The sequence below is a fragment of the Capra hircus genome, chromosome 15 (genome assembly GCF_001704415.2).
Source record: "Capra hircus breed San Clemente chromosome 15, ASM170441v1, whole genome shotgun sequence".
NCBI lineage: Eukaryota > Metazoa > Chordata > Mammalia > Artiodactyla > Bovidae > Capra > Capra hircus.
Window position 1 is genome coordinate 37,821,879 of NC_030822.1, and position 287,204 is coordinate 38,109,082.

At 47.3% G+C, this 287,204-nt stretch overlaps 6 protein-coding genes across 14 annotated transcripts; 2 read left to right on the top strand and 4 right to left on the bottom strand.

The window, feature by feature from the left end:
• Nucleotides 401-1,318, bottom strand: LOC102185197 (olfactory receptor 10A3-like). The gene has a single exon (XM_013969591.2). It carries the CDS (start codon nucleotides 1,316-1,318, stop codon nucleotides 401-403), a length of 918 nt encoding a protein of 305 aa, XP_013825045.2.
• NLRP10 (NLR family pyrin domain containing 10) lies at nucleotides 12,727-15,724 on the bottom strand. Its single transcript, XM_018058919.1, is given in 5 exon segments — nucleotides 12,727-12,820; nucleotides 12,822-13,123; nucleotides 13,125-13,264; nucleotides 13,295-13,608; nucleotides 15,633-15,724. Coding segments are annotated over 5 exon segments (942 nt in total).
• On the top strand, nucleotides 26,024-34,876 carry EIF3F (eukaryotic translation initiation factor 3 subunit F). The gene is made up of 8 exons (XM_018059490.1): nucleotides 26,024-26,529; nucleotides 30,317-30,387; nucleotides 30,625-30,704; nucleotides 31,129-31,266; nucleotides 32,585-32,676; nucleotides 33,055-33,191; nucleotides 33,311-33,424; nucleotides 33,804-34,876. Exons 1-8 carry the CDS (start codon nucleotides 26,067-26,069, stop codon nucleotides 33,879-33,881), a joined length of 1,173 nt encoding a protein of 390 aa, XP_017914979.1. The 5' UTR covers nucleotides 26,024-26,066; the 3' UTR covers nucleotides 33,882-34,876.
• Nucleotides 44,453-136,059, top strand: TUB (tubby bipartite transcription factor). 6 transcript variants are annotated; one of them, XM_018059491.1, is made up of 13 exons: nucleotides 68,525-68,925; nucleotides 69,448-69,495; nucleotides 119,998-120,049; nucleotides 120,505-120,661; nucleotides 123,627-123,770; nucleotides 124,952-125,119; nucleotides 126,309-126,430; nucleotides 126,864-127,061; nucleotides 127,348-127,460; nucleotides 128,303-128,420; nucleotides 130,613-130,711; nucleotides 130,927-131,098; nucleotides 131,553-136,059. In XM_018059491.1, exons 1-13 carry the CDS (start codon nucleotides 68,858-68,860, stop codon nucleotides 131,684-131,686), a joined length of 1,593 nt encoding a protein of 530 aa, XP_017914980.1. In that variant the 5' UTR covers nucleotides 68,525-68,857; the 3' UTR covers nucleotides 131,687-136,059. The 6 variants fall into 6 exon arrangements, with proteins under 6 accessions (XP_017914981.1, XP_017914983.1, XP_017914985.1 ...); XM_018059492.1 differs by lacking the exons at nucleotides 68,525-68,925; nucleotides 69,448-69,495 and adding an exon at nucleotides 44,453-44,587 and having other exon boundaries at nucleotides 124,895-125,119; XM_018059494.1 differs by lacking the exons at nucleotides 68,525-68,925; nucleotides 69,448-69,495 and adding an exon at nucleotides 44,454-44,587.
• RIC3 (RIC3 acetylcholine receptor chaperone) lies at nucleotides 137,006-195,756 on the bottom strand. Of its 3 annotated transcripts, XR_001919233.1 has the most exons (7): nucleotides 195,606-195,756; nucleotides 164,870-165,096; nucleotides 163,617-163,692; nucleotides 161,312-161,405; nucleotides 153,563-153,708; nucleotides 140,431-141,310; nucleotides 137,006-137,433 (listed from the first exon to the last, which is right to left on the bottom strand). XR_001919233.1 is itself a non-coding variant. In XM_018059498.1 (6 exons), the coding sequence occupies exons 1-6, from the start codon at nucleotides 195,727-195,729 to the stop codon at nucleotides 140,874-140,876; spliced, it is 1,065 nt and encodes a 354-aa protein (XP_017914987.1). In that variant the 5' UTR covers nucleotides 195,730-195,756; the 3' UTR covers nucleotides 139,025-140,873. The 3 variants fall into 3 exon arrangements, 2 of the variants coding, with proteins under 2 accessions (XP_017914987.1, XP_017914986.1); XM_018059498.1 differs by lacking the exon at nucleotides 137,006-137,433 and having other exon boundaries at nucleotides 139,025-141,271; XM_018059497.1 differs by lacking the exon at nucleotides 137,006-137,433 and having other exon boundaries at nucleotides 139,025-141,310.
• LMO1 (LIM domain only 1) lies at nucleotides 241,471-283,021 on the bottom strand. 2 transcript variants are annotated; one of them, XM_018059499.1, is made up of 4 exons: nucleotides 277,857-278,483; nucleotides 245,871-246,084; nucleotides 243,263-243,388; nucleotides 241,471-241,854 (listed from the first exon to the last, which is right to left on the bottom strand). In XM_018059499.1, exons 1-4 carry the CDS (start codon nucleotides 277,879-277,881, stop codon nucleotides 241,749-241,751), a joined length of 471 nt encoding a protein of 156 aa, XP_017914988.1. In that variant the 5' UTR covers nucleotides 277,882-278,483; the 3' UTR covers nucleotides 241,471-241,748. The 2 variants fall into 2 exon arrangements, with proteins under 2 accessions (XP_017914988.1, XP_017914989.1); XM_018059500.1 differs by lacking the exon at nucleotides 277,857-278,483 and adding an exon at nucleotides 282,841-283,021 and having other exon boundaries at nucleotides 241,478-241,854.

Genomic DNA, 287,204 nt, shown 5'->3' on the forward strand with positions numbered 1-287,204 from the left:
TTCAGTTCAATTCAGTCGCTCAGTCGTGTCCGACTCTTTGCGACCCCAAGAATCGCAGCATGCCAGGCATCCCTGTCCATCACCATCTCCCGGAGTTCACTCAAACTCACATCTATCGTGTCGGTGATGCCATCCAGCCATCTCATCCTCTGTCATCCCCTTTTCCTCCTGCCCCATGTTATCAAAACATATTATCAATGAAAACTGAATGACAACAATCAAAAGAGAGAAATTCCTAATGTATTGTCAAACTTGAAAAACTAAGCAAATTATATATGTTCATGCTGAGAAATGCAGAATGTTTGGTCAGTTGTTAAATTTAAGTAGAGTTCCGTTGAGCAGTGACCAAATACCCCATGCCTTCTCAGCACAGTCAGAAGGTATGTAAGTCCAATTTTCTTCACCATAATTTCATCAAAGCTCTTTTCATCTCACTGTTTCGCAAGCTATAGATCAGTGGATTCAGCAGAGGTGTGAGCAACGTGTAAGCCAAGGACGTCAGCTTCTTGGTTTCTGGGGAGTAGCCAGATTTGGGTTGTAAGTAAGTCATACTGGCTGTGCCATAGAAGAGGGTTACAGATGTGAGATGGGAGGCACAGGTGGAAAAGGCCTTTTGCCTCCCAGTGGTTGATGGCATCTTCAGGATGGCAAAGAGAATTCGAACGTAGGACAAGAGTATCAACATGAAAGGAACCATAACAATCAAAATGGTGCCAGTGAATGCGTAGATCTCAAACAAATAGGTGTCTGCACATGCAAGCTCTAACACTGGGGGAGTTTCACATGAAAGATGATTAATTTCACTGGGGCCACAAAAGGGAAAACTAAAAACCCATGAGGTCTGCACAGTAGCCACCATGATCCCTGAGACCCATGAGAACATTACTAAGTTCAAGAAAACCCTTTTGTTCATAGTCACTGGGTAGCTCAGAGGATGGCAGATTGCAGCAAATCGGTCACAAGCCATTGCCCCCAGGAGAAAACATTCAGTCCTCCCAAAAAGAAGAATGAAATACATCTGTGAAAAACAGCCTGCGAAAGTGACCGTAGTTTTTTCATTGGCGAGGACTACCTGCATTTCAGGCATGATGACTGCACTGAAACCCACTTCCACCAAAGACAAGTTCAGGAGAAACAAGTACATGGGAACGTGGAAGCTCTGTTTCAGGGAGATGACGACTATAATGATGGCATTTCCCAGCAGAGTCACCAGATAATCAACCAGGAACACTCCAAAGAGCTGCCCTTGGAGTTGAGGAAAATTAGGAAAGCCCAAGAAGATGACGTCAACTACAGAGCTTTGGTTTTCACTTTTCATTTCAGTAGTGAAGCGTAGATTGTTTTTATGGACCATGTATGTAAATTATAAAGTAAAAATCCAATAGATGAGAGTTTGAGTATGATATTCTTGACAGACAATACAATGATAAGTTCATTCTGAAGAATCAAGTTGGCACTTTTGAGAATGGCTAATACACTGGAATAGAGACTCTTCCAAGCACAAATAAAGAAGCGAAGCATTTTGGCTCAGAAATCTTGTTTCAAAAGTACAAAATAATAGCAGATGTTCACCAGTACTTTTTTGCTAGGTGGAAAATTAATCTTTTCCTTTAAATATACACAGACATTATATTATTTAGGATCTATTGTCTATTATAATACACTGATGTATGCATCTCTGTTCTTTCAATTTCATGTTTATATATGAACTTTCAAATTAAGTATTTCAAATAAACAAATAGCAAATAGCAAAAAAAAATCTGGAAAAAATTATAATTAGTAATTCAAAATTAAAACAAAATTTTGGTGAATATTTACTATAAATGCCAAAATTCATTTATAATAACTTTGTTTAAAATAAAATATATGAATAATATATCCCAACAAATACAGAAACATTTAAAAGAGGTTGAATTTAAATGCACTTATCTCAGATAAACCTAAGTAAATTGTACAAGCACTCCAGTTTCTAGTCAGAGTAGACCTGACTAATTATACTGAAATTTGCCTGAATGAGAAACTTTAGAGGTCAGTTTTCCATGGCCTATCCTTGTGACCATTAAAGTGACTTTCAAGGATATAAAAAAAATACCACTTTTGTCATTCTGATCCTGTGGTTTACACAACCATTCTCTCTTTCAATCTCTCTCTCTCTCCCTCACTCTCCCACTACTCTCTACCCCATCATTCACTGACTCCCATCACCCTGATTTCTTTTTTGCTGTAACACTCATCACCAACTGAAATACCACATATTTATTAGAGTTTTATGCTTATTATTTAACTCCCCCTTCTGGAATATAAGCTCCAGGAGCACAGGAACTTTGTTCTGTTATTCACTGTATTCTCAGTGCCTGGAATAGATACTAAATGATATAATAGATAACAAACCAATATTTGCTGAATAGATGGAATAATAAATATTAAAATTAGGAAAGCCCAGGGAATGGGTTTTCTGCCCTTAAGGAATGTAATGTTTAAATCAAATTCAAAATGAGAGCCCAGAATAAATCCATGGCTTTTGTAGAAGTTTGAGGCTTCTTGTGCTGCTGCTAAGTCACTTCAGTCGTGTCCGACTCTGTACGACCCCATAGACGGCAGCCCACCAGGCTCCCCTGTCCCTGGGATTCTCCAGGCAAGAACACTGGAGTGGGTTGCCATTTCCTTCTCCAATGCATCAAAGTGAAAACTCAAAGTGAAGTCACTCAGTCGTGTCCAACTCTTAGTGACCCCATGGACTGCAGCCTACTAGGCTCCTCCATCCACGGGATTTTTCAGGCAAGAGTGCTGGAGTGGGGTGCCATTGCCTTCTCCAGAGGCTTATTGTAGGATTGGAAATACTACTAGATTGGAGGAATGAGTTCTGCCACTACCTCCAAGATGAGTCCTTGCTTCTCCCTGCACTCAGGTTCCCCTGTATGGTTGGGAGCAGACAAATAACCCAAGACATCTCTTCTGGTTCTGACATGAGTGTTTCTCTGATTTGTTCTTGGAAAACTGCAGCCTGCAAAGCTTCCCCTCCATTCAGATGACACACAAGCTGAAGAAAGACTGGAATGGTGGTGGCTGAGCATGTAGGATGCACACGTGCTGTCGGAGTCCTATGGGCTAGCCAGCCCCAGGCAGAGCTGATCATCTTCCCCCCAATCTTCCTGAGCCCCTCTCTGGGCAGAGCACCTCACTTCTCCCCTGATCTCCCCTCCAGTCATCCAGACCAACTCTCCCCTGCCTCTAACATCCTCCTCACTTTTGGACGCTTTGATCTTTAAAATCTGGAGTCCCTCTGGGCTCAGCAAGCTCATCCCTACTTTCACTGCTCCAGCTCACTGCCTCTTTTCCTCTCCTTTCAACCTCCCTCCCATCGTTAAATGGTTTCCAAACTGGCTTCTCCAGGTTTTGTAACTTCTCCTCCAATCTATCCCTCACACCCTGGCCAAAATAATACCCTCACTCCCCAAACCTTCAGAGTCTCCTTCTGTCAGTAAAATAAAATGCCTTTTCTCAGCTTGTCATTTAAGGGAAACCAGAGTCAGGACAAATACTCTAGAAATTTAAAGAGGGAAATATTACTTCGGAATGGAAAAGGAGAGTGAATAACCATAAGCACAGGATGTCCTGGTAGAAGGGTCATGAAGTGGAAGCAGGAAGGCTGGCTCGCTGAAATCAAAGGTATTTATTCAATGACATCTTAGTACGAGAATTGGCCTTTGGAGGGCGCTTTGAAAACCAGCAGAATTTCACTGTAGGACATGAGGAAGCCAGGACAGAAAGACAAGCAGTCTAAAGACATGTAATGTTGTCTTGAGCTCAGATCATTAGGACAATAGCAGAGAATAAAAGGCAAGGTGATTTACTGAATTTGGCCATAGTGATAAATTAAAATCAAATGTTTGTATCAACTTTAATAATTATATTTTAGATATCAAAAAATTTTCCAAATTAGTAAACTCTACTGGAAAAATAAACTTTTTAAGTACCATTTCTAGTACGCAAAAGTATATATTAAACTCCAGGTGGGTAAAACCAAATTAGTTTTAAAAATAAGAAAATTTAGAGTATATTAAAAATATACAAATTCCTGGGGCTGATAAAGTTAGAAACAAATTTAAACATGCTGCCTTCATTAAAAAAAAAAAAAAAACCAAACTAAACCCAAATGGTCCATCTTTTCCTTTTAATATAAACTAAAGTGCTGGCCTAATTCACTGACATGTTCTTCTGACTCTAATGTTAACTTTCTGTAAATGACCTTGGGCAAATCACTTCCTCCTCTGGATTTCATCTTTCTCCATGACTAGCCTTATTTATGACCATCTGCCACTCCAGCTACAAATCGCTATGAACCGATAATTAGTGCAAGCAAACTACTTAGAGCTCTAATTATTGCCCAAACTTATGCTTGAATATGAAAGATGGTGTAGTAGGCATTCTTACCTGAGCACTGATAGGCATCTCCAATTATCATCGAGAAAAACTGTAAATAGTAAACCCACTGACAGGTACATTAATGACTCTTCAATTCCTAACCTAATGATTGCCTCTGATTTTCATCTCATTTAAACATATATTTCACTTCTTTACTTGAGAAATACTCCCATAAAAACAACTCCGTGATTCAATGCACTGATTTTATAATATTATACAGCATTGAATTGTTTGATGTAGGAGAATCTTTCTCTAAAGAATTTACTCCCAATTTATATAGATTTGCACATAAGAATCGGAGAAGGCAATGGCACCCCACTCCAGTACTATTGCCTGGAAAATCCCATGGATGGAGGAGCCTGGTAGGCTGCAGTCCATAAGGTCGCTAAGAGTCGGACACAACTGAGCGACTTCACTTTCACTTTTCATTTTCATGCATTGGAGAAGGAAATGGCAACCCACTCCAGTGTTCTTGCCTGGAGAGTCCCAGGGACGGGGGAGCCTGGCGGGCTGCCATCTATGGTGTTGCACAGAGTCGGACACGACTGAAGCAACTTAGCAGCAGCAGCAGCCCATAAGAATATCCCATATGGACCTAAGAAAATTCAATTGCACAAACTTGGAGCAACAGTCTCAGTTTCTACAGGGAATAAACACCTCTTCACTCAAGAGGCTCAATTCCACCATGACCTCCCCGATTAAGAAATTCCGTAGTAATAGGAAATACATTAAGTTGATTGAAGTTACTTTGTAGAAAGCCTGGATGTTCTTACCAATATGTTTGATATTTTCTAGTAGAAATACGGTAATACTGAAATTTTAATGGAGAAAAAAATCAATCAGATGATTTTATAATTGGGGCTTTTTAGCTTCAAGTCAAAATATCTGGACTAGTTTCATGACTGAGCAAATATGTAACTTCTCTGCCTCTATTACGTTTCTGCTAAAATAATGTTACTAATTTCACAAGGTATGTGTTAGAACCAGTGTTCAGTCTATGCTGACATGAACAGCCAAATGTCAAATGTATTTCAACAAAAAAAAACAAACTTCTCAGTTAAAAAATAAATAAAATAAAATTGTCATCATTACTGCTGCTATAAATTGAAAATTGTCATTACATTTAAATCTTATTTATATTTTATACAATATTTATGTATATTATATGTACAATATATTAACAATTAATATACATTGTACTATTTTCAATATATACTATATTTTATAAATATGTCTATTTTATATTAAATATACTCTAATATTTATTTATCTATATTTATATAATAAACATATTATTATATTTGTATGTATATGGTAGTAGCAGTCCCAAGTCTTATCATCTCTCTAAAGCGCTATTATTTTTTGTTTTTTTTGTTGTTTTTTTTAATTTTTTATTTTTACTTTATTTTACTTTACAATACTGTATTGATTTTGCCATACATTGACATGAATCCACCACGGGTGTACATGCGTTCCCAAACATTAACCGCCCTCCCACCTCCCTCCCCATAACATCTCTCTGGGTCATCCCCATGCACCAGCCCCAAGCATGCTGTATCCTGCATCAGACATAGAATGGCGATTCGATTCTTACATGATAGTATACATGTTTCAATGCCATTCTCCCAAATCATCCCACCCTCTCCCTCTCCCTCTGAGTCCAAAAGTCCTTCAGCAGATGAATGGATAAGAAAGCTGTAGTACATATACACAATGGAGTATTACTCAGCTGTTAAAAAGAATACATTTGAATCAGTTCTGATGAGATGGATGAAACTGGAGCCGATTATACAGAGTGAAGTAAGCCAGAAAGAAAAACACCAATACAGTATACTAACACATATATGGAATTTAGAAAGATGGCAATGATGACCCTGTATGCAAGACAGCAAAAAATAAAGTATTATTATTATAAGGTTTTAATTTTACAATTTTTATGAACTTATAATTATTTTATAATATCATATTTTAAAAACTGATGCTCAGAAAGGATAAGAAACTTAACAAAAACATAAAAACATACATACATCTAGAATGTGGCAGATCTAACATTTGGAACTTAGTCTCTTTTGCCTTTACTGAGTGTCCAGTAAATCACTTTGATTTTCACATCAGTGATAGTTTACCTATATTCAACTAGCAACAATGAGAACAAGTAATTTACATTTATCATCTCTAGGCCATCAAAAATGTTCTACTATATCTGGTATGGTTTTGACATGCTTATAACACCAATATAAATTATTTTGTACATTTGATTTTGTCGCAGGTGAAATTAATGCTGAGGCATTATTTCCACCTGGGGGAGTCCTGATATATATCTGTTTTATTGCATCTGTCCACATACTGCTGTGAAAAAGACACACTAAAAGCAGGAAGAGCTGGGTAATCTTTCTAAGCACCCAGCCACCTCAGATATATCTGACTTAATGTGTTCTCTGCCAGTCACTTCCTACATGGTAACCATGTCCCAGATGTCACTGGACAGTGCAGGCTATCATCAAGTGTAGCACGCCAACCCAATCTCAAAGCTGTGTGGATTTACTTACATAAATTCAGTCTCTTCCTGGCGGTTCAGTTCAGTTCAGTCCAGTTGCTCAGTCGTGTCCGACTCTGCGACCCCATGACTGCGGCATGCCAGGCCTCCCTGTCTATCACCAACTCTCAGAGTTTACCCAAACTCACGTCCATTGACTTGGTGATGCCATCCAAACATCTCATTCTCTGTCGTCCCCTTCTCCTCCTACCTTTACTTTCCCAGCATCAGGGTCTTTTGAAACGAGTCAGTTCTTCCCATCAGGTACCAAAGTATTGGAGTTTCAGCTTCAACATCAGTCCTTCCAATGAACACTCAGGACTGATCTCCTTTAGGATGGACTGGTTGGATCTCTTTGAAGTCTAAGGGACTTTCAAAAGTCTTCTCCAACACCACAGTTCAAAAGCAACAATTCTGGTGGAGTGAGTGGCAGGACTGGAGTTAGGGGACGGGGTCGTTTGCTTGGGAGGCCGGACCAAGCATACTAATTGAAAAAAAAAAAAAAGGCATCAATTCTTCAGTGCTCAGCTTTCTTTATAGTCCAACTCTCACATTCATACATGACTACTAGAAAAACCATTGCTTTGACTAGAGGGACCTTTGTTGGCAAAGTAATGTCTCTACTTTTTAATTTGCTGTCTAGGTGGGTCATAACTTTCCTTCCAAGGAGTGAGCCTCTTTTAATTTCTTGGCTGTAGTCACCATCTGCAGTGATTTTGGAGCCCCCCAAAAATAAAGTCTGACACTGTTTCCACTGTTTCCCCACCTATTTGCCATGAAGTGATGGGACCAGATGCCATGATCTTCGTTTTCTGAATGTTGAGATTTAAGCCAACTTTTTCACTCTCCTCTTTCACTTTCATCAAGAGGCTCTTTAGTTCTTCTTCACTTTCTGCCATAAGGACTGTGTCATCTGAATATCTGACATTCTTGATATTTCTCCCAGCAATCTTGATTCCAGTTTGTGCTTCATCCAGCCCAGTATTTCTCATGATATACTCTGCATAGAAGTTAAATAAGCACAGTGACAATATACAGCCTTGACATATTCCCTTTTGTATTTGGAACCAGTCTGTTGTTCCACGTCCAGTTCTAACTGTTGCTTCCTGACCTGCATACAGATTTCTCAAGAGGCAGGTCAGGTGGTCTGGTATTCTCATCTCTTGAAGAATTTTCCAGTTTTTTGTGATCCACACAAAGGCTTTGGAATAGTCAATAAAGCAGAAATAGATATTTTTCTGGGACTCTCTTGCATTTTTGATGATCCAGTGGATGCTGACAATTTGATCTCTGGTTCCTCTGCCTTTTCTAAATCCAGCTTGAACCTCTGAAAGTTCACAGTTCACATACTGTTGAAGCCTGGCTTGGAGAATTTTGAGCATTATTGGGAACTTTGGCACCTGATGGGAAGACAAGGAGAGGTGGCGGTGGATTTCAGCGGTAATTAGAGCTACAGCAGCTGGTACCTTACTCCACCTGGCTCACAGCTACTGCCTGTTCTACCACAACCCTCCTCCGAATGGGGTGGTCAGATTGAGCAAATAATAGCACAGGGTGCCCAGTCTGAATCTGAGGTTCAGATAGATGACAAATAATCTTTCAATGTAAGTATATCCCATGTAAAAAATATATATTCATTGTCGATCTGAAATTCAAAGTTAACTAGACATCTTATATTTTGTCTGATTCATCTTCCACCTGCCACTCTCAAACCCCACTCTTTCAGAAAGGACCCGAGAGCTGTTTCCTAGTTCTTTCCTTTTGACCATAGCTTTTTCTTTCTCATGGCTCACACCTCCCACCCAGCAAAGGGAAGCTAAGAAAGGAGATGAGGAGAGCAGCCAAGAGGCTAGAGAGAGACCCAGAGCTTCCTTTTGAGAGACCCACTTCCTTTTAAGAGCACATTAAAATCAGATTTCTCTGGTAGCTCAGTGGTAGAGAATGTGCTTGACAATGCAGGGGACACAGGTTCGATCCCTGGTCTGAGAGAATCCCACATACTATGAAACGACTAAACCAGTGCAGCACAGCCACTGAGCCTGTGGTCCAGAGCCCGGGAGCCACAACTACAGAAGCCTGAGCACTCTGGAGCCTGTGCTCAGCAACAAGAGAAACCACCATAATGAGAAGCCCGCGCACCACGGCTAGAGAGTAGCGCCTGCTTGCCGCACCTAGAGAAAAGCCCAGGCAGCAACAAAGACCCAGCATCGCCAAAAATAAATGAATAAATAAAAGGCTTGTTTAATATTCATTTTTAAAAAAAGAGCCCACCAAAATCACAACTATCTGCAGAATAACATCAGTGAAAAAGACTGGGACCTACCAGAAAAGATCTTCTACAGCTACCAGCATAAGGAAGAAATGAGACCAAGACCACGGCGGGAGGGACCACCCCCAGGTGGGAAACCCGCAAACTGGTGAATAATTGTATCCCAGAGGCCTTCCCACAGGAGCAAAAGTTCTGAGCCCCGACATCAGGTTCCCCAATCTAGAAGGTCCAGCACCAGGAAGATTAGCCCTTGGGGTATTTGTGAAGGCCAGCAGGGCTAAATTGCAGGAGCCCCTCAGGACTAGGGGAAATAGAGACTCCACTCCACAAATTTCACACACTCTGGGACCCAGGGCAAGAGCAGTAATTGATAAGAGCCTGGGCCAGACCTACTTGCAGGTCTTGGAGAGTCTCCTGGATAGGCACCTGCAGCTCACCCTGGGGACGTAGACACCAGCAGCACCCATATTTAGGAGCTCATTCTACCCTGAAGGAGGAGCTGACAGGCTGACACCATTGTGTGGGCTCCTTCCTCCAGCATTTAGGGCCAAGACCTGGCCCCGCCTAATAGTCTGGAGGCACCAGTGTTGGATGCCTCAGGCCAAACACCTAACTGGGCAGGGACACAGCCCCAGCCTTCTGCAGACAGGGGCCTAAAGACCTCCTAAGCCCACTGCCACCTTGCCCACCAGAGGGCCAAGAACTAATTCCACCCACCAGTAGACAGGAACAGGCCCCTCCCACCAGGAAGCCTGCGCAGACCTCTAGACGGGCCTCATCCACCAGAGGGCAGACACCAGAATGTAGGCCAGACCCTCCCCACTAGCAGGGCAACGCAACCTTCAGGACACTCCAGATCCCATCAAAAGAATCCATCCTAAAGGAAATCAACCCTGAATAGTCATTGGAAGGACTGATCCTGAAGCTCCAATATTTTGGCCACCTGACACAAAGAGCTGAATCATTGGAAAAAACCGTGATGCTGGGGAAAACAGAAGGCAAAAGGAGAAGGGGGTGGCAGAGGATGAGATGGTTAGATAGCATCATTGACTCAGTGGACATGAATCTGAGGAAACTCCGGAAGAAAGTGGAGGACAGAGGAGCCTGGCATGCTGCAGTCCATGGGGTTGCAAAGAGATGGACATGACTTAGCAACTGAACAACAGCTGTGTTCAGTTGACTCCATACACAACTGTGTCAGGAGCCACCTCCCCATCTCCCACATACAGTCTGAAATGGGCCTTCAGATCCCTATGCCCTGCTGCCAGACTCCAGGAACCAGCTCTTCCTGCCAGTAGTCTGGCACTAACCCCAGGCCCTGGTTTCACCTGCCAGTGGGTGGGCAGCAGCCCCAGAGTCTTCAAGACCTTGACTCTGCCCACCAATGAGCCAGCACTAGGCCAGGGGCCTCTTAGAGTTCCACAACCTGACACCTCGTTATCAGGCCCTGCTTAATAGCAGCCAGCAGCATTCCCACGAGGCAGAGTCTGACAGCCAAGCAGACCAGAGGCCAGCCAAGCCTTTATCTGTGTTCAGGATGTATACGCTGTATAGGTGTACAGTATGATATACTGTCACTCAGAATCCTTTCCTTAGGGGATCCACTTTTCCATGCCCTTTGTTTCAGGAGGTGCTGGTCCTTTCTTACTCAGCCCTTTGAATGTAACCTAGGCTGTGAGAGTCACTCAAGCCAGAGTTCATTGTCCAGACCAAAGAGATTGTTCAAGGCTTGACATCTGCTCAGGGTCAGGTCAGAATCCTTCTCCAACTTCCCTGCAGGAGCTATTCATAAAGACTATCCCTCCCTATGGAATTATTGGCTGTAAGAATGGTTTAGGTCGATGCCCCTTGTGGCCATCTTCTCTGACATATAACAGCAAAAGGCAACTATAGAAAGAGCAACAGAGGGGAAGAGGGTGGAAGCCCAGACAACATTGTTAGAAAAAGCCAGACAGATCTAACTAGAAATCAGCTTTAAAATAGAAAAGAAAGAAAATAGTGGGTCATTTAATTTTTGCTTAATCTAGTTTGATTTGAATGTGAATCCTATGTAAAATAGCATGTCTAAACTTCAGTTGGGTATTACATTCATTTTTTGAAAAACAGGTCTCCTTGTTCCCATGAAAAACCAGCAACCTGACTGGGGCACCTGTTTTGTTGTTCCCCAAATATCTACGACTCCCAGGAGTTGATCTGCTGAGAACATTCAAACTCTTTAGGGGCCAACACAGACTAGCTAAGTGGGTTCCACTGGCCTCCTCAGTAATCCAGTACAAACTGCACTTTAATTAAGTACATGTGCACACTTTCGGGCTTCCCAGGTGGTGCTAGTGATAGAGAACCCACCTGCCAATGCAGGAGACATAAGAGATGCGGGATCAGTCCCGCATCTGGGTCAGGAAGATCCCCTGGAGGAGGGCATGGCAACCCACTCCAGTACTCTTGCCTGGAGAATCCCACGGACAGAGGAGACTGGCGGGCTACAGTCCGTAGCGTCACAAAGAGTTGGACACGACTAAGGCAACTGAGCAAGCACACACACACACGTGCAGTTTCTTACACAGATTCTATATATACACACAGTCTATGTGTTCAGCAGGTACATATATAATTATCAAATGTGGATCCACCAAACTTTCCATGTAAAGAAGAGCTCATAATAATTAGTGTCATGGGGTCCCACATTGATCACTCAAGGCTGAGTTAACTTGGATTCATATATCTGACCATGTCCAGCAGCTTTCTGGAACTAGTCCATGTGAACTCAACTTGTGAGGAGTCATAACAGCAATAACACTGTGCGAAAGGCAAAAAGAGGGGTGTCTGAGGTTCTGAGGCAGTGTTAAAACTCTCAGCTTCACCGGAGCTCTCGGCGACTGCTGAATGGGGTGAGGTTTGCAGCACCTGGACAGTCTTTGTAGACCTCTGCTCTACACCATGGGCTGAGGTATGGGAGACTAGAGAGCTGCCTGAGAAACCCCAGAACCTGATGGAGCCCCTGACTGAACTTCAATTTCCTCATCTGTAAAATGAGAGCTGACTGGCTTACCTGGTGGTCCAGGGTTAAGACTGCATTTCCAATTCAGGGAGCATGGATTCAATCCATGGTTGGAGAACTAAGGTCCCACATGCCAGGTAGTATGGCTGATAAATAAATAAATAAATAAATAAATAAAAATGAGAGCTGGGAACTGACCACATCTACATTTAGAATTCCTTTTTTCTTCTTTTCTCTACAAAGGGAACCAAAGCAAAAAAAAAGAGAGAGAGAGATTATGAGTTAGCCCTTAGAACTGACTGATATTTCCAGAAAGAAAAGTCAGTTAAAGGCACCTCTGGGGATAGTCATGATATGTTATTACCATGGAACTAAATCAAGTCACAGTACAGGTTCCAAAACTAAAGGTCTGTGACAAACCTTGGCTCATTTCCAACATGGAAATTTGAAAAGTTTCCTGAATTTTGTGAAGCCACTATTTATATAAGCTGCAATTGATCACATTACACCACAGTACGGACTGGGCACTGTGCTGGGCACTTCTGAGACCTCTCTGCCTCTCTCTACCTGTCCTTCAGCCAAAAGCAGACAACCAGCAAATTCCTAGAACCTGACATGCTTTGTAGAGAACATCATTTGCTTGCACAATGTCAAGGGCATTTCTAACTTGCTTCTCATCTGTGAAATATGAGCTTAAATAACTCCTCTTCTTGTCCTCAGAGAAAGCTTTGAGGATGTGGTCAGAGTGTGGTTGTCTCAGCAAGGGCTCTGGATTCCACGAAGCCAGGGTCTGGGTGGTGATGAGAAGGGAGGACCTCGGCAGTACTGTCCTCCTGATTCAAGGGTGCAGCACATCCTCCATGAGACTGGACCTCAGCCTCTTCAACCTCTCGGCACAAGGGCCCCTGCAGATCATCATAGCCATCTAGGATGAACTGGAGCCATTCCAGCTGCCTCAGAAGCTCTGTGACAGCTGCTTCATTGTCCCTACAACATCAGAGGAGGAGCTGGTCCAGTTTGCCCTCTGCCAGCAGGGCCACATATAAGGACCCACTCTACAGCTCACATATGACATCATCAAACCAGCCTGGGAACAGGGTGCCAGTGGTCTAGTCCACCATTTTTCTGGCCAGGGTTATCTTTCTTATGCCAGCTGACCCCTGTAGCGCCACTCTGGGTGGGACCTGGAAGGGCTCTTCTTATGGATCAAATAGAGCCTCCACTGTGACAGAGTCCAGCTCCAGCTCCCAGCTTGGGCAGGGAGATGAGTCTGGGCTCCCTGAGCTGGGCATGGCCACTGGAAGAAGCTGGTCATGGTTGCCATTGTCGCCCCCTTCTTGACTCTCCTGTAGGTGGCGCACATGCTCTCCTGTCCATAATCTGTGCTAGACAAGTGGAGTGTTAGGTAGTGAGAAGGGAATAAACAGAGAGTAACGCTGGCCTCTGTCCTTTATTCTTATTTTCTGTGTTCCACTCTGAAGATTATACTTCTAGCAACATGGAGAGGGCCCACTTCAAGTATGTACATGTGAGTGTGTGTATGTATGTGTGCCTGTGCATATATGCATGTGTGGTGTGCTTGTGCCCAGCTATATGAGTGTGCAAGGCTGTGTTCTGTGTGTGAGAGGGTGTTCATGCAGTGTGAGTGAATCCTTATTTCCCCACATGTTCATGAAAGTGTGCTATGAAAGTTTGTGTATTTTTGCACACACTGCATCAGCGTGTATCTTTGTAAAAATATGTGTATATGCAAAAGTCACTGTGTGTGTGAATGTCTGAGTGTTCACGTGAAATGTCCCCACGTGAATTGGTGAGGTCAGAAAGAGGAGAAAGGGAAACTGGAGAATGGCGACTTCATAGGAGCCCATTCCTGGTAAAGGTAAGCCAAGTGCTAAAGATAAACCGTCTTCTGAGCAGGAGCCCCCCAACTCCTGGTCTACAGAACCCTCCTGTCTCTGTGTCAGAGGAGCTCTCAGGCATGAAAGGAGCCTGTGGAGGAAGCCCTGGTTCCACAGACCCTCCGTTCTCAACCAGCACCCTAGAAGGGATGGGGGCTGTTTAGGCGACATGACTGCCCCGCCCTCTAGGGGGCATCAGTCCACTGGTTCCTTGTGAGAAGCAGCCTGAGCTGCCTGTATGAGAGAAGCTGGAGAAAGGTTTGAGCCCACTGCTTGAGGCTGCTTCTTCTAGTTAGCAGAAATACCTTCACCAACACCACCCCCAACTTCTAAGCTCCTCATACTTTCTCCTCCTCTACTATGACAACTGGAGACCAGGAGGGCATTATAACCATAAGATACACTAGTCTTTCTATTGATAAATACCTACCCTCCACCCGGCAGTGATCATGAAGCAGAAGATAGATGGGCCCCAGGCTGAGGACCTGAAGTCTGTTCCCTGTGGACAGATGTGTGCGTATATGCTCCGTTGCTCAGATGAGTTCAACTCTTGAAATATAGCAACTTCATGGACTATAGCCCACCAGGCTCCTCTGGCCATGGAAGTTTTCAGGCAACAGTACTAGAGTGCGTTGCCATTTCCTACTCCAGGGGATCTTCCCGAACCAGGAATTGAAGCCACATCCCTCCCATCTCCTGTATTGGCAGGCAGATTCTTTGCCACTGAGCATCCTGGGAATCCCCTGTGGGCAGATACTCCAAGAGAAACAAAATGGCAGGGGCAGAGAGGAGCCAAGTCCTGCCCAGATAAAAGATAAAGAAAATACATATTTCTCAATTATTGAGGTCAAGGAGACTTTCCCAACCACCCATGCACAGAAAAGGTCTTGGGAGGCTAAAAAGGGAGAGGGTGTCACCCCATAATAGATGGTGTCAAGCTTCCCACAGGCCTCTGCACTGGAATCCACCTTGGCTAAGAGTGGAGGACCCTGAGGTATACCAAATACAGACTCAGAGCCAGGCAGAATAAGATGATTGGCCAGAGGAAACCCAGAAGAAATGCCCCATATAAGATACACAGAAGCACAACTCCCCCTGACCCCATCCATGTGTGCCTATTCACACATACTTGTTTTACTTCCTAATAAACACTTGTTTCACTATTTTCCATCTCTTTGTTGAAATTCATTTCTACAAAGCAGACAAGCCAGGGCCTTGCCAGTAGCCACTGGCCCTCATGGTCTAGTGGCTGGAATTCAGAGCTCTCATTACCATGGCCTGGCTTCAATCTCTGGTCAGGGAACTGAGATCCTGCTTCCTGTTACTGCTAACAAAGTCAGAGCCTTCAGCTCAAGGCCACTAGGACCCTCAGGCACTGGGGCTCCCAGGCAAGGGCAGAGGGCAAGAGTGAGAGAAAGTAGGAATTATAGGCTGAGGGGAGGGTAGTCTCTGGAAATACCATGAACCAAGGAAGAGTCCCAAGGCCTCCTCTGTCCCCTGCTGCACTCGCCATCCAGACAAACGTGGCTGAGCTCCAACAGGTTCACAACCATCGAGACCCTGAGCACAACTTTCACAGCCTCCTGAGCGCCATACATTACTTTAGAGTCAATGCAAATCCAATCTAAATTCATCTTTATGAACTTAATACAAAACCCAGACCCATCACACTCATAAATTTAAATACAAAAATCCTAAACAAAATATTAGCAATCTGAACCCAATATTATGTGGAAGAAGTAATATGTAATAAACAAACTGGGTTTAGCTCAAGAATGGGAGACTGTTTTAATTTTTTTTAATCTACAAATATTAATCTCATTAAAAATTAATGAAATAAAATGTATAATCATAATTGAGCAAAAAACTATAAAATTGAAAACTATTCATAAGTATTTTTAAGAAACTTTCTTAGTGAACTATTGTAGAGAATTCCTTAAACTCATTAGGAATTGTAGAAATTACTTAACCTTATTAAAGGAACCTACAAAAATAACCCCAGGAAACACTATTCAAATGGGTGAAGATTAGAAAAACTATTATTCCCTTTAAAATCAGGACCAGAACAGGCACAGTTGCGATTAGCACTTTAATTCTTTTGTTCTGGAGTCTGTAGCCAGCACAATAAAAAAAGTGGGGGGAGGGGGAAGACAAAGGTATAATGATTAGGAATGAAAAAATGAAAGCTATTTTGTGCAAAGAATGATCATCTGCATAGAAAACAAAAAAAATTAATAGATAAATTATTAAAAATGACAGGTGAATAGAGCTGACAGATGATTAACTGTTGCAGTTTTATGAATTAGCAATAAAAAATTAGAAAATATGGTTACAAATGCAATATCTACAAAAGTAACAAAAATATAAACAAAATATGTGTACACTGTACACAAAAAAATTATAAAATCTTACAGAACTACATCAAATAGGGCCTAAATAAATTACATATCATATTCACAAATAGGTCAACTTAATATCACAAAGTTGTCAGTTCAGCTCTAATCTTTAGAGTCAATGCAATCTAAATCCATCAAATTTTACAAATTTATAAAAACAAAAGTAAACAAGTGGGACCTGATTAAACTTAAAAGCTTTGGCACAGCAAAGGAAACTATAAGCAAGGTGAAAAGACAACCCTCAGAATGGGAGAAAATAATAGCAAATGAAACAACTGACAGAGGATTAATTTCCAAAATATACAAGCAGCTCATACAACTCAATACCAGAAAAACAAAGAACCCGATCAAAAAGTGGGGAAAAGACCTAAACAGACATTTCTCCAAAGAAAACATACAGATGGCTAACAAACACATGGAGGATCCTCAACATCATTTATTATTCAGTTCAGTTCAGTCACTCAGTTGTGTCCGACTCTTTGCGTCCCCATGAATTGCAGCACGCCAGGCCTCTCTGTCCATCACCAACTCCCAGAGTTCACTCAAACTCACGTTCATCGAGTCAGTGATGCCATCCAACCATCTCATCCTCCGTTGTCCCCTTCTCCTCCTGCCCCCAACCCCTCCCAGCATCAGAGTCTTTTCCAATGAGTCAACTCTTCATATGAGGTGGCCAAAGTATTGGAGTTTCAGCTTTAGCATCAGTCCTTCCAATGAACACCCAGGACTGATTGGATCTCTTTGCAGTCCAAGGGACTCTCAAGAGTCTTCTCCAACATCACAGTTCAAAAGCATCAATTCTTCGGTGCTCAGCTTTCTTCACAGTCCAACTCTCAAATCCATACATGACCACTGGAAAAACCATAGCCTTGACTAGACGGACCTTTGTTGGCAAAGTAATGTCTCTGCTCTTGAATATGCTATCTAGGTTGGTCATAACTTTTCTTCAAAGGAGTAAGCGTCTTTTAATTTCATGGCTGCAATCACCATCTGCAGTGATTTTGGAGCCCCCCAAAATAAAGTCTGACACTGTTTCCACTGTTTCCCCATCATTATTAGAGAAATGCAAATCAGAACTACAATGAGATATTACCTCACACCAGTCAGAATGGCCATCATCAAGAAGTCTGCAAAGGGTAAGTGCTGGAGATGGTGTGGAGAAAAGAGAATGCTCTTGCACTGTTGGTGGGAATGTAAATTGATACAGCCACTATGGAAGATGGTATGGAGATTCCTTTAATTAAAAAAAAAAACTAGGAATAAAACCACCATATGACCCTGCAATCCCACTCTTAGGCATATACCCTGAGAAACCAAAATTGAAAAATTCATATGTATCCCATTGTTCATTGCAGCACTATTTACAATAGCTAGAACATAGAAGCAACCTAAATGTCCATCAACAAATGAATGGATAAAGAAGTTGTGGTACATATACACAATGGAATATTACTCAGCCATAAAAAGGAATGCATTTGAGTCAGTTCTAATCAAATGGATGAACCTAGAACCTATTATACAGAGAGAAGTGAGTCCAAAAGAGGAAGATAAATATCATATTCTAATGCATATATACAGAATCTAGAAAAATGGTACTGAAGAATTTATTTACAGGGCAGCAATGGAGAAACAGACATACAGAATAGACTTATGGACACGGGGAGAGGGGGGGAGAGGGGAGGAGAGCGTGAGATGTATGAAAAGAGTAACATGGGAACTTACATTACCATATGTAAAATAGATAGCCAAAGAGAATTTGCTGTATGGCTCAGGGAACTCAAACAGGGGCACTGTATCAACCTAGAGGGATGGGATGGAGAGAGGATGGGAGGGAGGTTCAAAAAGGAGGGGATACATGTGTACCTATGGCTGATTCATGTTGAGGTCTGACAGAAAACAACAAAATTCTATAAAGCAAGTATCCTTCAATAAAAAAAATTAATTAAAAAATTTTTTACAAATTTACCCTAAAACATATAGGAAAGAACAAAAGGCCAAGAATAGCCAAAACACTTTTAAAGAAAAAGATGGCAGAAGGGAGGAAGAACCTGCCCTACCAAACACTGAGACATATTCCAAAACTATAGCAATTAAAATAACATAATATCAGGGCTGCTCTACTAGATTTAAACACTTTTTTATTTTTTTTGGCTATATTGTGCAGCTGGCAGGACCTTAGTTCTCTGACCAGGAATCGAACCTGGGCCCCCAGCAGTGAAAGCCCAAAATCCTAACCACTGGACCACCAGGGAATTCCAAAGACTTATTCTAAAACCAGAGATATAGTCATCAATAAATCATTATATTTGTGCAGAATAGACAAAATGGAAAAGAAAAAAAAAAGAGCCGGAATTAATACCTGACTTTTGAAACTTTGATATATAAGTATCATGGCAGATCAATGAGGAAAGAAATAACAATTCAAAAGGCAAAATTTTTAAATTCCAGATAAATTAAGGGGTTAGAACAAAATTTTAAAAAAACATTAAAATATAAAGAAAATACATGCCTATCTTTATGCTGTCCAAATAGAAAGGATGTCTTAAACCAGACCCAAAAAGCTCTAACCATAAAGAAAGTATTGACAATCTTTACTACACTACAACCAAGATTGGTTCTTCAAAAAGTACCTCATGGGAAGTGAAAGGAAAATCTATAAACTTGCAGAATGTATTTGAAATATTTATAACTGATAAGAGATGGGTATAAAGGTATGTAAAGAAATCCCTTTTAAAAATAAAATAAATAAGTAAATAAATAAGCAACCTAATAGAAAACAGAGCAAATGACATGAAAAGATTCTTCATGGAAGTCAAAATACGCATGGCCACTGACATATAAAGAGATACTCAACCTCATTAGTAACCTGGAAAATGCATATTAAGCCCACAAGTAGATACCATTAAATATTCATTCAATTGGGAAAAATTAAGATGTGGCAGAGTTCATTCATCAGTGAGTACTTTTACATATTGCTAACAGGAGTGTAAATTGGTAAAACCCCTAGGAAAACAAGTTGCTTTGGAGGCTGGAAGTCTGGGATCAGAATGCCAGCAAGGTCAGTTTCTTTTGGGCGCTCTCTTCCGGGCTTACAGACAGTTATCTTCTCACTATATCCTCACAGTGTGGACTTCTTATAAGACCACAATCCTACTAAATTAAAGTCCCAACCTCATAACCTTATTCAACTTTAATTACCTCTTAAAGACCCTATCTTGAGATAAAGCCACATAACCATTGGGGTTTCAGGTGAATTTTGGGAGGCCACAACTGGACAAGTAACACCAGTTACCAGGTGCTCAAGGCCACATATACAGAAGGATTTTAAAGCAGTAGTGTTCACAATATCAAGAAGTGCAAGCAACCCCATGCCCTTTCAATAAATTGGAAAATAAAATTTGATATATTTAAACAATAAAATATTATACAGCAAGGGAAACGAATGAACTATAGTTAAATGCAATACCACGAATACATCCTAGTGAACTGAGATTGGGAAGAAAAGACTTTCCAAAAGTTTACTACTTTCAGTATCATACTCTTGTAGAGTTCAAAAGCTAGCAAAATTAAAGAATAAATTATTTAGTCATATATATAATTTAAATAAAACCATGATTTTAAGTAAATGATGATAGACCCAAAATTCAGGTTAAGTGTCATTTCTCTCTCTCTCTTTTGAGGATTTATTGATCAGCTGCTCTGAGTCTTAGCTGCAGCACACAGATCTTCGATCTTCATTGCAGCATGCGGGGTCCTTAATTGTGATATGTGGGACCTTGTTTTTTTCTTAGTTGTGGCATGTGGAATCTCCTATTGATAGTTATGGTATATGGGATTGAGTTCTCCAGCTAGGGACTGAACTCAACCCTCTTAGCCACTGGACCACCAGGGAAGGCCCTAAATAAATAGTCATTTCTAAGATTGGGTAGTGAGGCAATGAAATATTGAAAAAGAAGACATAGTATGTATGAAACAGAGATGCTAAAGCCAGCTCACCCTGTCTCACAAAAGCCGACTGTTAAATTTTCCAGTATTTTGAGAGCCGGTTGTTAGACTGCTCATAGTTTGCAATCAACTATGTATATACACCCTGTGTCTACATATACCATGGAAATAAGTAAACACCAAAACCAGGGCCACATTTTTTTTTTTTTTCAGGTAGCTGGTTGTTAAACACTTGGTAGCATACCACTGTCTGCACCTTGGCATGAAGTCAAGGGGGTTGGTGAGGCTCACTGCTGCTAGAATCTAAGTGTCCTGGAGAGGCAGGAGTCAGGGATGGTTAAGGTTAACAAGCCAGAGAAAGAAGCTACACTGACCCAAAACCAGGGGGAGGGAGGGAAGACCGGAGGCAAGTATAGATACTAAGTTATGAATATCAGGAAACCAGAGAATCGAGCGAAGGGAGTGCCAAGCCAAGAAGACAAGAAGGAGGCTGGTCTTGGAGAGCCCCGGCAACAGGCAAGTGCTATAAGCCATGGGTCGCCTGGTCAGGGTGGCTTTTGACAGGGTGACCAATCAGCTGATGGGGTTTGGTTGCTGTAGAACATGCCCCCTGCAGGAAGCAGGTCTGCAGCAGCCACTGAAATTGCCTCTAGCCAGAGGGCTTTAATGTCACTGAACTTCAGTGTGACAGGAATGTCTCAGGCTAGTAGAGACTGGCTGAGGAGCATGGCTTCTTGAAAACACCTGTAGTGGTCAGGGACCAACTAGGGGTCGGAGGCCACCCACCAGCCTGCCTGTGCTAGTCCAAGTCTGCAGAAGGATGAGACGACTGTCCACTAAGGAGTGGCTCCTCTGGTCTCTGCCCCACAAGGGCAGCCAGAAAGTGGCAAGTGTTAGTCACTCAGTCGTGTCTGGTTCTTTGTGACCCCACGGACTATACACAGCTCACCAGTTTCCTCTGTCCATGGGATTTTCCGGGCAAGAATACTGGAGTGGGTTGCCACTTCCTTCTCCAGTGGATCTTCCTGACCCTGGGATTGAAACTGGGACTCTTGCATTGTGGTGCTGTCTTTACTGCCCAAGCCACTGTATGAGGGAGTGGTTCCTGTAGGCTCTGTCCCACGGGGCAGCTCAAGTAAGTCCCAGTTGCAGAGTTGAGAGAGCCTGGGTTTCCCCCTTGAGGTTCTCTCATGTTGCTGTTTTTGTTCAGTCGCTTCAGTTTTGTCTGACTCTTTGCAGCCCCATAGACTGCCACATGCCAAGCTTCCCTGTCCTTCACTATTTCCCAGAATTTGCTCAAACTCATGTCCGTTGAGTCAATGTTGCCATCCAACCATCTCATCCTCTGTCTCCCACTTCTCCTCTTGCCTTCAATCTTTCCCAGCATCAGGGTCTTTCCCAATGAGTCAGTTCTTCACATCAGGTGGCCAAAATATTGGAGCTTCAGCTTCAGCATCAGTCCTTCCAATGAATATTCAGGGTTGATTTCCTTTAGGATTGACTGGTTTGATCTCTTTACTGTCCAAGGGACTCTCAAGAATCTTTTTAAAGCATCACAGTTCAAAAGCATCAGTTCTTTGGTTCTCAGCCTTCTTTACAGTTCAACTCTCACATCCATACATGACTACAGGAAAAACCATAGCTTTGACTATAGGGACTTTGTCGGCAAAGTGATGTCTCTGCTTTTTAATACATTGTCTCAGCTTGTTATGGCTTTTCTTCCAAGGAGGAAGCGACTTTTAATTTCATGGCTGCAGTCACCATCCACAGTGATCTTGGAGCCCAAGAAAATAAAGTCTGTCACTGTTTCCATTATTTCCCCTTCTATTTGCCATGAAGTGATGGGTTGTCACTGAAGTTGGGGCTCCCTCCTCTCCAGCCATTACTGGGGTCGGGGGGGTGTGGATTGGTGCACCAAGCTATAGGTCCACCTTTAACATGAGCCTGCAGCTATGACCCTGGGCTTGTCAGGCAGGACTGGCAAGCATGTTCCTCAGGACAGCCAGGAACCCACGTGTGATGGAGAATCTTATGTGTCAAATTTACTGGGGCACAGGATCCCCAAATACTCAATCAAATATTTTTTCTGGGTGTGTTTGTGAGTGCTCTTGAATGAAATGAACATTTAAATTGCTAGACTGAGTAGAGCAGATTGCCTTCTGTAACACCAAATGCTTGAATAGAACAAAAAGGTTGACCCTCTCTCAAATTAAGTGAACTCTCCCTGCCTAAATGTTGAGTAAGTCCATGCTCATGCTCAATCGTGTCTAACTCTTTGTGATCCCATGGACTGTAACCTGTTAGGTTCCTCTGTCCATGGGATTTTCCAGGCAAGAATACTGGAGTGGGTTGCCATTTCCTCCTATGTCTCCTGCCTTGCAGGTGGATCCTTTACCCACTAAGCCAGCGGGGAAGCCCTTGTTGAGTAAGGACACTGGTCTTTCCCAGCCTTCAGACTCAAATTGAAACATAGGCTCTTCTAGGGTCCGGAGTCTGCCAGCTTTGGGGCTAGAAGTACGCATTGGCTCTCCTTGGCTCCAGCTCATCCACCAAAGATCTTAGGAATTGTCAGTCTCCTTAATTACCTGAGCCAGCTCCTTGTCATAAATATATATTTCCTGCTGGTTCCTCTGAAGAGCCCTAAGACTCCATTCACTGTGTACACAACACATTTCCCATATGTAAAGGGACGGTCCATTTTCTCTCTCCCCATGCCTTCTGCCCTTTGCTAATAAACCTGGACCCAGAGTTTCTTTTTATATGGTTCAGCCTGCCTAGATCCCTCAATCAGCCACTAAAAAGCCAGCATTTGGATGTATGCATGCCCTTGTTCCAGCCAGTTAGCATCCCTGGAAAGACCACACCAATGATCGCTCTCCTCCTGCCCCTGAGCAGAGGAAAATCACAAAGATTGATTTTCAAAGGGATCCTTGAGATCTCTGGGCTAAGCTGGGTCCTCAGATAACGGTTCAATGCTGCTGAGGGCTCACTCTCCATCTCTCTTCCTAACACTGTCCATCCCCCAAGGCTGAACTCCCCCTTTGCCGGGCCATTCTCAGCAGATGGTCTTGCCTCCACTTTCTTGAGAAAAACATTTGACAGGAATTCCTGCAATGTCCCTTCTCTCCCCCATTCAAATGTCTCTGAATCTCGATTCATCCTTCTCTCTGTCCCTCCAAAACAAAAAAGGTCCTTAATCTCCTGATATAAAGGCAAATTTCTTGAGGTTGCAGTGTCCACAGCCAACTCAAATCCACACACGGAGATGAGGTCCCAAGGTTCTGCATGGTCATTTGGGAGCAGCAACACTTCACTGGAGCGGTTCTTGCCTCTGGACTTTTTCCCATGGGATGATCTCAGGGGACCAGCCCTGGCTAAGGAAGATGCCCCCTCCACCGCCCCCAGGCATCCAGAAGGCAGGCAAGAGCCCAGGGCAGCCTCTCGAGCAGGTCCCTCAGGCCATGCAAGACCATCCCTCTAAACTAGGCTTTTCCCATCCAGTCCTCCTTCCTCCCTTGGAGACAATTCACCTTGTTCGCACTTGTATATTCAATCTTTCTTTCTCCTCTAAATCCTTACCCTTGGTTAATTGTCCCCATCTTAATCCTGCTGTTCCCTCTGTTACTGCTTTAAGTGTCTCCTTTCCTCCCCCAGGCAGTTCCTTTGAGAGAGTAGCCAGCACCCATACCATGAGTCAACCTGATCCTTCCCTCACTGTTGAATTCTGGCTTCTATATCCAACCCAACCTCAAGTCCACCAGCCCTGCTCTACAGGGACTGCTAAACATCTAAGTCATCAAATGCAAGGATCACATCAATCCTCCTGGGGTTGGCTCTTTACCTGTGTTTAGGGTGTTAGCTTAAAAAATATTCACAACCTACAAGTTAAAAGTTATGTTTTATTCAATGGGAATTTTTAGGACTTCAAGCCCAGGAGGCAACATCTCAAGTAACCCTGATATAGCTGCTCCAAGGAGGCCAGGCAGGGGGCCAGGTTACACAGTTTTGTAACAAAGGGCTGGTAAGTCTGAATGTCAAAAGATTATTGTTAATTAAAGAAAACCAGCTATCTCAAGGAATTTAGCACTTTTATTTGTATGGGAAGATGCAAGAGTCTAGGCTCACTGAAATCGTTCCTTTGATATGCATCCACCTCTCTGGGGCCAATATTCTGCGCTTTCACATCCTGAATTTCCTCTGGGCTCACAATGGGGCGTGGCTATAGTCTTAGGCTGCTAAATGGCAGGTATTCTTTCCTTCCTAAATTCCCTCAAGCTCATCAGCTCACCATCTGTGGTGGCTAATCGCTAATGGGTGACTTCCTTTGTTTAGCGATATGTCAGGAAATACTCCATTTCTCAAGGGGAAAGAAACAATGTACCCAGAATACCAACAGAGGAGCAGGATCGTGGGAATTCTAATCAAAAAAGGTAGATCCAAGGAGAAAGTAGTTCTTGGGCGAGAGTCCGGGCTAAAAAGTCCAACCTCACCCACTCACCTTGCCAGCTGGAACCTGGCACATCCAACCAAAGGAATTGACAAGTTTCCTCATAGGCAGATGTTATCATACCCCTCACGCAATAAAGGAAACTGAGGCTCAGGAAGTTAAAATAAAAACCCTCTAGATTGCCCAAAGTTAAGCAAGGAGTGAGGATCAGAGCTCCTTCCACACGTAGTGTTGCAGAAACCAGTAATGGAGAAACCAAACACCATACTCGGAGAGTTGGAGAACTCACGTTTGTTAAGCCAGCAGGCCCAGAGGAGTTAACACTCCAAGCTCTGAGCCCCGAACAAAGGAGTTACAGAGTTTTTATAGAGAGACTATAGTGGACAGCACTAGCTGCCAACAGGCTGATTTGAACTAAGGCGTTTCACAGGCACAGGAACAGGGGTCAAAACGGGGAGATGAATGGCTGACCTTTACTTGGACACGCGTGATTAAGCAGGATTGCAGGGGCTGGGCAATCGCAAAGAGCAGGACAAGGGTGCGTGAGATAAGCTCCAGTTCCTAGTATTCTAAGTCCTCACTTTCTGAGGCTACATGACCTACATGATCCAGACTTTGCAAGGAGCAAACTGAGTTACAGAGGCAGAACGAGCAGGAGTTTATGCAAAATTTTAACTTTTCCTCTTCACTAACACATTTGCTGCTGCTGCTGCTAAGTCGCTTCAGTCGTGTAAAAGTACTTATTTGTCTCTCTCTACTAGAACGTAAAGTTTTCAAGGACAATGGTCTTTGTTTTGCTCTCTGATAGCTCCTAAAAGTGTCTGGCACATATTCAAATTGTTTAATGAGTGACACACTGTATGGACACCTTCGGATGCAGTCAAGAACAAAGCTCTTTCCTAGATGCCAATTATCCCATTGAAGTGCCAGCTGCGGCCTTTGCACCGCTCTATGGCTCCATCTGGTGGCAGTGTCTCTCTCCTCCCAGGGCCGTCGCAAGTTTACTCGGAACTACTTAGCTTGATTCTCACTGAGTGCGCATCGGACCAAAATCAAAGAGCACAAACTCAGAGCCGGAAATTGTAGCTCTGAGAAGCATCATCAGTAGCCAGTAAGCAGAAGCACCTAGTTCACGTGGTGCAGGTTCAGCCTATGGTGCTCCTACTGTTCTCCCACTCGCTGCCTTCCGCTCCTCGCTCCTTCTCTCTCGACAAGATGGCCACACCGGCAGTACCGGCGAGCGCGCCTCCCGCCACCCCATCCGAAGCCCCAGCTGCGGCCTCATCTCCGGCCTCGGCCTCGGCCCCGGCCCCAGCCCCAGCCTCAGCCTCGGCCCCGGCTCCATCGCCGGCTCCGGCTCCAGCTTCATCGCCGGCTCCCGCGTCATCCTCAGACCCGGCAGCAGCAGCGGCTACGACCGCGGCCCCGGGCCAGACCCCGGCCTCAGCGCCAGCCCCAGCGCAGACCCCCGCACAGTCTCTCTCTGGCCCTGCTCTCCCAGGCCCCTTCCCCGGCGGCCGCGTGGTCCGGCTGCACCCGGTCATTTTGGCCTCCATCGTGGACAGCTACGAGCGACGCAACGAGGGAGCTGCCCGAGTTATCGGGACCCTGCTGGGTGAGTGGTCAGGGGAAACTGACGTTCTTCTCTACTGCCCACCTTGTTTTATCTTGTTCCCCTTTCTTCTCACTCCCTTGTCGTTATTTGTTGAATAAGTATCGTGTGCCAAGTGACTCACATTTTATTTTTAATCTTCGCAGTAGCATTTCACTTCAACGGTTATTAGTCCCAGTCGACGAAAAATGTGTTCACAACCTTACTGGGACGTCAAAAACCTTTTGACTCCTTAAACCCAGTGACCAAGTTTTGCCCCCTTACCTACTACTGGTCTTTATTTTCCGAGTGTTAACCGAGAAGTTTTTTCTAACTAGTTGGCAATGGAGTGGGGACATCTGTAGAAAGATATCCCTCGCAGCAAGTAAACCAGTTTGGCAGGAACCCATTTGAATTTCAATATTCTGCTTTCTTAAACGTCTAAGCCTGATACGCCTTTCCTCGCTCTCTGTAATACTAGTCACCAGTGAAATATAGACTCCCGTTCCCCCACTGTAGACTCTGATTCTTCGTTTGGACACAATTAATACAATACAAATCTATTCTTTGTATTAAGGATCACATGGAGAAATAACGTTTTTCCCTGACGTGTTCCAAATTTGAGAAATGGGTACTTTATGTTAGAGTAAAACCGAGAAGCCCTAAAAAGGGATTTCTGATGATGTATTCTTTTCTCTGGGGACGTCCGGTCCTATCAGATTAATTTTCACTCCATCTTGATCACAGATACGGGGCACTTTTGTGACTCCACTTTAGTCCCATTTATGATTTCTCTTTCTTAACCCTTGAACTTGTAATAGTTTCCATTGTTGAAGACAGTTGGTGTATTGAGAAGAGGACAGTAGTTGTAGCCAGACTGCTGCAAAAGTTAGGGAAGTCTCTTTCCTACAGGGACTTGCTGAAGACATCTAACTGTGCTGACACAGACTAGGTATGAAGCAGCTGTCGGTTGCTGTCGTCCACCGCATCATGCACACTCCTGACACACACATTCTCTCTCTTATCTTTGAGAGTGTAGCATTTCACGGAAACTTCAGTTGATCCATTATCTTACAAACATTGCCATAGCTATCTCAAACCAAGCCTTGTATTCTCTTTACTTGTTCTCCCTTATTTTTTCCTTGAAGCTCCACTCATTTTCCAGGTTCCCAGGAAAAGTTTTCACTCTGTCCTTCATCCCATACCCCCACCCTCACCTCTACTCATAATCTCCCAAAGTGTGAAAGTGTTAGTCACTCAGTCCTGTCGGACTCTTTGCAACCCCATGGACTATATGGTAAGAAACAATTCTCAGTTCTCCACCCTAGGTTTGTGTTCAGTTCAGTTCAGTCGTGTCCGACTCTTTGCGACCCCATGAATCGCAGCACGCCAGGCCTCCCTGTCCATCACCAAATCCCGGAGTTTACTCAGTCTCATGCCCATCAAGTCGGTGATGCCATCCAGCCATCTCTTCCTCGTTTGTCCCCTTCTCCTCCTGCCCCCAATCCCTCCCAGCATCAGGGTCTTTTCCAATGAGTCAACTCTTCACATGAGGTGGCCAAAGTACTGGAGTTCAGCTTTAGCATCAGTTCTTCCAATGAACACCCAGGACTGATCTCCTTCAGAATGGACTGGTTGGATCTCCTTGCAGTCCAAGGGACCCTCAAGAGTCTTCTCCAACACCACAATTCAAAAGCATCAATTCTTTGGCGCTCAGACTTCTTCACAGTCCAACTCTCACATCCGTACATAACCACTGGAAAAATCATAGCCTTGACTAGATGGACCTTAGTCGGCAAAGTAATGTCTCTCCTTTTGAATATACTATCTAGGTTGGTCATAACTTTTCTTCCAAGGAGTAAGCATCTTTCAATTTCATGGCTGCAGTCACCATCTACAGTGATTTTGGAGCCCCCCAAAATAAAGTCTGACACTGTTTCCACTGTTTTCCCATCTATTTCCCATGAAGTGATGGGACCGGATGCCATGATCTTCGTTTTCTGAATGGTGAGCTTTAAGCCAACTTTTTCACTCTGCTCCTTCACTTTCATCAAGAGGCTTTTTAGTTCCTCTTCACTTTCTGCCATGAGGGTGGTGTCATCTGCATATCTGAGGTTATTGATATTTCTCCCGGCAATCTTGATTCCAGCTTGTGCTTCTTCCAGCCCAGCGTTTCTCATGATTTACTCTGCATAGAAGTTAAATAAGCAGGGTGACAATATACAGCCTTGACGTACTCCTTTTCCTATTTGGAAAAGGCTGTTGTTCCATGTCCAGTTCGAACTGTTGCTTCCTGAGCTGCATGTAGGTTTCTCAAGAGGCAGGTCAGGAGGTCTGGTATTCTCATCTCTTTCAGAATTTTCCACAGTTTATTGTGATCCACACAGTCAAAGGTTTTGGCATAGTCAGTAAAGCAGAAATAGGTTTGTATTAGGTGCCCCCAAATATTACAGTGACTGGAGTTAGACCAGCTGTCATCTAGGGTTTCAGCTCTTCTTCCAGAATGGAACCGTGGTACAATGCTAGATGTTACAGAGGCAGTGCTTACTGAAGAGTGACGCACAGATTCCACTTGCTGAGAACTTAGAAATTTTAAGTTAGAAAGCGATTCATGAGACATATTCCATTTGGTTAAATTAAATCACTAGTACCTTTTATGTGCCATAAAACTATTAGATACTTAGAATTCAAAAGCTGATAAAACGAATGCTACTCTTAACCTTAGATTCAAGATGAGATGTACTCTTACATGCAAGTCACTGGAGTATAATGTGATAAATGCTCTAATAGAAGGGTGCCATAATGGCATGCAAGTATAGAAGACTTGACTATTTCAGAAGTTCGAGTGGTCAAGTCTGTTGACAAGAGGTCAAATAAGATACAGAGTATGCATACTGCTAAACGTAAAATAAACAACAAGGACTTACTGTATAGCATAGGGAACTATACTTAGTATTAATGGAAAAGAATCCGAAAAAGAATATGTGTGTATATACAGGTATAACTGAATCACTTTTCTGTACACTTGTAACATTGCAAATCAACTGTACTTCAATTAAAAAGAAAAAGTATCATTGGGTTTGGGGATGTAGTTTCAGCCAAGAGGGCAGAAACCACAGTGAAGTGGGATTAAACGACCCTGATGGGTCAGGAGCAACATTGTAGTTTGTTGGAGAAGAAAGCACTGGAAGCCTAGCAGGAGGGGCTAGTAGGTTAGGGTAAGGAGCAATCAAGGGATTGAGAGTCTTAGTGAGGTCAAGAAACAATGTAGCAGGAATAAAAATATCAGAACTAGGAAAAGTTTGTGGTGTGATGTTTAGTGTTCACAGGTAGAAGTTTTCTGGATGATGGTAGGGTTAAGGTTATGACTGGGACCATATGGCTGCAGGGAGGTACAGGGGAAGCTCCCTAAAAGTATGCTCTGAGGATGGGCTACTGCATGAATGGTCTACATAGACACAGTTAGAATCCTCCAGGCAGCTGTGCAGGTGAATTATATTAAGAAGAAAGTCCAGAGGCTGAAAGACGAAGATCTTAGAGTGAAGATCTGGAGCAGGACGGGTAGCAGGAAGTGAGGCAAAAGGAGGCCCTGGGAAGGAAGAACAGACCCTGTTAAGAGAGTTGGAGATAACTGTGGAGTTTCATTTCTCTGGAAAATCCAGCTTCCATTGGTGCACATGGCTGAAACTTGGGAGCTTATGAGCCCAGTTTGGATTTTTGTTGTTCCTTTACTTTGAGGAGACCTCTTGAAAGCATTTGGGGCAGTTGGAAGCCCAAGATTTTATAACACTTGGACTATTCTCTCTCACAGGAACCGTTGACAAGCACTCAGTGGAAGTCACCAATTGCTTTTCAGTGCCACACAATGAGTCAGAAGATGAGGTGAGTGGGGATTTGAGGCCCCCATATGGACTATGACTGTTCATTTGCCAGGCTCTCTGTGAGGCCCTCCTACACCAAGTGTGCCATGCTCATAATTAGAACTGCAGTTCAAAGAGCTTTGTTCCATTTGGACATACTTTCCGGGCCTCTCCTCTTTGTTGGGAGTGGCCTCTTGTCCTGTTCACCCATTTTGCTGTGGACTTGTGGCTTAGCCTTCTTTTCTGCCCTTCTTCTTAGGTGGCTGTTGACATGGAATTTGCTAAGAACATGTATGAGTTGCACAAGAAAGTCTCTCCAAACGAGCTCATCCTGGGCTGGTGAGTTGGGACGGGGGTGGAACGTCTCTGGTTGATTGCCAGCGCCTTTTGCCACCTGACTAGGTATCGTACTTCCTCTTTTGGAGACAGGGTATTGAATGTGTATTATCTCAAAGGGCTAGGAGTTCTGTGTGTTTTGCTGGCAGTTCTGATCCTGTGAGGCCAAGAATACTCATTTTGAGCTGCAGCTTCTGAGCAAGTTGTTTTTGCCTCGCTGGTGACTTAGTTTTTCATGAGCTTTTAAGTCAGCCTTGTTTTAATTGATTTAATAAAATTATCAGTGTGTTTTTTTTTTTTTCTCAATGTTGTCCCTGGGGGTATAACTACTGCAAGGATGTCAGGTACCCAGAGACACCCATGTCACCATCCTGTTTAGTATTGATGTCACATGTAGACATGAGTCCACAACTCTTCCATTTTCCAGGTACGCTACAGGCCATGACATCACGGAGCACTCAGTGCTGATCCATGAGTACTACAGCCGAGAAGCCCCCAACCCCATTCACCTCACAGTGGACACCAGCCTCCAGAATGGCCGCATGAGCATCAAGGCCTACGTCAGGTGACCGGGGGCTTGGGCCGCAAGGGCATAAAGGCTCCTTCCTTCCTGCTAAGCCTGGGTGACACCTGCCTCCACCCCATGCCAGTGTCATCCTGCAGTGTGCAACCTGCTGCCTCCTAAGGAAGCCCCTGCCTCACTCTCGGCAGTTATCACTGGAGAGGTTTTACTCAGAAAGAGACTGTCCCTGAAGTTACCACTCGCTGACCCTGGCCTGCCCAGACTTCTGCTCATTGCTCATAGCCAGTTTCCAAGGGCAGCCCTTTAGGTATTTGAGCAAGCTTGTTTTTCCTGTCATCTTTTCCAGAAGTTAACTCATACACAGCTCCTACCGCCGATCCCCACATGGCATGCTGGCCGGGATTCTTCTCCATGTTCATTGATTTTTTGAATTGCCCTTAAAGTTTGTCATTATCCCTAAAACTGTGCATAGAACACAGGGCAGTACAGATTGAAGAATGGCTGTCCTTATCTTACACATGTTTATTAATCCTGGATATAGTACAGTTCGAATGATAGTAACATTGCTCTTTTGGCACATTGAGCTTGCAAGCAACTGGAATGCTGGGTGATGGGGGATGTTGCGAAAGGCTATAGTGGCATGCCAGAAAAGCGGCGGCTGTAGGAGTTGAAAGGATTATATTTTCTCCTTGGAATGATGCCCTTTGTTAGTGTGTTTCTTACGACACTTAACTTTGTGCTGTTTCTATCTCCAATGCTGAAGTGACCCGTTAACCATTATGCGGTGGGACAGAGGTGGTGCATGTCAGTTCTTACAGGCCAGTTATTGTACCACTAAACTCTATTTGTTGCCTGATTTCTTAGCCTTTCCAAATATTTCAGACTCCTGCAGATCCAACGAAAGTGTATAGTTGACTAAGTAAAGGCAATCACCTTTACTGAGATTAATTATTGCACCCAGTCTAATCTTGATGGACCAGAATAGATTTTTTTTTCAGTGCTAATGAGTGCTTTTTGGTCCCAGAAGAGACCTGTCCTGTCACTTCTTTCTGTGGGGAAGGATGTCTAGGCACCCAGTTCCACAGGGATATTCAGTGTCCTGTCCTCTTCACTGAGATTTCAGTGTGTGCAGTAATCCTCTGTAAAGGGTCCAGGCCCCATCCAAATGCTGAGTCCATTCTCTCAGGCCAAGAGTTTGGTGTGGCTTGTTCTCTTTAGACCTCTGGGCTTCATCTGGTCCAACCTTCTCATCTCAGAACCTTGGAAGCCATATTCTTGATATGCCTGCTTTCCCAGCCAGGACCAAACATGGAAACTGTCCCCCAAAGCCATCTGTTAACCTTGACTTCTGTCTCCGCAGCACTTTAATGGGTGTTCCTGGGAGGACCATGGGGGTGATGTTCACCCCTCTAACAGTGAAATACACATACTACGACACTGAACGCATAGGAGGTTAGTGACCTCCCCATTTCTAGGTCCTGGACATTTTTCGAGGGAGGAGATCTCTATATAACAAGGATGGAGGACCTTGGGTGGGTTAAGAGCAACCATTGATCTAAGGTTTGTATGGGACTCAAGGAATTATTTGAGAAGTTGTTAGAGGTGGGAAATCATCAGCCCCAGAGGCTACGTGGCCAGTCATATAAGACCAAAACCAGTGATTAGCATCCTAGGTGCAGGAGTTGAACTCTCTCAGAGGAAGAAAAGCTAGTAAGGGCAGGGGAGGGGAGTTCGGGGAAGCTGACTGAGTCCAGAAGGAGGTAGTTAGAGCTCGCGTTTCTGGTGGGATGGCTGAATTCTCTGTCTCTTGCACCCCGCCCACTCCCACAGTTGACCTGATCATGAAGACCTGTTTCAGCCCCAACCGGGTGATCGGCCTCTCCAGTGACTTGCAGCAAGTGGGCGGGGCTTCCGCTCGCATCCAGGACGCCCTCAGCACAGTGTTGCAGTATGCGGAGGACGTGCTGGTGAGGACGGGAGGAGGAGGGCGTGGGTCTCCGCTGCGAGGCGGCAGGGGCTGCACTGGCGAAGCCGCGGTCTCAGGGGCAAGAATTAACCATGCTACATTGACTCTTTTGGTGCTCAGTCTGGGAAGGTGTCAGCCGACAATACCGTGGGCCGCTTCTTGATGAGTCTGGTTAACCAAGTACCCAAAATAGTTCCTGAGGATTTCGAGACCATGCTCAACAGCAATATCAACGTGAGTGCCCTCCCTGGGCTCCTGGGAGCCTGCGCCTCAGCACGTACACGTGTGAAGGGGGTGGGGGAGGTGGCCTGGAGAGGACAGAGGAGGCGGGGCAGCACCTTTGGCCCCCTTGCAGTCCAGGCTGTGAGGAAGAGAGCACAGGTGCTCAGAGATTCTCCTCCTGCCTTTTCTTTGCTTCCCATAGCTCGGATGTATCAGAGATGGGACGGTGTTCTCAGGCGTTTCCTTTCTGTCTTCCTCCTACTCTCAGTCAGCCTCTCCCACCTTTCATTTGCACAGGACTGCCTTACCCTCAGTGTCCATCATACAGCTGGCCAGGCTTTCTGCTTACTCTACCCAGCCCCGCACTCATCCTGGATTCCTTCTCTTCTAGGACCTGTTGATGGTGACATATCTGGCCAACCTCACACAGTCACAAATTGCCCTCAATGAGAAGCTTGTGAACCTGTGAAGGGGCCGCGGGCAGCCCTCCTGCCACACTGGGCCCCAGCCAAGCCCAGGACCCAGAATGGAGTGAAGGAGAAATGGTGTCTTTGTGGTCTGAGTCACATTGAGTCAATCAACTGCTTGTGACTCTAAATAAACATAAGAGTACCTTTCGTAAGTGAATTCCATCTAATGTGAGTTTCCCTCTGGGTGGAAGGGAAAAGGCAGTTCTGGAGCTCACCCAGGAACTAGGAAGTGAGTACTTTGGTGGAAGCTGGTCGTGTGTGTGTGGTCTGAATCCAGGGCTGGATTTTTTTCTTGTGCCACTGTCTGCTTCATAGTTTAGTTGCCCAGTGAAATAACTGCTCTCATAAAGCAAAAATACAACATAATGGGAACATAAGAGCTGACCAGAGTCTGTCAGAGTCTATGTAAGACATGATATCTGAGCTGATGTTTTTTTCTTAAAACCAGGAAATCTGGAAAGGGTGATTGGGACAAAGGAAGTACATGGAAAATTGCTTAACCTGTTTAGAATCTAAGAAGGCAGGAGCCAGACCAGAAGGGCCCACAACCTGTGGAGTTTGGATTTTTATCCTGGAAATTGTGGGAAGGCATTGGATAATTAGATTTGGATTTCAGGAAGATTACTGGGTACTGGTGTAGAGGAAGGAGGGAAAGGGAGAAAAACAGAAGGCAGAGAGCTAGGCAGAGGGTCACTGTGATTGTCAAGAGAGGACGAGAGCCCAGATTCAGGCTGGGCCTTGGGGATGGTGACAGAGACTTGGGTTCAAGAGGCAGACCCAAGGAGGACCTGGAGTCTGGTTGACACTTGGATGGTGAGAGATGGGAGCAGTCTGGGATGTTGCCTGGTCTCTGATAAAGGTGATAGAAGGCCTGGTAATATATGAAAACCTTGGCTCCTGGAGAGTGGTGGAAGCTGAGGATGCAGAGGTAGGGTTACAGGGTAGTTTACCAAATGGTGAAGTCCTAAATGCAAGTATTGACTTATTTTGTAAACTGGGGCCACACCAGATGTTTTGAGAAAAGGCTGAAGAATTCAGATTATGTGTTGGCTCGTGTAATACTTATCAAATGCTGACCAGTGCACTAAGCAAGAGGTCCTGGTGCCTGCTTAGAACCTGCAGGGGGGACAAAGAGACTCACTTTGGGAATCATGAGATGTTACAGGTCATGGAAGACTTCCAGTTAGGAAATGAAATCTAAGCTGGACTTGAAGAGTGAGAAAGAGGCAGATTGAAAAAGAAGAGAGGAAAATAGGGCATTCTAGACAAAAAACAGGATGTGCAAAGGCTTGGAGGAAGACTGTCACCGAACGTTGCTCCGTTGTTGCCCACCCTGGCCACAGAGTTGTTTATAAGACAAGAACACTCTCTGTGCCGACAAGGATGCTTGATTTTTTTTTTTCCCTCAGGCTTTGCCTGTATGTGCACAGGTTTGTTTTTTCTATGAAATGTGTTTTCACACATTCTTTTTGTATGTGGTTGTGCCTTTGCTGAAAACACTGCAGTGTCTGGGTGTGACATCATCTGTTACTTGAGCCCTGTGATACCACACTTTGCTGATTTTCTCCCAACACCCTTAACAAATTGGTCCTTCCTCCTCTGACACCCCTCTGTCCCATCCCACCCCCAACAAGTTCCATTCCCCAGGGTTCCATCTTGGGCCCTCTGCCTGGAAGAGCTGAGAGAAGCTTGGGGCTGATTACTCTCTCTGTGTTAATGATGCCTAGGCTCCAACTCTGGCTGAAATTCAGAACTGGTTTCCTGATTCCAGAAATACCACATCTCTCACCTGGATGTCTCAGAAGCATCTTAAATTCAGCATATTTCATATTCAGTTGACTGTCGCTTCCTCCCCAACAAATCACTTCTTCAGGGAATAATACAACCATGTACGTAGTTGTCAAAGCCCAGAAACCTTGGGTGAATCCTTAATTCCCCCACCCACCATCATGCCTCAAACAGTTCATCACAACTCAGCTATCCCTCTTGCCCTCTGTGATACTGTGATACAATAAGAAATAAATTTTTTCATTCACGTTCCTAGATTCCTGGCATTCAGTTCTTAAACCCTTTGGAATTGCCTAAGTAATAAGACCATTAACGATAGAGAATCTTATCCCTAACCAACTTCTTTCAACTGCACCTGAGTTTATGCTAATGGAATGATGTTTGTATAGCAGCTGGATCACCTCAGGATGGGGGCTGGTTGCCAGGTAAATCAACCATGTTATTGGAGCTTAGAACATTCAGCTCAGGGAAGGGAGAGGGGCTGACGTTTGGAGCAGTCAGTCAATGACCACTGACTTAATCACTTGTGCCTATGTGATGAGGCCTCCATTGAAAGCCCAAAGTTCGGAGAACTGGATTGGTGAACAGGCATGTGTCCAGCAGCAAGACACATACCAGGAAGCCAGGGCACATAAACTTCACAGGGACAGGGACCTCTGCTCGAGACCCTCCAGACTTCACCCTGTGCCTCTTCATCTGCCATTGAGTCACATCCTTTAATGACTTGTAACAAAGCAGTAACGGTAGGTAGACTTTTCCTGGGTTCTGTGAACTGCTCCAGCAAGTCGACTGAATCTGAGGAGGCAGTTGTGGGAACCTCCAGTTCATAGCCAGTGGACGAGAAGCTCTGGTGTCAACCTGGACTTGAGATTGGTATCTGAAATGGAGGTGGGAGGCGGATATGGAGGGGAAGCAGTCTTGTGGGACTGAGACTTTAGCCTTAGGTTCTGGTGCTGACTCCAGGCAGATGATGTCAGAATTGAGTTAGGTTGGAGAACACTCAGCTGGTGTCTGGGCATCGCTTGGCGTGAGGAAATCAATCGCACTTCCGGTCATAGAAGTGTTTGATGTGGTAGTGTGGAGTAGAATGGGACAGCTGCCCGGTTCCCCCTCTTCCATCCGTTCTCATATCAGCCACACTGCTCTTATAAATGCAACCAGGAAGTTCATAGGTGTCTACTGCCAGGGTGAAGTCACACTTCTGCCACAGTCTGTAGGCTCAGCATGGCCTTGCCTGGCTCTTCAGCTTTGTCCATAAACTCACAGGCTGGACTCCCTTTGCTCTGCCCTCTGCCTGGAATACAGCACTTCTAGCTGGCTTAGTACTCCTGCTCTAGGTTAGTCTAGATGCTGCCTCCTCTTGGAAAGTGCTCCCATGGCACGATCCCACAACTGTCTCGTTCTTAGCATCTATCTCACCATTTTGGACTTGTCTCTTTACCCTCTGTTAGAACGTAAGCTCTGTGAGGGCCAAGATTGTCTCTTCTGTTGGCTGTTAGATACCAGAACAATCCAAACAGATTCAGTTTGCAGTAAATGTGTGTGACGTGAATAAATAAATCGATGGCTTTAAGATAATTACCTTGAGACACACTGGACATAGGAAGTTCATCAGGGGCTTTGGGATCCTTTGGAGAAGGGCCAGAGGGAGGGAGCATACCAGACATTTAACGCATCCTACAAGTATCAGTATTTAGTGATGTTTATGTGTGCCAGACCTAGTATCAGAAGCTGGGGATACATAAGTAGGTGAACCATGTTCTCTACCCCTTGGCCCGAGTTTCAGTCTTAAAGTGGAGAGACAAAAATAAATAGGACAAAATGGATTAATTGTTATGAAAAGATAGGAATAAGTCTGGGGAAGACACAGTAGAGGGCAGGCTTAAATCTGCCTGAAAGCTAGAGAGGGACTTCAGTCTTGAAAAACACTGGGAATTGACTGGGCACAGAAGAGGAAGTGCTTTGAAGAAAGTGGGATAAAGATCAAAATATTACGCAGTTTTATAATGGTCCGTGTATAGGGAGTTGTGTTTCCAAGGATGTAGCGGCCTAGAGGTAAAAATAGAGTTGCCATAACAGCCGCAACAGTTTCTGTTACCTGTCCTCTCGGGACACCTGCTTCCTCAGATCCTCCCAGAATCTCAAGTTCTTTGAATCAGGAGTCGATTTTTTGAAATTTCAACTTAAATTTTATGAAATGTGGACAGACTAAATTTTTTAATGTTGGACATGTGGGTTATTTCCAATCTTGTGCTAACATTCCTTGGTGAACAACTGTGTGCAGATACGAATATCTGGCTTTACGTTTTTTGGGGGTAATCTGTGTCCCCTACTCTGTGACACACGTTGTCACCGAGGAAGTCCACACAGTACCGCCCAGCCTCTGCAAGGGGAAGAGACCTTTGTGAGAATAAATCTCAGCTTCCACTTGCCCTCTCTCCACTGTGGAGGGAGAGATTGAGAAGCTGAGGGGACCGGAGACCGTATGACCCCAGCCTCTGCCCTCTATGGGTCTGTAATCACCATAAACCTCTTATCCGTCAGCCCGAACCAGAGTCCTTGTGAAAAAAATGTAGCTTTGGAGAGCATGGCGGGGACATGGGAATCAGCGCACGGTTCCCTGTTCTGACTCCAGCCTGCCTCCTCAGTTGAGCCTGTGGGCTGCTTGGTATAGCCAAGCAAGGCCTTGGGCTCCACTGGAGTCCCTAGAGAGGGAATGACTTCAGAGCTTTGTCCCTGGGAAAAGCTGGGCCAGGGAAGTTCTGGGAGGCCTTTACAAAGAGGTCTCTGGCAAGGACCAGAAAGTTCTGGATCCTGTGAAGAACATGGCCCATAATCACTGGTGGACCTATGAGGGAAGCAGGCATAAGCGTCTTGCTCTGGCCAAGAAGGATTGAACAGATAGTCTGAGTCCCCCCACCTCCTAAGGCGGGGAGTCAAAGGCAAGGCTTCAGCAGGGGGTGGCATTTTGTTTGGCTCTGCTCAGCCCATTCTAGGCAGAGAGACCATTTCACCTTCCAGCACCCACAGAACTTCTAGCAATGGCTAGGCTGTGCTCCAGCAAGCCCTGCTGTGGCTGCAACATCAGTCTTATCTGATGAAATCAGCATTTCTCCCACATACTAGCCATGGTCAGCATTGCCAGGAATGTTCAAACAGGGCCCAGCTGCTGGAACTGAGTTGCTTTTACACTCACTAATGTCTAGGAATCCATTCAAGCTCTTAGAGGGCTAATAAAAATCCTGCTTTGTCCGCCTTTTCCCCAATGATGTCTCGCAGAAGGGAAAACAGTTGCATTTGCTGCTGATCTAGACTGTGATTAGGCCAGTTTGCTCCATGATGGTCTGTCTGGTCCCTCTTGATCTATCTTCTGCCTCATTCAGGCTGCTAGTCCTGTGTTGATGTTTCTGTCTCATAATGATGACCGTCAGTTTTGTAACAGTCTCTGTGTCCATGATAACGGACCACTTAGTCCCCTGAGGGACACTGCTGTAAGGCTGAGGCTTTCTGAGGCATGGCCACCAGAGGGTGCCCTGGTACCAACTGAAGTCTTTTGGTTGCCAGTTTAGTTTGAGTAGGCTTTCCAAGGGCATGGTATAGAAAAGGCACCTTCTACTTTGGAGAGGCTAGCTTGGTACAAAATAGGTAAACAAAGCTCCTGGAGATACTTCTCTTCATAAATCTCCTAGGGCCCACTTTCATTCCCATCATATTGTAATCTACAAGACCCTCTATACAAAAATCTTAGAGCTTCCACTTTTCAGGAGGAACTCTCGTCCAGGCCCCAACTATCAAAATGAGGTTTCTAGGGCTTTCCATCTGGGGTAAAGAGTGGTACGAAAGCTCATGAGTAGTCCTGGGCATCCTATGAAAGAGCCCAGCCTGTCAGTATGTTACTAGAGTTTGGGGCAGGTGAGGGAGGGGCCCTCTCCAAACTCTGGAGGTTGGAAGAAGATGGTACAAGGCAGGATCACATCCAAACAGTCCCAGGTAAGACTACCCAGCTGATGGGGGTGTGAGAGATGGATCAAGGTAAAGGGTAGCTGAGAAACCCCAAATTTTGACCTAAAATGCAGCTGGAGAAGGGGCCTACTTAGTTTGAGTCCTCTGAAAGTAAAATGTGTGGCAAGGACTTGGGAGGAAGGTAGCTGAAGGGGAAGGCAATCTGTTTTAGAGTCCTAAGAGTTGTCATTTAAAAAGTACCACAAACTTGCTGTCTTTCTTACTCTCGCAGTTCTGGAGGCTGGAAGTCTGAAGTCAAGGGGATTTATAGGGTTATGCTCCCTCTGCAGCCTCTGGAAGAGGTTCCTTCCTCGCCTTTTCCAGCTTCTGGAAGGCCCAGCTGTCCCTTGGTTTGCAGCTGCAGCACTTACAGTCTCTGCCTCTGTTGTCATATGGCATTCTCCTTGTGGTCTGTGTGCATATATCCCTCTTGTAAGGACACCAGTCTTACTGGATTAGGTCTCACCCTGCTGACCTCATCTTAATTTGATGACATCTTCAAAGGTTCTGTTGCCAAATAAGGTCACATTTGCATATACCAGGCCTTAGGACCTCAACATATCTTTGGGGAAGAGGAGGGCACAATCAACCAATAATATCCTCCAAGAAACAAGTGAATGGAGACAAGGAGGGGAAGAAATACAGTCTATGGTATTAAGCTGGTCATTTCCATCTCACTGAGAATTATCCTGCAGAAAGACTTGAAGGCTGGGACATTTAACCAGTTCTCCCATTGGTTGAAGAATTTCTTAGGAGATTAACTTCCTCATACTTGCAGGGTACTTGCACAGGTGGACTGAGCATACTTTTCCAGCTAATTAGGGGAGCTTGAAGTGGGATGCAAGCACTGTGCAAAGAGCTGTCTATCACAGCTGTGCTGAAGTCAGGGAGATTATGGGCTATGGCACAGGGAACCAAAAGAGTCTGCAAAGATAGACCCTTTCATTGCTCAGATCTGCTCATGACCCACAAGAAGTCAGTCCACTCTGTCACTGACTTTTTTCTTTTTCTTTTTTTTTCTTTTGGCTGTGGTACACAGCACATGGGATCTTAGTTCCCTGACCAGGGATCAAACCCACTCCCCCTATATTGGAAGCACGGAGTCTTAACCACTGATCTGCCAGGGACTGTTAAAGGCAGTGGTCAGCTGCAAGCTCTACGTTTAAAAAGAAAAACTTTCAGCAGGAGAGTCAGTAGAATAAAGTAAGTGTAGTTCCCCTGCTGTGGTTGCTCCTAAGCCACTATTAATATTTACCACCTCTTTCCCCAACAACCCAGCTGCCAAAGTGGTCTGACTACTTGTCCTGAGGATGTGAGCCTTTGGCTTTGCCATCATCAGGTGGTGCTGGCTGTGGTTGCCTAGTCGCTGCCATCACCAGGCCTCAAAGCATCAAGAGCCCCTCCAGCACCCAGGTGTCAGATGACCCCTCCTTACCTGATGGTCCACTGGCACGGAGAGCCCAAAATGGAGAACTTTCCATGTTAACCAGTGGAAGACGTCCCCTCAAAGACCAGAACCAGTCACAGAAATGGGGAACATAGTTCCTGCAAGGAAGTCCCCAGGGTGATGATGAAAGGGGTCAATTCTACTTCACCCCTTGACTGCTTGGCCCTGTGTGTTCTAACTACCAGAGACATAGCACTGTTTATCAGCCAATAGCTTAATACATGTACTACATCCTGGAAAGACAGTGACCTGACCCAAGGTTGTCATCCCAAAGCTGAGGTGAAGTCTTTGAAAGGGCATTCCTACTTTCCACACTTGGCTTCCAGGTAATGAAGAATATGGTAAGACCCATTGTTGTACAGAACCATTGTCATAATCCTTCACCATAAAACATACCCATCAACAGATTTCACTCTACAGGATCCTGGGTTGATAGTAAGACGTTGTATAAATCTTTTCTCCCTGCTGGAGAAAAGACTACAGCAGGGAAGATGAGTCCATATTCAGAAAAGCTTTCAGTTCCAGTAAGGAGCAGGGTGGAGGGAGTCTGATGCAATCAGCTTCCCCGGTGTTGGGGCAGTCTCAAGGAATGACAGCATAATGAGGAGCCAGCCTCTGCAATGAGCATTCAGCAGTAGCAGTACGCAAATCTGCCTCAGTGAGAGGAAGCCCTGTTTCTGGGTCTATGCCGAGCTTCCATCTCTGTCACCTTCCCACTCCGTTCGTGGGCCCAAACTCTTAGTCGAGGATAGAAACTGATATCCACCAGACACATCATTCTGAGCACCTGGTTGTTGAGGGCCCCTCCTCTGCAACAGACGCTCTCTGATGAGCACTGAGATTCAAAACTCTGCCCAGTCTGAAGCTGCTCCTGTTAGTCCATCCACACCCCTTTCCCCCAGACTTCCTTCTCCAGTATTCCAGTCTTGCTTCATCCAGGCCTCTGACCACCCAGTTCAGTTACTCCCCACTGCCCAGAAGTCCATGTGTATTCTCCCCTCAGTCCGTGCCTCCCTACCTGCAAAGCCGATGGCCAAGTGTACTGCCCATGAGAAGGATTTCCCTCACCACTCACATTTAGCACTCCTCCTGAGTGGGTGTGTGATGTTGCAATTCATTTTTGTTTTGCACATGGTGTGAAGCCAACCCATCCATAGGCTGGGGCTCAAATTTTTGTCCTCCTATAGCTATGGCAGTCAGAAACACCCCCACAGGTGTGAATGTGAGCTGAGAGAGCAGGTTGGTGCAATAGGGGGATGACATGGAGTCCAAACCACCTTTTCTTTCCATGCAACGTCCTTGCACTCTCTGAACCTGACCCCAAAGTACCACTGTCATCATACAATGAATCGTCCATTTAAGACTAGTGAACATAATCACCTCGCTAACGACTGGGCCAACTTAACGACTGCTAACCCAGTCTACGATGGGCATTTCTGATCATGGTGTCTTGATATCCCATTTTCAACTCTTTACAGGCTACCTGGGCCCTGTAGCACATCATGAGCTGCTCTTTCAAATGAGTAATTCTGTGTTGCCGAAGGCATGGCTTAGCTCTCAGACCGAAAAGATCTCCTGTTGGAACTTTCCACAGACTCCATTCAGTGTCCTCATCTAACAAAGAGGCCTCTGGCACTATTGGACTTTTGGGTCATTGAACCCAAGACTCAGGGCAGCTGGAACCTCAGCTTAAACCTGCTAAAGAAGCTTTCTTGCTTTAGTCCACATTTAGAGTTAGAAGAGTGAGTGCATTCTCTGGTCTCATATAATAAATCCTACCTCCCAAAGGCCCTGTCACTCAATAAACTGCCAACATAGTGCCTTTCTAAGGCTGGGTTCTCCAGAACCAGACCCTGAAGCACAAGTGATTAATTAAGGAAGTGCCCCCAGTGATGTGATGGTCAACACCTGACTCTTCGGAATGAAAATAAAACCTTGATATATGTGTACTAAGGCGTTTCAGTCGTGTCTGACTCTTTGTGACCCTGTGGACTGTAGCCCACCAGGCTCCTCTGTCCTTGGGATTCTCCAGGCAAGAATACTGGAGTGGGTTGCCATTTCCTTGTCCAGTGTTGTCTGCTTAGTTACTGAAAAAAAAAAAAAAGAAAAGAAAAACCTGCTCAGGATAAATGAAAATACGTTTGTGACCTGGATGCAACAGGTGAGCTGCTAGTGGCAAGCCCTGTGATCCAGGAGGTTAACAGGCAAGGCTAGTTAAGGGAGTTGACCCCGATCCTTGGATTAGTGTAGGTTGGGCCCTACGGCGGCGCACTCCACCTCTAGGGAACCTTGACACCTCCACCCGGACCCTGCCTCAGCCTGTCAGCGCAGCTTCCCCACAGCTGAGGCACTGGAAGGGCCTTCTTAGGCTTCCACGACCTCTGCAAGAAGATTATACCTGTAAATCCCCAAGCCAGGAGCCCGGGGTGGGGGAAGGGAGCGGAAGAAGGGGCGGGGCAGAACCACTGCGCGGTCTGCTCTGTCCACCCAGCCCGCCCCACCCAACGGGCTCCTCTCCCGTAGACACTCGTCCTTGGGCCACCCTCAGCCAGGTGTAGACGAAGTTATGCCAATATACCTGGGGGTTTTTCCCAAAGGATTTTGAGTGGTAATGGAGGGAACGCATAAAGGAAAATAAACAGAAAGCGATGGCCCTGAAGTAGGAGTGTTTACAGAACTTGGTCTTCAGAACCCAAAGGGGACACAATATGGCAAGGGAATCTGGCTGGGTTAGAGGGAGGAAGAAGTGGGTTTTCTCTCGGGTAAGGAGGACGCAGAGTTGCGACAGTTTTAGGAGAGGGGGCACTCCAGTGATTGAAGGCTTTCCCTGCTGAAGGCATGGGAGCGGGGACACGGCGGCAATCTTTAAAATTCCGAGATAGGTATTCTCTTTCCTGTGAAGGGAGGCAATAGACCGTGACAGGTTTAATGGATAAAGATCCCACGAAGAAAGACCGCGATGGGGGCGATATCTGTCTAGGTGGTCTGTGTTATCGGGTGTTCATCCCGGCCTCCTACCCCGGCAGAAGAAAGGAAAACCTCTAAGTAGTCCCTGTCCCGGGAAGGTTTGAAAACAGCGGTGCCCTTGTGACTCCGGAAAAGATGGAACGGTTGCTATGGCGACGTACAGCACACATCGGAAATAAATAAATAAGCAGTTCTGGCTGCAGCAGCCGCGCCCCCGCGGGACTCGAGCGCGGGGGAGGGGGCCCCTGCGGGCCCGGGTCCCCGCAGCCCGCGGGTCCCCGCCATTGGCAGAGCCGGAGGCGGGGGGGGGGTCACCCCCCGGAGGGGGGGCGAATGGTACAGTCCTCCGCCCGCGCCCTGGCCGGGCCCGCTGCAAGCAGGCGAGCTCCGATCCCCGCGCCGCCGCCGCCGCCAGCGTAGTCCGAAACAGAGTCGGGAGGCGGAGATGGAGGGTGTCAGCAGCCACCGGACCCTGTCCTACAGCCGCTGGAGCTACGACAGGTAGGGCGGGTGCCTGGAGGATGGGCATCGCAAGGACCCTCCCGGCCGCCCTGAGTGGGCGCTCTAAGAAGCTCGCACTTTTGCGAGAGAAGCCGGCCCTCGCGGGGTGAGAGCGGGTGTGATCGTCTAGACCACCCCCACCCCCACTCCTGCAATCAGGGTGCACTCGGATCCTTGAGTATCCGGGACGGTTGAGCGGAGAGCCTCGGATATCCGAACCCGGAGCCGAGCGAGAGTGTCCTCACACCTGCGGGGCAGAACTGTCAGAGGAGGAGGACACCGGGGCACTGGGACCAGCGAGTTGGCACTCACCTCCCACCCCTCCCCCACCACACCCCAGCTGCCCCGCGGGGGGCGATCCGCGCTGAAACAGCGCGAAAGAGCTTCCAGGGACTGCGGGGCGAGGCGGGCCCGCGGTGTGTGGGGCGAGAAGAGGCGCCCCTCGAGTACGGGCCGCGCCCCCCTTGGCACTGCAGTCGCCGTCTGGGTCTGCGCCCCGCAGGGCCTCGGCGGGGACAGGGCTAGCCCAGGGCGGAGTGCCCTGGGTCGCTGTCGGGGACCCGCTAGTCGCTGCCTGCTGGGCGGATAGAGGTGGCGGCCCGAGGCCGGCTGTTGGGGCCCCAGGAGAGGCACCCGCGCCCGCCGGGTTGCCAGGCTCAATATTCTCCCCGCGGGGATGCAAAGCGGCTGCCGGCGTGGGCGGTCTGGAGCCGCGCTCCCCACGCACTCGTGCGGGAGGAAGGGATCAGCCATCCTTCTGATGAAATGAGAAAAATAAGCAAAGGAATGAGTCGGTCATAAAGCAGAGTAGATTTATTCTGAGATTTGGTTCTTTCTACCTTTTCTGGTGTGTTAAATATCACCCCTCTTTTTAAAATGAAGTCATGATAGTAAATGGATTTTTTATGTTGCTTTTGTTAAAGTTCATAACCCGTTGTCAGTCTCCAGAAAGCTGAAGTTAATTGCTCTGATCCGTGGCCCTTATGGTGAGGGCTGGAAGAGAAACTTCGGTAGCCGGGCTGCTCTCATCTCCCTGAAGTCTTGCTTCCTGCCTTCCTCCTCTCTCCTCTGCTTAAAACCCTCCCGCATCTCTGACAGCCCTCGTGTTCAAAGACTCAGAGGAACAGGTGTCCCTCCTGCCTCAGGCTAATTACCCTGGGACCCCCTCTTTCCCTCCCTCCTGGGTCTCACCGTCCCGCTGACCCCACCCATCTTCATCTTTCGCTCTTCACTGGTCGCCTCCCTTCAGCCTGTAAACCTCTTCAAATCTGTTTTGTCTCCCTCCGCAGGACAGGTGCACCTGGGTCGCCTCTTTCTTGGCTTTCCTTGCCTTCTTTAAGGAAAAAGATCAGTTTGATGCAGTTTCCTCATCCACCCTTCATTGTACAGCCCTAGCAATCAGCCTGCAGTCTGCCTCACAATTCCAGTGAACTTGCTCTTTTAAAAGCAGTGCTGTCTATGGAGAGGAACTCTAAAATGATTGAAATATTAACCTTAAAATAACAAAACTTTCAGATCCCAAACCACACATTCATTCACTTAATCAACAAACATGTATTGAGTGCAAACTAAGGGCCGTGGAGATAAGGATATAAAAAAGTACATTACTTCCTTTCCTGACTTAACCTCACAGTCTGGATTCTCAGAGAAATACATGGTAGCACATGCAGCAAATGCGTCTTGGGACAAAAAAGCATGATCCATCACCCTTTGCTTGGATTCTGTCACTTGGATTCTCTTTTGTCCCTTTTCCTTTCCATTTGGCCTGAACTTCTTTCCCCAGCCAAATATCCCCTCGTGCCAAGTGATTGTACCATAGTCTTCTGGAAAGCAGACTCAAACTCCAGCTATATAATCTGTAACATTAGCATGAGATTATTTGTAGCTTAATCTTCCTTGGCCCACTACCACCACAGTAGTAGGTTTTAGGTGGTGTTGTAGTGCCTATTAATTAATTCAACTGTTTAATTATTGTCTTTCTTCCTCGGATCTATTTGGCCTCTCAAATGACCTGAGATTTCTGTTAAAAAAAAAGTTGATGTTACTGTCTGTTGTATAAGAAATTAATAAAATTATGTTTGATTTGGGGTAAAAAAAAGAAGGAAATACATAGTAGCATTATACGAAAGGTCTAACACATATATGGGAGGAAATATTTAAATTAATTCTATATAGTAACTAAACTTTTTTTCCCCCTGCATAAACAAACAAAAGCAGCAAGTCTCTAGAATTACACAGCCTGAATTCAAATTCTGACTCCACCTAGCTAAGCTTAAACACATTATTTTTCCTCTCTGAACTTGTTCCTTCATCTGTAAAATGGAGAAATATCATTAACTAGATGGATTAATAAATATAAAGGCCTTAGCATTCTGCCTGGGACATAGTACTAAGTGGTACCTATTGCTGGGAACCCCCTGTAGCTCAAATGGTTAAGAATCTGCCTGCAATATAGGAGACCCGGATTTGATCTGTGGGTCAGGAAGATCCCCTGGAGAAGGAAATGGCAATCCACTCTGATATTCTTGCCTGGAGAATCCCATGGACAGAGGAGCCTGGAGGGCTACACCCCATGGAGTTGCCAAGAGTCCCACACGACTAAGCAACTTTCATTGCTGTTTTATTAACAAGTATTGTAAACATCTCCTGTGGGCTTCCCAGGTGGCGCTAGTGGTAAAAAACGCGCCTGCAAGTGCAGGAGACAGATGCAGGTTCAATCCCTGGTCGCAAAGAGTTGGACATGAATGAAGCAACTGAGCACGCATGTACTGTAAATGTCTCTTGGGAGCCCTGGTTCTCCAAAGAAACTCAGTTTGAAAATCATCATTCTCCTTTATAGGCCCTCCACATTAAGATATTTCCGGGGATTCTGTCCTCAGAACTCTTTTCTTCTCATTCTGACAACCTTGACACCTGGGGAGCTGTGTGAAGAAAAACAGGTTCCCTGGCCCTTGTCCAAAGAAACTGAATCTGAACGTCCAAGTATGGGCCCTTGGAATCAATACTTGGGTAAACCTTCTCAGATGATTCTGGTGCAGCTGAAACCACTGATATATACCACCCATTTCCATTTTCTGGTTACTAGTTTTCAAAACATAAGAACTGAATTATTCAAAAAAGTTTTGCAATCCTCAAAAAAGCTGTTAAAAAGATTACATAATCAACAAATGCAGATAGTGCATAGATATTAAAAGTGAAGTTCAGTGATTCTGTAGCCCCTCACCCCCAACTCCTAGGAGAAAACCACTCCTAACAGTTAACCCTCACTTTCCAACCCTGTTCTAGCCTCTCTCCCCACCACATCTTTGAACCTGGAAAGGTACTCTCTGTCACATTCCCATTGAATTTGACCTCTGTGCTGTGTGTAACCTATTCATATAAGCTGTTTTCCCCTTTGCTTCTTTTTTGTTTGTTTGGTTTTGTTTTTTAGTGTTTTTTTTTTTTTTTTTTTTTTTTTTTTTTTTTTACCGTGTCCATGCAATTTGCTGTATCTTAGTTCCCTGACCAGGGATTGAACCTGGGCCCACAACTGGGGAAGTGCTGAGCCCTAACCACTAGACAACCAGGGAATTCCCTCCCCTTGGCTTCTGAGGGCATCATTTATGTATCAGTTATCCATTGCTGTGTAACAAATCACTCCTAAACTTAATGGCTTAGGATAATAACTGAGTTAGCTCAAGATTTTGTGAATCAGCAGTTTGGGCTGGCAGTTGGGTAGTTTTTGTGGTCTGGGCCAAACTCAGCTTTTTTTGGCTACACTGGCTCACATGTTTGGTGCCTCAGCTGTGAAGGCTAGTCCATCTGGGGCCTCTCTCCTTCAAGCAGGCTAACTCAGGTTTCCTTACATACTCCTAGAAGGGTTCCCAGTGAGAAAAAAGAAGCTGTAAGGTCTCTTGGGCCTAGGTTTAGAACTTGTACAGCATTACTTTGCCACACTGTTACTGGCCAAAATAAGTCAAAGGGTAGAGAAATAAGCCTCACCTCTTGAAGGGAGGAGCTGCAAAGAATTCATGGCCATTTGTTACAATATGCTGCCTACATTTTAAAACTGGTTGCCTCCTCTTGTTTCCCACCTTCTAAATGTGAGCACACTCCAAAGCTGTCTCTCCCCTTTTCCATTCTGTTCCATTCCATTCTATTCTCAGTTATCAACTCAATGCTTTTAACATAGAAATCCATATCTTCAACCCCAATTTTTTAGAATTTTTAAAAGATTAATTTTTTTGTTGCACCAGGTCTTTCGTTGCTGTGTGAGGGCTTTCTCTAGTTGCTGCAAGTGGGGATTACTCACTAGTTGAGGTGCATCGGCTTCTCAATGCAGTGGCTTCTCTTGATGCAGAGCACAGATTCTAGGGTATACAGTAGTTGCAGGTTGTGGGCTCTAGAGCTCAGGTTTAGTAGCTGTGGCATACAGGCTCTGTTGCCTCACAGCAATGTGGAATCTTCACAGACCAGGGATCAAATCTGTGTTTCCTGCATTGGCAGGTTCTTAATCTCTGGACCACCCAGGAATTCCTCATCCCCAGTCTTTTTGTTGAGCCTAGCCCTACATCTCTACATCTCACAACTTAAGATGTTCAAAGTCAGATCCTTCCCTGATAAATCTATATTCTCTATTTAGATTCCCTGATAGTCAAATGAACACCTCAAGACTTTGACACTGACCTTGAACTTTCCAAGTCTAGTCATTTCATCTGTCTGTCTTTACCTCTACAACTGATTATTAGGAAGATAAAATGCGATGATATATCCAAAATAACTGGCACAAAGTATCATTAACTCCATGTGGTCTCAACAACTTGGCACTTGGCTAACTACCTTGTATCTATTGAGGCTCCAGTCATTATCCCTAGAGCTTTTGATGCCCATGTAATGACTAAATTAGTGCTCCTTCCAATTTCCAGACCTTCCTATTCTAGAGGCTTCTCTTCAGTTATTTACAGGATACATGCCTAGATGTTGAGACCTGGAATTGCTTGACTTCTGCTGTCATACACATGATCATCCCATCCTCTAGGATGATACTATAGTGTCCTTTAGTGCCTCATGTCTGCATATTCTCTGCAGCCCTTTCCTGGCCTTTCTTCTTAGCTTCCCAGCCAGGACCACATGGGAGATCATTTGAATCACTCACTCCCATCACTTGGTATTTCCTTACACATGCTCACCACCACCCTAGCCCTGTCTGGATCTCTACCCACCTTTCTTATGTTGGCGCCAGAACCCTATCACATAAACCACACAGCTGTGCGGGTTGTCCTCACTTTCATGGTGTTCATCGCAGCTTGGCTATCTCCATCCCTCTCAATCTCTTCATTTCTCCTGGGTTACCTTCACTCTCATTTCCCACAACAGCTTTTCCAAAGCATCGTACTCAAGACTCATCTCACTAGACCCTTTCCCCATGTCCCCAGACTCTAAGCAAATGATACTGCCTTTGAGAAAAATCAGTCACATGCAGCTTGACTTTCTGTAGCTTCCGGCCTCCACATCACTTCTCCTGCACTTCAGTCACTCCCTTGTGGGGACTTTTTCATTGTTTCCACATCTTTCTGTTAGAAGCCATTCCATGATAAACATCCTTAAGACAACACTTTTTTAAACTTTATTTTTATTTTATATCTTTAAAAATATTCATTCATTTATCTATTTGGCTGTGCCCAGTCTTACTTGCAGTACGCGGGGTCTTCGATCTTCCTCATGGCATGTGGGATCTTCAGTTGCAATGTGCAAACTCTTAGTTGTGGCATATGGGATCTAATTCCCTGACCAGGGATTGAACCCAGGCGCCTTGCACTGGAAATGTGGAGTGTTAGCCACTGGACCACCAGGAAAGTCCCAGATAACATTCTTTTTCTCATGATTGATTATTTGATTAGAAGAGGGGTTCTTAGTTTCAGATTTGGGGATTGTTGACAGATTTTTCTCCAAAAGGAGTAAATTGATTTGTATTCTCACGTTTAGTCACTTTGCCGACCTGGTTGTATGATTATCTATTTGTGAGTGTGACCTCCCAGCCTCTGAGACTATGTAGTATAATTGTTCAGAACTTGGATTTTGGAGCCAAAGTGACCTGATCTAGAAGCCCAGCTCCCTCAGTTGCTGATTATGTAACTGTAGAGTAGTGACAACTTCTAGCTACAAAAAAGATAATGATAATTGCACCTGCCTCTTGAGTAGGTTCATTCATTTAATATGTATTTATTGAGCATCTTCTAAACGCCAGACAATGTTTTAGGCATGGGAGACAGAGCAGTGAATAGAACAAAGTACTTGGTCCCAGAGTTCTTACACTCTAGTTGGGGGAGATAAACATAGACCAAACTATTATATATATATGTAAATATATATGTAATAATTGTAATCATATATATATAATATCTTGGTCTATTTTTTTATATATACATACATATATTTATGTATGTATCAGTGCTAAGTGAAACATGATCTAGTTAGTGTACAGAAGAAAAATAAAGCAGTATAAGGACAGAGTCTGACTACATGGGGGTTGGGGTGGTCGTGAGTATGCTGTACTATATAGTGTGGTCAGGGCAACTCTTTCTGATAAGGTGATGTTTCAGCAGAGACCTGAGGAGAGCCAGAGAGTGAATCGTGTGGCTAATGGGAAGACTGTTCCATGGAAGAGGAATAGCGAGTAAAAAGGTCCTGCAGTTAAGAATGAGCCCAGTGTCTATTTGGGAACAGCACAGAGGCAAGCGTTTCCTTGTGCCTCTTAATAATGTGCTGTGCTCAGTCACTTCAGTCATGTTTGACTCTTTGCAGCCCCATGGACTACAGTCCACCAGACTCCTCTGTCCATGGGGTTCTCCAGGCAAGAGTACTGGAGTGCGTTGCCGTGCCCTCCCCCCGGGGATCTTCTCTACCCAGGGATCAAACCTGCATCACTTACATCTCCTGCATTGACAAGCAGGTTCTTAACCACTAGCACCACCTGGGAAGCCCACCTGGGAATACTTACTCCCAACTCCCCCTCCCCCACCAAGTCCTACTCTCCCCATCCTCAGGGAACTACTGGTCTGATTTCTTTGCATTTCCTAGAATTGTGTAGAATGGGACTCATTCAGTATGTATTCTTTTTTGGTCTGGTTTCTTTCATGCAGCATAGTCACTCTGATATTCGTCCATGTTTTTACATGGATCTGCAGTTCATTTCTTTTTTTGTTGAGTAATATCCCATTATATTTAGATGTCATAGTTTGTTAGTCCATTATCTGATGGTAAACACTTGGGTGATTTCCACTTTTTGGCTATTACAACTAAAGCTTTGTGACTGTATAAGTGTTTATGTGGACATGTGTTTTTATTTCTCAGCGGTAAACACACTTAGAAGCAGACTGGTTGGATCATACGGTAGGTGTACGTTTAACTTTTTTAAGAAACTGTGCAGTTTACATTCTTGCAAGCAGAGCCCCAATTCTTCCATATCCTTTCACAAACTTTATAGGGTCAGTCTCTTTCATTTTAGCCATTCTAGTAGGTATGTAGTAGTATCTCATTGTGATTTTTAAATTGCATTTATTTACTGAGCACCTTTTCATGTGCTTATTTGCCATCTATATGTCTCCTTTGGGGTCCCATTTTTAAATTGGGTTCTTCCTTATTGTTGAATTTTGGGAGTTCTTTGCATATCCTGGATACATTCCTTTATCAGATATGTGACTTGCATATATTTTCTCCAAGTCTGTGGCTTTTTTTTTTTCATTCTCTTATGTATTTTGAAGAGCAGAAGTTTTCACTTTCAATGCAGTCCAATTTATCACTTTCTGCTGTTATGGATTTTACTTCTGGAGTCATATCTAAAAAATCATTGCCTAACTCAAGGTGACAAAGGTTCTCTCCTAAGAGTTTTCTGGTTTTAGGTTTAACATTTTGCGTCTGTGCTCCATTTTGAGTTAACTTTTGTATATGGTATGACGTTCATTTTTTAAAATGAATATTCAATTGTTCCAGCACCATTTGTTGGAAGGACTACTTTTTGCTCCTTTATCATGTGTCTGTGTGTTTATTTCTGTATTCTCTGTTCTGTTGATCTTGTCTGTCTTTTGAACAAATTATTTTTTTAGTGAGTTATTTTTTTTGGCTGTCCTGGGTCTTTGTTGCTGCATGGGCTTTCCTTCACTCGCGGTGAGTGGGGGCTGCTCTCTAGTTGCAGGGTGTCGGCTTCTCATTGCGGCGGCTTCTCTTGTGGGGCACAGACTGTAGGACCTGCAGGCTTCAGTAGCTGCAGTGCATGGGCTCGGGAGTCGTAACTCCAAGATTCTACAGCACAGGCTCAATAGTCGCGGCACATGGACCTAGCTGCTCGGCAGCATGTGGGACCTTCCCTGAGCAGGGGTCGAACACGTGTCTCCTGCATCGCCAGGTGGATTCCCTACCACTGAGCCACCAGGGAAGCCTGATCTTGTATTTATTGACACCAATGCCACACTGTCCTAACTACTATAGCTTTATGAGTCTTGAAATCAGGTAGTTTAGGACCTTCAACTTGGTTCTTTTTTTTTTTTTTCTTTTTCAAACCACAGTACTCATCTATTACTCCACAACTGTGAAGATTTCTTTCCACTTATTATAGTGTTTGTGGTCCTGCCTCGGGCCCATCTCCAACCCAGAATCAAGCTACACGGCAGGTAAAATCCGGTGGTTTCTTGGAGAGTGTGGGGTCAGAACCATGTGAGAAGGATGATTTGGAGAGGGCCTCTCATCCAAGCCCTGGACATACCAGGATGTTCATTTTCAAGGTTTTGTCTATTCTGGGTCCTTTTCTAAAATTTCACATTAATTTTACAATGAGATATTCAAGTTCTACAAAAGCAAAACAAAAGCCTACTGGGATTTTGTTTAGGACTGTAGATCACTTTGAGCGTCCCGGGCGGCGCTAGAACCTGCTTGCCAGTGCAGGAGACATAATAGATGAGGTTTTAAACCCTGGGTCGGGAAGATCCCCTCGAGGAGGGCCTGGCAACCCACTCCAGTGTTCTTGCCTGGAGAACCCCCTGGACAGAGGAACCTGGAGGGCTACAGTCCATAGGGTCGCAGAGTTGGACACCACTGAAGCGACTGAGCACACACACAAAATATATGTAACATAAAATTAGCCATTTTGGTGATTCCTAAGTGTATAATTCAATAGCATCAATTACAGTCACAGTTTTGTGCAACCATTACCACTGCAGATTTCTGAAACTGTTCATCACCCCCAAACAAAAACTGTGTGCTCGTTAACAAATAACTCCTCATTACCCTCTCCTCCCAGCACCTCTAACCTCCCAACACTTACTTTCTGTCTCTATCAATTTGTCTATTGTAGATATTGTATATAAGAGGAATCATACAATATTTTTTCTTTTGTGTCTGGCTTAGTTCACTTAGGATAGTGTTTTCAAGGTTCATCTATGTTGTAGCATGTATGAGATTTCATTTCTTTTTTTTTTTAAACAAATTTTTAAAAAAAATTATTTATTTGGCTGTGCCTGGTCTCAGTTGCAGTATGCAGGATCTTTAGTTGCAACATGTGGGATCTAGCTCCCTGACTGGGTATTGAACCCAGACCCCCCGCATTGAGAGTGTGGAGTCTTAACCACAGAACCGCCAGGGAAATCCCTTCATTCCTTTTGTGGTGAAACAACATTCCATTATATGGATATACTGCTTTTTATTTATCCGTTAATCTGTTGATGAACACTTGGGCTGTTTCCACCTTTTGGTTACTGTGAAAATGCTGCTGTGCAACGTTTTGTTCTAGTCCCTGTTTTCAGTTCCTTTGAATATATACCTATGAGTGGGGGATTCCCAGGCGGCGCTAGTGGTAAAGAACCCACCTGCCAATGCAGGAGACATAAGAGATGCAGGTTCCATCCCAGGGTCAGGAAGATCCCCTCGAGGAGGGCATGGTAACCCACTCCAGTATTCTTGCCTGGAGAATCCCATGGACAGAAGAGCCTAGTGGACTATAGTCCATAGGGTTGCAACGAGTCAGAGGCACCTGAGCAGCTAAGCACAGCACAAGGTGTACAACATGATGTTTGATATACATTTATACTGTGAAATGATGACCACAATCAAGCTAATTAACATTACCTATCACCATGCACCTCGCATAGTTACCATTTTCTCTCCTTTTTCTTTTTTTGTGGTGAGAGCACTTAAGATATAGTCTTTTAGCAAATTCAAGAATTCAATACAGAGTTGATAAGTGTAGTCCCCATGCTGTACATTAGATCTTCAGGATTCGTTCTTGCATATCTGAAACTTTGTACCTTTTAACCAACAGCTCTCATTTTCCCCATTCCCCAGCCCCTGCCAATCACCATTCTCCTCTCTGCTTCAATGGCTTTGACTGTGTTAGAGTAATATATAAGTGATACAATAGAGTATTTTTCTTTCTCTGCTGGCTTATTTCAGTTAGCATAATGTCTTCCAGATTTATCCATGTTGTCCCAAATGGCAGAATTTCCTTCTTTTTAAAGACTGAATGTTATTCCCTTATAGCTATAGATAGAGATATAAAATTTCTCATTGTTAGCCATGTATTGGTCCACAGACACTTAGATTGTTTCCATATCTTGGCTGTTGTGAATGATGCTGCAGTGAACATGAGGGTGGAGATATCCCTTTGAGATCCAGATTCCATTTTTTTTCTGGGTATACTCTAAAGTTGGATTGCTACATCATATGATAGTTCTATTTCAAATTTTTTGATGAATTTCCATTCTGTTTCCCACAATGGCTGTACTAATTTATATTAGTACCATCAACAGTATACAAATGTTCACTTTTTTGATAATATTCTTTGAAGCACAACAGGTTTTAACTTGGACAAAGTTAAATTTATCCCTTTTTCTTTTGTTTATGCTTTAAGTGTCTTATTTATAAATCCATTGCCAAATCCAATGTCATGAAGATTTGCCACTGATTCCTTCTAACTGTTTTGTGGCTTTAGACCTTATACGTAGGTCATGGATTTATTTTGAGTTACTTGTTGTATATGATGTGAGGTGGGAGTGCAACCTCATTTCTTTTGGAGATCCAATTGTTCTAGCACATCTGTTAAAAAGACTGTTCTTTCCCCCATTAAATGGACTTAGCACTCTTATGAAAAATCAGTTGACCATATCTCAATTTAATCGATTGACCATAGATATATGGATGTATTTCTGGACGTTCAGTTCTATTCCATTGGTCTATATGTCTATCCTTATGCCTGTATGTCACTGTTTTGATTACTGCAACTTTGTTATAAGTTTTGAATGGGAGACAAGGAAAGGGAAGCAAGAAACGACCTGTACTAAACATGTTAGGAAGAGCTGTGACTCCCAAGGGACTGGCTCACTGAGATGATACAAAAGGGGCAGAACTTGAGCTTTGGTATTAGACAGACCTGGTTCAAGTCGCAGCTCCACCTCTTACTAGCTGTGCAAATGGAGCACAGTAAGGGAAAATCCTTCTTGTTTTGGTTGATTATAAAAAATCATACTGCCACTTGTGAAAATAAAAGAAACAAAGGTTGAACAGTTTAGAAGTGTATCAAGTAGATATTTAGTCTTCTTTAGTCTTAGTTTGGGAGAAGGCCATGGCAACCCACTTTTCCCATTCTTGCCTGGGAAATCCCTTGGACAGAGGAGCCTGGTAGGCCACAGTCCATGGGGTCAAGAAGAGTCGGACGCGACTGAGCAGCTTCACTTTCACTTTCCTACACTGGAGAAGGAAATGGCAATGCATTCCAGTATTCTTGCTTGGAGAATCCCAGGGACGGGGGAGCCTGGTGGGCTGCCGTCTATGGGGCCGCACAGAGTCGGACACGACTGACATGACTTAGCAGCAGCAGCAGTCTTAGTTTCCCCATCTGTAAAATGGGGTGATGATTTTCTTATAGTGAAGGGTCTTTTGAAAATTGGCTGAGATAACGCTTGTGTACCCTTTCAGGTGGGCTGTGGATTCGCAGAAATAGACCACACACATATCCACTATAGGATTAGATAGAATGAATTTCCTAACTTAATTGGCCTGGAGATTGTTGGTGACAAGGGGCCACACTGGCTGGGGCCTTCATAGCATATTTTGCTCTTTGGTTGCCACACAGGGCATGAAGCTTCTGGCAGTACTCTGCCCAGGTAGGTTTCTGTCAACTTGAGAAAGCAGCCAAATTCTTGTAAAAATAGCCTTTTTGTATTTAAGGCTTACTTTACCATGCAGAGAGAACGTGACACTCACAAAAAATGTACTTCTGTTTCCAAAAAGTAGGCCCTCCTGTCGCAGGGAGCAAAATTAGTCTCCCCCTGTTCTTGAACGTAGCTCGATGTCAGCAAAACCACATCCTTTTGGTGGGGAGGGGGTGGGAACAGCAGGTGGGGGGCAGCCAGAGCCACGTCTAGATGTTCCTGAACTTTGGCTTTTTCCTCACGGTGTTCAGATCACTTGCACAGTACCTGTGGGATCTTGGAAAAGCTCCTTAACTGTTGTGAGCCTCCATTTCCTTATCTTTAAGATGGACATAGTAGTACTCATCTCATAGCATTGTTGTGAGGGTTAAAAGAATTAATATATGGAGGCTTAATAAATGCTGAGTGCTTGGGACAGTGCTTGGCACATAGCAAGTGCTATTTAAGTGTTAGCTGTTGTCATTATGAACTGGCATGTGGCAGGGCTCTCTACTAATATCAGGAGTATTCTCTCCAAGGGAATCTGAAAGTTGGACCATTCCTAGGCACAGGGACAGGTGTGGTGACCCAGGCAGGAGAAGCTCTGTGAGGAGAGTGGGCAGGAAACGGAGGAGGCAGAGATGGGTCAGGAGTACATGGAGGGAGGTAGTCCAGGGGTTACAGAGGCTAATGAAGACCCAGTAGGCACCAGTTGAGACCAAGTGGATGAGAGGGCACAGCTGTAGGAACTCTGAGCCAGGGGCAGATGGACTTGAGAGCCAAGAACCTTATCCAGTGCCTGAGGTGTGGGTGACAAGGTTCAGCTTCCCCAAGAAGGACTGGGGCTAGTCCTCACCACTGGGCTTCAGTGGAGAATCCACAAGTACATCAGGACCCCTTTTTGAGGACTTGGACCCATGCCATCACTGTTGAGAGACCACAGCAGAGCAATCTGTAAGGATGAGTCAGTTAATCCCAGTCCCCAGTGCTGGTGGGCCAGAATCAGCAGAGAAGCTGGAGCAGGGCAGACCAGGCCTGGGGGCTGATCACTGTAGCTTGTGAGTTCACAAGCAGCTTATTCCAAAATAAGGATGGGATCCTTCTGCTGTCTATACATGGTTTTATGATGTGTTGCACAGAGCACTGTTAAGGGAGTCAGGAGTCTAGGATTTGAGTCCACCCCATTCATTCCCATTCTGTTTCTGGGCTAGTCCCTTGGTTCTCTGGGCCTATTTCCCCTGTAGTAGAAGAAAGTGGACTGGGTACTGAAGCACTCTTATAGTTCTGGTGTTCTGTGAGTACATGGCCTGTGGTCTCAGTGTGTGCTCTGTGATTGGGAAGGCTGGGGTGGAGAGAGGAGGCGGAGGGGGGGCTGGGATTGTGACCCTGGCCATGGCAGCTCCAGCTTAGGGGTTGCTGGGCAGGGGAGGCTGCAGTGGCCGCCAAAGATAGGTGATTGAAGACCTGCTTTGTTCCAGAGCTTTTAGCATATAGTTGCTGCTGATTCTTCTGTTTTTAAGATGAATTTGTAGCTGTACAGATCTAGAGAGCTGGACTGTGTGGGTCAAAGGTGAGAGATGGTCCAGGGGTCAGTGGAGGAGAGCTCTGGAGGAGGGTGGTGAGTATGGAATGGTCTGTCTCCCACGGAGCTGGAATGATTGAGGCTCAGGGTGATTAGGGGGCGGGGAGAAAAGTCAGTCATGGCTGTGGACAAGGACTTCTTGAGGAAGTTAGGACTTACTCCCACTCAGGTTTGAAGTCATCAGTCACTGGGGTTTCCCAGGTAGGGTTACTGGATGTATTTCTATTTAGTATGTGGTCAGTCGCTTTGCAGCCCCAAGGACTACAGCCTTCCAGGCTCCTCTCTCCATGAAATTTCCTTGGCAAGAATACTAGAGTGGGTTGCCAATTTCCTCCTCCGAGGGATCTTCCTGACCCAGGGATCAAACCCGGGTCTCCTGCATCAGCAGGCGGATATTTTACCGCTGAGCTACCTTGGAAGCCCTAATATCATTGGATGCATTTAAGCAAAAGCAGAAAGACCCTGAGACAGAGACATATCTGTGACCAGAGGAGGAAGGAAGGGCCTGCTGTGCCCACAGCTTGGAGGACAATTGCCAAGCTGGGGCCCCTGGGATAATTCCTTTATCCTGCCAAAATTGGTGGTTTTTCAATAGATAAATGTCAGCTGAGCCTGGGTCCCCTCTGGGAGATTCTGCTCCAGCATGTGCCTGGGTGAGATGCACATCTGTGCCCTCCATCCTGCGCCAGGGAAGACCGGTTCCATTGCCCTTTGTCTTGGCCCAAGACTAAGCATGGTTGGGCCAGGAGCCTGCTCTGACACCACCTTGCCTGGGCACTATCTGCGGAGCTGGTGGGCTGTAGAAGCACCCGCCTGACCCACTGAGCCACTACCCTCCCTGACTCCCCGCCCCAGATGCCCGCTTAGATCAAGGTGCAGGTGTGACCGTGGGCTGGGCGGTGAGGAGGGGGCGGACCCACCACCCCACCCCCGCCCATCCCAAAGGAGCAGGAGCCGGGACCCTGCATCCTCCACACCTCGAGGGGCTCTGGGCAGTCCGTGGCCGCATCAATGTTGGATGAGCCAGCGCTGCCTCCGAGAGGCCTTGATACCATCTTGCTGGGTCTCACTTTTAGTGTAACTGGAGCGCCCAGGGCCCTGCCCGAGCCGGTGACTCGCAAACTTCTGGAGACGCCACCTGCGGAGATACAGGGGCCGGGGTAGGGAGGCTGGCGCAGACTCTGGTGCTGTGTCCCAGGACGGGGACCGGGTGGGGTTCCGCCCGGCCCGCGCTCGCGGAGCTGGGGTCGGTTCCAGCCTGCCCGCTCCTAGGCCCGTGGGGCCCGGTGCTGGGTTACCCGTCTTCCCCGCTCAGGCCACCTGGCCTTCCCTGGGGTGTCATCTGTCCGACGGCGACTGCGTGTCCTTGGGCCAGTTCAGTCCCCTCCCCGCTCCTGGCTTTGGGGGTTTCCTGCTCTGGAAGGGGCTGGAGGGGCATCAGCTAGAGGGAGAGAGATCCCCCTGGGGAAGGTGGGGGAGCAGCTGCCGCTTCGGAGAGCCTCTCGCTTCAGGTGAGTGTTGAGTGTTTGGGTGGAGGGGAGAGGAGGGCAGGACTGAGATCTGGGGGACCCAATTGGCCAAGCGTCTCACCACTCTGACCTTCCCTACTCCAGCCCCTGCATCTTAACCCTGTGACACCACCCCGGCCTCCCCCTGGGTGGCAGGGGAGCAGTGGACTGGTAGTCCATTGAGCATCTGTACTTGCTGGCAGCCTTGGGGATGAGATTATTCCTGGGCCAAGTCCTGGGTGGTGGAGAGTGGACCGCCTCTCTGGTGCGCAGCAAGTTTTGACTGGTGTGCAAACTATGGCCAGCGGGCTGGCAGCCTGTTTTTGTAAATAGTATGACAGAGCCCAGGGATGCCTGTTTGTTTACATATTAGCTGTGGCTGCTTTCAGTTACAACCTCAGAGTTGCACACAGTTCCGCTTGCAAACCTAAAGTACGTACTGTCTGGCCCTTTAAGAAAAGCTTTACCCCAGGGAAGGCTCCCCTTCACTCTCCACAGCTGTCTTCCTCTCCCCCCACATTTGCATAGACACACACCTGGCTCACCCTTGGCTGAGTGCTCTGCACACCTGGGAACTTTACTCTGGGGACCATTCACCTCTTGTCTCCTCACTACTTCTTTCTCTGACAAGAGAGGAAAATGATGAGGGGCAACAGGCATTTCGGAGTCAATAGGATATTTAAGAGCTGAGGGCTGAGTGCCTGCAGCACCTGTGTCTGACCCCAAGCAGAAAGTGAGCCCTTCCTAGGCCCCAGGAACGAGGCAAGTTAGGTGATGGTAGCACAGCTTCTCCGGGACCCCCACATCTATCACGGCAGGGGTGGGGGCTTCCTGTCACCTCTCCCTGTGGGCCAGACTAGGAGCGCTAGAGGTCCCAGCGGTGCAGTGGGGAGACACTACTGAGTGAGCAGGTAATTAGAGGGCACAAGTAAGCCCTGGAAGGAGTCAGGGAGCTCCAGAGAAAAGGCTCCTCCCCTGCCTGCTACGCTATGGCAGACCTGGGGCCCCTGTGCCCTCTTTTCTGTAAGCCTTGAGTCTTCGAAAACAAAACTAAGCCTTTTTCCTTGGTTCTCCTTTGCACAGTTGAGTTCAGGGGTCTGTTTTAGAGAAAGGACAGGAGCAGAGAGAAAACGGCAGGGCCTGAAAACAGAGCTGCAGTCCTGCTGCACTGCCACTAGGTGGCACCCTTGAGGTACTGGCTCCCTCTGGGGAGGGCCCTGTGTGTTCTGCCACTTGCCCTCTGTTCACGCTCCAGTTCCGGCCTCAAAGACTGTGACTGTTCAGACTATCACACATACTCTGAATCCCACTAGGCCTGACAAGCTTTATCTGCCCCCTGAGGCAGCGTACCGACACCTCCAGACTTTGTTCAGTTCTGTTCAGCTGCTCAGTCCTGTCTGATTCTTTGCGACCCCATGGACTGCAGCACACCAGGCCTCCCTGTCCATCACCAACTCCCGGAGTCCACCCAAACCCATGTCCATCGAGTTGGTGATGCCATCCCACCATCTCATCCTCTGTCGTCCCCTTCTTCTCCTGCCCTCAGTCTTTCCCAGCATCAGGGTCTTTCCCAGTGAGTCAGCTCTTCGCATAGGTGGCCAAAGTATTGGAGTTTCAGCTTCAACATCAATCCTTCCAAAGAACACCCATGACTGATCTCCTTTAGGATGGACTGGTAGTTCAGGGCATTTTACTTGGGCTGTGGGGAGAGGCCATCAGGGACAACATGCAGTTGTGATGATCTGACATCACCTGCCTACTTCTCCTCCTCCCCAGCAGGGCAGCTTGAGGGCGGTTGATTTTTTCTCCTCTGGGCTACAGGGCCTGGCACAGCAGAGGGGCAGAAGGGGTTTGGTGGGAGATGACATGCAAATAAGAGACAATCTTGCCATAACTGTTTACCACTGTGGTGTGTCTGGTGTTTCTTTAGTATCCAGCTAGCCTGCTGGGAAGGAAAGGTGCGGGGATTCAAGGGATGGGGGAATGGAGTGGGGTGGAAGGGGAGGGAGAAGGACCTGGACACGAGTGGGCCCTGGGAAGGGAGCTGGTCCCACTCTGTCCTGTGCTAGGTGGGGCCAACATTCTAGGGGTTCTCTAGATGGGATGAGGGGTGCTGAGGAGACACAGGCGAGGGCCAGAGAGTTCTGCTTGTATCCAGGGAGAACCAGCTTCCTGGCTCTTGCCTGGTACCGGGAGCAAGAATGAGCTTATGAGGGATGGCACAGGCTGGGGTGGGCTCTAGCGCCTGTGGCCGCCTCATCCCTCTCTCCTGGTCCTGGCTCAGCCCATTCCAAGAGCCATGCAGTCTAACAGGGAACAACTGTGTGGCCCCCCAGGGGTCCCAGACAGAGGCTTAGAGGGCTACATTGGTGTTGGGGATGACCTCCATCCACCATGCAGCTGCTTCTGATGGCTCAGGAAGATGTCAGCAAGGACCCAATCCAACCCAGAGGGGATGGACAGTGCCAGTGAGGTCTGAGGTCTGATTTTGTTTAGAAGCTGTGCATCGGGTGGACGTTTCTTGGAAGAAGAACGGGTATTTCTATTGACTGTGTCCCGCAGGATCAGTGGAGGCCAGGCCAGCACAAGGCTTGTTCTCTTGGGAAAGGGCTTCTTGCAGAATACCCTAGCTAAAGGGCTGACACTGACATGCAGGTGCCGTTTCCCTGCCTAGAACAGGCTCCAGCGTGAGACTGGCATCGCTCACCGGGGTAATTACTGGTTTGGGTTCGATTTCCATTCAAAACAGTAATCCCAGCCTGAGCTGGTGTCAGATCTGAAGGTTGATTATTAGTAACATTTATCAACAGCTTCTCAGCTTCAGGCAATTACAGCTAATCTGCCATTCCTGCTCCAGCCTTGCAAAACTGCCAGCCTCTTCCCCGCCCGCCCCCTCCGCTCCCCTCCACTCCACTCCCCTTAGCAGCCAGCCTGAGAGAGGCCAAGAGATGGGGGCCACCTCCAAGCCACTGTCACCCCCAAATGTAGGAGGCCCATGTATGTGCCTGGCATCTGTGCTCCCCAAGAGCAATCCGCATGCTGCAGACTCTTGTAAAAGCTGAATCTGGCTCTATCAGAGCTGAGAGGAATCCCTGCAGTTTAGCGAACCTGTGTCTCCTAGTGACTTGTCACGTGATGATGTTTTCACTAGGACCCCTCCTCCCTTCCAGGCCCCAGACTAGGGTGAGGCAGTGAGGCCTTTACCACAGATAATATCTTAACACAGTGATTTTTAAAAATCAAAAGGAATGCAAAAACATCCATAGTGAACAAAATAAAAATTTTAGTAAAGACAGAATCCAGTGACTTTCCTGGCATTCCAGTGATTGGGATCCCAAGCTTCCACTGCATGGGGCCTGGGTTTGATCCCTGGTTGCAGAACTAAGACTCCATAGGCTGAACAGCCAAAAAAAAAAAAAAAAAAAAGGCAGGATCTAACTGTGGATAGCAGGACTTGGCCTCACTTGCCTCACTCTAATTCCAGCTTTATAGGACCTTATCTTTGTTTACTTTGTGTTTTAGTTGTGATATTTTACCCAGGGTACTTGTGGAAGTGAGAAATAGATTTAAGGGCCTAGATGTAATAGATAGAGTGCTTGATGAACTATGGAATGAGGTTCGTGACATTGTACAGGAGACAGGGATCAAGACCATCCCCATGGAAAAGAAATGCAAAAAATAAAAATGGCTGTCTGGGAAAGCCTTACAAATAGCTGTGAAAAGAAGAGAAGCGAAAAGCCAAGGAGAAAAGGAAAGATACAAGCATCTGAATGCAGAGTTCCAAAGAATAGCAAGAAGAGATGAGAAAGCCTTCTTCAGCGATCAATGCAAAGAAATAGAGGAAAACAACAGAATGGGAAAGACTAGAGATCTCTTCAAGAAAATTAGAGATACCAAGGGAACATTTCATGCAAAGATGGGCTTGATAAAGGACAGAAATGGTATGGACCTAACAGAAGCAGAAGATATTAAGAAGAGATGGCAAGAATACACAGAAGAACTGTACAAAAAGGATCTTCACGACCTGGATAATCACGATGATGTGATCACTCATCTAGAGCCAGACATCTTGGAATGTGAGGTCAAGTGGGCCTTAGAAAGCATCACTACAAACAAAGCTAGTGGAGGTGATGGAATTCCAGTTGAGCTATTTCAAATCCTGAAAGATGATGCTGTGAAAGTGCTGCACTCAATATGCCAGCAAATTTGGAAAACTCAGCAGTGGCCACAGGACTGGAAAAGGTCCGTTTTCATTCCAATCCCAAAGAAAGGCAATGCCAAAGAATGCTCAAACTACCACACAATTGCACTCATCTCACACACTAGTAAAGTAATGCTCAAAATTCTCCAAGCCAGGCTTCAGCAATACATGAACCGTGAACTTCCAGATGTTCAAGCTGGTTTTAGAAAAGGCAGAGGAACCAGAGATCAAATTGCCAACATCCACTGGATCATGGAAAAAGCAAGAGAGTTCCAGAAAAACATCCATTTCTGCTTTATTGACTATGCCAAAGCCTTTGACTGTGTGGATCACAATAAACTGTGGAAAATTCTGAAAGAGATGGGAATACCAGACAACCTGATCTGCCTCTTGAGAAATCTGTATGCAGGCCAGGAAGCAACAGTTAGAACTGGACATGGAACAACAGACTGGTTCCAAATAGGAAAAGGAGTATGTCAAGGCTGTATATTGTCACCCTGCTTGTTTAACTTGAAGAAACACAAGCTGGAATCAAGATTGCCGGGAAAAATATCAATAACCTCAGATATGCAGATGACACCACCCTTATGGCAGAAAGTGAAGAGGAACTAAAAAGCCTCTTGATGAAAGTGAAAGAGGAAAGTGAAAAAGTTGGCTTAAAGCTCAACATTCAGAAAACGAAGATCACAGCATCCAGTCCTATCACTCCATGGGAAATAGATGGAGAAACAGTGGAAACAGTGTCAGACTTTATTTTTTGAGGCTCCAAAACCACTGCAGATGGTGATTGCAGCCATGAAATTAAAAGGTACTTACTCCTTGGAAGAAAAGTTATGACCAACCTAGATAGCATATTCAAAAGCAGAGACATTACTTTGCCGGCTAAGGTCCATCTAGTCAAGGCTATGGTTTTTCCAGTGGTCACGTATGGATGTGAGAGTTGGACTGTGAAGAAGGCTGAGCGCCGAAGAATTGATGCTTTTGAACTGTGGTGTTGGAGAAGACTCTTGAGAGTCCCTTGGACTGCAAGGAGATCCAACCAGTCCGTTCTGAAGGAGATCAACCCTGGGATTTCTTTGGAAGGAATGGTGCTAAAGCTGAAACTCCAGTATTTTGGCCACCTCATGTGAAGAGTTGACTCATTGGAAAAGACTTTGATGCTGGGAGGGATTGGGGGCAGGAGAAGAAGGGGACGACCGAGGATGAGATGGCTGGATGGCATCACGGACTCGATGAACGCCGAGTCTGAGTGAACTCTGGGAGATAGTGATGGACAGGGAGGCCTGGCATGCTGCGATTCATGTGGTCGCAAAGAGTCGGACACAGCTGAGCGACTGAACTGAACTTATCTTGATCACTGGGTTTGGGGGCACCTTCTTAAACTTTGGACCCCAGGTGAGTGCCTCCTTCAGCTCACCCCAGTCCTGGCCCTGCTCTCCCACTTCCTGTTGGGCCTGCTCCTTTCAGTTCTCACTGTCCACTGCTTCAGGTAGGAGAGGTTTCAGCACATCTCTGAATTGGAGCCCCTACTTTGGACCATTCTTCCCGGTGCCCTGCCTCCACTCCATCCCTCTGGACCCTGCTTCCAGCCTTCAGGCATCTCAAAGAGTGCCTCGAGGTTGCATGGTAGCCGCTGTGGTAGCTGCAGGACAGGACACTGCTGGTCTTGTCCCACTCCTAAAATCCCGTCCAGGCAGGGACAGGTAAGTGCAGGCGTGCCTGACAATGTCCCTGATGCATCAGTCTTAGAGAAGTTAAAACATTGCTGGAGGTGTCTGGAGAGAATAACTCCTCCCCGGGCAGGAGTGGGTTAAGAAGGGCATGTGGCTAAAGGAAGACTGTGATGACCTGTTTGTGACAGGAAAACATGGATGCTGGCCAGCCAGCCTTCTGCAGGGGGTAGATCGAATTCACTGAAGGGCTTTTGTTTTGCTAAACAGGGCCTCTGAGCCCAGGGACACTTGTCCCCACTGCCCAGCCCTCCAGCTATGCACAGGTTGTCTAAGCGCTAAATAACTGTTTCAGAAAGATCAATGTTGAAGGGCTGGCCAGGACGCCAAATTCTATCTGGAGTCGAGGCACTGTCATGCCATGGTCCAGGCCTGTGCTGTCCCAGTGGGAGGCCCCAGATGAAATGCACGGGAGGCGCTTCCGCCCGTGCCGCTCTGCTGCAGCGGTCCCTGCTGAGGCTCCATAGCCCTGCTGAGCTGCACGCCGTCCGGTCCCCCAGCCTGGCAGTTGGTCACCCCATGCCTGCTCTGCCACTTACTGGGCAAGTCACTCCCGCTCTGAGCCTCAGTTTCCTCTCCTGGGAAGGAATCAAGAACAGCACCCTCCTTTCAGGGTTGTGCTCACCAGTAAAAGAGCTAATGTATATAAAAGAGGTCAGAAATGGCCAAGTCCTGAGATGGATGTTCTGTGGGGCCCTGCTGGACAGGAGAATCACAGGGAAGTGTGTCTGGGCTTGAAGGGAAGAAGAAATTGCTGACTGCAGGTGGAGGGACTGCTCTGGGAAGAATGAGCACCCTGGTGCTGGAAGCACACATGGAGGTTTTATAGCCCCGTGTTGATCAGCTTAGCTTCCAAAGGAGGTGTGACCCTGAGGGATGCAGTCTATCCAGCCCCGAGGTTCCATGACTCCTTTTATCCGTCCTTCCCCAGTCCTCTCCTGGGGGGTAGTGCCGCTCGGTCCCACGGCCAGCCATAAAGTGAGAATGGCCTCCTTAGGGAAAGCTGGCTTCACTTACAGTTGATAAGGTTTTTCCTGGTCCACATTCCTATGGACCAATATATAAACCTGAGAGCTTGGGCAGAAAGGGGACCACCAGGGATGCTGTGCTTGAGAAAGTGCAGCAAAGTGCAGCAAAGCCTGAGCCTCAGCTTTGAGATGCCCTTTGACTCTGGCTGCAAAGTTCCATTCTGCCCGAATCAGGACAGAAGACATCTGAAAGAAGGTCCTGAGATGTGGAGGGATGTAGTTTCTGGTTCCAGGTGGCCTCACACATATACTCACCCTCCTGAAAGTTGCTACGTGCAGCATGTCTGCACTCTACACTGGTGCCGCCTTCCTGCACTGGCTTTGGAGCTTTGAGGCACGTGTCAAAGTGGAGAGAACAGCATACCGAGAGCTGGGGAGCCGAGCTCTGACGCCTCCTCCCACTGAGCCGTCAGTGACACAAAGGGCAGGGATGAGATGCCTTCCCAGTTGACAATCTGTGTTCTATTCTCTGGGGGCCATTAGAGTTGATAGAATGGGCTCATCTTTGCACTTTCCTCCCGGGCCACTCACAGTCTCCCCACAAGTCTTTCTCTGTCTGTTTGGCAGACCTAGGGGCCCAGGGCTCTGGGGTCCCATCAGGGTAGGGTCAGAAGTGCCTGGTTTTGCAACTAGGCATCATTTCCTGCTCAGGAATTTGAAATTGAAGCCCCACTATTCCTAATTACTATTCTAAGCTCTCATTGAAAATCTGAGTATAATTTTTACAAGAGTGTGGCTGAGGATGGATAAGAAAGGGAACAGCTCGAGCTGAAGGTGACATGAGCAGGAGGCAAAGAGAAGCCTGGGAGCAGAGGACGTTAGAGGGGCTGGCAGGACTCCGGCAGAGGAAATCAGCTTAGATTCTGCCTTGAGGCAGAACAGGGTGCTTCTGAGGGGTTTAAGCAGGGTCAGGAGGCATGATCAGATTTGCATTTAGAATGCTCACTCTGGTGCCATTTGGAGGGTGGATTTGAGAGAAGTAAGTTGGAAGCAGACAGCATCCTGATGCTGAGATCTGGGCAACAGACAAGGAGGCCCTTCAGAGGATAGGGGTCCAGGCGAGGGGGAATGGGGAGCTGAGTGATGCTGGGTCAGCAACCTCAGAAGGGCTTGATGGTTGTCTGCACTGGTCGAGGAATGTGGACAGGGAAAGAGGAAGCGACAACAGCACCGGGGGGGCGGGATGTGTCACTCACAGAGATAGAATATATAGAACAAGTGCTCAGAGTCACAGGAAGTCCCAAGCTGCGTACCTCAGTGTGAGGTTTTGCAGGACAGCCAGGGGGATGTGTCCAGAGAGCAAGTAGATGAAAGGGTCTGGAGCTTAGGAGGAGGTGAACCCATGATGCAGGCATGGATGTTCTCTATGGCAGGGCTGTGGGACTTGAAGCCCTGTGAGGGGATAAGATCACTCTGTACACTCTAGGTGGAGTGAGAGGACAAGAGGCTGAGGACGCAGACTAGGAAACCTAGATCCCCCATCAGTTCCTCAAAGGCACGCTGTGTGTGTCCCATAGCACAGGGCCTGCCACTGACCCCTAGGCCAGGACTGACCACAGAGAGGACATCAGTGAATGTGTCTGACTGTGGTTCCCCCAGATGAGGTCTTTGTCCTTAATGTACCTGGATCTGCCAGGGTTGCCATAGTAACCACAAATGTAGGGATACATGGTCTCTGTTGTCATGGAAACAAACACTTGCATGTCCCTCAGTGGCACGGCTACAGAGAACTTGAGGATTCAGTCTGCTCTGAAGGGTTTGGGAGGGAGACTGTGACCAGCAGAGAGGGTTTCCATATCATAATGAATCAGTGATGGCAGCTGTTAGCTTGACTGTTGCCACGGTGATGGAGAAAGACACTGAGGTGACTGGTGCTAGCTTCAGTACTGAGCTGGTGAGATAAAGCGCTGCAACCGGCTTTGTGTACAGCCTGGACAGGACCAGACCTCAAACTCACCCCATCCTCTGGCAGCCATGGGGACAAGGACCTCTTTGCTTGCTCTTTGGGTTTGCACCCTTTTGCCAAGACAGGGATTTTGTTCCCAGGAGGCACTCCCCGGCCCATGGGATCTCAGCATTCAAAGCAACACAGGAAACCTGGGCCCCTGAAACGGGGCCACCGAAGAGATCGGTAAGCACTCAACACCCTCTCCTTTAGCCCATGGACCCCAGCCCTGTGTCCACTGTACCCGCCATGACCTCCTCCCTTTGCAGTCCCAAGGCCATCCCTTCCCCCACCACATGGGGTCCCATGGCTCTTCCCTCCCAACATCTCAGGCTCTGGACAGGTCAGTGGGGCCCTTTGCGCCTCTGCTCACCCGAATCTCAGGGGAATCCTCCACCACAGGAGTGAGGCCCCTGTTCCTGGCTGCTCCACGCTCCTGCCCTCTGCCTCCACCCCGCCCCCGTCTCCATTCCCCTGGCTTTGGTCATTATCGCCCTCCTCCTGAGCTGCTTGCCTGCTGTCCCGGGTCCCACAGAGCCAGCACCTGCCGGAAGTCCCTCCATCTGATCCCACTTAACTCCCACCGGAAGCAGCTAGGGCTGAGGCCCTGGAGGAGGCCTTGATGAGCGCACGGTCTGGCCAGGCCAGGGTCAGGAATGACGAGGTGAAGTACAAGGCTGTGGAGTCACCCCTGCTTTTTGTCCTCAGGAGAACAACCAGGAGGAAGTACTGGAAGGAAGGAAGGGAGATCGCTCGGTGAGCTGGCAGGGGAGGAGGGAGCACTGGCTGGGGAAAGGCCCCTGACAGAAGCCTGTGTGGGGAGGGTGTGGGCAGGGGAGGGCACCTCTGCGGCCATGGACCCCCTCTGTGCTGGGCTACGTGCGTGGGAAATGCAGTCCGGAGGAAGGCGTGACCTGAAGTGAAGTGTGCCCTCTCTGTGGCTGTGGCCTTGGTTTGCTCCTCCTGGCCCCTCCAGGGGCTCTTTTTCCCAACTTCAGCCTGGCGATGCTGCCGAGAGGGCGCAGAGTTCTGGGCTCCGCTCCCCGGCCTGTCCTGGGTCACTTGGCCAGGCATCCCCAGACCCACACTCTCCCTGCCCCAGGCTGGCATCCCCAGGGCCTGTCTTCATAGTCCGGAGATGGATCTTTGCTAGAACTCCTGACCAGAGCCTCCTCTGTGCCTTACTGATGGCAGGGTCCCTGGAATATATTTCCTGGCCCAGAGGACAGGCAGGAACAGCTGCGTATGGAGGAGGGAGCTTGCCTCATAGGTGAGGCCAGATGTGGGATCCGATCCCCTTCCCAGGTGCGATGTGGCTGCCAAGGGTTCCCAGAACCTGCGGAACACATCTGGTCTTCCAGGAACCAGTCCAGAGACATGGCGGGGGGGCATTTGGGGCTCTGGTTTGCCCCTCTGGGATGTTGGTCCTGGGTTTCTGATGAGGTCTCTGGTGAGCTGTCCTCAAAGAGGAGCTCTATGGAAAACCATGTGTCTGTGGCCCTCTGTTCTTTTCTGCACATGGCCTAAAACCAGGTTGGCTTTTTAAGCCTAAAGAAAATCTCATGAAGAGAAAGATGGGAGGCAGGGGTAGTCCTTGAGCCTACTTCAGAGGCTTCTTGGGAGGAGGCGGAGGAGGAGGGGTGTAAGGATTGAACCCCAGGGGGCACACTCTGCTGTATGACACAAATGAGGCTCGAGGACTTCAGCTCATTTGTCTTCTGCAGCTGGTGCAATTTGAGTGATGGGAGCTGATGAGGCCCCCTCTGGCACCCACCACCCATACACTGTCAAGGCCACAAGAACCTCTGAGATCACCCTTTGATTAACAGCAAAACGAAGGCCTCAGGGAAGGGTCACCCTGCAAGTTGACAGCAGAGTCAGAACTTGAACCCAGGCGCCCTGCTCATGGCTCTTTCTCTGCAGTGCAGGCCTGGGAGCCACCTCACTGTGTAGGAGTCAAGGGGCCTGATAGGAGTGAGTGGTCCTTTGGTTTCCTCCTGTGAATGGAGGCCCTGAGCTTACTGTGGGCTGTATATCCACAGCTGATGCCTGGCTGTCGAGGACTCCTGGCCATACCAGGTTTCTGGGATGACTTTTTCTGGGATTAGGTGCCTAACTACTTTACCCAGGACCTCCTCACACCACTGCTACTCTGGCTCTTCTGTGTTGAAAGGCTCTGCCAGTATCCCTTTAAAGCTGTGTTATTCAAGATGGTGCCAACAAGCGTGACATTTTGCTCCCAACAGCCAGTCCTGTATGGGCTCACGGGGTGGTGAGTAGATGGACAAGGGAGCCAGGCAGCCTCAGTGTTAAGGCTGAGTTCTGGGGACGTATCTCTGCAAGTTGGCAATAGTCATAATTGATGATGAAGTTTGATGGTCTAGCCATGGAAGGACATAGCCAGAATAAAGGAATCTTGTCACAGCGTTTTTACTGCAGGTTCTCCCAGTCATCCGGGGAGCTTCCACATCCCTGAGGACGTTCCTCCGTACCCTGCCCTCGGAGTTTTTTGTTTTCCTCAACTCGTTGACTGTCACCTTTACTTATAGTCACCCATTACTGGGATCTTACCATCACGTGAAACTGTCCCACCTCCAAAGTCTTAATCTCTGTACCTCCAAGGCATTGTCTCCCTTTGATGCTCTGTATCAGTTCACAGTGACCTTCAGGCTCCTGCCTCCTAGTGCTTTTCCTGGCCCTAAATCAACCCTGTTCCTCCAGTCTGGACCCTATGACCTTGCTTCAGCTGTTTACCAGTCACCACCTGGCCCCTTAGTCTCCCACACCACCCCTAGAACATGGTAACTGACTGCCTTCTTTAGCCCTGACTTACAAGGAAGAGGGGCGGGTGGGAATCCCTTCATGAATGAACACTAGTCCAAATTCACGGTCCATAGCCTCACCTGAGCCCCCAGCAGTCCTCCGGCCTGGGCCACTGCAGTGCCCCCTCAGCTGTTTCTAGGCTCTCACATAATCCCTCTGTACCACAATTTCCCTTCTCATTCCTAGCAGTCAACCTGGGCTCTCTCTTTATAAAGAAAATCTGCTAGGAAGACATTTCATTTCTTTTTTTAAACGTTTTATTTCATGTTGGTATATAGCTGATTAACAATGTTGTGATCATTTCAGGTAAACACAAAGGGACTCAGTCATACATATACCTGGATCCATTCTGCCTGCCCCCCACCCCAGGAAGAAATTTGTTTAACCCCTGCTCTGGGCAGCATTCCTGCATCCATGCCTATCCATGCCTCTGGCCCCCATCACACTGAGAGATGGGTGTTCCTCTTCCAGTTAGCCTCTCCACAAGAGATCTCGGACCCTCCGCCTTGCCTCTCTATCCAAGTTCCCCACTCTGTTGCTTATTCCTTCTCTCCTCTGCATCTTCATTGGCCCAGCTTCTCTCCTGGCTCCTTCATTTGTAACTCAGTTAAGAAATGAAACAAGTACTTTGACTTTATAGCCTCTTCTCTCTCCTGCCGTCTCAGCCAAGCCTATTAAAATCAAAGTCAGTGTTTATTATCTCCACTTCCCCACCTGCTGCTGATTAATCCTCTGCAACCTGGCTTCTGCCCCCATTTCACCACCTGAGCTTCTCATCCTGTCTCCAGTGGGTCTTGCTGTAAATCCCCCTGAAGCCTTTCCGTGCCTAGTTGACCTCTCAGCTGCATTTGATAGAAGGGAGTGCTCTCTGCCTTTAGAAGCTCTCTTCCTTGCATTCCATGACCACACACTCTCCTTTTCCACCTGCAGTTTTCTTCATGAGATTTTCTTCTGTTCATCCTGGAAATGCTGATGTGGTCCGAGTCTGTCCTGGGCTCTTTTCTCCCATAAACTTGTTCCTGGTGGTCTCATGGATTACCCTGGCTTCAATGTCATCTCTCACTGATGACTAGAACTGCTCCTCACACCTTTCTCCTTAATTTTACTTTTTCTGTTTAGTTCTATAAGTTTTTGCTTCATATGTATTGAAGCTTTCTTTATAGGTACATAAACATTTAAGATTGCTATGTCCTCTCAAGAACTTAACCCCTTCATCAGTAAGAAATGTCCTTCTTTATCTATGGCGGTACTTCTTGTTCGGAAGTTCCGTTGGTCTGATGTTAATCTAGTCACTCCAGCTTTCTGTTGATTAGTGTTTGCATGGTGTATCATTTTCCATCCTTTTAACCTCTCTGACTTTAAAGTGGGTTTCTTTTAGGAATTATATCATTGTGTCATTTTTATCCAATCTGACGAATTTGACTTTTTAATTGGAATATTTACATTTACTGTTACCATGATATGGTTGAATTTAAATCTACCATCTTGCTATCAGTGTTCTGTTTGTCACACCCGTTCTTTTCTCTTCTTTTCCTACTTTCTTTGAGATTGGATGTCTCTCATGATTCAATTTTATCTCTATTCTTAGCTTATTAGTTGTAACACATTTTTGTTTGTTTTTCTTAGTGGTTGCTCTGTTGTTCAGTCGCTCAGTCATGTCTGACTCTGCGACCCCATGGACTGCAGCACGCCAGACCTCCCTGTCCTTCTCTGTCTCCCGGAGTTTCTCACACTCATGTTCATTGTGTCCGTGATGCCATCCAACCATCTCATCCTCTGTCTCCCGCTTCTCCTCCTGACTTCAGACTTTGCCAGCATCAGGGGCTTTTCCAGTGAGTTGGCTCTTTGCATCAGGTGGCCAAAGTATTGGAGTTTCAGCTTCAGCACCAATGAATTCCAGTGAGTATTCAGGGTTGATCTCCTTTAGGATTGACTGGTTTGATCTCCTTGCTGTCCAAGAGACTCTCAGGAGTCTTCTCCAGCACCACAATTTGAAAGTATCAGTTCTTCAGCACTCAGCCTTCCTTATGGTCCAACTCTCACATCCCTAAGTGGCTACTGGAAAAAACATAACTTTGATTAAACTGACCTTTGTAGGCAAAGTGATATCTCGCTTTTTAATATCCTGTCTAGGTTTGTCATAGCTTTCCTTCAAAGGAGAAAGCTTGCTCTAGGGTTTTACAGTGTACACTTTATACTTGCCATAAGTGAAGTGAAGTCTCTCAGTCGTATCCAACTCTTTGTGACCCCATGGACTGTAGCCTACTTTCCAAGCAAGGGTGCTAGAGTGGGTTGCCATTTCCTTCTCTTGCCATCAGTTCAGTTCAGTCACTCAGTCGTGTCCAACTCTTTGCGACCCCATGAATCGCAGCATGCCAGGCCTCCCTGTCCATCACCATCTCCTGGAGTTCACTCAGACTCACGTCCATCGAGTCCGTGATGCCATCCAGCCATCGCATCTTTGGTCGTCCCCTTCTCCTCCTGCCCCCAGTCCCTCCCAGCATCACAGTCTTTTCCAATGAGTCAACTCTTCGCATGAAGTGGCCAAAGTACTGGAGCTTTAGCTTTAGCATCATTCCTTCCAAAGAAATCCCAGGGTTGATCTCCTTCAGAATGGACTGGTTGGATCTCCTTGCAGTCCAAGGGACCCTCAAGAGTCTTCTCCAACACCACAGTTCAAAAGCATCAATTCTTCGGCGCTCAGCCTTCTTCACAGTCCAACTCTCACATCCATACATGACCACTGGAAAAACCATAGCCTTGACTAGATGGACCTTAGTCGACAAAGTAATGTCTCTGCTTTTGAATATGCTATCTAGGTTGGTCATAACTTTTCTTCCAAGGAGTAAGCGTCTTTTAATATCATGGCTGCAATCACCATCTGCAGTGATTTTGGAGCCCAAAAAAATAAAGTCTGACACTGTTTCCACTGTTTCCCCATCTATTTCCCATGAAGTGATGGGACTAGATGCCATGATCTTCGTTTTCTGAATGTTGAGCTTTAAGCCAACTTTTTCGCTCTCCTCTTTCACTTTCATCAAGAGGCTCTTTAGTTCTTCTTCACTTTCTGCCATAAGGGTGGTGTCATCTGCATATCTGAGGTTATTGATATAACTCTTGCCATAGTCTACCTTAAAATGTTACAGTACTTCATGAATATCTTAAGAAACTTGCTACAGTATACTTCAGTTCCCCCTTGTCTTTTGAGCTGTTGTTGTCATGCATTTTGCTTTTACTTATAAACCCAACTATCAGTTTATTATTTTTGCTTTAAACAGTGAATTATCTTTAAAAAACAACTTCTGAGGGATATAACTTATATACCATATAATTCACCTGTTTATAGTGTACAATTCAATGTGTTTTAAGTTGTACAGCCAACACTACAATCAATTTGAGAACATTTCCGTTTACCCCATCTCCCCAGAAAACTCATGCCCGTTAGTAGTCATTCCTCTTTCCTCTAGCCACACACAACTAGCCTTACACAACTAGCCTTTCCCCTAGCCTTGCACAACTGCTGATTTACCCTCTGTCTCTGTAGATTTGCCTATTGTGGATATTTCATATAATGGAATCCTAAGTGGCCTTCTGTGACTGGCTTCTTTCAAACATATCACAGTGTGTTGAGGGTTCATCCATGTTGTGTCATGTCTCAATACTGCATTCCGTTTCATTGCCAAATGATATTCGATTATCTGGATTTACCACATTTGTTTATCCATTCATTGGTTGATGGACATACACATTTTCCCACTTTTTAGCTATTATCAATGATGTTGCTGTGAATATTTGCAGACATGCTTCATTTCTCTTGGGTACATGCCTAGTAGTAGAACTTTTGGAAGACTGTATGTTCCACCTTTTGAGCAACTGCCAGGCTATTTTCCAAAGTGGCTGGACCAATTCACATTCCCACCAGCAGTGTATGTATAAGAGATCTAGTTTCTCCACTTTCCTGCCAATACATGTTTTAGCTGTGGTATTGACTAAATAATCATCCTAGTGAGTCTAAAGTGGTATCTCATTGTGGTTTTGACTTCTCTCTCCCTAATGACTAATCATGAGTGATAATGTGCCCATAGGCCATTTGTGTGTCTTCCTTGGAAAAATGTCTGTTCAAATCCTTTGCTCATTTTTAAATGGACTATTTGTCTTGTTACTGAGTTGTAAACATTCTTTTTGTATTTTAGATGAAAATCCTTAATCAGATAATGATTTGCAAATATTTTATGTCATTCTTCGGATTGCTTTTCACTTTATTAATGGTGTCCTTTACAACACAAAAGTTTTGAATTTTGATGAAGTCGAATTTATCTGTTTTGTTGTTGTTGTTGCTTGTGCTTTTGGCGTTGTGTCTGATTGCTTAATATAAGGTCACAAAGATTTATGTTTTCCTCTGAGAACTTTATAGTTTTAGCTCTTACACTAAGGTCTTTCATTAATTTTGAGTTAGTTTTTGTATATAGTATGCGGTAGAGGGATCCCAGGCTTTTCTCATTTTGGATATTTAGTTTTTCCCGGTATCATGTGCTGAAAAAAACTAATTTTTCTCCTATTGAGCAGTCTTGGCATCCTTGCCAAAAATCAACTGACTGTAAATGTGAGTTTATTTCTGAACTCTCAGTTCTACTGTGTTGATTTATGAGTCTGACCTTATACAGTCTTGATTACTGTGGTTTCATAGTAAGTTTTGAAATTAGGAAGTATGAGCTCTCCAAATTTGTCTTTTTTCAAAATTGTTTTGGCTGTGTGCTAGGTCCCTTGAATTTCTGTATGAACTTTAGGACCAGCTTGTTAATTTCTGCAAAGAAACCAGCTGGTATTTTGATTGGAGATTGTGTTGAATCTGTAGGTCAATTTGAGGAATATTGCTGTCTTAACAACATTGAATCTTCTGATCCATAAACACAGGATATCTTTTAATTTATTTAGGTCTTCTTTAATTTCTTTGAAAGAAGTTTGTGGTTTTCAATGAACAATCTATACTTGTTTTAAAAAAATTTATTCTTAAGTATTTTTTGATGCTTTTGTAAGTTGAGTTATTCTTTCATGTTTTGGATTGTTCACTGTAAGTGTATAGAAATGTTACAAATTTTGTATATTGGTCTTATATCCTGCAAGCTTGCCAAACTTGTTTATTAGTTCTAATGGGTTTTAGTAGATCCCTTAGATTTTCTTTATACAAAGTCATGTCATCTATAAATAGAGATAATTTTACTTCTTCCTTTCTAACCTGGAGCCTTTATTTCATTTTCTTGCCTATTCATCTTGGCTAGAACCTCCAGTACAGCGTTGAATAGATTTGTTTTGATCCTGTTGGGAATGCATTCAGCCTTTTACTTTGTGTATGATGTTAGTTTTGGTTTTTCATAAGATGCTCCTTGTCAGATTCAGGAAATCCTCTGCCATTTTTTTCTTTGTTTCTGTTTGCAGTATCTGCCACTCCATCCATTGTTCTGGCTGCTTTTATGATTTTCTTTTGATCCTTGGCTTTCAACAGTTTGATTATGAAGTATCTTGGTACAGTCTTTTTCATGTTCTGCTTGAGGTCTTACGACCATGCCGTGTAACTCTGCTAAGAATGATCCTATTCTCTCATCCATTTTAAAAATGATTTATATACTTTACTGTTGTTTGATTACAAGCTCCATGAAGGCAGGGGCTATGTCTGTTTTTTTTCACTCTCTGTCCTCAGCCTGTAGTGCATGTACACAGTAAGCACTCAATAAACGTTGACTGGACAATAATAACCAAAATTTCCTGAGGATTTACAGTATGCTAAGCCTTTTACATATATTAACTCATAAAAAGTTGCAACTGCCCTGTGAGGTAGGTACTGTTGTCATTCACAATATGAGGTGAAGAAACTGGGACACAGAGTGGTTAAGTAAATTGGTCTAGGTCACATCGTTATATAAGTAGTGAGGCAAGCTTTCAAAGGGGTGTACCCTTAATCATTATTGAATGAACGAATGAATATTTTGATATATAGTGTCTACAAAAGGGGACCACAATAGGTAAAAGTATAGTTCCTAAAACAATCATCAGAACATCAGACTTTCTATAATTTTGAGTATCCATACACAATGTTAATTAATCTCTCTATATTATATAAGTATAATATTAAATATAATATGCAATTAAATGTAATAATTCTGTAAGTATTAAGTGTTAAGTAATGCTCACATATAGTATATATCATCACTATTAACATCATGATCTTACTGCCTGCCAGGCTTTGTGTCAAGTGTTTTATATAAATTGCTTTATTTAATATTCATAATTCAGTGAAATTGGTGTTAGAATCCCTGTGATATAACTAAGGCTCAGAAAGGTCAAGCCCAGGGTCACAGAGCTTATCACAAAGCCGGATTTGAGCCCCTGTCTATTTGACGCCATATCTGTGCTCTTAAGGCCTTTGCTGTACTCCCCTCTCCAGCCTGGCTGAAGCAGGGGCTGCCTTGGGCTTTCCAAGCTCTCGCTCTTCCAGGAAACTCCCAAATCCTACGGCCTGGTCCCCACTTCACAGCACTATCCAAGGGGACCACCTGTGCCCCAGGCAGTTTCTCCAGCCCCTGTCCAGGAGGGAGAGATGACACTTTATCAGTTCAGACACTGTGATGCGTCATCCTAGTCCCTTAGAACCTGAGGGGTGCCATATTGGAACCCATCCTAGACCAACTAAATCAGAACGTCAGGGAGGAGGCACAGGAATCTGAATTTTTAAACAGCTCCCCAGGTGACTCTGATGTCTAGACTGATTTGGGAACCACTGACCCAGGCTCAGGAAAGAGGAAATGGATACTCCTTAGGAAAAGAAGTGGGGGCTCTTTCCCAGACCAACTTTACACTACCTTTTAGAAACACACTGGCCTCATGTGGTGTGAACATATATTGGAAAATAATATTAGAAAACCTTGTAGTAAATTTGGAATACATAAAACAATATAAAGAAGAAACATAAGATTATCTATAATCCTAACACCTAGAGGCAACTCCTGTTAACATTTTGATTCATTTCTCTTTTTAAACTCTTTTTTGAAGTGTATATTTGTACACATAAGAATGAACAACTATTAGGGACACAGCTTATAATGAATTTTCACAGCTGAATACAGTTATGTTAACAAAACCCAGACCAAGGAACAAAACGTCAAGAGCACTCAGGAAACTCCCTTTGAACTCTTTCTGGTAACCTCTCCCTCCAAAGCGAATAACAGTGAAAGTCACTCAGTCGTGTCTGACTCTTTGCGACCCCATGGACTATACAGTTCATGGAATTCTCCAAGCCAGAATACTGAAGTGGGTAGCCTTTCCCTTCTCCAGGGGATCTTCCCAACCCAGGGATCGAACCTAGGTCTCCTGCATTGCAGGTGGGTTCTTTACCAGCTGAGCCACCAGGGAAGCCCAAAGCAGTTAAACCGACTTCTAACATTACTAGTTAATTTTGCCTATTGTTCAGTCATCAAGTTCTGTCTGACTCCTTGCGACCTCACGGACTGTAGCACACCAGGCCTCCCTGTCCCTCACCATCTCCCAAAGTTTGCTCAAACTCATGTCCATTGGATCAGTGATGCAATCCAATAATCTCATCCTCTGTTGCTCTCTTCTCCTTCTGCCTTCAGTTTTCCCCAGCATCTGTATTCTTGCCGTGAGAACCCCATGAACTGTATAATTTTGCCTATGATCAATATTTAAATAAATGGATAATTTCTTATCTCCTCTTTGAGTCTGGCTTGTTTTGCTGATATTATACTTGTGGGCTTCATCTGTGTTGACTGTATTTATTTGTTTAAGACTGTGTTCATTTTTGCTTCTGTATAGTATTTGTGTGACTGTAGCGCGGTTTATGTGCCCATTTTAGTGTCGATGGCATTTAGGGAGCTGGAAGTGTTTGGCAACTGTGACTAGTGCTGCTATGAACCTTCTTGTGCCTTTCTCTTGCTGCTCGTGTGTTTGCATGTCTGTGAGGTATGCACCTAGGAGTGGAGTTGCTGAGTTTTACATTCAGCTCTAGCAGATACTGCCCAGGTTTTTCAAAATGGCCCTACAAATGCACCTTTGCCAGCAGTATATGAGTTCTGCTTGTGCACATCCTCACCAAAACTGTCTTATTTTAGCCATCCCGGTGAGTGCATAGTGTGTGATATTGTGGTTTTCCTTTGCATTTCCTTGGTGAATACTGAAATTGAGCATCTTTTCCTTCATGGTTTTTGGTTTTTTGGGTTGCAACTTGCGGCTTATGGGATCTTAGTTCCCTGACCGGGGATTGGATCTGGGCCCATAGCAATGAAAGCACCGAGTTCTAACCACTGGACCATCAGGAAATTCCCATCCTTCATGTATTTCTTTTTAATCTTTTACTCTGTGTTCACCTCTGGCAACCCTTAGTTCATTTAAAAAGAAAAACAGAAAAAGATAGACACCTCCAAACCATAAAACAAAAGAAAAATCTGATAAAGTAAAATAAAAACCAGAGTAAAATACTATGTTGTTGTTCCCTTCAGTGAAGTCTGTCAATTAAAAATCAACGCTGTCTGACTTTCAGACCTTAAAGAAAATATATGCTTTGCTGTTGTTCCATCTCTTAGCTCTTGTTTCCTGTGCTTCTCTCAACCACTTAATTTTCACTTGCTTTACTGACAGCATTTGTATCTTTGGGAGTGGGGGATGCAATTTTATAAACTTTGCACTAATATTCTTCAAAGAAAAGCTATTGTGACAAAGGAGAAACTTAAATTCAGGCTGAGAGAGGGAAGCCTTGGGTAGCCAATGCCCGGAACAAGTTACTGTCATTCCCTCGGAAACAGTAGAAGCTTTGTAGAGTGAAGCAGAAGTCAAATTGTGGACCCAGCAGAGCGAATTCTAGAAATAAGGTTGTTTTGTTTTGTGCTGCTATGCAGAAATTGTTTGTTAATTGAAAAATGGATTTAAATTTTCTTTAGATGCTTTAGGAAAAAAATCTTCCTGGGCATTATCTGAAAAAATATACAGATTGAATTTATCCACAAGACAATTATATATGTTCACGTGTACAGATATCCTTTTCACAGAGTTGTGCAGACTGACATCTAAAGTTTTCTTGTAGCATGTCTTCCCATATCATTTAACACTTAAAACTTTTAGTGTCTCTAGAATAGCTTTTTTAATGGACTTACTGAAACTTATTTAATCACTCTCCTGTTTTGGTTATTTCAATAGTTTCTAAATTCTCAATGATGAACGTCCTTATTTTAAATTTCCATGCTCACTTAGATTACTTTCTTAGAATAGCTTCAGAGAAGTGAAATTAATGGCTCAGAAGAATGAATGTCTTTAACGGTCTCTGATACATCAGTGTGAGCCATTTCTTCTGGAAAGAGCATCATTCAGCAATATATGACGATAGATGACACGCCACCCCCTTGGATGTCCACCAACTTTGCTCTCGCTTCAGTGTCTCTTGCCATATGAGAAGGCTGCTGTTTCGAACCTTATAAAATCTGTTTGGCTTCTGGATTTAGGGACTTGCTTAGAGCAGCTCCTCTACTCTCTACACATGATTGGAACACTACTATCTAATATCTTTTCCTTGTAGAAATGTTTTCCTTTTTGCATAAACTTTAATCCATCTGTTATTTGTTTTTGTGTCTGATATGAAGTAGGGATACACTGTTTTCCCCCAGATAGCAAGTTGATCTCTAAAGCATTTGGCAAATAGTGCAACATTTCTTCAGTCTTTTGAAAGGCCGTCTTTATCATAAACTGATTTCCTCTGCAGACATGGGTCTCTTTCCACACTGCCTTAGTCTGTCTGGTCATTCTCGAGCCAGTACCATTATTTTGGTTATTTCAGAGTTTTAGTACAGTTTGAGAACTGGTATGACAAGTGCCTTCATATTCTTGTTCTTTTATAAAGTTTTCTTGGATGTCTTGGGGAAATTGGCTTATTTTTTCCAGGTGAATTTTGGGATATATTTGTTCAATTAAAAAAATTCTACTGCATTTGTGATTAGAATGGCATCAAACCTATAAATTCATTTGTAGACATGAATACCAAAAGTATAATACCGGACAGGAACAGAGGATTCATCTCCTTAAATCAGGAGTGTTTGTATAGGTAAGATTTCTTGTCTTTTTTTTTTTAGAATTTTAGTATGTTTTGATGTATATGTGAAACATTTCTTGTGAAGTTTTTCTGGATATGTGAATAGGCTAGAATCTCTTGTTTTATATTTATAACTAGATGTTTCTGATATGTAAGATAATTATGTAAGTCAGTGTGTCGAAACTGGAGTAGGTGTGTCAGAACTGAAGGATCAGGGTGTAGCCTCATCCTCACTGAGCCCAGGGGACCCTGAGGCCTGAGGAGTAGGGTCTTGCCTCGGTCACAAGGTGAATCTGGAGCCCAGGAGTAGATTCCCAGCCTGTGTACCCTAGAAACCTCCTAAGTTAGATGGAGAGAAGGGCTCATTGTAACTCAGTAATCAGGGAGCCAACTGCTGTTGCCATGGAAACCTAGTGGCTTCATCTTGTGGGAGGACCAGAATGTGGAGTCTAGAGAGAACAGACTGCATTAGGATGGGACCAGTCTAGGGTGTGTGTGTGCGTGTGTGTGTGTATGTATGTATGTATGAGGCGGGGGGTAGAGAAAGGGAAGGGAAACACTTTCTGAAGAGAGAGGTACCCACCTCATCATTGCCTACTAAGGTCTGGTGCCGTACTCTAGATTGACACTGGGTGGTGCTGTAAGAAGGGGTGTCCAAGGCTGCTCTTAGAGTGAGCTGGAAGCACTCTAGGCAGAAGTGCTAGCATCTGCCTATCATAGGACCCAGAGTCCAGCTGGCATCTGCTGGACACTGGTTCTTCCTCCCTCGAGGCCCAAAGGGAGGCCCCCACCCAGGCCACACAGACCCTGAGATGATGGCAGAAGAGCCTGACCTCTCACCCCAAGACTCATCTCCACTGACAATGGGCCAGGGGGCAAGGACAGTGCAGGAGTCCACAGGGTGATGGTCAGGAGGGGTGGACAGGGCCTGACCTGCAGATGGTGCTCAGGGTTGGGACAGCCAAGGCCAGCACGTGATTCTTTCACAGCCTCAGTCTGGCAAGACTCAGGCAGGGGAGGCCCGTGGGTCCTGGGAGCATCTGTGGAGTTTGTAGCTGGGAGTCCTTACTTCCCTGCTCGCCTTGCCCCCTGCTCCTGCCCCCCTGGGTCCTGAGCCTCCCCGCCAGCCCAGGAGAGCCTGAGCCCAGAACTAACTGCCCCTGAGCAAGGGCCGCAGGACCCAGGGAGGCTCTCCCTGGGCAGGCATGGGATGAGCTTCTGGAAGCAGGCGGGGTGCTTCATTTGGGAGGTAGGGTGCTGGGGACAGAGGAAGGAGGTGGGCTGCACCCGTGGTGCCCGGGGCTGGGTCTGAAGGACCCAGAAGTGTTGAGCGAGCAGCGCTTGTCCATCCCTTCCCTGTCCCCCCTCATCCCTGTGCCCCAAGGAGGCCTGACCTCTGGGAATGGAGCTGTGACCCCAGGGAGGCTCCCTCCAGCTTTCCCACCCCTTGCTGTCAGGGTCACCCTCATGATTGATCCAGGAGGTGGGCTTAGAGTTCTGGCAGGGGTTGGGGGGAGTCTCCTGCCTTGGAATGTGGGAGTGATACGAGGATGCCTGAAGTATGAGCTCTGTGTGTGGGGTGGCCAGTCTAAGTGCCTGTGCAAAGTGATCATGGAAAGAGATGAGGCAGGTGATGGTGTACACGTGTGCATGGTGTGTGTGTGTGTGCACGGTGGGGAAAGAAGTGTGTGTGGTGTGTCTGGAATGGTGGAGGTATGTGATGGGCTGGTATAGTATCCACTGATGTGTGAAATGCCTCGAGTAGGAGGCTGACAGGTCTTTGTTGGAGGGTATGCACGTATGAAGTACATGAAGGAATTTCAAGTACATATGTGTGTGTGGGTATTGTGTGTGACAGTTGGGTGCAGGGATAGTGGGTGTGTGTGAGATAGAGCTGGAGGCAAAATATGTTTGTGGAGTGTCCAAGGTGGCATGTGGGAGGCAGCTGTACACATGTGAGCCTGACTATGCTGGAAGAGCTGGCATGTTAGTATATGTGGCTTGGCGGGGGGAGGGCTATATGTGGCTCCAAATTGCGTGCATGGTGTGTCCCAGTTAGTGTGTGCTGGAGGAGTAATGAAAACGAACTAGCATGTGAGAATGCGGAGTGTGTGTGAAGAAGGGACAGGCCTTGGTGGCCGTGGTCTTCTTTCTCCAAGCTGAGGAACCTGAAGCTCACGTAGGGAAATAAGCATGGCCCTATGCCTAGCAGCTCACAACCCAGACTCGTGAGGGTTGAGGGGAGACTGGCCCCTCTGGTGGCCTGGTGCTGGTGGGTTATGGCCGGTCATGTTCAGTCCCTTAGGGTTATTGTCCTGGAGCTGGCTCCCACAGCCCATGAGGACCAATTGTGCAATAAAGAAAAAATGTTGTAAGCCAGCTGCTAAATATAGCTGTTATTGACACTTAAATAATATAAACGTAAAATTAAATTATGTTTTTAAAAAAGGTATCAATACTCAAAACTCCCCACTCTGTAAGTTTTTTCCTACGCTGGACTGCATCCCCAGTGCAGCCACTCTTGTGGCTGGTCTTGTTGCGAGGCACTGCCCTGCATCTGTTCCTGACTCCACATTCAGTCATGTCTCGGAATGCAAGTATTCCTTCCCCAGAAGTCAACAGATGCTATAAGTTAAGACTTGATTTATTCTTTTGTTGATGGTCTAGACTTCAGAAAGGGACGGAAAACAGTTTTATGAGTGCGGATCAGATTTTCAAATTTGAAATGTGTGTGGCTGCTTCGTTGTTCAATAGTTAGTGCTGTTGACAATTTTTTTTAAGTATTCAAAAACTGTTTACCAATTCAGCAAAGAAGCCGCTCACATCACTGGTGAATGGCTGATGTTTTGACATGTCTTCATTTTTTCACCTTCATCTTACTTTTTAAACAAAATTATCAACCAACATGCGCATCAGAACTATACCATCTATCACTGCAGTCATAGGTTGGCTTCAGCTAAAGAGGAAAGCAGAAATCAATGAATGTATTGATTTGGGGGACAGTCAACTGGCTATATGGAATTTTTATTTGTAAATTATGTGCTGTACCTCCTTTATATCAGCAAAATTTATGATAAGCTTATGTATGTAGGCATGCAGATGTTTTCTGGAGAGCCGGGTATTAAGCGTCACTAGAGCTCTCAGTAGGTCCTACCCCCTCTACACATGTCTCCCTTACTGTACACGGGGTGAGGGGAACGGTGCAGGTGCAACCTCAGAGACACTGGGAGCCGCTTCTCAGATTCCCAGACGAGCTGCAGCAGCTCACCGGCTCAGCTGTGACCTCCTCCTGCTCCTGGGCTTTGGGGCTCACCTGGTGGCCCCATTTATTCAGCAGTAGCTACCTAAGCCCCTTCTCTGCCAGGTGCTGGGCATTCCCAAGGAAGAGAAGGACATGGTCCCTGCCTACATGGAACTTACAGCCCAGAGGAGGAGACACCCAGTCCCAGCCAGCCACTCCCTTGAGAGCATGGGGCAGAAAGCAGACCCCTCACCCAGCTGGGGAAGGAGGGAAGCCAGGACATGAGCAGCTGGCCTGATACAGACGCTTCTCAGTACTAGGTACACAGTACCCATGGGCTCTCTGTTAAACAGGCAGACTCTTTCAGTAGGTCTGGGCAATCTGGTGCCCAGGAGTCTGCAGTGTGCTTGGGTGTGGCTGGGCAGTGGCCCTCAGGCTGCACTTGGAGAAGTCTTGATCTGGGGAGAGAAGAGGGTGTGTGCAGAGGCAGAGTGATGGGAAAGATGAAGTCATGCTGGGAAATCTGAAATGAGGCTTGATGGGGGCAGAGGAGGGGAGAGGGGGCTGGAGCAAAGTGGAGGTGGGCCAGCCTGGAGGGGGAGGGTGGGGAGAAGCAGGAGGCGGAGGGAGCCGCTCACATAGCCTCACAAGGGGTTTGGATTCTGTTCTGTGGAATGAGGGGCTGTTGAAAGATCCTGGTTAGCAGAGAGGCGACGTGCTCAGGTTGACTTTGGAAAAGTATGGTGCCCTTAGAGCTGGCAGGACTGGAGGTCAGGATTCTGGAAGGAGGCTGGAGTCACGTGAGGCCTAAACTCAGAGAGAAGCATGGGGGACAGAGGAGAGGGACCTATAGGAGGGCCTTGAAGGTTGAACTCGCAGGGCTAGGTGAAGGACAGATGAGTTAGGGTGGGATCTGAGTGTTTGGGGGTGAATGGGTAGATGGCAGGGCCATTCATGGTGCCAGAAAACACAGGAGGAGGAGCAGGTCTGGAGTGAGATGAGTTCAGTTTTGGACCTGGAGAGCTGGGGTGCTTTTGGAGGAACCTCAAGATACTTGGAGCTCAGGGAAACCTGAAGGAGGTAGATTGGGAGCCCCAGAAGGTAGGTGGGGGCCTGGGGTGGGATTGGAGAGATTCCCTGGGAGAACACACAGTGAGAAGAGCCTCAGAACAGGTGTCTGGATCCAGTCCTGAAGGGCCAGGAGCTCAGATGCCTGACCTGGCCTTATTTCTGGAAGAGGTGGCCCAGACACCGGTCCCTCCATTCAAGAGAGCCAGAGAGGGGACTGGAGGAGGCTGGAGTAGTTCAGAACCGTGGGCAGGCAGCTGCCTTCCACGAGAGCTGGAGGTCACAGCACTTAGGAGTCTCAGGGTCTCAGTTCTAGCTCCAGTCCTGGTTCTGCTGCCAACTTGCTGTGTGACCTTTGACAAATCACCTCCCGCTCTGGGCCTCAGCTTCTTTATTTGAAAGTGGGAAGGTTGGACCCGACCAGTGGTTTTCACATGACATTTGAAGCCCCAGAGTCACCCAGAACTAACTCTAGGGCATCCTTGGAGGAGGAGGGAGAGGCTGAGGGTGAGGCACCCCAGTCCCTGGCCTCCCCCAGCTTCGTCCAGAGCCACCAGAGCTTTTGTGGTCTCTGTGTTGGTTTCCACTAGAACCACTGGGTCAGAGAATCCAAGTCTGTGAAGCCTTATCCACATAGACACTGTGGAGACTGAAGGGTAATAACACGATGAGAAAATGAAGTAGCCTCACTCAGATACTGTGTGAGCCTTGATGCCCGTTTTCCCATGTAGTGCAGTCGTGGTCATGCCCATGCTTACCCAAGACTCTGCGTGGCTGTGGGCAATTTCAGCAGCTCAACTTGCTCCCTCTTCCTGGCTGGTGGGTCACAAGCCTCGACCATCAGAGCCGCCCCCTCCATGGGGGTCTGTGTGACACCAGCCCTTCCCCACAGCTTCTGGGGACAACACAGTGTGAGGTTGGTCATGAAGCAGCAAAGGGCCTCCCTGTCCCTGATGTCGTCTGTCCACTGCCGCTATAAAGACAGAATAAAGATTCTCTGAACAGCATGGAAAACACTTGGGTTCTTCCTAAAGTCTGATCTCCATGATGATGCCCACTGAGTGCTGGAGACCTCCACTGGTTAAGACTTGCCCACCTCACCCAACTGTCCCCCAATGCCCCTCAAAGCTAGGCACTGTCAGCAAACTGGAGGGAGGCTGGGCCTAGACCTGTGTGCAGGAGGGAGATGAGCAGGGGTCGGAGATGGGAGCAGAAACGGCCTTAACAGTGCCCCCTAGGGAAAACCCAGACCCTTCAAACCTGTGTGCGCTCACAGTCCCAAGAAGCCCATGCCTGGCTTCCCTCTCTCCAGGCAGGGCCCCTGAGCTGTGGAAGGCCCCTGCCCACAGCCTGGCTCTGGCATCCTGCCACGAGGTGGTCATCTGGGGGGGCCAGCATTCATGCCTATTTGCCCCTTGCTGCTTCAGCCCGAGCTCATGGCCCAGCATGCACCACCCTCCCATTGCTGGGAAGGTGGCACTGCCCCTGCCCCTGCCTCCTAAGGCATCCAGATGGCCCAGACCAGGCCACACTGGGCCCCAGGATCCCAGGCTTGAAGGCTGTGCCTTTGGGGAGCTCCAGGGTCCCCAGGTCTCTTGCTACCTTGGGAACAGTTTGGAGGGAGAGCTCAGCAGAGTGGCCTCCTCCCTGTCACCTCCTCAGTGTCCTAGCTAGGGCTCAGAAGCTTGCTCTAGGACCCCTGGGATGAGCCCCTCACGCCCTCCTTATCCCTCCCCTGCTTTCTCGGTTCCTAGGACCATGGAGGCCACCTCAGCAGTTGTCATTTGGCAGGGTGGTTGGGTGGGGGTGGGGTGACAACTCTTGGTGTTTCTGACAACAGGCCGGGGGACTCAAGCACCAATGTGAAGCTGAAGAGAGTCGTGGAGACGGGGGGCAGTGAGACCGAGTCTGCCCAGGCCACGCCCGTGGCCGGGGTGTGGCCCTGGCCCTGGGGAGGGTCACTGTTTGAGAGGAGGACGCAGCTTTATAAAATGACTCCGTAAGTATGGACTGGGTGGATGGGGCCGTAGGCCCCTCTGCCCCACCCTGGGATGTAGGAGTGGACCAGGAGCAGCTGCAGCTGCTCTGGGGCAAGCTGGATAGCTGGGGGGCACGTCAGGGACGTGCAATGCTGGGGCCAAGGCAGGGGGTGGGGAACTAGCCTGTGGACAGCTAAGGAGCCTAGTTCCCATTTCAGGGGCCTGTGGAGGACCCTCTGAGATGTCCTAGGTTACTGCGCTAGGGCTTTCCCTTGAGGGTCTTGTGGAGGTGGGGACGCTATGGTCTCTGCCATGACTGCTGACTGCAAGCTACCTTTGGTCCAGATGAGAGCCACGAGAACCCAGGAGCCCAGGAAGACAGGCCCGTGACTTCTTTCTTAGGCACGAGAGGCGCTGGGACAGTGATTTGCCTCATACAGGCCTTTGGAGAGTTTATACATGTTCCCAGGCCCTACTCTCACAGAGTGTTGGTTGGGGCCCAGGAGTCTAGTTTTGAAAGCCCATCAGGTGATTCTGATGGAGCACTGTGGCTGGGTGAGGACTCACACCCCAGCCCAGTCCTCCCATAGGCAGGCCCCTGCCCACAGTGCCACCAGTAGATACTCAGGCTTTGGCTCTTAGAGACGTTCTGGTCACCCAGAATCTCACGTGAAGCGTGGAAGACCTCTTCAGGAACCTCTTCCTGAGGCTCAGAGGAGAAAGGATCGTGCCTATGGTGGGCCCTTGAGGAGAAAAGACTGAGGAAGAGAAGGATGAAGCCTGAAGGAATGGGGTTCCTGCACCTGAGTGTCCGGGCCTCACGCCCAGGCTTGTGGTCCTCGTAGCCTGCTCAGGGCCCAGGGCACCCAGGTCCACACCAGCCCCCGCACTGCTCCCATCCCCAGCCTGACGCCCCCGCCCCATCGGTCCCGAGAGTGAGCCTGACTCCTTCAGCAGAGAAATTGGAGAGGTTGTCTTGGAAGGCAAGCACGCCCAAGGATCATTATGGAATTTTGTCAGTAGAGTTCATTTTTCAGTATTTTTAATGTCTTTTGAAAAATGACCTTTAAAAGCTCTCCTGATTAACGTGAAGGTTACTGACTTTACTGAATCAACGTGAAAGTAACAGAAGTAACTGAATGTTTGCATAGTGGAGCTGGAGTCTGAGGTGCTGTGAGCTAGGTCACCGCCCATCTGGCCTGCCTGGGGCTGCACGTTCATCTCCCTGACCCCAGGCACGTCCACACCTCCTGGATGCGGAGCCTCTGAGCTGCTCACTCGACCCAGTTTGCTGAGTCACTTCCCAAGGGCTGAACCTTTGGGCCCTTTCCAATTTCTTGCTATTATAAATATCACTGCTATGAATATCTCTGTACAAATTACTTTCTTAGTGTTTTACTGGGAAGCAATCCCCGAGTGGAATCACTAGGTCAAAGGACGTGCACAATTTTATAGTTCTTGTCACATATTACTAAATAGTACTCTGGAAATATTGAACCCGTTTACCATGATGTCAATTATGTGTGGCCAGTCTACACAGCCCTCCGGTAGTAAGATTCATTGTTTTTATTTGTTTGGAGATGTTATGTTTTTTATTTTTATTTATTTATTTTAAAAATTTATTTTATTGAAGTATAGTTCATTTACAACGTTGTATTTTCTGCTGTACCACAGAGTGATTCAGTTTTATGTACAAATATATATATTCTTTTTCATATTCTTTTCTATTATGGTCTATTGCAAGATATTGAACATAGTTCCCTGTGCTATACAGTAGGATCATGATGTTTATCCATTCTGTGTATGATAGCTTGCATCTGCTAATCCCAGATTCCCACACCATCCCTCCCCCACCCTCCCTCCTCACTGGCATCCACGATTTTGTTTTATTTTGATTTGATTTTTCCTGTCTTGCCATATTGGCTAGAAGTGGTGGTGCAGTAAAGTTGTTCCCATATGTATTCCCGAAATGACCAGTGGAGCTGGGCATTCTCTGAAAGACCCTAAGAACCTGATCAGTTCAGTTTAGTTGCTCAGTCATGTCCGACTCTTTGCGACCCCATGAATCGCAGCACACCAGGCCTCCCTGTCCATCACAAACTCCCAGAATTCATTCAGACTCACGTCCATCGAGTCAATGATGCCATCCCGCCATCTCATCCTCTGTCATCCCCTTCTCCTCCTGCCCCAATTCCCTCCCAGCATCAGAGCCTTTTCCAATGATAGGCAGGGATTATTGTGGGATCAGTCCTGAGTCAAAGAGTTAGACTAGAGCTGAGTAATGGAAAATGTTGGTTTTCTAGACTTTGTCTTTCTGCCCCTCGCGGTAGGGCACCTGGACCCCAGTTCCACCTGCTCTGGGGCTGAGTGATAGCTGCCTGCACCAGCTGTGGCCTTCTGGCTGCCTAGATTACCATGCTGTGCTTGTGGCTGTGGTCCTGGGGTTAAACTCTGTTTGGGCTTTGTAGTCTACCTGCCTGTTGTTTGATCTCGACCACCACTGGGGAGCTCCACCAGGAGTTTGTCCACTGCCTGTCAAGCCAGGGCTTTGACTGTGACCAGCGAGGCCATCTGGGAAAGGCCAAGAACATTTGTAAGCTTTGGGCTGCCGTGCCTTGGCTGAGCTTCAGGCTTGATGAATTTGGGGCAGTCTTATGGAGCCTTGACCCATGTCAAGGTCTAGCACTGTGGCCTGTACATAATGTCAGGAGGGCTCACCAATGATGTAAGGGGCTCTCAAGATGGAGACAGTGAGGTTCAAGGGCATGAAACCCAGTGATGGCAACTGGGTGCTGTGGTTACTGTGGGCAGGACCACGGGACACCCTGGGATCTCAGAGGGAACAGGCCTGAGTGAGGGAGGAGAATAAGTCCAGGCAGACCTGACTGGTGGGCAGTGGAAACTAGAGTGTGAGGCTGGCAGTCACAGAGTCGAAGTACTGAGAAAATTTGAGAACACAGAGTCACACGTGGACATTCAAGGGTGTCCCGGGTAGGATGGAGTTACAGGGCCGTTTGTGAGCCAAGGGCATCTGGGAGTTCCTGTACCAAGGGCCTGTCTGTGTTGAAGCAGGATGCTGGGGGAGGGGAGGACACAGGGCCAGTGTGTGATACAGAAAACAGGGGCCAGCCTCTTGGAGGGGAATTGGCAGAAGCTGGCCAGGATCAGTGTTCCAGCCCAGCACCTGGGCTCGGGTCTGCTGAGAGGAGGTCTGGTTCATAGACATGGGGCTGAGGGGGTGCAGCTGGGAGCTGTCCTGGGCTCTGGGTCCTCCAACCTTTGGGCCAGAAGTGAATCTCCTTTCCCTCTCATTCCTGGTCTGATGCTCATGGACCCAGTGCTTGGGTAGGGCTGGAGCAGGTGATCATGGACAGGGGAGACATGGCCCCAGGACCCCTGAATGGCAGCTAGACAGAGCTGAGAAGTGGTTTGTTGCAGCAGAAATGTGCATTCAGATTCGGATAACCGAGTTTGATCCTGGTGCTGTGTGTTTCTGTGTCACTTTAGTTTACCGTCTCCCACCCTCCACTTCCTCTTCTGTAAAATGGGGATATTCACTCTAGGGTGGTTGAATTACAGAGGAATTCAAAAGAATTGCATTAGAGAGGAATGTATGAACGTGCTCAGCACAGATAGTTGTTGCTCAACAAATGCCAGTTTCCCTCCTTTTGCTTCTTTTAGCTTCTAGAGCAGGGCCATGTGTGTCTCAGGTGGGCTTCTGCCCTCAGCAGGAGGGCCCGGGGGTGGGGGAGGGGTGGGGGAGGGGAGGGGGCAGCAGGTGCACTGGCAAAGCCCAGGAGCAGAGCTGGAACAGAACCTCAGCTTCTGCGTTAATCTGACCCGTGGGTTATGGTGAGTTTAGCCCTGCTGCTGCTAAGTCAGTTCAGTTCAGTCGCTCAGTCGTGTCCTACTCTTTGTGACCCCATGAATCGCAGCACGCCAGGCCTCCCTGTCCATCACCAACTCCCGGAGTTCACTCAGATTCACGTCCATTGAGTCCGTGATGCCATCCAGCCATCTCATCCTCTGTTGTCCCCTTCTCCTGCCCCCAATCCCTCCCAGCATCAGAGTCTTTTCCAATGAGTCAGCTCTTCGCATGAGGTGGCCAAAGTACTGGAGTTTCAGCTTTAGCATCATTCCTTCCAAAGAAATCCCAGGGTTGATCTCCTTCAGAATGGACTGGTTGGATCTCCTTGCAGTCCAAGGGACCCTCAAGAGTCTTCTCCAACACCACAGTTCAAAAGCATCACTTCAGTCGGGTCCAACTCTGTGCGACCCCATAGACGGCAACCCACCAGGCTCCCCCGTCCCTGGGATTCTCCAGGCAAGAACACTGGAGTGGGTTGCCATTTCCTTCTCCAATGCATGAAAGTGAAAAGTGAAAGTGAAGTCCCTCAGTCGTGTCCAACCCTCAGCGACCCCATGGACTGCAACCCAGTGGATGGTTAAATCTTGGCAAGTTCCTGAGCCTCTGTTTCCTCATCTGAAAAATGGGTTTATTAACATCTCAAATCCAGAATCACATGAGGAGTCACAATGATGCGTGGAAAGCACTCACACCACTCATGCACGTAGTAGGCCCATTCATATGTGACAGTGTGGTTTCTGTGACTGCTGACACGTCTGTGACCCCAGGATCACAGAGAGAACGAGTATATGCATGGTGGTTAGCGCTCCAGCTGGTGCTGTGGCTAAGTAGTCTGTGGCTAACGTGTTATCCTTGAGTTGGCTGAGGAGGGAGGGCACAGCCGGACACTGGCCTGAGGCCCCGGGACCTGTGGGGCTCCAGGGTCCTGCCAGGGGCAGAACAGGCCCTCAGCAGTTCTCTCTCACACTGGGAGTTCCCAGAGTGGCAGAGCCAGCAGGTCTGATCAGGATTGGGTTGAGGTCTTGCTTGGCACAGCAGGGAACCGCCTTTCCCCTGCAGGAGCATCACCAGAGGCAGGCAGCACAGTGAAGGAGGGAGGCAGGAGGGGCCCAGCATGGGGTCAGGACGTGGGGGTCGGGGGGGAGCGGGCAGGCAGTTCCGTGTGGTCAGCTGCCTGTGCCCGAGCCCTGATCCCAGGCCTGGTCCATTACTGTGCACAGGGGACCAGGGGATGGACTGTTTTCTGGAGGCAGGAGGACCATGTAGAGGATCCAGACATCTGGGAGTCGGGCTGAAACTGCTTCTGACTTCCTCCAGGACCCCTGCTCTGGGCACCACAGCCCTGGGGCAAGAGGATTCCAGGGTCCTGAGTCCCAGCCTATCACCTGCAAGTTGGAGATCCAGGGCAAGTCTAGCCTATGTGACTGTTTGTATCCCTTTCTGGAAAATGTGCTCGTTTGTCAGGTGCTGTGCTTGTACTGGGCATGCAGCAGGGGCCAGAATCAGACATGATCCCTGGGTCTGGAGTCCTTGGTCTAGGAACTGGCCTGTAAATTACACCAGTAATAACTGCTGGTGTTTGGGGACTTCAGCAGTGGTTACAAAAGCAATCTGAAGGGGTGTGAAGACACCTGCACAAGCTTCGCCCCATTCAGGTGTGCAGTCCCTGCACTTGGCAAATGGCCCTCAGTCCCTTTCCCCCCAGGACACCCCTGGACCTGTCCGGACCTGCCAGGATCCTCTGGGCACCTGTGTAACCTGTCACCTCTCTGCGGCACACACACACTCACACATGCACAAAGCCATCACCACGTAAAGATAGGACCCCTCCCTCTCTCTGTTTCTGCCCTTCATTCTGTACCTCTCACTCCAGCAGCTCCGCTCTTATTTCCTGATCTGATTTCTCTGTCCTCCCAGCATCTGGCTGCATAAGAGATTGGTTTGTCGATGGCCTTACCCCACCAGTCTTATGCTAACTAGGTCCTGCATCTTTGGCTTATACCTCTGCCTCCCCCTTCCTCCAGCAAGATCTAGGAACTGTCACTCTTTATGGGGCACTTGGGAGTCAGTGCGATGGGGTTGCTGATGGGCTGTCCTTTCCCAGTTTCCCATCCTGTTCAACCAGTGTCAAGGAGTCACAAATTCCCAGGTTTGGACCCTGTCTGCTCCTTCCTAGCTGTGTGACTCGGGCAAGTTGCTTTACCTTTGAAACCTGTTTCCTGGTCTGTAAAATGAGAACACTGATATTACCTCCCGTGTAGGGCTACAATAAAAACTCAGTGAGACCCCATAGATGTGGTTTTTAGCACAGGTCCTTGCACATAGTAGATGTTTAATAAACATTAGCTTCTGTTAGTACTTTGTGCCTAAGAAAATATATGGAGTAGATAGGGACGATTATCTTTATTTATATACCCAGCAAAGAAATATTGATCTGCTTTGTTCCAGCACTGCCCTGGGTAATGGGGATAATCTGGGGAGCAAAGCTGAGGAAATCCCTGCCCTGGGAGCTTTCACTCTGATGGTTTTCACCCCCACAAAATCCCCCTCTTCTGTCAGCCTCTTCTCTGCATCTTCCCGTGGGGCAACCTCTCTGCCCTCTCTCCCTCAGCCTCCTCCCTCAAGACTCCCTGAACTCATCTCCTGGCCCATCCTCTGTGTATGCTCTTCCACTTGCCCAAAATGTGTGTCCTACAGACACGCAAACCTAGCATATCTGAATTGACGCTCACGTATCCAACCCCCCTCCCAAACCTCTTCTCCCACTGTGTTTCCTGTGGGGATCCCTGCCCCACCTCCAGCTATTCCTCCATCATCTTCATTGTCATCATCGCCTCTCATGGAGCACTTACTATGTCAGGCACTATTCCAAAGGCTTTCATTTATTAAATCACTTAATCTCCTGAAATCCCTAAGAAGTAGTTGCAATTGTTTGCAGATAAGAAGACTGAGGCCAGAGTGGTTACATGAATAGTTCAGGGTTCCATGACTCTAAATGGCGGAGCCAGGATTATTAGCCAAAAAAAACCCTAAAAACCCAAAAAACAAAAAAGACTCCAAACACAAAAGCTTGAGGCAGCCTGGCCTCAGAAACTATCTCCAAAGGCCCTGCTTTCCCTCTGGTTGTGTGCCCTGCCCCGAGCCATTTCTCAGTGGGCTCACCTCAGCTGTGCCACTCACCCTGGTCCCCTTCTCAGCCAGAGGCCAGGCCCCTCTGTTCTGGGCTGTTGAAGAGCCCACTCACCTGTATCTCTGCATCCCTCTTGCCTCACCCCAGACCCTGCTCCAGGGGCTGCCTGTGATCTCCCTTACAAGCAGGACTGTGTGTCTCCCCAACTTCCTGTTGCTGCTAAGAGATTCAAGACCTCAGCCTGGCCCCGAATAACCTCCCCATTCATTCCATATGCCACGTACCCACCCCAGTGCTCTCCTGCCTCCCGTGTCTCCCTTACTCCTTTTCATTAAACCTCTATCCAGCCTGAGTGGTGCCTCTGCTGCAAAGCTCTGCCTGACCCTTGGCCAGACTCTACTGCCCCCCCTTATGCCCCCACAGTGCTGGACCCCACTGGTCCAGACCTTCACTCTGCTCAGGATTATCACTTGTTGTGCCTGTGTTCACCAGTGTCCTCCACTGCCCTGTGATTCTCATAGGCTGGCACCATGTCTTACTCATCTCTGGGTGCCAGAGACTAACAGGGCTGGCTGCAGAGGGAGTCTCCATGCTCAGATGAACAGAGCCAACCTCCAGTGTCACTCAGCAGTTTGGGTCAGGAAAGGTCTGAGGGTCTTTCTTTTTTTCCCATCATATCCTACTGTAGAAACCAGAAATGGGGGATGATTTTCAAGATTGTCAATCCCAGAAGAATGGCTGAGCTGGAAGGGCCAGTGGAGGTCATCTATGTTAATCCTTTATCTTTGAATTGTTGGACTGAGGCCCAGAAAGGGGAAGACCTAGTCCCAGGTGATTCATCAGTGAGAAGTTGTGACTAGAATTCAGATCCCAGCATACTTCCTGCTTTGCTGAATTGTTAGATTTTTTTTTTTTTTTCTTTGCTCTTTCTCAGTGTAAACTGCCTGCTGTGGTAACTCCAGTTCCTTCCTGAAAATCAGCCGAAATCTCAAGGCTCTGGAGTGTTTCCCTCTCCCCTTCCGGATAACCCCATGTACACGTCATTTTATACAGTCGTCATCACAATTTTGCATTCCTATTTTCTTGTTTAGTACTTTTTGGGTAATATTTAAGTTCTTAGAGAAAACGGGGTATGTTTCTGGGTTGCCTGTCTTTGTCCACTGAAATTTCATGTGAGATTCCTGTCAGCATGCTGTTTTAGTTGGTGTTGCTTTATAATATATTTTAACATCTAGTGGGACTGGTCCTTCTCTTATTAGCCATGATTATCAGAATTTTCTTTGCTTTTCTTACTTACTTTTCTTTTCCTCCAGATAATTTTTACCTGGGTTATCCAGAGGAATCAAGGGCAGGAAAATAGTTTATCCCAGGCTGCCCTAATCTTGGGCATTAACACAGATCAGTTGAATTGTGTGCTCAACTCACGGCTCTGAAAATGAAAAAGAGGCCCATTGATTGGGTGAAATAGGCAAAAAAGGTGGTAACACCAACTCCCCTTGCCACTGCCCCTCACCTACTGTCCTGGGAGGCAGGGCAGGATGGCCACATGGTGATAGATGTGCTTCCTCAGGGTGGGTGTAGCTGGCGCAGTTGATCACTCAGCAACTATGGGATTCCCTGAGACCAGGAGCCTACTGGCAGCATCCTGTGTAGGGTGGAGTCGAGGGAGCAGGCCCAGCCCACACATCCTCTGAACATGCACCACCAGCCCTGCAGCCTTCCCACCTCCTCAGCAGGGGCCCAGTCTGTCTGCACCCTTAGGTCTTTGTGCTCTGGTGCAGGAGCCTGCTTCTCACTGCCCACTCTCTCAAAGTTGGTACCTCAAAACTAACACCTCACCTCTTATTAGCCAGTTACCCTTAAAAGCACTTACTTGAGGTACAGAATAGACACCTAATTTTATCACTGACCCAACTGCTTTGTAAGACAAAATTTAGGAATCCTCTTTGTTAAAAAAAATTTTCATTTTATGTCAGAGTATCAGTTCAGTTCAGTCGCTCAGTTGTGTCTGACTCTTTGCGACCCCATGAACCGCAGCACGTCAATCCTCCCTGTCCATTACCAACTCCCAGAGTCCACCCAAACCCATGTCCATTAAGTCGGTGATGCCATCCAACCATCTCATCCTCTGTCATCCCCTTCTTCTCCTGCCCTCAATCTTTCCCAGCATCAGGGTCTTTTCAAATGAGTCAATTCTTTGCATGAGGTGGCCAGAGTACTGGAGTTTCAGCTTCAAAATCAGTCCTTCCAGTGAACACCCAGGACTGATCTCCTTTAGAATGGACTGGTTGGATCTCCTTGCAGTCCAAGGGACTCTCAAGAGTCTTCTCCAACACCACGGTTCAAAAGCATCAATTCTTCAGTGCTCAGCTTTGTAGTCCAACTCTCACATCCATACATTTCCACTGGAAAAACCATAGCCTTGACTAGACGGACCTTAGTCGGCAAAGTAATGTCTCTGCTTTTGAATATGCTATCTAGGTTGGTCATAACTTTTCTTCCAAGGAGTAAGCGTCTTTTAATTTCATGGCTGCAGTCACGATCTGCAGTGATTTTGGAGCCCAGAAAAATAAAGTCAGCCACTGTTTCCACTGTTTCCCCATCTATTTCCCATGAAGTGATGGGACCGGATGCCATGATCTTAGTTTTCTGAATGTTGAACTTTAAGCCAACTTTTTCACTCTCCTCTTTCACTTTCATCAAAAGACTCTTTAGTTCTTCTTCACTTCCTGCCATAAGGGTGGTGTCATCTGCATATCTGAGGTTATTGATATTTGTCCTGGCAATCTTGATTCTGGCTTGTGCTTCTTCCAGCCCAGCGTTTCTCATGATGTACTCTGCATATAACTTAAATAAGCAGAGTGACAATATACAGCCTTGACATACTCCTTTTCCTATTTGGAACCAATCTATTGTTCCATGTCCATTTCTAACTGTTGCTTCCTGACCTGCGTAAAAGTTTCTCAAGAGACAGGTCAGGTTGTCTAGTATTCCCATCTCTTTCAGAATTTTCCACAGTTTGTTGTGATCCACACAGTCAAAGGCTTTGGCGTAGTCAATAAAGCAGAAATATATATATTTTCTGGAACTCTCTTGCTTTTTCCATGATCCAGCAGATGTTGGCAATTTGATCTCTTGTTCCTCTGCCTCTTCTAAAACCAGCTTGAACATCTGGAATTTCACGGTTCATGTATTGCTGAAGCCTGGCTTGGAGAATTTTGAGCAGAGTATAGTTGATTTATAATGCTATATTCACTTCAGGTGTATGGTAAAGTGATTCAGTTATGTATATATACATATATCTATTCTTTTTCAAATTCTTTTGCCATGTAGGTTATTACAAAGTGTTGAGAAGAGTTCCCTGGGCTCTACAGGAGATCCTTGTTGATGACCTGTTTTTAGGAACACTGCTGATTGGCACTAGTCAGCAAGGCAAAGTGACTCCTTTGCCTTTCTTGCTTAGAAGCCTGGTTCACAGACCGTCTTGGCCTGTGCCCTCCTTTCCTCAGGTCATCACCTAAGGGAATCTTAAGAAATGCCTACACATTATCAAGTTTCAAAATTCCCTTCAATTTTTGCTTTGAATTAAGTGAAGTCTAATTTAGGAAAAATTACTATTTTTAAAATATTCTTCTTATCAGGTAGGAATATATTCAGTTCAGTTCAGTCACTTAGTCTGAACTGAACAGTCACTTAGTAGGAATCTCCATTCAAGTTCTTTTTATAAATCTCAATTATATTGCATAAATTTCTTCATATGGATCACAAATAAGTTTCATTAATATTATTTTAAAACATTTCACACATAATCTTTCCATTATATATGAGAGATCTTTCAAGCTGTAAATGATTATTATTTTATAATAAAAAATAAATATTGACTGTTTTCTTTTCATCTTTTTATGTGGTGACTTTATTGAACTTTCTTATTCTAGAGATTTTCTCATTGATCCACTTTAGTTTTCTCAAGAACCCAGTACAGAGTGCCGTTTGCAATAATGTAAATTATTACAGGTTTGATTCTCTGGGTTGATCCTATTTGCAACAATGTAAATTATGACTCTACTTTCTAATATAGTAGACTAATGACTGAAGAAGAACTAAAGAGCCTCTTGGTGAAAGTGAGAAAAAGTTGGCTTAAAGCTCAACATTCAGAAAACAAGATCATGACATCTGGTCCTATCACTTCATGGCAAATAGGTGGGGAAACAATGAAAACAGTGACAGATTTTATTTTGGGGGGCCCCCAAATCACTGCAGATGGTGACTGCAGCCATGAAATTAAAAGATGCTGCTTCTTGGAAGAAAAGCTATGACCAATCTAGACAGCATATTAAAAAGCAGAGACATTACTTTGCAATCAAAGGTCATCTAGTCAAAGCTATGGTTTTTCCAGTAGTCATGTATGGATGTGAGAATTGGACTATAAAGAAAGCTGAGTGCTGAAGAATTGATGCTTTTGAACTGTGGTGTTGGAGAAGACTCTTGATTCCTTGGAAGAAGACTCCTTGGACTGCAAGGAGAACAAACCAGTTAATCCTAAAGGAAATTAGTACCGAATATTCATTGACCCACTCCAGTGTTCTTGCCTGGAGAATCCCAGGGACGGGGGAGCCTGGTGGGCTGCCGTCTATGGGGTCGCACAGAGTCGAACATGACTGAGTGACTGAACTGAACTGAATGACTGTTCCTCAGTGTCGCCTTCAGGAACTTTTAAAAATTGAGGTAGTTGGTTTGGCTCCATCTCATCTGAACCCTCACCCTAGGTCTCAGCAATAGAGCCTTGAACGGGAGGGGGGGAGGGTGGGGGGTAGGTTCTAGACCTAAGAGACAGCCTCTGCTGAGGCTGGGAGAGTGTGAGCCTCGCTTGTCTGAAAGCAGACCAGTATGGCTGGAGAATGGAAACTTGATCGGTTATGTGAACATTTAAACATTTCTTTTTTTTGGTCTGTAAGCAAGGAAGTCAGTGAAGGATTTAACGCAGCAGGTGCAATGGTAGATTTGCATTATGGAGAGATCACTCTCAATGCCATGTGAGAACAGACTGCAGGAGAGCCAGAGGGAAAGGGGGTGCAGCTCATTATGTAATAGCAGCTAACTCATACATTTCCTTACAACATGCCAGGCGCTGTTCTGAGTGGTTTCTGTATATTAACTATTAAGTCTCCAAGTACACACGGAGTTTGTGGCAGAGCCTGGTTTGAAGCCACAGATCTGGCTCCAGAGTGGACACCTGAAGCGCACAGGTGATCCCATGTACCTCAGATGACGTAGCATGGACCAGGGTGGTGGCATGGGAAATGGTGGGAAGATTGACGAAGGGGACCAATTGAAGAAATACTTAGGAGCTCATAGCCACAGGACCTGGTGATGGATTTCATGCAGTGGGGTGGTGGGAGGAAATACCATGGTTCCAGTTTTTCCTGTGTCCTTGTGGTCATTTGGAGTTTTTGTGGGACTTGTCTGTTGACTTTTCTACTGAGTTATTTGTACATGCTTATCACCTCTACTCATTTTCTGGGGAAGGAAGGAATTCAGATCCATTGCCAGGGTGCATTCTGAATCTCCCATGTGTCTTCTGGGTGTGCAACCAGCTGAGGGATATGGTCTCTGCTCATTATATTTTTGCTTAAGGATGTGAGAGCGAAGTGAACCTGCTCTAAGTGTTCCCTACTCGGCTCTCCCAGGGCATTTAGAGTGGGAGGTGAGAAATGTGCATTCTTTTCATGTAAATTGTCAGACGGGGCCCTGGATACTGGAACTCCAGTGATACTGGGGGCCTTAGACATTATCTCGGAGAAGGCGATGGCACCCCACTCCAGTACTCTTGCCTGGAAAATCCCATGAACAGAGGAGCCTGGTAGGCTGCAGTCCATGGGGTCGCGAAGAGTCGGACACGACTGAGTTGCCATTGCCTTCTCCGGATTGGTACATCGAGGGCAGGAGAACTGGGAAGAGATTTGTCGATGGTCATGGAAGGAGGCCAGGGACTTAGATGCAGGTCTCCCAACATCCAAGACACTAAACGTATCTTTGGATGAGCGAGGATGTCAGCCAACAGTATCAGCAAGTATCCAGTCACCTGCTCTGGTGGGGGTCCCCAGGAAGATCCTACAGTGTGTCAGAGCCAAGAGGTGGGATGGGGCAAAGTAAAAAATAGGTTGGGTTGAGGTAGAGAAATGGGTACCCATCACCCATGAAAACCAGACAGGCTGAGATGTAAGTATGCAGAGGTGGGACCCAGTAGGGAGGCCTGTGAGATTTTGGATCAGGTGTTCCAAGAAGCTGGAGAAGAGTGGAGGGTGACATGAGCCAGAGGAACATACAACACCTCTCTGAACTCTGCCTGCTTGGGAGAGGAGACCTCTGAAGCCCATTCTGAGGGCCAGCCCAGCTTGCCCATCTCCAAGGAGATCCCAGAAGTAGTGATGAGTATGAGGGCCTGGACAGGGCCAGCTGGCCTCAGAAGATCAAGCCAAAATCCAGGGCCTTGTCCTGCTGAGCAGGGCCCCTCATTCCCTGCCACCTGCCCCATGCCAGCCTTAAGGCCATGGAAGGGGCCAGCTCTGCAGCAGCAGGGAGATGGTGCCTGCAGCAGAGATATGAAGGAGGGTGGCCTGGGAGGAGGACCGAGAATCAGGGAGAGAGATGCAGAGAGGTCGGAAGCAGCCTGGAGTTGGAGAAAGACATAGGTGGGTTCCACCCTGCGCAGCCCCACCAGCCCTAGGCACTGTCTCACTGAGGAAGTCTAGAAGGAGCTGCCCAGAGTTCGGGGATGCTGAGGTGGAGCAGCTCTCTCCTCCCTGCAAAGCCCAGGCAGGGCAGCAGCCACTGGGACTGCCTGTTCTCATCCTCCTCTGAGATGGGTCCAGGCTTCCGCCAAGGCAAGTAAATCCTTGCTGCTGTGACCACCCGTAGAGCTTATGCTTCCTTTCGTGTAATAGCTCCTCGGGGTTGCTGTGAGCAATCAATGAGATAATACAGGTAACGCTCAGCACAGTGCTGGCTCCGCGCCAGGGCTCAATAAGTGGAGGCTCTAATTACTACGTGCTGTCGCATCTCCGTGGTGCTTTGGAACACAGTGATCGCAGGTTCGCATTCCTTCTCTGCGTTCAGTCTCTCTTACCCTGTGTGGCAGGCCAGGTGTGCACTGTCCCCCATAACAGATGAGGAAACTGAGGTGAGCGCTGCGAGTGGTCCTTGGCTACCCAATGAGTTAGCAGCACAGAGAAGACAGGAATTCAGTTCAAGTCTAGTGTGTGTTCACTGCCGTGTGTTACTTTTGTAAAATGCAAGACTTTTATCCTTATTTCAGAGTTGGACAAATTCTAATCCCCTTCTTTTGTCTCCTAACAGCCCTGCTGTAAAGAGTTAAAATATCAGAGAGATGTGTAGTGCTGGAAGGTAGCCTTGGAGAACATCCCACCCCCTGAATTTCTTGAGGCACAGAGCGACAACATACTCAAACTCACACAGCATATTAACAGCAAAGCCAGAACTGGAATTCTGGGTCTGGTGTTCTTTCTCCTATACCTGCTGCCTCTATAGGTCTTGGTGACTTCTCTCCCCATTTCAGAGATGGGAAAACTGAGACAGAAATGTAGAACAGCTTCATTCCAGTCCCATAGCTCTTCCCTTAGAGGACACTGCTTCTTCAGTGACCTGGTAGCTTTAGAATCTGATTAGAATTTGATATTTATGAACCATTAGCAGCAAAAGAGAAGGGCCGTGGAGCGAAAAGATGGTATGTTCAGTTTAGTTCAGTCAGTCAGTCGTGTCCGACTCCTAAGGACCCCATGAATTGCAGCACGCTAGGCCTTCCTGTCCATCACCAACTCCCGGAGTTCCCTCAAACTCACGTCCATAGAGTCAGTGATGCCATCCAGCCATCTCATCCTCTGCTGTCCCATTTTCCTCCTGCCCTCAATCCCTCCCAGCATCAGAGTCTTTTCCAATGAGTCAAGTCTTCACATGAGGTGGCCAAAGTACTGGAGTTTCAGCTTCAAAATCAGTCCTTCCAAAGAACACCCAGGACTGATCTCCTTTAGAATGGACTGGTGGATCTCCTTGCAGTCCAAGGGACTCTCAAGAGTCTTCTCCAACAGCACAGTTCAAAAGCATCAATTCTTCGGCACTCAGCTTGGGTAATAAACTTTGAAAATAGTTTAAATTTCAGGGTCTGATTCCTTTGCTAGAGAGATGGGTTAGCACATTCAGAGTAGGGTTGTTTAAAATGCATCTCACATTTTAAATAACCATGGTTTTCTTAGATGAGGGGGAAAAAAAAAAACAGGTCAAAACCGCAAACTCATAGGTTTTCTGAAAGGTTACAAAATAAAATGTTCTTTGCTGGAGGATATAAAGGCAGTGGCTCTCTGTTTGACAAAGGAGAGAGCTCTGCTAGATAAATCTTGCATTATGAACAAATGGGAACTCTCTCCCTCTCTTCCTGATCAGCTTAATTCATTGTTGCTTATCTGCAAATTCAATAACACTGATAAAATAAACCCCTCCTGCAGGCTGAGCATAGGGGCCTGGGTGCTCCTCCTCAGAGCCTTTTCCTGTTTCTAACCTCAGCCTCTGCTCCTTGGATGCCCTGTGCGGAAGTGGGCAGAGACCCTGTGCCTTGGCTCTGGGTCCCCCAGCCACAACCCACCCGCGTCTGGGTTCTCGGAGCAGAAGATGCTCAGCAGATCATCAAAGCGGAGCTGGTAAACGGGGCCAAAAGCAAGTATTAAGCCTCCTTCCCACACTTCCCCACCCTGTCCAAGATAAATCATTCAATACCTGGCTCAAAATTGCAAACATTTTTAGTGCCCAGGTGGACTGGAGGGTGGCCACCTGGGTGCCATCTCAGTAACAGATCATACTACATAGGACGATTAAGGATATTTCAGTTGTACAGCTTTAAGAATATTATTTATTAATTCACTAAACCCATTGTGTACCAAGTGTTCGTTTACTGTCTGTCTCCCTAACCACACTGGCAGGGTGCTGTCTGTGCTATGAAGAGGTCAACAGGATATCTAAGGAGCCAAAAGCTAGAGTTAAGAGGAAGCCAGCACCTGGAAGGTGGTCCTAGGGTGGCTTTGCTGATGGACTAGACTGTGTCTTTCTCACCCTGGGCAACTTTTTCTGAGACCATGTGTGCATATGTTAGTGTGGAGCTTCTTTGTAGGATCTTATACTTTCCTATGATATTGTATCTTACCTCATAAACCTGTTCCTCTGTAGTTACATTCCTCCTAAAGGATACTCAGAGATCCATCCTGTGAATGTAGAATCATTGACCTGACCAAGTCCCAGATGACACGCATTTTGTTACCCCACCCCCACCCGCCCAATTCCTGCCAATTTCCCCCATAGAAGTAAAGCTGGGATGACTATCTCTGTACATAAACTTCGGCTCCAGTACATCTCTCCCTTGGCTGAATTTCTAGGACAGGAATTAATGAGTCAAAGGGCTAAGCCCTCATCACTGGGTTGTCTCTAAATGATAGCCATTGAGCTGTGAGCTCTAGAACTCTGTGCTGCCTGAGTTTGAACTCTTTCACTTATTATCTGTGGGGCTTTGAGCAGGTTACGTAACCTTCAGTTTCTTCATCCGCGGAATGGGGATAATAATAGTACCTACCTCATAGTGTTGTGAGGATTAGATGAGAGAAGCCATGTGTAGCTGTTGGGTTGAATAGGCATGACTCATGAGATGGAATCATAAAGCCAGCTTTATTTTTGTCTCCCATGGTCTCTTTAATTTTTTTCTTCAAGGCTGTTTCCCCCAACCCCCTCCCCTTCCCCAAAACCTAGATGAAATTGAAGGTAAGTCCATGACTTCTGGCCATTTCCAGGTAACCAAAGGTTGTCCTGTCAGCCATTAGTATGTTCTATCTATTGTGATTAAAAAAATCTTTGAACTCCAGAATAACATCAGCTTCTCTTGTCCACCCCAGCCTGCTTCAGGCCAGCTGCTTGTAGGTGATATTCTGCTGCTTGTAGTACGATATTCTGATGAGCTGGTGTCCCACTCTCTGGGCTATCTCTCTGCGTGGGGTGTTTTTGTGGATTCTTGGCGATCATTCCATCACTGGGGTGTCTCCCCAAGTACAGCTCCTTTGATGTGGCTGCTGCTTCCGCTCTATGGCTCACCCTATGGACCCATTCTCAGGCCCTGGGAAAGCGGCTGGACTCATCCCCTCCCCCACGGTGGCCTCCCCTGACAAGGGGTCCCTCTGGCCTGGGATCTAAGACAGTCACACCTGTTCCTTGTGCTAGGGCCCACACTGTATCCATCACCCCACTAACCTGAGAGCACAGGCTGACCCTGGGGCAGCAGCACCCTCTTGGCCATCAGGGCAGGTGTGACTCAGATGCCTCAGCACTGTGGCCCCATCCTGGGCTTCCCTAGCGGCTCAGACGGTAGAGAATCTGCCTGCAATGCAGGAGACCCAGGTTCAATTCCTGGGTTGGGAAGATTCCCTGAAGGAGGGAATGGCAGCCCACTCCAGTGTTCTTGCCTGAAGAATCCCATGGACAGAAAAGCCTGGTGGGCTACAGTCCATGGGGTTGGAAAGAGTCGGACACTAAGCTCTCATAGGGGTTTCCATCAAGCTCCACCTGAAGGACATAGTACTCTCCACCCTTCCTGCTCAGGGCTCACTGGACCCTGGGGGCTCTCTCTAAAATTCCTGTTGAACCTCCAACAACCTTTTTTTTTTTCAGACTGTTTTATTTTATATGTATCAAAGATGTGCCAGCTAATGATACAGCCTCTTCTCCATGTCACATTCGGTGGTGTTCCACCTCACCCTGGAATGTGATATCTGTTGCCTTGGAGCCTCAACTACATAGTTCCATTTCATCACCCTTTTGCTTTTATGAAACAGAGGGTGCCCAGCATAGAGAGTATCCTCCACAAATGATAGTCACGTCTGCCAGTCTTATAGGCACTCATTGACACTGACTTCCTCACCATTACACTGTTTTATACTTTCTGAGTTTTCTGTTTCCTTTAGACTATAATCACTTTTTTTCTTTTTTTGGCCACACTGTGCAGCATGTCAGATCCTAGTTCCCCAGTCAGTAACGGAACCTGTATTCTTTGTCTTGGCAGCACAGAGGCTCAACCACTGGACCACCAGGGAAATCCCTAGACTGTGATCATTTCTGTTCTGAAGATTTTTATTTGCTATGCTCTTCTGCAGTGATTTGGAAAATAGACATATTGCTTTTAATTCTATGAGTGGTTACCCTACATTTTTTTTCACAGACACCAGTAAGCCTATTTATCTCACTTTAATCATGTGTAATGGAGCAGTGGTCTCTGTATATTCTGCAGTTTGAATGGGAATTTCAGAGGGCTTCTCTGACTGCCCACACATGTGCTGCCATCTTGCCATGATGTCTGCCCCACAGCTTTGCAAAGCACTGGTCCCTGGTGTAGGGCCGTTTATCTCTGCCCTGGACTTCCCCATCCACCATTTAGCAGGTTTCAGTACCTCTGGGCTTGTCTTCTTTATCCCCCATTTTGTTCCCAGTTCTCTTTTTCTAAAAGGTACACGTGGGCAGGCTGTTGTTCAGTTGCCCCCCAGTCATGTCTGACTCTTTGCAACCCTATGGGGTGCAGCAAGCCAGGCTTCCCTGGCCCTCACCACCTCCCAAAGTTTGCCCAAGTTCATGTCCATTGCATTGGTGATACCATCCAGCCATCTCATCCTCTGACACCCCCTTCTCTTCCTGCCTTCAATCTTTCCCAGCATCAGGGACTTTTCCAATGACTCGGCTATTTGCATCAGGTGGCCAAAATACTGGAGCTTCAGCTTCAGCATTAGTCCTTCCAGTGAATATTCAGGGTTGATTTCCCTGAAGATTGACTGGTTTGATCTCCTTGCTCTCCATGGGACTCTCAGGACTCTTCTCTAGCTCCACAGTTTGAATGCATCGATTCTTTGGCGCTCTGCCTTCTGCGGTCCAGCTCTCACAACCGTATATGACCACTGGGAAGACCGTAGCCTTGGACTGTATGGACCTCTGTTGGCAGAGTGATGTCTCTGCTTTTCAACACACTGTCTAGATTTGTCATCGCTTTCCTGCAGAGAAGCAGTCGTCTTCTGATTTCATGGCTGCAGTCACTGTCCACAGTGACTGGATTACCCTTGGCTTAAAACCCATTAGTGGTTCCCCATTGGCTATAGGATAAAATCCAAGCCCGCCAGTCGGATGCTCTGAGGACCATGTGAACTGGTCCTACCTTAACTTTTAGGCCTTTCTGCCACACCAAACCACTCACCTACATGCTACCACATTAGGTGATTTGCACTTGGATTTTCACGTGCCTTGGTCACAGACTCTCACATCCCTGCCTTTGCTCATGTCATCCTCTCTGTCTAGAATGCCCTTTGGGAAAAGAGCCCAGAACCATGCCAAGCCAGTGATAGACTCTCAGGAATTGTTAAACTTCACCCATTCCTTCCTCATCTATCAAAACCCTCCTGGGGACTTCCCTGGCTGACAAAAACAAAAAACTTCCTCATCCATCAAGGCCCAATTCAACTGCCATCCTTTCTCATTCTCAGAGAAGGCTTATCCTAACCTGATGCCCCTCCCTTTAGAATCACTGGCTGCTCCCAGCACTTTGTATACCTGGACTGTGATACCGGCGTGTTGGTGCTTTCTGTCTCTCCTGCCAAACTGAAAGCTCCCTGAGAGCAGGGTTGAGCCTGACACCTGCTGAATTGCTGCAAGGACCCTTGAGCCCCGTTGGGTCGAGTTGATGTTTGGCCGATTGCACTGTCTTCCTCAGAATACAAGGGTACTGTGCCAAGCTATGAAGCAGGGAGGACACCTCGGGACTTGGTGCCCAATCTGAATCGATGTTCATTTATTCTTCATATCCTTTTGCTTCCAAAATTGACGCAAGGTGGCCCACATTCAAACTGTTAAATTAGGAACAGAAAATTTAGGATTCCACGTGGAAGTAGCAAGGTGCCAACATGCTCACCTTCTTCCTTAACTGAACGAGCCTTACTGCTGGGAACTTGCGCTAGGGTCCCTTCCAGGTGGGTGGCAGCTGGTGAAGGTTCCTTCAGGCTGTTTCTGTCCCCATGTATTCTTCCTCTCCCTTGACAAGCCATGACCATGTTTGAAAATGCCTAACATGCCATGAGGAGAATTTAAATTCACAGCAAATATGTCATCTTTGAGGAATGGGACAGGTGGTGAGGAGGGCGTGTGGGCTGCTCTGTTTCAGTAGAGATACCCTTGTTCCTGGGCTAAATTTTAAAAGCTTAGGTACTTCTTCAAGGTCACTGTACAGCACAGCTGTATTTTAACTGCAGTCTAGCACAATATTCTTCTCATGCCTTTCTGGAGTGGTTTTTTAGTAGAAGCCAAGGGCATACGCTTAAAATGTCAACCAGGGAAGTCATCTGAGCAGCAAAACCCATCACCAGTTCTGAATTGAGTGTGAAACTCACACATCCCTGTAGAACTCACAGAAGTACATGCTTAGATCCTTCTCATGCGCACACATCAACATATCAACAAACAAATATTCTTGTGCAGGCCCATTATGATTGCAGGGATACCTTACACACACACATTCACACATACATGGCACACAGCCCCTCTGGCTCCCCCACATCCCATGGGTGCACACAACCTCCACAGAAAGAGACATGGAGAACTTTTTTCTGCACCTCACTCTGCCTCCAGATTATGCTCCCTTAGGACAGAACTTAAAGTGTCTATTTAATAGATTCAATTACTCCAGGCTCCTGAGACCTTCCAACTTGATTCTGATTGCTTTAAGGTGTCAGATAATTTGGGAAAAAAGGAGGAAAGTAGCCTGAAGTTCTTGAAGAGGCAGTCTTCTCAGCTCATCTCTGAAGTGGTTGGTAGCTGCTGATGGTCCAGAGAGTGGTACTGACCTCCTCCTTCTAGGCAGTGTTCTGTCCACAGGTCCTGACAGATAGAGGCCTTGGGTAGTGATAGGCTGTGCTGCCTTGGTCTCCAGGCCAGGGACCAGCCCCTTTCTGCAGTCCTTCTTGAACCCGACAGAAGTGAAAACAGAGGCCCAGGCCAAGGGTCCCAGCAGACAAGGAAACCACCCTACCTTCTCCCCAATGCACCCTACTCTGGGGTGAATTTTTTCTTTTGTCTGCTCTCTGTTCTCATTGACAGTGATAGCTCTTGGAGTCTGATAAATAATCATAGGTCACAGCCTTTGGCGAGCGTTGATGTTGCAGTAGACAGTGATGGATCTGACCGCCCTGTTAGCCAGAAGCCTGAAGAGGGAGATGGCATGCATATGTCTGTCTGTGTGTGTGTGTGTGTGTGTATGTGTGTACTGCAAGAACTGTGATAGGCAGGAGGAAGCTAAGGACAAGGGCTGTGGGCACTGGTGTGTGAATCCTGGCTTCACCATTGACCAGGTGTGTGACTTCGGGCAAGATCTTTTGTCTTCTCGGCGCCTGTTTCTTCTGCTATAAAATGGGCATGATGTGGTTGTGAGGATTACACAAATTATATAGCTGGCACCTGATGCTCAGCAAACGCCCCCCCACCAACCCCGCCAAGATCCTGGTTGCTGTTTTTATAGTGGGGAGAGTCTTGGGGTGGGGTCTCCTGGTTGTGGACCCAGGGCGGCTGTAGAGGCCCTCCTATGTGGGAGGACAGTGGGCTGCCCTCCCAGGCTCTTGCCATTAGCCAGGCAGTCAGGGACACTCCCCTGGCCTGCCTGGGTGATGGCACTGCTGAATCCAGCGTGCACGTGAGAACACCCACCTGCAGTGTGGAGACCCCTCCGCTATCCCCAGGTCTCCCCCAGCTTCAGCCAGCCCTGCTGTGGATTGGCTGCCCTTCACCTCAACATGCTTTGAACTCAGTGCTTGTCACAGCCAAGACCACTTCAGTGCTCAGAGACTGTAGGGTCATCTTTGTTGAGAGGTTTTGCCTCCGTTTAAGTGTGGTCCTTAGGGCTTTGGAAGACAGAGACGCTGGGTCCTTTTTAGCTCCATCGCTGGGAGCTTTCTGTCCTTGGACATCTTAGCCTTCCCTAGGCTTTATTCTCTGGGAAACAGCAGCAACCACTTGGCTCTCAAGGCTGTTGTGGAGATTAAATAATATAAAATTTAAGGGCTAAGGATGCACTAGACTGAATGCTATCCTTGTCTTGACGGCGATAGCTTAGAGGGGAAGGACTCCTCCGCAGTGGGAAGATAACCTCCTTTACTAAACCCGAAGAAAGAAGGTTCCCCGGGGAGGCGGTTGGAGCTGCCAGGAGAGGGAAAGGCCAACCTCCATGCTCGGCACCTGAAGGTCCCCTTGGACCTCTTTCGGTCTTTTGGAGCATCATTGCTTTCCTACACAACTAGATCCCACCCCCTACTTCTCTCTCCCTCACCCCATTTAAGCAACGGTTTCCCTTCCCTTAGCGGAGATTGGTAGTTCAGGTAGGTAGGTATGTGTTAGAATTATCCCCGTTTTACAGAAGGAGAAACTGAGGCTTGGAGGTCGGGGACCCGCCCAGTGGCAGCGCCTCTATTCACCCAAAGTGGGCGCAGGCGCTCTCACTTGCGCGGAGCCAGGGGACCCGCGCTTTCTGTGAGGGGGGCGGGGGCGTTTGGGACTCCGGAGCCGATCTGGGGGTGGGGTCTCCGCCGGGGGCGGGGCGGGGCGAGGGAGGCGGGGGCGGGCCGCCGCTGCCACGCCAAGGCCGGGCCCCCGGCGCGGGCCCCAGCCCCTCTGGCGGCGGGGGGCGGCGGGGGGCGGCGCGGGGCGGCGCGGGCGACTTCTCCCGCCTCCACGCGCGCGCACGCCCGTGGCGGCCCCGCGCACTCCGCCGCTTCGCCCATCGCGCGGCGCAAGCAGTCGTTCTCCGAACCCGCGGCCGGGGCCCTGGCGTGCAGCGCGGGCCTCGGCGGGGCCCAGCGCCCCGGCCCGGGAGGATGCGGCCCTGGGCGGCCCGGGAGCTGAGCAGGGCCCCCGCGCCGGCCCTCAAGGGCCCCGGCCTTCCGAGCCGCAGCTGCCGCCCCGCCCCCGAGAGACATGACTTCCAAGCCGCATTCCGACTGGATTCCCTACAGGTACGCGGGCGCCGGCCCCCACCTTCACTTCCCCCCGGGGCGCTGGTCTAGCCCACCACCCTTCAATGCTGAAAGCTCGGGGCAGGGTCGAGGGTACTGGGTCGGGATGCCCACCACTCTGAACTCCGGGAGCAGGGCTGGTTGCGGATGCAGGGCTGGGGCGCAGGACAGCTGTACCCTCCCCATCTGGCCCTACCCTAGGGGTGCGGGTTGGAGGTGCTGGGCCTTCCTACCCCAACTTTGGGGGCCCCAGTGAACCCGCCTGCTCTGCCCTCCCCACTTACCGGCCGGGGTTGCTGGAAGAGGCCAGTGCTCTGGGCCTGTATGGGCCTTGTTGGGTCGGGCAGCGCCATGTGGCTGCCTGGGGAGGGAGTTAACCGTGCTGAGCCCCCTCCTAGGCCAAGCATACTGGTCACACGCCAGTATAGCCGCGTGCACACACACATACATCTGCAGACATGCACCCATCGGAGGTCCACTGGACCAAGGACGCTCCTGCTGGTCGGTTCACACAGTCAGAACATGAATTCCTGGAGACAGTCGTTCTGAACCTAAAGCACAGGCTGCTTCTATATTCATGCATCTTGTATTGCTGCGCGCATGTACACACACGCACACACTCACCGATTCTCAGGCTCACACAGGTGCACTCCTGCCTATCTGTACACACACACATCTTGTATTTGGGGGAATACCTGCTTCCCACTACTCACACACAAGTACCACTGGTATCTATCAAAGACACAGAAATCCACTTGCTAACTGGTTTAAACACCTGCATACAAACCAACTCAGTACATGAGAACTGCCTTCACATGCACAAGAGAATGAACCTAGGAACCCGGGGCATACTCAGGGAAGCATGGTCTGCCTGTGTTCCCCGATGCTGTGGTGTGTCCCAAGGACAGCTGAGTGTTCACGCCTATGTGGAGGTTGGGGTGGGGGAGGGGGGGGTCCCTGGGGCTTGCACAGGTGCGGGCCTTTCCCCATCCACTCTACTCCATTCTCTCCATTACCACTGGAGAAGAGCTCATCGCCATGGCAGCGCTAAATCCTTGGCCACCCATTGGCTCCTTGGTTGCCATGGGCTACGGGGCTCTCTCCAGGCCTCCCCTGAGAGGCTTGTGTGTAAAAGGGGTGCTGGACTTCTAAGGTCCACCATGTTCTTGCCAGCCCAGGTGCACACGCTTGTGGCTGGCAGACACAGACTCCAGACCTCCCTGTAACACAGCCTGCTCTTAAAGAGACCTGATTCCAGTCACTAATAGAAAATAATTCTGATAGGGCTCTTCGATGAGTCTGTCCAGACAGCATCCAAATGGAAATCAGCTGAAACTGCCTGAGGCTTGTTAAAAGTAGATCCTGCTACAAACAAGCACCTGTCACTGGCCTGAGACTTCACAGTTTTCTCCTGAAAATTGTTGTGGTCTCTAATCTCAGCTTCTTTGGGGGCTTCAGGGCTTCCCAAGTTAGAATTTGTGGGTGCCCCTCCCACCAACACACACACGTGTGTGCATACACACACATCAACCCAGGATTTCTTGTGAACACATGCAGTCACACGTAGACCAGGAGACAGTCCCATTAGGGGACTGGGGCTCTGTTGACTCAGAAGGGTTGTCACCCCGCACAGGGCATCTTGGCTGGGGGTGCAAGTAGTTTCCGGAGCATCCTGGCCTTCTTGACACGTGTGTGCTGAGGACTTTGTAGAAGACACTGCAGCCCACAGAGTATCATTAACCTCTTCTAACCACCCAGCAGAGATGCCTGGGCAGTACCTGTGCGATTAGAGGCTGTGAGTGCTGTGGAAGTACCTGCCCAGGGTGCTGATGGCAGGGTGGTGGCCACAGACTGACTTAGGAGGAAGGGAGAAACGGGGCAGCGCGTAGAGCTGGGATGTGATGGCGTGTTTAGGATCTGCAGGCTGAGGACCAGGCCAGATCATGGTTCAGGGGAGCCTCTCCCAGGAGCCAGCAACTTGTGAAGGGAGTGCTCAGGTCTTAGAGAAAGTCGGCCTCATACTGGGGAGGCTTAAGCCTGCCTCTAGGGGAGAGGGCACTAGGGAGATGGGGCTGTCTCCCGGAGATGCTCAGTCTTCCCACGAGCCCCAGGCACTGGCATCCTGCAGAGAGGGATTTGGCACTTGCCCCAGCTCAGGCCCAACCACCCTATCCCCTCATTCCTTTCCTGAGCCCACACACTCCATCTGGAGCACAGAATCCTGCCACCCTGAAGCCCAGCCCCGAGGAACATCTTGGCCCCCTTGTGGCCCTGCCTTGTTCACCATCCCATCGCTCTGCCACCCTCTTGTTCTGTGGCAGGGAGGGTAGGTGTTTAGCTGGAGGTGAGCTGGGGTTAGAAGTTGTCGGTGTCTCCCACCCTGCTGGGGTCTTTCTGAGCCTTTGTGAGCCTCGGAAAGCATTGGACTCGGGTGTAGACTTCCAGAATGAGGAGATCTGGCTCAGAGGAGCAGGTGCAAATTGCCTTTTGCACTAACAGGGCTGCTGATCGCAGTCATAGCCACATGCCTGCCTGATCGCAGAGGAAACTGGGGCAGAAGATGGAGAGGCGGGTGTGCACGTGCTGTGGTGTGAGGTTTCCCTCGTGTCACAGCGTGTCGGAACTGGAGGGTATCATCTGGCTTGGGGACCAGAGGTGGGTCGATATCTTGTTAGCTCTCCTGGTGCGGGTTCTGCTGCCTCAGTGGTGGTTTGCACCTGCATCGCCCAGACCTGGCTCATTTTCTTTGAAGCTGTGACAGCTGGTGATAATCTTCTTAAGGGTAATTGTGACTCAATTTGTAATGATCATGGATTAACCTCACATTCTGACTTAGAAGGGAGCCATTTAGTTTATAAAGTGTTAACAACTGTTATAACTTTTTTGGCTTTTTTCCATATTATTGCAACTACTGATTTTTATTTCTGCCATTCTGCCTTCACCTGTGTTCTTGAGGAGTATCAAATGTCCCTGGTTCATGATTTTATGTTTTATGGGCTGAAGGAGGAGCAGTGAGAGTCAGGAAAGCCTGCTGCCCGCAGGTGTACTGGAGGAGGGAATGATGGCCAGCCCTGTCCTCAGTGCTCTGCACCGTCCTGTGGCCGCTGCCTGGCGCCTCCTTCACCAGCCGTGAACTCCTGGAGAGTGGGGAGTGCACCTGAAGAGCAACCATGTGCCTGGCACAACCCTACATGGACACGGTGCCCATTGCTTTGAATCAAAGTGGCATTCCCAAGTAGACTGTAGGACTTCCTGGCCCCACACCTGGCTTCTCAGCACCCCTGAGGGCTGCAGTACTCTCCCCTCACAATGGGGCTTCCTGGGTGCTACTGGCAAAGCACAGCTCTAGGTCAGAGAAGGAGAATTTCAGGCAAGAAGGGCCCTCACAGACTGCCCAGTCTTCTGTGTGAATGCTTCCCTCAGCATCCCTGCCAGCAGCCTCACTTCCGATGGACGAGACCATTAGAAAACTCTCCCTTAGGGTGAGCCTACTCCTGTCTCTGGGTTTCCCCTCCTCTTGTTCTGTGTGTGAGTCGCTCAGTCATGTCCCACTCCTTGCAACCCCATGAACTGTAGCCCCTCGGGCTCCTCTTGTCCATGCGGGCAAGGACACTGGAGTGGTTAGCCGTTCCTTTCTCCAGGGGATCTTCCTGACCCAGGGATCGAACCCGGGTTCTCCTGCATTGCATTATTGTGTGAGCCACCAAGGAAGCCCTTCCTCTCCTTTTGGTCCTCATTAAGATCCTCCTGGTACTGCACTGCTCACTCCGCTTCCTGGGGAGAGGAATGACTGCTCATTAGGCAAGACTCACGACTCTCTCACTTCTGCCTCAGAGGTGCCCGGACTCTGGCCCGCTGCTTTGCCTCTGGCCGCAGGAGGGAAGAGCAGACCCTCTACCCGTAGTTCCACAGGGAGTTTCTCTCCTCTCCTACCGTAAGCGTCTTTGGGAAGTCGTCTTGCTGCTGCCCGGGGTGGAGGAAGCAGGAGCACAAAGTTGACAAGTGATCCAGGGAGCAGGGAGCCTGGGGATGCGCTCAGATTGGTCTCTGCCCTCTCCAGCTCCTGGAGCCGCAGACGGGGCCCTGGCTGTGGCCTGTCCAGATGTCCAGCGTCGAGCAGAGGGAGGTGTTATTTCCTCACAGTGGACCTCTGCCCTCCCGCCCTTACCACCCCCGGGGGATGGCTTTGGTACTGACCACTCCTCTCAAGGCCTCTGTGAGCAAGACTGCGGAGTCTTTCATCAGGCTGGTGTCAAGCCCTGTCTTCTCCATTCTGCCTGTGTGGCAAGACGGGGTGTTGGGGTACCCATATGTAAGATTTGACCACTTCCTGTTAGGCTTCTAGGGTCTTCTGAATTCACACTCTCTCAGTGGACAGTTAGTATCTCTTCTACTTCGTTTCACCTGTAAGTCTGCTCAGAGGCCTGCCTTGTGTCAGGTCATCGAAAAACCTGCTGACCGAGAGAAGCATGATGCTATTAGTAGAAACCTCCTTTGATGATGACATGACCGATGGTTGCCAACACCTTTATCCATCTGACTGACCTGGCACACCACTTGCATGGCTTCGTCTTGCCCACACGGTAGCGTCACCGGTCCCTGCAGCTCCACGCGGAGGCCTGGCCGTATTGTCCTCCCGTCTTTTCTGATAGGCCCGAGGACATGTGCCCTGACTTACCAGCATGCTTGGCCTTGCTCCTAATGGTCACATCCTGTCTAGAGGCTAAGTTGACCCCTTCCACCCTGTTCTGCACACTGTTTTCCCGCATCTGAACAGAAGACTGTGCTTGCATGCTCCTAGCCTCAGAGCAACTTCTCAGTTTCCTTTTGTTCTTTAGAGATCACAAGCTCTGACTCCTGATCTCCATTTGCATGGCTGAGCATTAGAATCACATGTGTCGTTGGCTTTGAAAAAGCAAAGTGTGAGGTGGGGGATTGATTCTGGGGCAGGTTCCCCAGCAGGTCTGAACTATCGAATCAGGGTTGAGTGCCCCCAGCAGTTGGGACCCACCTGGTAAGTTTGGGAGCCAGTGGCTGGCATGGAGAAGCCTCATCCTGGGAGGCTGACTCTTGTGAGCAGTGTGGTCCTCTGGCTTCTGGGGTTGCCTCTGTTCCCACCTCCACCGTGTTGCCCGCAATGTTCCAAGCAGCCACTGGGCAACAGAAGCCACAGGTCTGGACGTGCTGGGGAGTGGGGAGGTTCCAGCATTGGGCAGAGTTCACAGCCAAGCAGGTGGTCTTTCCTCCCCTGCCAACACACTTGCCTGACGGCCCGAGTCCAGCAGGGGCAGGCCCCACTGCGACTGAGCGGGAGGAAAGGGAACAGAGGGCAGGGAGTGGGTCTGCTCCGAGGAGGGCCTAGCCTCTGGTCAGCTCTGGTGGACTAGCTGGAGAATGGAGATGGGGTCTAATGAGACGGGAGACCTGGGTTCCTAGCGACGTTGGCCACATCTGGCTTTTCCAGCCCCTGGAGGAAGTGTCCCTGACCCTTGCTGTCATGCATGGCTCACGCTCAGATATCTGTCTGGCGGCTTTGAAGCTGGGGGATGTGGAGGGGCCGTCTCCTGGGAGGTTTAGGGGTCACTTGATTGGATGGATGGACACCGCATCCAGGTTTCTCTGGCCTTCACGAGCCAGTGGCCAGTGCTTCCCCCGACCCCTCTGATGACCGTCGTGAAGGAGCCGCCGGGGTCAGCTGGAAGACCCATCCGTCAGTGCCCTGTCTCCTGTCCGAGTCTCCTGGCGGGGCTGCAGCTGGCAGCCTGGGCTTGGCAGTGATTCCATAATTGGAGCCCGGGTCATTAAAAGGCCATTACTGTCTCCTTTCATGATTATCGTTTGGTGCTGCCTAGAACAGAGGCAGGAGGAGGCAGGCCAGGGAGTGAGGAAGGAAGATGCCTGGGAGAGGTTCTGTTGTGCGAGGCAAGGCTGTCTGGGGGAAGTGAGGGGGGAAGGACTGGCTGGGCTGCTTTTGGGGTGAGAGAGGAGCTCTGGTTCTGCTGTCCCTGGAGACGGCCATCATTGTTGTCATTGTTGTGCTGTGTGCAGGGGATTCTTTGCTATTCACCAGCGACAGATGTTGTGCGCTCCGGATACATTGTTGTCAGGCAGAAACACTGCCCACTACCAGCTGGCCGGTGCCTTTGCTTTTGTGGCTCTCAGGGAAGCACCCTGCTGCCCCGCACGGGCTGCTGCCTGCTCTCAGAGCCTCATCGTTTAGCTGGATTGATTGTCAGCCCTCCTGGATGGGTCTTGCTCAGCCAGGCGTGTTCTTGCTCACCAGGCACATGTTGCTTCTCCCTGGTTGCCACCCCTGCATCCCCCACTCACCTGCATCCTCCACTCAGGAGGGGGTTGGCTCTCCAGACACTTCTGGGGTATCTGAGTTTCTGGAATCTCAGAAGCCTCACCCTTGTGTTCATCCATCTTTCTCTGAAGGCTGATGACTTATCTACTTACAGACAGATAAGTCCATTCGACCTGTAGTCGTACTTGGCGTGGCTCTTTGTCATTCTCGCCCATTGGGGGATGGAGGTGGGGACAGAGGAAGAGGAAGTGATGGAACGGAGTGGAAAGCCCGTGGCAGTGGGACAGTGCCTGTGCTAGGAAGATGTCCTCCCCACGTGGATGAGGTTGTTAGGGTGGGGCGGACACTGGGCAAGGAGGCCACGGTGGCAGGAACCACCTTTTGTCGGTTGAGCAACCTCTGTGACCTGCAGTTTGGAGGTGGCGTTGCTGATGTGAGCTTACCTTGCAGTAGGATGTTGCCCTTTCACGTTAGATGTCAGCTCCTGGCAGGGTGTCAGCACCATGGAAATAGTCAACTGTGTCCTGCTCAGCCAAGCCCAGGGCCAGAGATGACCTAGATGACTGGCTCACGTCATCCCAGTGAGCCAGGAAACAGCCTCTCCTGCTGGCAGGAAGGGGAGGCAGCATGGCCTTGCAGAGGTGGCCGACATGCCTGAGACACAGGCTGCCCCACGCGTGCCAAGGCACAGAGCACAGCAGGCAGGGCACCGTTGGATTTCAGGCCCCGTTGCTCCTCTCGGCCAGGTGGCACACAGAGCCAGACTGGGCACCATGGACCACGAGGACAGTGGTGTTGGTACACTGACCCTTTGAGGATGTGTGGCCCTTGAACTCTCCAGTCAGGCCATTGGCTGGAGGCAGAGAGATAGAAGAGTTGTAACCTCTGGACCTGGCTGGACTCCCAGGCATCCTGCTCACCTTCTGCCCTGCCTGTCCTGTGTGCGGCCTCCTGTGATGGGACCCTCACTGTCCCAGCCAGCTGGGATATTTTCAGAGCTATTCCCTGTCCTCTGAGCCTAGCATTGCCCTTGGAGAGGCCCACGTGCAGCTGCGTGCTCTTCGGCAGGTGGGCTCTTTTAGGGAGACTGAGGCCTTGACTAGAAGCATGTCTGAGTGTGTTCTCCTGTGCTCTGGCCACTGAGGGTTTGGTGAATGAGGCTGTTCTATGAAGGGCTCCAGATCACAATCGGGCTCTTCTTGTGTGTAGAGCAGGCCGTGGGCATCGGGCAAGTCCTTCCCAGATGTCAAGTAGGTAGGACAGCTGCGAGTTCAAAATAGGCAGTCTTCACAGGTCTTGGCCAGGGAGGTTTGAAGCCAGAGGGCTGGGTGGTGGGCCGTCTGCAATCTGTGGGCTCCCTGCCACCCCCTGGCCAGCCCCTGCAGCACAAGCAATTTGCTGAGCTGAAAGGACATTTCAGGTCAATGATTGTTCCAGTTGGAAAGGGCTGCTGCTGTCAGGAGGAGGTGGATCACCTCACCTTGTCTTCAGGGTGATGTGACCTCCTTACATGCGACCGTGCTTGGCTGCACTCAGGACACCCACCTCTGACACGGTGTCTGCATGCATGTATATCCAGGTATGTGCTTACACATGTGGACATGCTTACACACATTTGGACATCTCCCAGTGTGCGCACACATGAGATACTCCTACAGTGTCACACACAAACCCAGCACACTTGGATATACCTATACAGGCACCCACACAAGGTCTGGTTCAGTGGCAGGCTCTGGAATAAGGCGGCCAGGGCAGTCTGGGTGTTCCCAGAGCTCATATCCTCAGGCTCCAGCCCCACCCCCATGCAGCTGGCCTGACCTTGGCTCTATAGGCTTGGGTCTAGGTCTCATACATGTGTTAGACTGGAAAGAAGGTTTAAGTGGTTGGTGCTCCCTCCTCATGCTCTGCCTTACTTGGAGGCAGGGCCAGTCTGTGTGAGATGAGGCTGCCCTTCCCACGACCTTAGTAAAGGACTCAAGGATTTGATGCCGCCCACACCGTGTAGGTGGCCAAGGAAGGACCCAGCGTCTGGTTGCTGGGCTGTGCATCAAAGTGCTGTGTCCGCCCTGCACACATCTGCACCCAGCCCTCGCCGTGCCCCAAGGGACTGGCTGGGGTTTCAGTTTCTTTCTCCAGAAGTAGGGGTCCTCTTTAAGTGGGGCAGGGAGGTGGGCAGTGTCAGCAGCTCCACTTTACCACCTGGAGAGCCAGGAGTTGCTCTTGAATGGATGGCGAGGGTCTGCCCCAGAAGACCCAGCCTCCACCAGAAGGATGGAAAGATGGAAGGGTGGAGCCGGAGGGGCAGGCTCTTGGGTCTGAAGCCTCTCCTGGGGCCCAGCTTGTGACTGATGCCCCTGGATCTCAATCAGGCCGGGCCCTAATGGGCCCAATGGAAAAGTTTCCTCCTCAGTTTACCGGGTCAGGGTAGACTGGGAAGTCCTTGGGCAGCAGGGATCCTAATAGGAGGTAAGTCCCTGAAGTGGCAGAAAGACGGCTTATGTCTTTACGTCTCTAGCCAGTTTCCAGAATATAGCTTCACCTTTCTGCCCTGTCCCATGCCCAGTAGCCATGATGGGAGGGGCTTAAAAAACACAGACGTGCTGGGAGAGGGCTCTGGGTGGTCCTGGCTCCTCGTGGGCCGGCCCTGAGTGCCCCTCTCTCCCCCTGCAGTGTCTTAGATGATGAGGGCAGCAACCTGCGGCAGCAGAAGCTTGACCGGCAGGTGAGTGAGGCTGGAGCCGGGTGGGAGGGCGGCCAGCATGCACCATCCAGGCCGGAGTCTGGGCGGTGGGTGGGGGAGCCGTCCTCCTTCCTGGGTGATCCTGTGTGGTGGAAAGAGGGGGCCTTCCCAGGAGAGAAGTGGTGAGCTCTCTCCTTCACCACTTGGCATTAGCACCACCCTGGCATCTAGGGCTCCTGCCAGGAGGCAGCTCGGGTCACTGTGCCATGACCCTGCCAGGGCAGCTACCTGGACTGATACTTGCCTTCTTCCCTTGGATACCAAGTCCTGGGGCGCAAGGACACAAGGTTAGAGTGGGGCGTGGACCCCACTGTGACCTGTGGAACCATATGGAGACAGCAGGGCCCCCCCAGTCCTCATCTGGGCGCCTTCACTTGGGGAGGTGGTCGGCTCTCTCAGGGCCCGCCAACCCCTGTGCGTGTCCGCTGCCTCTGTAGCGGGCCCTGCTGGAGCAGAAGCAGAAGAAGAAGCGCCAGGAGCCCCTGATGGTGCAGGCCAATGCCGACGGGCGGCCCCGGAGCCGGCGGGCCCGGCAGTCGGAAGAGCAGGCCCCCCTGGTGGAGTCCTACCTCAGCGGCAGCACCGGCTACCAAGGTAAACCCCACCCTGGGACTGCTTGCGGGGGCCCTCAGGGACTTCCTGCTGACCTGGACAGCTGAGGGGCCCATCTTGTTGGGGGTGCCCAGTGGGCAGAGGGGTGGGACAGGCGGAGGGAGGCTGGGATCTGGAGCCTTGGGCTCCCATGCCAGGTGTGGGGTCAGAAGGTACAGCTTTGTGGGCTTGGGATTTCAAAAGCCTGGGTTTCTGATCTGAAACATTTCCCTGAAAGCAGGAGGCAGCTCCCAGGAGCAGAACAGTCTGCTTCCTGCCAGCTTTCTGTCTCTCGAGAGGACTCCATCTCACATGCTGCCCACCCATGCCTCTTGTCACAGATAGACAGACACTTGTCTCGTCTCCTCTCTGGGTTCCCCAAACCCTCAGTGTGCCCAGCCTCTGGCCCGTGGGTCCGTGCATGGAGCTGTGGTGACCAGCAGCCTCCAGCTCCCAGCTGTGTACACATTGGTTCTCAGCGGAGTCCCCTGGGAAGGGAATTCTGTGTGATTCATCCTGGGGGCAGGGATGCCTCGATTTCACCCGTGTTCAGGACCCTCCTTTCTGCTGAGAACCGCAGGCTGGGCAGAGGGTGGGTCTCTCTGAGCCTGAAAGGAGGACTCAGGCTAGTCCCCGCTGCCCCCTGCTGGTGGCCAGTGATCACGGCAGCTCCTCCATTGACAAGTGACTTTAAGAAGGTTGCAGGCCCCTGGCTTTGCAGTTAGAAGGCTCCCCTCCTTCTGGGCTTCCTTGGGCTGTGCGGCCTCCAGCCACTTCAGACGACTGGTAGTTGCCTCGCCTTGGGGCTCCTTCACAGTAATGCCCCCGTGTGCACTTCAGTTCAGCACGTGGGCCACAGCTGATGTGTCTGCTCCACCTGAGAAGCCCTTTAGAGAAGGGGATGGTCTGTGGGAGGCGGCCCCAGCTGCTCCACTCGGCATGGCCCCCGGCCCCAGCCTTACCTGGCAGCTTCCCCTCGCTCCTTGTCCGTGGGTGCTGTCCCAAAGGTGGCCACAGTGTCTTGCAGAGAAGGCCTCCCGCCATTCTGGGTTTGCTGGAGTTCAGTCTGTATCCACTGGAGCCCGGCATCACTGCCCCAGTTCTGCCAAGCCTGGCACCTGGCCGTCTGAGTCTGCCCGTGGCAGGGGAGCCTGCTCCAGGGACTTCAGGCCCTGCCAGTTTGTGCCAGAGCCAACATCTTGGGGTTTTGAGAGAGAGTCTGGCAGGTCACATCTGTGCAGTCACTTTGGCAGGTATTTCTTGAGCACCGACTGTGTTCTGGGCTGGGCCAGGCCTGCAGAAAGACCACAGCGCCTCTGAGAGCACACGGCCAAAGTCAGAGAGTTTCTGCCCCTGTGGGTCACCTGCCCACTTGTCACTGTGAGCGAGTTGCCTACCCTCTCCAGGTCTGTTTCCTTCCCTATAAAGTGAGGCAAGTTCTGTCTCAGGGCTTTGAAGGTTGGAGCAGCTGTGGTGTGTTCCCAGGTCCAGTCAGCTGAATGCTGTCCCCTGCCCAGACTCTAGACCAGGTGGGGTGAGGGCAGCTTCTCAGGCCCAGGCTTCCCCAGCTCTAGGAGGCTGCTCATCAGGCTGGCCATTGTGGGATTTGGGTTTCCAGGAGCCCCACCCTCTGCGGCCTCCACTGCCTCTGCTCTGCCCTCTGCTGGCTGTTGGTGTAAAACACATAGGGATCATTCCCAGAGAAAGATGTGAAAAAGTGTTAGTTGCTCAGTCGTGTCTGACTCTTTGAGACCTCATAGACTGTAGACCGCCAGGCTTCTCTGTCCATGGGATTCTCCAAGCAAGAATACTGGAGTGGGTAGCCATTCCCTTCTACAAGGGACCTTCCCAACCCAAGGATTGAACCCAGGTCTCCTGCATTGCATGCCGAGTCTTTACCATCTGAGCAACTAGGGAACTCCAGAAGAAGAAGAGATAATTCAGAACCAGCATTTTATCCCAGTGGAGAGTTTTTGACCTACTGGCTGTGTTCATTCATTTTGTATATTTACCCATTTCTTAAATATTTATTGAGAGCTTGTTTGTGTCAGGCTCTGGGTTAGAGGCTGAGGGTCCAGGGTGAGCACGAACCGATGCAGTCTCTGTTCTCTCATGGACCTTAAGATCTAGGAGGGGAGAGAGGATGAAACAGACTGTCATAGGTGTGGGTTGAGGAAGGAAGCCAAGCTCGGCGAGTGGATGGCAGAGTCGTGGCCAGAGCAGGGTTTTCTTGAGGAGGTGATGTCTGAGCTGGAACTCTCAGGCTGATGGGGGTTAGTGGGAGCGGGGGCTGTGTGGTGACGGCAGTCCAGGCGGTGAGACAGCGAGAGCAGATCCGTGGCAGGCAGGTGGGAGTCGGGTGTGTCTGGGACCTGGGATGCCCAACAGGTGACGAGGGCATCTAGGCCAAGGGGAAGGCCAGGCTGGCGGGAGGACATTGGTCGTCATCTTAAGAGTGGTGAGCAGTGAGAAACCACTCAAGGGCCTTGACAGATTGGGCTTCTGATGCCTGGAGAGGGTGGAGATACCCAGTGGTGGCCCTTCTGAGACCTTCCACTTGGCAGGCAGCTCTTGGGATCCACTTACTCTCCTGCTTCGAGGGCTTGTCCCAGGAGAACAGAGCAGTCCCTGCAGTGCTCGCCCTCACTGTGGTCTCTTCTGGACACTGCAGCCTTTTCTGTCTTCACCCACCGTCATCGGAGACCCCCCTTCTTGCAGACACACTCCCTCCGCCTCCCCACCTGCTCTGCTTCTGGGGAGGTCATGGTGCAGACCAGGCTGTTGACTTCAGCACCCTGTTGGGTTGGGGGGTGCCATCTCCTTCCAGCCTGGCCTGCCCTGCGCACCTTTGCCTGGAGGAATGATGGTGCAGAGGCCCTGGTGGGGGAGCTGGGTAGTGTTGCGGTGGAGCTCTGGTCTCACTTTGTATGCATTTCTCTCTCTCTCTCTCCGGCTCTCTCCTGAGCAGTTCAAGAGGCCGACTCAGTTGCCAGTGTGCCCCTGGGAGCTGCCCATCCCACAGCACCAGCCTCAGCCAAGAGAACCAAGGCAGCCGCCGCAGCAGGGGGCCAGGGTGGGGCCTCTAGGAAGGAGAAGAAGGGGAAGCACAAAGGTTGGCTCGCCTTCACTGCCCCCTCTTTGGGAGGCCCGGCCCCCACCGTGGGGCTGGCAGGAGGCTTGTCCTCCAGACTTGGGGTGAGGGGCTGGGTGAGAGTCCTCGGGGAGAGCCCCGAATGGCACTCAGTATCCCCCAGCTGGCTCACAGGCCTCCTCCTGCTCATGTGGGACCGGGCTGGCCCGTGGGCATGGGCAGGACTCTCCCGCTGCCCGAGGATGTAAAGTCCAGCTCAGCTGTGGCCCCGGAAGCCCCTCCCCACCCGCCCGAGCACCTCCTCCCTGATCAGGACACTCCTCTGGGAGCCTCAGTGTCTCCCGGGCAGCCTGTCTCCCCCTTGGGCAGTGCTTGGTCGTCCTGTGGGCTTGCTCACTTCTCCAGTCCCATTTCCAGCCTCTTGGCCCACAGACCAGTCTGTTCCCTCTGCTCCTCCCTCTCCAGAAAAGATCCCTGGAGATCAAGGCCAGTTACAGTGGCCCTGCCCTGAGTCCCATCTCTGCTGGCCACCGTACTCCTCAACCTTGGGCCTGGGAGTGGCTTCCAGGCCTCCGTGTCATGGTCGGACAGTGGTGTGTCGGGTCCGAGGGCCTGTGGAGTGACCACGGCATCTAAGGGCTTGTTTCTGATCCCAAAGCTGTGGCAACTTGGACAGGAAGGTTGATGGGGGAGGTGGGAGCCCCTCCATTTGGGAAGGCGAGTGTATGCCGACCTGTCTTTTTCCAGGGGCCCTGTGTGTTTCACTGATGTGTGTGAGTCTGTGTGCACGTGTGAGGGAAAGAGAAGGCTGGCACTGACAGTGCAGAGCTGGCCGTGTCCGAGCTGAGTGGTGGCCTTGCTGTGTCAGACCCAGCCTCATTCTCCCTCCTGTCCTGCTCACCGTGTAGCTGGAGCCGGCTGCCGGCTGCTGGCTGCCTAGGGACACGAGGCGTTTCAGTCCCCCCCTTCGGCTGCAGATGTGGGGGAACAGCAGAATAAATGGAGCCCGTGCCCCTTCCTAGCTCACCCACCATTAAGAGGCTGACAGCAGTCATTCATTTTTTTGAAAATCGGTTTTGCAAATAAAGTTTTCAGAGGTGTCCCTGTTCTTCCCTCACCCTCTTCCTGGACACCTGGGGATCCAGGCTGCCCCGCCCCCTCCGCACCCCTGGATGGGACTCAGGAGTGTCCATGGCCTGCAGGCTCCGGCGGGCCAGCAGCACCAGCTGAAGACAAGTCTGAGGCCCGAGGCCCTGTGCAGATCCTGACTGTGGGCCAGTCGGACCAGGCCCAGGACACGGGGGAGACGGCCGCAGGTGGCGGCGCACGGCCCGGCGGGCAGGACATCCATGGCACGATGCAGAGGAAGGGTGAGCCCCGTGGGGGTCCAGAGACACCCCCAAAGCTCAGCCCCAGGTTCTCAGATGCACCTTTCTCAGGGAGCATGGCCTTCCTGTGTCTGTTTCAGCCCCTTCCAGGCCCTGGTGGGGGGCACACTTGGAGACCAGTGAGCAACTTGGGCAGGGACCCCTGAGAAGGCTACGTTGAGGGAGAGAAGTGTGGCTCAAGGAACCAGCCAGCCCACAGCCCAGCCCTGGGTCCCCATCCCCTGCCCGCAGGGAGGCCCAGATGTGGGGACAGATTTCCTTTCCCTTTTGTCCCTCTGAGAAAGTTCTTTTCTTACAAAATGTCCCCACTCTGTTGAGCTAGAGGGAGCAGGGCCAGGAGGCTGAGAGGCAAGGCAGACCCTCCCAGGAGGCCTGCTGCCCAGAGAGTGAGCTCTGTCCCAGGGAGGTGGTGGAGGGAGAGCCCGCAGTGCACACGCTCTGAGACATCACATGAGGGACAGCTTCCTGAAGGAAGGGCTGCTGAGCTGGGGTGAAGATGTGAAGGCATGTAGACAGGGCAGGTTTTGGAGAGGACGGGCTGGCTGCCTTGGTGGCTCAGTTGGTAAAGCATTCACCTGCAGTGCTGGAGACCCTGGTTTGATTCCTGGGTCAGAAAGATCCCCTGGAGAAGGGAATGGCCATTCACTCCAGTATTCTTACCTGGAGAATCCCCATGGACAGAGGAGCCATGGGGTCACGGAGAGTCGGACATGACTGAGCGACTTTCACTTTCTTTGGAGAGGATTGGTGGGCCCCGAGCATCAGGCTGAGTGAGGAGTTGGGACTTTCTCGAGATTTTATAGGTTTTGCCAGCCAAGGCCTCCAGTAGACTTGAGGCCAGAGATGCAGGCTCCCAGGCAGGGCCAGCTCAGTTCAGGCCTTGCTACCCAGGAGACAGGGCATCCTGGCTGCCAGATAGGGAGGGTCTGACAGCTGAGGCTGGAGGGGGGCTGCACCCGGGGACAGTGACCAGCCCCAGCTCACATGCACTGGAGAGAGAGTGTCCTAGTGTGCATCTGAATGTGTGCGTGGGAGTGCGTGGATGTACGTGTGTAGTGCCTCTCTGCGTGTGTGTGTTGTGTGTAGGAGTGACTTGGAGCCAGTGAATGGGTGACTGTCAGGGTGTGCCTGTGTGACCACGCGTCCCCTCCCACTCCTCTGCCCGGCCCAGGCATCTCCAGCAGCATGAGCTTCGAAGAGGAGGAGGAGGAGGAGGAGGAGAACAGCTCCAGCTCCTCCCAGCTGAATAGCAACACCCGCCCCAGCTCCGCCACGAGCAGGAAGTCCACCAGGGTGAGTGAGGAGCTCCTGCTCAGCAGGAGGGCAGACAGCAGTGTCGCCCAGGTGGGAGGGGAACGAAGTGAAGTGAGGCAGAGTTGGCTTTCCTGGGCCACGGGCTGGGCCCAGGTGCCTGTCAAGAGCTTCTTCCCCTGGAGCTCTTCTGGCCTCCCAGTCTTCAGTCAAGCCAGAGGGCGGGGACTCTGGAGTTGGACAGCACGGCTTCTGAAAGCCTGCCTGTTCCCTCCATCCCCACCCTGGGGTGCTGAGCTGAAGGAAGGGCTAGGAAGCCAGCTGCTGGCCCAGGGCCAGGATCTCTGTGCCCACATCCCAAGGTGCCAGCCCTGTCTCCCACCACCACCATATGGGGGCAGCTTTGGATTCCAGACCACCAGCTTCAGCTTGGGGTCCCTGCCTGGGGCTCAGGCTCCTCCTCTCTCCTTGGAAGGAGGCAGCCTCGGCCCCCAGCCCCACAGCCCCCGAGCCATCGGTGGATGTTGAGGTCCAGGATCTCGAAGAGTTTGCCCTAAGGCCAGCCCCCCAGGGGATCACCGTCAAGTGCCGCATCACACGGGACAAGAAGGGCATGGACCGGGGCATGTACCCCACCTACTTCCTGCACCTGGACCGTGAGGACGGGAAGAAGGTGAGGTTGGCTTGGACGTGCAGTTTCATCCTGTGGGCTTGAAGTCCTGGGCTGGAGTGGGACTGGAAGCCTCAGCTCCAGCACTGACCTGCCAGTTCCCCCAAAGAGACAGAAGCCTGTGTGCCCCGTTGGTGCACGTGTGCAAATGTGTATGTTTAAGAGCTGAAGCGAGGGGATTGCTTGTGTGAGTGAGGGTGTGTGAGTGAGGGTGTGTGAGTGGTCCTAGGATTGCGTGGGGACTGGAGGCTGGGCCTGGAACATGCATAACTTGGCTCCACTCCCCAAGGTGTTCCTCCTGGCGGGAAGGAAGAGAAAGAAGAGTAAAACTTCCAATTACCTCATCTCCGTGGACCCTACAGACTTGTCTAGAGGAGGGGACAGCTACATCGGGAAGCTGCGGTACCAGCACGTCCCCAGGAGGCCAGCGGGGGTGGGGCAGGCTCTGTAGAGGGCAGCTGCTGCCCCAAAGGAGGTCGAGCATCGGATCCTCTCCCAGGGTCCTCTGTCCATCAGATCAACCGCAAGCGCAGATCTGTGCTAGCTTTGAGCCAGATTTGGAGATGAGCCTGTCATCCTATCCTAAGCTGCTCCCAGGCAGAGGGGGTGCAGGCCCACTAGAAGGGCAAATCAAACTCCAGGATGTCAGGGATGATATAGGCCACCCTGGAAGAGCTGCTTTGGTCTCATGGTCAGTGCCAAGGGGCAGGAGTGAGCCCTTGAGGGAAGAGGAAGCAACCTTGGGGTGGGGCGAAGGCTCTGAGCTGGGCCTCAGGTGAGGGAGGGTGTGCTGAGAAGTGCGGCAGATTCAGGAGCATAAATCAAGCTTAGAGCTGGCGATGGGGCTGGACCGTAACTCCCAGGCTGATGGGACAGAGCAGATCATCTCCACCCTCCATGGGATGCTGAGATCCCTCTGCAGTCTTGCCAGGTGCCCCTGTGGTGGCTCACCTTCCATGAGGGGGGCCACCCCAGTTCCTCCAGGGAGACCTTCTGTGGAACTCCGATTTCCCTGAACTCAGCTGAGATGCCCTTTGATTAAACTTGGAGCAAGTCGAGGCCTTCTGTCCATGAAGCGCCTTCTGAGATGATTCTGTGAACAGTGTGTCCCCAGGTCCGCTGCTGTCTGCCCACAAAGGTCACAAAGGTCCTCTCCAGTCTTCCTTCCCTAGGATAGCCTCTGAGCTACTCCCTGCCAGGGACAGGTCATGCATGACCTTACAATGATTGTGTCTGTCCTTCAGGTCCAACCTCATGGGCACCAAGTTCACCGTGTATGACAATGGAGTCAACCCTCAGAAAGCATCAGCCTCTACTTTGGAAAGTGGAACCTTGCGTCAGGAGCTGGCTGCTGTCTGCTACGTGAGTCCGGGGGCTCTGGGTCTCTGGGCTTCGAGCTAGGCATGACACTCAGGACTTGCTACCTGCCTGTGGCCTATTCCGTCTGCTTTTGTGGGCAGACAAGGAGGGCAGTGGAGTGGCCCCTGCCTGGGACAGTACACAGCTGACCACCTGCCTGGCAAGTTCTGGGAACTAGGCCTGCCTCTCTGCAGCCCAGCCCGGATGCCTCCTGGGAAGGAGGAGGCAGGAGGCCTGGGTTCATGTTGGCACAACCCTCGTCTTCCCTCCAGTATTCAGGTCCTAAATGGACTGCAAGGCCCTTTGCATAATCTCACTGAATATTCAACCTAAGAGCTCGAGCCTATCTTCTTTATTATATAGATGAGGAAACTGAAGGTCAGAGGTTGGGCCACTTGCCAGTGTCACACAGCTACTGAACTGGGATACAAACACAAGGAATTTCTCCATCTCATTTCAAAATGAGGGGCTGGTACCATTAGCTTGGGTCTTCATAGCTGTTTCATATGATCCAATGGTGCCACCTGCTGGTCAGCTCTGGGGAGGCAGTCTGAATCTCTTCAGGTGATACTTAGCCCCCGGTGCCGTCTGAGGCACTGAGAGATAGTAGTGAACAAAGTTATACCCTTCTGGGACTTGAATCCTGATTGGGGGGCGTGAGGGAAGCTATAGAACAGTTATATAACATTCAGAAAACTAAGATCATGGCATCTGGTCCCATCACTTCATGGCAAATAGATGAGGAAACAATGGAAACAGCGAGAGACTTTATTTGGGGGGCTCCAAAATCACTGCAGATGGTGACTGCAGCCATGAAATTAAGACACTTGCTCCTTGTAAGAAAAGCTATGACCAACCTAGACAGCATATTAAGAAGCAGAGATATTACTTTGCCAGCAAAGGTCCGTCTAGTCAAAGCTATGGTTTTTCCAGTAGTCATGTATGGATGTGAGAATTGGACTATAAAGAAAGCTGAGCGCTGAAGAATTGATGCTTGTGAAGTGTGGTGTTGGAGAAGACTCTTGAGAGTCCCTTGGACTGCAAGGAGATCCTAAAGGAAATCAGTCTGAATGTTCATTGGAAGGACTGATGCTGAAGCTGAAACTCCAGTACTTTGGCCACCTGATGTGCAGAACCAACTCATCTGAAAAGACCCTGATGCTGGGAAAGATTGAAGGCAGAAGGAGAAGGGGATGACAGAGGATGAGATGGTTGGATGGCATCACTGACGCAATAGACATGAGTTTGAGTAGGCTCTGAGAGTTGGTGATGGGCAGGGAGGCCTGGTGTGCTGCAGTCCTTGGGGTCGCAAAGAGTCGGACACGACTGAACGACTGAACTGAAGAAGGATAAAGCAGGAAGACGGCTCAGTTCAGTTCAGCCGCCCAATCATGTCCAACTCTTTGCGACCTCATGATCCGCAGCACACCGGAAGAGGGCTATGAATATCCTTTTAGGAAGGATGGCGGGAGGCCCTCACTGGGGTAGTGTTTGGGTAAAGGCCAGAAGGAAGTGAGCGCCAACTGTGCAGGTGTTGAGGAGATGGTGAGCAAAAACGCTGGCGTGTCAGGGGAGCAGAAGGAGGGCAGCGAAGGTAGCAGAGAGTAGGTGGTGAAGAGAGGGGGTGGTGGGGCCACATTTCATGAGGCCTTGCAGCACGAGGTAAGACCGTGCTCTGACTGCGACTCAGTTCCTCTGAGTGAACTGAGAAGAACGACCTGACTCACCAGGGCTGCTCAGCGCTGTGTGGAAAACAGACGACAAGGAGGTGGGGCGGGGGCTGAGGAAATGAAGAGTCCAGCTAAGGGCTGGTCCTGTGCTCTTGCTGAGAGATGGTGGTGGTTGAAAAGTGGTTGAATTCTGAGTATAACCTGAAGGAAGAGCTGACAGCATTTGCTGATGGGTTAGAAGTGGTATGTGAGGGTTGGGGGGAGTTAAGTTAGGACTCCAGGTAGGGGAGCAGATGGAAGAATGAAGATGTCATTCACTGGAGCGAGGAAGATGGTAAGAGCAGCTTGTTTGGGCAGAGTGGAGATTAAGGAGCCAATTCTGGACACGGTAAGTTTACAGATGCCTCCTGTATGTTCGAGTGGTGATTGACTAGCTCATCTCTATCCGCTCCTCCAGTCTGTCCAGCAGGTAGGTAGCATCTTCAGATGGCCGGTATTGAGCGAGCTTCTCTCTCTCTTTCCCAGGAGACAAACGTCTTAGGTTTTAAGGGGCCTCGGAAGATGAGTGTGATTGTCCCAGGCATGACCATGGTTCACGAGAGAGTCTCCATCCGGCCCCGCAACGTGAGTCTCCACCCACCCCACCTGCTTTCCCCCTCCTCCCAGCCTCTGCACGCACTTCTGAGGGCACAGCTCCAGCGGGTGTGCATGTGTAAACAGTATGAGAAGCCCTGGGGGTCGTGGGGAGATCTAAGGACCCCCACCCCAGGGCAGATCACTCTCTGGGGTGGTTATGGGGCTGAGGCCTGGGCCTGGCTCAGCTGAGGCTGCCCTCCCAGGAGCATGAGACGCTGCTAGCACGCTGGCAGAACAAGAACACAGAGAGCATCATCGAGCTGCAAAACAAGACGCCCGTCTGGAACGACGACACGCAGTCCTACGTACTCAACTTCCACGGGCGCGTCACTCAGGCCTCGGTGAAGAACTTCCAGATCATCCACGGCAATGACCGTGAGTGTTTCTGCCCTAACTCATGACTGCGTGACACCGGGGCCCTTAGCTCGGGATTCAGCCCACTCAGCCCTGCCTGTAGAGCTGAGTTTAAGGGCTATGGGTTATTGGGTTAGTAGAGGGCTTTGTGACCTTAATGACTGGGAGGCCCTGGAAAAGCCTCCTCTGGAGCCCTGACCCGGGGTTCTGTGCGCGCGGCAGAGTCTCAGGCGTGGGGCACCCTCTGAATGGCCTCCCCTCTCCCTCCCCCTCCCCTGCTGTGTGTCTGCGTCTTGTCACCTGTTTGCTCTCTCCTGCCGCTGCTCCCGTTTGGTCTGTGCTCTGCCTCCTCTGGGATCTTCTTGGCATCTCTGCTTCTGGCCTTCGCTCTTCCCTCTCATGATGTGGGTGTCCATCTGTCCTTCCGCATCCCTGTTCTGCCCTCCTCTCTGTCCTCACTTCTGCCTGGCTCCAGCGGACTACATCGTGATGCAGTTTGGCCGCGTAGCAGAGGACGTGTTCACCATGGATTACAACTACCCGTTGTGCGCGCTGCAGGCCTTTGCCATTGCCCTGTCCAGCTTCGACAGCAAGCTGGCCTGCGAGTAGAGGCCGCCCCGTGCCCTCTGGGGCGGCCCAGCCTGGAGTGGCGCTGCCCGCCTGCCTGTGGAGCAGCCCCACCGACCCCTGTACATAGGCCCCCTGCCAGGTGAGCCTTCGGCTCTCGGTGGGCCCGGGCTCGGCCATCCAGGAACGGGCTCCTCTGCCTTTGCTGCCAAGCAGAGGAGTGGGGGGCATGAGGGGACCAGCGCAGATCCTTTCTGTGCCCCCACTCTCGGGTTAGTGTCCTGCTGCAGTCCTGTTTGCCAAGCGGAGCAGCCCCTTCAGCAGGAGAGGCGTGAAGAGGGGGAGAGGAAGCACAGGCAGGGCTGCTGCGGCCCAGCGTCCACTCAGCCCGGGGTCCGATGACCACGGGCCCCAGCAGTACGGGGCTCGGTGAGTGTGTGAGTGAGTGTGTGTGTGTGTGAGAGCATGTGAGTGTTGGGGCCCATCAGCTTTACATAGCACAGGCTTGGGTAGCCGAGCCTCGCTTTTACAACTGCAGAAAGTCCTCGAGCGTCAGCTGGCCTCCACCAGGCCTGGGAAGAATTGGGGTGGAAAGGTGAGGGGCAGGCCCCTGTCAGGGTTGCAGGGCCCGGCTGTGGCTGTGGGAATTGGCTGGCGACCTGCGGTTGGGGCTCATTTGATTTCTCTAGGATTTCTTTGTGCGTGCAGAGGCGGCAGGAGGCCGGCCCCCAAGGCCAAATGTCTTAGCGGGTGGGGTCTGGAGGATCCATACAGGCTGAGCATACAGGTGGCACGTGGGCCAGGGCGGTCCAGGAGCCCTGTCAGCTGACCCAGGGAACCCCAGGATGCCAGCCCCAGACTACACTCAGGTAGGTGCACCTGGGGCTCCTGCCTGTGCTTCAGCTCCCTGCAGTAAAGCCTAGGCTGTGGCCACTGAGGGCGTGTGTGTAGTTGTGAGCTGGGAATAGGAAAGGGTGAGGGGAGCGGGAGACATGTTAGAACCACAAGGGGTCAGAGGTGGCGACCCTTAGAGATCACCTAGAAGATGGACTTGCCTGGGGTCACCTGGCTGGTTAAGGGCAGAATTTGGATTTTAGCTCATTTCCTTGTTCCCACCCTCCTCCAAAAAACCTGCTGTCTCTGGCCTTCCTGGGGCACAATATGCATACCCACGCACCTGATTCCAGACTTAGAAATGTCAAGAGGTGGTGAGACCTAGGCCATTTCAGCGGGAAACCGGGCAGTTCCCTGCTGAAAGCTGTCTTACTCTGCACGTCCGTCTGATCAGGACTGGCCTGTGTCTGCCCCACCCCCACCCCGTCCCGAGGGCAGGCTTCAGCAAGGCTGCGGCCCGGCTTTCTATCCAGCTGTGATAGGTGGTTGTGAGTGGCCCGACCTCTCCCTCTGCCACCCTCCTCCTTGGAAGGCACCATCTACGCTGCAGACTTGGGAACGCTTGTGTCTGTCATTCACCTTGACAGAGGCTGCGGGCCCAGGTGGAGATCAGGAATCAGTGGGAAACGAGCGAGAGTCTTTCCTCACTTCAGAGTAGATGGATGTGCTTGTAAAGACTACACAGAAGTTGGGTTTTTTTTAAGTCATGCTTCAAACATGTTAGCAAGGCCCTGAGTGAGGTGGTGGAGCTGTTTTGACTTCAGTGGAATTAGGATGTTCTCATTTCCTGGGAATCTAGGTTTTCACGTATTGAGTGCTTAAAGCGAGGCCTCCTGTCCTAGCAGGGACCTGGCCACACCCGGGGCATCCATCTCTGGTTGTCAACATGGTCTGGTACCTAGACCACTCTGACTTGGGGCCTTCTTGAGGGCACTGGAACTTGCTGTCCTGGAGCAGGCCCACTTCCCAGGGGAATACTGTTGTGATGTTCTCCTTTCTGGCTCTTCCTGTCTTGACATTTGGAATGACAGAAGCTAGATGACCTCTAATGTCTAGTCAAGCTGTTTCTCTGGGTCAGTGATTTTTAAGGTAGAAAGGTTGTTCTGGATCTTTGTGAGAGGGAGGATCCTGGTGGCAGAGTGTATTATTCATCAGACGTACAATGGAAAGCGTGTCGCCTGCTTACTCCTCCAGTACACAGAGGATGGGTTGACGGGTGTTTCGTTAGGGTCGGGAGTGTGGCCTGAGAGTTCCAGCCTGGGTGTGGCAAAGGGTAGCTCAACAACAAAATCCTCTGTTAGATACTGAGTGACAGGCAAGAGCACTCATCACCTGCTGGAGACCCAGCCTCGCAAGGTCTTTCCTAAGACCCCATTCTGGGTGATGCTGGTTTTCCTTAACCATGGGCCCAGACTCCTAAAGCTGCTGGGACCCCTGGAGACCACTTGGGTTCAGTCTCTCCCATGGTAAGAGTCCTTGCCCTTCGTACCCAATGCCCAGATGGTCCTTGGTTGGGCAGGGAACTTAAGTGTTGGAACAAGCATGCCCCAAGGGAGTTGGGTAGCTGGGGCCTTAGGCAGCTCTCTGTAACTGCTCCTGCTGCCAGCTCCTCCTGGGGCCACACCCCAACTCTGCCCCCACACAGTTCTGCAGAGCAGGAAGATTCACATCCCTAACTCTTCTCCAGTCCTGGCTTTTCTTTCCTTCTGGCTCTAAGGTGCTCTGTGTCTGTCTTTGTCTCTGTGTATTTGGGGCCAAGAGCAATCGGTGAACAATCAATTAAGGTTTCCTATTATGATCATATTTCTGTGGATGAATAGGAAAGGAATGAGGATGTAGCTGTGATCACCTGTGGATTCTGTTCATTTCATGCCCTTTGATCAGAAAGCGTACCTGGGAAAAGTACCAGCTCCTTCTCCGGAGGTTCTTACTGGGAAGATGCTATCCAAACAAGTTCAGTTCTTCAGTTTCCATTCTGCATTACCTGGAGAAACTGGTGTGTGGCATGCGTGCTTTAGATGAATTTGAACTTATTCTAGTTGAATGTGCCTTAAAAATCATGACACTAATTCAGAACGAGCATGTGAGGTCCAGACCCATGCTTAGGACAGGTGGTAGAAGCCAAGGAGTGTTATCATCACAGGCTAGAAGAGAACCTTTGGGGCCTGCCTCCTGCAGTGAGAAGAAGGGACAAAACTGTAGAAGCAGATGTTTTTTTTTTCCCCCTCTGGAAGTAGTGGGGCATTTACCTCTAAATGAATATTCAGAGGTAGTTCTTAAAAAGCCACAGTGATGATTTCAAACTAAGATGCCTGTGCTTTCCTTACAGCAGGTAGGGGGGTGGGTGGGCTGGCCGTATCCACGGCTCTGTTAACGCAAGCACAAATTCCATCTCCAAGGTGGGGTTCCCGGCTTTCCCAGCCTTCCCTTCTCTACCGTTCCTTACCCCAGCTGAGATAGCCCTGTCACCTCAGGATACCAGGGGGCGCTCAGAGCACATGTTTCCAGAGAGCTGAAGGAGGCTGCTTGCTCTGATGCCCAGCACTAAGGGGGGCCTGACTCCCTGGCACTCAGGGCCCAGCGCCGGGACCCTACGCTGCCCTGGGCCCTGGCCTGTAGAACTGGAGCAGCCCCCAGAACAGGCCAAACTGTGGGCTCTTGTTTGAGTTTATTGGTCGTCTGTCCTTCCATGTCTCTAGTTTTGCAGTTTTCTTTCATCTCAGGATATGGGGGGGGGGAGTCCAACAGATGTTTAGGGACAGGTTTGGTTTTTGAATTTTCCAGCCATGTTGAGAAGCAAGTTGGTTCCTACAGAAAGCACTACTGCACTTAGTAATCAAGTGATTCTGAGCAAACCATGGGATTTTTCTAGATCTGTTCTCTCACAGAATAAGGAGGTTAGACTGTGACAGCTTGCAGTTGGATTCGGGGTGAATGAAAGTTGGTCCTTGCTCATCACTTTCTGGCTCATCACTGTGCCTTTTTCCTTTCCTGAGAAGGATGTGACACCTCTTTCCTCTTCTGTTCTCTTGTTCCTCCCTGCTTCCCTCTCAAGATCCAGGCCGAGCTGGAGATTAGGCTGAGATCCAGTTTCCTAGAGAGTAACAGAGTGACGTAGAAAGGGAAGCCCAACTCTGGCCTCTTTAGTCCTGCATTTGGTGACAAAGGGGACTTAGAACGGTGACACTTCTCTTGTTGAGAGTGTGCATTAGCCAGTTTGCATAACGCCTAGAATGTGTGTGTCTGTCTGCACAAGATTGTCTTTTCCTATTTTGGAGTGATCAGACATTTTATTTTTGTTCAAAATTATCGAGTTTTAGATAAACTTGCAAAACTGTGCTTTTATTAAGTGATTTTTGGAATAAACTCTTTGGTATTCTGGAGCAAATGTATTTATTTATTGGTATGTGCAATGACAAAGTTGGTATTTTCCCATGTTCACATTATGTATGTTGTAGAACTTTAATGTTTGTCTAAGTACAGACCATATATCAACAAATTAAACTTGAACTGTTTCAACACTGCTGTGCACTTTTTTCCCCCTATCAAAGAAAAACCGTGTTTCTTACCTAGAAGTTTTTTTCTACATCATTCATTCCTTCTGCCCTAAGAGCCTCAGGGGAGGGCAGGAGGGTGGTGGTAACATGGGGATCGTAGCTGGTTTGGAAACAGTCACCTGTGGGAGGAAAACTGTCTTCCCTCTGGCTGTGCTCCTCAAGTTTAAAGATGGTCAGAACCCCACACGCAGAGGGCTAGGAAGGGCTGGAAGGAAGGGTAAGGACAGGAGGTACTAAGCGCATCCTTTGCAGGCTCAGCTGTGCCAGCCGGGAAGAGCGGGCTGCTGCTTCCTAGTAAACCCTGTGGGCCTGGCCCAGAGGAACACACACACGGCTGTAGAGCTGCAAAAAGGCGGGGAAGGCCAAAGTGGTAGAAATAACATGAAGACCCAGCCACTGGGTTCCTCTAGCCATATTCAGAGCAGCCCAACCTGTTTAAACAAAACCTGGACATGCTACACGCTTGGGAATTTTCTTTTCAGCCTGTGGCAGATGTGAAGTCAAGAGCAAGGGAGGCTGCAGTTATGCCTGAGAGCTACAGGTCTGGTCCTAGGTGGGGAGTTCAAAACTGAAGTCACCCAGTGACTGCAGGACCTGGGCTCTGGGCCATTCCTGGCAGTCAGGCTAGCCTTGGAGCGTCAAGTCCAGCAGCCCGGCAGCACAGGAACTTGGTGAGTGCTACTCTGTTGATGGCACTGGCCTCAGCATCCAACACAGGCTACCCTGGACAGATGCTATACATAGCCTCTCACTTCATCCCAACAGCTCTGCAAGGGGAAAGTGAAAGTGAAGTCGCCCAGTCGTGTCTCTTTGCGACCCCATGGACTGTAGCCTATCAGGCTCCTCCGTCCATGGGATTTTCCAGGCAAGAGTGCTGGAGTGGATTGCCATTTCCTTCTCCAGGGGATCTTCCCGACCCAGGAATCGAACCCGGGTCTCCCACATTGCAGGTAAACACTTTACCGTCTGAGCCACCAGGGGAGAGCTTCCCAATTCAAAACTGAGGAAACTGGTTCTTAGAGAAGTTAAGGAATAATCTAAGGAAAAGAAATTTGGCCTATTTAATGTGCATAAGAAAATGGGAAAGGAAAAACCTAACATTAGGTACATTTTAGAAAGAGCTGTTATGAAAATCATCAAGGCAAAGTCGGTGATACTTTGTTTTTCTGCTTTCTGGGTAGCTGAAGCCTTCGATTTTCCTCTGGAATATAGTCTGGGTTGAGGGAATTTAATGTGGTCATGAGTAGTGTTGGTTTATTACCCCAGATCAAGAACCTACCTGGACTGTGGCCTCTCTCCGTGGCTTTGCCTCTGGGAAATAGCATATGCAGGACACTACTATGAAAAAAGGAAAGAGGATTTTGTGGTTTAGTGATCAGGTTAAAGATGATCTCCAACAGCTCTGGACAGGGTCCATGGAGAGTCCTGGTTGACAGCTATTATCCTGGTGTAATTATTATTTAAGCTCTGTTTTCCTAAAATGTCCCAGTTTGGACTGTAAGTCGCTGGATGACCCAGGCCATGGAAGGTGTGTGGGGTGCTCACAGGCCATCTCTTCCAGAGGCCACACGGCCTCCACTCCTCACTGCAGCTCTCTGTCCCTGGCTCCCGAGCTCCCACAGCAGTAGTCCTGGAGCTCAGGAGGTGCTCTCCTTGTGTGCCTGGTCTGACCAGGAAGGGGCATCTCCAGGCCAGATCAGCCACCTGAGTTACTAAGCACGGCCCCACATGATGCAGTTATTTCCTAGGCCAACTATCTGACCCCAGAGGTGTGACTCTGTGCTCTGCCATGTGCCCAAGAGTCACTGCAGACCTAGTCCCAGGGGACTCATCAGGTTCTCAGCCCAGATCAGTTCTGGAGAAATGAAGACCAGGAGAAAAGATGACAAATACCAGGCCCAGGACTTTGGTCATCCTGGACTGTACATATACATATAATCTCATCCCTGAAGAATAACATAATTCTGAAGAATCCAAAAAGGACTGCCTAATCTGAAATGACTGAAAAGTAAATTTTTAAAAATATAAATACATAAATGTTTTCTGTAAGCCCACCAAGAATCAGGGCAGCAAAAATCATCATGAAGTCTCAGTACTTGGGGCAGAACTGTTTCTACAAGCCAATTTCCCCCAGAGATGAACATTCCAAATAAAGAGTTGGTTATGTGACACCTTACATACCAGCCTCAAATATTAAAATACCTGAACATCCATTTACTTTCATACCCACTGCTCTACCACCACTTTCTGCCAACTGTATCCTTTCTCTTTGCACATCTGGAGAAGTTCGTAGCATCCCTCAAGATCCACCTCCTCTGTGGAGTTTCTTGGAAGTACTTTAGGAAAAGTGACCTTTTCTTCCTTTGTGCTCATATGGATTTGGGTCTGTATCTCAATTACAGCATAAAATCTTACACAATAAAGTAGCTACCGCTTGCTGAGTGGTTATCCTATATGAGATAGGACCAATGTTGTCTTATAGGCACTGATCATTTCACTTAATCTCCGTAACTGTGATTTAATCCTCATACCCTATAAGACCTGGACTCTGACTCCCCAGCTTTAGCAATGAGAAAGCCAAAGTTCTCGGGGTTAAGGAGCTGGCCAGATTCTACATGGGACTGTGACCAATATTTCTCTGCCTGCAGAACTCACCATCTTGAGCCCTTTTATAGTTCGGTTTATTTTAAAAAATAAACTGGATAAGGCTCTCATATTCGTTTTTCTTTCAAAGGCAGGAATTGAGCAGTGGTCTGCAAGATGAATAAATGAGAGAATAAGCAGAAGGAAACAAATATCCACCTCTAATAAGGGAATCATATCCTAAGGAAAAAAGAAACTTGAACCAGAGTCCAAGAACTTTCCTCATAAATCAGCCTCCCACTGTGAATGGAGAGAAAGAACACGGCAAATAATTTATCGAAACAGAAAACAGCACCTACATTATTTTTTACCTTCAGCATTATATTACATCTAGATTGTTCTCAGTACATTTTAAACTCCTTTCTCTACAAGTGAATCTAACGTTCCAGAGAGACACAATATGCTTCCTATGGACTCAGTCTTCACTGACTTTTGTCTGAAGTCATTAACAAACACTGCACAGCTCCAGCTGACACATCATCTGAATCTGGTCCTGAGCCTGTGACGGCAGTGTGCATGCTTACACGTGCTTTAACAGTTATTAAATCATTTTCTTGGCCTCTGGCTCATTCCAGGCATATAGTGGAACTCTAAAAGCCAGTCCACCTTTACATGATTGCTCAGTTTTCAAGTCTTCCACATTTCGTGGTCCTCAGGAATATGTCCTCTTGAAACTCTCAGGTCTTACCTGTAAACTGAATTCACTCATCCTTACCATACAGAATACATCTTACCTCAAGGAGACACATGACAGATGGCAGCTCAGAAATTACGCTTTGGGTCTGGTCACAGTCCTCCCTGTCCTAATACCTCCCACTTTGCCCAACTTTCTCAACAGACTCAGATATCCAAATAGGGAACACATGGTCTGTTCCCAGGCACTGCTATATTGGGTCCCTACAATACAGGGCCCCAACAGTGTGGGTCCAAGGTCCTTAGACCAAGGGCAGCACGTGGTCTACAAGTTCAATCCTCCTCGTTTCTGTTTTAATTTGTTGTAAGAACAAATTTCCCAGAGGGCACAACATTCAGAAACAGCATCTAAGCAAGGACTGCCTGTCAGTGCGTGGGTTTACTCTCCGTCAGACACTCCTTGGCCCTGTGAGCATCTCATGGCAGGACTTCCACCCTTCAGCAGCCTTTCCTGAAGCTTCAAACCTTGGCTCCACAGGGTAAGGACTAAAGTCTCTATCTCAAGCTTCCTCTAGCCACGGAAGATGAGAGGTATGAAGGTGCTTCTACATTTGGCAGTTCTGTTAAGCAGAACAAGGACAAAGGAAGCTAGAGATCCAGGCATTATTAGAGAAAAACCGTTTCCCGGCAAGCCCGAGCCTGGAGGAAGAAATGGCCACCCACTCCAGTATTCCTGCCTGGAGAATGCTACGGACAGAGGAGCCTGGCGGGCTATAGTCCGTGGGGTCACAGAGAGTCGGACACAACTGAGTGACTAACACTACTACTACTATTACTAGCAAGCCTCTAGGCTCATTCTCAGGCCAGTGAGAGTCTCCTATGCCAGAGAAAGGTGGAGGTTTGAGGCAGCCTCGGGGCTCTGCAAAAGGCCCTGGCTGTAACGGGTTCCTCAGGAGGCCCTCGCTCTAAGGGGCTTCAGCTCAGGCAAGAGTCCCCGCTCTGGTCCCACCATCCCCACAAACAGAATATTCTCCTCCTTGAACCCAGCAGACCACTAACCTGTACAAGGCCCACAGAATAAGGCACCTTAAGACTCTGAAATCTTCACTCTTGCAACCTTAAGTCCTCATCATGTGTAATCTGATGTTCGTCACAGGTAAACCATCTGTTACTTTTAACATGGAGAGTCAGACCTCTGCCCTGAGTGGTCCCATCTGTAATTATGATAGATCAAAAATTACTCAGTGGATCGAGTCTCTGATGGAGCAAAGAAGGAAGAGAAAGAGGGAGGCTGTCTTGTGTTCATACTAATTTCTATGATGTTTTATAAGGTGACAGGTGTGCAAGCACCAGGAAGGATACATGATATCCATGGTAGTGGCCTGATTGGCTGTGATACTTAAACACGGAGAATGAAGTACGGGGCACAGGGCCAAGGATGAAATCAGAGAGGAGAGAAAGGTCACCTTGGGACTCCAGTAATGGTCCTAGACTGACTGTTCTCACTCTAAACCCTGGGGATGCCGCTTCCTCAGCATGCCACCTGGATCTGCTCTATCTGCATGGATGCCTGACCCTTCATCTCTCAAGTCATAGGGCCACACTTCGTTAGTGGTTTCTTCCTGCTCACTGTAACTGTTTGCACCAAATCCAGCATTCTCTGCCAAGACGGCGGGATCCTCTTCTTCAGGAGACCAGCAGGAACATGGTTCTGGCTCTGGGTCACATGAGGTAACAGAATTATCTTCCTGAGCTCTGGGCTCAGTAGGCATTGCCCAACCCACACGGTCTGATTCTTCCTCTTCCAGCACTCCCATTCTTTCAGCTATTTCTTCAGCAGAGGGCTCTTTTGAGTCAGGGTAATCCACCAGGATTGTTTCTTGCCTATGCTTGATGCAATCTGAAAGGTCATAAATTGGATAAGTCTCTTCGGGATAACCTAGAGAAAAAAGTAGCACAAAGTCTTACAAAGAATGTCTCTTCCAAATAAATAGTGTCAGGCTCAAAGAGGCTTCTCAAGGCAGCAGCCATCCTATCCCAACAAATCCATTCAAGAAATCTCTAAGATAACTAACAGTTCTCAAGTTTCACTTGAGCAAATTCTTGGCGATCCGGCTGATTGTCCACCAGCTCTATGAAATACAAACCAATTCAGCTGAAAATCCCTTCTCGAGTGCAGGGTGCTTGGGGCAGAGTGTAAGTCTCACACCTCAAGCTTCTGCAGTAGTGATGAAGATTAAACAAACAACATGATCCTCAGTTTAAAAAAAAAAAAAAAAGTGCCAAACACCAGATGGAGAGAGCATAGCTCAAGGCTAATGTTTATAATTTCTATTTGGAACCATTTCCAAAGCTTCCCAGGGGCGGGGTGTGAGGGGGGGAGGAGGAAAGGAATGTTGAGCTCTTTGAAAAATACACCAGAAAGTCTTCTACTAATCAAAACAATTGAAATGGCTTGCAAGTGTCAGAAATAGAGAGCACTTTAGCAAGACATGCCCAAGATCCCCAAGGACAAGGACTGCATTTTGAGAAGACAGGATTCCCATTGTTGGCTTCTTCGTCTTCACGACAGGGAACAAAAGAAAACAGCAAACTGGTAAACAAAACGAATCCCAGCAATGATAATGAGAAAAGAGAAAATGTTGCCAAATTAAAGAATGAAATGAAATAAATCTGTGTCAGCCAAGCCGAGCCTAAGCAGCAGATGGGCCGTGCTGGAGCTCATATGCCGGTGCTGGCACCAGCAGCCGTGCTCGGCCAGAGAATTCAAAACCCATTTGCACATTATGATAATTGGCAAATTGAACCCTAACATAAACCTTTTTTTTTTTTTGCCTACAAATTTTGAAAAGTAGGGGTCTTTTTTGGTGCCATGCAGAGTGTGGAGACACATTTTTACAACATTTATGATCGGGGGGGAAAAAAAACAGTCAAAATCACACAGGCTTATTGTAGAAAATTGGAAAAACCCAGACAAGTTTTAAAAAAGAAAACAAGTCACCTAGAATCCCATCACTGATAACAATGTGTTGTACTACCTCTGGCCTTTATATCACTGCAAGTGATAACATATATTTTTCTCTTTTTTAACAAAGAGGGATCATACCGTACATAAAATATTGTACCCAGATTCTTTTCCTTCAACATTATATCATGAGTACTTCTTCATATTACTGGGCATTTAAAAGTTGGCTACAAAATATCCCATCATACAGCTACATAACTGACGCGATTTACCATGCCCCTCTGTAAGACATTCACTTTCCAATTTTCCATTATAAGTTTCATATTAGTTAAGATCTCTGAATATAAATCCATGTCCATTTCCCTGTTTTTTTAAGATAGAATTTTAGATATATGAAAACTAGACCAAACAGGATGGACATTTTAAAAGCCTTTTTTATACTCTGCCAAATTACTTTCCAGAAGAATGGTATAAATTTTTAGTCCTACCAGTGATATAAAAAAACTCCATCTTCTCACATCCTCACCAGCACTATAGTAGTGTGTCAAGAATCTCGCCAATGCAGTCTCATAGTTCCCAGGTTTAACTATGCTGGGGACACTGGAGCTCAGCTACCCAAGGTCCTCAGAGTCTCTTTGGTCAAAGGCGGAGGTTGGGGAAGCCCACTTCTAGTTAGCTCCTAGCTACTGAATGCTTAAGAATGAAGGCTGTTTTCTGGCATGTTTCTGCCTTCTCCCTAAACCAAGAACAAAGCTTAATGTTGGAATTTCATGACTATCTGCCTTGGTTTATTATGGGGAAGCCTGCTGAAGAAAATTAAACAGTGACTCACATTTTAACTACTTGAGTAGCCCATATCCGCCAACGTACTGATTACGCAGGAACTTAAAACATAAGCAAGAAACAAACACTCACTGGTCCTACGAGGAAGTCAGCCGATCAAAACTGGAACCAAACTACGCAAACTATGCAAAGAGCCCCTTAAAAAAGTCAGTGCAGGAAACAGAAGTTAAGGCCAATCAGCTTTTAACTGACATTTCCAGTAATATTCAACTGGTTATTGTATGTATAAAACCAGTCAGGCTTCAATATAAAAAAAGGAGCAAACAGAATATAAGAGCGAGCTGTCAGAAACTGAAAATCCTAATAGCAAAAAAAATTTAACCTGAATAAGGAAGAAAAGAGTAGGCTGAAATAGACATGACTGAGAACCAAATTAATATATTATTAGAAGTTCAAGGTGAAGAATTCTCCTTGAGAATTCTTCAAAGAATTCAAAGATAAATATGACAAAGAAATGGAAATTATGAGAAAAAAAGATAAGCTGCACCGAAGACCTATCCAAGATCCAATCTTAGAATTACTACAGTTCTACAGTGAGAGGGCAGAGTAGATTAAATGGGAGCAATAATCAAAGAAATTATAAGAAAATATTCTTGAGTTGAAAAAAGTCCCAAGTCTTCAGATGGATAAATGCTAGGTAAAAATACTTTGAAAAATCCATACATTAACACATAGTCAGATATATGCTGATGAACTTTTACAAATTCAAACTTTTAAGTATAAAAAGAATACAAATTTCCAGATAGAAAACAGAAACTAGCTAACCAAAAACAGATTGCCCATTGAGAAAAAGAATAAGACTGGGATAAGAGTTATCATGTTCAACATCAAATGAAAGTAGAGAATGAAGCAATGTTTTCAGACTTATAAGGGAAAACTTACAAGGGGAAAAAATGATCATATAATTTTATATCCATCCAAAAAATTATTTGTATCAAGGTGAAAAATGGTTAAGTCCAACACTTAGAAAGCACACCCTTCTATTTTAAAGGGGGAGCTGGGGGAGGACCTTAAGGAAGTATTCTGACAGATACAAAAATTAATCGAAAGTTTAAATTAAAGAAAGAAGATAGTATATACAAGAAAGTGGTAAAAAAATGAAATCTGTAAGAATTATCAATGTAAAATAAATAATTATTGACAATGTGGTTAGAAATTTAATGACATTGTTAAATACTTAGAAAAGGCTAATATCTTTAAAAGCTACATAAATCATTTGGAGCTAAAATTCTACATAATTTCAACAAAACCTAAGTAGTAGGTAGAAAATAAATAAGAATAATTTTACCTTATTTGTGGACAGGTTATATAAAGAAGATCTGCAGTTTGGAAGGAAAGAAGTCATTCCATTTTTCATTTCATTGATTCTCACTGAGAATGAAATAGTTTTTCTTCTGTTTTGTAGCCAGCTGAACTTTTTTCTTTTGTGCACTGCATAGCTAGGTGGAGATCAGTGTTTCCTAAATTATTTGTAGAACTTTTTATATATTAAAGATACCATCTTCTTTGCTGATTACCAGTCATATTTGTTACGAATATTTTTCCAATTTAGTGTTCGTTCTGAAAACTTTTCAACCTTATCTGATCTACAGAAAGTAAAAATTTTATATACACCATGTAAGTTTAATGTTATGGTATCCTCTCCCTTATAATTTCTTGCATTGTTTTTTTAGTTTTTTTATTCTGTGTTAATTGTAGATTCATGTGTAGTTATAAGAAATACAGAAATCCTATGTACTCTTTATCTAGTTTTTTCTAATGATAACACCTTACAAAACTATACATTATAATGTCACAACCAGGATGTTAATACTGATATAGTCAGTATACAGGAACATTTCTATCACCACAAGGATCCCTTATATTGCCCTTTAATGGCCACACCTACTCCCTCCTTCTAATTCCCTCCTTAACCTCTGGCAACTACTAGTCTGTTCTCCATTTCTATAATTTTGCCATTTCAAGACTGTTATATAAATAGAATCACATGACATAATAACCTTCTACAATTAGTTTTTTTTAATTCAACATATCTAGAAGTTTATCCAAACTGCTGCATTTATGAGTAGTCCCTTCCTTTTTATTGCTACAGTCTTTCCCAGCCATCAGTCTTCCCAGTGAGTTGGCTCTTCGCATCACGTGGCCAAAGTATCAGAGCTTCAGCTTTAGCATCAGTCCTTCCAAGGAATATTCAGGATTGATTTCCTTTAGGATTGACTGATTTGATCTCCTTGCAGTCCAAAGTAAAAGTGAAATCGCTAAGTCGTGTCCAACTCTGCGACCCCATGGACTGTAGCCTACCAGCTCCTCTGTCCATGGGATTCTCCAGGCAGGAATACTGGAATGGGTTGCCATTTCCTTCTCCAGGGGATCTTCCCAGCCCAGGGATCAAACCCGGGTCTCCCGCATTGCAGGCAGATGCTTTACCATCTGAGCCACCAGGGAAGCCCTGCAGTCCAAAGGGACTCACAAAAATCTTCTCCCAACACCACAGATAAAGGCATCAATTCTTCGGTGCTCAGCCCTCTTTATGGTCCAACTTTCACATCTGTATGTGACTACTGCAAAAACCATAGCTTTGACTACACAGACTTGTCAGCAAAGAAATAATATTCTGTCTAGGTTTGTCACAGCTTTTCCTCCAAGGAGCAAGCATCTTTTAATTTCATGTCTGCAGTCACCATCCACAGAGATTCTAGAGCCCAAGAAGATAAAGTCTGTCACTGTTTCCACTGTTTTCCCTTCTATTTGCCATAAAGTGATGGGATAGGATGCCATGATCTTAGTTTTTTGAGTGTTGAGTTTTGAGTCAGCTTTTTCATTCTCCTCTTTCTCTTTCATTAAAAGGCTCTTTAGTTTCTCTTCACTTTCTGCCATAAAGGTGGTGTTATCTGCATATCTGAGGTTACTGATATTTCTCCTGGCAATCTTGATTCCAGCTTGTGTTTCCTCCAGCAAGTCATTTTTTCATGATGTACTCTGCATATAAGTTAAATAAGCAGGATGACAATATATAGCCTCGACATACTCTCTTCCCAATTCTGAACCAATCCATTGTTCCATGTCCAGTTCTAACTGTTGCTTCTTGACCTGCATACAGGTTTCTCAAGAGCCACAGGTAAGATGGTCTGGTATTCCTATCTCTTTAAGAATTTTCCACAGTTTGTTGTGATCCATACAGTCAAAGGCTTTAGTGTGGTCAATGAAGCAGAAGTAGGTGTTTTTCTGGAATTCTCTTGCTTTTTCTATGATCCAGCGGATGTTGGCAATTTGACCTCTGGTTCGTCTCCCTTTTCTAAATCCAGTTTGTACTTGTGGAAGTTCTTTGTTCACATACTGCTGAAGCTTAACTTGAAGGAATTTGAGCATCACGTTGCTAGCATGTGAAATGAATGCAAGTGAGAAAAACAGTCTGTCTCCCCATTTATTTATTAATAGATCTTTCATTTTTTCATTAGTGTTGTATGGTTTTTCAGCATGCAAATCCTGTACATGTTCTGTGAAATTTACACCTAAGTCATTAATTTTTTTGAATGATTACAAAGTTTTCATTTTGACGCCAGCACGTTCATTCTAGTATACAGAAATACAATTGATTTCTGTATGTTTATCTACCTTGCTGAACTCATTTATTAGTTTTAGCTTTTAAAATAGATTCCTCAGGGTTTTCTATCAGACCATCATGTCACCTGCAAGCAGGCCTTTTATTTCCTTTCCTTTTCTTCCTGTACTACCTAGAACTTTCAGCACCATGCTGAATAAAAGTAGTCATCCTTGCCTGTTCCCAGTCTTAGGGAGAAAGCACTCATTGTTCACCATTAAATATAACATTAACTGCAGGTTTCATAGATTCTCTTTATCAAGCTAAAGAAATTCCCCTCTAGTCCTAATTTCTGTTTTTATGATGAACAGATCTTGCACTGCTTTTATGCTCAAGAAATTTTTTCCCGCCAAGAGCGAATACCTATTCACAACTATTTCTTTTCTAGTTTTTAAGGTTTCTCCCCTCCATCCTTAACTATTTAATATACCTAGGGTTATTCTGATGTTAATATGTACGCTCTTACTTCTGCTCTGGCAATAATGAAGGCATGAGGATTCCCCCGTTAAACAACTAGAAAATCAAATGAAATCTATGAAGAGCCAATTTTCAAACATTACGTAACAAAAGTAGTCATGGATCCTGAGAAAAGGGAAGCAGGGCCCAGTGGTCTCACTGAGCTTGGAACGCAAAGTTCAGGGAGACCGGAGCAGTGAGAATATATAGGGAAAAATACTGGAAGGAAAGGAGCTTTGCAAAGAGAGCTCCAGAGATCTATAGAGGGAGCTCCTAATGTTTGTAACTGTGTTAGGATCTGTGCATATATGGGATAAAACTAACCAGGGCCAGGAAAATAAATAATAAAAGCATTAGGCCTATAAATTCCTGGAGCTCACACATAGCTGGGAACAGTTCATGCCCTTACCAGCCAAAGTGGAAAGACCTTGTGGAGCATCAGGCAGAGTCTAGAGAAAGATACTGCTTTACTAACAGGACTAAATTAGTCACAGAATAAAGGTTGCTTTGGATCCACTCTAACAAACCTTAAAAACGAGCACTGAAGGATCCAACTGATCTCTGGCAACTTAACTGTGTATTAGAAAAAAGTCCAACACTAAAGTACTAAGACAAAGACTAGCCTTCCACCATGTAAAACTCACAATACCCTATCACCCAATCAAAATTTACCAGGCAAGCATAAAGGGCAGGAAATGAGGACCCATAACAAGAAGAAAATATCAATACCTAGAAAGAGATCTAAAGATGACACAGAAAATAAGATCAGCAGTCAAGTCTGTTAAGAAAGCTGTTATAATTATGTCTCATATGTTCAAGAAGGTAGAAGAAAATACATGAGAGAGATGAAAGACATAAGAAAACCCACACAGAACTTCTAGAGATGAAAATACAATATCTGAGATTAAAAACACATTGAATGAGACTAAGAGCAGATTATATACTGCTCTTATGTATCATATATAAGAGTATATAATCTCTTCCAGATTATATACTGGAAAAAAAGATTAATAAAGCTGAAAACAGGAAAACGATCCAAAATTAAGCATGGTGGAAACAAAAGACTGAAGAAAAAAAAAAATAGGCTATATGTGAGCTGTGGAACAATATCAAAAAATCTAACAAACATGCAACTGGAGAATCAAGAGAGCACAGAAGCTCAAGAGAGCTATCTCATTAATGAAACAATGGCCAAAAATAGATCAAGGATCTAAGCTTCCACCTTGAGAAACTAGAAAAAGAATATCAAACCCTAAGTAAGCCATGGAAATCAATGAAATAGGAAATAAGAAAAAACCCAAACCACAGTATAGCTCTTGAAAAGATCAACAGTGTTGATAAACCTCTGATCAGTCTAATCAGGAAAAAAAATTACAAAAAGGCCCAATTACCTATATCTGGAGAAGAATAGGATACATCCTTATAAACCTTATACATGTTAAATAAATAAGGGAATATTATAAATAATTTTATACTAATAAATTTGATAATGAGAATAAAATATGTAAACTCATTGAAAGATACAATCTATGAAAGTTCACTCAAGAAGAAATAAACTGATACATTGCAATTCATGTTAAGAAATTAAATTCACAGTCATATAAGTCTTGCCACCAAGAAAACTCCAGGCCCAGATGGTATTACTGGAGTAATCTGCCAGACATTTAAGGAATAAATAAGTAATCCTACACAAACTCTTCTTTACAAAAGAAATCAGTATAATTCACTAACTTAAGTCATCAAAACAGAAAAATAATATGATCAGTTCATGTGATTAACAAAAAGCATTCATAAAATCTCAGTACACATATATGATGAAAAACTCTCAGCAAAGTAAAACCAGAAGGAAGCTTCCTCAACTGAAAAAGAACATCCATGATAAACCAAGAGCTCACATCATATTAATGGAGAATGTGTGAGCACTTTCTACCTAATATCAGGAAAGCAAGGATATTTGTTTTCACCACTTCTATTCAATATTGTGCAAGGAGGTTCTAGCCAGTGCAGTAAGCCAAGAAAAGAAAAGACCTATATATTGAAAAGAAGTAAAACTGTCTTATATAAATAATTTGAGACTATCTACATAGCAAGTTTAAAGAAATTTAATCTTAAAAAATCTGAAGGAAAAAAAAGGAAGCTACTAGAAGTGTGTTTAAGAAAGTCACAGGATACAAGATCAGAAAACAAAAATAAATTGTGTTTCTACACAGATAGCAATAAGCAATTTAAAAAATTTAAAATATCACTTATTATATCAAAAATATGAACTTTAAGGATAAATTTACAAACATGTACAAGACCTAAATACTGAAAACTATAAAACATTGCTGAGAAACTAAAGATCTAAATAAATGGAAAGATAAAAATGTGAATGGATTAGAAGATTCAATATTGTTATGATGTCAATTTTTCCAAACTGATCTAAAGAATCAATACAATGCCAATCAAAATCCCATCAGGCTTTTTTTTTTTGTAGAAAGTAACATAGAGGCCCTTGATGAAAGTGAAAGAAGAGAGTGAAAACGTTGGCTTAAAGCTCAACATTCAGAAAACAAAGATCATGGCATCTGGTCTCACCACTTCATGGCAAATATATGGAGAAACAGTGGAAACAATGGCAGACTTTACTTTTGGGGGCTCCATAATCACTGCAGATGGTGACTGCAGCCATGAAGTTAAAAGATGCTTACTCCTTGGAAGAAAAGTTATGACCAACCTAGACAGCACATTAAAAAGCAGAGACATTACTTTGTCAACAAAGGTCCGTCTAGTCAAGGCTATGGCTTTTCCAGTAGTCATGAATGGATGTAAGAGTAGGACTATAAAGAAAGCTGAGTGCAGAAGAACTGATGCTTTGGAAGTGTGGTGTTAGACAAGACTCTTGAGAGTCCCTTGGACTGCAAGGAGATCCAACCAGACAATCTTAAAGGAAATCAGTTCTGAATATTCACTGGAAGGACTGATGTTGAAGCTGAAACTCCAATACTTTGGCCACCTCATGTGAAGAGTTGACTCACTGGAAAAGACTCTGATGCTGGGAGGGATTGGGGGCAGGAGGAGAAGGGGACGACAGAGGATGAGATGGCTGGATGGCATCACAGACTCGATGGACGTGAGTCTGAGTGAACTCCAGGAGTTGGTGATGGACAGGGAGGCCTGGCGTGCTGCAGTCCATGGGGTCGCAAAGAATCGGACACGGCTAAGTGAGTGAACTGAACATACTGATTTTAAATTTATATGAAAATGTGAAGGGCCCAGAATTACAAAAATAATTTTGGAAAAAAAACAGTTGAAGAACTTGCCTTACCAGATTTCAAGTCAATATAAAAACACTGTGATATTAGTATAAGTATACACACAAAGATCAATGAAACGGAACAGAAAATCCAGAATACACCCACCTATACGTGGTTAATTGATTTTTCCATTTTCCAAAAGGGAAGGGTTGGTTGATTTCTAACCAACACACCAAGATAATTAAATATAACAAAATTTTGTTTATAACAAAATAAATAACAATAGAATATCAATGTGGAAAAATATTAACCTCATCCTGATACTGCACACTGTATATAAAAAGTAAAGAATAGATCACAGGCCTAAATGTAAGAGCTAAAACCACACAATTCTAGAAGGCAGAAGACTTAGGTAACTTTGAGTAAGGCAAAGATTTCTTAAAAGCTCACAAAGAAAGTGAATCATAGGCTCTACTACAAAGCCACAGTCATCAAGACAGTATGGTACTGGCACAAAGACAGACATATAGATCAATGGAACAAAACAGAAAGCCCAGAGATAAATCCACACACATATGGACACCTTATCTTTGACAAAGGAGGCAAGAATATACAATGGAGTAAAGACAATCTCTTTAACAAGTGGTGCTGGGAAAACTGGTTAACCACTTGTAAAAGAATGAAACTAGATCACTTTCTAACACCATACATAAAAATAAACTCAAAATGGATTAAAGATCTAAACATAAGACCAGAAACTATAAAACTGCTAAAGGAGAACATAGGCAAAACACTCTCCGACATACATCACAGCAGGATCCTCTATGATCCACCTCCCAGAATTCTGGAAATAAAAGCAAAAATAAACAAATGGGATCTAATTAAAATTAAAAGCTTCTGCACAACAAAGGAAAATATAAGCAAGGTTAAAAGACAGCCTTCTGAATGGGAGAAAATAATAGCAAATGAAGCAACTGACAAACAACTAATCTCAAAAATATACAAACAACTTATGCAGCTCAATTCCAGAAAAATAAACGACGCAATAAAAAAATGGGCCAAAGAACTAAATAGACATTTCTCCAAAGAAGACATACGGATGGCTAACAAACACATGAAAAGATGCTCAACATCACTCATTATCAGAGAAATGCAAATCAAGGCCACAATGAGGTACCATTTCACACCAGTCAGAATGGCTGCGATCCAAAAATCTGCAAGCAATAAATGCTGGAGAGGGTGTGGAGAAAAGGGAACCCTCCTACACTGTTGGTGGGAATGCAAACTAGTACAGCCACTATGGAGAACAGTGTGGAGATTCCTTAAAAAATTGCAAATAGAACTACCTTATGACCCAGCAATCCCACTGCTGGGCATATACACCAAGGAAACCAGAATTGAAAGAGACACACGTACCCCAATGTTCATCGCAGCACTGTTTATAATAGCCAGGACATGGAAACAACCTAGATGTCCATCAGTTGATGAATGGATAAGAAAGCTGTGGTACATATACACAATGGAGTATTACTCAGCCATTAAAAAGAATTCATTTGAATCAGTTCTGATGAGATGGATGAAACTGGAGCCGATTATACAGAGTGAAGTAAGCCAGAAAGAAAAACACCAATACAGTATACTAACACATATATATGGAATTTAGAAAGATGGCAATGACGACCCTGTATGCAAGACAGCAAAAAAGACACAGATGTGTATAACGGACTTTTGGACTCAGAGGGAGAGGGAGAGGGTGGGATGATTTGGGAGAATGGCATTGTAACAGGTATACTATCATGTAAGAATCGAATCGCCAGTCTATGTCTGACGCAGGATACAGCATGCTTGGGGCTGGTGCACGGGGATGACCCAGAGAGATGTTATGGGGAGGGAGGTGGGAGGGGGGTTCATGTTTGGGAACGCATGTACACCCGTGGTGGATTCATGTCACTGTATGGCAAAACCAATACAGTATTGTAAAGTAAAATAATGTAAAAATAAAAATTAAAAAAAAATAAAAGAAAAAAAAGAAAGTGAATCATAAAAGAGAAAATAATAAACTGGACTTCATCAAAATGAAAAAAAAAATTCTGGTCTTTGAAAGATGCCACTAAGGAAATTAAAAAGCAAATCACAAATTAAGAGAAAATATTTGCAAAATTCATAACTGACAACTTATATCTAGAATATAGAAGAAACTCTTGCAACTCAGTAAGAATATAACCAACTCAAGAAAGTGGCACACAATGTGAACAAACACTTCACCAAAGATATACAGATGACAAATCAGTACATGAAAGGATATTCAACATCACTAGTTGCTAGGGAAATTCACACCACAGTCACAAGCTAGATACCACTACACACTCACTAGAACAGCTAAAATTAAAAAGACTGACGATGCCAAGTGATACCAAGGATGTGGAGTGACTGCAATTCTCATACACTGCAAAATGGGAAGGCAAAATTATTTTAGAATCAACCTGCTTTCCAAAGTTGAACATACACATATAAAACCCCAAAATCTCATTCTTAGAGCTATACCAAAATAAATACAAATATATGTTCCAATAAAAATGTGTATGCAGAAGTTCACAGCAGCTTGATTCATAATAGCTCAAAGTTGGCAGCCAAAAAGTTCCTAAACTGGTGAATGGAGAAACAAACTATACCCAGACAACAGAACACTACTTTGCAATTAGAAGAAAGAACTACTAATACGCTCATCACATGAAGCTCAAAAGCACTGCACTAAATCAATGAAGCCAGAATGCAAAAGAACACGTGCAGTATGACCCATTGATACAGAAAAGGTAAAGCTAGAGGGACAGAAAGCAGTTCAGCTGTTGCCAGGGCAGAAGGGGATTAGCAGCAAAGGGAAAGGTAACTTTCTGCGATGATGGAAGTATCATGACTATTTCATGTCTGTGATATGATTATACAACTCTGTCAAAACTTATCCAACCATACACTTAAAATTGGTGAACTGTGTATATATTATACCTCAGTAATAAAGTTGATTTTAAAAATTCTGTTAAGATCTCTTTTCTGGGCTGATGGTTAACAAAGAAATAAGAAAACACTGTTTACCTTCCCAGTCCTCCATATAAGGGGCCTCCTCAGCTTCTTTCTCTGGAGTGGATCTATCAATGAATTTTCCTTCTTTCATGACCCTGGTGATTTCTCGGAGCTGATGAAGCAATCGTTTTTCTTGGTCAGAAGTCACAGTCTGTGCTCTGCTTAGAAACAGCAGACAATCCAGCTAGTTAGTAGCAAATACTCCTAGGCAGCGAACATAGACATTACTATGATCTGTCTGGACTCTAGAATAACAAGTTCAATAGCAACAGATCATTGCTGTAGGAGTTGATTCTGGAACTGCATAGATGGGAACCAGAGATGTTAGTTCAATGTTTTGATTTTATAAATGGGAAAACTAAGGCCTAGAACAGAGGAAGTGATTGTCCGAGGTCCCAGAATGATTTAGTGTCAGTTCTAGGACAAGACTCCAGCTATCTCAGCCTTCAGGTTCTTTCACAGTACACCTCACTGCCCTGATTCCCTATCCTCAAGCAGTTTCACCATTACTTACATTACTCCATTTACTACAGGCCACTTTTCTCTGCAGTAAGTCATCAAAAGAAAATGTGCTGGACCACTTGCCTCGATGAGGGAAAAATATGCTACTAGGCCAACCCTAGAATTGCCAGGCTGAACCTACTTGTGCAGAAATAAAGACATATTCTAAAATGTGAGAGTTGGATCATTCTGACAAATCATCCAGACCAAAGGAACTGGGGAAACTGAGGCCCATGGAGAAGAAATTATATATTTATTCACATTGTTAGTTAATGTCAGCACTCTACCTAAAACTAGTCTCCTAAGTCGTAATAACATTCAGTGCAATTCTTGAAGCACAGTGCTCAAGTTCCACACTTTAGAAAACCTGTATGTGACCCCCTCATTCGGCTGTGTTGGCTCTGGGGAAATGCCTGCATGAGTAAGATGAGGCTCAAGGATAACATGTGACGATTTGAGAGGGAAGCGCTGCATCGTATGAACAGGCAGGCAAGGCCCCACTCAGTAAGACTGAGAACTGTCTGCTTTGGGACCAGTTTTATCTACTGGCAGGATTTAACAGAGGCTACTTATTCTCCTCTTAAAACCCCAAAGCACTCGAAGTCAATATAACACCCATGAAGAGGAAAGAAATGATATATTCTGTACCAGCCTCATGGTGGTGTCATCAATCTTTCCCAGTCCCGAGCCTATGTTTCTTTTTACATTTAACCTACATTATGTTACCCTTAATGACTAACAGGGAAAAAGAAAAAACTGCTTCTCCTGTCAATATTAACATGTTAACTGAGGAAAATGTAGGTGCAACATTTTTACAGATCTCAGTGGGAGGAAAATAAAAACCCCAGGAGCTCCACTTTTTCTACAATAAATGGTCTCAAAGATCTGAACTGAGGAAAGCCTGTCTGTTCTACATGCATGTGAACGGCTGCTTTATACTTTCCAGCAGCAGAGGAGTCCTGACTCACCTTAACTACTCATCTGTTCTATAACCCCTAACTCTTGCTGTTATGACAACTGATTCTGTGGGAGGCTTCTGGGGTAGCTGGGTCACCCTTAGCTCAAAGAGCCTATGTGCTTATCACAACACGTTGCACATGTTACTTCTCTGGACTGTACTTAGTACATTCTGATTTTTACTGAATACAACAGTCTTGACTTTGTTTTCTAATTCATGGAAAATCAGAGCCCTTAATTTAAAGGGATATGGGTAGGCTAAGAAAAGCAGAAACAGAAGAGAGAAGCTTTCTTTAGAGAATTCCAAACTAAAGTGTCCTCAAGTGTACTCAGTGTCTGCATCATGCATTAGGCAGCTAATCATGGTCCACTTTACATCTTCTGAATTTATTGCAATAAGCACTTTCATGGATTCCTCATTGTCTCAATTTGGTTTGATAATCCTGGATGTCAGAGATAAGTTCACTACAGTATAGGTACACTGCCATGAACATTTTAAGTGCTCAATAAATGTGTTAGCTTGACTGGTCCCCACTTCCTCACCATCCATTTTCTTCTACCTCCCTGAAATCTGGCTGCCACTCCATCATTTTACTAAACCTTGTGAAAATCAATGACCACTTTATTTTTTGTCCCTTTTGTCACACAGCGCACAGGACCTTATTTCCCCAACCAGGGATCAAACCTGTACTCACTGAAATGGAAGCATGGAGTCCTCTGAACCACTAGGGAATTCTGCAACGACCACTTTACTCTTAAGTCCAAAAGTCTTTTTATCACATTTCATTCCTCTTGACTTCTCTGTACTATGGCCCATCTTCTCCTTGAAATGTCCTCCTCCTCCAACATGGTTTTCCTGAAGGCTCAATCCCAGAGCTCCTGTTTTTCCACTCCTATAGGCATGTCCTCAGGAAGCAGACCCAATTCACAGACTAAACCATCACCTCTACATACATGATGCTCAGACTCTACCTCTAACCTTGACTTCTCACACAAAGGCCAGTCTCATAACTCCAGTTACCTCCTGGGCATTTCTACTTGGAGGCCTTGTCACTATACTAAAGTTAATCTTAAATTCACCCTTCAAAACCATGTCCTAGTGGCCCAGGATCATTAGCAACTGCATGAACAGGTAAGCTAAGTGAGGCTGGGTATGGCTGATTCCAAGACATTAGAAAAATAAAAGGTCAAGTTGGGAGACAACACAGACTTTTGAATGCTTCAAAACTCTGAGGAGTCATTAAGTTCTGAATCCAAGAGTTAAACACAGAATGAAACAGCTTCGTACAACATCACTCAAATGAGAAAAGAAATCAGACCAGCAGAAGACTGCTGGCAATGGCCACATGACATAACATGCTTCAAGGATTTGGTAATCTCATCTTTTCTGCCTCTTACTCCCAGCCAAATGGACACTTCCAAACTTGGGTCCTTTGTTCTGACCACAATACCCCAATTTACTACTGATGCTATATATCATACATGGATGTTCTGTTTTTTGGTTTCTTGTTTTTTTTTTTCATATTAAACATATCATTCTGTATTGGGGTAGAGCCGATTAACAATGTTGTGATAGTTTCAGGTGAACAGTGAAGGGACTCAGCTATACATACACAATACACGGATGCGCTGAGGTTTCTTCAACCATACTCAAAGCTGAACTCAAGACTCATACTGCAAAGCCTTATCTTCATTCTTCTGTGCTTTATTTTGGTTGATGCTATAATATTCCTACCAGTTTGGGCTGTATTCTGGATTATCTGGGAGGACACAATGCATTTATGAAGGTCCTTAGAAGTAGAATGGGGAGGCAGAAGAGGCTAAAGTCTCAACTCACTGTTGCTGGCTGTGAAAGTAGAGGAAAGAGTTCATGAGCCAAGGAATACAGGCAGCTTCTATAATCTGGAAAAGGCGAGGAAAGATATTACCCCAGAACCTCTCGAATGCAGGGAAAAGTCTGGCCAACACCTTGATTTTAGCCCAATGTAGGACTTCTAACATACAGAACTGTAAGAAACTATGTGTATTGTTTTAAGGCATTAAGGTCAGGATAATTCATTACAGCAGCCACAGAAAACTAATACACACTCCTAGAGCACACCTTTTCTCTGAGATGCAGTGCCCTACAGAGAAAATAATACTTGCAATTGACAGCCATAGAGGGTTGTGCAAATCAAAATAGGTACCAAAAATATTCTAATTGTTGCTGAAAATGTCTGCTTTAAAGTACTTGCTTTACATCCACCTCATTCATTCTTTTAACATGTACAGACACTGTCGATTGTGCCAGCATTAGGAATGCAAGTCTGAATAATGAAAACTCCCTATTCTCAAGAAGGTTATAAAGCATGAGGGAAGCCAGAAAAGTTAACAGAGGATTAGGAAGTAACATGATGTTTACAATATCCAGTAAACGTAGGTGGCCTGGGAGCATGTAGGAGGAACACCTAAGCAAGTTGTGGGTCCAGGGAAAGGCTCTCAGAGGAAATGATGACTAAGTTGAGACCTCTAAGACAAGGAAACAATAAAATAAGTGACTGTGGGGAGGGGGTTGGGGCAACACCCAAGCAAAGGAAAAAAGTATATGCAAAGTCCTAGAAGCAAAAATGCACAGGTACTTCAGAGGAAAAGCAAGTATTCAGTGTGGCTGGATCACAGACATGGAGAAGAGTAATGGGGAAAGATAAAGCAACTGAGGTATGCAGAGCCCAGACCACGTAAGTCATGTAAAACATTCTACTCATAATCAAAAGCAACAGGGACCTAATGAAGGGCTGAAAGACGTAATCCACTGGTTTGGAAAGCAGGAAGTGAAGGGAGGCAAATTAGAGGAATAGAAACCACATGAGTTAGTTCTGACCTATGTCAAAAGTAAAGGCATTCTCAGGACTTCCCTGACAGTCCAAAGACTCCATAATCTACTCCATAATCTATTATAATACAGGGGACCCAGGTTCAATCCCTGGTCAGGGAACTAAGATCTTACATACCACACAACATGGACCAAAAAAAAAAAAAATTAAAAGACACCAATTTCTTTACAGGAAAAAAGTTAAGGCATTCTCCATTCGCTCACTAATTCTTCCATTTCAACTAATACTTTTCTAAAGCCTACTACTGTCCTGTGCTAGGCACCAGGAATAAAAAGGAAAATCCCTGCCCTGGTAGAGTTTAGAATGTTTTGCAAGGAGACACTTATTAACCAGGAAAAAATGACAGGACAGGTAATTAATGAGATACGAGAAGTGAAGAAAAGATGAATCAAAGATGACATTTAATTCCTCTTTGGGGCAACTAAGTAGCTGGTGGAGCTGTTTGATAAGAAGGGGAACATTATAGGTAGAATAGGCTCATCTGTGGGTAGATGATGAGCTCTGTTTTGGATGTTCATTCACTCAAAAGACATTTTCTGTCTGATGAGGAAAAGAGCAGCTATCTATGTGACATGTCCTACAGAACTCTGCATACAAAGATCAGGAAAGGAAGAGAAGGATGGTCAACAAGGAATGGGTAGGATTTACTCTTCTACCATGATGAGTACAAATGCTTACCTCAAAAGTGACTATATATACTCTTTCAATGGCAAGTATTTACTTAGTACCTACAGTGAACAGACAAGAGACTAAGCCTGTCCTTGCGGAGTTTATACCCCAACGATGCCTGCCAGAAATGTGCAGCCCCCACATACATGTACAAGATGCCTGCCAAGGTGTCTGCTGCCAGAGGCTGCACCCTCATGTCTCCTCTCGGGCCACTCCATGCTTCTAGGTAAATAATTACAGCTGGACATGCTGCTCCAGGAAGGAAATTTTGCTGATCACAAGGAAAGAAATAAGGACACCTCAGTTCTGGTTCCGAGACCCCTTCCTTAGTCTTTGTGTCCCGGGACTAGAGTTTGCTTAATAGCAGACAGCAACCTTCTAGGAGGCCTAGTTATTCTAAAACATGTGCAGACTTATATTGCTCACAGGCGAAAGCTATCTGAAAAGTTTTCCCATATTTTGATTCTTTCATAATCACTAAGTATTAGAAATGGCATATATTGGGAATTTTAAGTAAAATCTTACAGTTACGGAGTGATATTATATAAAAGGACTTGGAAGGCAAATGAACATGTCTTCTTTGTCTTAAATCCCCTTTTTGACCCCCAGAAGCCTGGCAATGTGACAAAATCTTGATCTGATAGAAAAAATACTGGGTTATTTTGGGCTCTTCTAATAACCCTAGAAGCACAGACCTGTAAAAGAACAAATGCTACAGAAACTCAGGTTAAAGGATTTAAATATAAAAAAGACAAGAATATAAAACATGCAGCTACCTAGCCCTTGCAATTTTGAAGGTGTAAGACCCATAGGGCCTACCTATAAGGATAAAAGGTTTTAGATTAAGGCATTTCAGAGAGAAAGTCACCTCCTGTGGACTGGAAAATGAGATCTGGGAAAGGGAGACACAAGCTATGCTCTCTTGAGTGAAAGGAGAGCTGATCCCTGGTTCCCGACAGGTACTGTGGAAATATTTATTTTACACAATCGTTGCCATGAGGCAGTGCAATCCATGTGTTCTCAGAGAGTCCCCACTCTGGCATCTGACAAGGAGTAAATAATCTGAGCTAGGGCCTGTTGCCCCAGAAACAGTGATATGGCACGACTTCATATGCAATGGTGATGGCAGGGTGGTGGAGGAGACACACAACTCCTCTGCTTTTGCACATGAAATGTGGAGACACAATCCAGGCTGGCCCAAAGAGGACAGACAGTAGTTAGGAGTCACAGTACTGCATCCCTAGCCTGGGCAATGGGACAGATGGGATGCATGGCAGCATTGTTTGATCTGAGCTAAGGGAGTCTGAACAGCAGTGAGTAATAGTGAGAAAATATCTTCACGTAGTTTTTTACTCCAAGGCGGAGTGACTGGGTCTCCCAGGCGAGAGGCCCTGCCCACAGATACTCACTGAGAGTTTTCTGACCTTTAGGTGTTGCCTAGGGCTTCAAACAGACCAGGCCAGGGTACGATATTTTCTGAGGCACAAGGGTCTATAAAAGTCAGGTACTTGCCCACCCAGACTGAGTGGTATAGGGGAAGGGCAGAAAAGGCCAGAAACATATAGTTGCACAAACTAGTTTAGTCACACTCATACGAAACATTGAAACAGATAATGTCCATAAAGTATTTAGCTTAGAGCTTGGTTCTTAGTAACTGCTAATGACACCAAATAGTATTACTCACTCACACAGATATACTCATGTATAGACATGTACACCTACCTCGACTGCTCTGGAGAAGGCCAGATGGTCACTGTGCTTTTTGGACCAAAAGAAGGTCAAGGGTGCTGGGCCCAGATAGGCAGGAATCACTCTTGAAAAGGTCACTTCAGCAGCAATGTAGACATTGCAGGGAAAAGCCAAACCAAGGGACTATAATTTGAGGATGTTTACTTTTTCATATCCAGCCAAATATGGGCAAGGCAGGAGCCAGAAAGCAGGGAAAAAGAATACGGGGCACTAACAGCACCATGGACGGCAAACAGAAGGGGCCAACGTAGAGCAGTTTTCTGAGGCAGAGACTCTACATCGAGCCCCTGAGTCTACAGGAGGGACCTTTCAAGACAGCCTCCTGCATGGGACCTCCCGCATGCCATTCACCCCAGTTCCTACCCCATCCTTGTCAGAAGGCCGAGCATGAACCGAATCCCTCTTTGTCCTCAATTTCACATTCTAGTTTCTCCTCTCTCACCTTCCTACACCTGCGTTTTCTTAGTTGATGCCAACTTCCACTAACCCTCAAAGCCACCATTTCAGATCCTCAGCCAGCCTTGTAGCAAGAAGAGTGTGTCTTCGCCATGGGGCATCCTAAAGGGCTAGTCTGGCTCCTGACACCTACTTCACACACCCAGTTCTGTTCTGGCACAGTCAACAAAAAACAAATGCCTACTCTGAGCATACTTGGGCTCCCCGAATTTTGTCTCAAACAGAAAGCACACTATTTAATAATCTTGTTTCACTTAATGCCATTTTTAGACAGCTAGGAAAATGACTTCCTTAAAACCCAGTCATTTTTCCTTGTGGCATCCACTCACAAATTTACTCACTCTCACAATAACGTTGCACAACACAGAACATATACTCTTGAAAATGACACTTGAAAGTGTGAACATGGAAATGTTAAATGAAAAATAATATGCAAATGCTAATATGATAACAATAATATAAAGTGAAATCAAGTGGGCCAGAAATCAAAGAAAGATAAAATTTTGAATTAACTCTTAATGGGCAACAGTCTGATCCCTGTTATGTGAAAACGTACCTCTCACCATTAGGCCCCACTCTGTTGATTAATTTTTCCATGGCTTCCTCTGTTTCCTTCAGTTTTTCTTGCAGTTGAACAAGCTCAAAATTGGCTGAAAAATAAGCATCAATCTGAGAACCATCATATACAACTCCTTAAGCTCTTTTCTGAAACACAGCTGGCTGTGACATTCTACAATAATCCAGGCTGGTCCTGAGACTCAGAGAAGAGACTGACGGTCTCTGCAGCTAATCCAATCAGGACACAAAGGGTACTGAGGTCTAGGTACCAAGATCTAAAGGATACACGTTTAGAAACTGATGAATAAATCACCCTTTCTTACACCCAGAAATATAGCAGGACCAGCCAAAGAAACACCTACAAATGCAAAACACAGCCCTACACAGTCAGCCAAGAAGAAATGAAGATAAACATCATCTTTCTAATTCAAATAGTACTTGAGGATGAAGTACCAAATCTGGTAAAGGTCTTCAGAAAAGGTATTAAAGCCTTGAAATGAGCACTATTTCATCTGTACCTAAGATCTGAAAACATATGGAAGATAACAGTTTAATTCTTCAAAGGAAAAAGACTTGAACTAGGGCTGACACGTTCCTGGCCCCGGTTTTCTACTTCAGTCATCTGTGGTTGAACTGTGTAACCTTCCCCTAGAAGCAGTCTTCTCAAAAAAGGTCAGAAAGGAGCACATCTACTGAAACTAATGTTAAGGTCCTAAAAGTAGAACAAAAAAGTAAATCACTCAATCAGCACATGAAATAAACTTTAACGCAATAGGAAAATAAAATGTTGTTCATTATGTAGATAATCTAGTCATTCTGTTTCATATCTGAGTGGCATCCTACACAGATATATTTAGAGGGGCACTATAAAATATAACATTTCAAAGGCTTTTTAGTACTTTTATAACATATTCTTCTGCATCCAATTAACATCTGTGCCATGTAAATGCTTGGGTTTTTATTTTGTGTATGATTAAAAATCGAAGTGTAAAAAAGTTGATACAACTGCTACTATATCATAAGACAGCTCTCTTAGGAATTTATCTTATTTACTTCTTTCTGTTTTAAATGCATTACGTGACATTATGAATTTGCTACTCTTTAGCTCACAAATATTTTTTAAAAATTTTATGATGTGTTTACCATCACTTTTGGTTAGACACTATCTCAGTTAAGAATACAGCAAGGATTGCAGTCACTTAAATCTGAATATTTAAGATTTCAGGATGCAGAGGCCACTGGGATATCTATTTTCATGGTGAATCCAGAGTAAATACAAACAGCAACTATGGCTGAGGGCAGATGCTTCAATGGTGCAGCCTTTCTTCATTTTGATGATGTCTTTCTTTTTAAAAACCTCTGATGAGGCTTCAGTATCTACAGGATAGTCTGGCCTCCAAGGCCTTCAGCAATAACAGCTTAACTGACCTACTCTTCATGCCTTCTTTCGCACAGCTGCCCCGTCTCAGGCTGTGTCTTACTCAAGTTCCCTATCAGGCCTCCTCCACAGCCAGACACGATTTCCCAGAAGGCTTCCACCAACTCCCTTTTTTCTAGCCAATAAACTTTTCACCAGTTATATTTTCCTAACATTCATCCTAGACTATAAATTCTCAGAGTGAAGAGCCATGCCACATACATTTCATTTTTCCAGAGAGCACAGAATATGCTAGTTGGTCCATAAATATTTGATGATCATGTTTCAAGAGTCAGAAGTATTAAACTCGATCCCTAGATCTAATAACTGACTTTGGCAACTGACTTGATCTCACTGCCTCAGTTTTCCTCTATGTGAAATAAAGAATTTTGCTGCCAATATCCTGAAGTCTGGAAATGAGAAGAAACCCGTTCTAAGTGTAAAATATTAATTTGTAATATATGTTAACAAAAAATGAACTGACAGTTCTGTACTTTTCATAACTGTCTGTCCCTTAAAAGCCCAATATCAACATGGAAACTTTTGAGAATTCCCAGTGTGTGTGTGTTACTCGTGTCTGACTCTTCACAACCCCATGGACTACAGCCCATCTGTGGAATTCTCCAGGCAAGAATACTGGAGTGGGTTGCCATTTCCTCCTCTAGGGGATCTTCCTGACCCAGGGATTGAACCTGGGTCTCCCCATTACAGGCAGATTCTTTACCATCTGAGCCGCCAGGGAAGCCAGCTAAGGTAAAAATGCCATCAGATTAAACTGGGACAACTTTTGAGAAATGCTTTTAAGGCATATCCACAGACTGTCACTCTGGCTGCTTTACAGCTGTCTGACTCAATGAAACTTCTGAAATACTGAAAGGGCACTCACTAATTTTCCTGTGGGTGTTTCCAGGTGTGGCAGTAGAGCACTTCTGGTCCTCTGCAGTACTCTTCCCCCTTGAGAGCTGAGAAGTGAAGGAGGTAGAGCACATCAACAGCAGCTCAGAACCTCAAAGTCACGGAACCCCTCATATTAAATGAAAAAAAAGGTTGGGAGAAATCAAATCAAGCAGCAACATTAGAGAAACATCGCAAAACACAAAAGCCAACAGAAGGTTCCCAAGTAAAAAACTATTGAGGCACAAGAAAACACTCTCTTCACAAGTCATGTGCTTTGCCCATGTTCATTGAAGACTCAACCTGGGCTGCCAGGTTGAGCTGGCTGAATTCCTAGGCAGGAGAAAAGTGACCTCGTACTCTGGTTAGGAGGGCAATGTGAATCTGCTTCCTCTGCTTGCAGTACTAAGGGCCATGGCCTGCCTAGACACGGAACTTAATTAGGAGTCTACTTTCTAAAGGACCCAAATCATGTCTCCTCAGAACTAGGAAATATCAGGCTTAGTTTCAGGATGTGGCAATTCTGTTTCAGGAGAATTACTACTATTAGGATTTCCCTGGTGGCTCAGATGGTAAAGGGCCCGCCTGCAATGCAGGAGACCCGGGTTCAATCCCTGGGTCAGGAAAATCCCCTGGAAAAGGAAATGGCAACACACTTCAGTATTCTGGCCTGGAGAATTCCATGGACAGAGGAGCCTGGCAGACTATAGTCCATGGAGTCATAGAGTCGGACACGACTGAGTGAATTACTGCAACTGACATTAAAAATAGCACTCCTGGTAAAAGGAGGAAAAAGTGGTGTTGGCATAGTCACTCTTTGGCCTCACAGTGATTACCTAGAAATCTACCTAGGTAGAAACCTACCTTCTGAGAACATCTTTATGCCTTTACAGCTTGCAAAGACGCCCAGTCAAGAAAAAAACCAGGAAGGGCAGCAAGAGGGTAGGCTTTGAACTTTATTGCTCAATGGATTAGGAATTAGAAGGATCCAGGTTCAAGCCCTGCTTCTACATTTTCAGTTGTGAATTCCGGCGCAAATTATCTGGGTTCTGAGTGAAGATTTTCTCATCTATGAAACTGAGATAACAGCTGTCTTAAGTATCTTGTTAAGCAGAAGCAAAATTTAGAGACAGTGGATTTAAAAAAGGGCTCTGAAATACAAAGGGTTTTAATGCTGACAATGATTCTCATTATGATGATAATAGATTTTAATAGATGTAATACAATCAGGATGATTCCACTTACCTTAAACAGAATGTACAGTATATATAAAAAAATTCCAAAACCATAGATGGGAATAATTTGGCCCATCAGGCCTCTTCCACCACTTCCTCCTCCAGTGCCTCCACCTGATCCCTTGGCCTTTGCAAAGGCTTCTGCGAGGTGAGACCTCTGGAAACGAGCCCCAGGGGTCTGGCCATCTGAGGGTGCCTGCTGCTGATGCATCATAGGTGGAAATCGACCCAACTTCCCTGAGAAAACAGATTAATCAGTCTTTATTTCTTCTACTATTTTAAATACAGCTATTTTGAAACATGTCACATTCTGAGATACAAATAATAGAAGCCAACTCAAACAAGTTTAAGAAAAAACCAGAACTTAACAGGTATCACTAGAGTGTCACACAGATAATAAACATTATGTAGCTGTTCACCAAACCCATTTTCTCTTCCTTTTCTGGTCCACAGGGAGATGACATTTTTCAGCTTCCCATACAGTTAAATGTGGCTGTGTGAATGAGACCCAGCCAAAGCAACGTGAATGACAGGTGCCAGTTCAAAGCCTGGTCTATACAACTTCTCATGTATTGAATTCTGTGTTCATTTCCTTTCTTCAGGCTGGATGCTGACACCTAGGGAGGCATTTGGGAGTCAAGTGTTGAAAATGGCAGAGCCTCTATCAACCCAAGTTCCTGAATAACTGTGTGGCACAGAGCCTTCCGCTGTCGCCATCCCACCAACTTAGCACCATCTGGACCTGTTTATGTGAGTGAGAAAGAAATAAACTTCTATTGTGTTAGGGCCATGATACACTGTGGAGTCTATCTGTTAGAGCAGTTAGCCACCCCCACTAATACATGTCAGGAAATCCAATATATATAATTTTGGTCTCAGAAGAGAACACAACTGGAAATTGGAAAGCCATCAGGATTCAGGACAGCTCCTCTCACATTGTACCTCAATCATTCTCCCTCTCTAAGGGGCCAGAAGGCTTTTTTCCGTTTCTTTCTTTTCTCTCTGTTACTTTGTTACTAGCTTCGCCTTGAACATGAAGATGTTCACCCCCAAACCCTTCAATTTGCATGTCCTTCAACAGGTCAGCAGAGACTGGTCATAATTCCAAATTCCCTGCAGGAAGATTTTGAGGGCTCAGCTTGGGTAGGTATGTGGCACTTTCTAATCAGCTGCAGCTGAGCAGACAGGATTCACGTAGTACAAACAGGGTCATAGGGGCTCATCTCTGTGGGTGGAAGAACAGGGCTTAGAGAAAGGAGTGCACATCAATTTTCTCACACTGTTTTCCTCCATCGGGGCAGTCAAACATTAACACCAACTGTCAAGCCTCCTGCAAGTCATAGGTGAGAAAGAAAGAAAGGACATCTCTTCAAAAGCCATGCAAACAGGCTTCTGTGGATAAACCACTGACAGAAAAGACTAAGGAACAGAAAGACTTCCTGATTCAGGCTCTGAGAATACAGACTATATGGTAAAAAACTGGTGGATTTGATTTCAATAAAATTGTGGATTTCTGTTCAATAAAGAATACCATGAACAGGGTTAAGACAGATGACAGAGAAGGAAAAGCTTTTGCAGTATCTAAACTTGACAAGGGATCAAACCTCTGGAATAGTCAGGGAATTCCTACAATTTGATATGAACATCAGAGGAAGCCCAACAGAAAAATGCCCAAAAGATATTAGTAGGGAACTCTCAGAAAGAGAAGCTCAAATGGTTAACAAGTATATTAAGAGATGATCAAAGTAAAACCAACGAGAAAAATACCAATTTAAACAATGAGATAGCACTATACCTATCAGAAAGGCAAAAATCAGAATGGTGGGTAATAGCAGGTACTGGCAAGATGTGGGAGGCAAGCACGCTCGTGCACTGTGGGTAAGAGTGTAAATGGACACAGGCATTCTGTTAAGTGATACGGCCGTACTTAGTGATGTTGAGGGTATATCCTATGATCCAGTGATCCCACACTAATGGATAAGTTCCCGAGAAATTCTCAGATAAGGCTGTCTATATCTGAATTCAAGCAATAGGCTTTATAGACCTGTGTGAGAATGTTCACTGTGATGATGTTGTAGTAGGGAGCCTGAAGGAACTTTGATCTCTGTAACTGTTAGAACGTAAAATCAAAATGGAGTAGATACAAACATGGACTTTCATGTAGCTTTCAGAAAACACACTTTAGATGTACCTACAGAAGCATGAACATATTTTTAAAAGCACAGCACTGAGTTAAACAATAAATAAGCAAATACTATGTGTAAGCTAAAGACACACCATAATTATACTACATATCTTTGAAACAAATATGTAGGCATAAGAACATAAAACAGACACACCAGAGTAGGTGCATATGAACAGGAGAAAGGGACAGGCAAGCAGACTGAAGGTAAAGGATTAAAAAGAAAATAATGAAATAAGAAAGCAAGCTTGCGCTCATGACGTTAATCAAGTATGGTGAACTGAGGACTATCTTTAAGTCCACTTGCTGCTCCTGAGGTGAGAGAGAGTGGGTGGGCAGGCACAGAATGGACAGCTAGCCACTGGCCAGGAGCTGCCCTCTGCTTTGTATCTTCTCTCGGACAAGTTCCACCCCAATAATCCTCTTTTCCCTCCTGTTAATGACTTTGGATGACATGGAAATTATGAGAAGAAATGCTTCTTTTTAAGAGGGGGTCAGCAACAAAAGCACAGCTTCAGACAATAGAAGAAAGACAGCAGGTCTCTACCCCTTCTCCTGGGTGCTGTGCTCACATGCAGCCCCTCAGTCATGGCCGACTCTTGAGATCCCAGGGACTGCAGCCCGCCAGGCTCCTCTCTCCACGGGATTCTCCAGGCGAGAATCCTGGAGTGGGTTGCCATTTCCTCCTCCAGTTGATCTTCCCAACCCAAGGACCGAACCCAGGTCTCCTGCATTGGCAGGTAGATTATTTACCACTGAGTCACGTGGGAAGTTTATTCTGGGTGCTGGTGACTATTTTGCTCTTAAATTGTCAAGGATCTTTATAGCTTAAATGGTGACTACTAACTTTAAGGCTATCATGCACTCTGAACAAATACTTAGTCAGCATCCAAAAAGCTAATCATCTTCTTGAATGAATCTGATATATCTGGTGGTTAGTGTAGATTTACTATCTGTAGTAATATGTTGTTGAGTTCCATCTTACTGTACTGAGAACACCATTTCCAAAACTTGGCATAAAACAAAATATAAAAAATTAAAACCAAGTAATGACACAAAAGGCATTATTTTGCATTTCTATAACTGAAAAATGATGATGATGATGCTAAACATCACACATTTCCCTCCCCCCAAAACATATATAGCTCCATCAACCAAGAAGATGTACTGGACAACTATTATTACTCTGTACTGTAGGCAGGAAAGGAGGAGAGCCATACATGAAACAGAAACAATGGTTCCCACATGAAGCAAGGCTTTTAAAAAGTAGTATACCCAAAACAAACAGCAAAAAATGAACAGAGGATCATGGATCTTATTGCCAGACAAACTAAATGTCTAAGTATTGAAAGAATGCCAAAAAAAGGAAAGGAGTCGGATGGGATCAAGCATTGGAGGGAATGAGATTCAGAAGAGAAGCGAAGCAAAAGCACACCGGGAGAAGAGGGATGTGCGCAACGAGAAAAGGATGCGAACAGAGAAAGAAAGAACAAACAACTTTTAGGGACGTAGCAAGGGGCAAGGCAAGGAAAGCAGGTAGATCAAACGCTAACTTCTGTCATATAAATTCAATACTGTGGGTCTAGGATCAGGGAAGTGATTTAACAAGAAGGGTGTTTGAGGGGGATTATCCTAGCAGTTGAGTAAAGACTAAACACAGAAAGAAACTAGGGTCTAGAAAATCAGCAAGCTGACAGCTATGCCTATAGAAAGGAGAGGATGGATCCAAGGGCTTTTACCTTGTAATGATCTGCAGTATTTAACAAAGAATGAGGGGGGCAGTTTAGAAAACTCCAAGGTTGGTTTAAGATACCAAGAGAAAACAAAGAGGAAAACCGAGAGGGGTTATGGTTAGGGGAAGACTGAACTCCTATTTGCACATGTTAAATTCTAAGCGCTGGTGGCACATCCTGAGGAAATTTTTACTTGATTCTAGTTAGGCTTGAGAAGGAACTCTGAGCTATCTAAATGACATAGCTAATAAATAAATTTAAGTTGAGTGAACAATCCCCATGCCAAAAAAAGGTGGAAGGATATGTGAAAGTTATGTGCAAAAGGAGCAAGAAAAAAAAAAAAACCCTGAGCTGGTCAAAGGCGGCCAGAAGCAAACCAGTATCAGAGAAGTCAAAGGAGGATAGACTTGAAAGCAACTGAGAAATCTAGAACAAACTGATAAAAGACTAATAATAGTTATCCCTGCTTTTAGACACAACGTATTCTTGGGAAAAGGATGGCCAGCATATGAAATCTTGACTGTCCATCTGCTTGGATAATAATGGCAGTAACAGAAATCAATATGATACAAAGGATCATAGAAACTCCAGAGTCAGAAGGAGCCTTAAAAGCCGTCCAGTCTTTCAAAAAGTGCTATGGGGACAAGACATCCATAGAAAAGAATGAGTTGGACCCCTCACCTCACACCACATTAAATTTCTAAAAATTAACTCAAAATAGAGACTTAAATGTAAGAGCGGAGACCATAAAAGTCTTAGGAAAAAAACATAAACATAAACCTTTGTGGCCTGAGATTAGGGAACACATCCTTAGATATGCCTCCAAAAGCGCAAGCAACCAACAGAAGATTAAGTGGGCTTCATCAAATTTTAATGCTTTTGTGCTGCAAAGGACACCATTTTTAAAAAGTGAAGACAATTCACTAAATGAAAGAAAACATCATATCTCATAAAGGTCAAGAATCCAAATTTATAAGATATGTAAAGTAAATAAATCTACAATCAGATATAACTTTATACCCACGAGGATGTTATAATCAAAAAGACAAGATAATAAAAAGGGTTGGGGAGGATGTGGAGAAAGGAACTATCACACTCAGCTGGATGGGAATGTAAAATAATGCAGCGGCTTCGGAAAACAGTCTGACAGGTCCTCAAAAAGGTAAACAATTCCTTATGACCCAGCAATTCTACCCAGCCTCTTCAGGCTGCTGCCGCCAGAATCCCGCCAAAATGTGCTTACACAAAAAATTATGCACAAATGTTTAAAGCCAGCATTATTCATAACAGTAAAATGTGCATCAACTGATTAATAAACAGATGCACTATATCCATACAATGGAACAGTACTCAGCCATAAAAAAGGAAAGAAGTACAGACACATGCTACAGTATGGATGAACTTTGAAATCACAATGCTAAGTGAAGGGAAAAAAGTCAGTCATGCAAGACCACATATGACTCCATTAATATGAAATGTCCAGATCAGGCAAATCCATAGAGGCAGAGTGGATTCATGGTTGCTTGGTGGAGGGAGGGAGGGAGGGTGGAGAGGGAGCAAAACAAAGTGACTGCTAACAGGTATGGGTTTTATTTTTCCTTGAGGGGTGATGATTAAAATGTTCTAAAATTGATTCCGATGATGGTTGTACAACTTTGTGACTATTATTAAAAACCACTGATTGTGCAACACAGTATGTGAATTATATCTCAGTAAAGCTGACATTTTTTAAAAGAGCTATCTAGCCACCTGTGTTCAATACCCTCCAGTTTCCTTAAGCGGTGGTTCTGACTCTGCCAAATGCCAAACAGAAAACTCAGTATGCCCCCCAGGAAGCCCATGCCACCTCTGCACAGCCTGACTGTTAGATCTGTCTTCTTTATACTGAGTTAAAGCGAGAGTAATGGGAGGAAGTGTAATACAGGGGTTTAAAAAGCAACGCTGAAGGATGTGGCCAGGTGTAGAGAAACATAATAAAATTGATTTTAAAGGAGATTATTGGTGTTTATGGGCTTCCCAGGGGGTGCTAGTGGTAAAGAACCTGCATGCCAATGCAGGAGACTTACTTAAGAGACGTGGGTTTGATCCCTGGGTCAGGAAGACCCCCGGAGGAGGACACGGCAGCTTATTCCAGCATCCTTGTCTGGAGAATCCCCATGGACAGAGAAGGCTGGAGGGCTACAGTCCACAGTGCTGCACAGAATCGGACATGACTACAGCGACCTGGCATGCACAGAATCGGACGCGACTGCAGCGACTTAGCATGCACAAACTGGAGATTACAATTAGAATCAAAGAGGCACTAAAAGGACTTCCCTGGTGCTAAGACTCCCTGCTTCCACTAGCAGGGGCACAGGTTCGATCCCTGGCTGGGGAACTAAGATCCCTAGGGAAAAACACTGAAAAAGTAGAGAATACTGTTTTCAAAGGCAGAAGGGGGAATTGACAGCAGCGGAAGAGATAGGCTAGATGGTAAAAACATTTTATGTCCTAGGATAAAACTGTGCATTTTATATTCAATGTAACATTTTACATATTTACTACTGAACACTTAACAATATGCCAGACACTGTGCCAGACACAGATTAAAACAAATAAAAAGAACTTCTGCATTTAAAGAGATTACAGACAAGAAGTATAGTTACAGCAACATGGTAACGTACCGCAACTATCAAGTCCAATGGCTTTTACTCAATTCTCACTCGTAAGATTCCCCTGCTACACAAGAAAATGATCACCACAGTCATTCAATAAATACTGGATTAATCTGAACAAATCTCTCAAACTTTCCCGCCTTAACATCTGTGGCATATCACTCTCCTGATCTTGGCCCACTGACTTGTCCGTCAACCTATTTCTTTCCATCTCTTTCACCTGTTCTTTAATCCTTTCTCCTCAAGATTTAGTTTCATCTTTTGTTTTTTCCTTTTTCTTTTTCCTTTGGTAAATTCATTCACTCAATTTCCAAAATGTATAGGCTCTAGTTCCAACCTTTCCTCCAAGCTCTTACCTCTTATCTCTGAATCCCATTAGTGTATGTCCTTTGGTGTATATGTCCTTTGAGTCTATCAGCTCAAAGCTATGAAATGAAACTCGTTTTCACCTTTCAAAACCTGCTCTCCTCCTGTATTTTCTTTTCTTTGTAGAGTCAATTAGGCTTTGGATCTATAACCCCTGCCACCTGTAACCAAAGGTACCCCTGAGATGGCAAGCTAAGTTCAGAATGCTGAATCTGGAATAGATTTTTCCATAAAGTTAACTGCACTGGGACCCCACTCCAGTACTCTTACCTGGAAAATCCCATGGGTGGAGGAGCCTGGTAGGCTGCAGTCCATGGGGCCGCTAAGAGTTGGACATGACTGAGCAACTTCACTTTCACTTTTCACTTCATGCATTGGAGAAGGAAATGGCAACCCAACTTCAGTGTTCTTGCCTGGAGAATCCCAGGGACGGGGGAGCCTGGTAGGCTTCCATCTATGGGGTCACGACTGAAGCGACTTAGCAGCAGTAGCAACAGTTCTCAATAGGGAGTAACCTGACCTCTTGGACCTTGGTACCACCATATTTCCTAGAACTGAACAGCCCAGGATGCCTAAAAAGTCAATGGCAAGCAAACACTTGGAGATGTCTGGCTGAAATGATTTTTTAAGAAAAAAATTTAAAGAAAAGACCCCAAGTATAAAAAAACTATAGATGATAATACATGAGCACCTGTGTTACTACCTACCATGAGATGTTAACTGGAGCCCCTTGTGTCTCTTCCTCCCACCCTTGCTGAGATAGCCACATCTCGGAGTTTAGTTCTTATTATCAGAATGTATGCTTTTAGGCTTCACTATGCAAGCATACATCCATGAACAACATACAATATTGTCTGAGTATTTTAAAACTTTATATGATGAATGGATGGTGTAGTGTAACACTGTGAACAGTATACCTAATGGTTGAAATGATAAATGTCATGTTAAATGTCATGTATATTGTAACAACTAAAAAAAACTTTATATTACAGTATCACACTGTACTGATGTTTCTGCAACTCTTCTTTTTTTTGCTTTTTCTGGGTGAGGATTAATATTTTGACCTAGAAATATAACCAGATTGATACATGTAGCTCTAGTTCATTCACTCAAACTGCTTTAGAGCATCTCCTTATATATCTATATCACAATTTTCCACTATTATAAATGTTACAAAATATTAAATATTACTTTACAGCTACATTATAGATGGATTTGTGGGTTTTAAAAGTATAGTTGGTTTATAATGTCATGTTAGTTTCAGATATACAGCACAGGGAATCAGTTTCATGCGTGTATATATATAAACACAATACACACACACACACACTTCCATATTTTTCCCTTATAGGTTATTACAAACTATTGAGTATAGTTCCCTGTGCTATATAGTAGGTCTCTGTTGGTTATTTTATATATAGTAGTGTGCATATATTAATCTTATTATAAGGCAATATATACACAATGAAATATTACTTGGCCATAAAAAGGAATGAAATAATGCTATTTATAGCACCATGGAAAAACCTAGAGATTATCACACTAAGTGAAAAAAGCTAGACAAAAACAAATATCATATGATATCAGTTATATATGGAATCTTTAAAAAAGATAGAAATGAATTTATCTACAAAACAGAAACTCAGACATAGGAAAATTTATGGTTACCAAAGGGGAAAGGGAGGAGGAGAGGGATAAATTAGGAAGCTGGGATTTGTGATTTAAAAAAAAAAAAGCTTTAAAACAAACAGCTAGAGAGATCAGAACATTAAAGATGTTAGAACATTAAAATTGCAGACCTTCCAAAATAGAAAACAGCTGTGTTTCCTATCTCTATATGTACTTAAGTATTCTATAAAGTGGACTTGACTAAATCCCAATTGTTTATTGAAAGCTTTCCCCATATTTAGGTTTATTTAATTATTAAAATTTCACTTAGCAAATCATTTAAGCTTGACTAAAAACTTAATGGATTTTACAGAGTGAAGCTCTACTTTCCCTTGTTAATAACCAGCCCCACTGCTAAAAACAAAAACAGAAACTCTAGCACTGTTAACCAAAGAGCTTTCTGAAAGCAACATTACACCATCTGCAGCATTTCATTCTCAGGGCATATAAATCAATAAAGAACTGGATGTGTTTATATTTCTGATTACCACAATGCAAGAAAGGTCTTAATGGCCAGTCCTTTAAGATATGAAAGCCTCTCCCTAAATACTGAGGACATTCTCAAGGCCATATTTAATTCAGCATTACTTAAGGTGGCGGCTCCAACAACAGCTGACTGTTTCTCACCAGTCTCCTCGGAGGGCCCATCTTGTCACATTCCCCTCCTACCTAACTCTACTTTGCTGACCACTGCCTTAATGTTTTCTGCCTGTTTAATCAGATGTTTTTCTTCATCTCTTACCAACCTCTCCATTCCCAATCCATACTACATGTAACTAAAGGAGATATTTGTGGGTCTAAGCTGCTTAGCACAGGGTCTGGTCCATATACTCAATAGGTGTTAACTATTACTGTTTGTTATCAGAGTAATCTTCCTGAAGCATAATTCTAACTAGTCTTGCCATATCTCTGATCAAAAGCTTTCAATGGTTCCCATTATCGACAAGAGACTGCGTCATGCGGGAGGAGGCAAGAGAAGTAAACTGGGTACCACTATTTCAGTCAGAGGTTCTCACTGTGCAGCCAACATCTGAGTGGAGGTTACATCAACCTTTCTAGAGCTCACTCTCATCATCTGTAAAACGGCTATCATGAGACCTACTTCTTGGAGTTGTTACCAGGGTTACAGATTAAATAACATAACATATACAAAGCACCCAGCACACACAGTAGGTATTTAACGAATTCTGATCTTCCCTCCTTACAACCTGAACTCCTAAACAACCAAATTCCATCATCCAGCCCACAAGTACCTCTTCACACTTCTTTCCCATTACATACCCCGATTCAGCCAAACTAGACTTCTCACCATGCTTTGAGCCTGCCTTCTGATTTCTTGCCTTTTAGCCCCAAAATTTGCTTATTCCAGTGGTTTTGCTTCTCCATCCAACTTCACGTACCTAAATCCAACCTATTCTAAGCCCAGGCCAAATGCTGCCCTTGTCCCTGAAGCATTTTCTCTTATCATCTCCATTGCTAAGAATACACTGTCTGAACTTCTTCAATTACACTTATCACACCTGGCCTTATTCAACAGTTATATTGAAATTTTGTGTCTTATAGCTCCTACTTGAATGGACTGGAACAGAAATGGGTAATGACTCCCATTAAGTACCATTTCTACTCAACTTTAGTTAGTGCTAATCGAAACCTACAAATCACATCTGAGAACAAGAAAAGATCTGGTGTTGCTACCAGCTGGCCTGCCACTCACAGTTAGTTCTTGGTGTTCTCTTCAGTTCAGTTCAGTTGCTCAGCTGTGTCCGACTCTTTGCGACCCCATGAATCGCAGCACGCCAGGCCTCCCTGTCCATCACCAACTCCCGGAGTTCACTCAGACTCACGTCCATCGAGTCGGTGATGCCATCCGGCCATCTCATCCTCTGTGGTCCCCTTCTCCTCCTGCCCCCAATCCCTCTCAGCATCAGAGTCTTTTCCAATGAGTCAACTCTTCGCATGAGGTGGCCAAAGTACTGGAGTTTCAGCTTTAGCATCATTCCTTCCAAGGAAATCCCAGGGCTGATCTCCTTCAGAATGAACTGGTTGGATCTCCTTGCAGTCCAAGGGACTCTCAAGAGTCTTCTCCAACACCACAGTTCAAAAGCATCAATTCTTTGGTGCTCAGCTTTCTTCACAGTCCAACTCTCACATCCATACATGACCACTGGAAAAACCATAGCCTTGACTAGACGGACCTTTGTTGGCAAAGTAATGTCTCTGCTTTTTAACATGCTATCTAGGATGGTCATAACCTTCCTTCCAAGGAGTAAGCGTCTTTTAATTTCATGGCTGCAGTCACCATCTGCAGTGATTTTGGAGCCCCCAAAAATAAAGTCTGACACTGTTTCCACTGTTTCCCCATCTATTTGCCATGAAGTGATGGGACCAGATGCCGTGATCTTAGTTTTCTGAATGTTGAACTTTAAGCCAACTTTTTCACTCTCCTCTTTCACTTTCATTAAGAGGCTTTTTAGTTCCTCTTCACTTTCTGCCATAAGGGTGGTGTCATCTGCATATCTGATGTTATTGACGTAGGCAATTTCAGACATCAACAGCAGACAAGGCCATTCTGTGACCATGATGGATCAAGGCAAAAAAATAATAATAACAACATTCTGTAATCTGTCTGAACACACAAAAAACACAAACACTGCCCAAAGAAATAAGAAATGTGTGTGTGTGTGTATCGAACAGCCACTATTCCTAGATGATGAGTGACTGTGGACTGCTGCCACTTTGTTAATTATAGCTATAGCTTTTAAGACTGCTCTCTTTACATAAACTCTACTAAGACACCCAGTCACAGAATTCACCCAACTTTCTGACAGCACATAATCCATAGCAAAGCCCCATGTCCCTGAACCTTCTTCAAAATCACCTAACACAAGCCTCAATCTCTATAGTAAGACTTTTCTAACACTCTTCTTGCTGAGATACTGTGTGCTTCATCATGGTATACATCTTCCTTTGATGAACAAGTAATAAATCCAATTTATTCAACTACAGGTGCACTCCCAGTACCCTGGCTGGAGGATAAACTATGAACTTCTTGAATAAAAGTCTAGTATTTTCTTTATGCCTACAGGGCATGCTCGGGGTCTCACATGCTGTACACTTTGTTGAACTGATCTGAACGACTAACACTAGGCCTGTTAGCCCTTTCTGGAATCTCAAGACGCAGCCCAGTCACTCTCAAGGCTAAACATTTACTTCACTATCCTGAGTGTTTTCAACTTCACAGTTCTGAGAACAGAAAACAGCAGTCAGAGTGACTCATCATGGTGCTCCATACTCACACACCTGAGTTTTTGAATTTGAAAAAGTGTTTAATTCACATGCACTCACAGTCTCTCAAATTGTCTCCTCTCTTTTTTGTATACACTTTCAGAGTAGATGTCTGATGTTTCCTTAGGAGAAGAACAAGTAAGGGACCAAACTAATTTGTTCCAGGCACTTACCATTATGTATATATGTCCATGTTATATATGTCCATAGCATATGTATGCATGAGATTAAGAGCCAGTGGTAGGACTCACTTGAGGAGAACACGGGGACAAGAGGAGTCTGAACTGTTCCAGAGAAGCAGGCTTCCTGAGGAGGCGATGGCAAGGAACCCTGTTTATAGGCATTCAAAGTGAGATGCGCAATGGAAAACAGGCAGGCAGGGTGAGCAGGAGAGATGCCAGGTGTGACATTGCTGTTGAGCACCATGGGCCCCAGCCAACAGAGATGGAGGGCGGGACTCTCTTGGGGTCAACTCTAGCACAGAAGCAGCACTCTGTCATTGCGGAAGACTTCAAACGCTCTGGCACCTGTGCTAAGTCTTAGTCAGCTAACTGGGAACAACTGACAAGCCCCTGACCTAGTATGCTGACATTTTCATGTTCCACGGGTGTGTAAGATGCGTAGCAGAATGGCTATTCTGGCCAAAGAAGAAACTGGTTGATGAAATGAAAGGAGAACCAAAGGAAAGAGAGACCATCCCATCTTAGAATTTGTGGCAATAATGTAGGGGTTGTGTGGCACAGGTTCTAGTAAGGCAGAATTAAGAAGTCCTAAAAATAAAGCCATGTAGTTCCACGGCATGAAACTCTAAGAAGAAAGCTCTTGAAATGCACTTTTGCCTGGATATTTAGAAGAGCTACCAGTACATCTACTGTTTTCCTGGGAAACATGTACTGGTGGCTCTTCTAAAGGAACAGACAGAAGATGAATAGAAGACATAAGAAATCAGAGTGAAAGAGCAGCAAGACTTGGGAGAACCACACAGGAGGCCAGGGTTCAAACTAAGTTTACAGAAGGCTAGCAAAGGCAAAAGGGATATTTTTAGAGTGGAAATACAAAATTTATAGGGAGCTTGGGATACACATGTACACCCTGCTATATTTAAAATGGATAAGAAGGACCTACTGGACAGCACATATAACTCTGCTCAATGTTATGTGGCAGCCTGGATGGAGGTGGAGTTTGGGGAACAATGGATACCTCTATACATATGGCTGAGTCCCTTCAATGTTCACCTGAAACTATCACAATATTGTCAGCTGGCTGTATCCCAATACAAAATAAAAAGATTAAAAAAAAATAAAACTACAAACAATAAATGCTGGAGAGGATGTGGAGAAAAGGGAATCCTACGGCACAGTTAGTGGGAATATAAACTGATACAGCAACTATGGAGAATACCATGGAGATCTCTTAAAACACTTGGACTAAAACTACCATTTGACTCAGCAATCCCACTACTGGGCATATACTCAAGAAAGTCACAACTCAAAAAGATATATGTACCCCAATGTTCATCGCAGCACTATTCATAACAGCCAGGACATGGAAGCAACCTAAATGTCCACTGACAGATGAATGGATAAATAAGATGTGGTACACATATACAATGGAATATTACTCAGCCATGAAAAGGAACAAATCTGAGTCAGTTTTAGTGAGGTAAATGAACCTGGAGCCTCTTATACAGAGTGAAATAAGTCAGAAAAAGAAAAACAAGTATCACATATTAATGCACATATATGGAATCTAGAAAAATTATATGGATGAACCTGTTCGCAGGGAAGAAATGGAGATGCAGACGCAGAGAGTGGACTTATGGACACAGCAGGGGGAGGAGAGGGGAGGACCAACTGAGAGAGTAGCACTGACATACATACACTGTCATGTGTGAGATACATAATAGTGGGAAGCTGCCGTGTAACACAGGGAGCCCAGCCTATATACACAGAACTGATTCATGTTGTTACACGGCAGAAACCGACACACTGTAAAGCAATTATCCTCCAGTAAAAAAAAAGAAAACGCAAATTCACCTGATGATAAAATGTAGTGCTGAGAAAGCAGAACTGCTCAACCTCTATTTTACTTCCATATTCTCTATCAAAGGATATGAATTTAGGATTAAACAGAAGAGAATTAACAATTATAGAGGGAAAAAATGTCCCAGATGGGTGAGGAAAATAAGTTCAAATCCATTCACTAAATAATTTCCTCCAGGAAGACTGGTAAAACTTGCAAATAACATCACCAAACTGAAAAAAAATTTAGAAATTAAATTGGTAAAGAAAAATTTTGAACAAATGGCAATAGATAACTATTGTTCCAATTTGCAAAAAGCAAAAGCAGGACAGTGGGCTTTTCAAATAATAGAGAAGTGAACATCTTGTGTAGCTCTTGGGCTCAATTCTAAAAATGATTCTTCCCTTTTTTATGGAGTGGACATGAAAAGGAAGAAACTTTTTGCTGGTTGTAAAAGAAATGCATACCTATGGAAAACTGAAAAAATACATAAAAGTATAAATAATGACCACCTATAATTCCTAAAATAACCACTGTTAAAATGTTGATCTGCTTCTTTCTAGTGACTATGCATAGTGAACACATCTTTACTTTTTATTTATAGCACACAATTTTTGCATATCATTTAGAACTCGTCATGAGAAGAAAGAAAAAAGGAGAATGAGAATGTATTAAAGGAAATTACGGCTGAAAACTTCCCGAAAGGAAACAGATATCTAGGTACAGGAAACACAGAATGTCTCAAACAAGGTAAACCCAAACAGACCTATAAAAAGACATATAATAATAAAAATTTCAAAAGTTTAAAATAGGATTCTAAAGGTAGCAAGAAAAGAACAAGGACTTAATTACAAGGGAACTCCCGTAAGGCTATTAGCTGATTTCTCTTCAGAAATGTTGCAGGCCAGAAAGGAATGGAAAGAAATAGTCAAAGTTCTGAAAGGGAAAAATCTGCAACCTAGGATACTCTACCAAGCAAGATTATCATTTAGAATCAGAGAGACAAAGAATTTCTCAGATAGGCAAAAAATAAAAAGAACACAGCAATACTAAATCTATCCTAAAGGAAATATTGAAAGATCCTTTCTAAATAGAATTGAAGTTATAAATATATAGGAAAGACAAAATCACCTAAATCGTTTATTTACGTCATTTGCTTTGCAGTACACCAGGGGAACTCCCTGGTGATCCAGCGGTTAGGACTTCAGGCTTCCACCACCTGGGACCTGGGCTTGATTCCTGTTTGGGGAACTAAGGTCCAGCAAGCTGTGCAGTATGGTCAAAAAAATTTTTTTAATTAAAAAAACCTCAATATTACAATTTTAAAAATAGATAATAAGGCCAGTGTATAGATTGTTAAAAATTCAAAATTTCTGTGAAAGTGATGATAACCACAATGAAGAACAAATGGATGAATATGAAGATGTACAAGAAAATATAAAAATCATAAAATGAGAGAGGAGAGTAAGAAAAATGTAGATTCTTTTTCATTTCCTAGAGTGTGTCTGAGCCTACATGACCAGTCTAAAGTACACAGATAAAGGATGGAATTAACATACTTGAAAAACAGAATAACTACAAAAACATATAACACATTCACAAAAACAAAAAAAAGAGAGAGAATTTAAGTATAATGCAAAAGAAAATCAAACCACAAAAGGAAAAAGAAAGAGAAAAAGAATAAATATAAAATCAACAGGAAAATACAACTTAAAATGCAATAAATTCATATTTATCAGTAATTACCTTATATGTCAATGAACTAAATGCGTCAATCAAAAGACACAGAGTAGCAGACGGGATTGAAAAAACAACAGCTACAATACGCTGCCTATAAGAGACCCACCTTAGGGCAAAGGACACAGACAGAATGAAAGGGAGGGGACGCAAAAAGATATTGCATTCAAACAGAAATGAGAAGAAAGTGGGAGTTACACTACTTATATCAGACAAAACAGACTTTAAAACAAAGGCCACAGAGGAATATAAAGGACATTATATAATAATAAAAGGATCGATTCAAAAAGAGGAATTTACACTTGTCAACATATATGCACCAAATACATAAAACAAATTCCAACAGACATAAAGGGAGAAAATAAGAGGAATACAATAATAGTAGGAGGTTTTAAAACACAACTCACATCAATGGATAGATCTTCTAGACAAAAAAATTCAATACAGCAACAGAGACCCTAGATTATGCAATACACTAGACTTAGTTGAAATTTCCAAAACATTATATCCAAAAAGCCAGAGTACATACTTTTTCCAAGTGCACATGGAACATTCATTAGGACTGACCACATAGTAGTGCACAAAACAAGCCTCAACAAATTAAAGAGTATAGAAATTATCTCAAGCATCTTTTCTGACCACAATGTCATGAAACTAGAAAGCAACCACAGAAAAGAGAGATGAGAAAATAAACAATTACACAGAGACTAAACACAAGCTACTAAAAAACCAATGGGCCAATAATGAAACCAAAGAGGAAATTTAAAAATATCTTGAGACAAATCACAACGAAAACACAACCATACAAAATCTGTGGGCTGCAGCAGAAGCAGTTCTAAGAGGCAAGTCCTAGTGACAATCAGGAAATTCACAGTGATACAGGCCTCCTCAAGAAACAAAAGCATCTCAAACAAACAACCTAACCTTTCACTTAAAAGAATTAGAAAAAGAACAAACAAAACCTAAAGTCAGTAAAAGGAAGGAAACAAAGATCAGAGAGGAAATAAATAAAGTAGAGATTAAAAAGAAAAAAGAAAAAAATCAGTGAAACCAACAGCATGTTCTTTGAAAGGATAAACATGACTGGCAAACCTCTGGCCAAGCTAAGAACAAAATAAGAAATAAGAAGCCTTAACAAATAATACTGCAGAAATACAAAAAAAACCTTAAGAGACTACTTTGAAAAATTATATGCCAACAAATTTGACAACCTAGGAAAAATGGGTAAGTTTCTGGAAATAAACAGCTCACCAAAATTGAATCAAGAAGAAATAGATAATTTGAGCTGACTGATCGCTAGGCGTAAAATAGAATCTTTAAAAAACTCTGTACAAAACAAAAGTCTGGGACCAAATGGCTTCACAGGCAAATTCTACCAAACATATGAATAAGAACTTATATTGATCCTTCTCAAACTCTTCCAAAAAACTGAGGCGAAAGGAACACTCCCAAAGATATTCTATTCTATGAAGCCACTATCATCACCCTTATACCAAAACCAAACAAAGACACCACCAAAAGAGAAAATTATAGGCCAATATCTTTGATGAATATAGATGCAAAAGTTCAACAAAAATTAGCAAACCAAATTCAACAACACATAAAAACATCATATACCACAACCAAGTGGGATTCATTCCAAGTTCACAAGGATAGTTCAACATACACAAATCAATGTGATACAGCAAATAAATATGAGAAGACAAAAACCACATGATCGACTCAACAGATGCAGAAAAAGCATTTCACAAACGTTAACATCCATTCATGATTTAAAAAAAAAAAAAAAAAAACTCTTACCAAAGTGGGTATAGAGGGAACATACCTCAATATAATGAAAGCTACTTAGGATAAACCCACAGCCAATACAAGGCTCAATGGTAAAAAGCTGAAAGACTTCCCACTAAAATCCAGAACAAGACAAGGATGCCCACTTTCACCCCTTCTATTCAGCATAACATTGGAAGTCCTAGCCATGGCAATCAGACAAGAAATAAAAGGTATTCGAATGAAGGGAAGAGTTAAAACTGTCATTATATGCAGATGTCATGATATAATATATATTAATGGGAAACACTAAAGACTCCATACAAAAACTAGAACTGAGAAATTCAGCAAGGTAGCAGGACATAAGATTAACATGCAGAAATCAGATGTATTTCTTTTAACAATGAAATATCAGAAAGGGAATGTAAAAAATAAATAAATAACTTTCAAAATTGCACTCCCCAAAATAAAATACTTAGGAATAAATCTGAGCAAGGAGATGAAGGACTTACCCACTAAGAACTATAAAACATCAACAAAGGAAATTGAAGATGACTCAAAGAAACAGAAAGATATCCCATGCTCTTGGATTGGAAGAATTACTATTGTTAAAATGGCCATACTACCCAAAGTAGCCTGCAGATTTAATGTTATTCCTAACAAAGTACTCATGACATTTTTCACACAACTAGAACAAATAATCCTAAAATTTATTTAGAACCATAAAAAACCCAGAATTGCCAATGCAATCTTGAGGAAAAAGAACAAAATAGAAGGCATAACTCTCCCAGACTTCCAACAATACTACAAAGCTACAGTAATCAAAACATCATAGTATTATGATGTTTTGATGTTTATGACAAAAACAGACACATTGATCAATGGCACAGAATAAAGAGCCCAGAAAGAAACTCATACATCTATGGTCAATTAATCCTCAACAAAGGAGGCAAGAATAATGGGGAAAAGACTGCTTCTTCAGCAAGTGGTGTTGGGAAAACTGGACAGCCTCATGTAAATCAATGAAGTTAGAACACATTCTCTTATCATATACCAAATTAAACTCAAAATGGCTGAAATACTTAAAACATAAGACATGACACCATAAAACTCCTAGAAGAGATCATAGGCAAAACATTCTCTGACATAAACTGTAACAATGTTTCCTTAGGTCAGTCCCCCAAGGCTACAGAAATAAAAACAAAAATAAACAAATGAGATCTAATCAAACTGGTAACCTTTTCATAGCAAAGGAAACCATAAATAAAACAAAAAGACAACCCACAGAATGGAAGAAAATATTTGAAATAAAGAAATCCCACTTCTGGGCATATATCCTGACAAAACTCTAATCCAAAAAGATACATGAACCCCTATGTTCATAGCAGCACTATTCACAAGAGCTAAGACATGGAAACAACCTAAATGTCCACTGATAGATAAACGGATAAAGATGTGGTACACATATACAACGGAGTATTACTCAGCCATTGGAAAGAATGAAGTAATGCCATTTGTAGCAACGTGGGTGGACCTACAGATGATCACACTGAGTGAATTCAGAAAGAGAAAGACAAATACCATATGAAATCACTTATTTGTGGAATCTAAAATATGATGCAAGTGAACCTATCCACAAAACAGAAACAGACTCACAGACAAAGAGAACGGACTTGCAGTTACCAAGGGGGAGGGCTGGGGGAAGGATGGAGTGGGAGGCTGGGGCTAGCAGATGCAAGCTCCTACACATGGAACAGATAAACAAGGTCCTACTTTACAGCACACAGAACTATATTCAGTATCCAATGATAAACTGAAAAGGAAAAGAATATTTCAAAATGTATATACAGGAATCAAGACTGCCGGGAGAAATATCAATAACCTCAGATATGCAGATGACACCACCCTTATGGCAGAAAGTGAAAAGAAACTAAAAAGCCTCTTGATGAAAGTGAGAGAGGAGAGTGAAAAAGTTAGCTTAAAGCTCAACATTCAGAAAACTAAGATCACGGCATCAGGTCCCATCACTTCATGGGAAATAGATGGGGAAACAGTGGAAATAGTGGCTGACTTTATTTTGGGGGGCTCCAAAATCACTGCAGATGGTGACTGCAGCCATGAAATTAAAAGACGCCTACTCCTTGGGAGAAAAGTTACGACCAACCTAGACAGCATATTAAAAAGCAGAGACATTATTTTGCCAACAAAGGTCCGTCTAGTCAAGGCTATGGTTTTTCCAATGGTCATGTATGGATATGAGAGTTGGACTATAAAGAAAGCTGAGCACCGAAGAATTGATGCTTTTGAACTGTGGTGTTGGACACACAGAGTCCCTTGGACTCTCCAACCAGTCCATCCTCAATGAGATCAGTCCTGGGTGTTCACTGGAAGGACTGATGTTGAGCTTGAAACTCCAATACTTTGGTCACCTGATGCGAAGAGCTGACTCATTTGAAAAGACCCTGATGCACAGAAAGATTGAGGGCAGGAGGAGAAGGGGACAACAGAGGATGAAACGGTTGGATGGCATCACTGACTCAATGGACATGAGTCTGGGTAAACTCCAGGAGCTGGCGATGGACAGGGAGGCCTGGTGTGCTGTGGTTCATGGGGTCGCAAAGAGTCAGACACGACTGACTGACTGAACTGATACAGGTATAACTGAATCACTTTGAACAGCAGAAATTAATGCAATATTGTAAGTCAACTATATTCCAATTAAAATAGTCTCAAAAAATAGGTGCACAGTACCAGATTTCAAATTTAGGTATAATTTATTCTGTATTTGTATTGTCCACCCTGTTTATAAATCAATACCACTGGCTTAGTGATTCCAGAGAAATCGATATTTTTTCCCCTTTGATTTCAAAGAAAAACAAACCTGGCCACACATACACAGAAATACTTCATGAATATAACTTACTGGAATCATAATAGTCTATCATATGGATGTACAATAATTCACGCAGCCATAAATAATAATAAATGAGACCCCACTCCAGTATTCTTGCCTGGGAAATCCCATGGAGAGATGAACCTGGCAGGCTACAGTCCACTGGGTTGCAAAAGAACTGGACACAACTTAGCAACTACACAACAATAATGGCTTATAAATGCTAATAGAGCAAACCTTGATCCTTGGGAGCCAGTATTCATTAATTCGCTTAATTCCAATTCTTTAATTTATTGATTAAATTCTTTAATTGATTTTCTACTATGTGTGGGCCTGATCTAAAGCTGGAGATACTGCAGTGAACGAAGCAAAAATCCTGACCCTCATGGAGCCTCCTATTTCAACCAGAGAAGAGATGATACACAAGATAATGATAAATACTAAGAGAAAAAATGAAGCAGGCAAAGGGGATAGGATGTGTTGGGGGAAAGTAAAGATTTAGCAAGAGTGTCCAGAGAAGGCTCAGGAGATGTCTTTTAAGTTAAGATGTAAAGAAGATAAAGAAAATTCACACAGCTATCTAAGGAAGAGCATTTCGGGCAGAGGAAACACCAAATGCAAAGGCCCTGAGGTGAGAGCACACCAGGAACGTTCAAACCATAGTGAGGAGGCGGCCAGTGCGCTCAAAGCAAAATGGGAAAGAGGGCAACCAGAAGAGGATTAAGTAGGCTTTGTAGGTCATGTACAGACTTTGGCTTTTCATCTGAGTGAGTCAGGAAGCCATTGGAGGGTTCTGTGGAGGGAGACTTAAGCTTTAACAGGGTTAGTATGGATTCTATGTTGAGAATACAATGAAGGGGGAAGAAAGGAAGCATGCAGACCATAAGCCTATATTGGACAGAATAAGATGGGATAAAGCAATCAAACCAACTGGCTTAATGACTGTACACAAATGGGTTTCCATGAACACAATGGGGTGACCTTAAGAGCAGTTTCAAAAGACTGATAGATTTTTTTTTTTTAGATAATGTGAATGATCAAGAAGATATGCTAATCACAATCAAGGGGGAAATCATGAAAAAAAATTATGAGGCAGTGAGAGAAATTTGAATACTGATTTCATGACATTCAGGAATTACTGACTTTCAGGAGTGATAATGATATTGCAGCTATATTTAAAAAATAATTTTAATTTTCTTATGCTTTAGAGATGTATACAAAAATACTTAAGGATGAAATGAAATCACAGTGTCTGAGATTTGGTATTTGCATAGGGGGCAAAGTAAGTGGGAATATCCATGATACAGGATGATGGTTGTTGAAGCAGGATGATGTGGATTCATCTTATTATACTACTCTCTTTAGTTTTTCTTATGTTTGAAAATGTCTTTAACAAAAAAGGTTTTTTAAAAATCAAGAATGATATATAGCTGAGAGAGATGGTAAAAACAAATACAATGAATGAAACAATAAATATTCTGAAGAAAAGTCAAGAGGCTAGAATTCTGGATCAAACTGAGACAAAATGCAACAAGAAAGGCTATATTCCTCTATTTGGTTCCAAAACACCAAGTGAATGTACAAAATGGACAAACCTATAGGAGTACCTTAAAAAAAAAAAAAAAGTTTAAAATTCTAATACACAGCAAAATCAGCAAGTGAAATACCCAAAGTCTAAAGCAATCCCCAGGATGCATTAATAGAACTAAAGACTTTTAAAAAGGGGGATATGCGTTTAGTCACCAAGTCCAGTCCAGCTCTTTGCAACCCCATGGACTGTAGTCTGCCAGGCTTCTCTGTCCATGGGATTCTCCAGGCAAGAACACTGGAGCAGGATGCCACTTCCTCCTGCTCCAATATCTAGCCCCAGGTTGGGAAGTGAGTCTCCCGCACTGGCAGCAGATTCTTAACTGCTGAGCCACCAGGGAAGCCCCTAAAAAGGGGGATGGGGATGCAACAGGCTGCTCTTCCATGAGCCAACTGGCTTACACTTGCTGTTGTTTGCCTTCTAAGAGGGCCATACTTAAATACTTGTAACTACGTCACGTGAGGAATGGATGTGGGTTCCAGGGATTTCACGTATGAAAAAAGATGGAAAAAGGGGATGTGATACTAGTGTACAAATTTCTGAACTCGTTGCCTTTCCCCTTTAATCTGTGTTGCTTCATTACTATTTTGGTAAAGGTATATTTGGTATAGTCACCTAAGCCAATAAGCTGAGAATACTTCAAGATGCCTCCCTCTGCCTCACATTCCACTTCTAGTTAAAAATGTTTCTTAAAATTGTTCTTTTCCCTCCTGTTCCATGTGGACACTTCCCCTGCTCCATTTACTCCTTCTTCCTCCGGTATCCCTATTTCCCTCTGGGAACCACTCTCAACTCCACAGAGGATCAGCATATTCTTTCTACCCAGAGCACTGCAAATAACTTTACTCAAGTCAATAAGATGGGTGGATATGTTAGCTGGAACTACTGGGAAAGAACTGGGGGTGGAGGTATAAAAGTGATATGGGAGTGAAGGAAGAGTTCAAAAGAAAAAAAACATTCTTTCTCTGGACAATTAAATATGAGGAGGTGATATCTGGAACTGCTGCAAATACTGTTTCTAGCCTGAGAGAGAGAAGCCAGAGGACAGAGCCGACATGAGAAGGAACCCAGAAGTAAAAAGGACAAAGAAAGTCAGACAGAAGCCCTGATGGGATTGTTAACCTCTGGATCAAACCACACAGGAGGCCAATTCTAACACGAAGTCTTTTCATGTGCACTAGTCAATACATCCTCCTTTCAACTTGACAACTCAGCTGAATTTTCTGTTACTTACCATGAGAATCCTAAACTGATGAGCCCAAACACACTGCCTTAATGATGTTCACGAGGTCTCAAATGGACTACTGCAACATTATTTTCCCTGAAGAAACCCTCACTGATACAGCCTCTACACTGTTGCCAAGATGTCCTTTCAGACTGTAAGTTTCTCTTCCACTAACAAACTCACAATGGCCTCACCGATCTTTAGAATAAGATCCAAACTCCTTAAGTATGGCATGAAAAAAATCTTTACAATTTGGGCCCTTGTCTCATCTCTTACAACTCTAAAGCTATCTCAAAGCTCTGGGTATTGATTTTGCTGTGTTCCCTCTGCCTGAAATATCCTTGTTAATCTGGCTAATAAAAACACGTTAGAGATACCTCCTTAATTTAGTTTAAAAAAAAACTGCAAGGTTTTAACATCCAAAAATCAATTATGTAATGTATCATATCCATAGAATGAAGGGCAAAAACCCAATGGTCACTTAATAGACAGAAAAAGCACTTGACAAAATTCAATTCAATCCCTTCATAATAAAAACACTCAACAGGCCCCCTTTTAAAAATTCTTTAGTTCTATTAATGCATCCATAGCTAGCACTATCCTTAAGGGTATGAAAGCTTTCTTAAGATTAGGAACAATCAAGGATGTTCACTCTTCACCATTTCTATTTGACATTGTACTAGAGGTTCTAACCCAGGCAGTTAGGCAAGAAAAAGAAAAGGCATGTAGATCGGAAAGAAAGTAGTAACACAATCTCTGGAGACAACACGATCATTGGAGAAGGAAATGGCAACTCACTCCAGCGTTCTTGCCTGGAGAATCCCAGGGATGGAGGAGCCTAGTGGGCTGCCGTCTACGGGGTTGCACAGAGTTGGACACGACTGACGCAACTTAGCAGCAGCAGACAACACAATCATTTACTGCAGCCAATAAGCAATTCAGCAAATCTACAGAATACAGTATTAATAGATAAAGATTGTGTTTCTAAAGCTGAGTAATGAATAGTCTTAAAATTAATAAAATAATTCAATTTACAATAACATCAAAAAGAATAAAATACTTAGGAATATATTTAACAAAAGAAGACTTGTACACTGAAAACTACTGAAAGTCGCTCAGTCGTGTCTCCGACTCTTTGTGATCCCATAGACTATACAGTCCATGGAATTCTCTAGGTCAGAATACTGGAGTGGGTAGCCTTTCCCTTCTCCAGGGGCTCTTCCAAACCCAGGGATTGAACCCAGGTCTCCCGCATTGCAGGTGGTTTCTTTATCAGCTGAGCCACAAGGGAAGCCCAAGAATACTGAAATGGGTAGCCTATCCCTTCTCCAGCAGATCTTCCCAATCCAGGAAATCAAACCAGGGTCTCCTGCATTGCAGGCAGATTTCTTTACCAACTGAGTTATCAAGGAAGCCTGAAATCAATTAAAGACCTAAATAAATTTTTAAAAATCCTATTCATAGATTAAAAGACTTATTAAGATGGCAATACTCTTCAAAATGATTTACAGATTCCACACAAACAAAATCCCAGCTGGTTTTTGCAGAAATTGACAAGCTAATCCTAAAATGTGTATGGAAATCCTGAGCCACAGCACTCAGAAATCAACCTTGATAATAAAAGGACACAGTTTGGAGACTTAACACTTCATGATCTCAGAATTTAACTACAAAGCTTCAGTAATCAAGGCAGTGTGGTATTGACGTATGGACAGGTATATATTCTATATCTGATGTTTGTCAATGGAACAGAATTGAGAGTCCAGAAATAAACTCTCACAGTTAACTGAATTTCAACAAGGGTATTAAAACAGTTCAATGTAAACAGAATATTCTTTCCAACAAATAATGCTGGGATAACTGTATATCCATATGAAGTTGGACTTTTCCTCATATCAAAAGCAAAAATTAACTCAAAATGGATCAAAGGATTAAATATAACAGTAAACACTATAAAACTTGAAGACATGGACATAAATCTTCATGACCTTGGATCTGGAGATTATTTTTTTAGGTCTGACATCAAAAGCAGAAGAGAAGAAGGTAAATAAGTTAGACTTCATCAAAATTAAAAACTTTTCTTAAGAGGACACCATCAAGAAAGTAAAGAGTTGAAGAAAATATTTGCAAGTCACATATCTGATAATGAACTTGTACCTAAAATACACCAGGAATTCTTATAATTCAACAATAAAGACAAGAAACCCAATTTAAAAATGGGCAAAAGTCTGAACCAACATTTCTCTAAGTTGTTACACAAACAGCCTATAAACACATGAAAATATATTAAAGTTGTTAGTCGTCATGGAAATACAAAAAAAAAAACAAAAAACCCACAATAAGATAGCACTTCACACCCGTTATGATGGCTATAATAAAAAGGCTGGCAATAACAAACGTCTGAGAGTATGTGGAGAAACTGGAACCCTCACATATTAATGGTGGGAATGTAAAATGATAGATACTTTGGAAAACAATCTAGCAGTTCCTCAAAACTGCTCACAGAGTAATAATATGAGCGAAATTCCACTCTTAGTTGCAGCCACACTAAAATGTTCACATTTCCCAAATGCATATATTCAAGAGAAATGAAAGCATATATCCACACAAATATGTGTACATGGATGTTAATAGCAGCATTACTCATAATCATCAAAACCCCAAATGCCCAACTAATAAATGAATAAAATGCAGATGGAATATTCCACATAATGGAATATTATTCAGCCATGAAAAGTAATGAAGTACTGATACGTGCTACATCATGGATGAAACTTGAAAACATACTATGTGAAAGAAACCGGTCACAAAAGATCACATATTGCATGATTCCATTTACATGAAATGCCCATAGCAGGCAAATCTATAGACAGTAGATAAATGGTTGCCTAGGAAGGTCCACCTGATGTGAAGAACTGACTCATTAGAAAAGGCCCTGATGCTGGCAAAGATTGAAGGCAGGAGGAGGAGGGGACGAGAGAGGATGAGATGGTTGGATGGCATCACCAACTTGATGGATATGGCTTTGAGCAAACTCAGGGAGATTGCTTTGAGTTATAGACAGGGAAGCCTGGTGTGCTGCAGTTGATGGGATTGCAAAGAGTTGGACACAACTGAATGACTCAACTGAACTGAAGGCTGAAGGGGCTCAGGGTGGGGGACTGTTAATGGGTGATGGCTAAAGAGGTTAAAGATGGTTTTGGGGGGCGGCGGGAATGATAAAGTGTTCTAAAATTGATAGTGACGATGGTTGCACAGCTCTGTGACCATGCTAAAAACCATTCACACACTTTATTTTTGCTTACTTTTTTATTGATGTATAGTTGATTTACAATATTATATTCATTTCAGGTGTACAGCACAATGATTCCATATTTTGCAGATTATACTCCATTATAGGTTTTTTACAAGATAATGGCTATAATTCCCCGGGCTATACAGTATATCCTTGTTGCTTATCTATATTTAATACATAGTAGTTTATATCTGTTAATCTCATACCCTTAATTTACCCTCCCCCCTTTCCTCTCCTGTTTGGTAACCACAAGTTTGTTTTCTACATCTGTGGTTCTGTTTCTGTTTTGCATACACATTCATTTATTTTTTAGATTTCACATATAAGCGATATCACATAGTATTTGTCTCTGTTTTCACTACGCATATTCTTAGATCCATTCATTTTGCTGCAAATGGCTACTGCTTTTTCTGAAATTTACTTATTTTTAATTGGAGCATAATTGCTTTACAATATTGTGTTGGTTTCTGCCACATATCAACACGAATCAGTCATAGGTATACACATGTTCCTCCTCCTCTTGAACCTTCCTCCCACCTCCCAGCCATCCCACCTCTCTAGGTTGTCACAGAGCACGGGCTTGAGTTCCCTGTGTCATACGTAAATGTCCACTGGCTATCTATTTTACATATGGTGGTGTATATATATTTCCATGCTATTCTCTCAATTCGTCCCACCCTCTCCTTCCCCCACTGTGTCTACTAGTCTGTTCTCTATGTCTGTGTCTCCAATGCTGCTCTGCAAATAGGTTCATCAGTACCATTTTCTAGATTCTATATATATGCATTAATATATGATATTTGCTTGTCTCTTTCTGACTTACTTCACTCTGTATAATAGGCTCTAGGTTCATCCACTTCATTAGAACTGAGTCAACTGTGTGTCCTTTTATGGCTGAGTAATATTCCATTGTGTATGTGTACCACAGCTTCTTTACCCAAGCATATGTTGATGGACATCTAGGCTGCTTCCATGTCATAGCTATTATAAGTAGTGCTACAATGAACACAGGGATACATGTGTCTTTTTCAATTATGATTTCCTCAGGGTATACACCCAGTAGTGGGATTGTTGGGTCATATGGCAGTTCTGCTTTTTTTTTTAATGTGGTAAGCATATGTTTAATTTTATTAAAATGCATTTATCAAATTGTTTTCCAACGTGGTTGTACCATTCCACATCATTCCCAGCAGTATGAGAGTTTCAGTTGCTTTGCATCTTCATCAGCACTTGGTATGGTCAGTGCACATGGTAGTTTTATTCCTAGTTTTTAAAGGAATCTCTATACTGTGTTCCCTAATGACTGTATCAGTTTACACTCCAACAAACAATGCAAGAGGGGTCCCTTTTCTCCACAGCCTCTCCAGCATTTATTGTTTGCAGATTTTTTGATGATGGACATTCTGACCAGAACTGACTCATTGGAAAAGACCCTGATGCTGGGAAAGACTGAAAACAGGAGGAGAAGGGGACGACAGAGGATGAGATGTTTGGATGGCATCACCGACTTGACGGACATGAGTTTGAGCAAGCTCCGGGAGTTGGTGATGGACAGAGAAGCCTGGAGTGCTGCAGTCCACGGGGTTGCAAAGAGTCAGACACGACTGAGTGACTGAACTGAACTGCTTCTGACGAGTGTGAGTTGATACCTCATTGTAGTTTTGATCTGCATTTCTCTAATAATAAGCAATGTTGAGTATCTTTTGATGCAGTCACACAGTTTAAATACATGAACTGCATGGTATGTGAATTGTATCTCAAGAAAGCTATTACCAAAAAAAGAGAAAAGGTTCTTCTCTTCCATAACACCTTTCTTGAAACACCAATAAAACTAACCATTCTACCATGTGTCTCCTCCTTTCCCTGCAAGGAGTTGAGTACCTGCAATTGATACTTTTTTGCACTTATTCAATGTCTTATCGCCTCTACTCAACTGTGAGTTCCTCAAGGCAGGGATTTGGCTTTTTTTTTTTTTTAAAGAATTAAACAGTATCTATATACTGTGTGTAAACTATGTTAAAGGGTACATAATAAATATTTGCTAAAGACTACCTTAGCGGCTGTCATGTGGAAAAGGGACAATGCTCATTTCATATATGCCAATGGGCAGAGATGGAAGCTATAATGACACAAATTTTAAGACACGGATGACATGAATTTTCAAAGAATCAGGGCTATCCCTTTCTACAGAGCAGGAGTTTCTGGAGTCTGTGGTTTCTCTGAGTTGATACTCAAATTCTCGATGTATGTACAAAAAGTATAGCCATTTTTCCTAGGGGAAAAATCCATAATTTTCATTAGATTCTCAAAGGGATCTATAACCCAATAATGGTTAGGAGTCACCGTTTTTAAAATGTCAGTGTACCATGACAAGGATTTTAGTTAGCAAATTTCAGTTATTGGACTACATCAGTTAATATAGGTTTTTACATAGATTATGGTGGCTCAAACAGTAATGAATCTGCCTGCAATATAGGAGACGTGGATTCAATCCCAGGGTGGGGAAGATCCCCTGGAGAAGGGAATGGCCACCCACTCCAGTATTTTTGACTGCAGAATTTCATGGACAGAGGGGCTGTCTGCAGGCTGCAGTTCATGGGGTCGCAAAGAATGGGACACGACTGAAAAACTAACACTAACTTACTTTTACCTAGATTATACTACTTTGATAATGAATGCAAAAAGAGCATTTTATTCATTTAAAAATACTGACTGTCCATTATATGCCAACTGCTAAAGAAATAGTGGTAAACAAGACAAACTGCCTGCCCTCAGGAGCTTACACTCTACAAAGTGGAGACAAAAAACAAAAACAAAAATCCTAGTAAAATATATAAGAAAACGTCATATGATACAATAACACCTTCAATCGAGAAAATAAAACATAGGAAATGATGGGAGTGTAAAGAGTGACTTTAGGTAGGATCATCAGGGAAAGCCTCTGAGGAGATTGCATTTAAGCTGAGCAATGAGAAGGGTGCCGAGGAAATAACACTTGAGGAATGAAGAGAACAGAAACTGCAAAGTTTCTAAGATAAGAACGCTGATTATTATTACTTGCGCTCTGAAGAGAAAAAGCCATCTCTGATCGTCTCTCTACACAACATTTAGAAGAGTATCTCCCACCCGTATCGAAGAGAACTTATTCAAGACAATTCAGCACGATGAAAATTTAACGTGGTGAGACACTACTGTAGACGAATCTTTAACCGCTTAGGGTCATCGTCAATTTACTCTTCATCATCATTAGACAAAGTGAGTAAAACCTTTGGGGTTTTGTAATAAGACAGAAAGAAAAAAAAAATGAAAGAAAACCCAACAAATGAGGTAGTTTGCTTTTTTTTTTTTTAAAGACGTTTCTCCCAGGGAGACAGGTTTACAAACATAAAGATTATCAAGCAAAGTCTATGAACAGGATTCTGGGTGGATCTGCCCTTCCCCCTAGAGCCTGGTGTTTTGCATTTCTTGCATTTACAATCTATGATGTACAAGAGGGTGGAGTTACAGTCAATGTGCACAAATTAGAGGGAAATGAGTTTCAGTTCAAGGAGCTGTCCAACATCAACAGGTTGAATATTAGTGGAAGCACGAACGCTGTAAAACCGGGTCTCCAGGATGTTACACAGACAATTTCCAGAAGAAAGTTACCAGAACTTCACAATCTACAGAGAACTGTTCTAGTTTTTCTCCCAGCCTTTGGCATTCCTGCCCTATTACACTCACCCACTATGCAAAAGCCCCAGAATGCAAACCACAGGTTGGATTTTTAACCACCACATACATCATGCCAGTAACAACGGATTAAGAAATACTTGTTCACGTAACGAAAATGCAGAACCATGTGCATCTCAGTAACTGAAACTCGGATTATTAAAATCTTCACATTATATTTACGAAGGCACAAAAAGAGCCTGCAGCAGAGAGCTCTCGACACCAAACTGAAAATACACAACAAATTAAGGTTAACAATACCCAGTCCAACTATTTCATTCGAAAGCACGAGAGAAAGCACACGGACACCCGAATTCAAGTCGGAGCCCTCCTGACTCAAAGCACTTGGGCAGACAGTGAGTAGTTGAGTTAGGCCAGCGAAGGGAAGAGGTGAGAGCAACCGGAGAGTGCGTCCAGGCTCTTCTGCGCGCGCTCCTGCAGGCGAAGGCCTGGAGCGACCCGGTCCGGCCGCTGCCCGCTGGAGCCAAGAGAACCCTGGCGCTTGGCACCTCGCAAACTCCGCGGGGCCGCAGACCCCCGCGGCCGCCCTCCCTCCAGCGGGGCTCTAGGCGCTCGTGCTCGCCCTGCGGCTCGGGGTGGGGGAGTCGGCCCGCGCTTACCTTCGGGCGCCGGCGGCGGCTCCTGCCGCTTTCCGCGAGACAGGAAGGCCTTGGGCAGCAGCAGCGACACAGCCAAGACGAGTCCCGAGGCCAGGGCCACCCTCTGCACCGTGGAGTACGCCATGACCGCCCGCCCCCGCCGCAGGTGCGGGCGCCCGCCGGAACCGGAACCGCAGCGCCCGCGGCCTCCGCCAACCCCACCGAGCGTTGCGCGGACGGCGCCGCGCGAGGGACACGCGAGCGCGGCGCGCGAGGCTGACTCGCTCCTCCTGCGCGTCCCCAGGTGCGCTGAATGGTACCCGCGCCCTCTCATTCGTTCCAGCTAGAAACTCCTCCCTGTAACCCACGCCCACAGGGGCGTTCTACACCTAAACTACGGGTGGCCGCGCCCTTCCTTTTATCCTCATCACCACACTGCTCACTCCCCTCCTTAACCACCCATCAGTTAACTGGTTAAGCTTCCAGTCCCTCTGGAAGACCCCGCACATCCATTCTCCACCTGAAGCCCAAGGTGATACTGCTAAAACTCAGGTGTAATGCGTTTAAAGCTCTCCATAGCTTCACATCTTTGAAAAACTCCTCTTTATCCTCATAGAAAGGTCCAGCTGCTTTCTGTGACCTCAAGGCCCTCCCTGATCTGGTTTTACCAATGCGCCGTTCAAACTAGACCATTTGCTATTTCCCTAACATATTTCTTGCGTTCCGGGAATCTTTGCTTATCCTGTTCACACTGCCTGGAAAATTCCTAACACATCTCCACTGCTAAAAACTTCTCTGAAGAACAGCTGAAAAGTACTGCCTTCATGAAACATTTTTAGCCAGCTTCTCCTTCCTCTGTGTCCCCACAGTTCTTGTTACTGTCCTTATGAATTTCTTTAACAAACATTCTTTTGGTTCTTATGAATAAGATAGGTTCCCTATAGGGTAGATAGTCATAGAATCAAGAACAGGCAGCAAATATTCTGGACTCCAAATCACTCAGTTCAACTGTAAGGAGGAGAAATAAGGAAAGAGCTTCTGAAAGTAGGTAAAATTTGAGTGAGTGTTTAAAGAATGAGGAAGTTACTAGGCAGACAGGTGAGAGGAATTCGAAGCATAGTCCAGGAAAAGGTTGCAGAGAAAGCAAAGACATGAAAGCTTGAAGCTTCCTTATGTGCTGTGAAAACTATTAGTAATTCATTTTGGTGGTAGTTCATTTAGGGTCAGTGACATAAAGTGATAAGGCAATATAAGCAGGAACTAGGTTATGAGAAGCTTAGGTATAATTTCCAGTTAAACATGGCAGATGGAGGGCTTCCCAAGTGCTCCTAGTGGTGCAGGAGTACCACTATGGTGCTCGTGCCAATGCAGGAGGTACAAAAGATGCAGGTTTGATCCCTGGCTCAGGAAGATCCCCTGGGATAGGGAATGGCAACCCACTCCAGTATTCTTGCCTGGAAAAATCCCATGGATAGAGGAGCCTACAGTCCGTGGGGTCGCAAAGAGTTGGACACGACTGAAGCAACTTCATGTGCACACATGCGTGGCAGATGGAGCACACTCATTTATCTTTGCTTTCTCCAGACACATCACAAAAATGAAAAAAAAAAAGTGTATCAACTAAAACACTGAAGAGGATGGGAGAAAACGTGACAGCAGATAGAGATGTCAAAACATTTATAAGATGCAACAGTATCCAGTAGAAATAAAATGCCAGTTACTTATGTATTGGGTTTGTCCAATACTTTGTTCGGATTAAAAACCAGAACAAAATTTTCAGTCAACCAATAATTTAAAATTTTCTAGTAGCCACACATTTAAAAAGTGAAAACAAATAGGTGAAATTAATTTATTTAACCCAAAATATCCCAAATATTATCATTTCCACATGTGTAACACTGCTGCTGCTACTGCTAAGTTGCTTCAGTCATGTCCGACTCTGTGCGACCCCATGGACAGCAGCCCACCAGGCTCCCCCGTCTCTGGAATTCTCCAGGCAAGAACACTGGAGTAGGTTGCCATTTCCTTCTCCAATGCATGAAACTGAAAAGTGAAAGTGAAGTTGTTCAGTCGTGTCCGACTCTTAGTGACCTCATGGACTGTCAGTCACATTTCAATGACTTAGTAGCCATATGCCTAGATGCTACCATATTGAACAGTGCAGGTTTAGAGAATAAAAACAGAAGTGCCTACAGAGAGAAAGACTCTAAGAAGCAAACCAATTTGGCTTCAGAACCTATAAAGTATTAGGAATTGAAAGTAATGAGTTCCTTTAAAGGCAAAGATGTGGAGTGGGATTGAAGGAAGAAAGATTGATTGAAAGTCTGTGAAGAAGTAGTTGATACCCTCCAAGTCTGAATCCTCAATTATAGCAGCCAGGGGAATGCCCCTACTAGCATCACTCAGGCATCATTATCATTGATGTAATCAATAGTACTAAAAGTTATTGAGCATTTCCTATTGTCCAGGTATTTTCCATATCATAACAATTGATTCTCTTAACTTTAGAAGTAAGAAATATGTACCCATTTTACACATGAGAAAACTAAGGAACAGAAAGCTGAAGTAACTTGCCTATAACTGCACAAGATACGTTGGAAACTTTTATTTGAATCTAGGCAGGCTTACTCCTGGAAATGGCAACCCACTCCAGTATTCTTGCCTGGAAATTCCCATGGACAGAGCCTGGTGGGCTACATTCCATGGGGTCACAGAGACTTGAACATGACTGAGCACGCATGCTTACTCCAGGACTTGCTCTCTTAACTGCCAGTTTTGCTTTCTGGAACCAGAGAAGCTCTGGGCTCACAGAGAGCAGATGCATCTTAGGAAGGTGATGACTGATAGGATATAGCTCCTAAGAGACACAGAGGAATCTCAGATTACCCCCAAATTCTTGCTTGGGTGATTGGATAGACATTGACTTCATATAACAAGATTTTGAGAGCAGAAGAATCAGATTTGTGAGAAAGATGAGTTCAGATTTTGATGAGTTGAGTTTGAGGGTCCATGAAGTGTCCAGGTGGTACAAGCTTCTCAGGTAGTACAAGTGGTAAAGAAGCTGCCTGCAAATGCAGGCAGGCGTGTGGATCTAATCCCTGTGCCGGGAGGATGCTCTGGAGATGGGCATGGCAACCCACTCCAGTATCCTTGCCTGGAGAATCCCATGGACAGAGGAGCCTGGAGGTAGCTATCCAATTGGATAGATGGGTCTGAAGCTCAGAAAAGATGTTTGGACTGGAAATAAAAATAGAAATGATCAGTCTATCAATTTTAAATGAAGTCTGGGAGAAGATAACATCAGCCAGAATGCTCGTGTAAATGATAAGCCACAATGGAAACTTGGGTTACACCCTTTCATTGAAGTTACCAAGTATTATGACAAAAATGGGATGGAAAAAAAGATAGTGATTCAGGTGTTAAAGTCTTGAATGAATGAAGACACTGGAAGGTGACAGGAACAGAGAGTATAATGAGCAGTCAGATGACCTTCTCTTTTAAGGAGTTGTAGTTGGTTTTTAGAGTAGGTGTAGGAAAAGGAAATGGCAACCCACTCCAGTGTTCTTGCCTGGAGAATCCCAGGGACGGGGGAGCCTGGTGGGCTACCGTCTATGGGGTCACACAGAGTGGGACACGACTGAAGCAACTTAGCAGCAGCAGTGGTGGTGGGCTTTCCTGGTGTTTCAGTGGTAAAGGATGCAATGCAGGAGACGTGGGTTCGATCCCTTGGTCAGGACGATCCCCTGGAGAAGGAAGCGGCAAACCACTCAAGTATTCTTGTCTGGAAAATCCCATGGAGAGAGAGGCTTGGTGAGCTATAGTCCATGGGGTCACAAAAAGTTGGACATAACTTAGCAACTAAACAACAACAAGTAGTGGCTGCAGTAACCACTCAGAGGTATACTTCTAAGTGCTTTATGTGCAAAAATACATTGATGTTTATACAGAACTTCCTGAATACATGCAAGTGCTTATCAGTAACTGCATGCATGCATGCTAAGTCATTTCAGAAGTGTCCAACTCTTTGCAACCCAATGGACTGTAGCCCCCCAGGCTCCTCTGTCCATGGGATTCTCCAGGCAAGAATACTGATGTGGGTTATCATGCCCTCCTCCAGGGGATCTTCCCCACCCAGGGATTGAACCCACATCTCTTAAGTCTCCTGCATTAGCAGATGGGTTCTTTACCACTAGCGCCACCTGGGAAGCACTATCAGTAACTATTTGGTCTAATTCTATTGTTTATGGTTTTACATGGAGAACAAACTGTTTTCCCTTTCACCTGCAATCTCACTCCTGAGGAACTTGTAAATTGTTCCCTAGCAGCTCTTCCTATGTTGCTGGCATTCTTACCTTCGTGATAACTACCTTCCTAATACTCCTGATTTACCTCCTTTCGTCTTTCTTAACACCCAATTTCAGAACAGAAACAAACTGCTCATGGGCCTCAAGATCCAGGGAAGAGAACCTACATTCCTCTGATGTGCAGTAAGTGGTTAAGAGGGGCTCTCTCAGCCTTAGACCCCAAAAGAGGGGACCTCTCTTTGCCTTCTCCTTGGAATCTATTTCCATTCTGCTTTGTGATGACCAGCAGGGCTCCCTGATGTGAGTCCCTCAAGGCCCTGCAGCTAGAGCCACTTAAATGCAGCTGCTTCCGGCTGAGCCTGCCTGGGGACCCTGAACTGTTCCTCCAAGAGGGACATCAAAAAGTCACTCAGCCTTAAGTCATATTCATAGTCATTGATCATAGCCTAATGTTTAGCCTGCTGTCAATAAGCTGTTGACTTACTTCTATGATTTATATTAGTGATTTCCAAACTTGATTTATTTTCTGATGACAGATCTTGAATCCAGAAAGCACAGTAAGGAGAAAGTTTGGGAAGTCAAGGATAGGAGATGGAGTCAGAGTGAAATATGTACTGAGCAGTATACCATTAACTCTCTTTCTCTGGGGAACTTTAGTACGGTGACTTTGGCTATTTCTGAAAATGTAATTCTTCTATTTTTGAGGCATCTTTATCCCAGGGGAGATTCCAAGGCTGTACCTTGGCCTCTGAAAACAATTTTAAAGAGCCCATAAGGAACCATGGCGGCCCTACTGTAGAGTCACAGACCTTATTAAAGGCAGAAATCAGGGTGGTGAGCAGGGAAGTGAGACCCAAATATCCAGAACACTGAGCAGAAGGGAGCAAAGCATGTAACTGCAAAGCACAGAATGGAAAGGCTAGTTGAGGCAGGTGAGAGGTGGGACAGGACACACACAAGAGGCTGTATTGGACCAGCACATTGAGAGATGGATGAAATTCCTATCAGGGATAAGGAGATTTGATAAACACCTTTTGAATACCCTTTCTTTGTCAGATGTTATCCACATTGAGAACCTCACTCTCTCAATGTCGAATCCAACAATCTGTATTTCCCCTGGCCACTGGGGTGCAGATACATAACTCTGTTTCCCAGTCAGATGAACCCAGATTTCAGTTTGGAAGTTATCTATGAGAGGAAACGTCAATGCCTGGGCTGCTTTTATATGCACATACAAATGTGTGTGTGTGTGTGTGTGTGTGTGTGTGTGTGTGCATGTGTGTGTGTGCGTGTGTGTTACTTGGCTGCTTCAGATCTTAGTTGTGGCATGCAGCATCTTCCACTGTGGCACAAGGGCTCTAGAGTGTGCACTCAGTAGTTGCTGCACATGGGCTTAGTTGCCCCATGGCTGATTTTAGTTTCCTGACTAGGGATTGAACCTGAGTCCCTTGCATTGGAAGGTGGATTCTTAACCACTGGGCCACTGGGGTTGTCTCTGGGCTGTCTTTTTTTTTTTGATGGCTAGAAGTGGTAGCAGAACAGATATTCCTGCAGTTGGTGGAGGCCCTAAGTAGTTTCCTAAAGGCAGAGCAGAGGCCCTACAGGTCTGGGGCCAGCGGCAGCTCCCTTTCAAGGTTAGTTCTGTGAAGTTATTTCCAGCTACTTCTGGGGGTTATTCCAAGCTTCAGAGCCCCAGTTTTCTCACCTGTGAAATGGAGTCTATGCCACTACCCTCCTCTTTCTCCCTCCTGTGAGCTAACAAATGTGATGGAGTCTGGAAGGCAACTGTGTATGAGACAAAAACAGCAGTAGGAGCTACAGCTCTAAGTGAGTCCAGTGAAAACAAACTGGACTCAGGAAAGGGTAGATGGTTTTGGAGAGAAATGTATAGGGAGGAAGCTTTTAGAAGGCCCATATTCCTCACCCTGAAGCTTTACCCAACTGGGACTGCGCGGATAAAGGTCAAGGGTGTGAAGATCCATGCTTCCTGGTGGCGAGGGGTCGAGGTGAGAATGTCCTTACTGCTTTGCTATCAGTGCTCCTCACTGGCCCCTGCCTCTGGTGACACACAGAGAGGTCACAGTTGGATACCTTGGGCCTTTCTGCCTTCAATGAGAAGACATAGTCTTTGGCTCCAATTAATTAAGCAAACTGATAGAAATTCCCCGCTAAAGTCACACTTTGCATATCCATAATCTGTGCATTACATTTTCTGTACACTTTACCCCTGGGTAAAAATTGGTGAGCATTTAAATGCTTCCTCACATAATCTTGCTAAAGCACACTCTCGCCTATAAATATTCATGCCACTGCCAAAACATTTGCAGGCTTTCCCCAAAGGTGAAATGTGTGTAATGTACTTTGTCTTCTGGGTATAAATATTATCCAATACATTTTAGTTAATATGAATACACTAATTATTCCTGTAACCCTTTTAAAAAGGGTCATCTTCATGATGTGAATTTTTTAAAAATGTAATTACAGTAATTGGATACTTAATCTAATTAAAATTTGCTTTATCTTTAATGGGAATTTTTCTAAAGAGGCAGAATGACAATTGGCTTTTTGATAATGACTATTTTCTTTCTACAGGGAGATCAAGTTGGTGAAAACTGGAGAACCAGACAGTTTTGTGCCTGTCAGTGACTTTCTCCTCAAGACTTGGCCCTTGGGTAGTGAATGGCTTTTGGTAACTGAAGAGGATGGAGGAAAGGGCCAAGGAAACATTTCCCATTCCAACAGTTGAAGCTCCTCACCTCCCTAGGACGCAGCCCTCTGCTGGACCAGGACGGGTCCATCGTGGGCATGTGACCTAAGCCAGCTAGATCAGGGTTCCTCCAGGGCTCGCTGGACCTGGAGCTGGAAGAGAAGCAGCTCCACACTGCTTTGGGGGCCATGGCACTGGAAGGAGCTGTGGCTCTTACAAGCATGCCACCATATCCCTTGATACGTGACTCTTGAGGTCACCTGCTGAAGTTCCTATACACCATTTGGGTATCTCTGTGTCTGTCTGCATAAGGCCATTCTCTGGCTTGGGGAGCAAGCTAGGTTTGCTAGAGAGCTCCCATCCCCAGAGCAACTCTCAAACAATGAAGGAAGGGAGCTGGTAGACACATACCTCGGCCTCCTTGCTTCAGGTGGACAATCTGAGGGGTTCTCCACACATTCCTTCTGAGACCTCCTAGTGGGATTGGGCTCCACTCCAGCTGTGACTGCTCATTCACAGGTCCATGTGGGGGCTCTCCTCCTTTGTCTCACTTCCCCACTCCCTCATGATACTTCTTGAGATCATCTCTCCAGTAGAGCAGTGCACTCAAACTCTTGCCTTGGGGTCTGCTTTGAGGGAGCCCAAACTAAGATAGATGCACGGTTGGAGTTTCCAGGTAACTATTCTTCACTGTGTGGAATAGGCTTGTCTGAAGGAGGAGAGTAAAACCAGAGGGAATGTGCAGAAATGGGGTGGATAGCGAGTCCCCAGGACTCTCCTTGCTTCTGCTCCTCCTTTGATTTCTTGAGCTGTCCTGAACCCTTCCCACCATATCAACCAATATTTTGGTGTGTGTTCAGCTTGCTTGAGTTGGACTTCCATCTCTTGAAACTGAAAGTATTATGACTCTTGCAACCAACAAGTGACTTTGCATGCAGAACATTTAGAATAGAGCTTGCCTCAGTTTAAATTCTACTACCATGACTGCTACTATTATTATTAAGTGCCTATAATTATTCAGAGAAGGCAATGGCACCCCACTCCAGTACTCTTGCCTGGAAAATCCCATGGACAGAGGAGCCTGGTAGGCTGCAGCCCATGGGGTCGCTAAGAGTCGGACACAATTGAGCGACTTCACTTTCACTTTTCACTTTCATGCATTGGAGAAGGAAATGGCAACCCACTCCAGTGTTCTTGCCTGGAGAACCCCAGGGACGGGGGAGCCTGGTGGGCTGCTGTCTCTGGGGTCGCACAGAGTCAGACACGACTGAAGTGACTTAGCAGCAGCAGCAGCCTATAATTATTATTCAAAGTCTAACCTGCTTCCAGAAGTGACTATGGATCAATGACCTAGAGCCTAGAAAGGAGTCATAAAGAAGTCAGTTTAATTCTAGCTAATTCCCTCCCTTTTGTCTTCTTTCCTAACTTGATTGGATTGATGTACACTTTCTCTCTCACTGGGAGATATTTATGTAATCAATAACTATAGCCTTAATGTCTTCTTATTGATCACTGACAACAAGCAATTAAATATTATTCTATTTTTTTAAGGATCACATTGGTTTTGCTGTCATTTTGTTACCAAATCTGAATGGTTTAGACAAACTTCTCAGCATGAATACCCAGTTAAGTTTCAAGTCATGGCAGCTCTGACTGGCTGCATGGTTACAGCTGCTGCTGCTGCTGCTGCTAAGTCGCTTCAGTCATGTCCGACTCTGTGCACACACTGTGCACAGCAGCCCACTAGGCTTCCCAGTCCCTGGGATTCTCCAGGCAAGAATACTGGAGTGGGTATGGTTACAGCAGGACTGTTGAAAGCCCCATCCGCCAAAGAAAAAAGTTTAACTATGTTTTATGATTGCACTGCTATAAAGACAAATATATTAGTATTATATATTAAGACACTTTGGGAATTTCCCTGGCAGTCCAGTGGTTAAGACTCCATGCTCCCTGGTTGGCGAGTTAAGATCCTACATGCCAAATACTGTATCCAAAAAAATATAAAGACACTTTCTATCTAAAAATTCTTCTTTCCTTCTAAGAGAAATTAAAACATTTTAGTAATGGTCTGTTCAGTTCAGTTCAGTCACTCAGTCGTGTCCGACGCTTTACAACCCATGGACCGAAGCACACCAGGCCTCCCTGTCCATCATCAACTTTCGGAGTTTACCCAAACTCACGTCCATTGAGTCAGTGATGCCATCCAGCCATCTCATCCTCTGTCATCCCCTTTTCCTCCTGCTTTCAATCTTTTCAGCATCAGAGTTTTTTCAATTGAGTCAGCTCTTCGCATCAGGTGGCCAAAGTATTGGAGCTTCACCTTCAACATCAGTCCTTCCAATGAACACTCAGGACTTATCTCATTTAGGATGGACTGATTGCATCTCCTTGAAGTCCAAGGGGCTCTCAAGAGTCTTCTCCAACACCGCAGTTCAAAAGCATCAATTCTTCGGCTCTCAGCATTCTTTATAGTCCAACACTCACATCCATACATGACTACTGGAAAAACCATAGCCTTGACTAGATGGACCTTTGTTGGCAAAATAATGTCTCTGCTTTTTAATATGCTGTCTAGGTTGGTCATAACTTTCCTTCCAAGGAGTAAGTGTCTTTTAATTTCATGGCTGTATAATTTCATCTGCAGTGATTTTGGAGCCCCCCAAAATAAAGTCAGCTACTGTTTCCACTGTTTCTCCATTTCCCATGAAGTGATGAGACCAGATGCCATGATCTTAGTTTTCTGAATGTTTAGTAATGCAGCTGCTACTTTTTTTCTGTTTTCCATCACGTATAACAGGTTTTAATTGTATCAAGTATCCTAGAAGTAAAACGTTGCCATTTTTAGAAAAGTTGCCAGCAGATGTATGTGTGTTGGTATGGCAAAAGACTTAATCTTGGCAGAGGAAAAATGCTTCCGTGAAACTTTTGGTTAGGTACAGGCAAGGCCCAGAGGATAGTCTGAACTCAGTTGAAACGATGAAGACAAGGGGCTTTTCTGAATAAATTCAAGTAGTGTTTTCTTTCAATGAGAGGTTGCTATGTTGTAAAATTTGGGACTCTTTCTGGTGGCCCAGAGACAGGAATTTGATAGCCTCAGGTCTGGGTAAGAGAAAACAATGTTTGAAGGTTGGTGATTTGTGGAGGAACTTGGGTTAATAGAGAATCAGCTGGGAAAAAACTCCCGGGACGGGCGATGCCTGGTAGACTATGGATTTAGTATGGTGATATCCTGGTTTTCCTCCTGCATTGATTCCTCTTATGATTTCTTCAAGCCTTTAGAAAAGCCTGTGACACACCATGTCTATATCATTGGCGCTGTGCCCCACTTTTAGCAGGGACTGTCATTTTGTAAGGCCAGGGCAGACGTAGCAGCATTGTATCAGGGAAGAATTCTAATCCCAACAGCTAAGGTGACAGGAAGGGCTTCCCTGGTGGCTCAGTGGTAAAGAATCTGCCTGCCAATGCAGGAGACTCAAGAGACGTGGTTTCGATCCCTGGGTCTGGAAGATCCCCTGGAAAAGGAAATGACAACCCACTCCAGTATTCTTGCCTGGGGAATCTCATGGACAGAGGAGCCTGGTATGCTGTAGTCAATGGGATTGCAACGAGTCGGGTGCAACTTAGTTACTAAACAACAACAGCAGCCAAGGTGACCTGAAGCAATGTGAATGGAGGGCTGCAGGCTAGTCAGGTGAATGCAGAGAAGCAGGCTACAGGGTGTCTGGTCAAGAATGCACTTAAGACAAATTCTGCTTCTCCCAAATGCATGGGAAGACAGTGATCCCTCAAGGGAAGAGGCAAAGAGAGGGACAGGATCCTGCTATGAGGTTGGGGGTCCCAAGCAGCCCGGGTTCACACACATCCTCACCTTTCTGAGCACATCTGAGAGTCTCTACCAGCCACGTTGGCCTCCGTGCTGTCACTCACGTGTGTCTGGGCAGCGTCACCCTGGACCCTTGCCCCGTGCTCCCTGCTGGGATGGTCTTGCCCCAGATATCCGCATGGCTTGACCCCTCACCTCCTTCAAGTCTATGCTCAAATGTCGCTTTTATCAGTAACTTTCCCTGGCAGCCCTTTTAAAGTAAAACACTCCTTAGCCGCTGTTCTGCTTTATTTTCCTCAATGACACTTAGTCTTTTCAGGCTGCTGTAAGAAAGTTCCAGAGACTGAGAAACAGCAGAACTTTATTTCTCACAGCTCTGGAGATTGTAGCTCTGAGAACAGGGCCTTGGCAGATTTGGTGTCTAGTGAGAGCCTGCTTCCTTGTTCATGGATATCTGTCTTTCTGTGTTCTCACAGGGAGGAAGAGGCAAGGGAGCTCTTTGGGGGTTTCTTTTATTAAGGCACTAATCTCACTAATGAAGCTCATCACCCTCATGATTTAATTACCTCCCAAAGTCTCCACCTCCAAATACCATCACATAGAGGGTTAGGTTTCAACATATGAATTTCAGGGGGACACATTCAGTCTACGAGAAGGGCACAGCAACCCACTCCAGTATTCTTGCCTGGAGAATCCCAAGGACAGAGGAGCCCGGCGGGCTACAGTCCGTAGGATTGCATGGAGTCGGACATGACTGAAGCCACTGAGCACATTCAGTCTATAACATCAACTTATCACATTCTTCAGCTTATTATTAAATACTTTCAGTTGTCTCCTGCCCCTCCCCTCTAGAGTACAAGCTTCATGAGGGCAGGGAGTTTGCTTGCTTTTGCGTAACCAGTTTCTAGAACAGTACCTGGCACATGGTAAGCTTCAGTAATCTTTGGATGAATGAATGAAGATGTGTTTTGGGAAAACTCCTAAATTGACTGGAAATCAGTTTATATGCCTCTTATATACCAGCTGAAAACCACAGCTGAGTAAGTAAAGTGGTAACAGGTTTACACTGAATGATTGATTATCCACATTCTCATGTTTGGCTTAAATGGTGTGTATCATGCTGTGGCTGGGGTGGGGGTTGGGAGGCATGCGTGCATGCTCAGTCGTGTCTGACTCTTTGCAACTCTATGGACTGTAGCCCGCCAAGCTCCTCTGTCCATAGGATTCTCCAGGCAAGAATACTGGAGTGGGTTGCCATTTCCTTCTCCAGGGGATCTTCCCGACCCAGGGATCGAACCCAGGTCTCCTGCACTGCAGGCAAATTCTTTACCACTGAGCCACCTAGGAAGCCCTCGTGCTGTGGCTGGGTGGTTTACAACGATGTTCTGTAGGAATTCAGCTGCTGCAGGGCTTCCTTCGATGCGTGTTCTGAATTTTATTTTTAAAAATATTTTTAACTATTTGAGACTAGAACAGGCTTGACTGCAGTACACATTAAATTTGAATACAAAGACAATTTCTGATGTGTTAATGAGCACTGTCAAGTTAACTCATTCTAAAAAAGTATAGCCTGAGGATAAAGATTCTTCATTCTTCTGCCACTGATATAAATATATTTGGACTTCTTATAAATGTGTTCGTAAAAATGATAAGTTTGGAGTTCTTCATTTGTGACACTTTATTCAATAAGGAATGCAAACAGATCACTTTGGTGATTCTCTATTGAAAAAAGTTTTCTACTGTTTACTTTCAAGCTTCTGAAACGGGTTAATTGAAGATTATCCTGAGGTTGCAAGGTGAACTTAAAATATATTGTCATTTTCACTACATTCCTCCAGCATCAGAATGTTCTGACTACTATGTAATCAAAACGAAGGCAGAAATAAATTGGGTGCCAAAACTGGTAAGCAGCAGAAACTCTCCTCAATAACCCTTGCTTTCAGTACTTTTTGAAACTGTAATTATTTGGGTGGTATTCTCTTGTTTTTGTTTTTCTTATGAAACTGATGCGACCATGTGGATGGATAAACTATTGCCACCACAAGGATACGGTCTCGTGCTTTTATAAAGTCTTGGTACCCTACAGATCTTTACACTCTCCCTCACTTTCTGGGTTGGTACAGCTGTTCATTTCCATCAGGACTTTAAATGTGGAAAACTGAATCACTGGGTTGGTTTGTTTGGTTTTAAAAATTGACAGATGTAAAATTCACTTTTGTCCCTATGAGTTTTTACAGGGGTGTGTGTGTGTGTGTGTGTGTGTGTTTTTAGTCACTCAGCTGTATGTGAGTCTTTACGATCTCATGAACTGTAGCCTGCCAAGCTCCTCTGTCCATGGGATTCTGCAAGCAAGAATACTGGAGTGGGTTGTCTTTCCCTTCGCCAGGGAATCTTCCCAAACCAGGGATTGAACCCAGGTATCCCAGATTGCAGGTGGGTTTTTTACTGTCTGAGCTACCAGGGAACGTAGACTCTTCTAACCGCCACCTCAGGGTACAGCTCCCCACTCCAGAGAATCCCCGTGTGCTCCATCTTTGTCTTCAGATCCTCCTGGCAGCTACTCATTTGTTTTCTGTTTCTATGCTTTTGCCTTTTTCACAATGTCTTAGAAATGGAATCTTTTGAGACTGAATTCTTTCACTTAGCCAAATGCATTTGAGATTCATCCAAGTTGGTGTGTGTATCATAGTTCACAGCTTTTTGTTGCTGAGTGGTATTCTCTTATGTGGATATAGCACAGTTTAGCTATTCACCCATAGAAGGGCATGAGTTATTTTCAGTTTTTGGTGATTAAGAAATGTTGCATTTTGTACAGGTTTTTGTGTGAACATGATTTTCATTTCTCTATGATAAATACAAAGAAATGGGATTCTGAGAAACTGCTACACTAGGTTTTCCAGAAGGTTATATTGTTTTGCTTTTCTACCAGAAATGTATGAGAATTCTAGTTGCTCCACAGCCTCATCAGCAGTTGGTACTGTCAGCTTTTCTTTTTCAATTTTATCCACTCTAATCTGCATATATTAGAGTGTCATGATATTTTGAATTTATATTTGTCTAATGACTAGTGGTATTGAAAGCACATCCTTTCACGTGATTATTTGGTAAAGTGTCTATCTAAAACTTTTGCCATTTAAACAAACAATTATATTGCTTTCTTATTGTTGAGTTTTCAGAATTTTCTGCCAACCTGTGGCTGATATTTTTCTTCTTTTAAAAGTATCCTTTACAGAGCAAAAGTTTCTAATTTTGATAAGGTCCAACTTGTCAATATTTTCTCTTCTGGGTTGTCCTTTGGATTCTACATCAGGAACTCTTTGCCTAACTCAAGGTCAAGCAGATTTTGTTTTCTTCTATATGTTTTATAGTTTTATATTTATGTATATGATATTTTTTATATGGTTGCTTTTAATTCTTGACATTTCAAAGTGATCTTTTTTTAATTGCTTGATTTACTTTCTATTTTTTAATTTTTTAAAATTTATTTATTTTTTATTGAAGGATAATTGCTTTACAGAATTTTGCTGTTTTCTCTCAAACCTCAACATGAATCAGCCTTAGGTATACATATATCCCCTCCCTTTTGAACCTCCCTCCCATTCCATTCCCATCCCACCCCTCTAGATTGATACAGAGCCCCTGTTTAAGTTTCCTGAGCCATACAGCAAATTCCCATTGGCTATCTATTTTACATATGGTAATGTAAGTTTCCATGTTACTCTTTCCATATATCTCACCCTCTCCTCCCCTCTCCCCATGTCCATAAGTCTGTTCTCGATATCTGATTCTCCATTGTTACCCCGTAAACATTTTTCTAAATTCTTTATATATGCATTAGAATATGGTATTTATCTTTCTCTTTCTGACACACTTCACTCTGTATAATAGGTTCTAGGTTCACCCACCTCATTAGTACTGACTCAAATGTGTTTCTTTTTATGAGTGTGTAATATCCATTGTGTATATGTACCTCAACTTCTTTATCCGTTCACCTGTCGATGGACATCTAGGTTGCTTCCATGTTCTAGATTTCATAAATAGCGCTGCAGTGAACAATGGGGAACATATTTCTCTTTCAATTTTGGTTTCCTCAGGGTATATGCCTAGGAGTGGGATTGCTGGGTCGTATGGTGGTTTTATTCCTAGTTTTTCAGGGAATCTCCATACCGTCTTCCATAGTGGCTGTATCAGTTTACATTCCCACCGGTAGTGCAAGAGCGTTTCCTTTTCTCCACACCCTCTCCAGCATTTATTGTTTGCTAACTTTTTGATAAGGGCCATTCTGACCAGTGTGAGGTGATATCTCACTGTAGCTTTGGTTTTCATTTCTCTAATAATGAGCAATGTTTGCATCTTTTCGTGTGTTTGTTAGCCATCTGTATGTCTTCTCTGGAGAAATATCTGTTTAGGTCTTTTTCCCACTTTTTGATTGGGTTGTTTGTTTTTCTGGTTTTGAGTTGTATGAGCTGCTTGTATGTTTTTGGAAATTAATCCTTTGTCAGTTGTTTCATTTGCAATTATTTTCTCCCATTTTGAGGGTTGTCTTTTTACCTTGCTTATAGTTTCCTTTGCTGTACTAAAGCTTTTAAGTTTAATCAGGTCCCACTTGTTTACTTTTGATTTTATTTCTGTTACTCTAGATTATACTACAAAGCTAAAGTCATCAAGACAGTATGGTACTGGCACAAAAACAGAAATACAGACCAATGGAACAAGATAGAAAGCCCAGAAATAAACCCATGCACCTATGGGTACCTTATTTTTGACAAAGGAGGCAAGAAATGGGGCAAAGACAGCCTCTTCAATAAATGGTGCTGGGAAAATTAGATAGCTAATGTAAGAAAATGAAATTAGAACACTTCCTAACACCATACACAAAGATAAACTCAAAATGGATTAAAGACCTAAATGACTTACTTTTTTTTAAAGATAGGGATGTTGTTTTTATAAAACTGATACATGTGTATTTTAAGAATGCAGGGTACAAAGAAGAAAGCTAATATCCATGCCAAACTATGCTGCTTGGAAATAACCAGATTTTGTTGAAGAAGAGATTTTGCCTTGTTAATGGCTGATTTATTAGACTTTTATCTAAGGCTTTAGGGCTATATACTTAAGAAAGCTTTCCTCACTTTAAGAATTTGAAAAGCATCCATCCATGTCTCCTCTTGGTACTTTTATGATTCTATGCTCCAAAATTATATTAGATCCACCTGGAATTTACTTTGCTAGTTGAATGAGGCAGGAATCCCGCTTCTTCTTCCCATCCTCCTCCCCACCCACTCCCAAGAAAAGACTGGCTAGTGAATGAGCACTCTTTATTGAATAATACAATATTTTAATCATTGATTCAAAATGCTACCTTTATTATAAATGTAGATATACGTTTTGACTTCTCTCTGGACTCTCCATTCTGGGCCAGTGACCATCGGTTATGCCAGTAGTGTACTATTTTATTTACCAAAGCTTTATGTTTGATTTTCTGGTAGAGCTGATTAATTCTCTTTTCTCTTGTTATCCAGAGTTTTACTGCCTATTCTTATATTTTTCCAGATTAACTTTAGAATCGTTTTCTAAACTGATTGTTAGCATTGATATCACAATTAACGTATCAATTCATTTATTAATGATTATCATCTTTATAAAATTGAATTTTTCCAGCCAAATACCAGTGTACTACTTGTATCATTCATTCTAGTCTTTCAATTCCTCAGGTGAAGCTTATAGTTGTTCTCTTACACGTATTTCTTTGTTGTTATTTGAATGTGAACTTCTCCCCAGTATTATTCTTTAACTTGTTGCTTTCCCACATAGGAAAAATCTGATTTTATATGTCAATTTTCCAATTGTCATTTACCATTTTTTGTTTCCTTTGAATTGTCTGGATTTTTCATATTGTTTAAAAATAACCATAATTTTACCCCTTCTTTCCAATATTATCTTGTATTAATTTCTCTTGGCTATTTGTATTGGTTAATTCTGGCCCCCAAAGATGGTGGAGTTAAGGGAACTTGGGCTCAGCTTTTCTCACTGACACACCAGGGAGGCAACTAACTGCTGAACGGCTACTGATGGAAGGACTGGAGCCTGCCCCCAAAGATGTTCTGCATCCAAGAATATAAAGAAGAAACCACAGTGGGATGGTAGGAGGGATTCACTTGCAATATGGTCAAATCCCATACCTCCTAGGTAGGCAATACACAGGCTGGAGAATAATTATATTGCAGAAGTTCCCCCATAGAAGTAAGAGTTCTGAGCCCTATGTCATGCTCCCCAGCCTGGGGATCTGGCATGGGGGAAGGGAGGAACCCCCAGGACACGTGGCTTTGATGGCCAGCAGGGCCTGATTAGAACTGTGGTCCTGAAGGAGACTCTTGAGAGTCCCTCAGACAGCAGCGAGATCAAAGCAGTCAATCCTAAAGGCAATCAACCCTAAATATTCGTTGCAAGGACTGATGCTAAAGCCGAAGTTCCAATACTTTGGCCACCTGATGCAAAGAGCCAACTCGTTGAAAAAGACCCTGATGCTGGGAAGGATTGAAGGCAGGAGGAGAAGGGGACAACAGAGGATGAAATGGTTGGATGTCATCACTGACTCAATGGACATGAGTTTGAGCAAGCTCCAGGAGATGGTGAACATGGCATGTTGCAGTCCATGGGGTCACAAAGAGTTGGACATGACTGAGCAGCTGAACAACAACAATCCCTGGCCTGTAGCCAGACTCCAGGAGCCAGCTCTGCCTGCCAGTAGTCCTGCATTAACATAGGGCCCTGGTTTCACTTGCCAGTGGGTGGGCAGCAGCCCCAAAGTCTTCAGGACCCTGACTCTGCCAAGCAGTGAGCCGGTACTAACCCCAGGGTCCCCAAAGTTTCCACAACAAGCCATGCTGTGGCCAGGCCCTGCTAAACAGCAGCCAGCCACATGCATAGGAGGCAGAGCCTGACAACCAACCAGACTAGGTGTCAACCAAGCCCACCAGACCACCCACATAGTCAGCCCAGCACAAGAGAAGGACCCACATCGACCTCTTAGGGGGAACCCAAGAGCATATAGCTTGGGGGATAAGAGGGGAGTGTACTGCTGGGATGTGTAGGATGCCTCCTACAGAGGGCCAGTTTTCCAAGGATGAGAAATAGAACTGACCTACCACAGACATAAAAATACAAATAACAACATAGAATGAGGTGGCAGAGGAATATGCTTCAGATGAAGGAACAAGATAAAACCCCGGAAGAACCACTAAGTGAAGTGGAGATAGGCAATCTGTTTATATTAGTCAATAACTGCACAACAGTGTTAAAAATTAGTAGTGTTAGAGTATGTTCTGGTCTTATTTTTAATTTGATAGAAATTACTCTGTTGTTAAACAGTAAGCAACATTAAAAATGATGCTAACTTCTAGTCTGAGAACATATATCTGGATGGTTAATATGGTAAATTGCTTCAAATCACACTTGCATTTTTGGCATGCATTTCACTTGATAACAGTGTAGTATATGCTAAGTTCTATTTTCTCATATTTTATTTAAGATTTTTGCTTTGTTATTCAAAAGTGAGATTAATCTATAGTTGCTTTTGTGCCTTGTCCTGTTTTGCTATCAATAATTTATTAGCTTTGTTACAAATAACCTGGAGCTTCCTTTTCTTTTTATGCAGTGGAACAGTTCAACTCCAGAATTATTTGTTCCTCAGAGGTTGGAAAAAATTCACTTCTGAAACTGTTTGTGTACATGCAAGTGTGTATACATACAGGAGAATCTCTCTTTTGACAATTTTCTCAATACTCTCTATGATTATTAACATATTGCTAGTCAATTTTTATAATAGTTTCAAGAAGTAATTTCACAACTTTAAAACCATAATAGCATATAATTATAACATTTGAAAATTATAATTACTTTAATTTTCTACTTATTTGTGGGTATTTCCCTGTTTTGTATAGTATTTCTTTTTAAACCTGATTAACTATTTTATTTTAGTCTTTTTGTCAGTTGGGCAGTTAATAAATTGTTTTAATGAATTAATTTCTACTTTTATTATTAATTTCTTCTTGCAACTTTTCTTAGGATATTTTTTCTTGGTTTGTCTAGAAGGATGCCTAAGTCATTTATTTTAATTGTTGTCTACTGTTCAACATGTGGCTGAGACAGTGCTCACTGGATGCATATGTGCTATTCACCTACATATCACAGAGCCCTTGAAGTTTGGTTTCAGCCACTCGATTTGCAGCTCTAGCCAATGAACTGTGAGCACAAGTGATGTATGTTTTATTTGAACTCAGCCAATATGTTTTCTCCCTCCTCTTCCTTATGCTTTTATCATAGTCTTGTAGGCCTTGTATTCTGGATAGCTCCGCAACAAGGCAAAAGATCCTGTAAAAAGCCTGCACCCCTAAGTAACTGAAACAGGCATGTAGCCTGAACAAGAAACAACCTTTATTGTGTTCAGTTCAGTTCAGTTCAGTCGCTCAGTCGTGTCCAACTCTTTGCGACCCCATGAATGGCAGCACGCCAGGGCTCCCTGTCCATCACCAACTCCCGGAGTTCACTCACACTCACGTCCATTGAGTCAGTGATGCCATCCAGCCATCTCACCCTCTGTTGTCCCCTTCTCCTCCTGCCCCCAATCCCTCCCAGCATCAGTCTTTTCCAATGAGTTAAACCACTGCAATTTGGGGATTTGCTTGTAGTGCTAGCTTTTAGTTACTTATCTTGCCTAGAAATGTATTTGAGGCTATGACTCTTCCTCTGAGTATAGCTTTAGACATATTCAAATGTTTTGATATGCAATTAAAATACTGAATTTTTTCCTGCTCAGACATACATGTCCCATTTGCTCAGTCTCACAGCTGCAAGACACATTTGCTCAGCTTAGTTCTTCAAATCTCAGTCTGGCCAGAACTTTAGGTCATCCCCCCGCTTAAGTCAGTCTGTAAATGCAAACTGTGATAGCCGAGCAGACCTCTCCCGAGCCTGCTGCTTCTGTGCCTACTTGCTTCTGCTTGAATGCCATGCCCTGCCAGGTTACCAGTTCTAGCCTCCATCTCTTCTTCACAAATCTGCTTCTTCTCCTTTGGCCTTGGCATTTGCAATATATGTCTCTGGTGACTTGAGGCTTTCCTATAGACTACCTTGGATGTGGCTCACTCCTCCAGATGGCTTCAAGCAGGCGGTGCCCCAACCCGGCCAGCTCAGGAAGGAGGTGTGGGGGAAATGCCATCCTCGGGTTTCCCTGAAGACCACCATCTACTCTCATTCCTCTTCCTTCTCATGCATTCTCTATTGGGAGCATGCTGCACTGAGTGGGTGCTTGGGAAGGTCTAGGTGGTCCCAGCCCTCAGTCTGGTATAATGACGGCTTTCTGCAGCCCTGTAGAGGGCCCCTAAGGGGGATGCAGACAGGGTGCTTGCAGCTGCCACCATTTTCACAGCTTTTCAACAATCTGTATTCTTGGGCCTTTTCCTTAAGAGGGAGTGTGAGAATACATATGATTTATAATGTAAACAATATACACTGACAGGATGGGAATGAATAAAAAATGAATAAATAAAAGCACAGGAATAAATAAGCCTCCCACTTTGGCCTTGCTCTGAGCAGCAAGGAAACCAGTAGGAACTCACAGCAGGACAGGGCAGCCGGCGGTGGCTGCTGCCTCAGCATTTTCCCTCACCAGCCGGCTAGGAGGCCTGCCACCTCCTGTCCCAGAGCCCCATGTCTTCAAGCAGTTTCTACGATAGGAGCTGACCTCTCCCAACTGGAGCAGGCTGGTGCACAGAAAAGCCCAGGTCAGACACAAACTGGCAGCGCAACCTGGAGTAGGTCAGCAACCCTCTCCTCTGTGCCCCTCCGGGCCTCCCTTTCCATCCATAACGGAAACGATTGGGCTAGATGTCCTCTGGATCCTTCAGGAACGTGCTTTCCTAGCTCTTCTTATCCAAAAGCTTAGTGCGATGCACCCTGTTTCTGGGCCTCAGTTTTCCCATCCATAAAGCGGGGGTTGTGGGAAGTCTCAGAGGTCTCTTCCCTCTCTTCCCTGCTCTGTGTGGCTCTGACCCCTTGACTTCCTGGCAGAGTTCACAATTGGGGGCACACTCTGCTTCACCCCTCCCAGCTTCAGGTGCAGTTGGCTCTGGAACGGGCCTGGGCCTGTGGCCTGGCCGCCCGGGGACTGACTGGAGGCAGTACATCCTTGTAGGCTTCCCTCCAGACCTGTGATAGGTCAAACCCTGTGGCTCCCTGCCCCTGGCCTGGCCTGGTCTGGGATGACAGCAGGACAGACATCATCTTCTGCCCGAGGGGACATGTGCCCCGAAGCTCCTACTCCGAGCCTCTGCCTCCATGCTTGAGTGTGAATCCATCCTCAGGCAGCAACTATATAAAGTAAGGAGTTAGGGGAGAGGAACCCAGGACAGACGGGTGGGTACCCAGAGCGGGTGTGAGAGACGGTTTGGGAGGTGAGGAAGCAGGCAGGGAAGCTGGGACTTTCCGGCTGGACTGTCAGGAGAGGGGCTTTCCTAGGATGTGACTTCTGGCTTGTGCCCAGCGCAGGGCAGCCCCTGGATCACTTCTCCGTCCTCCCAGCAGATGGCGCTGTGCGTATGGGAACCAACGCAACAGTTTCTGGGATTGCCAGCCAGCAATTTTACAGGCAAGAGCGCAGAAGAGGACCACTGTTCCTCTTGTCAAAAAACTGAATAACCAGTTAAGGGGTCTTCTATCCTGCTGAAGAGACACTAACCGCCCTGGTGAGCTGCGGGGAAGCTTGTCCAGGGGTGCTGGGCCTGATGATGGCAGGTCCCTTCTCTTTCTCAGGGGTCAGCCCCACCTGCCCTGCCCAGTGCTTGGGCGAGTGCGGGCCTAAGTGGGGGTGAGAATTGGCGTCAGGCCATCAGGGCACCCCCATCTCGGGGGAGCCTGCCCCTGTGTACTAGCTCTGCGGTTGCCCTCAGATTAAAGCTTCTTCTCCCTGTCTATCCACTCCATTCGGTCTCCTAGTCCTGAAGCATGGGTGGGTCGTGGGCCCTTAGCCTGTTCTCAGGAACTCTTTCCCTAGGCACAATCTGTATGTCCCCCATCGTGCCCTGAAGAATGGGCCCAGAGAAGCAAACAGTGGCTCTTGTTGTCCTGCCCCTGGAGCCCCGCACTGGCCCCCAAGAGGAGGTAACTGGACCAGAGAGGAGGTAACAGATGAGCAGTGGTGGAGTCCATCTGGCTTTGAGGCCTCAGACGGTGGAGGATAAGCTTTTCTCTTACTCAGGGGTCTTTAGTGCAGAAGGAACCAAGCGTCCAAATAAGGGAGGCCAAAAAGCAGGGGATCTCTATCTTCCAGCGACTCAAGGACAGGACGCTAGCGGTGCAAGGTGTCAGGAGCCTGACCTGGTGTCAGGTCCCACGTGGCTGATCTTCACATTCCTCACTGTAAGGCTCCATTGCTAACCCTGTGTGTCTGCCTCTCCTCTCCCACACACCATCTGTATGCCCGCGGAGTTTCCAGCTCTTCTTTACTTGTACTTTCTGAATTTTCACTGAAATCCAACCAGTCCATCCTAAAGGAGATCAGTCTTGGGTGTTCATTGGAAGGACTGATGCTGAAGCTGAAACTCCAATACTTTGGCCACTTGTTGTGAAGAGTTGACTCATTGGAAAAGACCCTGATGCTGGGAGGGATTGGGGGCAGGAGGAGAAGGGAACGACAGAGGATGAGATGGCTGGATGGCATCACTGACTCGATGGACATGAGTTTGAGTGAACTCCAGGAGTTGGTGATGGACAGGGAGGCCTGGCGTGCTTCAATTCATGGGGTCACAAAGAGTCGGACACTACTGAGCAACTGAACTGAACTGAACTGAACCCTCAATGGCCCTTCAGGACTTCTGACCCCATACTCTACTGCAGGGCCTTTCTGGATATTTCTTTTTACCTTCTTACTCTTGCTACAAAGAGATTTTCTCCATATTTTATAATCCAGATTGCCAAAAGCATCTCCTGGTCAGATACCAGTCTTGTCCAGTTGGCTGTGTCAGGAGATTACCCAGCATAACACTTGCTGCCTAGAAGGGGTGATATCAGACACTGGGATGGCATGCAAAGGGGCTGCTTATGATTGGGTGAGGGGGCCCCTGATCAAGAGTGCCTGGCCGAAGGGGCAGAAGGGGGCTGATGTTCCATCCACACTCTTGAGCAAACCATGCAGCTTTGTATGGGGCTGCACCAGCCCAGAGGAAGGAAGCCTCCAGCTGAAGAAAAGTGGCTCAGATACTGTGATTAGCACATAATCTTTTTATCACTTAGGACAATGCATCTCTTATCTATTCTTCATACCACTCTGTATCAGCTAGCTTTTGCTGCATAACAAACCAACTCTTCACGCTATGGTTTCTCTTCCAAATTCACATGTTGAAGCCCAATGTGCCCAATGTAATAGCATTTGGAGGTGAGACCTTTGAGAGAAAATTAGGTCATGAGAGTGGAGCCCTCATGATGAGATTGGTGCCGTAATAGAAGAGGCACAAAGAGATGATCTCTCTCCTGCGTGTGAGGGACCCACCCACAAACAAGAGAGAGAATCTCATCAGGAACCAAGTCAGCCAGCACTTTGTTCTTGGACAACTCAGCTTCCAGCACTGTGAGAAATATGAACTTGAAGTTTGAGCCATCCATTCTCTGGTCTTTTGTTCTAGCAGCTCAAGCTGACTCAGACACTCCTCCAAATTAGATAAATGGCAGCCACTTATCATTGCTCATGAGTTCCTGGGTTGGCTGGGTGTTTGTGATGATTTGCACCTTGTTTCACTGATCTAGGCTAAGCTTCTTGATGTGTCTGCCCTCAGCTAGAGGATATAGGCTGGATAACCCAGCGTGGCATCACTCGCATGGTTGATAGTTCTGATTCTGGACATTGGAAGGCTGTCATTTGACAGAACAGTGGCAACTGGGCTACATGTCTGTCATCAGCTAGTAAGGCACATGTCCATATGGCTGCTCAAGTTTCAAAGAAATCAAGTGGAAGCTTGCAAGGTTTGGTCTAGGCTCAGAATTCATACGTCTCTTTTGCCGTATTCTTTTGGCCAACGAGTCACAGAAGCACCCTAGATTCAAGGGTTAGGGAGAAAGACTCTTGGTGGGAGGTGCTGCAAATCACATTTCAAAAGAGCAAATAGAGGAAGAATGTGCAGCTACAACCTACCACACATCCCACACATCCCAACTCTGACCATGAGCTTCCACTGCAGGCAGAGAAATGGTGACCAAAAGGGACCTAAGCATAGCCCAAGGGAGTTCTTATGCTCAGAAACACATGCAATGGCTCCTAAACCTTGCATTCAGATCCAGTGTTTTTAGATGTAGGCTTAACTGGGTGTCAATGGTGGGAAAGGAAACCAAGGAGTTTTTTTTTCACTAAGTCTTTGACTTCGCTCTCACAATTCATATACATGAAATTCTTATAGTTGTCAACGGGTCCCTGAAACTGATGCCCCTGAGAACACATGCTTAGCTACCATGGGGATCCAGTGAGAAACTCTAATATCTATGGGGACCCACTCAGTACCCTGGCCTCTCGGTGTCTCCACCTCCTTCCTTCATCTGCACGTCATGCCATCCCTCACCTACCCACTCCTTCTCTATAGGCACACTCTTAACCTTGCTCTTACCCCAACTGCTTTACTTATTGAAGCCTTGTACTCTAGTATTCATCTCTGACCACAACCTCATGTTTTGGGGTATTCACATGTCCTTGCCCCTGCTTCTCCTGTCTTGGTCCTTATTGTGCCTGGCAGCTCTTCCAGTCCTCTTCCTAGGAGTCTTTCAGTCACATCCTGGTGTCATTACCTCTTGATCTTTCCAGTGATCCATCACTTTTACCACTGTCTTGTCAACACGCTTAACCCCATTGACCTCTGTTTTCCCACTGCCCTTGTTGCAGTTCATGGATGCTGAGTAAGTTATTGAGTAGGACTAAATTTCTTTCTTCAAAAGACCGTCAGTAGTGACCTAGGGGGCTTCTCTGGTGGCTGGCTCAGTGGTAAAGAACTCGCCTTCCAATGCAGGAGACATAAGAGACACGGGTTCGATCCCTGGGTCAGAAAGATTCCCCTGGAGGAGGGCATGGCAACCCACTCCAGTATTCTTGCCTGGGAAATCCTAGGGATCCTGGCAGGCTGCAGTCCATAGGGTTGCAAAGAATCGGACTGACTGAAGAGACTTAGCATGTACATATGCACAGTGACCTGGATCTGGAGGTTTGGGGCCCAAAGAAGGCAAGGCTCTGCATCCTGCTGCCCTCCGGGGATTAGCTGTTCCTGCTTTGGCACCCATGCAGCCGTCTATCTGGGCCTCAAGCAAACAGCCTGGAATCTGAAGCCTCCCTCTTCACCAGCTGCCTCCTCTGGACTGCTGTCATCATGGACTGCTGTTATCATCACTCTGTACAATGTTGCTGACGACCCAAAGGGAGGGCAATGCACCACACCAGTATCTGCTAATCAATCACTCCCTTTTAAACACTACTTAACACGGAAACAAAGGCTATAGTATGCTGCTGCTGCATTGCTTCAGTCTTGTCCGACTCTGTGTGACCCGATAGACGGCAGCCCACCAGGCTCCCCCCTCCCTGGGATTCTCCAGGCAAGAACACTGGAGTGGGTTGCCATTTCCTTCTCCAATGCATGAAAGTGAAAGGTGAAAGTGAAGTTGTTCAGTCTTGTCCAACTCTTAGTGACCCCATGGACTGCAGCCTACCATGCTCCTCCATCCGTGGGATTTTCCAGGCAAGAGTACTGGAGTGGGGTGCCATTGCCTAAGTACATCTATTTCTTGTTATTCGAAGGCATTCAGTTGCATATAATTACGTCTTCAAGGACACTTCACAGATTTTTGCAGGTGATCTGGAGGGCGAGTCTAGATCCATGGAGGTGGTATCTCTCCCAGCTGATGCACACATCTCATGAAATGATGGTTCTTCTCACTCTCTCCTCCAAAAAGACCTAAGTTCTAGTGCCCTGCCCTGATAGGAAGCTCCTGGGTTTGTCTGCTCTCTACTCCACCCCTCCAGCCGTGTCTGATCTGTATTTAACTCCCGGAGTGAACCTAGTTTGGGGGTCAGCCTGGGAGAAGAGAGTGCGAGGAGTCACCGTCTAGCACTCAGTGGCTCGGCAGGACCCGAGCAGCCCCCTTCCTGCACACCATCCTGATTCTGGAGCCTCGGGCAGCCCTGCAGTCAAGCCTGGGTTTATTCAGCCATTTATTTAACAAGCATTATTGAGCACACAATATGCACCAGGCTCATTCTGACCACTTTTGTTGACTGAAATGTGAACTACTTGTGGGAACATTTTGGTAAAAGGTGAAGTATCAGAGTTGGCTGCCTACAGCATCAGAGCTCTTGGATGGCACCTGGCCCCACTGACTTGCTCCGTAATCTGGGTAAATTATTTCACTTCTCTGTGCCTCGTTTTCCTAATGTGTAATATGTAAAGAGTAATAACCACAGGAAGGATCAAATGAGTTCTGAGGTTGAACAATATGAAATTGCCACCAGCTGGCCCTTTCAAACCACAAAAACACTGACGTCATACAGTTTTAACTTAACAAAACACTTAGCGTCGGACTTGGTACAGAAAATTGCTGGTAAGCAGTACCTCCACTTCTTATTTTCCAGAAGGTACAAGCTTAACAGCGAACTCCTTTACCTCAACTGTTTGTCTATGCTGATACTTGGAGAGGAAGCTTTCTAGCACCACCAGGAAGGTTTTGACTCAAGGTTTACACACTCAGTGGATTTGTTTTACGCAAGACTGGGGACAATCCCCTTAGAGCAGGCAGTGACTGCCACAGCTAAAGACTAACCAGAGAGCTACCTAATTGTGCCTCGGAGTTGACATTCCTTTAGGTCTTATTCAAAGTGGTGCACGGTTAAATATAAAGTTAACTACCAATGCTAATTAATATCCTCAATTATTTTAAGAGTTGTATTTCCAGAAAATCATAATGGAATGGGAATTGTCTCTACACTTAATCACAGATAACACATCCATTAATCACATGCATTTTTTTCAAGCCAGGAAGAGGCAGAAGCAGGAGCAAGTTCATTGTGAGCGAAGAAGAATGCAGTCCTCAGTCCTGGAGGGGCAAGGAAGCAGGTGGACAGAGGGATGAGAGTCTGCTTTCCAGAAAGCTTGAATCCAGGAGGAACACAGAGCCTAGAAGCCAGGGCTGTGGACAAAGGCCTCCTTTCTCTGCATCTTTTTCTCTTGAGTGACCTACTCAGGCAGCACAGTCACTGGAAACATCAAAGACCCTACTGTGCCAGAAACCAGCCCGCCTAACCTCATGTCCAGGGCTCCTCCCACGTCTCTGCTCTGATGCAGAGCCCCAGATCTGCAAGGTAGGTTTCTCAGGACTTCGGGGATTTTCTCAATGTCCTAGGGCTCTCCCTGCATTTCCTCCAGCCAGGGCCCAATTCCTAGTTGTCGGGGTACTGAGGCAAGGTTGTTAGCTCTGGAGTCTCTTGGGGCTTTTGGGCTTGGCAGAGCAAAAACATACCGATACCTGCTGCAGCAGCAAGCCCCTTTCTATTTTTCCTCGTCTCCCTCTTCCAGCATGTTTCTAGTCCTTAGAGTATGACGTGGACCCTGGATCTCATTTGACTTTTACCAAAGAGGCTGTATTTTTATTTACAGAGTCAACAAGCAGAGGCAGAGAGAAAGCAAAAATGCACTGCAGTTTGCCAGTCATTGCCTGGGGCTGGAAAGTCCCACCCCAACATGTTGCACGTGAGACATTGGAGGCTCAGAGAAGGGGAGGGGCTCTCCCAAGGTCACACAGCACATCTCTTTTCCTTGCTCTAATAAGCTTTTCTTTCTACAATTCTGTATTAAGTGCCAAACTGTAGGCCACCCCCAGAGAAGAAGAAGAATGAGAGAACCAATCTCAAAGCCTGCATCTCAGCCACAGAGCCCTCTGTGTTACGAGGCCCTAGGGAAATGCAACCCCCCAAGTTTGAAGTGAGGAGGCCCCCTCTTGAAAAAATCAGTTAAAATGCCTTCCTTTATGCACATGCCAACTTCGACTTCAAAAAGACTTTATTCCCAAGGATAAACAACCCCATGTTTGTGTAATATAATTAAGTGAAGGCATCTTTAAATGTCATACTAGCTTGTGCCCATTTCAAATTGTTATGCATCAACAGAACTTAACGAGATAGCCAAGCCTTCTCCTTGCTGTGAGACGGAGATAAGCCACAGCACTGTGGGCCCTTTAATAGATTGCCAAAATAAAGCATTTTCTATGCAAATTATTCATGCAGTGGGACAGCTAATCGCTTGCCAAGAGCCCGCCCACCGCCTCTCTGCAATTAGTCGTGAAGTTGAGGGAGCTCCAAACTCTGCAGGGGCACTCAGAGCTCCTGCTTCCCTGGCTGGTTTTCAGGGAGTGGGACTTCCTTTCAGCTGATGGTGGGGCCTGGACTCCCCCACCATGGAGACCCATGAGGGGTGTGAGAAGGTGGGCAGCAGGTAGATGGATAAAGGTGAAAGAGAGAGTTCCTAGAGTGCCAGCCCAGCCCAGCCCTGACCCCATGTGTGTGGCATGTACTTGGGCAGCCTCAGTTGCCTCATCTGTAAATTGGGGTGGATGCTGGTCTGAGGTTCCCAGTAGTCTAGTGTTTCAAGGACAAGTGGCAGAGGGGATTGGGAGTAAGTTCAACCCTTTACCTGGGCTTCTCTGGTAGCCCAGCTGGTAAAGAATCCACCTGTAATGCAGGAGACCCTGGTTTGATTCCTGGGTTGAGAAGACCCGCTGAAGAAATGATAGGCTACCCACTCCAGTATTCTTGGGCTTCCCTGGTGGCTCAGCTGGTAAAGAATCTGCCTGCAATGTGGGAGACCTGGGTTCGATCCTTGGGTTGGGAAGATTCCCTGCAGAAGAGAAAGGCTACCCACTCCAGTATTCTGGCCTGGAGAATTCCATGGACTATACAGTCCATGGGGTGGCAAATAGTTGGACATGACTGAGTGACTTTCACTTTCACTTTTCAGCCCTTTACCTGTTCAAGAAAGAACTCACTTTGGGCTTGAAGGAAGCCAGTGACTCAAGATCAGAATAGAGATTTGGAAAGCCTGCAAGGTCCCAGCCTGCTATGTCCTGTGCCTTGGCAACTGTCATCAAAGACACAGCAAGTTTCTGGGGCAGCCAAAGGAGAGTCCAGATCATTTAACCAATGATGAGTGCTTCCCCCAACTCTCACACAAACCAGCCAGCTCCCTCTGCCCCTCTCCTCTGTCTCTGAGTCTCTCACTGTCTCTTATTCTTTCCCACCAACAGCTGGCTATGGAGGCCTGGCCAAAGGGGGCCAGCATTCAGGGCCCTCTTGGAACCAGAGCAGATTTGATCTGGGAAAGGAAGATTGAGGTGACTTGCTCTTGCACCAGCTTTGCCAGGCAGCACCCCTGACCTGGAATCACGGGTTCACTTCCCAAAGGGAGTGTACAGCCCAGCCCACCTTTGGCCTCCAGTCCCAAGATCTGATGAGATGGGCCAAAGCTAAGCTGCCCAGAGGAGCAGACTTGCTCAGTGAGGGAGTAAGGGTCACCGCGAAGGCAAAAGTCATGTGTGTGCACATGTGTAGGGGAAGCAAGGCACTGTTTCGTTGCATTGGGCAGTTTTAGAAGCGAACTATTCACTTAGTAGGTTAGCGCCTGGGTTAATCCATGAGTTCTCAAGTCAGTGGTTTGCTTACTTAACAGAAAGTTATTTTCCTTATTCGGGTTTGTACAAATATCAAAATGGCAGTCATTTACCCTAGCAGAGTGACAGGTGATGGGTGTTTACCTTTGCTATTCTTCGACAGCCTTTCAATGCACCAGGAGCCCCAGAGAAGGCACTGATGGGGAGCGTTTAGTCAGGAGCCCAGATCTCAGCTATGCTTCTTCCAGTGGGGCATGCCAGTAACCTCCACACAGATGGAGCACATGCCTGAGCCTCCCCCAAGGCCTGGGGCAGCTCTAGAAATGCCTGTCAGTCCTCTCAAACAGAGGTCAAGGCCCAGAAAGCCCCGGGGTCGAAAGGCCCTGGGAATGACCAGGGAGGAACAGCATGTTGAGCCCTTGCTGCTGAGCCACATTAAAGATGAAGGTACTGCTCAGGTTGGCTGCTCGATGCTTCCCTTCATCAGCCACTTGACCGCGCCTGTGGCCTCAGTGGGGCCCAGGGGGCATCCCTCTGGTCTCACTGGGCCTCAGCCTCCAGCCCTGGCTGAGCTGTTCATCCTAATGTGTTATGAGGCTTGAGGCTCCACCAGGTCCCCTGCTCATTGCTTAAAGCAGCTTTGCCCCACCAGCCCTGCCCACAGCCCCTATGGCTGGGGCCCTGTTGCCTGCTGATGCTCAGTCCTCCTTGCACCTGGCGCTGGCTGTGAATTCCTACCACCAAGCTCCTCGACCTGCAGATCCCTTCTGCACTGCATGGGATCAGGGCATTGAACCTTATGCCTGGTGATTGGCCCTCCCTGTGGCCTCCTGGTTTCTATTGCTAATTAATGGCTGATTCTCACTCAGCCCTGGAGAGAAGGTGGGGTGCAATAAGGGCAGGGGACTTTCCCAACCTCCTCATCCTAGGAGGGCTCCAAGTCCAGGTCCCCCAAAGCCCTTCTATCCTCATGACTCAGACTCTTTCATATGCAGAGACATGACCGTGTTGCTCCCTGAGTACTTGGGACTCTGGACATATGTGTCTGGGCTGGGGAGAGGGCAGGCCTCAGAAGGCTGGGACTCTGAGTCCTGCACACAAAGGCAGACTGGAGAGGGTACCATGATAGAGAATGGCCCCGTAGGGTGAAGAGAGAAGATGGGGCAGGATGGCACATGGAGGAACCTGCCCCCTCGGAGAGCAGCTAAAGCCCGACTCTATGTTGTAAGCCCAGAGAAGAGAACTGACAAGTTTCTTTTCCATCCTTTTCTTCTCTAGCTCTACTTCCTTCTCTTCTTTCCCCATCCCATGGCCCCTTCTGCTAAGGAGATGTGCTGAGACAGCCCCATTATGGGTCTCAAAGTGTCTAGGGACACATTCTCCCATGAGGAACATCATTTCTGTAGAGAATGCATTCTGAATACCTAATGGCTCCCAAGTGGATTCCTGGAGCCCAAACCCTGAGCTTGTCTACACTTGCAGCCTTGTTCCATGCTGGACAAGTCCTCCCCACCCAGCACCCTACCCCTGGAGGGCCTTGACCACGGCAGCCTGTTTCTGTGCCTTTTGGCTGGCCAGTCCTTGTGTTCCCAGAGTACCTTAGTGCTCAGGACACACGCTTCAGTGGGAATCTGTGTATTTAACTATCCCCCACCTCAGGTAATTCTAAGACAGCCAGGAGTGGGAACTCTGGTCTTGTCAACTGCTTCTCAAACTTTAACAAGCATCAGAGACATCTAGAGAACTTGATTAAAGCCTAGATTCCCAAGTCTTCTCCTCTGATATTCAGATTCAAGACCTGAGGTGGCAGCAAGAATTTGTATTTCTAACAAGCTCCAGGGTGTTGGATGCTGCAGGTCCAGGGACCACGCTTACAGTTACAAAGACCGGATTCAACGTCCCAGCAAAACAGGGCCGGGGACATTGGCCAACCATGCAAATACCTGTCAATGGCCTCAGGCTCACATTTGAGGAAACTCAAGCCAGACCCAAGCAGGCCATGTTGCCACATGTCAAGCCACTGTCCTGGCCCAGATGGCCGGGGCATCAAGAGTGTCAGTCACTGCCATTGGCTGGGCCCTCATTGACGGGTTGTCATTGACGGCAGAAACTTAGCCAATGGCAATCAATCAGGGGGCCCGCGCTGCCTTAAATACCAGCAGAGCAAACAGTTTCAGACAAAGCTGCGCCATATATCAATTACCAAGAGGCTGCGTGCTCCTCTGGGCGGAGGGAGCTGGAGTGAGCGGCCAGGGCTGCTGCCCCAGCTGATAAGGGCCCGCATTGTTCGGGGACAGCTGGCAGCCCGATAAGGGCCTGCTCGTCCGAGATAATGGCAGTGGGCAGGCGCCTCGCGGCAGTTTAGAATTTCTTGGGTCTCCAAGAAAGGTTCTATTAAGCCCACTGACCCCAATTGAATATTAATTAGCTAATTAACGGATTTATTGTTCCACGCCATTTCTGGAGAGGCCATTTTTTTCGAGTGCCATTATTTTTGTAAATGATTTTTCGCATTGTGCATAATTGAATCTTTGCAGCTGCCAGCATCTTCTGCATGATTTGGCAAAAAAAAGGAAGCAGAAGCACTTAGGGTTTTCTCCCCCCTCCTCTCTCCCTGAACAAATGTTTTCAGCCCCTCCTGCTAATGCTGGAGCGAGGGGGAAGTGGGGGGAGTGGGTTCTGTTTCACAGGTTTGTTTTTTAAGCTGAACTGCAGCGTCCGCACTCCTCTCCTCCCTTTTGTAGGCAGCTGAGGGCCGAGGCACTCCGGGCGGTCCCGCACCAGGCCTTTGTCTAGCTGTCTTCAAACCGGCCAGACTTCCTTTTGCAGCCCAAACTCCTTAAAGCATTGTGCTTTCTATTAGTGGGTAGGGAGAGGGAACAAGGTCCAAGCCTGTCCCGCCCAGAACTCCCAGTGGAGGGAGGCCAGCTCTAAGCAGCGGAGCAGCGCTGCTTGTGGGCTGTCCCTGGTTTCCTGCCCCCGCCTGCCATAGCCCACCCTTCCCTCACCCGAGCCTACCTGGGTCTGGTTGCTCTGGGGGGACAGAATCCCATCCCAGCATCTCTCTGCTGTTCTTCAATAAGTCTGCTCTGAATTTCACGCAAGGGCTGTCTGACTCCCTGGAGCTGACACCTGCCCATAATAAGTTGACCTGGGTGGTCCCACAGGCAAATGGCTGATTGAATCAAACCCATTCCTCGGCAGAGGGCCTGGAACTGAGAGGAGTATGTGCACTGGGGTGGGGCTCACTTGGAAAGCTCAGCAGTATTTTCAGGCAGCACTGGGGAGCCTGTTGGACCTCCCAGCCCCCTTCAGCATCATTAATGAAGCTGGGGGCAGACAGAGGCTCCAGGAATATTAGTCAGGGGCCCCCGGTGGGTGGGTCTAAGGAAGGTTTGTGCCCAGGACCTGGCCCTGGCCACCAGGGGCTGCAGAGTTTTATTGGGATTTTTTATTAAGCCACCTCTTCCTGCCCTTGTTCCTGTCCCTATCCTGCTGCTTCTGTTCAGAAAGAGGAATTCTGAGGGCTTTCTGAGCAAAGAGATGAGTCAGGAAGACGGTCTTGCATCCCCCTCTGCAGACACTGGCTGGGATCATGCCATCTGCCCATTTCCCTTCTTCTGGGCTGGAACAGAGTCCCAATGGACAGCCTGACAGACGTCATGGGCATCCCCACCAGGTGCACAAGTTGTAGAAGGGACCCAGAAGTCTGGCTAAGAACTGGAGGTGGCCCTTAGAGTTGAGGAGGGGGAGTCATTCAGCTTCTGTTTGAAGACCTTCAGGGGAGGGAAACTTTAATAATAAGGGTCCTCTTATATGAAGTCTGCATGCTCCTCCCTGTAACACCTCCGCCCCCACCCAGAGTCTCCCCTTCCCTTGACAACAATTTAGCTAATAACACAATAATCATAATAGTATCTAATGTTAATTGAGGAACTACTACGTGCCGTGTGTGTGTATGTGTGTGTGTGTGTGTGTGTGTGTGTGTGTGCTCAGTTGCTCAGTCACTCAGTCGTGTCCAATCCTTTGCTACCCCATGGACTATATAGCCCACCAGGATCCTCTGCCTATGGGATTTCCCAGGCAAGAATACTGGAGTGGGTTGCCCTTTCCTTCTCCAGGGATTGAACCCATGTCTCTTGTGTCTCCTGCATTGGCAGGCCAATTCTTTACCACTGTGCCCCCTGGGAAGTCCTGCCACACAGTACTAGGCGCCTCTTACACACCATTTTATTTAGTCTTCCTAATATTCCTGTGAGGGAAGTGGGATTCTGAGGCACAGACATATGATACTAACTAGGCAAGGTCACTCATGAAAGTAGCAGCATCAGACACCAAACCCCACTTTGCCAGACCCTACTTTTGACCACTCTGCTCCCCAGACAGGAACCCCGTGGCCCCGAGGCAGGTCTTCAGCAGTTAATGCTCAGATGCTCCTTGTCTAGCAAGGTCTCCCTTCTCACCAAATCTGCCATCCTGGGCCTCCTTCCTGCTGTCCAAAGCCCAGAAGTGGTCTGGCCAGGAGAGAGAAGAGGGAGCCCATCACCTTCCACATTGTAGACACTATACTGGCGGGCTATATAGTCCATGGGGTCTATAATGCAGCCTCGCTGGCAATAAGGTTCTTAGCAAGGGTCCCTCTTCTCCCCAATACCGCCTGTCCTCCAAGGTTCAGATTCATTGTTCTGAAAAGGAACCAAAAAGAATAAAGACACCAGAAGAAGGGTGGGACCCCAAGTATTGGGTTGGTCAAAAAGTTCATGTGAGTTTGCCATACCAGTGTGCAGAAAATCCTGAACGAACTTTTTGGCCAAGCCAATATGTGCTCCCAGACTTAATGAAGTCATCAAGAACATAGGTGTTTCCATGCCTTCATCCTGCTTTCCTGGGTGTCAGCTTCATTCTAAGGCTGGTTTCCTTTGTGGTCATAAGATGCTTCCAGTGGCAAACAGAGCTTCCTTGGGGTGACTTGGATACCTACTCACAGTGGAACCAATAATTGGTGTCAGGTAGACCCTTTTGATTTAGACTGATCCTCTGTGGAATGGAGGTTGAACCAGATGTCCACCTGAGAGGGTGTCTCAGGGAGATGCTCCCTGTTTCCTGTGAGAGAGAAAAGGATGCTGCTGCTGTGGCTCTGCTTCAGTATCTCAACCAGACATACACGGCTTCTCCCTGGATTTACCTAAGAGAAATTTGCCACTGCAACATAGCTGATCCTCACCAGAGGAATGCGTGTTCCTCCTAACAACCTCATTTTTATTTCTCTCCAATAATTATGACCTGGAATTACTGTGCTAAGGAAGTGTTTGACTCATTTCTGATCCTGCTCTCCCAGGCTCCTCCATTCACAGAAAATGCTCCCACTTGAGTCATTTGGGATATTGGCACCATTCTCAATTCCTTTCTCTATGAGCCCCAAATGTCTTCCCTGGTAATGGAGGGGGTGATACTGAGGAGCTGGCCACAGTCCATCTCAACTCACAAAAAATTGTTTACACAATATGAACACTGTTCCTTTGGCCATTTTATTCTCTGTGCTTGCAGATGCCCTGGGAGCAGAACGTGGGTAAAAGTCCTGGGGAGGAGATCTGGGAGGCTGGGTTTTCTGAAAAAGGAAAAGGCAGACCTTGGAAGGTATGGCAGGTAGAGCATCTCACCTCTGCATCCCCAGGGGGGTTCAAGTATATGTTTTTTGAATGGGTATAAACATAAAAAATCCCAGCAGGGGCTTGTGAGGAGCAAGTCATGCAAAGCTCATTTCTCACCTGGGCAATTTAAACCACAGGTGTTCCCACCCCTGGGGTCTGCTCCTTCTGATTCACCCTTTATGTCTCTCCAGAATGATCTTTCAAAGAGTGCAGATCTGATCGTGTCCTTATTCCATTTACAAAGGCCTGACATTTCTCTGTCGCCTCAAGGATAAAGGCCCATCTCCCCAGCCTGGTGTGAGGGCTCCTGGCAGTAGCCCGGCTGCTCTCCCTCAGGCCTCTGTGCTCTGAGTGGCAGGCATACCGAGCTCTGGGCCACCCTCCACCTGAACTCATTCTCTCCCACCTCTGGGCCTTCACCCGCTGCCTGCCATGATCATCTTCCCTTGTCTGATGGTTGAAGCGTCATTTCCTCAGGAATTCTCTTGTCTCCCAGGCTCAGTTAGTCACCTTCTCTTTCTTCTTTCTGAAGCTCTATCATGACACTGACACCCTGAGTTATGACTTTTTCACTGGCTGGCTCCTGCCTCCCCTCCTTTCTGTGAGACTTTTTGAAGGCAGGCACTTTGCTTCATTTCTTTTGTATCTCACTTGTCATATCCTGTATTAGATGTTCAACATACATTGGCTAGATAGAGAAGTGGATGGAAGGGGGAATGGAAGTGGGGAGGGATGGATGGAGAAATTAAAACAACCTCATTTTTTTTCTGCCTCCATCACACACACTTAGGTGTTTGAAGACTTGCCCCTCAAAAGCACCAAATGTAGTAGTTTGATAGGAGGTGCCTAGTGATCAGATACAGAACTCTGTCCTAGGCCATGTCATGCCCAATTTTTAGCCAAGAGAGTGATCCTTTCTGCTTGCAATCAGCATTATTATCTCTTGGGAGAGGCAGCATTTAAAAACATCACCCCATGGTGCTGAACTCTGCCATCTGTTGAACCCTCTAGTCTCTCAGACTTCAAAGGTCCTCTCCAGTAAAGGGCCGGGGATGCCCTTTACTGGGCCCAGGGCTTGCACTAAGAAGGCCTGGAGGTCCCCAACAGGACAGAGTATATTACTTTTTCCCCTTCTTATATTTCCACTTTAACAGGTTATGGGCTGAACATTGGTGGACATCTATTGCTCCTGGGACTGGGAAGAGAGCATTCAGTATCACCACGTGTCCTTTGAGAGGGGAATCAAGAGCTCCCAGAATGTGGGAGGGGAGGGATCTCTAGGATTATGTAGCAAATTCCCCAGTGAACTCAGGAAAGCAGAGCCAGATGGAGTTGGGAGCCCAAGTTAGAGGCCCTAAATTAAGGAAACAATGTTAGGGCATCTCCCTATGTTATTTAAAATAAATATAATATCTAAAGTGCAAAAGAAAAGTGCATTTTTGAGATGAAACAAACTTACATATATGACAAAATTAAGATTGTCCTTTGGGAATTTCCTGGTGGACCCTGTGCTTCAGGGTTGGGGGAAGCCCAGGTAAGGTCCCTGGTTGGGGAACTAATCCCACAAACTGTCCTGCTCCCCCCCACCGAAAAAAGATTTCCCCTTTTCATTTTGTCTTTTCTCCACCTGTAGGTTCCAGGCAGGAGGTGGAGAAGAAAAAGATGGGTCACTATGAAGGGCTGTGTTTGTCATCATTTCCCAGAGTTAGAGGGGCCTGACGAGGGGTCTCCCTTCTTAGACTCCAGCTGCTTCTGGAGACAGTGAGCACCTGTCTTCAAAAAAAAGGCTACGTCTTGATACTTGGAGGTGCTTTCCATCATCCTTTCCACTCTGGGTAGCTGACAGAACCAGAGAGCTCAGGCTCAAAAAGTTCAGAACCATGGAGAGCTCCAGGGAGCACTGTAGCCCTAACCCCATTCTCCCTTCTACAGGGCATGTTCAAGCCTTGGGTTTGAGCAGGAAAATTCTGAAGCTCCAGAGGGGATGATCACCACCAGTCAGCCCTGCTTTTCCCTTCATCCCTCCTCCTCAATACCTTCTCTCCATCCAACCCTACCTGTTTGGACCTATCTTGCGCAGTCTCCTCCAAGCTCAGCTTTCCTGAACTCACTTGGACATTTGCCTGGAAGGAGAGGATCCTCTGATGATGCTCCCACTGCCTCCCTGCTTCGGAGCCCGGAAAGGCATCTGTAAAAAGCCACAGCCTGAGGCTAGGTGGGAGGACAAGGAGCAAGGTCCCTCTTCAGATGGGAAGCAGTAGTGATTAGCCTTACCAGGGAGGGACGGGTAGCCCATTTCATTACAGGGAAATGAGATTTTAAAATCACATTTTAAGGGCTGCATCAGCTCTAAAATGGCCAGTGGTGGGGCCTCAGAGCAGTTGGTAATTAGCTCTCTTGTTTCTAATGAAAGCAGAGGGGCAGGAGGAGGGGTCACTTAATGAACACAGGGATTAGCTTCCAAATAGGCCCTGAGCAAGAAGACAGGTGCAGGAGAGGGGGTGAAGGACAGGCCAGGCCAGCTGGGTCTGAGAATGAGGGGCATCCAACTTGTGCGGACTTGGAGAAGGGGGTCCAGGGTTTCCTGAGCCCCACAGAACCAGTGCCTACACCAACCCTGCTTTGTGAAGGTTCCCCTCACTTCTTCACTGGGAGCCAATGGGGCTGGGGGGGGCCTGGTGTCCCTCATCCAGAAGCAAGGGGCTCTACTGTCAGGGGGATTCTAGAAATCTATAGCCCTGGATGAAAGGCCGGGATGAAGCAGGAGGGGCATCTCAGGGGTCAGACAAAACCACCCTTCCTCCAGGGGGTGCCTGGTGGGGTACACTGTTGGCAGCAGCCCCCAGCCTCAGCTCTGTGACACACAGTCAAGAGAAACCCACCTCCATTGGCCCCTCTCTGGGCCAGGTCAGTCCTGTAGGAGCCCTGAGACTGAGCCTCAAGCTGGATCACCTCCACCCTCAGAATAGACCAGCAGAGCTGAGGGTGGTGAAGAAAGAGCTGAGGGTGGTGAGGGTCTGGAGAAGAGGTAAAGGAGGGCTGGTCATGCTGCCCCATTGTCCTGTGGCCCTCTGGGCACCGCCAATTTCTGCTTTTAAAGCACCTCTTCTCCCTGGAAACTGGTCATGCAGAATCTTCAGAGAAACCTACTTTCTTGATGCAGCCTCTGTGGAGGGCAGTCATTCCAAGTGTTTAGAACAATCAGACTAGAATCCCCGGAAGCAAGGATCCAGCCAGTATGTCCTAAGTTAGTGGTATTATTGTGCAGGGAGACTGGTGATGGCAGCCAGGAACCCAAGCCCAGTTTCCTGGTATTTTAAGGAATGCTATTTTTTATAAACCTAGAAAACAAAAGGAGAGAAGCAGCGAGCAGGTGTCAGGGCTGAGAGATGCTCTCTTCATGCATTGTGTCCCAAGGAAAACCCTTGGCTGGAATACAGGTCTCAGGATGCAGGAGACAGAGCCCTGGGTCAGGCTGAGGCCCAGGAGGCCAGGCTTCCAAACCAGTCTGGCTATAGTGTGCCTACAGGTATTGCTTTCTCTCTGGGTCTCGATTTCCCCGAAGTGAGCTCTTTGGTTAAGATGGTCTATAAGAGTGAGCAAGAAAAGCCTATTCCTTCCCACTCTGTCTGAAGTAAGCCTCCCTCAAGCCACTTGATACTATATTTAGCTTGTTATTGATCTATTTATCATTTGTCTCCCCCACTAGGGTGTAAATGACACGCAGAGAAGGACCCTATCTTCCTTCTCCATTGGCACTTCCATTCCTTTGCACCCAGAACCATGCCTGGCATGTTGGCATGTGGCAGACACTTGATTCATGACTGTTGACTGACTGATGGGCTGGCTCCCAGACTGAATGATGATGCACTGAGGACTGTCTCACTGAGAAACCTCCAGCCCAGGGATTGGGTGACTGGGAAACCTCCAGCCCAGGGATTGGGTGACTGGGAAACCTCCAGCCCAGGGATTGGGTGACTGAGAAACCTCCAGCCCAGGGATTGGGTGACTGAGAAACCTCCAGCCCAGGGATTGGGTGACTGAGAAACCTCCAGCCCAGGGATTGGTGACTGAGAAACCTCCAGCCTTGGGATTGGTGACTGAGAAACCTCCAGCCCAGGGATTGGGTGACTGAGAAACCTCCAGCCCAGGGATTGGGTGACTGAGAAACCTCCAGCCCAGGGATTGGGTGACTGAGAAACCTCCAGCCCAGGGATTGGGTGACTGAGAAACCTCCAGCCCAGGGATTGGTGACTGAGAAACCCCCAGCCCCAGGAGTGGATGAGCTGCTGGAGTCTCACCATTGCTCCACCTTACACTGCCTCTAACTCCATCACCTGGAATTGCTCCGTTCCAACCCAGCACCCAGCACAAGCCAGGCCCAGTGAGAGGCTCAGTTAGGATGTGCAGTAAGGGACAGAAGGGCCATCCTTACCCAAGAAATAAGTTCTCATTTGGAGGATGGGTTGTGAGACTCAGGGGTAGTCTGGGGAGGTGGAAGTCCAGGGGCTCTGTCATAGGTAAAACCTACTGTGTACCCTCGGATCCTTTCACTGCATGGGGTTGCGTCTAGCTATTCATCTCATATGGAAATTACCTGCATGGAATCTGGTTAGGCCAGGTCTGAATTCAGATCTAGGTTCTATTGCTTACTAGAACAGCTCGCTGAGCCTCTTTCTTCAGCTGTAAAATGGGGATGATGATAATAGTGGCACCCATAGCAATGGGGATAACAAAAATAGCACCTCCCAGGGATGGGGGAGACTGGTGGGCTGCCATCTATGGGGCCGCACAGTCGGGCACGACTGAAGTGACTCAGCAGCAGCAATATAGTTATGGCTTCCCTGGTGGCTGAGTGGTAAGGAATCCGCCTGAAAAGCAGGAAATGTGAGTTCAGTCCTTGAGTTAGGAGGATCCCTTGGAGAAAGAAATGGCAGCGCACTCCAGTATTCTTATCTGGGAAATCCCATGGACAGAGGAGCCTGGCAGGCTACAGTCCATGGGGTCCCTGAAGAGTTGGACACAACTAAACAATGAACAACAACAGAGCTCTATAATGGCTCAGCTGGGTTTGGCATGTTTTTGCTTTCGAAAGCCCACTGAGTCCAGAGTGCAGTGCCCTTTCCAGGGAGCACACACTGATGCCCAGCAACAACCAGTGGCGTGTGGCCAGAGGCTGCCGTGGAGAGCCCAAGCCTCCTATGGGAGGACTCCAAGCCTCAGAACCAGACCTAGACATGGCTGAATGCAGTGAATGTTCCAGCGGTGGAATTGCATGTTCTGGTGATTACCATGAGCCTGCTGCAGTTGTAAATGTTGTCCATGTAATGACTCAGCTAATGTTCAAGGCAGCTCTGAGAAGTAGGTACCATTGACACATCCCTTACAAAGATGAGGAACGCCTCATCTGTAAGCTAAGTAAGTTGCCCAAGGCAGTAAGCTGCCAAGAGGAGGAGCACCTGAACCCACACAACTGGCTGCCAGGCCATGTGCCACCACCATGCCACACTACCCTCTGCCACCATGGCGGCCCCTACCCCAAGTCTTCCCTGCAGTTGGCAGATTCTTCCCAGACTCTTGCCCATTCTCTTTCCTGCTCTGTCTCATCTCTTTTCATCTCTTTCCCCCACGCCCCGTTCCTTCTCCCTATCCTCATTCGCACCTTTCCTCCCTTCCTGCTCCCTCTCTCATTCCCTGATTCAGCTCTCCCTGCCCCTCTATCTCAGGGAAGTGATCCCTGATCTGTGTTGGCAGATGGGGAGGGAGGAGGAAGAAGGGGAGCCTGGGTCCTCTGGGGAAGCCTTTGGCCCCTCTATGGGGCGAGCCCCCATGTCCCCAGGTGCAGCGAGAGACCAGGTGGAACAAGAGGTGTGGCCTGGGAACTGCCTCAGTCCCTTAGCATCTCAGACTCTGGGAGATAACCATGGGCTTGCCAGAACTATAGGAAACTCCACTCCGCTCACAAAGCAGACCCAGGAGGTACGAGTCTGTAAGTCAAGCAGAGGGAGAAGCCCCCGCCTTAGCTTCTCTCTGGGATCCGGTTGTGCCTGCAGAGAAGGCAGGGGAATGTGGGTATGCAGACCCCTGAACTCGGTGCTTCATGCAGCCTGAGGGACTCAGCCTTTCTCTGCCAAAGTCATAGTCTCTGTAAAGCTCAGTGCCGGTGGGATGGACTTGGGACTGGGCTGCTTGTCCTGCGCTCTGAGCATGTGAGTCCAGAGAATCGGGGCCTGAGCAGCACCCACTGGAAGCCTTGGGTAGCTGTGCAGACTGGGCGTCTGGAGGGCAGGAGCGACTGGGGATTTGGAGTACCCAGCAGCACAGAGGGCTTCTATCAGTTCTCAGAAAGGAGAAGGATGTGGCCCCAGAATAAAAAGCATTTTGTAGAGTCCAAAATATTTGCATCCAAGTTTCCCCTGCCCCGAACACTGAAAATAGGTTCTTAAAACTAACTTCTCTCTCTGGGCTATAGGGTTCCCTCCTACCTGAGGCTTGGTCCAGCCTCTCCTTCCTGCTACAGCAGTTTCAGAGTAAAGCACCTCTCACCTCTGCCCCGCACCCCTGATGGATGCCGGAGGAGCAATGGCGTTCCCTTTCCTTAGGTGCAGCCCTGAGACCCTAGAGAGGGTCGTGAGGGTCTAACGCAGGTAGAATGAGCCACACCGTGGGAGGTCTGCTGATCCAATGAGATGGGTATAGGCAGTGAAAGCAAGAAAGCACAGGGTGGAAAGCAGTTTGCTGTGAAACTTATTATGTGAGCGTTGGATCCAGTCCCAGGGGGAGAGTTGGTGAGTGCTGGAGGCCACTGGGGCCTCAGGGGCTGAACATGGTAGCAGGAACAGAGAGGTGTTGGTAGATTGGGGGCAGACCCACTGGCTGGAGGGGCTGTTGGTGGGGGACAAAAAAATGGCCCCAACAGGAGGGAGCTCAAGAACAATCTACTCTGGAGGTGCCAAGAGTCTGAAGAAATCTGGACACCCCTCAAACCTTGCCTCTGGGAGCAGGAGGTTCCCACTCTTGCTGGGATAAAGTAGCCTGAGAGTCTGCCCCAGAGGCCAGGAGCAGAGATGAGGTTTGCTCAGTAGGTACTGATTAACCAGCACTTTTTTCCTGGATCTTAATTCTGTGTGTGGGTGTGTGTTTTTTTCATTTGATCATTTTCTCATGATAAACCAGTCTGGATCAAGTATTTTTCTGCACCAACTCATCTTCATGTCAGCTCTTCTCTATTCATTATTAGGCAATTAAATATATAGCAAAGGAAATATATAGCAAACTTTGGCCACCTGATACGAAGAGCCAACTCACTGGAAAAGATCCTGATGCTGGGAAAGACTGAGGGCAGGAGAAGAAGGGGGCAACAGAGGATGAGATGGCTTGAGTTTGAGCAAATTCCGGGAGACAGTGAAGGACAGGGAAGACTGGTGTGCTGCAGTCCATGGGGTCGCAAAGAGTTGGACACGACTGAGTGACGAAGCAACCAACAGCATATAGCGAAACAATGATTTGCAGACTGGCAGAATTTTCTCACTGGGGTTTTCACCAAGAGTGATACACAATCTCAGCTACAAAACATCTTTCCTGAACCTACCCTCACCTTGTGGCAGCATCCCCAGGTGAGTGATGCTGGGGATCGCTCAGTGCCAGATTTAGCCGGCCCTTCACTATCTCTGACAGCTTTAAGGGAAAGAGCAGCTGCCTCCATGTAGAGATGAGATGTCCCAGGCAGAGATTTCATGTGGATTCCACCTGTGGCTCCTATGTGTCTCATGGTGTGGAGCACGGTTTCTGGGCCATGTAAGGTTTCAGGATGGGCCTTGTAGTAGTTGCAAGGCTAGACTCAAGCTTCTTTCCAAACACAGACTGTGTGGTCCAGCTTCAGACCAAGCAGTGGGGGCATAAGCACATGCCATGTTCCATGGGCCCCAGGCCTCTTGTTAGAGTATTTTTGATGCCAAGCCACTAAGGAAAGCAGGAGGGGAGATGGGATCCCATGGGCTGGTTGGGGATAGAGGGGATTTAAGCATCGCTGCAGTGCAAGGCCTTCCACATTCCCACCACCCACAAGCCCCAGGCTGAGGCTTGAGCTACTATAGCCTCTACTGGATCATGTTCAGTCAACCTGGCTTCTCTAATCCAGTCCCCTGTGGTGGTGGGAGGCAGCCTCAAGGAGAACCAGGTCAGGACCATTCATGCGCTATATTTAACCAAGTTTCTCCTACACAGTGACCAGGTAGGTGGAGAAAATCAAGGTCTTCCTGCATCTCCCCTGAAGGCTTGCAAATCCTCTCCAGGCACATAATGCCTGGCTCCCAGTAGCCATTCCAGCCCTAGCTTGGCTGCCCTGCTACAGAGATTGGACCCCTCTCTGACTCGCTCTCCTCCCCACCTATTGGTTCTACAGCTGCAGAGGCAAGGCCTTGTGTGGCCTCTTCGTGGGGGCAGCTGTGAACTGCTATGGGTCTTCCTGGGCTAAGGGTCTCCTACTCAGGACTTCATGATGTCCAGGATGGTGACCCCAGCTCATGTAAGCACAGCACTTCACAGTGTGGATCTAAGCCTTGTGGCTGTCCCAGGAAGCAGATCGTCCCCATTTCCTGGAGGAGGACAGTGAGACAGAGGTCCGTGGAGTCACGATGCTGGACTTGGAGCTTTCCACACCACGTTAGGCTGGAGAAGCATCCTGGCAAGGTCTGCGTCAGGCAGAGTGGGGCTGGGGTCATCTTAGGAGGCCGGCTCTGCTCTTAGGGGCTTTCAGAGCCTAGCTGCCTGACTTTTGAGTCAATCTCATTGTGAATGAATTAATTGTTGTGCAACCTAGAGTGTGAGACAAGTTAATTACATAATTACTGCAAAATGACACATTATTTCATGGCTGCAATATGGTAACTCTGTTGGAAACAACTGTAATTGCCCAGAAACTGCATTCGAGTGGCTCCGTTATTTCTCGATAACCATGCAATTAACTTGCATTATAACTTTATCTGTGGCAAACTCCGAAGTCAGGAGTTGGGTTCTTGGGGGTGGGCACAGCCATCCTAGACCTCAGGGGCCAGGGAGGGTCTGGCACTGGGGACTCTGCTACAGTCCAGAGAAATAATTTACTTGCTCATGTTGAGCAAGAAAAATCCCTCACTATGGACTTCAGCCTCCAGTTCATGCGCTCAGATCCATTCACAGTCCCACATAGTCACATATGGATGACAGCTCCTGGTCTCACCAGACTCACTCCCCCTTCAGCCTCTCTTCTCTCTCATATACATGGATGCAGCTCCTTCACAGAAGGTGGGAGACCCAAAGAGGAGAACTCTTACCCCAAGATCCTTGGCCGTAGCAACCCCTTCCTGTGGACTGGGTCACTGGCCACAAAATCATATCTTAGAGACACAACCTCCTCCACGTGCCCCTAAGCGCCCAGGTGTCCTCCCACGTCACTCCAGGGAAGAAGCAGGCCTTGGGGTGGGTGACATGAGGTCACAGTGCAGCCCCCGCTCCATCCAGGCAACAAGTCCCTTGTCCAGGAGTAGGCAGAGCTTGAAGCTGTGGGCTGACTTCATCGGGCTCTGGTCTGTGGCCAGGATAAAAACAGTCCCTGGGGAAGTGGGAGTGAATAGCCTGTTGGTTGGAGAAGCCTGTCCATTCAGCCTTCTCTGTTTCGGCTTTGGATCCAAGGAGCCTCTCTCTTTAATACTGGAAAGGTGATGCCTTTTCAGCTCCAGGCCATGTGCTTGGAGCCATGTGGCTCCAGCCATGGCCCCACTGTGGGTGGGGCTGCAGCTGTGGCCCCACTCGGCCACTGGTTGTCTGGCTGCCTTCCGGTCTGAGCTCCTGCCAGCTACCTGGCTGTCCCTCCCTCTCTCTGCCAACACACCCACCTACGTGCGTGTCCATCTCTTCTTGTCAGCACACGTATCTCTCTGTGTGGTGTTGACTTGTCTGTCTGACTCTGGAGTCATCGCAAATAGTCCTGTGTCTGCTGGAGGAAACGGGCCTGTCCCGGGTCTCCCCATGGCATTCGTCCTCACTTTGATGTGATCTGTTTTTTTTCTTGGCTTTCCCCTTGGTCCTCAAGGGCACGGACTGTGTCCAATCCGTGATTCATCCTCGTGTCTGGTACTGGCAGCATAGGGCTGAGACAGAGCGGATTAAGGTTTGCCGACTGAATGAATGAAAACCTCCAGCCTGCGTGGGTTGAGTTACAGAGAAACAGGATTTTCTCTCTCACCCAGAGGAGCAAAATGCCAAGACCCAGGCTGTAAAGAAGAGACAGCAAATGCTTCTTGTCCCCCTGAAGGTGAAGAGAGGTTTCAGGATTGTGGGCCCATGGCAGGGAGCCTGGGATTTGGGGTCTTAGCATGGAGGTAGATCAGAGCTGGGTCCCTGACTGAGCAGTATGGGGGGGATGTAACACAGGATCCCAGGGAAGGGAAGTTTTCATTTGGGGGCCAGGGTATATGGTTGCCAGAGGATGGGGGGGTCACAGCCTAGCTCCCACTTCTGGTTGGGGGGTACTGGGGGTTGTCCCTTCCCCTCCAGCTTTTCTCCATAAGGCCCACCTGGAACTCCCTTGCCCAACAACAGCACATGCTAGGGCCCCCACGTCCTGCTCTAGGGCCCTCCACCCTGCCAAGAACTGAGGGAGGGCCTTGTTTTACTCCCAAGCTGAGGGGAGGGTCCCCCAGGTCTGTGTCAGTCATGTGATCAATGCAGAGTAACCTCCCCGGAAACATTCATAAGTTTAATCCACGCCAGTAATAAAATCGCATTACATTTCTCATAAAATAAATGTTCCCATTTATATACAGAAGACAGACTGTACAGGCCCAGCCTGGCCCCAGGAGGGGTCACACACAGACGGGCAGCGGCGGAGGGAGGGCCGTCCCTCCCATCGAGGACGGAGGAGTTCTGATCGGCAGGAGAGCGGCTGGCCGGCCAGGCGGGTGGACAGGCGGGTGGATGGACAGACAGACAGGCCTGGAGGCCAGGTGCTGGGCGTTACTGAACGTGGGAGTCAAAGGTGCCGTTGAGCTGCCCCTCCTCATAGTCCATCTGACACAAGATCATGTTGTTCTTCAGGAAGAATTTGTCTCCCACACAAAATCTGGAAAATCCAAGCAGGAGAGAGAGGCCATGGTGGGGTCCCAGCGGATGGCAGGAGCTCCAGACAGGACCCCACTGGCCCAGGAGGACATGGGGACAGTGAGGTCCTGGGGAGTCTGTGCCTTGAGCTTTCCAGACAGGCTCCCAGAAAGTTCCAAGCAAACCCAGCCAGTCACCCTGGGTCAGCCCAGCCCTCAGCCAGGCCCACAGCCCAGGCCAGAGGCTTCCACAGCCAGGTCTCTCGTGGCGTGGGGGCAGGGCTGGGCTTGGTGGGAAGGTGTAGAAATGTCGCCCAAGAGAGGGAGAAAGAGAGATGGACAAAGAGATAGGAAGAGACCAAGAGAGGAGAGGGAGAGAGAGGCAGAGATGGAGAAAGAAGAAGGGATAAAATGGCCGACTTTTCCAACCCTCTGTTCCCCACCCACCTGAAGGAGATGGCTCAGTGACGGGCACTCGTCTTCTAAACAGAATCTGTGGGTTTCCGGGAAGAGGTGACCCAGTCCCAACATCTTCCCTCTAACCTAAAGAAGGCCCTGCCTCTCCCAGTCCTCCTCAAGCACTGGAGGATTCAGCCCTTCCCCCGAAGATGTCCCCGGGGGTCAGACGCCTTGAGTGGGACCCCAAGGTCACAGCTCCGGTCCCAGCTAATCCCGCTTCAACCACCAGGTGGTGCTGCAACTTCACTGAGCCCCCCTGGCAGTGGGTCTGGGCATAGCCCCAGACAAACCAGTGTTCGCTGCAGGTCCCCGGGACCTCAACCTCTGGGAGCATTTGTACGAGCTCTTTCCTAACTTTGGGGCTCCTGAGCAAAGGGCTTTTAGGGTCTCCCACAGGGCAGGGGGGCAGGGCACAGAGCAGGGGCCAAAAGACCAGAAAGAAGGCTGGGCTGGAACCAGAATCACAGGAATGAGTGACAGTTCCCCAGGGGTATTTCACTGGTCAGGTCTGGGAAACTCTTCTCACTAGAATGTCCATGCATGTGTCTGCATGTAGCACACAGGGCACAGGACACATACATCGGGCTCTGGTGCACATACATTTAAAACACTCATGCACAGGCATACTCACCCATCACACACACACGACACACACAGACCAGCCTTGTACACGGACATTTAAAAATACAGTCATGGACACAACACACAACGTACGCACAGCTCATGCACGGCCCTGTCCATTCCGTTTGCACAGAGATGAACTCCACACGAGTACACATGCTATTAGAGCACACACATTTGGCTAGAGGGCTCAGGCATACATAAAACACACACATGCAAGTACATACTTACAACAACATGCGCACAGAACCCGCGCTTGCGTGCGTGCCTCTACGGCACTCCTGGTCTGTGGCAGCAGGTGTCAGCGAGGGGCTGCTGAGTGTGTTGGGTCTGGTACGGACCAGCACTCACCTCTGGTTGCAGAGCTGGCAGGCAAAGCAGTCGAGGTGATAGACGTTGTCCCGGGCCCGCATCACCATCTCAAAGGCTGGAATCAGCTTGCTGCAGGCGGCGCAGTTTCCTGTGGTGCCGAAGAGCCTGCAGAGGGAAGGGTGCAGAGGGCTCAGGGGCCTGTGGGGGGCTGCGGGGGGCAGGGGAGTTGCCTTGACTTGGGGGCCCACCTGCCCCCTACCCCTGTAGTTCAGCAGGCAGGCCTGGGCCGGAGGGAAGAAGCACAGATGACAGTGTCTAACTTCGGCTACGAGAGCAGGCTTCAGAGAAACTGACACAGTCACTCAGGTAGGAGCCTGTGGGGACTCAGGAGTTGGTTGAGACTGCCTGTCCCCTGGCTTTGCTGACAATGAGGGCTCCCACTAGGGTCCCTCAAGCACCTGGGGCTACCAGAACAGTAAGTAGGCTGGGCCCTGAGCAAGGATTCCAGGCTTACACAAGCTTGAACTTAGATACAGTCTGCCAGTCATGGGCTGTGTCCTTAAGCAAGTCATTGAGTTTCTCTGAGCCTGATTTATTTCAACTGTAAAATGGGGACTGAAACATAGCCTTCACAGGCTTGTGAAAACTGTAACCTCTTAGCCACAGCTCCTTTAGTGAATGCCTACATAGCATTTGCTATATGCCAGGTGCTATCCTAGGGGCTCTTCAAAGACCAAGTCACTAAATCCTGATAGCACCACTATGGGGTAGTCTTTTTCTGCTACTGACTCATGGTGTGACTTGCCTAACGCCCTTGAGCCTCAGTTTCCCTTCTTTGAAATAGGGATGCTGGACTAGATGATCCTGTTTAAAGATGCTTCTAAAACAGGACTGATGCCAAAAGAAGTTTCAAGGACATCTGGCACAACGCCTCTTTGGGGCAGGCACCCCTCCTCTTGGCTGCTGATTGCAAAGCTCTAAGGACAGGGAACTCACTCCCTCCCCATTCAGGCCTGTCCTTGACTGGACATTCCAGGGGTATGTGCCAGCCAGGCCCCAAGTGAGGCAAGGGACCGAGAGGCAAGCGGGAGGCCCTCTAATCCCTGATTTGTCCAGCTCAAGCTCAGGCACCTGCAGATGAGCGTAGCTCCATTATTCATCAGCCTGAGCTGCCTGGTGGCTCAGATTAAGGCAGACAAAGGCTGGGCCACAACATCTGCCCGCCAAGAGGGGCCTTTCTGGCCACCAGTCCAATGAGAAGTCACTGCAGAGGGGCAGGTTCTGGGCAGACATTCTCTGGGACTGAGCAACTCAAGGAAGCCCCACAGGCCCCCTGGCCTACTGGCCCACGTGGCCTCAGAGTCATTCCTGGGCCTCTGCCAGAGCCCAGGAAAATATCTTCAGGCTCCAGTAGCTGGCGGGGCCCAGGATGCTTGTGGATGCATTACCTTATAGATGAGCCCCTCCTGCACTGTGGCCACCCCTGGCCAGGTCAGCTGGTCTGCCACCTCCCCTCAGCCTGGCTGGGTTAGCCCCCAGGTGATGTCCTAAACCTCCAGACTTGGAGGCGGCTTCCAGGTTACCAAGGGGTGAGTCCCCAATGCCTAACCCCTCCTCTTGGCCTCAGCATCTCTCCTCCAGCCCCAGGCTGAGTCACACATCTTGGTTTATAGCACCACTTGAAAAAAAACAAAAATAAAACAAAACCTCCTGCAAAGGCAGAAGGTGGAGGCAGGTAAATCTTAGGCTCTTTGGGTAAGTAGGGGAGCCTCTGCTTTTAATCGTACCCTCCTCCGCAACAAGCCCAGTTCTGAGCAGAAGGAGCCCCAAGAAACCCTGGCCACGACCTACTAATTAATGCGATGGGCCTTCCTTCCCCACAAGGCCCAGCCACCACCCAGCAGCCTGCATGGGAGCCAAATGCAGATGCTGGGTCTAAGCCAAGGCCCCTGCTTGGTGGACTCCTTCCAGCCTTGCTGATGTCATAGATGGCCTAAGGGAGGGATAACTGGGGGAAGCAGCCCCAGGGAATAGGATCCAGGTTGTAGGGGAAGGGTGGGTTGGAACTCTGAGGAATGCAAGGTGGGGAAGTGTTGGTATTTTCACTATCTATAGAGGAGTAAACTGAAGTTGGGAAAAGAGGCTCAGAACTAGTTTAAACCCAGGTTTTTAAGCTCCAACATCAGTGGCTCTTCCAGGGTCTGGCTACCTACCAGATTCTGCAGGCATGGGGGTGTCTAATCCCAGGGCCCACCTGGAGGATGGGGAGCTGGGCCCTGGGGATATTGAGGAGGAAACCAGCAGGCCAGGGGGCCCAGGGAAGTTGGAACTCCCCTACTTGCTCCTGGAAGCTCCTTCACCGCATCCCTTCCTCGATTCCAGGGACAGGGTGGGTCAGAAGCGCCTGGCAAAAGCAGAGGCAGAACCATATTGGTGCCCTTGGGAGGCTCCTCTTGGATGCCCGATGGTTAGAGACATGCCCGCCCTGGACAAGTGCTGGGCACTGAGTCCCAGGGGCGGGGCGGGGGCCAGGATGTGCGGAGACTGGGTGTGGGGGCTGAAGCAGGGCAGAGCAGGGCCAGCGTGGAGAAGGGGGCTCTCGGGGCGGCAGGGCCAGGGTGCGTGCGGGGTGGGGGAGGCCGCCCACCTCAGGTAGTCGCGCCGGCACAGGATGAGGTTGGCCTTGGTGTAGAGCGTGGAGCCCACCTCGCCCAGGCGGCAGTCGCAGCAGGCGCACTTGAGGCAGTCCTCGTGCCAGTACTGGTCCAGCGCCTTCAGCAGGTAGCGGTCCTTGATCTTGCGGTTGCAGCCCGCGCAGCCCTTCTGCTTCCCTTTGGGCTGGACGGAGAGCATCGGCACACCTGTGGACGGACAGACAGATGGACACGGTGGGCGCTGTGGCTCAGGACATGTCCCTCTGCTTCTTTCTGCTGCCCCCTCCCAGGATCCCTCCCCGTCTCCTTGGCAACCACCTCTCCTGGCCTTGGGTCCCACGCTGTGGGGCTGCAAGGCACAGCCTCCTCCCCTGGCCCATGAAGGTCCCTCCAGAAGCTGCAGGAGCCCCAAGTCTGCTTGGCTGCAGGCACACAACCAGCCCCAGGGCCCAGCTCCCCTGAGTCACCCGTCTCCATCCAGCCACTGTCCCCTGTGCTGTGTGACCCACTGTACACCCAAGGCTTCCTCAGGCAGCCCCATTTCATCAGTGCTTCCAGCAGCCCTGAGAAGCTCATCATGGGCTTGGGTTCCACTAGATCTGTTTGCCACCTCAGGACGTCCTCACACTGCACTGCGCTTTTTATTTTAACCGGACACATCAGACTAAAGCCTCGTGGTTGTGGGGGTCTCAAGAAGAAAGTGGAGTGCTCCTGTGATACTGCTGGGGGCACAGGAGCTCTGGAGCTCCTGGCTGGTGTTGGGGAGACAGCGGGCGCTGGCCTCGTTGCTGGTCTCCCTAGGAATGTTTCTGCATGTGTGCCTGCTCAGGTGCTAGGTCGGCTCCAATTCTGTGACCCTGTGGACTGTAGCCCGCCAGGCGCCTCTGTCCATGGGATTCTCCAGGCAAGAGTGAGTTGCCATTTCCTGTTCCAGTGGAACTTCCGGACCCAGGGATCAAACCTGTGTCTCTTGCATCTCCTGAACTGGCAGGCTGATTCACGCTGGGCCACCTGGGCAGCCCCCAGGAATGTTTCTAGCTAGATTCAAACTTCCTACCTGCCCTAGCCTGAAGGGGAGTTTCAGTGCCTCTGATCCTTGCTCGTCCTACCAAAGTAAGACTTGGAGACTCTGGCCGGTTCCCAGGGCCCATATGAGCTTCCCAGCACACAAAAAAGTGGTGAGTACAGAGGACAGGAAGCTCAGCATGGCCTTGCCTGGAGGGAGGGGCAGACCACCCAGCAGCAAGCAAGTGCATTCACTCGCACACTGGCACTGCATGCAGGCGTGAGCTTGTATGTGCACAGAGGCACGCTCCCAGGGCCCCAGCCCTGAGGCCACAGGGAGGGGAGGTTGAGAAGGAGGTGGGGGCGGATGTCTCCAGGGGACCTGGACACCCATGCAGAGCCCTGCGGCTCGGGTGTGGTGCATTCCAGGCTTGGATGGAAGTGCGGGGAGTCTCAGAGACAGGCTGGACAGCGGGGTTGCCTGTGACACTAGTCTAAGAGCCCCTCACAGGGGTGGTGGGGGTAGAGGGTGTTCCTTCCCTGACCAGGGCACTGCTGGGCTGAGGAGTCGCCTCTGGAGGAAAGAGCCCAACTCCTTCCTGCCCCCTCGGTTTTCCAACAAGCCCCTGAAGGCTCCCTCTTCCTGGGCCCATCTTCTCCAAAGGACCTGCGTACTCTCCAGGCTCTGGGTTCGGTTCTAGTCCCAGGGCACCCCTCCTCTCGGCCCTCCCCCTCACTGTACCTCCCACCCCAACCATTCCCTTCCTTCTTCCAAGGGTGACCCTTCCTAAGGCTTCAGGAGAGAAGTAGCTTCCAAAGGACCTCAGTCTCAGAGTCCACAGATGTCTGGTCAGAGGGGCTCCCGGACTTCTTATAGGCAAATGCTCTCATTCCACAGGTGGGGAAACTAAGACCCAGACAGGCCAAACTGCTCATGTAAGCCCCGCATCAAGTTGGCCTCTGGGGTCCTGCGTCCCTCCTGTGCTCTTCTCCGCCTCGCTGTCTCCTCTGGGAGAGGGGGCGGCCCTGGAGAACCCAGGATCAGCAAGACAGGCGAGGGCAGTGTGGAGGCTGACCAGCCTTCCTGTGCTGGGCTCGCTCCTTCCTCCCCCAGTCCCCGCAGGGCCCATCTGTTTAGCTGGGAAGTCCGCTGCCTCATTTCCTTAATGCAGCTCTAAAGGTTAATTGGTCTGAGAGAGTGATGGGGCTCAGGTTGGCTGCGTCCTCAGGCCTGCCTGTGTCTCCGCTGACAGGGGCCAGCCTGGTCACAGAGCTCTGAGGAGCCCAGAGAGGCTGGCTGGGGAGCAGACACGCCCGCAAGCTAAGAGGGGCCCAGGGGACCTTTCCAAGGCCTGGCCTACAGGGAGCAAATGCGGGAAGGATTCAAAGAGCTGGGTGTGAGAAGGTCTGGGGGCTCCTGGGAGCAAAACTGTTCCTGGGGCCTGTGGAGGGATAGCCAGCCAGCATAGCTATGCATATAAATTCCAGCTTGGAAAACCCCAGGCGAAGCCTCTATCCAGCCTCCCTAAGGCTGATTTTCCCCTTGTTCCCCTGGGCTGGCAGCAGGCCTGGCTCCCTTCCCAGACATGCGGGGCCCTCCCGGGGCTCTACACTTGTGCTTTCACTGCTGGGGGGCTTGGGGGTGGCTGGAACTTCCTTACTCAGGGAATATATCTGGCCCACTAAGTTATACCCCCAAATGAAGGGGGATCCCAGCAATCTTGACTCCTGGAAAGGCTAAGCCTGCAGGGCTATAGACCACATGGTAGCTGGTAATTCTATCGCCGCTGAGACGGGGCACCTAGAGGACCCAAGGAGGTTATAGGGAGTGAACCTACATGCTGCCCCAGGTCCCCAACCTGGCATAAGGTGGAGGCTCTGTATGGCCTGAACACCCTGCTCCAGGCAGGCTGCTTATCTGGACACTGCTTTCTGGGCCCTGGAGAACTCTTAAGAAGCCATGTGGCTCCTGTTAGTGTCTGATGTCCACTGAGACACGGAACACTAGGGTCAGCCTGGCCAAGGAGGTCCCAGAGCATCCGGGGACCTTGTGCTTTCTCTGTCTAGAAAGTCTGAGGTCCTGGGAGAAGTCTGACTCACCTCTCCCTTCCTTAAGGAATACTCACACTATTTGCTCTCCCTGGGCTGGTCCAGGAGACTTGAAAACACCCCTGGCAAGGTGAAAGGGCTTTAAGGAGGACATCTATGGTCCCTTTTTCCCCAGATGGAGCAAGATGCTCCCCAGAGGGTCTGGGCTCTTCCTCCCTGTCCTGCCTCCCCAGCCCCCTTCCAGCCTGCCAGTCGGCCCTGCAGACACCTCTTCCCTCCCTCCCTCCCCTGCCCGGCTCTGGGAGCTGAGCCTCGGGCCATGCACTTTCCATTAAGGAGATAGCATCCTTTTGCTGAAGTCCATTTGGGATCCATTTTAGTGTTATCTAAAAATCAAATCTACATGGTAATCCTTTTAATGTACTCCTGACTTTAGAAAAAAACAGCTTTGCTGCTCCTTCAGGAAAGGTTTTAAAGCATTACCCAGTAATTACTACTCACCCATGAAAACACTGATATTTTACAATGGATGGTGTTTGCCCCTGCACACACGTGCAGGCTCATGCTGACACACACACACACATACGGGACCCAGCAAAATAAACTAATGCACTCAGCTTGAGTGTTCCCCCAAATCTTGGGGTGTGCAGAGGGATATTTGAGGGGAGATGAGCCCAACCCTTACCCTATCCCTACCCTGGTCGGACTGAATCCCTGGGCGGGCTGATGCAGGAAGAAGGCAGGCTCCCAGTCTGACTCATCCGGCTGCCAGACACTAACCCTCAGCTCTTTAATCTGGGGGAAAGCCAGACAGTCCGGGTGACCAGGAGGGACTGCCAGAGGTCATTCAGCTCTTCCCACACCCCACAGGGTGGTCTGTCAGGCCACACCCAAGTCCTCAGCAACTCTTGCCACCTACCCCCGGCCAGCCTGCCCCTCAGATTGGACGTTTCCAAAGTGCCAAGGCCACCGGTTCCTGGGCCCACCCATGCCTCCAGTTTGGAGAGCAGGCTAAGCCCAGCTGTGGAGCACTCTCTCCACTCCTAGTGATCTCAAGGGCCGGTCCTCCTCCCCAGAATGCCAACCCCATTCAGTCCCGGTCACTCCACGTTATGCTCTGTGGCTCCCCTGCTGGAAGCCACTGTGGCCACCACCCAGCTCCACCTGGTATTTGAGGCCCCCTCCAGTGCCTGGCACTGCTGGTTCCGCTCCCTGCAGAATCCAGGAATAATATTCCCTTCCCATCCTGCAAATGGAGTTCATCTGCTTCTGCCCAAGAGCCTTCCTTTCACCATTGCTCCAGAAAGAAAAATGCCTGGTCCTGCCCACCCCACTCTTTCCCAGAGGTCAGGGTCAACGGTGGAGCTGAGGCTAAGAGCCTAGACCCTGAACTCAGAAAGCCTACTTTCCAGTCTTGGAACTGTCCCAAGTCACTGGAGGGCCTGGTGCAAATCGCTTCACCTTCCCAACTGTCATCTGTGAAATGGGGCCAAACCAGTTTCCTTCCACCAGGTCATGGTGACGACAGGGCCACTGGCTGGAACTGACAAATAGGAGCCTCTATATTGTTGACATGCACCCTGGGAAGTCTTCCCTGTTCTGACACTTGTTTTCTTGCTCTTTAACTTCTTATCTTGTCACCACTTCAAACTTCCAGGTTTTGCAAGAACAGAAAGAAGTCCTGTATATTCTTTACCCCAAACCTCTAAATATGAACTTTTTAAACCATATTTACTTTATCCTTCCCTGTTTATCTATGCAGCTACCTCCTTCCCTTCCTATAATTCTTTTCCTGACTCAGTTGAGAGCTGGTTTCAGTAATGAAGCCCCTGCACCCCTTAAAACTTTGGTGTGATTTCCTAATAGAAAGGACAGTCTCTCACATGACTCCAGTACAATGATCAAAACCAGAAAATTACCACTGATCTAATACTGTTATCCATCCATTCAGATTTCATCAGTTCCCCCAATAATATCTTTTACGGCAAAATAAAAGTCATGCATTTCATTCAGTCGTCAAGTTCAGTCTACTTGAATCTGGAAGAATTCCTAAGCCCTTCTTTGTGTTTCAAGACACTAGCATCTTTGAAGAGTACAGGCCAGTTATTACGGAGTTTCCTTCAATTTGGTTTTATCTGACACCTTTGACTATATGACCTTAACTGCTCTGTGCTTCTTTGTTATAAAACGAATATGAGAAGAGCACTCCTAGAGTTTCGGTGAGGAATCCGAGAGCTAATCCATGTGAGGTGCTCTGGGCTAACCGAACATGGCAGTCCGGAGTTAGCCCCGATTAGTGTCAGCCCATTCAGCACGTGGGGAAGAATGACATTAGTCACGGCTCCATCTCAGGGCCCTACAACCCGTGATGGACACATTTGGAGGAGAATCACTTGATTTGAACGTGCCACCATGGTTAAAGTCATACAGGCACTGACTAGAGTCGAGCCTTACCCAAAGGATTGTCTAGTGGCCACTGCAAACATGTACAGGAGATCGGCCGCATCTATCTGACAGGCAGCTTCAGGGGCCAGTCGGGGGCTGTGGCAGCTCGAGGGGTGACAGCTCAGGGCAAGTCTCGCTGGGTGCTCTGGGAGGCCTGGGACACAGGCAGGTGTGGGCTTGGGATTTCTCGTCATTGCCCCACGTGCCTCGGGGCAATGTTCCAAACTGCGTTCACACAGCACAACACAGCTGTCCGACGCAGCACTGGGCCTCCCTTTCTCACCCGAGGGGCAGGCAGGGAGCCAGGGCTGGACTCTCCTGGGGGCTAAGGGTATTCTGCAGGGAGATATCTATGATTGAATACTTAGCAGTGCTTGCCTCCCACTGCCTTATGAGACGGTACCCTGATTATTTTCATTTTATTATTTTTTTACACACCACCTGGACCCCATTCCTGTCCGCTGTTGACACCTTTGCCTCCCCTGAACTTGTCCTCGGCTCTGTTGGTGGTGTGGGGCACCCACTCCTGCAGCGGGCTGACGGAGCAGGGACTTCACGGACCAGCCCCTGTCTGGTCTCCTGTACAAAGCCCTGGTCTTGATCTTGGATAAGTCATTGCGTCTCTCAAGCTCCTGTTGGTCTCCCCACCTGCATGGTGGGAAGGACTCTAGCATGTACTTCCAGGATGTCCTCAGGGACATGTAGGATAACATCTGGCATTAAGTGCACCTCTCCTCACAGAAACTAACAAATGCCCTTGAAGATGAAAATGATTTCCATTTTAACAATGGGAAAACTGAGGCACTGGAAAGTTTGTGACTTGTCATAGGTCACACAGAGCTGGGATTTGAAGCCCAGCAGCCTGTCTTCAGGATTCATCTGCTCTGATGTCGGGCTGGGCACTGCTCACCTGGAGGTGCTAGCAGACCCAGGAGGCAGACATCACAGAGGTCAGGAGACACAGAAGGTACACAGATGCAGGTCACACCTACAAGCATACATAGCTGCACACATACTTTCACACATACATGTAATCGCACACTTGCAAACTAGGTCCATAAGAAGCAGGGCGGTATCTGCTTATTCTCCCCCGAACAACTTTATTCCAGGCTCCAGCACAGCGTGAGCATTAGTAGGTACTCAGTAAATCACATGAAAAGACATGCCCGCCCCTGCATCCAAGCACATGCACGCACGGGTGTCACGTAAATATACACACATATACTCGAGTGGTCATATGATTGTTAACTGTCTTTTAAAAAAACAACGTATCAGGACTTCCCAGGTGGCGCAGTGGATAAGAATCCACCTGCCAATGCAGAGGACGTGGGTTCGATCCCTGGACCAGGAAGATTCTACATGCTGTGGAGCAACTAAGCCTGTGTGCCACAACTACTAAAATCTGCATGCTCCAGAGCCCCCAAGAGTAGCCCCCACTCCCCACAACCATGGAAAGCCCTCGTGCACCAGTGAAGACCCAGCACAGCCATAAATAAATAAAATTATATTAAAAATAACCCACAACATATCCAAAAAGCGGATCGTAGCTCAAAATCAAGCTCTTTATTTGAACAAAACCCACAAGAAGAAGCCTGGTGCTCTGTCCTCAATACCACGTTCCCCAGGAAATGGAAGAGCACAAGCCCTGAGGTTTTGCCCACATGGACCCACATGAAGTGGCTGAAATTATCCAGAAGTGATCAGTCTACAATCATCATACCCATGTCAGCTGCCAGAGGGTAGGGTCTAGGTCCCTGCCACCTGCAAGGTGCCTGTACCCAGCAGCGTCCACACCTGGGCCTGGAACTGCAATGTAGGATCCCAAACACAGCCAGCTGGCAGCCCCTCCTCAGCATCAATCCCGTTTAATAAGGAAATTTGAAAGTGTAATCTAATTCTGCAGAATCTCTTTAAATCTCGTTTTCTCAGAAGTAACTTCATTTCACACGGACACATCCAGCCTTGTGCGAAGGCCTCCATTTCACACCAGTTTTATCTCCACAATTTCTCGTCTCACTGCACTCTTATCCCAGGGCCTTGCCATGCGCCAGGCGAGGCCTGAACTAATAGCATTTCCTACTCATTTGGACTCAAAAGCCAATGAGAACAACTGTGGAAGCACGCAGCTACAGCCACCTAGAGCACACTCATTACCACCTCTGTGCACACACCCCCTTGCAGGCAGGTGGCTGTGTGCTGGATTCAATGAGGAAGGGATGTGAGGCTCTCGTGACCTCCAACTCCCTGTGGTGGGGGATCGGCTCCTGGGATGCTGGACAGTGCGGTGGGGGGACTGGCCCCTTTGACTCTGGAGGAGAGGAAGGCCATGTAGACCCTGACAGTGGTCCACACAGAGAGATGGACTCAGCTGACTCCATCACTCCCCAGCCCAGGCTCAATATATTCACCTGCTAAATGAGGACAGCCTACTTTAAAGGATTATTTAGAGTATCAAATTAGATAATGGACACGAAATGCTTATAACAACATTTAACAAAGTAGCTTTAAAAAGTCAGCTAAGAAAACTTACGTACATCTGATGACCCAACAATTCTCTTCCTAGGTATGTACCCAAAGAGTGAGAGTTTATGTCCACCAAAAGAGACGCACAAGGATGTTCCCAGTGGTTGTCCATAGCTCCAAACTGGAGACTGCACAGATGTCCATCAACAGTAAAATGGATACTAAATCATGCTATGATCATACAATGGAATAGTACACAGCCATGACAAAGAATGAATCCCCAATATACACAACAACATGGATGAATCAGACAGTATAATGTGGCACAAAAGAAGCAAGGCAGAGAGGCACACTGTATCATTCTATATGTGTGAACTTCCCAAACAGAAAGCCGACCCATGGTGATCAATGTCAGAATGATGGCGTGTACCATCACCCACCAGGAGATGTGAGGAAGCCCGCTGAAGGCCTGAAAATGTCCTTTATATTGATCCTGGTGGTGTGTGAATGGGTGCACACATACGGAAAACTTCACTGAACAGTTGAGACGTGGGCCTTTTACTGCACATTACACCTCAGCAACAACAAAAAACTAAGAAGGCCCCTCAGTTGGGACTTTATATGTCTTTTCATAAAACCCACCATTTACTCACCATTCACTACCTCTTGTCTCAGTGAATCCTCATTTTTACCTTGAGGCACTAAATGATTAACGCACTCAACAGAGGCCCAGAGAGGTTCAGGCTGTTACCCAAGGTCAAACAGCTGGAAGGTGGGAGGGCAAGGATTGGAGCCCCAGCCTGCCAAATTCCCAGGATCAAGTTCTCACCCATGCACACACCCCATGGCCTCCCTGAACAGCCCAGGTGAAGAAGGTTTGCTGGAGCAGCTTCTGGGTTCTCCTGTGCAGCCTGAACATGGGGAAGTCTAGGGTGGGACTCTGGGGGCAAGCTTAGAGCAGGGTCTGGACTAAGAGCAGGAGGAGTGACGGGCAGGGCACTGTCTCCAGGCTCTGGTGTGTCACAGGCTTCTCACCTGCTGGCCCTTCAGAAGCTGTGGCTGGTATGGGATCTAGACAGGGCTTCTGGCTGGGCCAGCAAGGGGATGTGGACTGGAATCTAAGGACAGAGATGATTCAGTGGCTGGGAAGGGAGCAGAAAGGCTGTGTGGAGGCAGGGCTGAGATGTTTGCACTGCGGCCTTAAGAAAGACAAAGAAGCTTCACTAGGGAGGGCTGAGCTGTGAGAGGACAGACAGCTGGCAGCTCCAGACCCAGAGCTACAAGGGTTGGGGGAGCCTCAGTCAATAGCCAGGAGCTTCATGTGAATGAGATGACTGGGGAAGCGGGGCCTGGAGAGGGGCCTGGGTAAGAAATTTAAAGGGGTCCAGCAACAGTTGCCTTCTCTAAAGTGCCAAGTTTCTCCTGGTGTCCACAGACCACCACAGTAGAGGCCGAAGGAAAGCACTGTCCAGCCCTGTCCCAAACATCTGCAGCCACGGTGGGTGCGTCCGACCTCATGATAACACTCCACAATGAATGCCTACTACAGCCAAATGCTTTAGACTCCTTAAAGCTCATCCTCCTCACGACCCCAAGGTCAGGGAAATCACAATCCTGCCCAAGGCGACCTATGAGTGGCCAAGCAGGGCTTTGGACCCAGGCTGCTGGCCAGGAAGTGCCCCACCCCCTCCCTGCTCTCTCCAGAGGCAGCATTGCATCATTTTTTTCCTAAGCAACAGGGAAAGTGAACTTCTGCTTGGACCCGACCTAGGCCTGGCCGAAAGAAGGTGGCTCTGAAACACCCCTTGCAGGGACGCACCAGGGCAGGATGGGCCCCTGGTCCCCAGGGTGCCACTTTCTGTGCTGGAATCTGAAAGCAGCTGGCACTTCTGCAGCAGGTTCTGGTAGAGGCAAACCTCCTGAGGTATGGTGCGTCTGGAAGCCTGAGCCCGCGGGGACCTTCCAGTGGGGGAAGATAACACCACATGGGTCCTCGCTGCTGAGGTAAGCCGGACCCAGCATAGCCTGCTGTCTGGCAACAGCTTTAGGGAACCCAGTACAGAACTTGAAGGGGAGCACCGAGAGACATGGGAGCAGCTGCAGACAGAATCTCGGGGCACTTTGAAACATCAGAAGATGCTCGTTCTCTTTGGAGGTTGTTGTGGGGAATGATGCCTAAGTTAACTGCATATTTTTCTTCAGTGCGTGCCCTTCCAGCATTGGTGAAGGCCTTCTCTTCTCATCTTTGGGAAGCTCCAGACACGTCTAGGAGGCAACAGATCCAAAATAGGGCTCTAGATCTCCTCCCTCAAACCTGTATCCTTACCCAGGCTTCCGTTCACAGTCCTAACACCATCATCCATCCTGGTGGTCAGGGCAGAAACTCAGTCATCCTCAGATCTTCCATCATCTTCATTCCTCTCCCCTGCTTGGTCTGTATCCCATCTCACCTACTTCGTTCCACTTCCATAGCCACCACCATCTTTCACCACACTACTACCTAAGCCCCCGACCAGCTTCTTCCTCTGTTCGTATCTACAACGCAACTTCAAATAGCAGCTGGAGAAATCTTTCAAAACAAAGTAGGTCAGGTCTCTGCTCAGCCTGAAACCCTTCCTCAACTTCCAGGGGGCTGGGAATATCACCCACACTTTTCATCAAACCCATGATGTCCTTGTGTGGTCTGGTCTCTGCTCCCCAACCCCCAATGAGCTTTAGCCAGAGTCCAGATCCCCCTCCTGCCTCAGGGCCTTTGCACCTGCTGTTTCCCCCTTGCCAGAACACCCTTCCCCCTACTTCATGAGGTTGGTTGACTCCTTCTCATCTTTTGGCTTCAGCTTAAATGTTATCTGCTTAGACAGGCCAGCCTTGATCTCTTGCTTTCCTTATTTAAATGACTCCTTGGTCATTTCCTTCTGAGTTTTCACCACAATTTGTAATTGTTTTTACTTTTTTGTGATTTTACCTAAGGAAAATGCTTGGTCTCTTATCATAAGAATGTAAGTGCCATGAAGACCTATTCTGGGGGTTCTGTCTTATTCACCACTGTGTCTCCAGCACTGAACCCCACGGTGATCACTTTTAAACCATCAGTTCAGTCAATGAATGCAGAGACTGAACAGAATCTATCCAGATATTACTGACCAGAGTCTGCTGGGCCAAGTGGGCTCAGGCAGATAGGCAGGCTCCCCAGAGATGGGTGCTTTCATCAAGCTTGGTGCTGTCCTGAATCACATACCTGGAGCTATGTAGCTCAAAGAAACAAACACAGATGCAACTGCAGCAGTGCCTGGCCTGCCACTCTCTGGAATTTGAATAGGCCCACCCCAGGGCTCCAGCTGAGAAATGACTGCTCTTGTGCAAACATTGGATTGGCCAAAAAAGGTCCTTCGGGTTTTTCCATATAATCTTAAGGAAAAATCAAATGAACTTTTCGGCCAATCCAATATAAACCCTCTACCTTTTAGATAAAGGGGCAGCAATCCTGTCCTTCAGCCCTGCAGACCCATGAGGAATGAAGCCCCCCTCCCCTCCTCAGTGCATCTGAAAGTGAAAGTATTAGTAGCTCAGTCGTGTCTGACTCTTTGTGACCCCACGGACTATAGCTCACCAGGCTCCTCAGTCCATGGAATTCTTCAGGTAAGAATACTGGAATGGGTTGTCACTCCCTTCTGCAGGGGATCTTCCCCAACCCAGGGCTTGAACCTGAGTCTCCTGTATTGCAAGTCTCTTGAGTAAATACTCCATCCCAACTCTCGTGTAGAGGCCTGGAGCTCAGGTATCTGTGTAATCTTGGCAGTTCAGTCTTTCCCTTTGCGTTTGCGGCTGGGGCACCCCTCCCCTGGCACACACTCCCACAGCTCCCCTCTTGAGGGTCCTTTGAGCTTAAAGATATAACCACTCCTCCCTCCCTGCCTACTCTGAACCTCTGGAGGGCAGTAGGAGGAAAAAGCCCCTGAAGTTTGCTACAGAAAATCCCCAGGACCAAGCCTCTCTCTATCCGCAGCTCCCCCAAGCCCCATCCCATCCTGGTCTGTTGCAACCAGCCCCCAGTCACTTGGCAGGATGCTGCTTGGAGCTGCATAATTGTGGGTACTAGTGGGGAAACGTCTGGAAGCTGAATTCCCCAGAAGGCAACTCAGCTGCTCCCTGGGCACCGGCAAAGCCCGCGTCACCCATCTAATGAAACAGGGCTCCCAAGGGGCCTGCAATCTCCACAGAGGAGGAGGAGGGCATGGACTCTCAGACGAGTCTCAATTTCACAGCATCAGAGACGCGAGCACCAACGCGCTGAACCAGAAAACGAGAGTCTGGCAGGAGCTGCAGACACACCGTGAGCGCCAGGGGATCGGAGATTAGGGCCCTTCAAAATCAATTTTGAATTCAAACTTTTAAATGTGTTCTCTAGATGCCACGAGGGGACCCTCCAGGCAGGCTTGGCCTAGCCAGCTGCTAGGTCCTGCTTGCTTCTTGGAACAGCCAGGGCCCATCTGCTAGCCCCCAGGCTGGGTGAGGGAGGGGAGGGTGAGGAGGCTGGGAGGGAGACTCCAGAAGTGGGAGAAGCCTCTTAGGTGCCAGTAGCCCCAGCACGGCCCCTGGGTGCCTGCCTGAGGTGCCACCCTGGGGCCTCTTGTTGAAGGCTAGGGGGCTGCTCCTCCCTCCTTTGCAGACCTTGGTGAAAAGAACTGAAGGCAAGGCCCACATGAGCCAGATCCCCACAAACCCCAAACCTGGCTGAGGAGGCTCGTGGGGCCCCAGTGGAGGGAGCTGCTAAGAACACGAGCAGTGAGTCAGACAGGCAGGAATTTGTATCTCAGACATTTGTAACTCAGACCAGCCATGGGTTCCCAGGGAGAAGGTGCTGGTTCAGAAGTGAATTTCCCTTCCAGAAACCTGGTGGGAGGAAGCCTGCTGTGCGGGCCTGGGCGTGCAGGCCCTGGGCAGTGAGAGTAGTCTGAAGCCTCCCAGAGCAAAGGGAGAGAAAGCATGACTAGGTAGCTGGACTGCTGGGAAGGCCGGGGTGGCCGCAGGCTGCACTGAGGCATGGGGTCTGCAGCCAGAGAGCTGACAGTCATCCTGCCTGCCACCCGTCAGGCCAGGTGGGGCGTGCTGAGCACCATCCTGGCCCTGCACTGGAAGGGGATGGGAATCATGGGACAGCGGGCCTCAGCTGGAAGCCAAGCAGAACAGACTGCTCCAGCCAAACTTGGGAGGAGGCCCCTAGGCCCACAGGAGGACAGCCTTGGAGATACTTGCAGGCAGAGTAGGCTCCTAGCAGCCCTTGCCCTGCCTGGGGCCCTGCTCAGGCATATTTGTTCCTCCAAGCAGACGATCAGCCCACCACTGATGCGTTCCATCTCTGGGTGGGGAAGCTGGTCCACGACAAGCCTGTCTGACCTCAGTGACTCACCGCCCCTGCCCCTCCAAACCTGAGGCTAAGCCCTCAACTGGAAGCCACACTGAAAGAGACATAAACACGAGCAACTGTGAGCCTCTTCCACTGAGAGGCACCAGAAGGGCAGCCCCCTTCTGGAATGAGCAGCCCTGCAGAAGGGCTGGGGTCACCAGACCACTTGCAGGCGAGGAGGCAGGAATGCCCCAACCCCTCCCACCCCTTGTCTTGGGAGTGGGCTGCCGGCTCTGCAAGGAAATTACAACATGGGCCTGGGTAATGCTCCTTTTAGTTACAGCATAAACTGCGGCAATAAAGCGTACCTGGGGAATGTTTAGAGAAAGCACTAATGATTTCTTCCCCAGTGGTTAATAAATTCACTTCCAGATCAATTTGTTCGCGATAGAGCCTGGCGAGCGGAACCCGCGCGGCGGGCACAGCCGACTGTGTCTTTTTCAGTATAAATGATTTATTACAATGATTAGCGGCACATAAACAATTTAAAATACAACGCTAATTAGTTTGGGGAAGAAAGGAGGGGAAAAGCCACCCTGCCTCTCTCCCCATTATGTTCTACTTCCCTAAGTGTGTACTTTTTAATTAAATCCAAATGTCACAATAAATTTAAAGTGTTTTATTACCATTCGGGCTAACTAAGGCAGTCATGCAAGCCCCCGTCTCAAGCATCATGGGCGAGGCTGGGGGTGAGGGCTGAGGTGCAGCAGGGCCTGTCTACAAGCTCTCCTGGAGATGGGAGGTTTGGGTGAGACCCCTGGAATCCCCTCCTGCTTTCTGGCAGCCCCAGGCTGGAGAACGCTGGCAAAGCGCACCTCCTCTCAGCTTCCTGGCCAGCCCAAGGGATGTCTCCTCCCCAACACTGGCTCTGAACAGCCCAGAATCTACCCATTTCTCCTCAAAGGTCCCACAGCACTCCGCACCCTCCCCAAGCCCCCCTCAGGTGTTGTAGCACCTGCCTCACATCGTGCTTGGCATTTCCTATACATCTTACCACATTCTCCTTCCAGTGCTCTGAGGAGTAATTACTGCTTCAGTTTGGTGGATGGGGAAATTGAGGCTCAGAGAGGTGGAGTAATTTATCCAAAGTCACACAGCTAAAAAGTGGACTCTTGACAAATCCTAGTGTAGCATTTTGCCTTAGAGCCCACGTCTTGCCACGTCTGGGGCCTGACTTTCCAGCATGCAGGATGGGGACGAGAACATGATGGCTGCTCAGACAAGGATCTCCCTCTCATAACACCCTGCTGTGCCCAGAGACACAGGCAAGACAGGAGTTCAGGCCAGGGACCTGGACCCTGATGAGTCTAGGTTCAAGTTCAGGTTCTGCCATGAATCCACAATGTAAACTCAGTCAAGTCCTTCAGCCTCTCTGAGCTTCAGCATTTCCATCAACAGAACTCGAGTAATAATACCCAAAATGCAGGGCCAAAGGAGCAAAGCAGCTAAAGCAAGAGGAGTGTTTTGCAATCCTAGACACGCTATGTAAGTAGTAATTACTAACAACAGCTCTTGAAGTGAGCAAAGATCCATAAGAAATCCCACTTCACTGATCAGAAAACTGAAGCCAGCAGGTGAAAAGGACTGCTCAGGGGACTAGGCTGCAGGCAACCTCCCTTCCCAAAGCTCAGACAGCCAAGGATGGTTTATCTTCTCAACATTCTTGTACTATTTATTTAAAGTCAAAAACAAATATCCCTAAACATAGAATTACCATATGACTCAGCAATTCTACTCCTAAATATATACCCAAGAAAAATGAAAACATATGTCCACACAAAAACTTGTATATGAATGTTCATGGTAGCATAATTCACAATAGCTAAAAAGCAAAAACAGTTCAAATACCCATCAACTGATGTATGGATAAATAAAATGTGATATATACAGATAATGGAATATTATTTGGCAATGAAAAGAAATGAAGTATTGAGATATGCAACAACGTGGATGACTCTTGGGAACATTATGATAGGAAAGAAGTCAGCCACAAAGGCCACCACTTGTCCGATTCCATTTGTATGAAATATCCAGAATAGGCAAATCCATAGAGACAGAAAGTAAATCAGTGGTTGCCAGAGAGGAGGGGAATGGGGAGTGGCTGCTAATGGATATGGAGTTTCTTTTTCGGGTGATGAAATGTTCTTGAATTAGATAATGGTGATGGCTGCATCACTCTAAATACACTGAAATGCACATTTTTAAAAGGTTAATTTTGTGGCATTCAAATTATTCTCAGTAAAGCTGTTATAAAGGAAAGCAAAACAAACAACAAAACAAATATTCCTTTCAGAACAAGAGAAAACAGTTCATAAAAAGTAAATGCTGGGGTCAGGAGAGGGGTCCAGCCAGCCCTCGGCCATGATCACCCTGTCTCATAACAGCTACTCCATAGGGAAGGGCTTCAGATCACCCTCCCCACCCCTACCAGCTCCCTCCTCAGTCCTCCCATCCAGAAATCTGATTGTGCCTTCTCTTTCCAGCCCTGCTCCCTAGGCAGCTCAGACCATACTGGTGTATCACTCTCCTCTGACTCCCTGAGTGTGTCCACGCCTACACTTGTGTTTTATCTCCCTAGAGCTCTCTGTTGAAATTTCTCCATCCTCTGAGGCTATCATCCCACCTACAAACAACATACTCAGGGAGGGGGTCCCCGTTCCATACCCTGAGCTTGTCCTACATCAGGGACCAGTGACAGCATAGGCACTATGACTTGGATTGGAGTGAGGTCCTCCAGGTCCCCAGCCAAGGCTCAGAAAGGAGTGCTACCCTCTCTCAGGGCCTGCGAGTCTCCCCTAGGCGGGGTGTACCAGCTCAGATCCAGGCCACAAAGGCCAGGGAGGAAGGTGACTAGGCTGCCTTGGGGGCAAATGAAAACTGCTGGAGGGAGAGAGTACAGTGCCCAGGCCAGGGCAGCACCCCTTGTGGCTGATCTGAGAAGGTGACTCAAGAAGATGAAGCATGCGGTCAGCAGAGGGAGCCAGGCCCACTGTGGCAGGGTGCACCTAGACACCCCTGAATCTGGGGCCTGGACTGATGCTCTTGGGATTTCTCTCTTCTTGGGGAAGGTAATCTGAAGCCTTTACCCTGGAAGGGAAGGCAGGGCATCTGGAATGTGGGCCATGGGAAGAGTGCAGCCAGGGTGGAATGGTCTGGGTGGCTCCCTAGGCCAGGCAGGAGCGGTGCTGCACAGAGGCCCTGAGGAACAGCTCACTGCAGAGCCAGGGCCTTACACTTGGCTCACCATGGAAGTGCCCTCAGACACAGGTTCTGATCTTCTCAGGCCAGTCATACTCTCACATAATCAGGAGGTGGGCTGTATTAGACATGGATAAGGGTAGAGGGACTTGGCTCTTTCCCAGAATCAGGAGTTTTTTAAAAAAATTTTTATTTTATTTTTGGCTGCACTTCATTGCTGCACTTGGGTTTTCTCTAGTTGCGGCAAGTGGAGGGCTACGCTGTAGTCGTGATGCACAGGCTTCTCACTCTGGTGGCTTCTCTTGTTGCGGAGCATGGGCTCTAGGAAGCCCAGGCTCAGTAGCTGCGAAGCACGGGCTTAGCTGCCCTACGGCATGTGGGATCTTCCTGAACCAGTGATTGAACCCATGTCCCCTGCATTAGCAGGCGAATTCTTAAGCACTAGATCACCAGGGAAGTCCAGGAGCTTTCATGGAAGACAGCCTGAGAGAGGAAACAAGCCCAGAGCTGTGAAGGCCAGGAAACACTTTACAGACCGATCAAATGAGATTCTGGGAGCTGGAAAGTGGATAGCTGGTTGGGCTGGACTTGCTGCTCCCCTGCCCTGGTGTGCTCCCGCCTGCCTCAGGCCAAGGGCTTCAGCTCACTCCTTTGAAGGCTGGAAAGCCAGATGCTTGGTCCAATCATGGGGCACAGAAGAGAGCACGTGTGCAGGGAGCCTCAGGCCAAAGCTGGGCAGGGTCAGCAGGAACCTCTGGGACAAAAGTGGATAAGGACAGGCTTGCAGTTGAGGACTCTGTCTGCCTTCCCTGGGGCTCAACTCTGGAAACTCAAGCCTTGCTACTGGTAGTAGAAATGCTCTAGGCAAGATCTTGACCACCAGGAGACTTCAGAGGAGCCCTCACATTCCTAAGGGCACAGCTCTAGCCACGCCCTCCACCATTTCTTTCCAGGACTTCAACTGCCTCCAGTGTGACCATCTAGTCCCCCGTCTCCACCCCACCCACCCACAGGCCCAGAATGACTCTTAGAAGGAAGGAAACTGCAGGAAGAAGCAGAGGGCAGTCTGAGGCTGGAGGGGGTACGGAGTGGTCTTCCTATAAAACTCAAAACAAGGAACACTTCCCTCCTACGTCATGCCTGGTCTTTTTTTGCCCCTAGTTTTATCCCCTCCAATTATCCTCCAAATTGGGAAAGGAGCACATCAAGGCTGTATATTGCCACCCTGTTTATTTAACATATACAGAGTACATCATGAGAAATGCCAGGCTGGATGAAGCACAAGCTGGAATCAGGATTGCTGGGAGAAATATCAGTAACCTCACATATGCAGATGACACCACCCTTATGGCAGAAAGTGAAGAGGAACTAGAGAGCCTCCTGATGAAAGTGAAAGAGGAGAGTGAAAAAGCTGGCTTAAAACTCAACATTCAAAAAACTAAGATCACGGAATTCAGTCCCATCACTTCACGGCAAATAGATGAGGAAACAATGGAAACAGTGACAGACTTTATTTTCTTGGGCTGAAATATCACTGCAGATAGTGACTCCAGCCATGAAATTAAAAGACATTTGCTCCTTGGAAGAAAAGCTATGACCAACCTAGACAACATATTAAAAAGCAGAGACATTAGTTTGCTGACAAACGTCCATCTAGTCAAAGCTATGATTTTTCCAGCAGTCATGTATGGATGTGAGAGTTGGAACATAAAAAAGGCTAAGCACCAAAGAATTGATGCTTTTGAACTGTGGTGTTGGAGAACTCTTGAGAGTCCCTTGGACTGCATGGAGATCAAACCAGTCAATGCTAAAGGAAATCAGTCCTGAATATTCATTGGAAGGACTGATGCTGAAGCTGAAGCTCCAATACTTCGGGCTACCTGATGTGAAGAACACTTATTGGAAAAGATCCTGTTGCTGGGAAAGACTGAAGGCAGCAGAAGGGGACAACAGAGGATGAGATGGTTGGATGGCATCACCAACTCAATGGACATGAGTTTGAGCAGGCTCTGGGAGTTGGTGATGGACAGGGAAGCCTGATGTGCTGCAGTCCATGGGGTCACAGAGTCAGATACGACTGAGTGACTGAACTGAACGGATTGAGTAGATATAACAGTAATATATCTTTGTCTTTGTCTCAGGTTCCTGGCACTGAACTCCCCTACACCTTGGAATTTCCTGGGTAATGGGAGTATCTTTTGTTATTCATAAGGAGTCCCTACTGAGTCCCTCTGAGTTTATACTAATGAGGTGACTTAGGGTGGGGGCCCTAGATAGCCTCAGGCTGGGGCTGGTCACCAGAAAGACCTTATGATTAGATGGTCAGAACTTTCTGCCTCACCCACTGACCTCCAGGAAAGGCTGGGAGGTGGCTAGTGATGAAGCTCTATACAGAGTCCTGAGCAAGATTCGATGAGCTCTGGGCTGGTGAGCATGTTCACATATTAGGAGGGTGGTACATGCCAGCTGCACAGGATGGAAGCTGCTGTGCTCCGGACCCTACAGACCTCACCTTACATGCTGCTTCATCCACCTGCTCATCTGTATCCTTTATCATATCCTTAGGGCAAACTGGTAAATGACAGGAAATGCTTTCCTGAGCTTTGTGAGCCATTCCAGGAGATGATCTCACCGGAGGAGGGGGTGTGGGGAACCCTGATAATTACCATGTTGATCTGAAGTACAGGCGACACCTGGGCTCGAGACTGGCTTCTGAGGTGAAGGCAGTCTTGTGGGAGTGAGCCCTGGACCTGTGGGTTCTGACGTCACCTCTGGGAAGACAGGTGTCAGAATTGAGTTAAATTTGTAGGACATCCAGTAGGTGACCACTGAGAACTGGAGAATTGCTTGGTGGTTTTGGAAAACATTCCAGAATAGCCCAAATGATCTTAATAAAATGAAAATCTGCCCTCTCTCTGGGATAGAGGAAGTCTTCATTCTGTCTATTCCTCTCCTGCCTTCCTTTACCTGTTAACTCATTCATTCACAGGTCATGCAACAAATATTTACTAAACATCTACTACTAGGGGCTAGCCCCTAACAGCCATATGTTAATAAGCATTGTCTCTTGATGATATTTCGTTAAGAAAGTAGTTCTTAATGAGCTTCATTAAATCAGTTTGATGCCTTGATCAATTTTCTATTCATTAGCGTTAAACAATTTCTTTCTCCTCCATTTTATTATATTGGAATTATTCTCATTGGGGTAAATTATTCTTAGATTTTTAAGTTACTATGTGGCTTATGATCAGTTTGGTGCTCAAATGAAATCTTTCAAACTAGAACTTTCATTGTTGCCGAGGATATTTTTTTTTTTTGTAGTAATTATTTATACCAGAAAATATTTCCTGAGCCAACTTTGGCAGGTCTAAATTCTATCAGGAAGATTTGGTTCTTCTGTCAATTTTTAGTCAATAACATATTTTGCCAGGTGCAGCCTTAACTGTTGCCAGTTTTGCTTTGTGTTAATCATTTCAACCAATTTAGATTTTTTCCTGGATTATTTTTTTCTTTACATTTTCAATAATACTAATGAGATGTTATTCTTGTGTAAAAGGCATATTTTAGCACTGATCTGATAAAGCATTCTGAGGATCAAAGAGTAGTGTGAAAACATCCTAAGGGGCAAAAAGGCAGGTCAAAACATCATACTCTGTACTTGGGCTGAGTACTAATCGGGACCTGCGCCCAAGTTAGCCCCATCCACTGTCCTCTGCTCCTTGGGAGCCCTAAGCCCGGCCAGGATGCCTGGAAGCTGGGGAGCAGCCTCTGGCTGGCATGAGAATGGCCACCTACAAGAGACTGCCTCTGGTCAACAGGCAAAGAGATGAGGTTCAGCCCTGATGTCCCATCCCAGGTTGTAGGCAGCCTCTGCTGGGCCCCGGACTTTTCTACTCAGAAAGCATCAGCTGAGTATCTCAGGGTCAGCAAAGAATTACTAATGGATGCTTCTTGGTGCATTCATACCCCCACCCCCCAACCACTGATAAAAGGACATAATTGACCAGGGTCCTCTCAGGTCTGAAGCTGGGACAGGCTCACTGGCCTCCAGGCTTTAGGCCTATTCCAAGAGTCCCCTCTGTCTCCTAGTTGAGCTCTGTCTGGGAAGAGCCAGGGATGGGATCGTCCACCTGACCAAGTGTGGAGGGTTGGAGGCCACAGATGCTTTCACCTGGGATCTCTACTTCTTGACCCCGGGAGACGAAAGAAGGACACAGCAACATCAATGGGGTGGTGTCTCTCTCCTGGTCTTGGCCTCACCCCAACTGCTTTCCACCAGTGGTCACGTCTCCATGCATGGTATAGCTGGGCATCAAGCAGCCAGCAACCCTGGAAACATAAATGGGAAAACATAACCCCAGAGAGGGGAAGAGGCCTGCCCAGGGACATACTGTGAATTGGTGGCAGAGCCAGGTGGAGGAGGCATGAGTTTTGGTCTCCATCCTTGCCCCAGCCCACAGGAGAGTCTCCTTCAGCCCTGTTCACAGGTTAGAAACTGCTGAGGTGGCCTCTGCCCAGGCAACCTCAAAGACGCAGACGCAGGCAAAGGGCCGAGGCCCTCAGTCCCACTGCTGTGGGGAGGCTGCCACAGGAAGGAATGACCCTCATCTCTTCCGAGAAAAGAGAGGCCCTGGAGTAACAGACAAGTGCTTTGTAAGCCTGCCCTCTCTGGGCATAACCCTCTCCTCTGCAAAATGGGCCTAATGCTGAGCTCCAGCCTCCTGGAGGTGCTGTGAAGATGAAATGAAAGGTGCTGGGACATCCGTGTCCTTCCCTGGTATGAGGTGATGCAGGGAGTAGAGGCACTGGGCCTCCTAGGGATAGAGGTGAGTCACTCTCTCTGGGGGCAGCTAAGCTGTTAGACACCTGGGGCCTGAGATGCTATTCCGGAGGCTGACCTCTCACAAGCAATAGGAAGCTTCTTAAGATTGTCCCAGTGATCCTCTGGCTTCCCAGGTAACTCAGTGGGTAAAGAATCCACCTGCCAGTGCAGAAGTCTCAGGAGATGTAGGTTTGATTCTGGGTTGGGAAGATCCTCTGGAGGAGGGCATGGCAACCCACTCCAGTATTTTTGACTGGAGAATCCCACAGACAGAGGAGCTTGGTGTCCCTGGGGTCACAAAGCGTTGGGCAGACGGAAGCAACTAAGCGCACGGGCGTGCAATGGTCCTCTGCACCCTGTGCCACCCCGCCCCCACCCACCTCCTTGAGTATGAGCTAGACCTAGAGACTTGCTCCCAAGGAAGAAAACACAGCAAAAGTGATGGAATGTCACATCTGTGACTAGATGTGTCACATTGTATAAAAGACTGTGACTTCCTGTTGCTAGCAGACATTCTCCCTTGGTGGCTTCAAGGAAGCAAGCTGCTCTAAGTGGAGAAACCCACGAGGCATGGAACTGAAGGCAGCCTTTGGCCATCCTTCAGTGGGGAATGGAGGCCCTCAGTCCAGCAGCCCACAAGGAATTGAATCCCACCAACAGCCACATGAGGAGAAGGCAGTGGCAACCCACTCCAGGACTCTTGCCTGGAAAATCCCATGGATGGAGGAGCCTGGAAGGCTGCAGACCATAGGGTCGCTAAGAGTTGGACACGACTGAGCGACTTCACTTTCACTTTTCACTTTCGTGCATTGGAGAAGGAAATGGCAACCCACTCCAGCGTCTTGCCTGGAGAATCCCAGGGACAGGGGAGCCTGGTGGGCTGCTGTCTCTGGGGTCGCACAGAGTCGGACACGACTGAAGTGACTTAGCAGCAGCAGCAGCAACCACCACATGAGTGAGCTTGAAAGTTCATTCTCCCAGATGAATCTTTAGATGAGACCACAGTCCCAGCCAGTGCCTTGATTATTATGACAGACTCTGAACAGAAGACCCAGCTGAGTACCTGGACTCCTGACCTACAGACACTGTGAGATTAAAAAGTGGGTTCTTTTTTAAGCTGCTAAATTGTGAAATAATTTGTTACACAGCAAGAGATAACTAATACACCACCACACTGGTGGATACACACAGGACAGGAAGGACCTTTCCTCAGGCCAGAGACAGGGGGCCTGTGTACAGATCTCTGCCCTACAACCCCTGTTGTTGTGAGCCTCCTGGAGCCCCATTCTTGCTGTGTAGTATGGAGAAGTTGGAGGACAGAGAACACCCTCTAGCCTGCTGCAGCAGATTCCCTGTTCTCCGCTGGGCAGACCAGGAAAGTGGGTGGGGCTGACCCACTTCCCTGTGGAGTCATTGCCCGGGTCCTCTCCAAAGAACACTCCTTCCAGAGCTCTGAACCCAGGCACATCTGGAGCAGAGTAAACTTTTCAAAGCACGCCCACATCCACTTTCTCCCCTGCTCCTCCCAAAACCCTAGGAATGTGAGAGAGACCACATCAATCACCTTTAAGACCATCAAGAGCTGTGTGAAGATGGTCATGATATCCATTTCAGCAGTTAGAATTACTATTCAGTTTACTATCTAGAATTACCTAGTGACCAAAGTGGGATTTGAACTCAGTCTGTCTCACTAAGCCCAAGCTAGTTTCACTTGGAAAATTAAGAAACGGAGAGTTCAAGCATTCCTGAGGCAGACCCCAACAATCCATAGGCAGCCCCCCACAATCCAGGCTGTACAGTCTATCACCAAGGGATCAGGAATTGGAGTTTTTAAAGATTCAGGGGACAGGAACGTCTGGATGGAGTGGGTGCCCATGGGGGCCATCGGAGCCCAGACCAGGGCTGCTCCCACTTATCCAAAAAGAACCAGCCTCCCTCCCCCTCTCTATCAAGTCATTGTGCCAACCAGCAAAGGTGAATTATTAAAACTCCCGTCTGGGGTACCACATGGATTTTTCTCCACTGAGATTCCAAGCAGAGGGGCGGCCGCTCCCGCCACACAATATTAAAATGTCAGGAGTTTAAGGTCTGCGTTGGTTGAGTCATAAGTTATCAGCACCCAGTGAGGGCCGACAGAATGCCTCCCTTAAATTATTAAGCAGAAAGCGTCAGACTGTAATATTTTGCTAAACCAAAGTACAGACACAGACAAAGATGTCATTTCAATATTTGAAACCAGCAAGTTTAATTTAAAATAAGAGCAAACCAATAAGCTCAGAACATAGCGGCGTATGAGAGGAAAATTATACTGTGAGAGGAAAAAAAGTGGAAGGACTTAAGAAATTTATAAAAGTAATCTCCAAGTGGAAATTAGAAATCAAGGCCTAGAAACAGAATAACACAAAAGAAATATTACTGTCCACTTTCTAAATCAATATAACACTGCTCCACGCTGGAATTACCATGGTAACTCAAGTAAAAAGAATCAAGCAATTCTTATTATTTCAAAATAAAATCACAGCCTGAAGCCTGGGTTTTATTACAACCACTGATAGATCGCTGGCTTGTATTTATCTGAAATATTGCTTTTCAATCAGCTGGTTTATGAATGTACACGGGCCTCTCACCAGCCCACTTACTGCCCTGTTTTGAGGCGAGGGGCTAACCAATGAATTGATTCCCGCCTGGCTGCATCTGCATGGATGCCCAGGTTTCAGTCCGCTCTGGGAACCATGGAACTTCACGCCCCTTGCAACTGATGGGTGACTTTGCAGGACAGACGAAAAGCCAGAGAAGGCAGTGGGGCCTGACCTCACTGTGGTCCCCGCCAGGCTTCCCCATGGAGGAACCGGCCAGGCCAGGCTCTGATGTCGGCTCCCAACAATGGCCCCCACAGGAAGCCTCTCACACCCCCAACCCCAAGTCATCCTCTTGCTGGCTCCATCCCTCTCCCATGAGCTCCCCCTGCGGCCCCATTACAGACCATTCCTGATCCTACTCAGGGTCACAAGTGTCCTTCTCTCCCATCCTCAAGTCTGCCAGCTGCAACGGGGAGCTGGGAGCCAGCAGAGCAAAGAGGGGTGCGGATGACCTGGGCTCACAGCCAGCTCTGGTCTTGTGAGTTGTGCAACCTGTATGTGGCTCTAAGTCTCTACCCCTCCCCATATTCACACTCTTTGCAATGTGACTTTTCACCTCCTTCCTTCAAGGATAGAACTGTTCCCTCCTCTCTTGAATTGGGGCTGGCCTTGTGATTTATTTTGGCCAACAGAATACAAAGTGACAATATCCCAGAGCCAAGCCGAGGCCTCAAGAAGCCTTTTGCACATTCATTCTGGACCTGCCTCCAGCCTGGGAACCATCTAGAAAAGTCTGCTGGATGATGACAGACGTAGTCTTGTTATCCCCAGCATCCAGCTGATCAGCCATCCCCCAGGCATGAGCGAGTCCAGCCAAGGCCCAAAAAACCCCTTAGCCAAGCCTAACCTTCATTACTGACACACAGATTCAAAAGCTAAATAGATGCTTGTTTTGAGCCTCTGAGTTTTGGAGTGGTTGGTTATGCAGCAATAACTAACTGATACACATGCACAGTACAATGCTTGCTTTTAATCAAGGGCTCAGTGAAACAAGAGCTGCTGTGTAAAGACCAAGAGGCCAAAGCCAAAGAGATCATCCTGCATCTGTGCAGAGAGCACTCTCACTTCACATGGACACTAGGCTTCCAGGATTATCAAGTATGTACATGGACATGAGGTGCCAGTTAAGTGCTGCCCCCACTGTAGACATGTGAAAACCGAGGCCCAGGAAGTTGCCTGAAGTCACACAGCAGACAGCCGGGTCTCCTGACTTATGCTAGCAGGCTGCACCTGAAGCAGTAGGCCACTCAAGAAAGCCCACTTAGGAAGGGGTAGCAGGTAGAGTTGGGGACCCGGTAGGCCTGCACTCTGAGGCATCTGTCCCTGCACCTGGGCCAGCCCCCCTCCCTCCTGCCCCCCACCTCTGTTATGTCAGCCACAATAGGCTCCTTCCTGCCTTAGCCAGAACACAAAATAAATGTCCTCCAACCAATGAGAGATGAGCTTGTAGCTAGTTGGGTGGATGTGACTCTGAGCAGGACCTGGAATGGTCTGTAAGAAGCCTAGGCTGCCTGCAGGCTCCCTCAAGGCCAACCAAAGGGTAGAGAGGATGCACCAGGCAAGGGGGACAGCATGAGCAAGGGTACAGAGGGAAATGCCAGAATGGCATGGGAGATAAAACCAGAGTGGACATATCAGTCCTGCCCAGCCTAGTGTGGCAGCAGGTATCTGCTAGAATGTCAGGGTGGCAAAGGCTGTGTCCTCTGGTACCAAAAGAAAGGTGGTAGATGGGATGGGAGAATGGTGGTGAAAGAGTTAGGTCCAGAGTCCCAGATGAATGCAGTCCAGTGGTATCTTGATAAATATCTCACAACTGATTCTCTAGGAAAAAAAGAAACCTTGGTTTCCAGTGTTTGCCAATTTCTGTGGTGTTAATATTTCCACTATGGCTTGTATCAAGTTACCAATGTGATGTCACTGAACTCAGAGTTGGAAGGGATGTGCAAAATCAGCTTTTGCAAGTCAGCACAAGGTGACTCCACCGGTGTAGCCCTATCTAGAGTACAGACCTACCAGGAAAACTCAGGCCAGCAACACCATGGAAAGTTCAGCCAAGGCTGGGAGGAGGTCGTATGTGCCTTGGTGTCCTTCAGCTCCAGGCAGGGCAGGCAGGCAGCATGGGCTACAGGCCACATGTACCTCTGGGGCTGCTCCAGCCCATGAAGGCCCAGGTCAGGTTAGCGCCCATCAGCACCTACCAGGAGGACCTACCTACATCTGAGAACACATGCCCTGGCTGTCAGTGGGGCCATGAGTAGGATGCCCAGACACATGGTCTTGGTTAGGTTCATATTCCTCCTTATCAGAGATTTCTACCATCCAGCCTTGTCACACTTTGGGTACAGGCAGAGGCATGGAAGCCAGGATGGAACACAGAAAGATGCTAAAGCTCTGGGCTCTAACTCCCTACATAATTCTGGGCAACTTTGAGTCTCAACTCTGCCACTATAAATGGAAGGGCTTACAAAGAGTGATTTTGGAGGCTTCTTCCCATGGTGCTACCTGACTGTAAGGACCTGAACAGTGGTGAGTAGTGAGTTCGCCCTGCCTCCCGGACAGTGGTGAGGGATGGCCATGATGGATAAACTAGAGAAAAGGGAGGATGAGGGCCCAGTGCTGGGCAGCAAACAAAGCACGGATCTGGGCACAGGACTATTTCAGATCAGCCTGTGGTTTTGCAGATGGCACTGTTACTGCACAATGCATGAAGCTTCCTGGTTTATTATGTGTGTACATGTACATTATCTGAGTTAATTCTGATAACAATCCTGCCAGTTAGATGTGGTTGTTCTCACCACAGAGATGAGAAAGTCTAGAGGCAAAACCACCTCAACACTGGGTTGGCACAGAACACAGAACTACAGTGGACATATTGGGCCTACGTAGCTCAGCACAATAGTAGATGTGGCAGTCAGTCCCATAGTACCTGCCACACTGGGTATCAGGTCCTTTTTTCTACCTTCATCCCTAGCTGCTTCCAAACTTCATAATGTGCCTGATCAGGGGTTCCTGGGAGGTCCTCTGGCCCCTGGAATTGGACCTGAACAACGGTTTTGGCCTCCTGGCTACACGGGGACAGCTCTGCCCTTTGTGGGATATAGCTCTAGAGGAGGCCCACATTGGCTAAGGACCCCATGCTGGCTTGGGTCACTTTCATCAGCCAACCAGCTCTGTCTTCTGTTCAGAGAAGGCCCAGCCAGGACCACTCTCCAGCTTCAGCAGCCTTGCCTGTGCCAGCAGTCCAGCTGTGCTAAGCGCTAAACCTCATGTCTCTTCCGATCATAGAGGGTCGGCCGCCAATGCTCACTGGCAACCATCCATCTGTTCCAAGGGGGAGAGACCAAAATAGACCTCCTCTCGGTCCTACTCTCAGATGGGGCTGAGTGGTTCCTTAAATGGAAGCAGGTGGGGCAGCCACCCCATCTGATTCTGGGACTTGGAGCTAGGTGGAAATCAATTCTCAGAAGGGATGAGAAGCAGGCCCCAGCTCTAGGAAAATGCACATTTCCATGTGCTAAAAGCATCGTTGTGGGACATGAAAGAGAGAGAGAGGCAGTTCCTACGGCCACAGAGGCCAAGTGAGTGGCCAGGCCAGGGCCGAGCCCCGGCACGCAAAGGGTGAAGCTTTTAGGCGAGCAGCGGCCAGTGATCTCAGCTTCCCCCAGTCCTAATGCTCCTGAAAGGCTCTCTCCCACTCCCTGTAATTGGGCATCAGTAGTTAATGCAGTATTGACTGCATTACACGCTCCCGTGCCTCCCTCGCTAATGCCAATTGCATCACCTTGTATAGTCACCGGCTTGCTTAGCCAATAGCCGTTAAAAGCAATCCAAATCATGAATCATATGGGAAACTTTTAGCAAGACACTGCCATCCAAGGAGACAATTTACAGTTGAGTTAATCTGGGTACATTAGCGAGACATGGATTCCGGACGACAGACCAATTTATGTTGTTTCCCTGTCCCCCCACCCTGTCCCTCCCATCCTGAGTTCTCCGCATGGGCAGATGAATGGAAGAGCAGAGAACAGACAGAAGCACCTGCTTTTTACCCTGGGCTCTGGGAGGGGGTTGGGGAAAGGCATCCTTATAGGCTCCCTGCCTCGCTGAGTTTGGGCAGGAAGGGGACATAGCTGTACATGCTCAGATTTTGTGATGCTTCATTCCCCTGCATGAGGAAATGGCTGAAGCCCAGGCCAGACTGGTGGGTGCAGTTGGAGACCCTTCTCTTCCAGGCACATGGCGGGTGCCAGGCCTGCTCCCCACCGTGCCAGCCTCACAAGGCCTTTACCAGCCCTCAACAGAGAGCAGTGTCCAGTGGGCTCCACCCTCCTGCCGATGGGTTGGGGTTTGCACTACGGAACAGCATCAGGGCTCACTCCCTCCCTGCCTTACCTCCAGGACCAGGGAGGTCCTGGCCACACTCTGCTGGGAGAGGCCCCTAGGACCCTCTGTAGTCCAGAGCATGACGGGATATTCTAGGAGGTCCTGCCGATCAGTAGCCAAGTGTAGCTGAGAGCTTGCCCCCATGGATCAACCTAGTCTGCTGCGGAGGCCGTGCTCATAGAGGTCATTAACAATTGAAGATGCACTGTCTGGTCCTCCTCAGCCCAGCTCCAATCTCCTTAGGTCTTTTTAACTTATTAAAAATGCCCTAGGAATTAAGTCTGGCGTTGAGTTCCACTGGCTGCCTGTGTTTCCTGCAGTCGTCCCGGCCCTCCTGCCGGGCCTATGCAGAGGCAGCTTACACCCAGACCTGCCTTTCTGCAGCACACACGTGGGGCCACACCTTGGGGGTGACTTCAGCATGCTCTCCTGCCCATTCCTTCACAACCTGAGGCTCTCCCTGTTTCTGGGGCTGCCTGGACCCTCTGCTGCCTGCTCCCGCTCTAGGGCCATTTCTCCAACAGGCTGAGAGCAAATCTGACTTCAGGGTTCAGGGCTATAGCTCCTCTTGGACCACAAACCTCCCCTGAAAGCCCACTGCCTGGTGCCAGTCCAAGCACAGGTGCCAGAGGGAGAAGGGTGATTTCTCCAGGAAAGTTGGAGCTGGGCTCCCTTTGCTGACAGGCAGGCCCCACGGCACGTAGAAAGGCAGGACCCTGAGTTCCAGTAAAGTGGAGCTGGCTAGGCCAAGAGCAAGCATCCAAATGAAAGCAATTAATCTTGAAATCCGAAGTTTAACCGTTTGCAAAACAGATCTTTCCTCTCTGTGGTGGCCCTTCACTGCTCGACCTAATGGATTACTTTATTAATAATGCACTGTGCTTAAAAGCAAAAAAAAAAAAAAAAATTTTTTTTTCTGACGATTCAATACTTCAGAAAGTCTCTTAAACCCGTTGCTACGGCAAAGCGATTGATATTTTATTATCTTTCAGAAGTGCAACATGAAAGCCCTGCAGCCCAGCAGAGCAAGAGCTTTGGTCCTCGGCAGCTGGCAGACCTGACTTCAACCAGAGGAGCCTGGGCCTCTTCCCACAAGATGCTGTCAGGTGGAGAAAAGGCGTTGGGGGTGGTTAATAGGAGCCTGAGTTCCCCGCTGCAGCCAGACAAAGGGTGCAGTCCACAGCCGGGAGGAACACACTCCTCGGGGCCCTGGGGACCACTGCTGCCACCCAGCCCAGACGGCCACCTGCTGGGAGAGCATTAAGTGTGAGGAAGGAATTAGGCAGCAGGTTTGGGGTGGGGGGGGGGTGAGGATGTGAATGGTCTAGAGCCTTTCTCCCTCCATCTACCTGAAGGTACCACCTTCAAGGTTTCTTGGAACCAGGAGATGCTAGACTCCAACAGGGAATGGAGGGTGGATTTATGAGCAAAAAGGCTGCTTTTGAAAGACATGCTCAGGACACGAATCAAATGACTCCTCAGGACTTAAGCCAGTCTTCTTCCTTGCGCTGTGAGGGGCCCCAGAGCTCAGTGATCTCAGCACTACTGGGCACCACATCGTTAAGACTGGGCAGGCTGGGGACCTTAGGGCAGAGCCAGCTCTTCTCTACAGGTCTGGGGAACACTAAGGGAAACACATATACCAGGGTGGGTAGGCAGGAGACTGGCTGATATGACCTCCAAAGAACCATTTCCATTTAGGGCTCATCTAGAAACCTTTAGTACACAGAGTCGAGGCATTCTGGGGTGCCTGCACAGGGTACAAGAGCTGGTGCTGGTGGCAGTGTTATCTTGTCAGCTGGAAGCCAGTCTTCCTGCTTGAGGCCACCTGTGTACAGGGCCTGGGTCTTCTGGATTTCTGGCTTGGGCCTAGGGAGTCAGTGCCAAACAATCTGGGCTGAAGACATACCCCAATTTTCACATGCTCCCCATGGTGGGAGCACCTCCAAACACCAAGGAAGGACCTGGCTGCCCTGGCTCCTCACTTTACCAAGAGGAAAAGTGAGGTCTTGAGATGGGCACGACTGGTCCAAGATAACACGGGGAGTCGATGAGAAAGGAGCTAAAGCAAGGACTCCTTCTTCCTTGTCTGGCCTCACCCCAGACCTCTTCTCCTTTCCAATTTGTACACACCTGCACCAGCCCAGCCCTCTAATGGCCCACCTGGGGCTCCAGGGGAGGGGCCCACAAAGAGAGAACACCACACAGGAAGTGGGTGTCTCACCCTAGTCAAACCCTGGCAAATCCATTCTTTTGGCCTGAGCATTTAGCCCTCCTCCCTCTCTTTCTACACACATGCCCAGAAATGGGCTGACCAGCCACAGAGCTCCCCAACATGCCACCCCTGGGCCAGATATTTTAAATGGCTCTTCCTGCCTGAGGTCTCAGTGGGTGGAAGGGAGGCTAGGGGCATCGACACACAGTGGCAGCAAAGCGAACATCCTGTGTGACCTTAAGTCACTTAACTTCAGATTTCCACCAAGTGACCAGGTCAGGAACACCACCGACCTGGAGGGCAGAGGGCACAGACCTCCATACTCACTGGGAGAGGTCAGCTGATGTCACTCAAAGAGGACTCTGGCTGACTCACAGGAAACCCCTCTTCTCAGGTCCTCACCAGCAGTACAACGCAGCTGGGGCCTGGGTGCTAACAATTACATTCATGTCTCCCGACAACACTAACCCACCAGGTAACCCTCACCTCCAGGGCAGGGCCACTCTCCAGACCCCGAGGGCTGCCCCTGGGTCACAGGACACCCACTGGTTTTACCCTCAAGGGGGCTGGGTTCTCCGACCTCTCCTGCACATACCAGGACAATTACTGCGGGACAGTCGCAGTCAGGAAGGCTTTGGGTGTGTGAGACCCCCGCTGTTCTGACCTCTCAGGCGCAGTGAAGCTCTTGATCAGGGTAGGTCCTGGTGGCTCCGGCACGCGTGCTACTGGCCAGGAGCGGGACACTTTCTTCCTCTGGGCCAAACTCCTGCCTCCGAGCTCAAGAGCCCGCAGGGAGACAGTGGGCAGCACAGGAGGCGTCCCTTTATCTCAACGAGCTTTCGGGCAGCTGTGTCCCCGAAGGTCCGGCCGGCTTTCCCCCTGGCCTGCCGGGCACCCCGGTGGCCACCTTCTTTCTGCGCGCCAGCCGGCCGCAAGCTCTGGAGTCCGATTTCCCGAAGCCACTGATTTGCTCGGCGCTCTGCGACTCTCGGGTTACGCGTGCGGCGCGAGGGTGATGGCTGCGGTGAGAGGAGCAGCCGCAAAGACGAAACGCTCTACGCGAACCGCCTCCGCGCCGAGATCCGAGGGCAGCCAGAGCCTCCACGCGGCCCCGCAGAGCATCACACGGCTGGAGCACAGCTCGCCCGCCCGTGGTCCGGTTCGGCCTGGCCCGGCCCCGGGGGCGCGCAGCCCAGAGGTCCCTTGCCTCCCCACCCCAGTCCCAAGCCCCCTGGGGACCTCCAGCCCAGCACAGCCCGGCGTGTGCGCGCCCGTGTCCCGGCGTGTGTGTTCCCGCGCGCCGCGGCGGGGGCGCAGGGGCGCGGGGCGTTGGGACCCCCGCCCGCCACCTACCGTCCTCCTTGTCCAGCACCATCATCTCGGGCGCTCCGTGTCCAGCCGCAGCTCGACTCGGCCGGGAGAAGGGCGCCGATTCCGGGCGCGCTTCGGCGGGGCGGCCGGTCCTCGGGCAGCGAGCGGACTCTAATTACCCGCTTGTCCGGCTCTTAACCTAGATTGCACTCAGCTAGAATTACATTCAGAAGTGAAGCACTTCGCAGATACAAAAGCAGTCTCACCTACTTTTGTGCCTCAGAATTGCAAGGAACTACGAACTGCAATTTGGAGAGGGAGAGGGAGAGGGAGCGAGAAGTGGGAAGAGAGGATCAGAGCCGTTTCTTTGATTCTCACCTTCTAAATGGCTCAATTTGCCCAGTATAATCTGTCTTAATGTAATTGCATTTGATAGCTCATAACCCTGGCTCTGGCAACGACACAGCTTTCAGCCTCATAAAGTGTTTTCCCCTCGGATTTAATCTGAATCTCAATCTAAAATTATATTCAAAGAGATGGGGGAATCTCGGCGGCCGTCTCCCGCTGCCTTTCTCCCTCAATGTATGAGGTTTGCACTCCTGCTACTGAATAAATGCACACATTTCCCGAGGCCCCCCTCCCTCGCGAGTTAATGGGGAGTGGAGACGCGCGGCTGCCCGGCTCCGCAGCGCCACCTGGAGGCCTCTAGGCCTCAACTCGGCGCGTGGCTCTGCTCAGGCCCCAGGGTCCTCATTCCCAATCACTATCTGGTGGACTACTCCTGTCTGTCAGTCCCCTCAGCCTTGATTTTGGACCCCTCCCACGGGGCACTCTATCTCTGACCCCGTACCCTCCCTTCCTACCTCCTCTCTCTGGGGTTCCTGGTTGCTTCCTGGATTGTTTGGCAAAGTTAACCCTCTGCAGGGCACAGATTTTCTCACTGTTGAGTCTTCCATCACCACCCTTACTCCAGCAGCCCCTCAGAAGAGCATCTTGATTTCACAGAGAATGAGATCCTGTCTCAGCTTCTATCTAAGCAAGCACAGCATGGCCTTGAAGGTTATTATTTTCATTCCACAACTATTTATTGAGCACATATTATGCACCAAGCTCTATTCTAAGGCACATGGGGATACAGCAGTGAAAACAGATTCCTACTATTACAGAATTGATGATTCTTGCTTAGTAATGCCGGAGGCAGGAAGAGATAGTGTTCATCTCCTCTCCTTCTGAACCCTGCTTCTCTCTGAACACCCTGGGGCTGGTGCCCAGGCTGCCTTCTCCCCAGGAAGGCCACTCTTCAATATCAAGGGCTTTTTTTTTCTCTTTTGACAGCACAGAGTTCCAGGATGGGGTGGAAATCTTAACAGCTCTTCTCCAGACACATGTGCCAGAGGCTTATCCCCCGCAGTCACTTCCAAGCATTAGATCCAGGCAAGGAGAAGGAAGCTGGAGTCCTTGGAGGGGCAAAGGGCCATCACAACTTCATCTCGTCTCTGCCTATTACCAATAGAGGACTTTTGCAAGTCATTTTCTCTCCCTGGGGCCTCAGTTTCCCTGTCTGTGAAGCAGAAGATGGCTTTGCTATCTCCAAATTTGCTGTGGGGATCAGATGAGACAATGCATATGAATATGCTTTGTAAACTGTGGCACCCCGGACAATGGTGAGGGGGAGGCAGTGGGTACAAAGGAGATTTGAAGGCCAGGTCATGCCCCTTAAGCCCTAGAGGGCCCCAATGTGGGGTGCCTGATGGGAGGGGGAAGGGGAGAGGGGATGGTGCTGCAGCCCATCCTCCTCTACCCTAGGCAGGAAAGTCAAGCTTTGAGAAAACAGAAGAGAGGCTGCTTCTAATGAGATGCTTCATCCGCAGCTCAGAGAGTTTCGCTTTCCCCTTCATCTTGAATACTTAATCCTAATAGTCCTTGAGTATATTTGATGTTAAATATATCATTTTGCTCAGACTCACCATCCCTCAGGACTGCAAGCTTGATCTCTCCCCTGCCACTGCAGCTCAACTGTACCCTGAGGGTCTGAGGGAGGCTTTGGCACTGCCGCCGCCGGCACATTTAGTGCCAGCCCCTCACCCCAGCCTGAGCTGGGGGCCTGACAGCGCAGCAAGCACTGGACCTAGCAGGCTGGCAAGGGGGAGCTTCTTTCTGTAAGACACCTCTTTGCTACCTGGAGGTGTTCACTCTACAAGGGCTGTGGCCTTACTCCTGGCCTCCAGGACTGCTCCTCACTCTCAGGGTCTGGCCCTGACCCACAAACCCAAACAGATTAGCTGGGGCCACCTTCTCACTCTCAGGTGTGTGCTTGGGACTCTGTCCCAACATCAGCTCTCCTCAGCTCCCAAGGTGCCCAATTAGCAGCCACACAGTTAGCAGCATCTCTTTCGGGAGTCACGGGCCTTGCAGCCCAACCCAGGGACTGGGGCAGGCCTGGGTTACAGAACAATGCTGTAGAAGAGGCTGGGGTGTGAGCAGGGAGTTGGTGCTGTGTGTGAAGGGCTAGCTACCTTTGCCCACAGGCAGTACCCTCTGCAGCCCCAGTGATGAGCACTGAGCTGCCACACTCATCTGGAGAAGGCCTTCTGGTGGACAGAGCTACCCAGCAACTCTTGGACGCTTTGGGTGGCTTGAGCTCCCACCCAGGAAGGGGCCTGCTGGGCTGACAAACCCAGGCAGGAGCCTGGCTCCTCCAGCAGCCTCCCTCGCAGCTTATGGGTAATTGTTGGGCAGGGAGGTAACTCTTGTGCCCATGCTCACTCCCACCCAAACTGCCTTCAGGTCCAGGGGCACGCCCACAACACCGAGGGTGGAATTCTCGTGTCCCCCGGGGCTGGGGGGCGGGGGGGGGGGTGTATGCACCTGACACATTCCACAGGTGATGAGCATGTACTCTCACTGTGATACTGCCAAGAGTGCTCCAAAATGCCCTTGAAATGCCTCTGGGGACAGCAGAGGGAGGCTAGTTGCTCAGCCCCCTAGGTTACGGTGAGCAGAAAGGGGGTGAGCCTGGCTGCTTTACAAAGTTTTGGGCGGGTCCTCGCAGTTTGTCATTGCATCTGGCAGTAAAGTCCCGATGAAGGATTCCTGCACTGGGGTTGTGGGGGAGGGGGCTAAAGACCTGATGCCCCGGAGGCCCAGCAGACCAGATATTCCAGAACTCCTCAGTGGGGCTTGTCACATGTGCCTTGGCCTGAGGGCCTGCTTCCAGCTCCAAGATGGAGTTCCAAGCTGGCCTCACAGGTGACACTCAAATGGGGTATCTGGAGTGACAAAGGCCCGTTCCCAGTGGCCGCCACAGTTGAGGGGACAGAGTGAATCTACAGACTTTGTGTACCATCAGGATGCCTGCTGGCCAAGTTCAGGCGCCCCACCCTGCCCAGCCTCCTACTCCCACAAAGCAGCCCATGCATAGGGATTTGCAACCAATTAGAGTGGCAAAGTAGACAGTTGGCAAACTTTTCCTCTTTCAGTTTCTGGAAGCCCAGGACAGGCCTTCCAGGAAGCTGCCGTTATAACTTGTTACATTTTGTGAGGGCCTATGGAGAAGGTAATCGCACCCCACTCCAGTACTCTTGCCTGGAGAATCCTATGGATGGAGGAGCCTGGTAGGCTGCAGACCATGGGGTCACTAAGAGTCGGACACGACTGAGCGACTTCACTTTCACTTTTCAGTTTCATGCATTGGAGGAGGAAATGGCAACCCACTCCAGCGTTCTTGCCTGGAGAATCCCAGGGACGGCAGAGCCTCGTGGGCTGCCGTCTATGGGGTCGCACAGAGCTGGACACAACTGAAGTGACTTAGCAGCAGCATGCAGAATCTACACTCCAGAAAACAAGTCTCCCCGTCCCTTCAATGAAGGCCAACCCACCCCTGCACAACAGCCCAGAGAAGGTTGTGGATATAGGCTGTCGACCAGATGTCCTAGTTTGCCCCAGTTCTCTGGACTGAGGGGCTTCCAGGACCTGGGACTGTCAGTGATAAAACAGGGATGGTCCTGGGCAAACCAGGACAGTTAATCACCCTATTGGGAGGTGGCAGGGTGGGACAAGGGACTAGCGGGGCCAGAGTGAAAGGCCAGGCACCCAGACCCCTCCCTGCACACAGGCAGCTGCCTCCCAACCCCCAATTTCCCAGCCTCCTGCCTTAGGGCTTCATCTCCAGGGCTCCAGAGAACAGCCCTAGTAACTGGGGATGCTCCAAGGACCAGCAGGGCTATGAGTTCTAAGAGACTGGCAGTTACAATGGGAAGGGTGTGAGCTGGACCCCAGGGGTGGTTAGATTTTCTGAGAGTCAAGCTTCCTTATGCAACTAGGGTTGGGGTGGGTAAGTAAAGGGTCTTTAAGAAAAATAATAGATTTACTAAACAAAATTACAACGGAAGGGCTCTGAAGCTTAAAAACTCATTCCTTCAAGGTGAATCCGCCTCTGCTATCTTGGATATACAGCCCATCCACATGCCCTAACCGGCAGTGCACCTCCCAACACTCTGGGCTGGGGTAACTGATCGGTGAGAGTCCTCCCCAGCCCGGTCAGGTGTGAAGCCATGTCACCCATCCCGCAGCTATGAAGTTCCAGACCTGAGGGACCCCAGGACGGTGCTGGTTGGACGGCACCCCCACCCCAGGGTTTTCTGGGCATCCTCCTGGGGGAGACTTTCCCCAACGGTGCAGAACTGGGAACATGCAGATACCCAGCGGGGAGGCAGAGAGACTGAGGTCAGTGGGCACTGCGGGGAAGCCCACTGCGCGGATTGGAGAGGTGCTCCTTTGCCCGCGAGGTGGCAAGAGCCAGTGAGAAAGTTCCCTGCCCGAGCGTGCAGGGCTGCCGGGCTTGGCTGGCCCGTGTGACTTCCTAATCCGGCTGAGGAGCCTCGGGCTGAGCCCGGCACTCCGACAAGCACCCGCGCGCACCTCCACCGCGGGGCTTCCGGGGAGCGGGCCAAAGGCGGCCGGGGCCGGGCGCGGGGGAAGCTGCAGCCGCCCTCGCCCTGCGCCCCGCGGGTCCCCGGGCACCTACCGTCCTCTTGGTCCAACACCATGGTCCCCGGCGGCTCCAGCCCGGCCTGGGCCGAGGACGCGGAGGTGCGGGCGGCTCGGACTCCACCGTCGCCCGTCTGCTTTGCTCCCGCCGGCCCCGCGCGGGCTCCGCGCCCGGCGAGCGCGGCCGCGGACTGGGGCGGATCGACCGGCGCCCGGAGCTGAGCCCCACCGGCTAGGAGCTCCGGCGGGCGGGCGGGCCGGCCAGACCCGGGGGCGGGGCGGGACGGGGCGGGGCTGGGGCGGGGCTGGGGCTGGGGCGAGTCCGCCCAGCCTCGTTGGCCGAGCCGAGCCGAGCCGGCAGCCGCTGCCCGGGCCGGGCCGGAGCCGCCGGAGCCGCCGCCGCCGAGCGCTCTTCTCTCCGCGCCGGCCGCGCTCGCTCAGCCGAGTGAAGAAGCCTGCGTTTCCCAGGGCCCCTCACATTCCCCTGTTAATTAAATCAATTCATTATGTTCAGATCTGATTAGCGGCCCTTCCCCCCTCTTTGAATCAATTATTCAATACACAAACATAATTGCTTGGGCCAGAGGTGCCCGCCATTAGCTTATTTAACTCCAAGGACACTAATTACCCGCAGGGCACGGGAACTTTTCTCATTAATTCTGACAAAACACAAAAGCACAGCCAGAGTGTGTGCGTGTGAGGGACTCTGTGTGTGTGTGAGTGTGTGTGTGTGTGTGTGTGTGTGACCACATGCCAGAGGGAGGGCTGTGTGGGGTGGTGAGACACCGTGGGAGCTTCAGCTTGGACTTGGGGGAGGCGGAATGTGGGCGATTTCGGGTGGGTGTATGTGGGTGCCGTTTTGAGTCTGTTATTCTGTCCTTGTGAGTGTGGGACTCCTCGTGTGTGACTGAGTGCATCGGAGTGAGTGCAGCTCTGGGGCTGGGCACCGTGGGCCAGTGCCTGAGACCCAGCACAGGAATGTGTGAGCCTGTGCACGCGCTTCTGTGTGTGGCTGTGAATGTGACTCCGTGGCTACTGTGGCCGGCGCCCCATCCCCTTTCATTTTGTCTAATTTTCTGGCCATTGCACACTGCAGGCTCAGACCCACAAGGGCAAGTGAAGACCACAGAAGAGACCAATCAGGAGGCGGTTGGGGTCTGTGGAGCCAGGCTGAGAGAGTATCCTCCTCACCCCATCACGGGCTGGAGGATGTTCCCCTTCCCCCCACTTATAAACTCCAGGTTCCCATCATCCCCTTCTCTTGCCCTCTCACTGCACATCCCTATATCCACCCCACCCCCCATTCTCCAGGTTTTATCCCAAAGCCCTCCCCAGCCACAGCTTGCCTCCTCCCATTTCCACAAGTGTCTGATATCTAGGTGCACCCCCAGCTCCCACTCCACAAACCCTAGTTCTTTGCCTCCTGTTTGTAAGGCTAAACGGAGGGTGTGCCTATGGTTGACCAACTTCTCCACATTTTACCTCCCAGGAAATCTCTATTGAGAGAAAGCCAGTGAGAGAGCCCACAGAGGCAGGGACACAGAGGGTAATTGATTCCCCCAAATTAGGTTTCTGCTTTCTAAAGACCAGTATTGTTCCTGTTCTCAATGTGCACAGAGGTATTGAAGATTTCCTTTTTGTTTCCTCGGGCAATGAATGAGCTTAATCCATTTGGCTTTATAAATCAGGAAACTAATATTCGCTCCTTCCATAGCAGCTTTTTAAAAAATTTAATTGGTGGAGGAGGCACAGTCGGTCACCCTTATGCTGTCTCCCAAGCCCCCACTTATCAAAACACATTCTGATTGAGGGGTGGAGAGGGGGCTAAGGGAGGGGAAGGGAGGGCTCATCCTGATTCCTCCTGCCCTCCTCCATCCTTGCACATTGACCCACATAGTTCATATGGGGCAAAGTTTGTGAAATGAGTGAATTAATTATACTCAATTCAGTGAAGAAAAGGGGGCTGTTCAGGGGTGCTCTTCAGAATGACCTCCCAAATCTGCTGCTTTCATCTTCCACAAACACCAGACATAGCCATGCAGTGACCGAGTTTGGCAAATCCTCCTCACCATCCCAGCATAAGCTGCTAGAGTCATCTTCCTGGTGCCAAGACCTAACCCTACTACTCTCCTGCTCAAAAAGTTTCCGTGGTTCCCCTTTGTCCACAAGACCAAGCCCTAACTGCTTATCAGATCATTTTAGGCCCTTCACCAGATCTGGGGAAGCCTTTGTAACCACCACTGCCCTTCACTTCAATTTAATTGCTATCTATTGACCTCCAACAACAGCCTCACACTCCTGCCCCTCTGGATTGCTTTGCTATAATTGAACACACCCTGCAGGTTCTTGCTCTAGTGATTCTTCTCATGGCATCCCTCTGCTTAGGAAGCCCTTGCCCACCTCTCAAAGTCCTCTAAGGAAACATCTCCCCTGTGTTCCTCTGAGTGTCTCTGTGTGAAGTTTGGACTTCTGAGTGGTGCGTGCATTACTTCACTGAAACCTGGAGAATAAGGTCAGTCCCTGAGGGCACAGTTTCAGCTCTCCCCTAGAGCAAAAGGACAGATACCATATGAAGAGTCTACGCTGGGTCACTGGAGAAAATGGAAGCCGTAGAGGCAGGGGAGGAATTCAGATATAAAAATGGAGGCTCAGAAGGAGAGAACCTTAGGCACCATCTTTTCGCCCCCCCAGGACCTCAGATGGAAAGGGACCAGAACCCAGTTGCATGCTTCCTATGAATCCAATATTTTGATCTCCATGCTCTTTTGTTCTCTGTGTTGCCAGGCATGGTCACTGTCTAGACTGGTGCTGGCTGTTCCTGGCACTAGGGCTTCTGGCCAAGAGGACAAGAGGGGGCTGAAATTCTGCCCTCTCTCTGCTCTCCAAGCCATGTGCCTGACATAGGCTGCACCTGCCAAAAGAGAGTACTTTTTGCTAATTTTCAGAAAAGCACTATATGGATGAACATGGCCTTGCAATTGGGTTATCTGCTTGGCCAGATCTGACACTTGAGTCCAGCCCAGCTTCACTGCCCCACCCTCACTTACACCGAGGGCCTGTGTGAGCTCTTTGAAGACCAGCCTCATGGTTTTCATAGTGGAAGAGAAAATTAGAGCTTCACCATGATGGGTTGTCAGGGATACTGAAACAGATGCCCAGCCCCATCTCTGAATGTATATGGGCCTCAGGCACTAGTGAAGGACACTGAACTTAGTCCATCCCTGAGATTTGGACATGGATGGATGTACTATAAGGATCAAGGTCCCCAAAGGGGACCACGCTGGAGGAGAGACAATGAGGATCCTTGTCAATGAGGAGATCCCCAAGGAGGTCTAGATTGAGTAGCAAGGCCTGGAGTTTGGAAGGGCAATAGTTCCAGGTATGGTGCAAAGCTGGGCCTGGCCCACTTCTGCCCAGCACTCTAGTGAGAAGAGGGCAATGATGCAGATGAGGAAGCAGGTCACTAAGAGTCCTACAGCTCTACTATCAAAGCCTCCTCTAAAACAGCTGGTCACTAGAAATGATAGGTAATCGCAGAGAGGGACAAAAGTACCCATGTCAGCAGCTCACTGGCATGGGTGGAAGCATGTGCATGCAGTGGATGACAAGATGGTGAGAGTATCAGGGAGCAACCCTAATTATATGGGAGGCATCTGTATCCCTAGCCTATCAGCCCTACCTCCCAACCCTGGGAATGTTAGAGAGAAAATGGCTTTATCCAGAACTCAAAGTCTGATGGTGTCCAGAGGGCACCTGGATTACATGTGTAAGCATTCCTAGAAGGTCTTACACCTTTTTGGAGAGGAGGACCCAGAAGAGAGGAATCAGAATTTGGAGCGGATTGTTATAAATGTGTGAGATCTGGTACCTGACATATGTACGGCCTCCACGTTCCAACCTATTTTAGCTATGTGACCGGCATGAAGGGAGAGGCTGTGGGAGTGAGAATGGGCCAGAATAGCACCCACAGCCAGCCTTGCCTGGGGGGCAGTGGAGCTCAGCCAGAGACGCAAAGGCGTCATTAATGTCATCAACATCAGGCCAACCCAAGGCTTTGCTCCCACTGCCCCTTGCTGCCCGGAAGGTCTCCTGAAGCCACACGTGTTCTCCCACACTCTCTTTCTCTTCATGTCCTCTTTCTCTTCTTGTCTCCCCAGCTGTCTGATCCATTCTCCTGCTCCACTGCAGTGTCAGTGGGTGATGTCACTTCCTACTTTAAGAGATGAGATGTGTCAGACAGACAGGCCCAGGTCCTCCTGCCCCAGGTCTGTGCTTCTACCATCATTTTCCACATCTGCAACAGGCACCTGGTCATGCATACCTTCCCTCCTGGAGAACATGACCTTCTTCCTGCTGGGCCCTGTCTCTCAGCATGTGCTCTGGTCCACCAGCTACCACTGG

Bases quoted from the DNA above. Each gene is read 5' to 3' on its own strand.
- LOC102185197 (XM_013969591.2), bottom strand. From the start codon at position 1,318: ATGAAAAGTGAAAACCAAAGCTCTGTAGTTGACGTCATCTTCTTGGGC.
- EIF3F (XM_018059490.1), top strand. From the start codon at position 26,067: ATGGTGCTCCTACTGTTCTCCCACTCGCTGCCTTCCGCTCCTCGCTCC. The intron at 30,705-31,128 runs GTGAGTTGGGAC...TCCATTTTCCAG, and splicing joins AACGAGCTCATCCTGGGCTG to GTACGCTACAGGCCATGACA. The intron at 33,425-33,803 runs GTGAGTGCCCTC...CTTCTCTTCTAG, and splicing joins TGCTCAACAGCAATATCAAC to GACCTGTTGATGGTGACATA.
- TUB (XM_018059491.1), top strand. From the start codon at position 68,858: ATGGGATCTCAGCATTCAAAGCAACACAGGAAACCTGGGCCCCTGAAA. The intron at 125,120-126,308 runs GTGAGCCCCGTG...TGCCCGGCCCAG, and splicing joins TGGCACGATGCAGAGGAAGG to GCATCTCCAGCAGCATGAGC. The intron at 127,461-128,302 runs GTACCAGCACGT...TCTGTCCTTCAG, and splicing joins AGCTACATCGGGAAGCTGCG to GTCCAACCTCATGGGCACCA.
- RIC3 (XM_018059497.1), bottom strand. From the start codon at position 195,729: ATGGCGTACTCCACGGTGCAGAGGGTGGCCCTGGCCTCGGGACTCGTC. The intron at 161,406-163,616 runs GTGAGTGCCCTT...CTTATTTTTCAG, and splicing joins AAACACCCACAGGAAAATTA to CCAATTTTGAGCTTGTTCAA. The intron at 141,311-153,562 runs GTAAACAGTGTT...TTTTTTCTCTAG, and splicing joins TTATATGGAGGACTGGGAAG to GTTATCCCGAAGAGACTTAT.
- LMO1 (XM_018059499.1), bottom strand. From the start codon at position 277,881: ATGATGGTGCTGGACAAGGAGGACG. The intron at 243,389-245,870 runs GTGGGCGGCCTC...TTCCCTCTGCAG, and splicing joins TGCCGGCGCGACTACCTGAG to GCTCTTCGGCACCACAGGAA. The intron at 241,855-243,262 runs GTGAGTGCTGGT...TGGATTTTCCAG, and splicing joins TGCCAGCTCTGCAACCAGAG to ATTTTGTGTGGGAGACAAAT.